Source organism: Homalodisca vitripennis, chromosome 2 (assembly GCF_021130785.1).
Source record: "Homalodisca vitripennis isolate AUS2020 chromosome 2, UT_GWSS_2.1, whole genome shotgun sequence".
Classification (NCBI taxonomy): domain Eukaryota; kingdom Metazoa; phylum Arthropoda; class Insecta; order Hemiptera; family Cicadellidae; genus Homalodisca; species Homalodisca vitripennis.
In genome coordinates, this window is record NC_060208.1 from 9,452,989 (window position 1) to 9,741,346 (window position 288,358).

Consider the following 288,358-nt stretch of genomic DNA (forward strand, 5'->3'; position numbering starts at 1 on the left):
CGGTAACTATACAGGTAGTCGAGTACAGTTTAATGATAACAAAAAATCGTCGTCCTACCTCAATAACTGAAGTCCGAAGTAGTTGAAGTTCTAATCATTAGAGTTTTTCTGGTGTATTTTATTTCCGACCGAAAGCGATTTTTTTCCGATAATTATATTCTCGTCTACAGTGGAATTATACAAAAAATCGTCATTATAACTCATTCATAAATACCTCTATCAATGAAATCCAAAGTAGCCGAACTTCTAATCAGTAGAGTTTTTCCGGTGTATTTTCCGACCGTTAGTTTGATCTGTACCCGAGCAACGCTCGAAAATTGCCCTACTTTTCTAAAGGGTTTCCGGCTGTCAGTGGCCCAATGTCCTCGAAAGGGTATTTCATTTTCTCCACAGAATATAGTTGTGTCAATTATACGCTTGAGTGAAGCTCTGTTTTGTTCTTTTTCTTTCTTATCCAGTGAATTCAACATCACTTTGGTGCCTTCTACTCGGTCAGAATCGAACTTCGAAAAGTTTCTGAAGATATACAAGAAAATTTGTGGTACTAGAGTTGCTGTGAGAGTTGAATTTACCTATTACATCTTTACACTTTCTGTAAGGCGTAGTAAAGCTCCATATTTTTGGTATTTACCTTTTACCAGTGAACTCATTGGCAAATAACACACAAAACGTCCCGTAGATCCCCTGGTTTCGGACCCCTCCGAACGTAAATTTCTGGCTACGCTACTGGGCCTTAAGTAATCTAACATGACAAATTCCATAACCAAGGAAAGTATGCGGAAGCAGGGAATATCGCAGACGACGATGCTATATTCGTACATTTACATCAATAATAATATGAGTAAACTGATCGAGCAGTTAGAAAACAAATAATTGTAAAACACTACTAGATTTAGAGAAGCATTTTGTTATTTTACTTATGATATACAGGGTGTTCTGAAAAAAGGTGCCCATAAGTCAGGGCGTGATTCCTCACATCAAAATAAGAAAAAAAGGTCTAATTAACATAGGTCCGAAAATGCTTAGTTACCAAGTTATATTAGGGTGAAAGATTTCGTCTGAATTTCAGTTCCCCTGCTGCAAAACGAAGCCCTACGGGTATTTGTTGGCTGTTAATTAAGATGTACAATTTAGCGTACTTTATGTAAAATGAACTGAAAAATTGAATAATAAAACCATTTCCAGACCTGTAGCTACAGTAATTTTTAAGATATGTGACGAAATACGCGAAACTTGGTCCCGAAAAACAAGTTACATTTAGGTTTGAAGCAGATTTACTATGTTTAAATGTACAATAAACACAAAATATTTTTTTTCACGGTACTTGTTGAAAATTTAATTTCGAAGAGAAAGATGTAAAATAAGTCTATAATAGAGACAAACGCAAACTTTAAAAAATAATCCTTAATTACATACAAAAACGCATGAAAAAATAGACAAAATCTGTTAAAGCTCTCTACAAATGTAATATTGAAATTAAAACAGCTGTTTTATTAAAATATTTGATTTGAGAAACAAAATAATTTCTATTTAAAACATATGTTTAACAATGTAACATTGTTTATAATAATTTAAATAAACATTACAAGCAGCTATTTTTCCATTGCTCATTAAGTGCGTGTGTTGATCTGTACTTTAATACAAGTTTAGTGCGAGTGCCGTTGAAGTTAATTTTTTGATAGCTAATAATATCTTATTCATCATGGCAGGTAATATGAATATTATGTACACTAATGGTGAAATGGCAGGACATGCATTTAATGTACGGGTCTTGCACATTGCAACAGTCGTCAGGCTAGACGACTCTATCAGGAACATTTTCCTCATAGACAGTTACCGACTCATAAAATGTTTTCTTCCATTCATAGAAGGCTAAGCGAGACGGAACCTTTAAATCTGGAAAAGTTGGTAGATCAGGACGGCCACGTACAACGTGTACAGCTGAATTGGAGGAGGGCGTGTTGGACGAAATAGAGAATCATCCTGGAAGAAGTACTAGAGAAACTAGCCTTGGATTTCGGTGTTAGTAATTCAATTGTCTGGAAGATTTTACACGAGCAGCAGTTGCATTCTTATCACTATCAAAGGGTCCAGGCTCTTTTGCCTCGAGATTACTTTCCTCGTGTTCAGCTATGCCAATGGCTTATCCAAAGGTGCAGAAATCCAACATTTTTTAAATTACATTATCTTTACTGATGAAGCAAAATTTTCAAGAATGGCTATTCTTAACACCCACAATACTCACATGTGGCAATTGAAAATCCACGTGCTATTTCAGAGAACCGTCACCAATATCAGTTTTCTATAAACGTATGGGCTGCTATTCTGGGTGATAAAATTTTTATTAGTTTTTTACCTGATACGCTCAATGGTGAAAATTATTTACATTTCTTGACGACTAATCTGAATGAGTTACTCGAAGATGTGCCACTATACACACGCAACAACATGTGGTTCATGCAGGATGGAGCTCCAGCTCATTACACATTACAAGTAAGAGAATTTTTTAAATGAAGCATATCCAAACAGATGGATTGGTCGAGGAGCCCCAGTAGCATGGCCTGCAAGGTCACCTGACCTCAATCCTCTAGACTTTTTCTTATGGGGGACATTTAAAGACGCTTGACTACGACTCGCCTGTGGATACCATAGAAGAGTTGCGAAATAAGGATTGTTAACGGGATTCAAAGGATTACGTGAGACACCTGGGATCTTCGAAAGAGTTCGGCAGTCTATGAGAAGACGGCTGGATGCTTGTATTTTGAATGAGGGAAACATTTTGAACATCTACTGTGACGTGGTTAGTTTTTTTAGGACAAGTGTAACTTTTTTGTTGAATGATAATTCAGATAACTTTTTTATGTATGATAATGTATGATTGTTAAAAATATTTACTTGATAAAAAAATAATAGTAACTCATTAATTTGTTTTAATAAAACAGCTGTTTTTAATTTCAATATTACATTTGTAGAGAGCTTAACAGATTTTTGTCTATTTTTTCATGCGTTTTGTATGTAATTAGGGATTATTTTTCAAAGTTTGCGTTTGTCTATTATAGACTTATTTTACATCTTTCTCTTCGAAATTAAATTTTCTACAAGTACCGTGAAAAAATATTTTGTGTTTATTGTACATTTAACATAGTAAATCTGCTTCAAACCTAAATGTAACTTGTTTTTCGGGACCAAGTTTCGCGTATTTCGTCACATATCTTAAAAATTACTGTAGCTACAGGTCTGGAAACGGTTTTATTCAATTTTTCAGTTCATTTTACATAAAGTACGCTAAATTGTACATCTTAATTAACAGCCAACAAATACACGTAGGGCTTCGTTGCAGCAGGGGAACTGAAATTCAGACGAAATCTTTCACCCTGTATAATTTGGTAACTAAGCATTTTCGGACCTATGTTAATTAGACCTTTTTTTCTTATTTTGATGTGAGGAATCATGCCCTGACTTATGGGCACCTTTTTTCAGAACACCCTGTATAATGTTGTATGTTATTACGCTTTATATTTCCCTTTTAATCTCTCCTAAAAGAGTTTTCACTAACGTCAACTTTTATTAGTTCAAATCAGATGTTTATATAACAATTTGTTTACATGTCGGTAAAGTAATCATTCTATTTTAAATCATGTGGAAAACATAAACATGCATGATGAATAATATAAAAGTTTACCCCACTTGCGAAGAATACATCATAGGCGACCAAAAGAAGTAGTCAATTCAACAAGGAGCGATAGTAATCTCTCACTAGCACGCCATAGAGCGAACAAGCGTGACGTTCCGTTTTCGTTTCCACCATGGAAAACATACATCCATAGCCCGCCAAAAGAGGTAATCACTTCAAAAATTAATTGTAGTCACTTCAAATATTGATTGAACTCTAGCAAAAATGTATACAATACAATAGGCAATTAATAAAATTATCTCATTCTTATCAGTTTTCATTCTCCATTCACTCAGCTTACATGCAGTTACCCCAGTGTGACCACAAGAACCACCAACCGTCACTTCAGCTGATCTACAGCAATAAGGGCATAACCTCAGCCCCAAAGCGATCGCTTGTTAATGATTCTGATATTATATGGGAGGTCGTTCCACAATTGACAAGTGGATACAGTGAAAGATTCGTTATATAAGGCTGTCCGATGAATTGGAGTTGATAATAAAGATGGATCCCTACGAGTTCTACGAGCACCGATATCAGACATAAAAACAAAATTTTGGGCCAAATAACCTGGATAACCATTATGGATTATTGCGTGCGACAGACTAAGTAAATGAAGATCTCTAAGTTATTTGATTTTAATAGGGATTATTGCTCAAAATAAGGAGATACATGATCATCATGTCTTAAGTTGAAAATGAATCGAATACAATAATAATTCTGTGCACGCTAAATTTTACTAGAATCACTGAACAATGGCAAATGTCCGGAAAATCCTGTTTCCTTCACAAATTTAATAATTTATGGTAGACTATTTATAGAAAATATATTCCAGGTTTTGAATGTAAAATTGCGAGATTAAAACTATATGTAGGTTTTATGTACAGCAAAAATATGTAGGTAACCATTTTGCTAAAAATCGAAACCTACCCTTAGCTACAGTTGAGGCTGTTCAACTATCCTATCAGTAAGAACAACACATTCCCTGCCTAAATAAATTAACAGACTTTAAATATGACGACTTTTCAAGTAAGAAATTAATTTAGTATATTTTTGTTTTTTAATCTGTGGTACTGGAAATATTATAATATTGCGTACACTTTTTTCAAAATAATAACAAACACTCATAAGTTTTATGAAGTAAACTGTACATCTTGGTTGATTAAAACACTTTAACGGTGGCTACATTAACTTACAGTACAAGTACTGAGAAAGGCGTCTTGATATAACAACAAAATTATGATCTTCTTAGCTGACACACATAACGGCAGATGACTGTAATGAATATAATTATATGTTATCTGTAGGGCACATTCAAATTTTGTGTGCAATATCTGTATGTTGACTTCTTCTAGTCACAACTTGGTACCTTTGGCCATCTGCCACTCATCTTTTAACTTGTAATGCGGGGTTTTTTCTGCTAAATGTACACACTTGGCATTATTCAACATGTTCGTTCATACAATATCCAGTTTTAAACAGTATTATAGTCTCATTCAATACATATTAACAATATTATTCTTATCATAAATGGAAATTACAAAATAAAATGTTCAAAAAAAGATCTATCATGATAAACACTTAATTCAATAGTTACTAAATTGAAAACTATTAATTACCATCTTAATTATAAACTAATAAAAGATGCAACATCAAGTGTAAGATGTAATATTTATACAAATTTGTATTGTTTTAGAAATGTTAACTATTTTCAGTGTCAAAACAACTCCAAAATGTTATCTGGCCTATAGTGACTAAATATATTTGTTCATTCATCGTCAAACATTTGCAATTGAAATTATTGTATATAAGTAAATAAAAAAGAACTATGACTGCACATTTTAAAATTTTATTTTCATATTAACCCTCCGCCACCCCCTAAAGTACATGTCATACTTTAAGACAACCAAACTGCAGTGTAATTTAAAATTGGTTTTCAATTAATAAAAACAAAGTTCAAGAAATTTATAGAGAGAGGAAATTTGGGGTAGTTCCAGGTTCAAAAGTAGCAATTTTAACTCACTCACAATTACAAGACCTTCTGGTTTCCTTTCAGGCTGATCACAACAAGCTCATGTAGAGCAGTTACAAGTAGTAACATCTCCATTTCAAACTTTGAGCCTTTTGTAGTTGCCAACCAGATTGATGCCAAGGATTTGGAGTCATCACAAGCAGAGCAATCCGTCTTCACTGAAGATTTAAAGCTTGGAATCACCAACCAAGCTCATGACTAGGATTTGGAGTCATCACAAGCAGAGCAATCCGTCTTCACTGACGATTTAAAGCCTGGAATCACCAACCAAGCTCATGACTAGGATTTGGAGTCGTCACAAGCAGAGAAATCCGTCTTCACTAAAGATTTAAAGCTTGGAATCACCAACCAAGCTCATGACTAGGATTTGGAGTCGTCACAAGCAGAGAAATCCGTCTTCACTAAAGATTTAAAGCTTGGAATCACCAACCAAGCTCATGACTAGGATTTGGAGTCGTCACAAGCAGAGCAATCCGTCTTCACTGACGATTTAAAGCCTGGAATCACCAACCAGGTTCATGACTAGGATTTGGAGTCATCATAAGCAGAGCAATCCGTCTTCACTGACGATTTAAAGCCTGGAATCACCAACCAGGTTCATGACTAGGATTTGGAGTCATCACAAGCAGAGCAATCCGTCTTCACTGACGATTTAAAGCCTGGAATCACCGACCAGGCTCGTGACTAGGATTTGGAGTCATCATAAGCAGAGCAATCCGTTTACACTTAGGATTTAAAGTCTGGAATCACCGACCAGGCTCATGACTAGGATTTGGAGTCATCACAAGCAGAGCAATCCGTCTTCACTGAAGATTTCAAGCCTGGAATCACCGACCAGGCTCATGACTAGGATTTGGAGTCATCACAAGCAGAGCAATCCGTCTTCACTGAAGATTTCAAGCCTGGAATCACCGACCAGGCTCATGACTAGGATTTGGAGTCATCATAAGCAGAGCAATCCGTTTACACTTAGGATTTAAAGTCTGGAATCACCGACCAGGCTCATGACTAGGATTTGGAGTCATCATAAGCAGAGCAATCCGTCTTCACTGACGATTTAAAGCCTGGTATCACCGACCAGGCTCATGACTAGGATTTGGAGTCATCACAAGCAGAGCAATCCGTCTTCACTGACGATTTAAAGCCTGGAATCACCAACCAGATCCATGACTAGGATTGGGAGTCATCATAAGCAGAGCAATCCGTTTACACTTAGGATTTAAAGTCTGGAATCACCAACCAGGCTCATGACTAGGATTTGGGTGTCATCACAAGCAGAGCAATCCGTCTTCACTGAAGATTTCAAGCCTGGAATCACCGACTAGGCTCATGACTAGGATTTGGAGTCATCACAAGCAGAGCAATCCGTCTTCACTGACGATTTAAAGCCTGGAATCACCGACCAGGCTCATGACTAGGATTTGGAGTCTTCACAAGCAGAGCAATCCGTCTTCACTGAGGATTTAAAGCCTGGAATCACCGACCAGGCTCATGACTAGGATTTGGAGTCATCATAAGCAGAGCAATCCGTCTTCACTGACGATTTAAAGCCTGGAATCACCGACCAGGCTCATGACTAGGATTTGGAGTCATCACAAGCAGAGCAATCCGTCTTCACTGACGATTTAAAGCCTGGAATCACCGACCAGGCTCGTGACTAGGATTTGGAGTCATCATAAGCAGAGCAATCCGTTTACACTTAGGATTTAAAGTCTGGAATCACCGACCAGGCTCATGACTAGGATTTGGAGTCATCACAAGCAGAGCAATCCGTCTTCACTGAAGATTTCAAGCCTGGAATCACCGACCAGGCTCATGACTAGGATTTGGAGTCATCATAAGCAGAGCAATCCGTCTTCACTGACGATTTAAAGCCTGGAATCACCAACCAGGTTCATGACTAGGATTTGGAGTCATCACAAGCAGAGCAATCCGTCTTCACTGACGATTTAAAGCCTGGAATCACCGACCAGGCTCATGACTAGGATTTGGAGTCATCACAAGCAGAGCAATCCGTCTTCACTGAAGATTTCAAGCCTGGAATCACCGACCAGGCTCATGACTAGGATTTGGAGTCATCATAAGCAGAGCAATCCGTTTACACTTAGGATTTAAAGTCTGGAATCACCGACCAGGCTCATGACTAGGATTTGGAGTCATCACAAGCAGAGCAATCCGTCTTCACTGACGATTTAAAGCCTGGAATCACCGACCAGGCTCATGACTAGGATTTGGAGTCTTCACAAGCAGAGCAATCCGTCTTCACTGAGGATTTAAAGCCTGGAATCACCGACCAGGCTCATGACTAGGATTTGGAGTCATCATAAGCAGAGCAATCCGTCTTCACTGACGATTTAAAGCCTGGTATCACCGACCAGGCTCATGACTAGGATTTGGAGTCATCACAAGCAGAGCAATCCGTCTTCACTGACGATTTAAAGCCTGGAATCACCGACCAGGCTCATGACTAGGATTTGGAGTCATCACAAGCAGAGCAATCCGTCTTCACTGAAGATTTCAAGCCTGGAATCACCGACCAGGCTCATGACTAGGATTTGGATTTGGAGTCATCATAAGCAGAGCAATCCGTTTACACTTAGGATTTAAAGTCTGGAATCACCGACCAGGCTCATGACTAGGATTTGGAGTCATCACAAGCAGAGCAATCCGTCTTCACTGACGATTTAAAGCCTGGAATCACCGACCAGGCTCATGACTAGGATTTGGAGTCTTCACAAGCAGAGCAATCCGTCTTCACTGAGGATTTAAAGCCTGGAATCACCGACCAGGCTCATGACTAGGATTTGGAGTCATCATAAGCAGAGCAATCCGTCTTCACTGACGATTTAAAGCCTGGAATCACCGACCAGGCTCATGACTAGGATTTGGAGTCATCACAAGCAGAGCAATCCGTCTTTACTGACGATTTAAAGCCTGGAATCACCGACCAGGCTCATGACTAGGATTTGGAGTCTTCACAAGCAGAGCAATCCGTCTTCACTGAGGATTTAAAGCCTGGAATCACCGACCAGGCTCATGACTAGGATTTGGAGTCATCACAAGCAGAGCAATCCGTCTACACTGAGGATTTGAAGCCCATTACCACGTGAGTTGAGTTACCTTCATCCAGGTTCTTGACGAATATTTCCCAGTACTAATTTACATAAAAGCATTGGGATATCCAAATCATAAATTAGAATGTGTTAATCATATTATCTTCAATTTATAATTTTTACTGATAACAAATAAACCCTCTCTCTTCTAATTTAGAATTTTGAATAAGATTATGTTAAAATTTGTATTACTATAGTTACTGTCATCAACAATTAACAATATACAGATTTTTAAAAGCCTGTTATAAAACTTTAATTACTAATAATTTAAAATTGAACTGGAGTCCAAGGATGAAAATAAAATATGTAAAAAAAACAATAATTACCGGTACTGTTATATACAATAATTGTGCAGCGCATTATTGGAATCCTTTATTCTCATGAAATATATCAAACGAAACAAGAATAAAATAAAGTAAGGAAAAAACTTAATAAGCATACACAATATATAAATGAGATGGCCAAAACAACAAATGGCCTGTTATACAGTGATAATACACAAAAAGGAAAAAAAAATCTCTGCGGATGCTGACACAGTTTCACAGCGTTATAGCCTACTTGATGAAAGATTAGGTGTCCTAAAGTTTATTCTATAATCGGGTCTCTAATTTGCTGTAGGCTTTAATTTTGTCTGTACTGAAGGATGTTTAAAATTGGCTTTAAATATGTAAGCAAATTAAGACACTTACATATTTACATCTTAATAATAAAGTTGGATTTGTTATTTTAGTTTAACTCTTCAAAATTTAATCAGAAAGTCGGCATATCCTGTCTTAGTGTAGAGTATCAATTGCCTGACGAGTTTAGAGGTGTTCTTAGGGTTCTCTTGTTCTGTAACATCTCCCTTGTACCGATGGTCATGTTATACAGATACAGAACTTATTTTTGAAGTCATTGCAATTTTAAATCCTTTCATGAATTATCTGACCCTCTTTAGGTAATAGTGGTGACAGACTTGCAGTTGATATAATTAATCGTCATTATATAGGAATTGTATTGGATAATTGGAAAATATTTAGTTTCTTTAACTTGTTTGTTTTTAAAAATAGCTAAAGTTTATATGAAGCTGAGTGTTATATCTTATTTTTGTTAACATGTAAAGTATCAGATGTCATCATCAGTTAGTGCAGACCAAAGATATGCACCTCTTGCAGCTTGAATTTTCTTGATAATAGACTGTTAATAGATCTTGGGTTAAATATGTGTGACCGGTGGGCTTAGAGGCAGGGAGGGGGCGCAACAGCACAAAAGTACTTAACTTTAAAGACAAATGATTAAATTATAAATAGGTTTTATGAAAAGAAGTGCTACTTTAACAGTCATAATTATAGTAGTTGGGAAGCGGGCAGCAAGTTCGGTGCCAATTTGAGGGTCCTGCAGTAAAAGTTTGTACTGGGCCCAGCTCAAGATAGGGCCGGCCCTGATTGGGCCATCTGCTATGTAAGTTTTTCTTAATGTTATTTTGCATAGTGGTCTTCTCAATTTACCCACGCTAAGTGAATATTAGACATATTATGGATAGTAGGAAGTAATTTAATTTGTAAATTCATATTTTTATTTTGTCTTCTCCACTTCTTATGTAAACAGAAAACCTTGGAACATTTGGAATAATGTGAATCAACATTTTTAATAAATTGAAAATTTTAACATTTTGCTTCCTATAACAATTCATTTATTAACTTACCTGATTTGATTACTGTGTTGCAGTTTTAAAGAACAGCTGTTTGATAACGCTCATTGTTGAAAACAACTGTTTGATTATACGCTTAGCTTCAATAATGATGAGGAATTAAAACAATCAATAAAATTGAAGGGGAACTTTTCCGGATACAGCAGATTAAGCGCTGTTATCAGTATATGATAAATATATGAAACCTTATGTATAAATATATGAAATATATATGAGTACAAAGGCTACCGTATCATATCATATTGTGCTACTATGCTGTGGATATGTTTACAAAACTACAACACCTATAAAAGTCATACTTAAAAAACCCGTTGTGTGTTTGTTGTTTTAGGTCCATCTAAACAATCATATCATAACAATAAACAACTAGTAGGATGTTGCATTACAAACATTACGAAAACAACGGTATCTTTTTTTTAGAAATGAATTACTATAGGCTAATGTTAATAATTACAATACTCTGGAAGGCACCAACAGTCATTCTACATTTTATTCATCTCATAAAATTATAATTAAACAATATCTTCTCATATAAATTTGAAAAAGACACTGCCATAGAGACAAAATGAACCGTACAGCACAGAGCATATGCAAGCACAGAGCACAGTGTAACTAAGTTACGTTCTGGATGGAGTGACACATAGCTGTCGTCATTGCTATTTATATTGCCGTTTGTTTTCCGCTATAGCAGATTTTTCCACAAATCTGCTATTGATTGTTTCAAATAGGTGCATACTTGGCAAACAAGTCATTTAAACATATTCTGGCATATAAACAATGTTAAACTAATTAGTGTTTTTGAATTCGTTACCGCGTAACTTAAATAACTAAATGGTTGTTAAGTATAAACAATAATGCGTTTTAGCGGACACTCATGGAACTGCCCTCTCACTAATACTGCAGAAAACTTGTAAAAAATACGTTGTGTTTCAAATTTTATACACACTGAAGGGATCTTGTAAAATATAAGAGATACAATAAAGATTAAAAAGACAAACTTGTATGTAATAACAAGACCAACAAATCATTGGGGTCAAGTTGATCCAGGTTGCGTCGTTCACTTGCTGAACTCAAAAAACTGTTTTTTTGTCAAAATTTTCAAACTGTCACAGCACTCCTATTAGTAACTATATAGAAACGTTTTTATATGAAATCTGAGTGAAATTTCTTTTAGTATTTAAATATTATAAGGAAAAGTTTTTCAAGACAAGCATACGGGAGGTGTAGGGTTTGACCATTAGTTAGGTTTACAAACTATCTGAATAGTTGAAAAACAATTACCTTCACACTACTATATAAAACCGGAGTTTTTTTTAAATATGTGTTAAAAACCACAAGGAAAGTATAACATTATTAAATCAATTATTTTTAAAGTTATTTTTTAAATCATTAAAACCTTTAATTTCATTTCATTAGGTAAACGATGGATCTTTGCATTTAAACATATTTACTCAAACCCCCTGCTCTTTCTGTTTGCTTATTAAAAAAAGTCATTAAAATATTCAAAACTAGAAGAAATTTCATGTAAAAAATCGCTTCAATATAAGTGTTGTGACGGTTTGAAAATTTTGACCAAAAACAGTTTTTAGAGCGCAGCGAATAAATTGACGCAACCATAAAGTGAAAAAAAAACTATTAGTGAAACACGCGTGGCTAGCAGATCTGCTGTACCCTGTAACACCAAGCGACGCGACGTCAACGTGGCAACGCCGCGCCGCTCCCTCTCCTATGCCGAGCGCCAGTCCTATTTTGTAATCAATTTAACTATAGTAGGGATGGCGCCCATTTTTTTCCTATGTTTTGTTTGTTTGGTTGCATATGATACAGCTGGACAAACGTTTGGGGATTATTTATATATAGAAGATATCTTTAGAATCAATTTGGATTACTAAATAACTTTCAAATGTCATATAGCGAAATTAACTATACTGATTCTAATGGAGGATGAAAATTCTGTATAAAATAACGGTGTCGATCAGAGAAATGCGTACGTTTTTATTATTGTACTTGACTTTACTTACGTTTTGAGTCTCGCCATGACTAAATAAAACAAAATAGCCAGTGAATTATTTTTGTTTAATTCTCGCATGTTACAACGCACACCACGTGTCGTAACCTGCTTCGCTAAGGTTGCATGCAAAATTTCAAGTCTGTAGTTCATTTCGTTCTCGTGATGTACTACGGACAGACAGACAGACAGACAATCGTACAAAATAAAACAGAAGGTGACACAAAAATTACGCATCATAGAATACATTCTTGTAGAAATGAAGTTTTATGCGAAATATAAAGTTTACATATGAAATCTTTCTCGATATATCTCACCATAAGACACATTCCGATTTTTTTAAATTCAATCAGGTTACATATCAGTGTTTAAATAGTATTTGCCTACACACCTAATCACTATATTAAACTGTTGTGGTGTGTGTTGGGATAGTTAGGCTACATGTGTTACAATGTCATATGTTCAATCTCTTATAATGAGTGTATTGAGTTTGTTAACAAATTAAATAACCATTTATTACGTTATTCTTTCTTTGTCATCATGGTTAAATGTCATTATAAACATATTTGTTAAATTCCAAGGAGCGACATGAAAGTGACATGCATCACCATCGAACTCAGTGATCCTCATATAGAAATGAGGCTCATGGGTAAGTCTATAGGACAGTTCGTTTTTTTGAAATATCGTGCGGACAGACAGACAGACAGAAATGAAACCTTTCAGTCCCTCGTGTGATAAGCTTCGCTAAAGTTCAGCCAATAAATATCTCGTAGGTACAAATTTGATTGACAGACAAATGGGAACTTTGTAAGTCTAATATTAACAGAAACCTCAGAAACATTATCAAAGTGACAACAAAGTGTTCTTTAAAACATGTTGTTACTCCTGCCGCTTGCTTCGTGACAGGAAACGAATGGTGAGGAAATTTTGTTTAACCGAACACGCTACACTGTGTTCACTTACTTTACATATGTCCACTCTCCACGTATGTTCAAATGTACGTAAGCTGTTACCACTCAATATTTACAGGGAGTGGTAACAGCGGTTATTCTTAATTCTTTCTTATTACTTACAATCCTCTCCATCCTTCTGATGACTGGAGTTTCATTGTTTTTTTCTTATATTCGACTAGTGGCGCCCTCTCGATCCTTTACAACACCAGTTATTACTCAATTTCCCTTTTAATGACTAGAGTTTCCATGTTCTCATTTCTAATGTTCAAGTGTACCTCAGCTGCTACCTCTAGATCTTTTGCAACGCCATTTATTACTCGATTTCCCTTCTGGTGGTGGTGAGTTTCCCTGTTCTCATTTCTAATGTTCAAGTGTACCTCAGCTGCTACCTCTAGATCTTTTTACAACGCCATTTCTTACTCGATTTCCCTTCTGTTGGTGGTGAGTTTCCCTGTACTCATTTCCAATGTTCAAGTGTACCTCAGCTGCTACCTCTCGATCTATTACGACGCCATTTATTACTCGATTTCCCTTCTGGTGGTGGTGAGTTTCCCTGTTCTCATTTCTTATGTTCAAGTGTACCTCAGCTGCTACCTCTCGATCTATTACGACGCCATTTATTACTCGATTTCCCTTCTGGTGGTGGTGAGTTTCCCTGTTCTCATTTCTTATGTTCAAGTGTACCTCAGCTGCTACCTCTCGATCTTTTACGACGCCATTTATTACTCGATTTCCCTTCTGGTGGTGGTGAGTTTCCCTGTTCTCATTTCTTATGTTCAAGTGTACCTCAGCTGCTACCTCTCGATCTTTTACGACGCCATTTATTACTCGATTTCCCTTCTGGTGGTGGTGAGTTTCCCTGTTCTCATTTCTTATGTTCAAGTGTACCCCAGCTGCTACCTCTCGATCTATTACGACGCCATTTATTACTCGATTTCCCTTCTGGTGGTGGTGAGTTTCCCTGTTCTCATTTCTTATGTTCAAGTGTACCTCAGCTGCTACCTCTCGATCTTTTACAACGCCATTTATTACTCGATTTCCATTCTGGTGGTGGTGAGTTTCCCTGTTCTCATTTCTTATGTTCAAGTGTACCTCAGCTGCTACCTCTCGATCTTTTACAACGCCATTTATTACTCGATTTCCCTTCTGGTGGTGGTGAGTTTCCCTGTTCTCATTTCTTATGTTCAAATTGTACCTCAGCTGCTACCTCTCGATCTTTTACGACGCCATTTATTACTCGATTTCCCTTCTGGTGGTGGTGAGTTTCCCTGTTCTCATTTCTTATGTTCAAGTGTACCTCAGCTGCTACCTCTCGATCTATTACGACGCCATTTATTACTCGATTTCCCTTCTGGTGGTGGTGAGTTTCCCTGTTCTCATTTCTTATGTTCAAGTGTACCTCAGCTGCTACCTCTAGATCATTTACAACACCGGTTACTGTTATATTTCTCCTTTAGTGACTTCAGTTTTCTTGTTCTCTTTTCTTATGTTGCTAACTCTCGATCCTATACAACAGTGGTTATTACTCTACTACTATTTGGTGCTTTTCACAAAACCAGAAAGATTACAAGGTTTTGTTGTAAAACCAGAGTGACCACAAGGATCTAATGGGAAACCAGATAGATCGAGAGAAAGGGCTCTGTTTTTTTTTTTTAAGTGGAGCACTAAAGAGTTGAATCTGAACATATCTGTCTATCCTGTATGAAATGGTAGAAAAACATATTTTAAGTGACAGCAAATAATGAATTTTGTTTGCATTTTGCTTGGTAAAAAAAAAAAATTATAAGAATTAATCATGTGAACAGAATAAGGAAATTGGAGATCCTAGAGAGTCTTTGTGACTTTTGAAAATGATACACTGGGAAGAATATGGAAATGTTTCTTCTATGTAGGCTTATACTGCAGATAAACACTACGACTTATACCTAGTAATATATTTACTGGATATGTTACTAATGTTTAAGGTCATTAAAAATCGACGTAAACTTCATTGTTATTTATTGTATAGAACTGAAATAAAGCACATAAATTACCCGAATTAGTCCTTGGAAACATTATTCGATTTAAGAAAATAAACTTTTTGTTTGACCTTCACTTCTTTAGTAACAACTATTACAGCTGATTGTTTCGTATTACTTCATTTCTCAGTGAAAAAAGCCGATAACGGTTTTTGCAATCAGTTGTGGGGAGGAGTGGGTAGCAGCACTAAGTCTACAGCCGGTCACCTCGTGCTGAGCCGTTATCAGTGACCTTGACCTGGTATCAGCAGCGGCACCCAGTGCTGCAGCTATCACCAGCTGACAGCGACCACGGACTGCCGCGCTGATTCTTGCCAGTTATTGCTCTTCACGCTTTTTTTACGACTCTTTTTTTGGGGGAAACATGGCTCAGATTTTCATCATAAAATAGTGGGATCTGGAGTTCAGCTGCAGTTCACCTTCATCTTAGTGCAGCGTCTGGAATCTGACGCTGTCACAAACGTGACTCCTGGAATCTGGAGTCGTAATCGTCTAAAGAGGATCAATAAATTGTATGATTAAGAAGCTCAAAACGAAATTTTTACATCCCTTCGGCGTCACAGACACTCAGACTACAAAATATAAAATAAAATAATATGTATATGTTGAAATCGCACATCAATTAATTTTAAAACCAAGGCAACCAGATGGGCTGAACCTAAGATGATTCTCTTTTCCTTCATATAAAAAAAATTTTGTTCTATGTAAACATTTACAAACATTCTACATACAGCTGATTCGAATCTTGTTGTTTATGGTATTTATTTGTCAAAATTTTATTTTGGTTATATTTTTAATTTTTGGTTCTGGTTCTGTTTGTATGTTTTTTTTTAATTCGGTGTGTTTCTGATGAAGGGCTCTAAGAACTCGAAGATTAAAACATGAGCACTGGATATTCTGTTCTTGTTCGGGAAGAAAATAAAGTATACGTAATATAGGTGAAGATGTATTGTCATTTTCTCACCAATTGTATCATTGTCAATTAATTGTACACCTAAAATACAATTTTTTTAATAAAAATAATAATTTGTTTGAAACTAAGACTCTCCTAATCTGTTGAAACAAAAATATAACTCTTTTTTTGGGTTTCAATTAATTGTTTTCCAAATTTACGTATCATTTTAGAAAGCAGATTTTCTTAACTTTAACTTACAGCTAATTGTAAGAGAATCTGTTAACAATATAATTACAAGTTTAACACAAATGAACAAGAATTTAAACATTCAGATAACGCGATATAAACTAGTAATAATCGTAATATGATGGTGGCTTAAGTGTTAAAAGTTATTTCATATTCATTTCATCTCACGGTATATTGAGTTTGTGAGCTGAGAATTAGATATATACGCATCCCAACTTTACAATTAAAATAAAACAGAACTAATGTAAGAAAAAAAATAGATGTGTGATTAATTTATAAATATACAGATATGTACAGTTTTAAATTATAAAGTTAAGAAATTGAATCTGCAATGTATAGAAATAATATAATACATAAATAAATATACGAGAAAGTTAACAGTTAAACAAATGTATAACGAACATCATATATAAAAACATGTATGTAATAATACAAACAAATAAATAATATACGTAAATATATAGTGTATCTAATAGCAGTGTAATATAAAGTATTGTATCAATAACAACTTAGTAAAAAAGTAATAAATAGGAATTTCACAGATTAACTCATTCATAAATGTATTGTGAATTGGTAAAACAACTTAAGTAATAAAAACCATACTTTTGGGAAACAATAAAAGATATTTTCTTGTATACAATATAAACGAACATTTTTTACCATATTTAAAAAATTTCCTCGTACTAGCTGAAAAGAAATATTATGGCACTGTACTTGTGTTATTTTTCCTAAAAATTAATATTTTTTATGAACTTTATTATATGAAAGCGTTCCTTCCTTTAAATAATGGAAAACGAAAATTACAATCAATATTTATTATATGTTTCACGTATTTAGTATTCAAGATGTTTACAGTAAATTGAATAATAACAAAATACTCTTTTTATCTTCAGTATAGGTCTCCTGTCCTGCTATTGTTAAATAGCGTCATCTTTTTCTCCTGTAGACCAGTTCCAAATATCGTTGTAGAAGTCTAGTTTGTCTTCTGGAATTTAAGGAATTTTTTTTCCTTATGTCATTAATATTTTTAATGTCTATAGGTATTTTTTTTCTTTTTTAGCAGTAAGAAGTAGGCAGGTCAAGAACATCCTCTTGGCTGCTTTTCTTTGGAAGTCTTAGTGGAACTTGCTCAAAAAAGAATTAAACTGCCCATAAACTCCTTGTGCTCAGTATCTTTGGAATGGATGAAGAGGTTATGTTTTGATATTTTGAAACGTAACTTATTTTCTTTTGTAACGTCACGGCCATACAAATAAATCAGACATGCATAACTTTTTGTAATATTTAGTCCAATAATCTTTAAAACAAAGAGCGTTTCTCTGGTCATAAGATAAATTGAAAAGTTCATGGAATAATTTGCAACAATTTCAACTAGATCTCTTACTATACATATTCGATCTACCATTTTTTATTCTCTTTATTAATCTAAATGCGCTGCCACACAGCACAAATGAATAACCTCTCAACGGATAAAACAGTTTAAGCCTACCAATGTCCACTAATGCATAACAATCTGTGGATGTGTGCTTTATATTTTGACCTCCACAATATTATTACAAAATAGGACAAGTTTTTGTTAATTTAAAAGATCCTAAATTCATTTTCAACATACACAACTATGAAGAATGTAACTCCATCTGGACTTTCTTTGCATATGCTCTGGCGGTAAATGAACAGCTTTGACATTAGTTTTCTTGCCAGTAATGCAAAAAAGACTGCTGTTGTCAGTAGTGAAAAATGTGTTCAACAAGTATGGCACACACATCTTCTGGCAATTCTGGCACGACTTCAAAGATACTTCGACTCTATGCAGTATTTACTGCATCTCAGTTTGGTGTCAGAAAGGGATTTCAACTTCTTGTTGTCAATACCTTCATGGAGGCCGCTTTGGGGGCTTTGGACTGTGTCAACCGTTCTGTTCTGTTGGACAAACTGGAAAGATATGGCTTTAACGGTGCAGCTCTCTCACTTCTTTCCTCGTACCTCTCTGAAAATAATCAGAAAGTCTCATCAAGAAATAAAGGACAATAAATGATTTCTGAATCTGAATCTGAGTCATCATGAAATCAACGTATACACCTGCAGTTATCTCTGATTTGTGTCCTAGTCTATGCTGGAGAAGCAAAATATTTAATATTTACTAGTTTTTTATGACACATTAGCTCTACAAAACATCGGGATACGGAAATATCACCTTTATCAGAACACAGTTAGAATAACCAAACATGCAATAGATTTGGACAAAACTAAAGTACTTGCAAAAGTTTTATTTTATGATCTAACTATAACATGGGAAATAATAAAAATTACTTCAACAGTAAGACAGCTTCAGATCATTAAAAAACTGGCAACCTGTTGCAAAGAAGCCACATTTATCACTTATTGTTTGAATTTTATCCAATCGCGATTCAGCTCCGCTCTCTCCACTTACATTTATAAGCGGAAATGTATTACTGACTGTAAATTTGTGTAAACATCTTTTGACAGAATATGGTTGTCTACTGTACAACAAAGGGTTTTAACTGGGTTATCAATGTTTCGACACCACAGTGTGAACAGGAAAACTTAGACGATAATCATGGCGTAACCTTTCTAGAAAGGTTGCGTAAGTCTAAGAATTAAATTGAAAAAAAAACAAGATTCATTACTATAGGCTACATTTTTATATCTCTTAAGGGTTTCAAAATAGCAGTTTTAAAAAGTCTTACGAGTCGATGATAATATCTTAGATAGTAAGTAACGTAGAGCAAACCGAAAAGAGCTTATAAATTGTAAATTGAATTTGTTAAACAATTTTTGTTCGTATACGTTTTCTTCTATAAGAGCATTATGAGTGAATAATGACCGCGATTTATAACTAGTATAATTCTTACCAAATGTAGACATGGAAATAAATAATTTTGCAACGTCTCTATTTCAGTCATTCCACAGTATAGACCAAGACGTGTTTTATACTAAGTCATGTTTTAAAACAACTATTATTCCTACACATTTTTATGTGTCTTAAGGTTTCAAGATGGCGGCTGTCCGAGGTTTCAGTATGCTTTCCGTCCACACTAGGATTGTGTGGTCGGTTAATGCTGTGCGTTACAGCTAGAGTTATGGTTCAGAAGCCGAGCACCAATTTGCATTTAATAAGTTCACAATCTGGGGTTTCTTGGGGTCACTTCAAATTATTCGAATCAACTTCAATTTCAATTGTTAAGAAAAACATTAATTTCTTCCTTCTACAGATTGGCCTTGAGGGAACCGAGGCCCTAATCTTATCAGAATATAGGCGGGTTTGACCTTGGTCCTTTCTCTCACCCCTTCCCCCCTCCGATACCACCTGTCATTCATTTACATTTCAAAGTGATAACTACTTCAAGTAAATTAAATATAATTTTTTTTGTCGGATTGTTTAATTTAAATTATTATTGTTATTGTTGTTCTTCCGTTTGCCTCTGAACCATACCCGGCAAAACAAACTAACATTAATTTCTATAAAGGATAGCGTCTCTAGCCTACGCACAGGCTGCTTGCCCATGTAGGCTAATTTCCAACAAATATATATTTAGAAATTACAATGTTTAAAATTTCAATGTTAACTAATATTTATTTGCAAACCCATTTGTAATCTCTGTACCTATATGAAGATTGTGGAAATAAACTTATATTTCATTTCATTTCATCTATAAAGAAAGTTTCCCTAAAAACAAATCGATCTCAGCCGTACTAGGTTTGGTGGTGTCAAAAGGGTTAAAAATATGAAACTATATTTTTGCATATTATATTACGCGTATTATTAGCCTGATACGCTTAAAACCAACGAATACGAATAAATTCAAATCTTTAATTCCAAGACATTACAAAAAATGTATAGCAATAGTCTTTTCTTTCTACTATTTTGAACAAGAACTGCACATAAAGAGAAACTACACTGCCAATGGCGCAGTGTAGTGGGTACGGCGGTTATCGCAAGATAACCAGATCAAGCAACGCCGAGCGTGGCTGCTGCTTGCACAGGTGACCGCTGAGCGATCCTGTCCTTGCAAGCGGCCCGCCTGCCCGGCCATTGGTGGTGGTTCGGAAGTCACCTTTAAGCCGTTGGTCCCCAGGTTAAGTGTTAGAGAGGGCTTCTTAGCCCTAACTTCGCCTGGTAAAATAAGACATTCTTTACTTTTTTTTTTTACTTTTAAAGACTATAGTCAAACAAACAGTCGCACCACATTCATTCATACCAATTTCCCCATTTTCCAACGCCTGTTGTCAGTCTTCCAACTGTGCGGCCACCCAGACGATGCCAGAAACTAGTCAGCACTACAAGATGTTTGAGACGCTAGAAAGCGCTTTAAACAAGCTTTTAACACCTCTAGCGTTGGGGCATTTCTTACGGAATTTGGCAATTTGATGATGGAAGGAACTCTTACCTGCGTTCAAGCGTTCGTAAACCCCGGTCCTGTGATTTCCAGTTCGGCAGATATATCTGCCTCTTGTCTAGTACGAATGTATGTCTCGGCCACGTGTCATGGCACATTTAAACATACAAAATAGGATTGTCTCCAAAATGTAGAGTCACGGCAGAGTCAACAGTTTCAGTTTTTTTTTTTCAAATTTTCCTTTAAATAAATATTAAATCAGCGTCAGCTAACCATAGTGTACCATACGTGAAGGTGACGATTTCCAATCTATTTTTATTGGTCTGATAGTGGATATTAACTATTATTTATGTATCTGACTCACTAGCTAGGGAAACTGTAACCTGACAGAAAGATTTATCGTTTCATATTTTTAACCCTTTCGATAGCCTACACTCCCAATTCTACCTCCACTAAAACTAACGTAGCTGACGACTGATTTTTTTTCTTAGGGAATTATTCTCACTCAATTTCAAGAAAGGCCAGTTTATGTGCTTTTACAGTACAAATCGGACCTTGCCTTGTACACCATTGTGTGCGGCTGTTTGTATATATATAGCCATTACCATCTTTTTTACCGACACATCTTCTAGTAATGTCATTTTGATGAATTGTATTCAAAATGTTGGGTACTTCTTACTTTTGACAGAGTTTAATACAATATTTTTAACATTTTCTACATGTTTATAATGATTGTTTATTTCATTTGTCGCTAGAAAGCGCGCAACCACAACGTTTCAAGTTTCAACAGATTTTAGCATTGGATCAAATATCTCCTCATAGACTGTTACATAATCAACGTCTGGGTGCGTTTCGCTTCCCGATGTATACAGCACTGTGCCCTGATTCGTCCTTCAAATATATGATTATCTTATATCCTCCTTTCTTAACGGCATTGGTGTGTATTAAGGGGGGGGGCTAGAGCCCCCCCCCCCAGAAAGTTCGGAAGACATACATTAAAATTATTAAGAAAGGATTATTACAAAAATTAAACTACTCATTGAGTTTGTTTTATGCTATAAAACATTGATGGGGTCTTAAAGCTAAATAATATCCAATGGAAAGATTCTTGAGTCCCTATTTTAGAGGTTATTTTAAACTTCCCAAACCACCAAGTGTGTCAGCCAACCCCCTGGCTCACCCGAACTAATTTATATATAGCCTACTCCACTGATATCAGATAAAGATCTCCCAAAGACGTTGATGCAACGGTAAGATCAATAAAGTCAAATACAAGTTAACATTAAATTTCAGTACACTGTTTAAAAAAACGACACATGGAATAATAACATATTTAAGACGCTGAAGTATTTTGTCTTTTTCAACATTTCGAATTACCTAAAAACATTATAAAACCGCTTCCCCTTTGAATTAATAATAATAGTAATTCACCTATCAACAACGTAATTAAAGCAATTCAATTCAGCAAATTGAATGTATAACTGTCTCCTCAACACATTCAACAACCGACTATCTATCTCCTGAGTTGAAGGACGACAGTGGAACTGGCTTCACAGGCTGGGCAGCCAAGGCCACACGGCGCGCGGGCGCAGATCAGCTGATTGATGGCCAGGCGAACAGCTGATCGGAGTGGCTCTGGCACAATACCAGCTGATAAATTATGTTATATAACAGTACAGGGCAAGGTACGTGGACATCTGACATTTCAGTCGTGATTGCGTCTGGAGGTTTGACCTTCAATTGGTAGAATGAACAAGACAGATCAGATGTTATGAAATACTTAGGTTAGTTTTCCACTAGTATTTCAGACTATACAATTATGTGCTTAAAAGCTGACCACAAATGCAGTGTAATTCCACCAGACCAAACAAAGAAAATATATAGATCACGAAAAAACATACTTATATAGGCTGTATTTAGGAGAATTTTGATATATTTACCATTGCAATTCGTCTATTAAGGACCTAATGATACAAATTATACAAATTTAAAATAACTCATTTTAAAGTATCGATACAACATTAATCGTAAACATGCCTTAAGTATTCTTTTCTCTGTGAGGTTAGTAGTAAAAAATAAATATAATACAAACTATGCCACCAGAATGCATGTAGTCACGTAATAATCTTTGATATAGAGGTTATTATTGAGCTGTACCTACGTAATACTCGTAATTTACTGTTTGCCAAAACCTAAAAACTAATACCTTTTACTAGTTTGTCGAAATACCATGGAAACAATTACAGCTCAGCTGAATTTTGGCTGTATAGATAAGAGAAATTACTACTCAGTACATTCTCTCAAACTGTGGTGCCTTGCATATTAGTAACGTAGACTCCTGACAGTGCAACCTTTGGAAAATAACATAAGCTAACCTTCTAAACTTTTACATAAGTCTACGAATCGTCCAAAGAAACAAAATAGTTCTTCTAACTGTTTTACTATAATCCCCCTTTGACTTGTCCAATCTTTAAGCCTCCTATTGCATACAATCTTCAGTTAGACAGACAATTTCATAATGACATAATAATTAGGCCAATACTCTGACTTAGCAACGAAGGCGGCCAAAGGGTTTGCTTAGAACTTTAGCTGCTTGACTAATTGTCTCCAACCTTTGCCATTTTGTTTATTGGTGATCCTCGGTCCCTGGTGAGCATACACGTTTAAAAATAACAATAAGGCTTTTAGAAGGCTTGTGTTGAAAAGTTATTGTTGAAAAATAGAAGTTAAAATAGAAAAACAGCTTTAATTCGCATTATATTTACCAACCCCGTTAGGTTTAAAGCCCCCCATGAGCCCCCGGTTGAGCCGCCCATGGCTGTATGTAACTGCGCATATATTAAATTATGGAACGTCATCCAATCGACAAACGAAAAATGCCGAACATAGCAACAATCGCTGTTCGCAGATTGTGTAACGTCCAATCGACAGTCAGCAGCACTGCTCTCGTTTGACCTTGACCGCTCAAGGACGCCAAATGCGTCAACGTTATCAGCGAATCTCTGTTCAAATGTTTGTTTACATAACATTCGAGTTGAAGTCCACTCACAGAGGCGCCGAGTTCCGTACAGAAGTCTGCACAATTTTTAGAGTTACTCGAAACATCAGCAATCGCAGTACACTCTGAGAACTTTAAAATAGATTAAGTAATAAAATAAAACAGCCCTACTACTTTAAATGTATGTTTTTTTAAGATTAATTCGTTGAAATTACAAAAAAAAACTTATTATAACATTCAAAAGGACTATTTTAAATTACTCCAAGTTACTAAAGATGTTTAGTTAGAACAGATTTATACTCAAAGCAACTTTATTAATAACTTTTAGAATACAACATTGATTATAATATGTTACTAATTTACAACATATTGATGGTGCTGGTCTTTTAAAACAGTTAACGTCGTAAATGCAAGCTTATCAGAGGTCATGACGGACAGGTTCTTACATTACAACATACAAGTACAACAAGATTCATTGTGCTTATAACAAGAAACCTTATTTTATAACCTTATAACATCAGAAAGTTGGAAAGCTGTGCATTTCGAATATTTCGCTGGCACATTTTGAAGCATCTATTTAAAAACATCAGTCAGATATCGGGTCCAGGCGGAACACACTGAAGACACCGTAAACAATGTCAAGCTAAAAATCCCATATAAATTAATAACAGTCCGTCCACCTAGAATTATGGAGAGAGAGATTTCCAGGATTATAAATTTAGCTGTTTTATGTGGTATTTATTTTAATCAGAAAATTAGAATGAAATCTGCCTGGAACATATTGACAGCTGTGGATTGGAATAGCACTAAGAAGTCCTTCCGCATTCACTCATACGAGTTTTTATATAAATATCAGTGACTCCCCGACCAAATCAATACCGTACTCAAATGGAAATCCAAGTTCTTGTACAATTGTATCCAAATTCTTATCATTCAATTCGCTCATAATAAAAACAATTATTACATTCAAATTGGGACAATTACAAAATTAATTCTTACAATACTCCACCACTGGAATTATCGGTCAATTGATTGTTTTAGAAGACTCTAATTATATGTGACAAAATTTAATTTATTATAATTTATCCACTTTGGATTTAGACCATAAATGGCTTTAGTGACCAAGCGTTCATCGATTGTCATATTTTGAATAGAACCAATATGCTATAAGAATTTTTTTTAGCAGAGTGTACAAAGAATAAGACATTACATTTTGAATAAGCTGGAAACTACGAAACTAAATAGCTCGTTTGAAACATACATGATACATATGGCTCATCGTGTTAAGGTTATTTACTCAAAAGAGGAACCCTCTCTGGTTTGGCTTCTTCACAAAAAACAAGGAGTACCTCAATGATTGATATTAGGTCCCATGTTATTTCTTGTTTTTTTATACGGTAATATATACAATTACATACTTCTTCTTTATGCTGCTGATTATTATAAATTATTAAATTATTATTAATTATAAAACTCAGGACAGGTTTTTTTTATTTTCTTTAAAAACAAAACGTGTTTCAAATGCATAAATTGTTTTGCTATGTTCACAAAAATTCGACATGCCTCAGATGACTCAATTGGATCTGCGGGCCACCCCTTCCTGTTCAAATAAGGTTCATATGTTTATATGAATTAAAGTCTGAGATGCGAGAGCAAGTTATTAGGGGAAAACCAGAGTCGTGAGTTTGCTTCAATGCTGTTAATTCATCAGTTATGCACTTTACTGTTTAACAGTAAGTACTCTGCTAATTACTCTGTCAGCAAAGCCCCAACAGTGATTATACCAATGAAAAGATAAACGATTTGCAGTCTATCAGATCTTAGCCAGGACGTTTTAGTACTAGAGTTTAGTCTCCCACACAAGTTAGGATGGTACTCGAAGAGAGTGTACGGTACTCAGCTGAAGATTGAGAGCTTCAGTACCATTCTGAGCAGTGTAGGAGACTAAACTCAACTACTGATTTGCCTAGAGGATATACTCGAGGTATCATTCTTTGGTATTTTGAATTTCAAAAATAGTTTGATGTTATGACCTAGAGAGAACGCCTTCAAAACCACTTTCAGCAAGACGGTGTTCTCTTCCTGCATCTTTTCTTTATATACTTATTTATGTGTTCCAGCACATTAATTTACTCTCTACGTTACACAATAATTAATCTATTGTATTGTACAATAAACGTTTTTATAAATCAATAGAATTACATTTAAGCCTTAAAATTTCCATTTTCAATGTTTCAAAATCTCCAGCTTACTTCCTGAACTCACACAGATTCCGCCATATATAATACTGTTGTTTAAATGTCGAGTGCAACGCTATATAAAAGGCTCAGTTGAAATACTGTTGAGATATATTATCCCTTCAAAACGCCAACTGCAAAATGCACAGCTCTTCGGGAGCGCGTGTAGCAAATAACTATTGCTGGCGTTATTCTTATCTGTTTCATTTTGAAACCTAAGATTAGCACGTCTAAAACCTGACACAATTCTAGTTACATCTGAGTGAGTTTTAACACTCTCACAAATCTTTGTTTAAAGTTTGTTGTTGACGATGGAAGGTTTGACAGGATTTCGTACATTTGCCATCGTTATAGTTACAAAAGATACGAGTATAACACAACGTTTCGAGGATTGGAATCTATCCTCTTCGTCAGGTAGGGGAGGTATTAGTACATACAAAAATAAAGAAGAAAGATGATATTCTCTGAAGTGACAACGCCTGGACTATACTCCAAGCTTTTGGGTATGTTTGAACCCTTTTCTTCTTTCTATTCTTTATTTTTGTATGTACTAATAACTCCCCACCCGATGAAGAGGACATATTCCAATCCTCGAAACGTTGGAGGTGTTATACCTTTTGTAACCATAACGATGGCAAATGTACGAAATCCTGTTATCCTGTCGACTCTAACAATCATCGTATGAACAGCACGGTATTAGTAAATCTATATCTATTGACTAGTTGCCCTCTGCTCAATCCAGCGACCTTGCCAATAAGTTTGGCCTGCCTTTTAGCACAATGATTTGTGAACGTGCGTTTCTATCGTAAAATTGTCGAATGTTCCGGATTCTTTGGACGTGGCAAGGTGTACAGAAGGTGTCAAATCCAAGGATAACAATCTAACGAGCGCTTCTAGGCTTTGTCTTAAGTTTATTGTTAGCCCACACCGATCACTCAAACGTGTCTGTAGGTTTATAAACATTTGATTGCCCTCTCAGGCATTTATGATCAGACCCTCTATGATGTTATTCTATGAAGTGATTAGCATTATCTCGGGGACGCATTACAACAGAGAAGGTTCTGCCATATTCCGCAACAACGGCCGGGGCATTAGTAGATAAGATAATATAGATAAGTTACCCGACCCTCGTTCTTGTAAACAAGCTAAATTGTCTTCCGCATAATATAAATCCCCACGAACAACGAATACGGTGTGACGGTCTCGTGTGTAAGATTTTGTAAGTTTTGGTGTGGGCTTTTTCCAAGTTTTAACTTTTGATTTATTTACCTTATCCTCGACCTCAAAAAGGAAACTGTCTGGGAAACAACTACCTTTTCCAATACCTTTGACATATCAGAAATGACTTATATACAGAAGATCTTGACCTTAGGAAGAGAAATTAGAACAGCTTTCTTCCATGAATCTAAAAACATTCAATTGGTCATCGAACTATACAGAAAAGTAATCACGAAATCAACAATCAATAAGCTACTCATATTTCTTCTTTCTGGTACCTGCCTCATACGCACCAAAATACGGTATTTTCTCCAATTTGTTTTTCTTCCTATACCACTTATCGGTTTTCAGTACACAATCAATATTTTTGAATCAGTGACTTGTGTAATTTGTTTAATCCTTACTTGCCTTCCACTATAAAACTATTAGATATATGGCTTGTGTTTATCACTAAAGCCATATGATGGTATGTACATTATATCATATGGTTGTAAAATCTTTAAGAAAAAACGATTACTGTTCTTTTAGTATTATAATTAACCTATATTGAGTTAGAAGCTATATTTAGATAAGCTTGTGTATAGTAATCAGTCATTTATCACGAATAAAAAAAGGTCAAAAGGTCAAAGAACAAAATTGTAGCCATAAAATAGTTTTATTACTTTTTTCCTTCGTCCGCAGAATGGACGAGGCCAAGAGTGAAGAGGCCTGGAGGCCTAAGCCTGGTGTTATCAACATGAACATGATTACAGAGGCCATCAATCGGATGGTGGAGGACGAAGTCCCCGGAAATGTTATCGACGAGGAAGAAGGATACAGGTTACATGAAATCACCCACATATACCTGGAGCACTTAGGTTAGTTGTTTCCTTTACATTTTTCATGCAATAAGGTATTTTGTTATGATTCGGAGGCCACTAGGGTCTTTTTCGTTTAAGGGCCAGCACAAAAGACCCTAGCTTGCCTATTCAAAACTCAGATCACGCGATGCTTCCCCGCTGCGCAGCGCTTTGCGCTGCTTGCTCTTTTAGAAAAAAAATTAACTCGAGCTTGCAAAGTCCAAGCCCAGATCAACTCACCACGCTAAAACTCAGACAGAACTAACGCAGGTTACATTACAGGCAAAAGATAAGCGGCGCGCGTTTATCACTGATGAGATAAGACGAGTTTATACTAGAAGTAGTACCTGGACTACTGCCCTACGAACTAATAACACCAAAAAAAAACATTAAATGCACTGTCAGTCAGGTATAGTATGTTTGTAAGGTGCTGGCCCTTAAACGAAAAAGACCCGGCCACTATTTTTGAAACAGATTTTGGGTAGAGTACGATAAGCAGACCCGGGTTTTTTTATATAGATTAGTACAGTTACCGATACTTAATATTCATTTATTGAATACGCGTTTATAAATCATATCAACATGTCTATAGCCATAATCACAATCATATTTTAAATAAAAAATAACTAATACAACGCATATAGTGATAATCTTATAAATAATAAGTGAACTCTAACGATCAAACAAACTATTAGAACTGGAAATATGAAAAACTCATAAATAATAATGAAATGATAAGAACATAAAGACCATTTATAACAGGAAATACGAAATTTGCGTAATAATTTATATGTTTTCTCCTGTATAGCAATGATAAACAGTTTTCGACAAGTTGTTGAAGCATCTTCTCTAGGAAACCGTTCTTCTCTTCTGCACACAAATACTCACAGAGATGAGCTTCAACTGTCTGTTATTATCTATAAGAGAAAATACGTTATTATATGAAAAAGTGTTTGTAGTTAATACAAGTTAGTTGTTTAAAATCAGTATCGGTTAGTTATATCGAAAGTTAGAATTGAGTAATATCGTTTGTCAATATCGATATAAAAAGCCGGGTCCGCTTATCGTATCCTACCCAATATTTTCTTACTGGGAACCTAAAACCATCATTATTAGAAAAACTTACTTTATTTTACTTTCTGTGAAAATTACATGTCATTATGAGGATCGGTTCTTGTTTTCTGCCTCCCAAACGGAAGCGATGTCTGTGAGGAGGCCACTCTGTCCATATGCACTATTTGTTATTAGGCTTTATAAGTAGGTAAATACATACGTACGTATTATAATAATATAACAAATTAACGAGCGATCACGTGATCTGAGCTTCAATTTATGTACTGTCTCAAGGGAGGTTATCTTTTATGGGGTTTGGCGCTGAAGATCTGACGTCGGAAAAGTTGAACGATTTGGGAAGTTACCTGAGGTCGGGAAAGTTGGACGATTTTGGAAGTGATTTGACGTCGGAAAAGTTGGACGATTTGGGAAGTGATCCGAGGTCGGAAATGTTTGACGATTTGGGAAGTGATTTGACGTCGGAAAAGTTGGACGGTTTGGCAAGTGATCTGAGGTTGGCAAAGTTGGACGATTTGGGAAGTGATCCGAGGTCGGGAATGTTGGAGGATTTGGGAAGTGATTTGACGTGGGAAAAGTTGGACGATTTGGGAAGTAATCAGAGGTTGGCAAAGTTGGACGATTTGGGAAGTGATCTCAGGTCGGGAAAGTTGGACGATTTGGGAAGTGATCTGAGGTTGGCAAAGTTGGACGATTTGGGAAGTGATCTGAGGTCGGAAAAGTTGGACGATTTTGGAAGTGATTTGACGTCGGAAAAGTTGGACGGTTTGGCAAGTGATCTGAGGCCGGGAAAGTTGGACGATTTGGGAATTGATCTGAGGTCGGGAAAGTACCGATCGGAAATGGCTCTGGCCATCAGTGCGGGCTCCAGTGGTGTGTTAGGCTCCACCCCTCACTTCTGACGAAAAAAGAAAAACATCCCTCGAGATAGTACCCAAAATCAACAAACAAAACAGAAAAAAATGACCTCTGGACTCTTTAAGCTGCATGAAGTTTCATTTCTATACAGGCAACATTGAGTTCGATTATAGTTCGTCACTCCATAGAATTTGGCTTAGCGTAAACTAACATTTTTACTTTGGTCTTATGGGTAACCATGATGTCACCGATTAAATACCAGAATAAATCAATTTATAGACAAACTGCACTCTTGTAGTGTGTAGTGCTGTACACACATTTGTAAAAGTACAATCATAAGTGATTTTAATATGTGACTTACGAATTTTAACATATTTAGCCTAATTATTAGTAACATATCCCGAAAATATTATATTTTCAGATTTTAAATTTTTATTGAAACCTTATTTCTACATGGCTGGGGGAAGTAAACATTTCTTTTCTGTCTGTCTGCAGGATATCTCTAGAAATAAATTATCTATTAACTTGAAATTTTGCATGCAACAGTGAAGTCTGTTACGTGACACATGTTGGGGCCTTGTTTATTTTTTACACATGTTTTTACAACGCTATTTTGTTAGTTGAAGTCTTGAAAAGGGATTTTTACAAATCTTGGAAAAGTACAATTGGTCTGTAATTATTCGTAATATTTTTACAGACATCTATCGTATAGATCACTTGTGGGTACTTCCAGCTCTCACCATACTCAAACTCACTGGCAATAACATCCAGAAAATTGAAAATCTTGATGCTTTAGTGAACTTGGTGGACTTAAATTTGTCTTTCAACAGGATTGAGAATATTGAAAATTTAAACGTAAGTGATACAACTAGAATTTTCTTACCATTCTTATTTGATAAAATACATGAATTCAGACTACATGTTCATCGTCTGGTAGCAGCATTCTTCAATTATTCAATGGGATTGATATGATTTTTATCTTTAAAAAAAGGATAGATCTTAATCCTCTTTAAATAGTCACAATTTTGAGAAACCTTAAAATGTTATTCTTTTATTTAGCATGTCTAGCACAACACAGTGATTTTGTTTTAGAAAAGGATCCAAATCAAATCAAAAATAGTTTCATAGATTATAACATAATGGAACATTGATAGAAGCTATTTTATTTATATTTGACTAATACATTCTGCTCTTTGGTATTTACTGAAATGTACAAAAAACAAAATATGGATTAAATTGTTATTTTTCAATAGGGCCTTCCTTTAGTGCATGTAGCCTAAAAGACCAAAATGAATATTGTCCAGTGCAGACTGTAACTTACCTTTGCAAAAATAAAAGACCTACTAAAAATTAATTAACATAGAGAGTTATGTATTTAACATGATATGAAATTGAATTTAATAAGTATTATGCACTAGGTACCACATGACCAAACCTAGCCATGATAGTTATTGTGGAATGTTACTAATACTATGGGTCTACAAACTGTTTGTTCTTTTCCAGCACCTCGCCCAACTCAGGCACCTTTCTTTGTTCAGTAACCTGATCACAGAGTTAGCTAACCTAGAGAACCTGAAGAATTTGAAAATCTTCACTATTGGAGGCAACAAAATTGAAGACAAGCAATGTGTAAGTGTCACCCATGGGCTGCAGTTATATTTCGTCATAAGACAAAACCAATTTGCGGTCGTTAAAACATTTGGTTGTGCCCTAAGTTATTGACCTTGTTCAATAGTTCTTTTTAACTTTAGATCAATATTACCTACTACTTACAAATATGTTATCTAGTTCTTACTTTCAGCATTAAATTTTGTTGGAGCGACAGTTAATTCTGTACTAATCACTAAGTCTTTGTCACAGATTAAATATTGTCCTTTTGTATAACACAAATGCAACACTTTTTGTTTTTATTCGTACATTCATGTTCAATTATAAACCTTCCATCTGTTTAATATGAACGTAAACTCTGTCAAATATTACGTCCCACAAAGTAGACATCTCACTTGTTTCATGTTAATACAATCTGGATTGTTAACACCATATGATAGAAACGTATCTTATGTGAACAATCCTTGTTTAAGTAGCTTAAATTATCTTACCCACACAAATACAGTGAAAGGAATCAATTAAAATTACAAAGCAACTAGAAAATATAGAACGGCAAGGCAGCATGGTGTAAAGCCTTCAATTATGCAAATATACAAAAACAACTAAATATCCTTAATTTTTCATTTTAATTTAACCTCGAGAATGGTTTTGGTTTCGAATTAGATCAAGCAGGCTTGCAGAGAGACAAATATTTATTTTCTAAGCAGAGTCGTCATTGATGTTAAAATAACATTTAAACAAAGGACACACATACTGTACTCAAAATGAAGACTTAATGGCTCATAGTCATGTATATATTGCCTACACGAAATACAATACTGTATAGCAAACATCAGTACTCTACAATATAGACACCCATACCTTGACGAACACTCATTCAAAACATTCATCCTGCAACTTTCATCGCCAATGTTTCCACTTCAACTCGGTAGTCACTCTTATGATTGTGCGGTTTCCTAGCCGCACGATAGAAACTCAGTCACATCCTAAAATGCATTTGACTCTTAACAGCGTTTCAAAAAGAGTTTTAAACACCGTAAGTGTAGGTGCATTTTAAAATTTATTTGTCAAACTTTTGATGAACTGAACACCTCCTTGTGAAGGAACGCTTTTATGATATACCGTTCTGTTGTTCAGTGTTTATTTACTCTAGACCCACCATATTTTTCTTATGAAGTAAGAGTCCATATTGCTTCCCAGAAAAACTGACTAAAAGTCATGTCATTCTCTGTGTACATATCCTATCAAATAATATATTTTAGTACTATCTAAAATATTCAATTGTCAGTCAATTAAAATTATTTTTTAAATTATTATAACATTTTGTTATTCATTTGGGTTATATTTTCCAAAATAAGAGTCACTTATTATACACGAAAGAACAGAAACAGTGTAACATTTTTTCTCAGACAGGTTTTACATCTGAGGAAGCTCAATCTGTTTTCGTTAAACATGGCCGACAATCCTTGCGCCACAGAGGAAGACTTCAGGACCTTTGTGGCCGCTTACTTGCCGAACCTGGAGTTCTACGAGTACAAGAAGGTCACAGAGGAGGAGAGAGAAAGTGGCCGCAAGACAAACTTGTAAGTACAGAACATACATTACAAGGATTGCAGAGGAAAATATTACAAGGTGGGGTTAGCGAGCTTCGCTGAGGTTGCTTGCAAAATCTCAGATCTAGACCTGACTTTATTCTCATGATGCTTTACAGACAGATAGACAGTCATGCAAAAAGAACATTTTTACATCCTCCGGCAGACAAAAGAGAAATTTGGTAAATGACGCTCAGCCAATTCCATAGTTGGACACACAATCATATCACTCATTTGTGTGGAAATGGAGTTTCATGCAAACATTAACATCTACACACAAAATCTTTCTTGGGATATCTCGCCACATGATACCTTCACATGTTTGTTATTAAATTAAATCAATTAATTAAGAATTAAATGTTAATTATTAAACAGAACTTACAGAATACATGTTACATTACGTCTGCACTGGACGACCAACCACTGACAACTTGCCAGAGGCCAATAGTAAATGGCGATCGTAACGGGAGAAACAAGATTGCGGCAAGAAAGGAAAATGGTGTGGGCATAAAAGTTATTATTGGTTCTAGATGTACTTCTAGAAAACATTATCTCTAATTTGCTGTTTGATAATAATTAGGTTCCCTTTGTTAGTTCATTTTCAGAACTGGTAACCAAAGCGGCCTAATTTCGACTGATGGTTGACTGATCAATTGATCCAACAATTTAATGTATGAAGCCTCGGTTAATTTCCTGTTAAAGAGTAATGTTCCGATGTATCATGTTAGCTTAGTTCCAATCCATGCGATAATCTTCGGACCAACAATAATGTGCAATTTTTGTACTTTTCTGTTAGCCCCTTTCTTGTGTTATCTTTATGTTCTTTTATACTAACATGTAATAGACTTTTATCTCGCCTCTCTATTCTGTATTACAACCACATTGTACATTGTAAATACAAGTTTTGGAATCCAGTGTGCCGTTTTTTTGCTTTTGTTTTTACGATACTGGTGTTTTGAACGTGATTCTAATGTTGTTCTTTCTATTAACTCTTCTAATTTTCTCGGATGATTCCGGCACACAAGGGATTGACATAAAAGTACATTTACCTCTATTATGATTTATCGACTCAAGAATGATTCTTCTGTTTCGTTTTCACTTGTTTATTATTGACTGAGGGTATCCATTACGTCTAACATCCGATTCAACTTACTTAAATTTCTCTTTTAATCCATCTATTTATATCTGAGCATAAGCTCTTTTTAACGTAATCACTACATTTAGAACACACAAACCAATACTTTTGTGAGGCCTTTTGATAACAAGGCTATCTTCGTCAGACACATCACAAAAGCTCTCTAGTGTATCTCTTTGAAACGAAGAAGAAGATTTTTGTCTAGACTTAGCAATATTATATAGTAGCAGGATATTTGGCTGAAGTATTCAAACATTATTTCTAGGTACACACAATGTGTTCACTCAAAAGCTGTTTGAAATAAGACATAACAATTATGTTAAAATATAATCTAGTATACTTTTTTCCGCAGAAAAGAATTTTAGATTTGTAAGTTTTAAAATCACTTGAGATTAAGTTTTCTGAGGCAATGAACTCCATAATAACTTCTATTTTTCTCCAGGAAAGAGTTGGAGGCCTTAGAGAGAGAAGAAGCCAAGGCGGTGAAGGAAAGACAATTGGCTAAGATTGAGGCAGACAAGGAGGAGTTATACTCTCGGGCATTTGTTGAGGGTCTGGACAAGGATCAACTCTATGAGGCAATGATCAACAGCGATCCAAGTGGACAAGCCATGCTTCTCATCGGAGATGAAGTTCAGGAGATATTTAGAATGTTAGTACACACATTTATATTTGTAACTCAAGTTGGCTATATTTAAGCAGGGGTTTGTTAAAGGACAACTTTCTTTTCTTGAGGTTGGTAGCCTGATAGTAAAAGTGCCAATACATCTGATCCTTTCCTGGAAAGATGTAAGTATATTACATAAGGTATATAGAGGTAATGTAATCATTATAATTAATTAATAGGCATCCACGTGTTGAGATTTAACTTGCAGTTTTATGATTTTTTTCTTGTTTTTCATCTTTATTATTCACTTTAGTACAAGGAATTGGGAACAGAATCATTAGAGTTGGACTATGTTACGTAAATCATACTACTAGGTCTACCCATCTGATTGCTCTGTGAACAGTTGTCCTAATCTTAATTGGCAGAATTTGCTTACTTTCCCCTGGCAGCAAAGTCTTTGTATGAGGGCTCTCACATTGCGATTTGATAAAAAAAGATGAGCAAGAGAGATTATCCTCTAAGTACAAAAGAGCGGATGAGGATGTGGCCAACATATTATGGCTTGTTCAAGTGATGTCAATTCAATTCTAGCCTTTTAGTCTTCGGCGTTTGTTTCTCCCATAGGTTTAAATTAATCATCAGACTTGGACCAGATTTTCTAAGTATGCAGATAACCAAAAAAGAAGAAAGTGATGCGTCATCGAAGGTGCTCAGTCTGATTGAATATATTGCATGAGTCTTCTAAAGACTTCATATGAAGCTCTTGAAGTACTGTAGACAGCGGTTCTCAGAGGAATCAATGTCTGGCTGAGTGAAGTTTTTGCTGATTTACCAGTGGTGTACTGTGGGACTGGTGGTGTGTTTATATATTCCCCAAAAGATGTTTATGGTGTAAAAGCGGTTATAGCTATTTACTGGGTACACAATCAATCAGCTGATATGATATACTTTCCATTAATTCTCATCATTTCGTTCATCTATCCTATATGGCTAATGTGGTACTTTATGTTCCAGATTTCAAGAAGAAATTGGAAACGCGACAACTGAAATATTCAATATTGGACTGGAACAGCTGAATCTACGAGATACTGAGGTGCAAATGTTCCAGGAAGGCACTCAAGATGCAATAATGAAAGGACGAGCTAAACAAAGACTGTGAGTTGATAACAGTTTCAAAACTATATTATAATTATTTCAGACACATACAGAAATAGGCTTAAATATATGATTAATTTTCATATATCGTGTGATGACATTAAGCTGTTCCTTACTTCACATCCTGTTTGGCGCGATGTCTAACACTGAAGGCGTTCCTGGCTCGCAAAGCAGTCATTTTTGTGGATCAATTTGTCCCTTGCTTCACATTCTGTTTGGCATGATGACTAAAACTTACCAGTTTTGCAGTATACTAGAGACGTTCCGGCCAGCAAGGCAGTCATGTTTGTGGATCAATTTGTCCCTTGTTTCACATTCTGTTTGGCATGATGACTAAAACTTACCAGTGTTGCAGTATACTAGAGACGTTCCTGGCCAGCAAGGCAGTCATGTTTGTGGATCAAGTTGCCCCTTGCTTCACATCCTGCTTGGCATGATGTCTAACACTGACCAGTGTTACAGTATACTAGAGACGTTCCTGTCCGGCAAGGCAGTCATGTTTGTGGATCAAGTTGCCCCTTGCTTCACATCCTGTTTGGCATGATGTCTAACACTGACCAGTGTTACAGTATACTAGAGACGTTCCTGTCCAGCAAGGCAGTCATGTTTGTGGATCAAGTTGCCCCTTGCTTCACATCCTGTTTGGCATGATGTCTAACACTGACCAGTGTTACAGTATACTAGAGACGTTCCTGGCCAGCAAGGCAGTCATGTTTGTGGATCAAGTTGCCCCTTGCTTCACATCCTGTTTGGCATGATGTCTAACACTGACCAGTGTTACAGTATACTAGAGACGTTCCTGGCCAGCAAGGCAGTCATGTTTGTGGATCAAGTTGCCCCTTGCTTCACATCCTGTTTGGCATGATGTCTAACACTGACCAGTGTTACAGTATACTAGAGACGTTCCTGGCCAGCAAGGCAATCATGTTTGTGGATCAAGTTGTCCCTTGCTTCACATCCTGTTTGGCATGATGCCTAACACTGACCAGTGTTGCAGTATACTAGAGGTGTTCCTGGTCTGGCAAGGCAATCATGTTTGTGGATCAAGTTGCCCCTTGCTTCACATCCTGCTTGGCATGATGTCTAACACTGACCAGTGTTGCAGTATACTAGAGGTGTTTCTGGCTCGCAAGCAGTCATTTTTGTGGATCAATTTGTCCCTCGCTTCACATCCTGCTTGGCATGATGTCTAACACTTACCAGTGTTGCAGTATACTAGAGACGTTCCTGGCCAGCAAGGCAGTCATGTTTGTGGATCAAGTTGCCCCTTGCTTCACATCCTGTTTGGCATGATGTCTAACACTGACCAGTGTTACAGTATACTAGAGACGTTCCTGGCCAGCAAGGCAGTCATGTTTGTGGATCAAGTTGCCCCTTGCTTCACATCCTGTTTGGCATGATGTCTAACACTGACCAGTGTTACAGTATACTAGAGACGTTCCTGGCCAGCAAGGCAGTCATGTTTGTGGATCAAGTTGCCCCTTGCTTCACATCCTGTTTGGCATGATGTCTAACACTGACCAGTGTTACAGTATACTAGAGACGTTCCTGGCCAGCAAGGCAGTCATGTTTGTGGATCAAGTTGCCCCTTGCTTCACATCCTGTTTGGCATGATGTCTAACACTGACCAGTGTTACAGTATACTAGAGACGTTCCTGTCCGGCAAGGCAGTCATGTTTGTGGATCAAGTTGCCCCTCGCTTCACATCCTGTTTGGCATGATGTCTAACACTGACAAGTGTTACAGTATACAAGAGACGTTCCTGGCCAGCAAGGCAGTCATGTTTGTGGATCAAGTTGCCCCTCGCTTCACATCCTGTTTGGCATGATGTCTAACACTGACAAGTGTTACAGTATACAAGAGACGTTCCTGGCCAGCAAGGCAGTCATGTTTGTGGATCAAGGTGCCCCTTGCTTCTCATCCTGTTTGGCATGATGTCTAACACTGACCAGTGTCACAGTATACAAGAGACGTTCCTGGCCAGCAAGGCAGTCATGTTTGTGGATCAAGTTGCCCCTTGCTTCACATCCTGTTTGGCATGATGTCTAACACTGACCAGTGTCACAGTATACAAGAGACGTTCCTGGCCAGCAAGGCAGTCATGTTTGTGGATCAAGTTGCCCCTCGCTTCACATCCTGTTTGGCATGATGTCTAACACTGACCAGTGTTACAGTATACAAGACGTTCCTGGCCAGCAAGGCAGTCATGTTTGTGGATCAAGTTGCCCCTCGCTTCACATGATGTCTAACACTGACCAGTGTCACAGTATACAAGAGACGTTCCTGGCCAGCAAGGCAGTCATGTTTGTGGATCAAGTTGCCCCTCGCTTCACAACCTGTTTGGCATGTTTAACACTGACCAGTGTTACAGTATACTAGAGACAGTCATTGGATCAAGTTGCCCCTCGCTTCACATCCTGTTTGCATGATGTTTAACACTGACCAGTGTTACAGTATACTAGAGACGTTCCTGGCCAGCAAGGCTGTTATGTTTGTGGAGATGGATGACCTCTGGGAGGTAATGGCGAAGCAGACGAGTGACGAGAGCATGAGGCGGCATTCTATCGACGAGAAGGTGGAGAGGGCGAACGCGATGTGTACAACTGTGAAGCAAGAGTTGCTAGGTCTAGAGCTTACGCTGTCTGAACAGCTGAAAGTAAGTAGGTTCACCAATAGCATTTGTATTTTGTGTTAGATTAGAGGTTTGAAATTAAGCATTAATATTTTATTTCAAAGTAACAGGACACCCATGTTTAAAGAATGATAAAGGATCTCCTCTTATGCTAAATTTTGGATGATTATGGATAGAAAAGCAAAAGAAATCTGGATGTGAGAGAAGACTTCTATAACTAATCTTGGTGTATTAAAAACAATGGATATACCACTATCTCCAAATGTAAATGTCAATCCCCCTTTCTGATACTGAAATGTATAGAAGAACTTTGGGTACACCACAAAAATACCTGTTTTATTTGCAACATATTTAAAGTCAACATTTCAATGTGCCATAAATTAAAACGTTGATGGGTACTAATTGAATATTTGGATGATAAATGTAGTGTGAACTTTAACGTAATGCTAGGCTTAACATTGTCAAAAGGCAATCTCCCTTTTGTATGTTACATCATTGAAAAGAGAATTTTTTTTGTAAATTAAAATTAATTTTTTATATTTTAAATGTCTATATTATTTTCATTTAGAATATTTAAAAAAAAAATTGTTTCAAAAGTACTATTTTCTTAGGATTAAAATTCAATTCATTACTATCACCTAAGTTTTCAAGTTCACATCACATTGAAAAATTCAGATGTCAATTTGAATTTTTATTCTGAATGTTTAACATCTTTCGACTGACAACGGTTCTTCAAAGTGTTGCCAACAATATTACTTGGAAGAAATATTACCCAATATTACTTGGGTTACTTGGAAGAATTTTCAAAAACCATCATGTATGCAGATGATACGGTTCTACTTTTAGGTAATAAACATCCTGAATTGCTGGAAGTCTCTTCATACACATCAACGAACATGGCTGTTCAGTATTGCCATAGTAACAACTTGGTAGTCAATGAAGCCAAGACGCAACAACTGGTCTTTGGAAGAGGAAAGAAGGATTTTGGACCATTGCCAAACATTGACACTGTGGAAGAAGCCAAGTATCTGGGGATCGTAATGGACAATGGAATGAAATGGACACCTCATGTGGACAACCTCTGTAGCAAACTAAGCTCTGGACTTTATGTTGTTCGTCGAATAAAATCGATAAGTGATGTCACAGTTGCAATTACTGCATACTATGCACTCTTTGAAGCACACCTCCGATATGGTCTCACTGTTTGGGGAAAATCAAGTGTAGCCAACTTACAAAGACCCTTGACTCTACAGAAAAAATGTATCAGGATACTGGCAGGCCTGCAGCCTAGAGACAGTTGTAGAACATCTTTTGTTGAGCTGTCAATCCTCATTGTACATCTTAGAAACAGTAATGTATGCTCATGAAAATGGCTTGACCAGAGGCATTGATTTACATTCTTACAACACTCGTCAAGCAGCAGATTTTACACTACCAGAACACCATTCAGCATTATTTGAAGAGAAGCCTTCATATATGGGTGCAAAGCTGTTCAACTCCCTACCTACCGACATTAAGACAGAACAAAACCCCAAGAAAATGCTGAAAAGATGGCTCCTCCAACATCCTTTCTACTCAATTGACGAGTTTTTAAACTGGAGAGCTTTGAACATCAACCAGTGACTGGACTATCATTTACAAAGCTTTGATTTGTATAATTGTTTTATAAAATTTTGATTTGTATAATTACCTTTTTTATGACTCTCTTACTGTTCTCAAAGAATATGTAAAATAAAGTATATTGTCTATTGTCTATTGTCTATTGTCTATATAGAAACAATATAGCTGAAATATTTTCCACATTTCACGCAATTTAAGATAAAACTGCAGAACAATACCCTCCGTTATTAAATTTCACACAATAAAAGAAGTACCAAAACATGATCTTTATATCTTTAATGAGGGATATGGATTCTTAAGAGTATTTGTTCTACGCTTTCATAGTAGAAATTCTCACAATACTGTTCATATTTATAGCGTTTAGTTTACATTTTCCAAATTTGTGAATAGAACTTATGTTTTCATTTCTTGAGTTGTTCCAAGTTCTTGAGAGGATCTTCCAAGTTACAAAATTATAATTTCACAAAATCCTATATTTTTGTTGCACCTAGGATTTATAATACATTACCAGACCGTATTAAAACATCTAAAAATTTAAATATATTCATAAAAAGACTTGAATATTGGTTATTTAGTATGAAAGAGATTGAAACACTGCTAGAGATTTCTGGATGAAGTAAATTAAAGTTGTAGTAGCTTACATTGCAGCAAGGTATTGTTAATTAATTGTTTGGTTTCTTATATTTTTTATATTCGTAATGACTGTATTAATATTATTTTAATATTATATGTATATATGTGTTTGTTAGTGTGTCTGTGTGTATGTATGTAGATATGTGTGTGAATGTATATTTTACATTATAGGGCACAATTTAAGCATATTAAATAGGTATGTGTTTTGTTTTGATTGTTTTTGAGCAAGAGGTTGAATTTTATTTTTTTGTAATTCTGAAGCTGGATTCTTTTTACCATTTGTCCAAATACATTGATGGAACCTCCAAACAGGCTTAGCCTTGGAGGCCCTATTATTTTCTCAAACAAATTAATACCATATTTTTATTTTGTTTTAAAACTATTAAATTAAACTGGCATTTAATTTAACTTAAGTTTATTCTTAAGTAGGGCTTATTGCAGCCTAAAACAAACCTGGTAACAAGACATTTGAGTTTTAGTTTTAATTTTTTCTATGTAAAATGAATCACGTGTAAATATTTATTGTATTTTGAGGAAAGAAATATATTCTACTTCTAGTTACATACAACAGACTCAAATGTGATGTTTCAGGAGGTGTTTGCACAGTTTGAGCGCAACTTAGGGGACATGGTTAACACTTTCATTGAGACGGCGCAAGGATTTTTTACGATAATGCGTGAGCACGAGACAGTATTTAGTGAACAGCTGGGGGACCTGGCTAGTCGTTACTTGACCCAACTCACTATCCGCAACGAGGACCTCTCCAACCTTCCTGCTGCCCTACGTCCTGTGAGTACAGTGATCAAAATAAAACGTTTCAATAATAGATTTGTAATGTGATCTGTACAAATATCTCTTGTGACATTCAAATCTTAAGCAACACTAATATACAAGGTAGAGTCATACAGTTTCTGGAATCGATGAACAAAGAACCCCAGTGTGGTCACCGGTTAGAATTTTGTTGTGTTTCAGTTGGTACAACTCCTGCAATCTGCACGTTTACATTAATTAACAATTTGTATAAATAAAGTTTAGTGAACAGCAAGCAAACTTTCAATTTTTTTTCAGCCAGGCTGCACTGAAGGCACTTGATACCTGTTCGTTTGATTCGAAAGCAGTCTGGGAATGTAAGAATGCTCTGGCAGATCTGTCTAAGAAAAACAGAGTAACACTCGGTTGGGTGCCAGGTCATGAGGGCATTCATGGAAATGATAAAGCAGATATCCTCGCCAAAAAGGGAGCGGAGTCCATTATGGTGGGGCCTGAGCCAGGTTGCGGGATAGCTTTCTCCAACAGCAAAGCTCTTGTTAAAGATTGGGAAAAGAGGATAAGAAACTTTAATTGGAGTAGAGCCTCAGAATTAAGACAGTAAAAAATGTTTACTCTATCCTTATGCTAAAGGGTGGGCATCTCTCCTAAATCAGAGTAAGGAGGATATAAGAGTGATGTTAGTGATATTGACAGGACATAGCCCACTTAGAAAACATCTTATGAGGGTGGGTCTTAGCCAGACTGATGAATGCAGACTCTGCGGAGAAGCGAAGGAATCAATGGAGCATATTTGGCTAAACTGTCCTGCCATATAAAAAATTCGGAAAAGATTCCTGGAAGCATATCTCCTCTGCCCCAAGGACATCAGTGAACAGGAGCCCTCAAATCTGTTCGGCTTCTGTAAAAGTCTCAGATTCTGAGAACATAAATATAAGTAAGGGAGGCGCAAAGGTCTTTTTAGGACTAAGTGCGGAGACAATTTGTCTCTTTCCCTCAGGATAAAAAATATTCAATTTTGAGTTTGATGAATTAATATGGCAGACGCATTCACCCTACTCGTCCAACCTCATGCCAGCCATCTTCTCCTGTTTATGCAGCTGAAAACATTGTTGAAGAAAGAAAGATTTCAAATGCTGAGCTTGTCGATCAAAATGTGACAAAAGCATTGATAAGACATAATATATAATTTTTTTAGCCCTTTGACTACTGAGTGGCACAGTGTCTAATATTGGTACCTACTCAAATCACAAAATACTACTTTAAACATGGGCGTATATAAGGGAGGGCTCTAACTCCCCCCCTTCCCCAAAATGTTGAAAAACAAACATTAAAATTGCACTCAGTTGTTAGTTCTAAGCTAAAACACATTTATGAGGTCTTAAAGCTGAATAATTTTCCAGGGGGGAAACTCCCAAGCCCTTGTTTATGGAGGGTACTTTTTACTTTCTAAGCCACCCAGTGCGTCAGCCTCCTCCAAAATAATTTTCTAAATACGCCACTGCCTTTAACCATCTGTAGCAAACATGTTACAGAGCTGTATGATCATTGGGACAAGTGTGTTGTTGCAGGAGGAAAGTATTTTAAAGGAAAATAGGTTTATAAGTTTTTACCTTGTTCAATAAATGTGTTTAAATCGATTCCGGGAACATTTTGACTCCACCTGTAGACCTCTAACTCCACCTAAAACCCTAGAGTAAAATTTCTCCTCAAATAGCTTTTTATCTCTTATCTGTGCCATCTACTGGAGAACCCTAAATTAAACATTCGTTGATGTCAACTGCCTGACAGGTGATGGTGGACAAGGAGGCGGTGAACCAGGCTGTGGCCAGTTCTCATGACATCCACCTCCAGACCATCGACAACCGAGAGGACCAGCTCATGTCTCGTATACGCACATGGTACCAGAAGCTCTGCAATGACTATGAACAGTCAGTATGATTTTTATTTCCTTCCTATATTCTATATCTTATAAAGTGTAAGTACTAGGAACATTGCCATCATGCAAAAAACTTTACATATGTTAAAAATTTGTGTTAGTATCCCTGTTATTGTTTTTGGGTTTATTTGTAGGCTCAATCCGGATTTTCCTAAAATTTGGCATTTGGTCTGCAAATATATTCCCAAACCTCTTTCGCAAATTTTTAATTTTCATAATTTTTTAGCCTACTAATTAGGTTTTTGTCCAAAACAAACTACAAAGTTTTTCTCAGAAATAGGTTGAACTATTTTTTATTACATGTTTCAACATTGCACCACATAACAGTGTGAAGGAAATAGGATTTTCCTGGAAATTTGCCATATTTTTACTTTAATTGGTTTTAGACAGTGGTGTAGATAATCTATGACATACCAGTTTTTATGTACATACAATTTAAAAGGCATGGTAAATGTGTTCTCTACAGTATTAATATTATCAATGCAACATTCTCACACTTGCATTACTATGGAACAGGTTTATTCAAATTCTATAAAAACCATTTTAATTTAGATATCTATATTTAATTATTCACCTACGACATCCACATTTTTATTATAAACATACATAATAGATTTCTGTATAAAAAATGTTTTAGTGCTTTTAACTGTGGCATTATCTATTGCATTTTTAGTTAAAGTTAAAAGTTTCAAATTTGTTTTACACACAGACCCAATTCAGAAGCATTTTCAGCTAAGAATGCGACCCATCTAAGACTGAAAAAAAGAAATATTTAACTTAATTTTCGTTGTTTATCACAACATAGTAGATTAACATACACCTTGGAGCACATTTCTCGATAAATTATTGTGTCATTCAATTACACAAAAACAACTTTATCTGGTCAAATCCATTTTTCTTAAGTTTTTGCCTTCATTTTCTAAACATAATGTGTCTTCAATATATAATATTTTTAATAGTGTTCAAACCCTCCCTTCCAAAAAACACAAAGAAATACAAGATGTGTTCATCCCCTTGCAACTTTTGCTTATTGATAAGGCTCAAAACAGTTTTAGTGAGTTAAATGTTCACTGTTGATAATTTTTATTTCTATCAACTTTAGTTTTATTAGTATATTTTGATGTGTTATTGAAAAAGCAGTCAGTTCTATATTTTAATTTATTATTATTTCTATTTAATATTTTACTTTAGGCTAATATTATTATGCCATTTAGTGACAGATTGTGTATTAGTTGAATAAAAAATATGACATGTGATTTATAAAAGTATGTTATAACTTGTGCTATTAATTTACAGGGAGGAAACTGCACGATTCAGGGGCAGAGTCAACGAAATAGTCATGTTCTTAGAAATGCAAATCAAGGAATTTGAGCAATTTCAAGTCAACATTGAGGATGAGATGGGGCTGTTAATGATGACGGAAAACTCGTAAAACGATCTCACCGGCCGAACACGCAAGTCCAACTATAATTGTATTATTTATACAGTATTGATCAGGATTATTTTTTCCTCGATTTTCACTGTCTATGGTCCAGCATTAAATTTTGTATTTAACTGTAATACAATACAGAGTTAACAATTAATAAAAATATTTTGTTTCTAATAGCAACTTTCTGATGGTTTACTTTCTCTAATATACATACATAGAATATACGCAAGGGTCATTTTAATAGTAAGAACTGATTGTGCGTCGAGTTGGAGCAGGCTGTGACGTGACTTCCATTTGAGTTCAACCACTCTCGGCCAGACGTGCTCTACGCCACTATTGTTTCACACTGATGTGCTTATATTGTTTTGTTTGTCTGCGACATTATAAAGTGTTGGTAGAGTTGTAAATATCGCCCAGTCCTTGTCTCTTATCTTAATTTGGATATTAAATATATTCTAAACCTGTATTGCTCAGGTTAGATCCTGTCCGTAACCAGTAGACCATGCAAGGAATCCCCAGAGGTCTCGGGATCAGGCCTTTTGTGCTCCAGCCAGCCTTGATTGCTTATATTAGATTTAGAAGTAAAAAGAATTCAAATAAAAAGTATTCAAAGTAAAAGTAGTAGGTAAACTTTACTGTTGTGTACAGGACACGAGGGATCGGTAATTGAACTGAAAGACTGTTTTCGGTCACATCATTGACTGTGTATGGTTCACGGTTAGGGGGTAAGAAGGTAAGTGTCCGAGGCCAGGGCTGGATAGTGGACGTAGTGGTGGAATGAGGACAGTGGTGTGATGGAAGCAGCCAATGCGGTTTATTGAACTCAAACCACCCCATATCACGTCACAGCATCATACGATCCCATACATAGATGTATCCAGCGACCTTTAGTAAATCATTACAGAGCCAGTAAACATAATCATGTGTTACTATATAAAATAATAAAAATTATAATATTTAATACATTACACAATTAAATATGCCAATTTATAAAATATGGTATACACATCCCATCACTGATCAGAAACAAGTACTCTATACAGCCACCTGCCCATCCCCCAAGTTCCCCTAAATAAAAATAATTTAATTCATCTTAATTCTTGCCAGTCACGAAAAAATATAATCTTATAAATATATTGATCTAAGATACTTAAGTTTAGAAGACCACCGGGTTGGTCTGTTGGCACTGGAATTCCCTCGACTCGTTCACGCCTGAACTCTCCAGGAACGGCGCGGGGAGAGGAAAGCTTATCAGCTGTTTGGGTAACCGGACCGCTGGCCTACCATACTCCATTCACAAGTACAAGTTTGACATGGCAGGCATTTTTAAATTCCAGGCTGACCGCCACATGTGGGTCAGTAAACCAGCCGATTGTGAAGTGCACTCTATTATTCAGTAAAAAAATTCCTATCCTGCTTAAATTCACCGGCAGCTTATTGAAGTTAATGAAGATTTCTAGTGGAAAGGAACTTCAGTGCGCTTACCTTGAAAACTTCCTTCTATGGTCCATTGATTTTAAACACATCAAAGAACACATATTCAGAAATATCAAATTACACTGCAATCTTTCTAAAGTAGAACATGCTAGATGTCTGTCTTGAATATGTTTCTTTTACTGTAAATCAGACGACCCTAAAAGGATGTTTTCAAGGTTCATATCCATTAGAATGACTAGATTCCAGGAGTCAAGTCTGTGACAGAGTCAGATTTCAGACGCTGCACCAAGAGGAACTAAAGCCTCTTCTTAAATAAATATTTACAGCAAAAACAAATAATAATTTAAATTAAGTTAGGAGCAAGATGAAGGAGAACCAGAAATGCAGACTATTGTTGTGCTAAGGGTAATGGCTTGGGTATGTTCTCAAGGTCAGAACCTTTATTTTACTTTCCATGTTCCTTTTGTACAATGCTCAGAATCTTTTTCTCTTTGAGCCACCAAGGTTAACCACAACACAGCTGATCCTCACCTTGATGACCAAAATTTGACTGGATACACAAAACTGATTCTTGACATGTTTTATAAAACTGATCATCATAAAACAGACCAAAGTCTAAACCTCTACTCACAGGGAATAAAGAGACAGAAAATATAATCAAATTCAATATATTTAACAACGTATAAGTATAAAAACCATTTTATAATTATCAACAACAGTCTTATGTGAACATCAATGTTTCTATTATATTTCACACTAAACTATCATCGCATTTAGTGGTATTATAAAATATAGCATGCAAGCAAATAGAATAATATACCCTAAAAAAATTTAAAACACATAAGTATAATAAACAATAAAAACAATACAATAAGAAAAGTACACTCATATTACTAATGAATCATAACATAATATTTAATTATGAAAAGAACCTTCTAAAATCTTAACCTAAACATTTTAATATAACAATAACATAATCTACACTTCTACGAGTAACACATTTAATATGATAACTAACCTTACATTTGAAACCACACCAGTATATCAAATTGATTTCTTGAACACTGTACCCAAGCCGATATTACAAAAAAAAAAAAAAACCAAAACAAAACAAAATTTTAAGATATAAAAAATTCATTGTTCGCATAAAAATACATAATGTACTAATCGCTTTCAGATTAAAATTCTTATTACTAATTAATTAGGTTGGATTATTTTTAGCCCTTATTGTTTTAAATAAGGGCACATTTTGAGGATACACATACGCATATAAACTGGATTTGATTAAAAGTACTAAATATAATATAAAAAAAAGTCTTCACTTTCTACGTTTTGTGCGTGTTTCTGGCTGAACGAGTAATACAGATCAACAACACTACTGAATTTAACAACACAGTTGTGAATTCTACTACACAAAAATATGAAAAATATGTTATATGAAGTAATAGTTGATTACATTGATTTGTCTGTATTTAGATTGATCAGTTTATTCCTGAAAAACCAAATATTATTTTACAAAATAGTTATTTAATTTATTGTTAATGTATTGTATTTCTACTGCAACTTGCGTTGGTTCAGATTTTTACAAATTGTTGCATGATATTAATTACATAATTTACCACAGTCCGAGTGCCCGAGTCAGAACTGGAGTCTCGTGGTGGAATTAAAAAAAAAATGTATTTTGAACAATGGCAAAACAGACGTTGTACAGTTATTAAAGACTTGTAATACGGTTTGTGTTCATTTCGTTGTGATATTCTTGGGTGGTTTATTTTATTCAAACATCTAACACTTAAAAGCTGTGGTGTAATTTATAGATACGTGGCGTAATATAAATATAAATAAAAAACAGTAGTATCAAGTAATTAGTCTAGAATTAGTCTAAGAGTAGGCTGTGTACGAAGAGCAGAATTTAATTTTGGACCAACTAAAGAGAACAGTGCATATTACCTTCATTTAGTCAAACTAATTGTTAAAAGTTGATCAATCATTTCATCCAAGCCTAGCCCAAAGATTGATAAACGATTATACACTGGATTTTAAGAACTTTCACATTAAAAATAGTCCCATATGTATACATGAATTTTTTTATCTTCTATCAAAATCCTTGGTAACATACATAAAAAGTAACTGAAATCCGAGGTTACAATTTTCACATATTTTGATCATTCTGATCAATCCAAACAAGAGTTATACGTATCACATAGTGTTAATGTCATTTCAGTTGATCGGTGGCAGTAAAATTTGAAATGATTCTAATGCCATGGAACTTGCAGTTCGTAAAAACTGGAATCTCTGGTGATAAAAATAACTATGAAACGTTAAAAAATTATTTAAATTTGTTGCACACTGCATACAGCACTATCGTTACCTCTTGTGGGTACGTTATCTGAATCAGAGAACAATTGTGCAGTTTACTTCTTCTTAAGACTCTGCAGATACAGCTCCAAACCCTGCTGAACCTTGGGTTGGTTGGTGTAGTCTACAAACCTTTTCAAGTCCAACTCTTGGTTGTTCCTTAGCCAGTCCAGTGTATCCTTCCTGAAATCCAGCTTGGTCAAGTTTCTTGCTGCAGCTAAAAAAAAATAAATAACATAAAAATAATCATTGATTTCATCACCAGTAAATAATTGTGGCATCTGCAGTAAAAAGTGTTACATTTACAAAATACACTAAAATGAGTTTTAAACTTTAAAAAAACACCTCAGAAACATTAGTGATTCAATAAGTTGCCCTTTTGGCCATTATGAATAAGTCACAGAAGATATTTTGCAAATTTTATGGATTATCCGCAAAATTTTCTTTTCTACAATAACACTGTCAATTCCTTGGATAAACAAGATTTTGCTGTTTACTATTTAATGTGGCTAATACAACTGTTAAAAATATTACCTTTCAAAAGGTAATAAAGTCTGGTGGAACAGACTAAAAGAAAAAATGTTAAAAGGTGTCTAGACGATGTCGTGTGGGAATATAAAACAGTGTTGTGAAGAAGGTGTAAGTTAAATCTATTCTACATGATAGTCAACAATGCAAATTAATTTGTCCATGAATTTTAGTCCATGAAATTTGTATCAATGAACCCGTACTAAACGATGATGATTGGATACAAACCTGGTATTTTGGCAAATGTGGAGATAAAAGCTTCGGCTTTTGCCAGTGCGTCAGCCTTGTCCGAGGCTAACTCGTCAACTAGCCCAACCCTGAGCGCTTGGTCAGCTGTGAACATCTTCCCTGCAGTGAGAGCCAGCTCAGTCTGTCGCTCCCCCATCACGTTCCGCATTGAGTCCATGAACCTGTTGCAACAAAGAATATAAAACAATTACAATTGTTTTTTATAATTTTATTTAATTGATTTGTTATTTAAACTTTAGATTTTAAACCATTTTTGTGTGACTGACAACTGTGTACAAGGATTGCTTACAACATGATTTACAACGATGATTTAAGGTTGGTTGCCCAGGAACTTTATCCAGGAATGTATAGCCTAAGTCTTTCTTTTAACAATGTGTGTAATAAGTTCATTTTTGAAGCAATACTGTGGTTCTTTCCTGACTTGTTCCAGTCAGTGATTGAAATGGAGGGATCTTTTGTTAAATAGCTTCTTTTTGTAAGTCAACAGTAGAGATAAGACCTTGAGTTAAACCCCATGATTAAATTTCAAACACTTTTGCTGCCTTTTTTTGTCACAAAATTATGGCTAATGTCCCATTTTAAAGATATTAATACGCATTTAAATGCTTTTGCCTATTTCTTGTCAAGTATATACTTATTGAATATTCATAAGATGAATAAAAAACACTAAATAAGCAATAACAATATAAAAAATAAACATTTTTATGCAGTCATTTTAATTATGTTTGGTTTCTTGTGTGATTTTAGTTGGTAGTAGAGTCAGTCAAGTCAACATCAATTGTGTGTTCGTTTAGGTTGTTTATATTTATATTGCCTATGACAATTGTTTTCTTCTTTGTCCAGAGAGCATCTTCCAGTTAACCTGTTTGTTCTATATGATATTTCTATGAGAATAAATTTACACATTTTATCTCTTGATTACCTGCCCTTAGAAGATTTAAATTATGAAAAGCATGCTTTAAATGCTTGAAAAAGCTTTTTTTAGAATATTTTGCTACTCCTTTTATTAGTTTCCCATACAATTAAATGAAATTTACTATCCAAATAGTCCTTGTACTTCCTCAGGGAAACAGCCAACTCAAAATAAAAAAAAACAAAATTTAAGGAAATGTAGGTCATCACCTTAAGCACCTGAATAAGGGGAGATACATTATATAAGAAAAATAATAACAGTACGCTTTTAAATATTACAACTTCCCCTGTTCTTTTACTGGAAATATTCGCTGTTTGTGAGCTCGCAGGCTTGCCAACTAATCCACACTCCACCATGTCCAAGATTTCCATCCATTCCACTGCCATGTACTATGCCACACCTTTCACTGAATATTACTACCCAATCATTGGGTAGTAATATTCAGACATTACTACCCATTTATTATGAATGGGTTTTATTATGAATTATTATGAATGTACTTGAAGCATGCATGCAATGTAATAATTGTTGACGCAATAAAGATTATTATTATTATCATGATATTTACAAGGATTTATCAACAAAGTTTTTTTTTCCGTTAAAAACTAATTGCACAAAAATTACATCTTTTTTTTAAAATGTCATGTATTGTATATGCAAACACATTTAAATAAAACTCAAAATGAGCATTGTATACAATATTTTTATACAGTTAACTAAAGATGATGTAATATTTGATTTTTGCAGTCCTTAAACAATAAAAATAAATAAAATAATTAAATTATATAATAAAATTTATGAACTTTTAATGATCTTTTAAATTATTTCAATTAAAGCTTGCATTTTCAGAGTTAAAGAATGCTAAAATATTAGATTTGGGAAAATAAAAATTTTATATGATGAATACAAAGTTGCTAAAAGCTTAGTTGACCACGTACCAGCGAGGAGCGATGATGCCCAGTTGGGTCTCATTGAGGCCGATGGTACTCTTGGGTGCCACCAGGACCCGATATTCACAGCTGAGAGCCAGGAGACACCCACCAGCGGGGCTGTGGCCCTGTGGCACCATTACTTAATTGTAGTTTACATTACTTATAAACGTAAAACAATAATTGTTGTAACCTAATTTCACCAGAAGAAAGTTTAACCAGCATCCACGATAAGTTAAAAGATACAATCAATGCAAAGAGGGAAGTTGCTCTTTAAGAGGGAAGAAATAAAAACACAAGGGTTGTTTTCACAATTAAGAGTTAACATTAATACAACCGGATGAATAGGAAAATATCATATTCAGTTGTTCAAGAACAACTCCAAGCATGCTAGAGTTCAGATACTTGCCCCAAAAATCATAAACACCAAGTGCCTCATGGTCTGCTATTAGGCCAACCGACAATGTCAGGTCTGGGAGCGAACTTGTTAAACTCATAAACACCAAGTGCCTCATGGTCTGCTATTAGGCCAACCGACAATGTCAGGTCTGGGAGCGAACTTGTTAAACTCATAAACACCAAGTGCCTCATGGTCTGCTATTAGGCCAACCGACAATGTCAGGTCTGGGAGCGAACTTGTGTTAAAACTCATAAACACCAAGTGCCTCATGGTCTGCTATTAGGCCCAACCGACAATGTCAGGTCTGGGAGCGAACTTGTTAAACTCATAAACACCAAGTGCCTCATGGTCTGCTATTAGGCTCCAACCGACAATGTCAGGTCTGGGAGCGAACTTGTTAAACTCATAAACACCAAGTGCCTCATGGTCTGCTATTAGGCCAACCGACAATGTCAGGTCTGGGAGCGAACTTGTTAAACTCATAAACACCAAGTGCCTCATGGTCTGCTATTAGGCCAACCGACAATGTCAGGTCTGGGAGCGAACTTGTTACCATCTAAAATGGAATAAACTTTGCTTCGTTTCCTACAGTTATGATCATAAATTTGTTAACAGGCCTTATAGAGAATACATATTATTTTAATACACACTAAATATTTATGAAAAATCCTATAAAAAAGGCTGGTTTTAAAATGAATTAGTGAATTTTAGCTCTGAAAACCAACAGCTGAACAAATGAACAACAGATTAAAGTTGCTACAGATCCTCCAGAACCACATAATTCCACGAGGCGGGGTGAAGTTGAACAACATTCCTAGGTTACATCATGATGACATGGTAGATCGGATCTACCTCTAACAAAAGTTTAAGAAGAAGCGCTCATCCTGTTTGGACACGTCGACCCCATATCTGAAGGAGTGTTACATACTAGCAAATAGTTCAGTTGGAATTGTATTAGTTATAACTATTACCGTTGTTATACTTTTTAGAGAATAAATCTTGTCTCCTGTATGTTTTAATATTTAATACATCTCTTCCAATGATGACCAGGCTTGCAACATACTTTACTTACGATCCAATTCTGAACGCTGACATGAATAAGAGGTTTAAAGTCTCTTTTGGTAACTTCCTACAGATATGGAACAGAAAATCTGGTCCACTATGCAGCAGATCCGTATTTGTGTGGATACGTTATCAGTGTGGATACTGTGTTAACGTTTGTCACAAAATAATGTTCACTATTAATTGTATGAGACTCACCTGTTTTCCAACTGTTGCAATTCTCTCTATAACAGTAGATTCACTCCACGTATTAATTGATTTTCACCTAATATTTTTTATCACTGGGAAATTAAATAATTTGAATATATTCAAATCGGTAATTAATCATTAATTTATTACATTGAGTTAGTTCACTATTACCGATGTTTTATAACATTCTTTATATATGTATAGACTTAGCACGTGCTCGCCAAATTTCAATTCTCAATTAAAATTAAATATAATTGTAGAATTCAAATTGTTACTTTGTCATACTAGATATATTCTAACACAGTCAATCACCATTATATAAGATTCCATAAATCAGAACTCAATATCACATGTAGAGCAACAGAAAGAATCTTAACACGTGCTTCCCTTATTCCACGGACATGCTGTCCGAATTAAGAAAAAGGAATCAGACCGAGATCTTTCTAACAATGTGGTGGCTTACACGACGGGGTCTACAAACTGGAAATGGAGGGAAACCGGCAGCTCTTTAGCCTCCAACCAAAACCAATACGTTCGAATTGAAAGACAAACATCCTTCTTGTATTTGTTTTCATTTCTGCTTACCGTTCTCGGCGCGAACCATTTGAATTTAAATTTAACCAATATTGATCTGTTACAACTACCTTAACTTGAAGGATGTTATAAAGGCCTTACACAGAAAGAGGAACACGCCTTCCAAATCTGTATGATAAATTTTGTTGTATTTCAGGTGTAACTTTTGTATTCCAAAACATCTGTCCCTTTATGAACTAATTAAAGAAGAGGTGACTTACGTTCATGGCAGCCACGGTGGGGAAGGACGAGCCGTACAGTTTCAGCCATGTCTGTTGCAGAGTGACCCAGAACTGTTTTAGCCTGTCCTGGTTGGGTTTGTACATTTCCATGATATCCAGTCCTGCACTGAACACGGTCGGCATCTCCTGTACAACAGTGTCAACAGGTTCTTAACTCAGTTCTGTTGGAACAGAAACCTTCACTTATTTACCACAGTTACAATACCCACTCCTCTTCCCAGGGTATATCAATAAAATTGTTAGATGTAAATTTTAGTAAAATTCCAATACATAACCTATGAAAATTATTTTTGAAGAAAATTACTACGTATAAGTTAGGCTAGTTGCACACACACAGATTTTGGACGACCGATTTTTTACCGGCCGTCCAAATTCCAATAGTGAACTGAATGAGGGAACGGAACCTGGCACACACACGCCGACAGCTGATCGGGCGCCGGTTCACATTGGAATTTGGACGGCCGGTAAAAATCGGTCGTCCAAAATCGGTGTGTGTGCAACTAGCCTTAGATCACTTTTTTTAACCCTTCCCATGCCGTAGACGGTTATATTAGAATAGTAGACTTTGACCAAAACGCCAAACACAGTTAACTCTTAGAGAGTTTTTTATTCACAAAAAATGCCCGGTGCACGCTCCGTGTTTATCGTGGTTGCCAAAGAAGTATTTATAAACGACCTTCATTCTGCTGTAGGGGGAGGCGAGCGCCCTTGTCTAACTCCGACCACCTGCTCGTCAGTTCTGCGTCTCCTACAGAGCCATAACCAAACATATCCGTGGCGTGTTTATGCTTTCTCGGTTTTCACGAGAGCGCGTTTACTACATATCTCATTATTATTCTTGTGGTAGTGTTGTGATTAGTTTGTAACATTTATCTTGTTTTATAGCAAAATGTAATTAAACTCTTCAGTTTAATTTCATTTTTCAATGAAGTTAAAATTTATTTGGAACAAACAGTTTTGTAAATACTTCTTTTTTATTTTTAACAATTAATACGCTAAATTAAAGTAAAATGCCTTGTATTATACTTTTTTTTGCTTTCACCTTTTATAATTTAATTATTATAAAAATTAGCTTAGAAACAAAATGTTTTACTTGTCTTGGCGTTATAGGAAAGTTAATGGATTTATTAGTGGTGTGCGAACGGTTAAAATAAAAATTATTTCACACACATATCACAATAAAATTCAGAGCTGGTAGGAAAAAAAATTATTCCAGCTCAGTTTGAAGAAGTAGGTAGGTTTTGTGACAACCAAAATATTAATATAGTTTATTTTATAAATATAGGACTCCAACTTCATTTGTATGAAAACAATTATTCTCTAGCGACGTCAATTAATAATGGAGTTGTGACTTTTTCCAAGTTTGAAAGACTGCCATATTGAAACGAAGATATTTATGATACATTTTTCTACCTAAATTGAACTTGTTTCAATTTTATTTTCCTTTTCTTAGAAAACCTTTTTTATTTGAGAATTACATATAATCAATATCTCAAAAATTGTTTGAGATTCTACAAAATTGTTTATTACATACAGTTAAGTAATGTTATTTATATTTAATTCCAAAACACTGTTTACTTTTTTCTAGGTCCATAAATAACAAAGTTGGGGATATTTTAACAATTTGAACAGCTGTCATATTGAAACAGTGTACAAAAATGGCCAACAAACATATCTAGAATGCATAAAAATAATTTTTGTACTAAGTTTCAACTTCGACAATCAAAGAGCAAGTGTTCAGCAGTTTCATCCTGCTCATCACACATTCTACAGAGCGGATCCTAACGAAGGATGACGACTCTGTGAAGATGCTTCCTCAGGTGACCATGTCCCGTAATCAGACCTATAACCTGAGAAGACATCGATCTACTTAGTGAGAGAAGGTCAGACGCCACCCTGGAGGAAGGCGACTATAGTACTATTCTGCTCATTCTCAGACCCGGATGCAGCCTCCACCTTCTCTCATGTTCAGCATGAACCCATTTTGAGACAATCCCAAAGGATTCACACCTTGAAATATCATAGAGCGGTTGAGGACCCTTCATAATCGACTCTGAGCCCCTGTTGGCCAGGGCATCAGCTCTTTCATTCCCAGGGATCTCATGAACAGGAACCCATTGTTGATTCTGGCAAGGGAAGAAACGATTTGATAGTAGTCCCAGACAAGTTTGGATTTGAACACACAAGAGTCCATCGCCATCAATACACTCTAGCTGCACTTACAGAAGTGAGGATCATGCCTCTGCTTTTGTTTTTCTCCAGGTCGTCCAATGTCTGAGAGAGTGTCTGTAGCAGCTCTAGATTCAGCCCGTTGACGGGCGGACGGTTGAGGCTGACTACCGCAACACCTGGGACATGTACAAATGTTAATTCACTCTAGTCTAACTGGATTTACAGAAGTGAGAATTATAATTATGTACTAGTTTTTTTTTAAAGAGTTATAAAGTATAAGGTAGTGTCTGCAGCATCTCTAACTTCAGGGTATTGAAGACAAGATGGTTCACACTGATTACCATAACACCTCTACTGTAAACATGAATTATTTCTTGCGTGTTTACAACTAAAGTAGGGATATGAATACTACATGAATAGGTTAAGGGGTTAAAAAGTGCTGTATACACAGTTTCAGTTTACCTGTTTTTGAATTGACTTCAACTTTCGCTAACGTATCGGCAGCTGCTGAAAAATGTCGCATTTCTATTTTTGGACGAGTGAGAAGCTTTATACAGCTGCGTAGAGTTGCCATTTTGATACAACTTGTCCAGATAGGTTATCTGAAATATCACAATGAAATATCAGAATACATTTCGGCTGATGTCAATTAAACTAGTAATCTAGGTCCGGGTGGTGATATAAACTGGAGGATTTAAAATATATCTAAATATTATTTAAAAGTTAATATCAATAATTTAGTCATAGTGAAGACAAAACTATAATAAAGTTTAAAAACTCTAAATTGACAAATAGAGGCTGGTTTAAATGGTAATGAATCTTAGAATCTGACAGCTAATTTATTTGTTTATGTGCTGAATGTGCAAGAGCCGATGGGTGTGCAATCTAAGATGATGAACTTTGGATCTGATTTAGAGATTTAGTGCAGGTTCAAATCCTGTCTGTGACCGTTGCTCAGTACTATCGACCTTGTACTGTATCGACTCTCTCCTTATTCTGTTTGATAAGATTCTTGTACAGGCAAGTGGCTCATTAGGACGGCAGAATAAAGGTTAAAAAAAGGATTGACCTCTAATTAAACAAAAAAAAAGATTGTGTGACTGTTTGTAGCCCTATATTAATTATTTAACCCTTTCATTACTGTTGTCTTTTGACAAATTCACACTAAACTAAGGACATTATATAAACAGATTAGTTTCATTCATTAACAGATAAAGTCTGGTCCAAAATTTTAATGGCATATCCCAGGTCCTAAATTTTGTTTGTGAGTTGTATTTATTAACCTTATAATTACTGAATAAATTTTAAGGATAAAATTTATTTTTCTACAAATAATTCTCTGACGCCATTGTGCGGATTTAGTAGCATCATCGGTACTAAGAGTAGTGTCAGGATATATATATGGTATGTATTATCGTTAAGTAGTGTTGTAATTACTAAATATAATCCTGCTTTAAAATAAGTTCATTTTAGATAGTCTTATGACAACACCATACCTGCATTAATGACAATCAAGCCATTCTAATATTCAGTGAGTTAACTTTACTGTGGGCTTCTCTATTATCACAATAAATAAATGTACCAATATCATAATTTCCCACTTAAAAATAATAAAGAAAACAATCTGAGAAACTGGCAAAAACTCAAGTTAGAGCAATAAAATAACTGGAAGACTTTTAGGACTAAATTGTAGAAACCAGAGCCAGTTTAGTATTTTACAGATGTAAATAAACATAATTTTTAGCAATGAGTATACAATTAACACAACATATATATATATATATATATATATATATATATATATATATATATATATATATATATATATATATATATATATATATAGGAATACACGACAACACGTCATGTAACAGGATTCGCTGAGGTTGCATACAAAATTTCAAGTCTGTAGCACTTTCCATTCCTGAAACATCCTACGGACATTCAGGCAGACAAACAATCATACAGAAAACAAATTTGTACACCCCTCCAGGAGTCAAATGAAAAAATTGTACTAGCCTACAGAGTAATAGGCCTCAACAACACTCATCCAAATACTATCGATGGACATGGCCATCATACAACTCATTCTTGTCTATGTAGAAATAAAATTTCATGCAACAATTAAAGTATACTGATAATATCTTTAATGAAATACCTTGCAAATTGTTAGGCTACATGTGTTACTAGAATAAATCTATACGTAATTCTTATCTATATTACTAATCATTTAAGCAAAATAACCATGCAAAATAAAATTGTTAACTTAATAATAATTCTGTTGGATGTTATGTCATTATGTAGAAGAAGAGAAAAATATCTGCTAAAAATTAAGATTGTGTGCTAATTTCAAAGTTGTATAATACATTTTATATTGCAGTTTTAATATGATGTAATATTTTTACCAAATATCTATATATTTACGGTGTACTATCCAACTATTATTACAAACATTTCTGACGTATAACTTACACATCTGGATCCGTAAAAGCACATTTTGGTTTGATATAAAATTTTATATTCATGCTCTGATGGACAAATAACTTGTAATAATGTTTTACCAACACTTTTGAGTTAATAATTCAATCATTCATTTTGAGATATTCAAAAAATACTTATTACAGGAAAGGATTAACACAAACTGAATCCTGCAGTCTCCAAATAACAGGTTGGAGTCTGTGCTGTTTAGTCCTGCAGACAAATTTAACAGCTTTCCAAGCCTGTTAAAACTGGATGACCATTGAACTCAATCACTGGCCAGAGCATCATCTGATTGTACACAACAGCTGTTTAATTAAAGAGTTATCTCACATTAACATAATTACATGTCTGGATATCTGGGAATAAAGGAATTGGAGGGATAAATATTGGAATCTGAATACTTAACCCCCGAAATGGCAGTAATGTTTTCCTCAGACAGCAGAGTATTTTTTAGTGTTTTGTACCCATACTTTAAACATTTGGTAAAAACACATTTTTACTATAAACCTACATATTTAATACATTACTTCTTTAGGAAAATGTGGAGATAATTGTGATATAAAAACATTACGCATAACTTCACTATTAAGTAAAGACTACACTATTTTTTATTATTTGCTGGGACTGCCCCTGGTAAAGTGTGATAGTATTATAAATATTAGAATCTAAGATAGGCAATTTATTCTTCATTTTATCTAGTTTAAAAAAAATATAACAGCATCCAGTTTCTCTTCAGGTTAGGCCTGTCTAATTTACGTAAATTTAGATTTATTCCTTAATGAGTAGGGTACGATAAGTGGACCGGTTTTTTATATCGAAGAATGTAATCATCGATACCTAATATTCGCATCTCAAATCCTAGACTATCAATCGATATAAAAGTATCTATAGTCCTATATTTTAATAACAAAAATGTTTTAAATTAAAATATGAATTTAATATTTACAGTGATCAAACATATTAATATAATCAAAATTAGGAAAATAACTGAAAACAACCATATTTGCTCCTCTCACAGTTACAGTTGTTTCTTTCCCACAAATTTCACATAATAGGTTTTTCGGAGTCCAACATGTTGAAGTCACAAAAAACATGTCTTATCATCTTTCAAAGCAATGTCGTGTAGTTTTCTAAAATTGACTGCCATTTTTAACCCATGAGAACTCGCGCTACAAGAAGTTAAGCAAGAACTCGCGTTGTTAGATCGAATCTAACATCCTCCAACCAACTAAGAACGGCTTTTTCATGATCTTCATTCATTGCAATAATTGTAAAGTCATAAAAGAGCAATCTACGAATTATAACTCAAAAGCAAACTGAAAAACAAGAAAAATCAGGTACTTTGGGATTATACCGACCACACCCAGACATGAATCGTTATTTCACATTTCGTTTCTACTGATTACTAGATTAGCGTAGAACAATATTTCGTCAATATAAAACAGGAATTGTCTTATCGCAAACACCTCCCCATCCTCAGACAGAGGTCAAAGTCGAGCGTCTAGTAGATAACGTGATTGCAGAGTCTCGCCGCCCGTTCAGCTGGTGCATCGCTTTGTTGTACTTCCGTGTTTTACCTCTACATTTCTCCAAACACAAAAATTCAACAAAAACAAACATTTACCAAACTAAACTTTTTATTAAAAAAACACTCAAAACTTGTTTTTATTCTTGATCACATTCCGCCACCCAAAATGCGAGTGCCTCCGGCCATCAGCGCGGGCTTCGGCAGCACCTTCGGTGCTGCCCCGCGCTGATGTCGACGAAAGAAAAACATCCCTCGAGATAGTACCTATCAGTAAAATATCAAATTCTAGAGGGGCTAATCAGAAATATAAATTGAATTGTAATGGAAAGGCAATGATGTACCGTGCAAATCACGTGATGCCGCGCGGCCTGCCGTAATCAGGATTCTCGAGAAAGATAAGATAACAGCGACAACAATACCGATCACAATACCTGGAAATGCTTGTAAGTTTGTAATTTTGTAATTGAAGAGTTGTTTTTTCGTTCTATCATGTTTGTTTCTATAAATTTCTATTTTTGTGTTCTTCATACTGGTGTGGTCGGTATAATCCCAAAGTACCAAAAATCACTAAACTGATGTATTTAAACTGGCAGTTACGCGATCAGTCGCACCGTTAGATCGCTCCTAACACTGGGCTGACGTGATCACTCGCGCTGTTAGGTTGAAACTAATAACCCGGGAGGAGCGTCCGCCCCACCCCAGCGACTTCTACTGTCTAAACATGATGCAATACGCAGTAGACATACTCATAGAAGCATAAATTAAGGGTTCAGTGTTGTAAGATAACAAATAAAAAAAGTTATATAACACAAAAAATATGTTAGATTCAATCTAATAGCGCGAGTGCTCCCGGGTTAATAATCAAATGTTACTTATATAAAATTGAAATATTACATTACGAGTATTATTTGAAAGTGTTTACAGCTGTTGATATAGATTATTTAAGTTAATTGTTCAAAATAATTAATCAGTATCGATAGTTATGACTAAGTAATATCGTTTACCAATTTCGATATAAAAAACCGGATCCGCTTATCATACCCTACCCTCCATAACCCCAATGTAATGTGTGCTCTTAAATCAGAAGCAAGTTTTGTGAGACATAGGAACAGACATGCTTGGTATGAAGAGAAAAATGGGTCACCAAATATTCTGCAAAAATTGAGTTGGTTTAGTTAGGTTAACTCATGGAATATTAGTGGCAAAATCAAATACTCATGAAATAAATAAAATTATAAATACAACTATGGTTATATTGTTTTAAAGATGTTAGTATGTGATAAGCCTATGGAAAAATAAGTATTTGGTAGTCTAAGTATGATACCTAGATATTTAGATTAATGTTTACAAGCTTATATCAAACTTGCATTAACAAAACCGAGCTAACCCCAAAACAACTATTTGATAACTTATAAATTTGCAAAAAGATAACACTCATGATAAACTTATTATTATGGAATAATAACTGTATATTACCGTTTAAATAAATATTATTAATTTGTAAGTATAGCAATATTAATGAATGGTAAGGCAAAGACTACTAAATTGACTATTTACAAATACAGATAACGGTACAATACAAACTCCACTATTCATGCTGCACAGTGGGACATTTAGCCCATGCAATCTAGCCGGTCAAAAGTCAATTTTATGAAAAACATCCAATTTTCCAATGAGCTTGCTTATCAAACACAATCCCAGAATGACACGTTAGTTAATGATTCGTGGGGCCTCTAATTTGCGCGTGATTATCGCTAGTTTATTCATGCTAACTTTTTACTATATTTTACAGTCTTCGTTGCTACTATTGCAAAATGTTATCATGAAACTAATTATACCATGTATGTAGTTTTTAATTCATACTAATTACAATGTAATTGGTTAGGTAGTTTTGGCTTGCAAATATACTTGTATTTTATGACCTATCTTTGTTGCTTAAGATCTATATATCTATAACAGCAGAGTCTAATGTCGTATCATTACATGTAATTTATTACCATATTACCTTACTAAAGGTAATTTTAATTGCCTGACTTAGTCAATTTCTACATAAAAACTTAAGACTGATACAATTTCTATTCATTTACGGGTAATCTTGACTTGTCTTTAGACGCGGAAATGTTGCCTTCACCAAAATAGAACAACTGTCAGGAGATTTTAAAAATATGTAATATTTCTTACAAAAAAATATTTTCTAGCATCCATGGTAAGCTACTCATTACGATGTAATCAAAAATGTTTTTTTCCCGGTAGATTAGTCAAATGCCGCACTGTGCATCGTCTTAAACGTAAATATTACAAGTGCCAGAGTTTGACAGGAGCTTATTGCTCCGTTGATGCTTATGCAAGCTAGCCTTTGAAAACTCTGTAGTCTCTTGGCAGCTGCTCTTTAGTTTAATTTTGGCCACCATATTAATACTGTATACGTGGCCATTGGTTTTATGATAGATAGATCCAGTAAATCATTTTGGGTTGTAATCCCAATTTCAACCCAGAGTCTTTTACAGGCCACAAGGGCCTTTGTCGCTTTAGAAATTGTGTTCTCAACATGTGGGTTCCAAATCAGCGTCCCATCCAAGACTACGCCCAAATACTTGACTGCGTCAGTGTTTAATCTTGATACCTACCAGAACAGGTTTTACTAGCTGGAACTTTCCTTTCCTGGTAAAGGAGCATACTTGTTTTGGTGGGTTAATCCGTAGACCTTCCCCATGACACCCCTCCCTAAGGGGCAGCCTTTACGGGTCGTGATAGTGAACGATAAATTTCCGATCTTAGATGTAACTTGTCTACGTGTTATGTCGCTATTAATTATTTTGCCATGGCTTTTACATGAAGGAGGTTATGCTTATAGGTCTATACGAGTTGGGTTGAGACTGATCTTTGTCTTTTTTGCACAAACATCACAATTGCCGTCCTCCAGTTCTTTCGAATAAATCCTGGGGCATAGCTGCTTCTAAACAAAACAATCCGTGTTTAGTAGAATATCCAACCATTCTTGGAGAAGGGCCGGGAAAACTCCATCCGCCCCAGAAGATTTAAATGGCATAAAGGATATTATTGCCCATTTAATTCTTTAAGAAGTAAAAGTTCTTTTTTACTATTGTCTGGATTTGACAACTTCCCAACCAGTTCTCTTCCGCGCTAGAAAATAAAAATCCTCATTTCGAGTCAAGACCTTATCTGAAAAATGCGTGTCCAACAACAGTTCTAGAATATCCTTTTTGTTCACTGTAAAGCCTCCATTTACCTTTACTAAAGGCCATAGTGGGTTAGAGTGATCAATTTGGAGAGTTGTATGAAGCCTGCCAGCCTCTAGTAAGCTGCGTATGTTTTTGGAAAAATTTCTCCAGGTTCTTTTTTATTTTGTTTAATTTCTTTCTTGTATTTATTTAGGGAATATTGGTAAAGAATCTAGTCATCTGACCTTGCCCATTTTAGTAGTTTAGGGGTTTGGAACCTGTCTATCACGGCACATCTTTCTTTAACCTGTTTGTCTAAGGGGGCAGTTTTTCTCATAGCCCGTTATGATGACTTGGATCTACTAATTGAGCCGACCTTTCTAGTTCAAATTCATTTTCCTGATAGGGTTCTATTTCCTCCAGCTCTTCGGCTAGGGACATTCGGTATCCTCTCCAGCTGGTGGATTTTGGAACCCTGTGGGTTAATTCACCTCAACTCCCGCCTCTATGTTGACTTTAATTCGGGACAGAGGTCCGAAATTGAGGCCTCCTGGGAAACGTGCCACCTTACTATATTACTGTTTTGAGTCCTTTAGATAAGTTTATATCCAGTATTTCTTTTCTTACTCTAGTTGTAAAAGTGGGAATAGACCCCCCTATTTTCTAGGACTAAACAAAAACTGCAGAAGCTCCTCGCCTCTTGGATTAATATTTGTGCTACCCCAGTAGGTATAGTGCACGTTGCAGTCACAGTCGAGGATGAGGACTACACCTCGTTCTTTGTATTTCCACTGGTGGGCAGTGTGTTAAGAGTTTAGGAAGTATGTTGGGGCAATAATTATCTCTTTGCCCCCTTGTTGTGATGATACATTTACTGCCACAGCCACAAGGTCTTTGATGATTAGATGTTACAGGAAAAGCAGTGATATGTTTTGAAAAGTAACACACATGCTTTTGGTTTTTCAATTGATTGATCATATATGAGATCGTACCCGAGTTATTTTTCTGATGTAACCTCTGTTGATCCAAGGTTCTTGGATTAGGGCGATATCCAAGCCTGTTGTGATTTTCCTCCTACTCAAGATGTCGGTTGCGCTCTTGGCATGTTTTAGGTTTATCTGAATGAGGCACATTGTTAAGCCTTTTTACCACCCCTGTCCATATTCTTGGAGTATTTGGGACGGTGCCCCCTTTCAGAGTGGATCCCTTCTTCAGGAAGAGGGTAAGGTACTTGCAGATTTCTCTGATTCCTTTGCGGTCTCTTCTACTTCCATCTCTTCAGCGGTGTTCTTTTCTTTGGTGACAGTCTCAATTTTACCTTGAGGTCTCCCTACACTTTTGGGGTCCTCAAGGTTCCCCTGGTGTTTTTCTTCAGTCTTAGCTGGATTTTACCAAACTTGTAGCTGATATATGGACCCTCCTTTCAAGTTTGATTGCTGTGGCACAATCAACTACCAGGATAAGCAGAACTGACTTACCCTCATCAGATCGGAACAACCTATGACTAAATCCGAACTGAGCAAAGAAAAAGTTTTGGCCACATTTGAGACCTTCTGATCGGAAAGGGTTAAACACCCCATTACCAAGTGCAAAGGGTTAAGGAACAAATCAATGAATATTAAATGCATATTTGCTTTTATTTTATTTTTACATAAATTTTAAATATAGGATATCACATATTAAATAAAATAATTATCGATTGCTCCGACTGGTCGTTCGCAGCTGTTTTTCTATCTCAAACTGACGAAGGTCCGTGCGTTGCAAAAAGTCTTGTTTCTCCAAAAATCTACAACATAAAAAAGCGCATATCAAAATGGTTATCAAAAAGATTTATTTATAGCCATAAATAATTTTGTTAAGGAGAGAAATACTTCCTTTTATTCCTTGGTCCATTGATTTTGCTTAGTTTGTAGCTCTCTGCTAGCTAAGATACTCAACTATTTGTATGTATCTTATTTATCAATTTAATTTTAAGGCTGACAGTAAACTATTACACAATTCAATGGAGTTAACCCTAAGCACTCGAAGGTAGTATTTATAATTTGTCCTTGAAGCTCTACATTTTTTCGAAAGCACGGATTAATTTTTGCCGTAATTTTATGGCCATCTCCCATCACATGGATGTCAGATTTATTACTTGTTTACTAGAAAAAATCAAATCAAAATTCAAAAAGGTGTTGAAAAATTATTTAATAGCAAACACATTTTATTCCGTGGGCGAGTTCCTGGAACAAAGCAACCAATGTTGTCAGGGCTGAAAGACGTGGGGAGCTGAAGCATGTGCGACTCAGTTGATATGAAAGATTTTAAAACATGTGTATATGTATAGTTGTGAAATGTATTGAATACATTTGAATTATTATTATTATGTTTTTAATTTTGAAAGTTTTATACATGACAAAGCTTATTGGCTGAAAAATGGGATTAGTGACGCATGTCACACAATTTTGTATAATTGTTAAATAATGACAATAAAGAATTTAATTGAATTGAAAACTAGTGTGGGGGCTGACCCACTGGGTGATTTAATAGGTATAAAATATCCTCCAAAAGTAGGGGCTTGGGAATCTTCCCCAGCAAATTGTTGAGCTTTAAGACCTCATAAATAAGGGTTTGTTCTAGCTTAAACCAAACTATTGGGTGCAAAAATTTTAATTAAAAATTTAAATTTTTTGTCTCAAAATTTCAGGGAGGTGGCTTGAACATCCTGAACTACTCTTATATACGCCAAGACTAGGATTACATTACTGAGATTAGTTTATTCAACGACTGACTAGCAATAGTTGTATCTGAACTTGTCAGTATCTAACTAAGACATTATTTTGATCACTAAAATCAGCATATCTAAACGGTGAAAGTAGAATATAACCTTATTATAAACTATATTGACCTAATACAAACCAAATTCACTGAGTTGATTGGTGCAATACAAAAATAATTGCATTCGACGGTCGAGATGCCACTATAATCTCAGATATAAATTCGGCTTATTGCTGTTTTTGACCACAACATTTTTTGTTTCATAGACATTTTTAAATGAGAAATTCAAATGGATTAACCCTCCATCAGGCGCTCACGGAGGTTTCCTCCAGGTCAGCGAATAATGGATATCATAGTCGTTTAAACTGTTTTTATTTGTTTAAATATTCATACTGATTTAATTACAATGTAATATATTCATTTTTAGAAATGAAATAAAAATTACTCTCTTATATAATGAATTTTCCAAATAAGAAATTCACAATCTTAAAAAATGTTATTGTATAATAACAACATAATTTATTTTAAGGAATAATGCAATTAATTGTAAAAATGTTTAACCTACTGTAATAATATAGGAAATAAGGTTAGTTTTTAGCTTCTCACAAAAACAACTTACTTCAATTCTTGAGATATTATACAATTGTAATGTCAATTATTACTCTGAAATAAAAATGTATTCTTTACTAAAATTTTTTTAAACACTACACAAAGTTTCAAAACATTTTCCTTCTGGTTCTTATAACGACAATGTTTACTCCATAAACAGTACTGAAATGTTCCCGAGCACCCCTAGCACACGGGTACTGTGCTGACAAGTCTCTCGTCTTCATTCTCCATTTAAAAAATTCAAATAAAATATATTGTAAAACTGAAAAAGATACCATCACAGGTCACACATTTATGCGCACATGGATTATTACTCCATAAAAACTAAACACAATAAGGCGCTCACGGATATTTCGTCCAAGCACTACAAACACAACATCGGGCGCTCACGGAGGAATCGTCTAGTCTCGCACGGAAGTAGACCTCATACTGACAGATTTTGACAAAGATAAGCGGGAGGCTATTGTTTCGCTTCCCCGAAAGATGCTCGTGAAGTACACTGCGGGAAACGACTGCCAACATCAGAAAAGTAGTACTATTTTTAATAATAAAAAATACACGGAGGAAAACTCTGTTTAGCGCCCGATGTAGGGTTAATAGTGTATTATTAAGGACTTTTCAAGGTTAGGTTTAGAGCTGTCAAAGATCTACTTGATTACTAAAAAATCATACAATATACCAGCAATCGCTAGTATATTATGATGACATCATACAGAGTGAACTATTGTCGCAGTTAAAAAAATCATTTAGTTATTTTATGCACTATACTACAATTAGTAACCTAATAAATTTTTTATACCTAAAGAGTATTACTTGTATATTTATAGGTAAAAATAAAATAAAATAATAATATAGTAAATACATTTTTTAATAATTCTTAACAAATAAATGTTAAATATTTAGTCCAATCCATCTGTATCTTTATTCTCTTATTAATAATGTGCAAAGGTAATATTTATTTTCAAAAATAGCTATACAAGATCTCTTTTTATTTAAGTGTAGAATGTACAATAAGTAAAAGCAACTCAGAAAAACAAAATGTATTGAAATGAATCTACTAGCTGACATTATAGAATTGACAATTTCAAGTACGGTAATAAAAACCATAAATATCTTTTTGGAGGATTGATGTATGATTTACAATGCTTTTATTGTACTAAAACAATTTTCAGGATAAAGATTGGAAACGAACCCTTCTTTCCCCTTGTTGTGCGTCTGCAGGTCTTCCTCAATACCTTCCTCCTTCTTGAACCGGTCCCAGTCCAGTTTCGACTTCTCCAGTGTGCTGAGTTTGTTCTTCCTGCCGAGTTGTCCGATGAGAGAAGCGAGACCACCTCCTCCCCTCCCCCTCCCTCGGGCGGTCACTACCCCACCCCTACCCCGTCCAGACGGCTGTGGTGGTAGCTTCTTCTCTACTCTGGAAGTAAAAAGTGCATTTACACTTAAAAACTAGCAGTTATTTCAAAATGAATAATTTACATAAGTACAATATGACGGGCAATATATATAAAAGTTATCTAATATATAATAATACTAGCAGTTGCCCGCGGCTTCGCACGCAATTTCCCGTTGAAAAATAGTACAATGTTAATGTAAGTAAAAGAGTGGTGGTTTATCAATTAAAGAACAGGTTCTTCTAGTAAAAATAATTTAGAGCTAAAATTTTGGTTTTTAAAGAAAATAGTGAAGAAATTGAATTTTTAGAACAGAAATTGACTATGAATAACGTGATTGAGAAATAGGATTTCACACCTATCGTCCAATAATTTTTTAATAAATGTTATCGATTTGAAAGTTTTGTCTACTTTCACAGAAAAGTGCTTATTAGTTTTTCAGATGATAAACAGAATGTGTTATGTTTTTAAAATCTCTGTTTTTTTATGCTGAGTTGTACCCAAAAAATTTAAAATAAAATAATAAAATCCGTTCAATTTGAAGACCACTTAACGCACTTTAAAATGTTTTTTTCGAATTCTAGTTAGGACAAATAACCAAGGAAAATTTCAGGACTGTGAGTAAAATTTTTACAAATTTTTAAATGGATTACACAACAATACTAAATAAAACAAATTATCCAAAAGGGAGAGTTAAAAAATGCATAGCCAATAGAGAAATGAGACTTTTATAATCCTTGATTCTACAACCCTTTGTATACCAGGCATCATGACACATCTATAGTATTTATGAGTGTATACGGAAGTACAGTGGTGTGTGTAAATGAGCTTAGCAGTACTTACTTTATTTTTTCACCTGCAAACTCGAATATTTCCGTGACTACAGCCTTATTCTCTTTCTCAGTTAGAGGAGTTTTAGTTGTTATAGTTCTAGTTTCTTTAGTTTCCGTGCTTGAGTCTGCATTGGTGGTGGTTTTCCGGACTGGTGGAGAACAGTCTTTCATGAAATCTAAGTCAATAGATAAAATGTTAGAACATTTCTATATATAAACACCGGAAAGATGATAAAAATTGAAATTATGCAACTTTGATAAATATATTAAATATGCTACTATTTCTTGGAATATAAAAGGTACAAATACACAAAAAAATCTAGTAACTGTACAAAAACGAATTATTTCTCATATTACCATTACGATAAATTCTGAGTTTATAGTTACCATTCCAAAGTGAATCCGCTTTCTTTTTTTCTTCTTCTGCTGTTAATTCTTTTACATCTTCACCTTCTTCTGCATTGCCATCATCACTACTTTCGTCTTTGCATGCACCTTTTTTCTTGATTTTTTTCCTAAAAGTGAAAATTTTCATGAAGTACATAACTGTTAATACTGCATTCATTTAATTTAGATTTGTATTCTTTATGTTTTCTCATCCTTCAGTTAAGAGTTATTGGTTTTATTTTACTTTAAACTTTCAAATTTAGATCAATACCAGTACAAAGTTATCAGGATCTGTTTCACTTACATTCTTTAATCTGGTAATCAGGTATAATACCTGTACAGAAATTCAAGAAACAAAAATTGTTAATATTGTTAAGGATAGTCATAGTAAAACAATGTAATCTGTGTCTAGCTATGCAGAGGAATTGTGGCTGGAGATGATTTTAGATAGATAAGGCAGTAGTTGGAAGAACCTGCTGATAGACACAACTTACTTGACTCTGTCTGTGAAAAATAGAAACATATGTTTTCAAAGGGGTAAACCTGGGTAAAGTCAGACGGGAGGATAAACAATGTAAAGGAGAAGTACATTAACTCTGATTCAACGTTTTCACACAGTATTTTCTTTCTGTAACTGTGCCCAATGGATGTATATATCGTTTCTAAAGAAGTTTTCATGTTAATCTGTGTAAATACATACAAGTAGGGAATTATTACATATAAAATTTGAAACCATGTGTTATATTATTAATTTGTACCATTCTTAACAGAAGTGTTTATTAAAAAAATGTTATTTAAAATTAAATTTACCAGAAAGTAATGTTATTAGAAAAGAGTTTGGAAAAGTATTTAACAACATATTTTACAATTATATAATTATATTTGAAACAAACTGAATAAACCATTGAATAAACTATGTTTATAAAAGTTTGGATTACATATTTACATAGATAAGATATTGTTTTGGTTAAAATATAATTATTTTGCAATAAATTAGAAAGTAAAAAAGAAAGGACACTTAATAACACACAAATAAAGGACACTTAATTTAATTTTAAAAACTTATTTTTATAATTTAATTTTAAGAGGCATACTTTATTTCATTTTGAAAACTTATTTTTTAGAGTTAACAGTGAATTTTTATTAATTTTAAATAAACTTTATTTAATTTTTATTTGTAATTTTACCTTTTGAAGATGGAACATGCTTTTATTTGAAACAAAAAAGAGTTAAACATAATTATTTAGTTTAACGAAACACAGTCATGTAGACATTGTTGCCTGTAATACAAATATATAATTTGATAATAATGTTTAATAATGAAAATAAAATAAAATTCTAATATTTATTAGTCTTATTTGCAATTACAAATATTTGAATTACTCATCCCTATATCTGGCTGTTTTGCTGCACTTAAATACAGACAGACATTTTATTTTAAGTAATAATGTTCTAACAAGAATTAATCAATACAGAGTAAAAATAACAGATGAAATCTGTTGCATTTCCTTTTGTATTTTACATCCACCGTTATTCAGAAATTTCTTTCTAATTTTAGAATTCTTAAAGCTATTGTGAAACTGACACGAATGTAGTATAGAAAACACGATTTTTTAGAGAAAAGAGGACAAAAGAGAGGTATTATAGGAGAATTTTGATAAGAGCATGAGTAAGAAGAGCAGGAACCTACCAAACTGTAAATCTTCTTCTTCTTGACATTGAGATATCAAGTTGAATATATGTGATTTACAATGGATGTGCAGAATGAAACTGTCTCTTGCTTTTGGTGATACTGTGACCTGTTATTTTTGATGGCAAAGTACATACAAAATTGCTTCCTTATATTCTTGACATTTCTCCACTGCCTAGGTGTGTATATTGCCACCAGAGATATTAATGAGCCTACAGTTTAACACAAATTTAGAAGCACTTAATTAAAATGTTAGTTACTAATCTTAAGCAGCCAGTACCATGACTATTATCAAACGTTTCTTGTGCAAATCATATGAAAAATTGCTAACAAAACTAAAATCTTGAAATATTTCAGCCTTGCTGCGATGAACCATTGGTAGAACATCAACTGATGCTATACTGAACCTGCCAGTAATATACATCCGCTTATACAGATATGTTGAAGGAGGGGGGGGGGCAGAGTTGTATCATGATTGGCTGAAGCTTAGAAAATTAATACATACATGACCAAACAACAATAAATATATTAACTTCATTATTAACAGCTGCTAGGTCTTTAATAATTTGATGCTATCTTCTCTGTTGATTATTTTAGGTTTCTTTAATAATTCTTGGAGTCCAGTATAGAATTTTAGGATTTTTGTAACTACTTTTGTTTTGTATCTGTGTTCTGTTACTTCCCAGTCCTAATTTTTCATAAGCCTAAAGTTTTCACTAACTTCTGTAGATATTAAATGTTTTATTTCCCACTATAGACTGAACCACAACTTCACGGAATTTCCTAAACTCCCACGAGTAATCATATTACAATTATTATTATGATTTGATCATATTAAATAATTCAATTTAGACATAGACCCCATTGCATTTTTACATTGTTGTCAGTTTTAAAGTTCTTATCATCGACATTGAAATTCCAGCTGAGGAATTATTGCTTGTCAGATGGTGACACAAGGGACCACCTTTCTGACAGATAATCTAACTACACTACACTCAACTGGTAAATTAGCCTATCACCTACAGCACAAGTATTTTAATAAAAATTCCTGGACTTAAGTGTTATTTCTTTATAATTTTAAATTGCACCTCTCAAGTGTCACATAATTTTATTTCACAGTAAATCTGATAGTGAATTTAGCTGAAAATCTTGGACTCAACATTCACACAACAGTATGGTACCTACTTTCTGTAGTTTTGAGACAATTGTCTGTTATTTAAAATGATCATATGAAACAGAAACAAAGCACATATACATTTTCATTACGTCAGTAGAGAGGCAATGAACCAACAAAACTACAATGCCATTTGTGAAGTGAAACTACTGATCAATCTAGCAATGAATAATTTTACTTTCTTTACCTACGCTTTATTTGTTTCTTTTTTCTTTTCCCTGTTGATGTGTTTTGTTCTTCCCCATTATCAAGAACTGGTTCCTCAACACTACCATCTGAATCTTCTTCTGAGGGCAAACTTTCTTCATCTGGAACACAAAAATTCACTTGAAGACTATTATGGTACACACTTGTCCATAGTTTCTATTTTACGATTAAAAATAGGTTTGTAAACAGTCTTGAACAGCTGATCTAGGAGTTTCCCAACTGAATCCACCATAGAGTGAGCCTATATATGGATGGAGTTTTGTGATCTTACCCTTGTAGAAAGGAAGAAGGCAAAGGACTTTCCTACTGCAGATGCTCAGTAGCAGAAGTGAACAGCAGGCCAATACAATTATTCATTTAAAGTTGCTAGCAAAATGAAGAAAACCAAGGATATAAACCGGAAATAAAGTAGATGCGTGCTTACAAACTGATACCTGTTCAATCCATTTGACTCCCATATGTGAGAGAGACCTACAAATTACCTTACTCCCACCACATCTAAATCCTTAGTGGCAATTTTTTTTACCCTTACTCCAGGAGGACCTCAGAGAACTCTGGATGTGATTTCCCTATGCAGCAATGATGTTAGTTAGAACTGTGCACTCATGAGATGATCAAATCCCATGCTAAACACAGTACAGAAGATGAAGTTATTGACCACGAAAATTGTACTTCTGGTAATTTTCTACAATAACTGTATCAACTTAAATATTTAAATATATTACAAAGTGAACAGTTTTAACATTTTTATTTGTTATTACGTGATATTGATAGGTAGGTGTAATGTCGCCGCCAAACTGTAATGTTTCTATGCACTGCACCATTAATGTCATTAATTTGTAAAGGAGTGAAATAATACTCGAATAGACTTTGCAATTTACACCGGCGGAGCGGACACAGAAATACGTGGTGTTACATGGTTGCTGGAAGAACATGGAGTGAAAGAGAAAGGCTCTAGTTTGTTGGAGAGGGATGATGCTTTGATGTGATTGGTTCGTAGGATCACGTGACTTGCTCCGCCAATGTAACGTTTATTAAATAAACGTATGATTTGTAATACCAACATAATTGATGAACAAGAATATAAATGTTAATAAGAAAAATAGTAATACATATACAATACATTACAGTAGGTACGTACGTTTTAGATACTGTAGAAACAAAATTAAATTTAATCTTTATGAGCACTTACCTAATTTGAGCTTGAATTTTAGTACTACCTCTTAGGGTGTTTTTTTTTCTCTGTCAGAAGCATGGGGTGGTACCAAGGGTGCACTGAAGCCCACACTGTGGCCAAGAGCATTTCTTACTTATCAGTACTTCCACGAACTCAGATCACGGACGATCTGTCACAGGAAAGTAGCGGTCAGAAATGCCCCTGACCATTACTCGCAGTTCAGATGGAAGAAGAGAAACATCCCTTACGGTAGTTCCTAAATTCAAGCTCAGATCACTTAAGGGATCATAAAGATTAAATGTATTATTTTTTAGCTATAATTCATATGTACCAATCTACATCACGTAATAACAAATAGTAGATAAGGACAGAGGATCACTATATTATCTTGATTGGATAATTTTATTTATTATATTTGTAATTTAGTTTTTCTGCCACCTGTAATTGTCTCAAATGTTATTAAAAACATTTGCTTTGTAACATATTTCAATATTAATTTTTTTTTAATTGTCACATCCCGTAACAAAAATAGTAAAATGAACATTGCGTGGTTCATTTTTACGTTATTTCATCTTTCTAACACCTATTCTCGTCTCAAAGTAATTAAAAACATTCATTTTGTAACATATTTCAATATTAAAGAAATTTAAGTTTATACAGTAATTGTAGAGAATTTGCAATTACATACTTAACCCCTAAATGGTTTTGTTTTCGTGGCTAAAATTATGTTGTTTTACTGAATTTTCTTGTTTGCAGGTTTGTAGAGTTTATTAGACATATATTATATCTTTCTATGCAATAAAAGATATTTTTTTTTATAATCTTTTGTCCACTAAGTCATTTTCACTATCCGTGTTTATATCATCATCATACAAACGAAGCCAATTATCGATTTGTCCACAAGATATTTCCATGGTGCAATAATAAACACTAGAAATATAACCATAAAATACTCCAGGACGGGTGACATACGACAACACTCAGTAGCTGTCTGCACTGTGCGACTATAGCGAACTCACTAAGGTGCAAACACTCATAATACAGTACCAAGGAAGTGCTGACATCTAGTAGAAAATGCATGAACTACTTGCGCAACAAGCGGTTGTCATAGAAGCGGCTCTTGTGCACCACTGTCAAGGTAATATTATATAAAAACCGTTACGGGGTTACAAATGCGGACTTCTAAATAGGGTATGGTAGGGTATGTTGGGTATAGTTTTACAAAGAACGTTTTCTCAGATCTGGTATAATAAATATACTATTGTATGCTAAATATACAGATAACCCACAGCCACTGTATATACATATATATATATATATATATATATATATATATATATACCATGACATATAATGCATCCCGTGCGTACTCTCACAAACACTTTGAGTACTTTTACTAAAACGCTGTCTTATCTGGAATTTTGGGTACCATGAGTGCTATAGCCACGGAAAGCTACTGCTTCTGTGAAAAGAGAAATCCGCCCTGGATTTACTACAATGTCCTTCTGCTCTATGACAAATATTGGCAAGATAACCACAATGTTGACCAATGGAGGGGGCACTAATGTTTAGTCCATCTTATCGGCTTGAAATTTACTAAATGTAACACTACATAAGTTTCACTATTGGCAGGATTAGTGTTTTCAAGAACACTATCCAATCTGATTGTACCATATATTTGATAAACAGCTTAGCTTACTAAACAGCAGACAATCTGATTGTATCTTACTATGATATTATCTTAGATAAGTAGACTAAGCTGACTAAACATTAACTTACCTGATAATTTAAAATCAACATCACTATCATCAGAATCTGAGGGGAGGTCTTGCTGATCAGTCATCATTTTCAATTAGAAGTTTTGAGTGTGAATAAACAAACTGTTACCTGAAAAATATAAGTTTGCAATTATTATACGAGTATATATAAAATGGAACAGTTTGAAAGATGTGTTACCAATAATAAATAAGTTCACTTCCCATCCAACTTTTCCAATGTTAGATCAAATTGAGCGATCTGGCACGTGATCTGCCATTGGAAAAAGAAAAACATCTCTTGAGATAGTACCTAAATTCAAGCTCAAATCACATGAGTGTTTATAAATGTCGACTTTTAATTTTTTATGTTTGTAATACATATGTATAGACTATCTCTCGAACTGTCCTGCTGGATCAAGGGAATAATCAACTGTGCCTTTTTTGAGAGTGAAGAGAAACTGCTCAGTGATAGAGCAGGTGATTGTAAGGAGTGTGAGCACCCACACCTCAGTCTGTCTCTAGAAGCAGCTTGGTATTATTTCACTGTAATATTCAAGGCATAATCAAAAATCTAAAAGTTGACCAATTCAATTTATTCTGTGAATCATCTAATCTAAATCCGGATATCATATGTCTGTCTGAGAACTGGCTATCACAAGAAACTTTTACAATCTTACGTAAAATCAACGGTTTCAAAACAGTTTCTATTTAAAAACACAAAAGCAAAACTAGGGGTAGGGTGTGCATACTTGTAACATGTGCAAGAGTGAGTTTGATTGGTTTTTGGTGGAGAGTGTTTTTTAATTTTGTATTAGTCTAATTAAGAGTGCTCAACCTATTGTAGTTAATGTCTACCGACCTCCAAATAATAGCAAAGTTAATATTGAAACTTTCCTTAACAATTTGGACAGTATCCTGCATAGGATTTGCTTAAAGTTTAAAATTCACTTCTTATTACAAGTTACTTTAAAATTGAAATGTTCAAAAGCAATAACATTAAGCTATATTTATAACATTTGGAATAGAAAAATAAATTATAACATAAAAATAATTAGAATAAAAAATGGAAACTTGTCGAACTATCTATATGTTTTCTCCCGGGTAGCAATTTTTCATTGCTTTTAGGAAATGGTTGAACTCTTCAGAAAATCGTATCTCTCTTCCTATATAAATATTCACAGGGATACTCTGCAAGGTCGGCTGGTATACCACTTTTCAAACTGCATTTTACGGCTCTCCACGAGCTTTCAAATGTCTGACTGTTGGCACCAGTTGCTACGTCTAAAGTTTTTACTAAGATTGATGGTAAAATGGACAAAACCACAATCGCAAAGTCCAATACTAAAGTTGTAGTATGTTTGTTATTTTCTTAGATTTTCCGCTCAAATAGCATCGGCTACAGGGAATAAAACAAAAACAAAATTGTAAACAAACAATTATTCGTGAATAAAAAAAGTCTGGATTTGAGACAAAAAACATTAGTAGATAGGGACAGAGTAGCCTCTTTCCCAACATCGCTTCCTTTTGCGAATCAGAAGAACGTAATCCTTTTGTTCATAATGACGTAATTTTCACAGTGTCAAATAAAGTCTGTTTTCTAATAATGTAGTGATTTTGGTTACTGGTAAGAAAACTCTTCCAAAAAAAGTTGCCTCTGGATAATACCAAAGTACCCCGAAAAGTTTATTTAACCATGATAATTAAAAATTATATAAATCATAGGTTAGGTTTATCCTAACCTCATCCATTAAGTTGAAGGAGTGGCTCCAATTTAATGATGATTAAAAATTCATAATTACAACATACACATTTTCCTTAAAACATGGCGTTTTATTAATAATGCAAACTAATTTACAAATAACTTTATTTAAAAATCGTTCAAACTAAGAACAAGCCGTCAAAATTTACTTTCAAGGACTAGGCCTGTGTCACTAAATTAAATGTATTTAGCTGGCAATAATAAAGTCACGTTTAGATTCCTGATATCATTAAATATAGAATGTAACATTTTTATTTTCCATGCGTAAACAACTTACCTTAAAAACTAATCTCTTAAATTTATTAAACTTTATTTTATAACCGAACAGTCAAACCCGTGTGTAACCAACTCCTCAAGAATGGTGCAACTATACAACTGGAAGCTAAAACAGGGGAAACAGTATTTCCGAGTCTGCTCGGCAGTCGTGATTGTTTTTTTAAAACGTTGTTTTATTGATTACCACAAAAAAGTAAAGAGTCGCCAACACAACAAGACAAGATTTTGTAATAAATTGTGTTTAATTTATATTTTAATTAATTTGTTTTACACCATATTATATAAAGTATTAACTTGCTCTACAATATTATTGTTTAGGCTAATACATATTTCAGATTTAGCTAAATATATATTTACAATTAAACATTCTCAAGGTAAAGTGTTAGATACGGTTTCTTAGCTCTAACTTTGTCTGGAGAAAAAATAAATTTTTTTAACTTACAAAAATATAAAACTGCCATTCTATACTTCGATCAGTAAACACTATCTTTGCTTCGTATCACTTATTGCATTTTTAAGTAGAACTGTAACATCTATAAATTCATTTAAATTGCTCCTGCGTTTTAGTTATAACTTTGTTTCTTACAATTTGAACTATTTTTATTAGCAACGAAGGTTGTTAAGTAGGTTTGCTTTAATTTTTTTGCTTCCATCAAAATATTTATGGCAAAAAACCGACAGTTAACTTCTGCATAATCGTCTTCAGTGTGATGGTTAAGGCTCCGATATATTCTTCGACTTTCGAGAACAAATGCATGTTTTGCATTACCTATCTACTCTACTGTTTACAAGGTTGAATCTGCTTTGTGTCAAGTAAACACAGAGAGAAATAATATATGCTACTTAACAAAAAACTAACACCAAAGTAAAAATGTCCATGAAGTAAAGTTAGACCTTGAAAACATATTTAAATCAAATTGTGCCGGTAGATTTTTTTTGGTCTTTATAGAATTCCTATTTACAATTTTTATCAATTCCTTTACATTAAATATTGCTATTTGGATTTGTTTTCAGCGTAGGCACATGAAGTGCTGAGGTCTTGTATTTGGAGATTTCAATATGAAACATATGAAGCAATTATTTTATCGTGTTGTAAATTATTCACGCGTTGGCTTTTGCCTAGTGACTCATTATCTTCTAATAAAATAAAAGTGAAATCCTCTCAAACATTATCATAATACCATCACTAGGCAATTACGCTAATCTCCCACTAAAGAGTATAATAGTAGTAATTAACGTATCTGTCTGATCGTTACAGATAAAAAAAACATCTATTAACCGTTACAATTCAGTTACTAATTTTGAATCTAAGCATTGAATGATAAAATTCACGCCTGTGAAGAAATTTCCTTTGAAGTCATAGAAATTAAAAACAACTCACTCTTGGAAAGAAAGGTATGATCTGTATACTGCACTCCATTCATGGAAAGAATAAAATGTTCTTACGATATATATTTGATATTACTTAAGAGGGCGATAAAAAGAGTTTCTTTTATCTAAACAAAAATGTTTCTTCTTTTCGTACACTGATTTTGGCACGACCTTTGCCATTTTGGTTGAGTTTTTAATAAACAACTAACGTGTAGGCTTAACTGTATGTATTCGATATTTTGACAGCAGAAGGAGAGGATAGAACCAGTTCTCGAATCGTAGCGGATCAGTTTTTCTTAACACATGAAGGTAGTGAACGTCCAAAACCCTTTCAAGGATTTGAATGATGTCACGGTTCTCTCGCCAACTAAATAATCCAATGTCATTAAGAGCCATATATTGTGCGCACATCCGTCCTCTTTTGGAATATTCTTCCACCGTATGGTCCCCTCATCAGGTTTACTTTAGGCAAGAACTTCAACGAGTTCAGAGAAAAATTGTAAACATTGTTGGCTACAGGTACAACTATAATGAAGTATAATTCGCCGACTTCGAATAATACCTACATTTGTACTCCCTAGAGGCCAGAAGAGATGTTCGAAGATGCCATATTCATTTACAAACTTATTAATGATTTGATTCTCCATTTCTTCTGGAACGTGTGAACGTTACATTTCATAGGCATACAATATACCTGGAGTTGTTTGAGAGAAGACACCCCTCATCTTTTTTGAAGTCCAACAGTACTTTGGAGCGGATACAACGGCTGGGTACCCGCGTATAGTCATCTAAACTTTGTCTCCTATTCCCCTAACCAGGCTTTGTTAGTTACCCTTTGTTGTACTTAAAGTGACATTTTTGTGCACAGGCTATCTTGTTTTTGTTATCCTTAAAAGGAAATTATTTTATTGTTGTTGATTGTTAATAATTATTTTGTATGTTATCTCCTTTTTGATACCCATGGTATATCTGTTACTAATTTATTTACTTCTAGCACATTAATTACTGTATCTATGTTTTTTGCTGACAATTTTAGTTATGCGTCTTGTTAAATTTGTTGAATTTTTTAGTTATTATTTATTTTAATTTATTATACATAATTTTTTGCTAACAATTTTAGTTGTGCGTTTCGTAAAATTGGTTGAATTTTTAGTTATTATTTAAATTTAATTTATTGAATTTTTATTACTGATAATCAACTATCAATATTGTAAAATGTGGATGTATGTCCATTGGAAATAAAGAAATCAAATTAATTAAGTGAGTCCATAATATATACAATACAAACATTTTGTATGTTATGGGGTTCATTTTGTATATTCATTAAGGCCTTTAACTGGTGGGTACGTTATAATTGATCGCGGTATCCCTTTAGATTAGTTAAATAGTCTAGCCTTACCCTCAGATGTAAAATTCACATCCAGGATCTAAGCTTTTCCAGAGGAGTGTTGTATGTTTCTGCCTCTGGTTTATTTGTATTGGCCGAGAGGTATACTGCACTAACTGGCAAATTGGCATTTTTGGCACATTCATGCCATCTGATTGAGTGGTTTGATGGCCACCAACAAAACAAGTAGCAAGAAAGTAAGAACCGAAACCGTATATTCTGTAGTAATCAAATCACTGATTGTTGCAACATTGCAAGTTACAATTTGTTGCGTTACAAGCATAGAAGTAGACGTAGACTCTAGAATTGAGAGAGAAAGGTTGGTAGTTTAGTGCGTGATATATTATTTGATAGCAGTGGTTCGATATTATTTGATAGCAGTGGTTCGTTAATGAGTATATGTATTAAATAATTTTGTGTTTGTACAGAGTACTCGTCAAAGAATAATTTAGAAAAATTGGTTACTAAATTAGCCCTTAGGAGATTTTTTGAACACAGTTTTTTACACAATCATAACCTATTTTAGAAGTTATTCAATTAAATTGTATTGTTATTTGAGAATAAAGTTTATTCTAATTTGATTTATTACTAGATAAAGCTTGGAATGGATTCTGAAGGACCTCAAGGTAGCACACTTGTGTACAGTCCCTCATCAAGTCATATAAACTTGAGAACTTCCTTATGCTTCACTGCAACGTCTGTTGAGTCTTCTAACCTCCTAGATGGAACTGGGAGCAAAGTCAAATCTAAGAAGAAAAGACCAAAACACAAGTCCAAGTAAGCAAAATAGAAATACCTTCTTTTTATTATAAGTCCTAGAAGTGTACCATATTGTAAGATCATTGTGTAATGTTTTTGGATTGTTTGTTAACTTAAAGGTAAGTTACAGAAGCATAAAACAAACAGTTTATATTCAACATTTCTTGTTTGCCACAATAGAGTAATGCATGGGATATGTTATTTATCTAGGGTAGGGTACGATAAGCGGACCCGGTTTTTATATCGAAATTGGCAAACGATATTACTTAATCATAAGCATCGATATAACCAATTGTTAGGCTACTGATTGATTATTTTGTTATTATTATTACTGTTGATATAGATATATTAATCTGTATCAACAGCTGTAAACAGTTTCAAATCATACACGTAATTATATATTATTACATGTGTATAATTATAAACAATTCAATAATTGTGACAAACTATTGTGACTCATAATTATTTATGAGTTTTCCTGTTTGATTGTACTCGTTCTGGTTCATTTATTATTTAATTATTTATGAGTTTACCTATATTCCTATTATAATAATAAATATTTGTACTTAATAGTTTTATATCGATTGATAGTCTAGGATTTGAGATGTGAATATTAGGTATCGATGACTATATTCTTCGATATAAAAAAAACCGGTCCATTTATCGTACCCTACCCCTTATCTAGACAATAGACAATAGACAATAGACAATAGACAATTTCTTTATTTACATATTCATAGAGAATAGTACATGCGTCATAAAACAAAAGTTGTGGTTAGTAAAATTTATACAATGGAAATAGTTTTTGTGTCATAGTTATATAATGCAAAGTTGATACAAAGTTTGATGTCCAGAGGGAGCTCTTGTCTTCCGCTGCACTGATTCAGGTGCTCAAGAATTCGGAGTCTGAATAGTAGGGCCTTTCTTGCAGCCATTTTGTTAGTTGGTTCGCGAAACACTGAGGTGGCTGGTTTCTTAGATGATCGGGCAGGTGGTTGAAAAACAGCGCTCCTTGGTATGAGGGTTTCTTCTCAGAGAGGCTTAAGCGGTGTAAGGGCAGGGTGAAGTTTGTGGCATTTCTTGTGTTATATGGATGTAGTTCCTGATGTCTTAACTGCTGTGAAGTGACTGCATGCAGAATGGTTTCCCGGATGTAGAGTGAGATTGTTGTCAGAATTTTTAGTTGTTTAAAAGATTCCCGGCAACTTTCCTGGTGATGTAGTCCTGCTAGGCATCTAATTGCTCTTTTTTGTAGAGTAAGAATCTTTCCCATGTTGGACGCTGTTGTTCCTCCCCAAGATACTATTCCGTATCTTAGGTGCGTTTCGAAAAGAGCAAAGTAGGCAACTTTGGCTACCTCCATGCTACATACTTGTTTTTAATTTCAGCGAATTACCGTAGATTACTTGGAGGGAGAGTTTTCTTACTTAGATGGTCTATGGTGGGGCTTCCATGACAAATTTCGAGTCAATTGTTATGCCTAGATATTGGGTCAACATTGCTTACTTCTTCCAGGTCCCAGGAGAGGATGTCTAGGTTTGTAATTTAGGTTTCTTGTGCTGAAAACTATTTGTAAACGGTTTTTTATTTTCCCATTTAATTACTAGGTCATTATTTGTGCCATTATTGTTTTAGTTTGGTTGAAGCTGCAGTCGTGTTTATTGCGATCATTTCATTGACATTTATTAAGAGATGGATAAGCACAGTGTCATGCTGCACTACATTATAGTAGAACAGGCATCATCAACAGGCAGATAGCATATCATTCGTATGAGGAGGAGGAAGAGCAACCCCGGCCCAGAACCCTGATCCTTGTAGGCAACCCCTCCTTCTCAACTTCAGTTTGTCTGCTGATTGAATTTTATAGTTAGTATAATTTTGGGTGTAATTTATTTCTACCCAGTTGTATTTCTTCCCTTGAGGTAAGCATTTAAACCAATCAGCTTCTTTTACCTCCTACGCCTAAGGCTCCTTAGTTTTTAGTCTAGCTGATCGTGAATTGAAGGCAGTCGAAAGCTTTACTAAAGTCAAGGAACAGACTAGTTACTGAACATCCTTCCTCCTAGTTGGTCTAGAATGAGGTGTTCTGTCAGCTGTACCAGGGCTGTTGTTGTTGGACCTAGCCCCTAAGGAATCCATGCTGTTTTGTTTGTTAAGTAGATTAATGCAGATCCGAGATGGTTTAAGGAGTCCTGGTAAGGAACAAAATTTTTCCTCAATTATTTTGGAGAAATGTCCGGGAATGAGTGATAATTGGCCTGTATCTGTCCGAGGTTTCACGTCCGTGGTCACTTTTTTATATTTTGGATATATTTTGGGGCGGTCCTTCAGAACAGTTAGGTAAAGATACCTTTGCTTTAGGGATTTTATTTATTATATTAGTTAGTGGTATTATCATTTCGTCTTTACCATCTTTTAACTAGTTTTGTTTGTCGGCATATTTCATCAATACCAGACGATGTTTTAGGCTTTAAGTAGTCTATAGGCTTTTTTTAACTTCTTCGCTAGTTGTTAAAGTAGAACTGTAATCTTCTCATTTTGTGACTGGGAGCTGGGTCAGGGTTTGGCAGGAGTTCATGTTGCTACTGTTTGTTTTGAGTGTGGTTATATTCTGCTATTGTTGCAAAATATACATTAAGGGAGTTTTTTGCTATTTCGTGATGGGTCCTTTTTTATTTTTTCCATTTAGGGAGCTGAAGACATAGCCTGATCATAATTTTGTGTTAGTAGTTGCTTTTCTTTGATATTTATTGCCTGCCACAGTGCTTTTGATTTATTTTCTGTCTTGGTTAATGTGTGCTGTAGTTTGTTCTCAGCCGTATGGTGTTTCAGTCTCAAGTCATATACCTCTTTTCCTCTCCACTGTTTGTGCTTTATGGTTTTGTGGCTAGGCCTGTACGCTGTTCTATTTGCTAAAGCACTGATTGTACGCATTTTTCAGCTTGGGATTGCATTCCGTCCCCCGTCCCCCCTCATCCCAGACCTGTCTTTTTTTTATTTTTTGTCTTTCCTTTGACTAATTACAGAGGCAGGTTTTTCATTTAATATAAGTTGTAGTGCACAGTGAAAGGAGTTATAGGCAAGGTTGACATCTTCCTTCTCAATTAAGAATCTGGTCCCAGGTTTGTGTTTGTAAGTTTTTTTCTTTTTTTTCCTGAAAGCCGGTTAGTTCTTCTATTGGTAAATAGTCCTTTTTCTTCCTTAGCGGTTTTTTTGATTATTTTTGATGTTTTAAGGGAAATTGTTTGTCTGTATGGTCAGATAAGCTGTCAGAATGATGGATGTTTTTTTATCTCCAGGGTCTATGTTAGTGCAGATCCAGGTCTATTGATTTTTTAGTTTCACTGTGATTCGGACGTAGGAGGGAGATTCATTCTCACAATTCATATGTAGCAAGAAGTTCTTGAAGTTTTGTGTTGGTTTCATATATTTCCGTGAGATTGTCCACATAATAATCTCCATGAGTATCGTTTGTTTGCTTGAGCTCATAGATTCTATTTAAAGTTGTCGGTTAGGACTATTCAATTGAACTGTCTATTTTTGGCCCTTTGGAGGTCTGTAACGCCTAGTACTTGTATATTTATTCTTTTTGTTTCTTTATTGTCAAAGAGGGGCAGTTTCCACATACAAGTTCTGATTCAGGTCCGCTTGTTTCACTGAGTGTTTTTATTTCCTTATCCTTCTCCTGTCCTTGTTTTCACGTATCAGCTACTCCTTCCCTTGATGTATCTTTCTTTTTTCCTATTTTTTTTTATTTTTTTTTTATTTTTTTTTTTCTTCAGCTGTGTGTTAGTTCTCTATTGGTAAATAGTCTTTTCTTTCCTTAGGCTGGTTTTTTTTGATTATTTTTGATGTTTTAAGGGAAAATGTTTGTGCTGTATGGTTCCTTGCAAGATGAAACCTCCAGCAATGATGGATGTTTTTTTTATGCTCCCTCAAGGGTCTAAGGTTGTAGTCTATTATTTTTTAGTTTTCACTTGTGATAGTCCTTAGAGGGGAGATTCATCCACAATGTACTATGTAACAAGAATTCCTGGTTTTGTGTCGGCTGTCCATTAAGAAGATGGAGTTGTCGAGTCTATCTACTTTATTTACTTATTCCAGTTTATAAATTGCTTGATGTACTTATTCTATTATGATGTTATGGTTGCTATTTGGTTAGGATTTTCCTGAGGGCCTGTCTAGTTTTGCCAGAGGGTCCGGGTTTTGTGGTATATTATCTTTTTTTTTCTTTATTTCAAAAGAGGGCAGTTGTGTCTGATTCAGGTCCGCTTGTTTCCAATGAGTGTTATTTCCTAGACTTTGCAACGTAACCCAAATGAGATGTGATCTTTCCAGGTATCAAGTGCGGCTCAAGGCAGGTTTGTAGCAAGGTTTTGTTGTTGATAGTCCCGTGTTCAGTTTTACTATGTCCGTGGTTTTCGCTGTTTAACTGATGGCGAGTCTATGTTACTGTCTGCTTGGATGTATTATCAGTGCATGTTATGGTCTTTGTGGTTTGATTTTCCTGAGGGCCGAGTTCCAGAGGGTCCGGTTTCTTTTACTCAGGATGTTGGCATGCTTGGGATCCAAGGGACTTTGAACTTAATTGTGTTCCAGTTATTTGACATGCAGTGATGTAAAGAAAAGATTGTTTTTGTCGTTTGTCCGTGTTGCAACTGAGGTTGTTTGTTTGATGCAACAATGCAGTTTCTTTGTGCTTGTGAGGAGCGTCTGTAGAGTGTTGGCATGCTTGATCTTGTTGCTTATTGTGTCATTTTGACATCATTGAGGTAAAGAAAAGATTTTGGTGTGTCCTTGAAATAGCAACAATGCAGTGTGCTTGTGAGTAGAAGAGTCTTTCCTGTATTGTTTGAGGTACGAATCACGATTACCGTTTACTGCTTGACTTCATGAAATATCATAGAATCGTAGGAAAGTGTTTTTTGTAGCCTAGACTGATGAGGTCAAATGGAAACATTATCTTAAATAATGAAGAAAACATAAAAACAAAACAAACATTGAAACAAAGAAAAACTCAGGCTAATCCTTCAATGCTATTTTGGGGGTGACTAAGCACCCGGGTCAATCCATGGTCAATCCTTCTTTTTAAATAAAAAAAGATAATGGTAATTCTAAGCAATATATGGGTCAACCTCGATTTTTCTCATATTACAATATAATGTTCCAATAGTCAATTAGAAAAGGAAGTGACTAGAATTTCTTGCTGGAAAGCAGTTATAGGGAGCAGGCAACCGCCAGACGGTCATATATTGCTTAGAATTACCTATTAGTGATCAGGGGCACTGACGTGATCTGGGCTTCAAATTTGGAACTACTCGAGTTAATTTTTTTTTTAAAAGAGCAAGCAGCGCGAAGCGCTGCGCAGCGGGCAGGCATCGTGCGTGATTCTTTTTTTTTTATTAAAAATTACTGATAAATTGTTATTACATATTACAATATAATGTAGGTAATGTATGTAAAACAATTTTAAACAAATTGACCGTCTGGCGGTTGCCTGCTCCCTATAACTGCTTTCCAGCAAGAAATTCTAGTCATTTCCTTTTCTAATTAACTATTGGAACATTATATTGTAATATGAGAAAAATCGAGGTTGACCCATATATTGCTTAGAATTACCAAGATAATTTTAGAAAACTACAAAATAACACTAAAAGATGATTTACTGTGGAATGGTATCCTGGGTGAGCACTGGAGAAATAAATTGGTATTCCGATGTTCGTCGTGAGGGAAAATATTTTTGGTGAGTGCTAGAGGGTTAGGTCGGTATCCCGATGGTTGTTGGCGGGAAAAGTATCCCAGGCAAGCAACGGTGGAATGAACTCCACACCCCTTAGCCAGATATCCAAAAAGGAACTATCTGTGTAACAAACTTGATCAGCTTTATCTAATTTATTCTCTCCTTCATTTTCCAGTCCTCCCAGGATCGGATGGTTATAACAAAGAGTTTGCTAAATACAGACTCTTTTGCCATAGTATCTGATGTCATATGTAATATTGGATTGCATACCCTTTGGTAATAGTGCAAATCGTACTAATCGAGCTTACCGCAGCTTTCATTCAATATGCGGATTTACATGCTTTGCCATGACTACTGGAAGAAGTACTAGAACTTCTAGTGTAGCTGTTAGGCTGTTTCTAAAAGCTCGGACTGTTAACAAGCAAGCCAGTCTCTGTAATCTGGTAAGCTTGTCTTGCTCTGCCTTTGTCTACCAGCTAGTGAGTAGTAGATTATTTTGGGTCTTACGATTGCACATTTAGCTTTGTGTGCTTTTATGCCCCAATTTGTGCCAATAAAGCATCTGGAAGTCATGAAGGCCATCTTGCCTTTGAAATACATTATTTAGGTCTTTATTCCATGTCAGATTGCAATCTGGGGTCAGCCCTAAGTATTTGACAGATTCTGAGACAGCAAGCCGAGTAACACCCAGCTTCAATTAGTCAAGGTTCATTTTCTTGGCGAAAGGACATACAACTGTATTTGTAGAATTGACTCTTAATTCTCTCCATAAGACGTGTGTACATAACGAAGACCAGCATTCATGACGTCGGCAACAATCTTGCAATATTTTCCTTATATTACTAGAACTGTCATCAGCATAGTCTGGGTGTAGATATCCCCAGTTGAGTTAGAAGTTGGTGTTCTCGTCAAGTCTTCTAAAAAAACCATTGACCACAAGGTTTCAGAGTAAAGGTGACAAGACATCCTCTTGTAAATAGCCCTTAACTGGAGCAATAACCACAAATTTGCTATGCAACATACCTACAACACGTCTGGAATGAAGGATAGTGTTGATCCCTTTTGAAACGTTTAAGATCAGGATTGCGCTCCTTGTCCCCCTTGAACCATGGTTCCATATAACGTATTGGCAAATGCCCCTTTGTTATCAAGGAAGGTGCATAGTGTAATTTCCTTAGTAGCCTGTATAGTATTTATTTGTTATTTATTTTTATTAGCCTTAAGAATTGAAAAAAACTTGTAAAATTAAACTTTGTTGATTAAAATTTTGTTGTGTTAATTTCCAGAAATGCTGTCAAGGAGCTGCATGATCCTACATCAGATACTGTACAGAGTGAGTGTAATGATTTAGTACAACTCACTACAGAAAGTGCTGACGTTTTTACTTCTGCTGGTCTTTTCTTTCAAATTAATGAAGCTCAACAGATGATGGAGAATTTGCAAACAGAGGTGGCAGGAAAAGAAAAACCCAAAAGGGTTAGGAAAAGGAAAAAGAACAAAGCAGAAGACCAAGTTGATGAGGGAGCTATGTGCACGACCATAGTTCAGGAAGTGGAAAGCTTAGTGGAAATCGGAAATGTTTTAAAAGATAAGGGTAAAAATATGCACCAACACCAGGAGAAACTTCTATCAGAATCTCCAAGAAAAGAACCGTACTTTCCTGACAATAAAAGAACACCAGCGTGAGTATGAATTTTAGTATAGGCTAATTTAATTAGTTAAGTTTACTTGTGCCATAAACTTCGATTTAATTCCTCAGGAACTATTATTGTTGTGTCACTTACAGATTCACAACATAAGGATTTAAAATTTTCAATTAAAAAAAAACCAGCAGACACAACATAAGTTCATACATAGCATGCAGAATATTTAAGCTAATATGTAGACTCAATTAGTTATTCGGGGCTCATAACTTAACTAAAATTATATAAAATCCTGAAAGGTATATACAATAGTACATATTTCATTAGAGTAATTTCATGAATTCACTACAGTGTACTTCATAATTTAAACATTTCCATAAGCATATTGTTTTTAATAATTAATGAGAAAGCATTCCAAACTAAATCATAGATAGGCTACCTGTTATAATAGGCTACAGCCTATTACCAGTACAACCTCTGGTAATAGACTAGAGGTTATAACTGTAACCTCTATTACAGTTATAACCTCTGATTAAAATGTTTTATTTCATTCGGACGGAATCACTTACTTCATTGAATTATTGTAAACAAAATCCATTGTAATATTGTTTTTATCTAAAAAATTCACTACAATTTCATAATAAATGGTAGATAATAAAAAGGACTAAGCAACTGAAGTACAACATTGAATTCCTCTCAAACCCAGATGTAAGATTGCAGGATTAATCAGAAGTTGCCAAAGTAAATTACAGTGCCAGGGGATAATCAGTTAACATTTGACTCACATGGTTTAGATAGTTTTCTTCTAAAAATAGTTTTAAGATATTACCAATATTCTACCCTCACTCATTCTACATCCATAGTCCATAATTGCTTATTTTTAGAAGTTTTTATTATTTACATGTGCATAAAATTATTTATTGAATGGTTTTATTTATTTTTTAAGATAATATTATAAGATAAGATATATATATATATATATATATATATATATATATATATATATAAATGTGTGTTTGAATACATAAACTGTAAAACTTTTTAAAGTCAGTAAACTTGGAATATGACAAGTTATTTACTACAATTTGGTGAACATTTTCTGAAATTTTTTGTGTCCTACAATGCTACTTAAAATTCATTATCCTCAATTAGATTTATAAAACCTGTGCCAATTCAGTTCTGATGTACAGTAGTACCGTGTAAATCTGGTCTAACAAAGCAGATAGCAGGCCAGCTAATCTGAAAGATATCCACACTCCATCTTCAGTTTGCATGTTAGTTATTTAAATGGAAAGGCATTGTTGCTCCCTCCTACAAAATGCAAGACAGCAATGCCAAACTACTATTTAGTGGATTGTACATTAGTAACTAAAACAACAAGCCAGGAGGGTTTACTTCCGGCTGGTTATACCTTTTAGTTGAACCTACACTGGGTACATCAAAAATTGACGTGTTACTTAAATCTGGGCAACCTTAGAATATCCAGAAGTACTAAGCGTAAAGGTGGAGATATTGGGGTGCAAGGGTAGATCGATAGGTCTGGTCTACTGTAGGGGATGACTGTTGGAGTTGGTGGAACCCCCTAAGTGTTAGGGACTGTTGCTAGCCTAGAGATAAGGGCATACTACCCCCTGCCTGCTTTGACTGGAGTGACTGGTACAGAGCTGGCCTCCCCCTCCTTCCAAGGAGACGACAGATTAATGCCCAAAATTCTCCCTCATGGATCTCGACTAGAGGCGGCCCCTACCTCCAACCTTACCCATCCAGAATATACTGTCACTCCAGAAGCAGCGCAAAGGTTCTTTTAGGACCAAGTGTAATTTCTCAGCTTCTTGTCCTAGGAGACAAAAACTAAAACAAAACATGTATTCGAGCATTAGGACATCACAATAAAGATACTGTCATAAAATTGTTACAATTTGATAAAAAACACAATTACATTTTTGTTTTATTTAGAATGTTTTCTCTAGGGTCACCCTGCCATCCAGTTATGGTTGGAGAGATCAATAATTTATGATGCTACTTTTAGTGGACATCTTGGTTCCAATTCCGTTTGGAAATAGTATCCTCTAATACATTTTTATTTCGTACGTAGTTAAACTGGCTCATGCCTCTAATTTAGATTCATGAGATTGTCTGTCACAAATAATTAATCAAGCAGACAGTAAGGATAAAGGAAATTTAAATTTAATAAACCATGACAAGCTTAAAGCATTAAAATCTTCAGATGTCAAGGACACTCCTGTGTTCTTTGTTTAAAGGTTATTTTTGACGATGGAAGGATTGTGAAGGAAACAGGATTTTTCCGGACATTTGCCATCGTTCAGTGAAACAAGAAAACAGTAACACTACGTTTCGAGATCTGCAATCTGATCTCTTCTTCAGGTAAAGAACTAACCTAATACATAATTACAAAACTAGGTTAAAATTAAACAAATCTTACTAAAGCGTTGTGGCACGCCTAAGTCAGGAATCACAACCTACATGTTGTTTGTCAACTTCACTAACACTAAAGACATGCACTTTAATACAAAACTATACAAAACACTAATCATTAAAACTAAACTACGGAATACAGGTCACAATACGTCTTCACTCGTCTACTAACCACCTACGACTGACCAGAGGGACTAGCCAATGACAATCGTGACGGCTGGCTAAAACAAGATGGCGGAAAATACAAGGGAAGGGGAACAGGAATGGTCCCTTTCGTTATTATTGGTTCATGCGAGATGAACTTCTTTAAAACCATATTGTGACTCCGCATTGGTTTATTACTAATATCCGATCCGTTTGATACTTTTGATTTTCTCTTTAGTTCATTTTTTAGAATTGGCAACCAAAGCGGCCTAATCTCGACTGATGGTTGACTGATTGGTTGGTCTGCCAATTTAATGTATGTTGCCTCAATTAATTTCCTTTTGAAGAAATGTGGTTCCCGATGTATTATGTGGGCTTCATCCCAAATTCATATGATGGTCTTCGGACCAACAATGGTGTGCAATTTTTGACTTTTCTGTGAAACCCTTTCTCGTGTTTTCTTTGTGTTCTTTTATCCTTACGTTTTAGTGGTCTTTTTGTCTCGCCTATGTATTCCCTATTGCAGCTACATTTTATACTGTAAACACAGTTTTTTGGAATCCTGTGTGCCATTTTTTGGTTTTGTTTTTACGAGACTTTGTCTCAGAGTGTTGTGTGTTTTAAACGCGGTTCTAATGTTGTACTTTCTACCTACTCTTCTAATTTTCTCCGATAATCCCGGCACATAAGGGATTGACATAAACGCAAATTTATCACAATTCTGTTTTTCTGACTCAGGAATGATTCTTCTGGTTCGTTTGCACTTATTAATTACTAATTGAGGGTATCCATTGCTTCTGAGATTCCGATTCAATTTTCTTAAATTCTTCTTTTAGTCCATCTTTATCTGAGCACAAGCTCTTTGCTCTATCAAACAACGAGTAGGCTACTCCTTCTTTGACAGATTTTTGATGGTTGGATTGATAATTTAAATATTTTCCTATGTGTGTTATCTTTCGAAAAACAGTTGTCTTAAGGACATCCCTATCTCTTAATACACACACATCCAAAAAGGGAAGCTTGTTTTTGGACTTCCACTTCCATTGTGAGGCGGATGGAAGGAGAAATACTATTAATGTGATTCAAAAAATTATTTTAATTCAATGTCTCCATGAGAAAAAAATAACAAAGGTATCATCCACATACCTCCACCAAATCTTCGGTTTGAACTGAGCTGAAGCCAAAGCTTTTCGCTCGAATTCCTCCATAAAGATATTGGCGAAAATAGGAGACAGTGGAGAACCCATTGCCATCCCCTCATCTTGACGGTAAATTTACCCTCTAACTCAAAATAATTGCATTGAGTGCATAGTTCTAACAGTTCCATAATTACTGACTCTAAAAACTCCTTTTCATAGTAGGAAAGCCAGTAAAATTTTGTCTTCTGCCTTCTAAATCTTTACTTAAAAGAAAGAATTGCATATCATCATCGTGAAAGATACCTCCTCCAAAATAGTATTGAGTGTAAAAAAAAACTGAATTAAAAACACTGATCGTACAGAATTCAACAACATTCTCGAAAGCATCCAAAATAGATGTATAAAAGTTTCTGAAACAGATAAGAAAAAGAAAATCTCCAAACTGGAAAAAAATTAGGCCTAAAAAATGTGATTTGCCTAAGGATGGCAACGTGAATACGGATGCAAATAATAAAAATGTAATCAACCTCTCTTCAAAAATCCTGAATGAAGCGGAAATATCAGTCTTATCCAAGGGTTTTAAAACTTTTCTGTGGCAAAAAAAAAATCGCGTAAAGGCACTTGATTTTGTAACTGGAATCGAGTCGGCTATTTCACAGTTACCTGAGGAACAGGGTGACCGGTTTCGTTGTGAGGCCAGTCTTTTACTCAGAAAAAATTCCTCCCACAAAAACCCAATTTGACAATAGAGGAGAAAAAGGCCAGGTCGATCCTTGGGAAAGACGACACGGTCAAAATCTTACCTGCCGACAAAGGCAACGCTACTGTGGTACTTGACTCAGTAGCATATAAAGAAAAGATTGCGGAAACTTTAAATACTGGCAAATATACAGTTTTAAATAAAGACCCGACTGATTCAATTGAACGCAAAGTAGCAAACGCCTTAAGAGAACATAAAGAATTTTTTTCAGAAAAATTTAGATCTAAATTAACTCCTCACCACTCAAAAATCCCCCATATGTATGGCCTTCCCAAAAATCCACAAACCTACCATCCCTCTTCAGCCCATCATTAGTTCTCGTGATTCACCTTGCAGGGAATTGGTCTAAAGTCCTCTTGGACATCTTAACGCCATTGGTAGGAAAAACTGACTCCTTTCATCAAAAATTCCAGGGATTTCGTAGAGAAGTCAAAATTCCTAAAGTTGACTGAAACTGACAAACTGGTAAGTTTTGATGTCGAAAGTCTATTTACAAATGTGCCAGTTCCAGAAACTCTCGGAATTATTAAATCACGTCTCAAAGAAGACCAAACATTAAAGGATAGAACTAAACTTCCCGTGCCAGTAATTATGGAACTGTTAGAACTATGCACTCAATGCAATTATTTTGAGTTAGAGGGTAAAATTTTACCGTCAAGATGAGGGGATGGCAATGGGTTCTCCACTGTCTCCTATTTTCGCCAATATCTTTATGGAGGAATTCGAGCGAAAAGCTTTGGCTTCAGCTCAGTTCAAAACCGAAGATTTGGTGGAGGTATGTGGATGATACCTTTGGTTATTTTTTTCTCATGGAGACATTGAATTAAATAATTTTTTGAATCACATTAATAGTATTTCTCCTTCCATCCGCCTCACAAATGGAAGTGGAAGTCCAAAACAAGCTTCCCTTTTTGGATGTGTGTGTATTAAGAGATAGGGATGTCCTTAAGACAACTGTTTTTCGAAAGATAACACACATAGGAAAATATTTAAATTATCAATCCAACCATCAAAAAATCTGTCAAAGAAGGAGTAGCCTACTCGTTGTTTGATAGAGCAAAGAGCTTGTGCTCAGATAAAGATGGACTAAAAGAAGAATTTAAGAAAATTGAATCGGATCTCAGAAGCAATGGATACCCTCAATTAGTAATTAATAAGTGCAAACGAACCAGAAGAATCATTCCTGAGTCAGAAAAACAGAATTGTGATAAATTTGCGTTTATGTCAATCCCTTATGTGCCGGGATTATCGGAGAAAATTAGAAGAGTAGGTAGAAAGTACAACATTAGAACCGCGTTTAAAACACACACAACACTCTGAGACAAAGTCTCGTAAAAACAAAAACCAAAAAATGGCACACAGGATTTCCAAAAACTGTGTTTACAGTATAAAATGTAGCTGCAATAGGGAATACATAGGCGAGACAAAAAGACCACTAAACGTAAGGATAAAAGAACACAAAGAAAACACGAGAAAGGGTTTCACAGAAAAGTAAAAAATTGCACACCATTGTTGGTCCGAAGACCATCATATGAATTGGGATGAAGCCCACATAATACATCGGGAACCACATTTCTTCAAAAGGAAATTAATTGAGGCAACATACATTAAATTGGCAGACCAACCAATCAGTCAAACCATCAGTCGAGATTAGGCCGCTTTGGTTGCCAATTCTAAAAAATGAACTAAAGAGAAAAACCAAAAGTATCAAACGGATCGGATATTAGTAATAAACCAATGCGGAGTCACAATATGGTTTTAAGAAGTTCATCTTCGCATGAACCAATAATAACGAAAGGGCCCATTCCTGTTCCCCTTCCCTTGTATTTCCGCCATCTTGTTTTAGCCAGCCGTCACGATTGTCATTGGCTAGTCCCTCTGGTCAGTCGTAGGTGGTTAGTAGACGAGTGAAGACGTATTGTGACCTGTAATTCCGTAGTTTAGTTTTTAATGATTAGTGTTTTGTATAGTTTTGTATTAAGTGCCATGTCTTTAGTGTTAGTTGAAGTTTGACAACAACATGTAGGTTGTGATTCCTGACTTAGGCGTGCACACAACGCTTTAGTAAGATTTGTTTTATTTTAACCTAGTTTTGTAATTATGTATTAGGTTAGTTCTTTACCTGAAGAAGAGATCAGATTGCAGATCTCGAAACGTTGTGTTACTGTTTTCTTGTTTCACTGAACGATGGCAAATGTCCGGAAAAATCCTGTTTCCTTCACTTCTGTGTTGTTGTTTAGACCCAATGTTAAGTCCTCTGGTCCATAACCATTTTGTCAGAGTTTTGTACTTTTATGAGTGTAGTTCCAAAATAACTATAACTAATGTATAAATCTTTTTACATACGAATTACAAACGTTATTGCACACTGTATTAATATCTGTTATTTTCCAGTAAAAAGAAGTCAAATGCGAAGAAGAAAGTTGAGAATCAAGTTTTTGAACCGTACTTGACTGAGGAAGAGGTGGAACAGGGATTAGCAGACAAAACTATGGTTGCTGTAAGTGCCTCAGAGAATTATTAAGTAAGCACTTATGTATTGTATTAACATGGACTTCTCAATTCTGACAGGATCTGTCGTTCAAATAGACATTTGGAGGATTCATCAAAGATTACGTCAGCCAGTGCAGTTAGCACATACAGTTCAAGATTGTATATTTTAAAATACAAAACCTACGTACAGCATACTTTGCTACAGTGGAACTAGAATAAATCAAACCTCTAGGGACCACTAAAATGTTCAAATGGTCCAGTAGTTCTAATTACACATTATCAAGCTGGGAATATATCATTTTACTCTGTGATATATTTTATAAACAAAAATATTAACTTTAGGGGCATAATAAATACTTTAACACTGCATATTTAATTAAAGCACTGTAACTGTATGCTGAAACAAGATATAAGGTATTACATAATAAGAAAATTATTACTTAGAAGTTAAGAAGGTTGAACTATCCATATTCCTCTGTATGTAAGTAAATTTAAAATTTTTCTGGTAGCTTTTTTTTAGTTGTAACTGCAAAACAGAAAGCACAATAACTTGTAAATGAGTAGAAGTTATCTCTTGAGTATCAGTGACAACAAAATGGAGATAACTTATCTACTGCAAGTAATGAACAACTGTCTGTCTGTGTGTTTTTAACTGTTATTTTTTAGATTGAATGTTCAATTGAGCATTTTATGTATGCATTATGGTATTCAAGCAGTAATAATAATAAATCGGTATTTAAATTATTTTGCATTCAGAACTTTTTCATGTTATTAGCTAAGAGAAAACTGAGTCACAATTTTACATAAATAAATAATCTATAATAATATTTCTGAGACATCTGATTTATACTGGAAGAAAGGATTACGCAGTGGAGTGATAGAGACATTGCAAGGTAAGGTACGGAGACATTGGTCCCTTTCATAAATTTATGAATATCAAACAGATGCAGTGAGTGGTATAGAGCTGTGTTTTGATTTGACACAATTAGTATTTTTGCAAACAGTATATTTGTTTCATCAGAAGTTGAAACAAGCTGTTTTAGAGTAGTGTGTATCCAATTACAACTTTTGCTTTATGACCAATAACAAAACAAAAATATGATATTTATTTTCAGCATTGCATTTCCAAAAAATGTAAATGTTTTAAACTTTTAAAATTTAACTGTTGAACTTGGAGATCTTCTGGTTTTGTACTATATAAAAAATACATTTTTAATTTTAACATAACATTATATTTTTATCCATGAATAAAAGCCACAGACATCTCATTATTTAATTAATTTGTTGAGATATAATAATATACACAACGATAGTTATTTAATTTATTATTATTATATAGTTCTGGATTCTATAGCCTATGCATATGAAATAAAAGAGCCATATTTACAATTTGATAGGTGATGTTTCATATTTGGAAAGTAAAACATAGCTTTGAATGATTGCATACAATTTTGCTCGTATTTTAAATAAAAAAATACTGATTAAGTTGGCTTACTTAAAGTTAAACAATTTTCCTCCAATAAATTATATGTTTGAACTAAACTTGTAATTTCAAATACATAATTTTACACAAAATAGTGTTTTTACCCAATATTAAATGTTATGATGCATTGAGATTTGTTTACTGTTGCAGGGGCCAATAAGAATTAACCCTAGATGTTACAAAGAAGCATACATACCTTCAGAGGTCAGTAATTTAGTTATTTTATTTAGTTATTAGTACAATTAGTTATTTTTATTCACCGTTATGCATTTTATTATCGGAACAAATCCAAACAAAGGCATATCTGAATCAGTAATTTATTTATTCATCATTGAAACGTAGGTGCAATCCATACATTTGAGTGATAGAAATATCTATTTTGACAAAGTGTTGTAATATTGAAAGTTTCTATTATTATTTTTTGTAATTTCACTCATTAATATTTGTTATTACTTATTTGTGATATTGTATATTTTTCATTTGGCTGATTGTATATTTTTCTCCTACCACTTTTTAAAGTTACGGACCTATGACATTAGCCATATCAATTTTCAAGTTGAAACACCTATGCTATGTTGTGTTTATTAGAAAAAATATAGTTTTTAATATTTAATTGTTCATGTACGTAGTTACTTTTCACATGCTGCAAAGATTAGAAAGTAGAAAACCCTTAGTGCTCGGAAGGTCACGCTCGAGGCCCAGTCTTGTCTTTAGTACACTCGGATATTCAATATGATGTGCTGTCCTCCCGGATTGTGCACCTACGATACAGGTCCACTACGTGTTCTCCCACCATGTAGGAATTCTTGCTTATCGCTTAACGCTGACAAATCAGATTTTTTTTCCGGTAGCCCCAAATCGGCTCAATTTCAAATGAACATAATATTGTTGTATGTTAATATTGAAAGCCATATGCTCATGTAAACAACAGACCTAAATGTAAATTTTTTTTATGTGAGTTTTGTAAAAACAGTTTTTACTGCAGAATATTTTAGTTTTTATACATAATTGTAAGTATGATTACGGGTGATAGATTAGTAGTTAATCGTTTTGTAATGCAATTCAGCTTTAATTACAAATTATAAATAATGTAAAGTGCAAAGTTTGATTTAATTATCAATATAACACTAATTAATTGTAATGAAATATTCATGTCGTACTGTATTTAGTTTTAAGAATTAAAAACTAAAAAGTCTAACTTTGAGTGAATAAACTTTTTTTATAATAAAAGAATAAAACAATTACTGCAATAAAATTTACAAATGTAATAAACTAATTTAGTTCAATAGAGTAAATAATTTTGCTCCCCGTCACTTCTATCTAAATTATCAAAATTACATCATAAAAACATTTCCCCCTGTTTAGAAGGTGTTTAATGTTGTGTGTGTTCATGTAAATGAAAAAGATAGAGATATTGAATGACCGCAGTAGCTCTGTACGTTTTGTCCTGAACAGTTTTTCTCTAATTAGAAAGTGTGTGATGTTGTTTATGTTCAGGGAGATGAGAAAGACATCATGATCGAGGGATTAAAAGACCGCAACAGAGCCTTGGAAGGAGACGAGGTTGTCGTCTTGATCAATCCTCCTGACGCCTGGAAGGTATTATTCCTGTATCCTTACTGTATAGAACAATACTTGGACTAGAATAGAAATTTCTAATAAGAAATTTATATTTGTGCTTGAATTTTTAAAAGTATATCTTAAACTGTGGGTGTCAAATTGTTGCAAATGATTTGTTAATGTCAAAAATGAACTTATGTATTCTTATAAAATTCAGTTTTATTTTTAACCTATATTTGGGGATTTATATACCCATTGGTACCTATATTTGCCTGGGCAGTCAGGTATCAAAAGTTAGAGCTCTAATCGTTCAAACTTGTCCCAGGTAAAGTACTTGTATATCTTTCTGTTCCCTCAATTCGGACTCATGGAAAGTCTTGTGGCTGCCCTGGCAGTAATAGCGTAATTAATTATTTTGTCAGTTTTGTGCTGACATCTTTTTGTAATGTGAATATTACGGGCTTTGTATATTATAAATATTGTCTTCTATAGCTGTTATACATTTTATTTAGTGTAAAATTAAGAAGAGAAGGAAGAAGCTGTGAATAAATTGTACGTAATGTGACTGCCCGGACATTGGCTTCTGAACAGTGCTCAATACAAGGTCTTATGAATTGTTTTGTTTTTTCCTCTATTTGAAACTCAGATGATGGTGTACAAGTTATTTCTACAAAAGAAATAAATTTTATAATCTTGTCTAAACTTGGACGCAAGTGGCTGCCTGGTCAGTCAGAAAATTGTGCATCTGTAAATATCTTACTTCAACTAAAACTAGGTTTGAATTTAAGGGATGAAAGCCAGGGATTGTTACTAGTTGATAGAAAAATCAGCAGACTTACCTTGAAAACTATCTTTTCTGCAGGGTGTGTACTTGTGTACAAACAGCTGGCATGTAATGATGTGTTAAGAAATACTTATCACAGATTCAATATAATACTTTCTAATTAGTATTCTGTGAATTAATGTATACAAATAATATTCATTTATATAATGTAAAGTTTTTAATATTCAATTTAAATATCTTGTGTTCTAATAGATGTGTGCTATATTTTCTAGGTAAATTCAGGTCAGCGCACGGGAAAGGTAAGATTTCATCTACATATCATTAGCTTATGTTGTAAATATTATACTTATTTGGAGCCAATTATAATACTTCAGTAGTACAGTCACAGGTTCTGGAAATGTTTACTGTAGACAATGCATTTATAGATTACCCAACTCTTTCTTAGTGGCTATGCAAACTACATTTTTTTACTCTCCAAAAAGATATAAGCAATTTAACAAAATTTTTCACCAGACCAAAATGATTTCATAATTGTGTTGTGTAATTACCTTATTCGTCAGACCGGTTAGAGTCCAGTAGTTGCAAACCAGTTTGTGTTTTATAAGCAGACAACCTGGTTTTTCTGCAAATCATAGAGGAATTTCCTGTAAGAAATAAATTGTCAGTGTGCTATTTTTGGTCAAGGTCGAAATGGAAGTATATCAAAGGAGTTAAAAATATGAGGCAAAAACTTTTTTCATATCATATTTTTCCTAGCTTGACACTTTTAAAACCGACTGCAAGGCACATAAATAAATATTAAATCAGTGTCACCTAACCATGTAAAGATCTGAAACTGGTAGTCTATTTATCTCCTAATCTTTAACTATTATTTATGTATCAAACGGTTTGTTTTAACACTTTGAGTGCTGGCCCTAAATGACATGTAACTCTGTAGAATGCTGGGCGTTTTTGGTGGTTTTCAAAAATTTATTAAAAAAAAAAAGTATTTAAGGTATGAGAAAAATACTTACATGCCTTAATTCAGCTTAATTTCGTCTTTCTTTTAACGTGAGATTGTTAGTGGTTTTTTTAAAAAACTACACATAAAAAATGTTTTTTAAAAACATTTATTTTTGGAAAAGAAAATTATTTTTTGAGACAGTTTTTTTATCTAACTTACTAAACTAAGCATATATACAATTATTTACAATGACCCATTTAAAAATATAAACTGTCCTTTGAATAATACAAATCATGTTTTTATGTTTTGTAGTTTTTTGACAAAAAACTATGCCGTCATATTGATGCGTCGGCACACTTTCGCTGTCAGCACTGTTTTCAGCATCTGTAACATAATAATATACTATGTAAAATATGAATATATTTTCATTTTGTTTCATAAGAATAGAATATTAGTTGAATAAAGTTAATTTATTATAATACAAATTATAGTTTGATTCACGAAAACAACAATATAACCAAACTTTTAGACTGATGTTTATATGATAAATAGACTTACCTATTCTTACCTGAAGTATGTGTCTAATCTTCTTCCATTAAATCAGGATCAATGTCAGAATCGTCAAAAATACTATCTACACCAATAAAACTATCTTCATCTAATACATCACTGATCGCAACGTCGTTCAAGCTGCGAGAAGCCATGATTGCGACATCGACTGCCGGCTGCAACGAACGTCACGTCAGCGGCACGTAAACAACGCGACCGAAGTTGCTTTGTTATTAAGCTCATACTATACATCTAACGCTTTCTAGCGGTGAATTGTGTTACTAAAAACCCAAATAACATTGTAGAGTAGGCAAAACCCGTTTAAATACGGACAATGTAATATAATACCAATTGAAATGACAACCACGTAAAACTACGGGATTAGCATTCTTCGGAAGTTTCGCCGTTCCGTAAAATTACGGGATTAGCACTCTAAGTGTTAAGTGTATCGAGCTAGGAAAAACAAGATCTGAGAAAAAATTATAGTTTTATATTTTTCACCCTTTTGATGACCTTTTTTTTTCGATCTCCACCTATACTGGAGGACGATCAATCAGCTGAGGACCAATTCCTCTCTTAGAACAAACTCTTCATCGATCTCAAAAAGAAATGTGTGTTTGTAATATAATATAATACTAATTGGCTCTTAGCTCCTAGACTATTACATGTAAGTTTTACTTACAGAGTTACAATGTTATATTGAATTTTCAAAAAAGAATCGAGAATCAAGAAATCTTTGTTGTCTTTAGGCATTTATGACAATGCAATGGATAATGTCACCTTTTTCTCATAATTAACCCCTATCACATCTTTAATATCCCGTAAAACAAGTGTAATGATAACAAATTTACAAACTTACGTAAAAGTAAATTTTATACATATATGGTAATGATAATAATGCCACAATTTGCTCATAAAAAAACTTGAATATAGTTTTATCAGCATGTTAAATATATATAACATACCTAAAAATTGTATAAAGTATAAATTAAATGGTAAATAAATAACAATACAACAATAAATAGAAAACAATACAACAAAAACAGTAAAATAAATCTAACAACAATAAATTGTATCTACTAATAGACACATACCATGCTTTTTCAGCAAGTTTATTAAAAAAAATGCATCCTTATACAATTATTATTTACCTCATGATTGTATTGAGACATTTAAAACCTGGTCCAGCAATAATTAATTCATTATACTTTCAGGAATAATGGCTAAATTCAATCACATCTGCAACATAAAGGGGTTTTGAAATCACTTTTCATAATAAATCCTACAATTATATTCTATTTCAGAGCTTTATTACCTGACCTTTTTTTTAAGGAGAAGGTGATCCCCTTTTAAGCCTTATTCTGCCCGTCCTCATGGGCCACTGGCCTGTGCAAGGATCTTATCAAACAGAATAAGGAGGAGAGTCTATACAGTACAAGATTGATGGTACTGATAAAAATGCTACAGTCACAGACAGGATTTGAACCTGCATTGTCTCTAACTCATACCCAAAGTCATAGACCGCTCGGCCATCGGCACTCCCAAACTTATTTTCTTGGTTGAAAAAGTAAAAATACCTACAATACGGTTTTCAACTATGTGCTTTTAACTAATCTTTCTTATTATTTTGTGTTTGTTATTGCATTTGCTGTATTCTGTAATTTGGTTTTGTAGTTTGTATTGTATGATGACTGTGTTATTGAACTTGTGACTGTACACATAAGTTATTCTTTTTACAAACTTCAAAAATTTTACCACACAATTAAAATAGAATTTTTGTACACTAAGTTATAGGAATTGATTTCTGTATTATAGCAGCAGTTTGTTACATGAAAATTCTGCTACAGTTGGCAGCACTGCTAATGAAAACATAAATTTATTTGCAGATTTTGTCCTGGTTCTAGTCAAGAGATGAATGTTGTTTTTGACAAAGGAACTGTGTTTATTCATTGGCTTTTGAAGTTTTGTCTCTGTAGCCGGTGGGAGGCTTGTTGCGTGCACTCTATAGTAATAGGAGTATGACATGATTTTGAGGGTGGTAAAGAAAGCACTTTGGTGAGACATACTACATTTTCCTTCAAGTATGTCCACTCCTTTATCTGCAGGAGACAATATGTTTGTAAATTAATCATACATGTCCAAATTGTAATGGATAAAACTGTGAATATTCCCATGTTTAATTCTGAGTTTGGGAAATTTAGGATTCAAAGACAGTTAGGCCTTTAGCAGTGCACGAGTGGTGTAAGCATTTTTGTGAAGGTTGCACAAACTTCGAAAATGACAGTGAAAATTAAATTCCATGAGAATCCACAAGAATGTTAAACAACTTTTAGAAATCATTCGTACATATTGCTCAGCTGTTTTTACCATTGTATTCTGTCCTTATGTTCTCTTCAGTAACTTATGGATCTCAGATGGTAGTTTCTAGAGCAAATTACAAATTTGATTTTGCCATACTTCTCTAAAGACACTGATTCAAATTTTTTATAAATAATCTTTGAACATGGAAGAAAGAGCCATTATTTTCAACAGCAGAGCTGCCAACTGCCAGAAGAGAAATTTCCATATGAGTGAACTGTCACTTGAATAAAGTTTTTGTCTCATTAAAACTGAATTATGCGTAACTTAAACCTATTTCAATTTTCTTCTACTCACTTTTTTCATTTTTTTTTTCTAATGGACAGACAATAAAAGCATAATGGTTTTCCAAAATAAACAGTAAAGGTCTACAAGGTACCAGTAAAAGTTTCATAAAAACACCATAGTGCTTGAAGCTTAAAAAATTAAGATAAGAGATAAAAAATTGTATCACACAAACTTTTGACAGGTTTACAAACAATGTAAAACAAATCTGTGCATAGTCAAAATATTGAATACTAAAAATAACATCAGATAAAACTAGAATAACTAGCTTAATTATAGTATAAAAATTATGATATAAATATTCTCTAACACTACAATAACATTTTGACATTTACAGGTAGTGTACATTAAAGAGATGTTCCATTCTCGCACGTGTATCGGGAAACTGCCTGCATCAGTCGACCCTTGCAGCTCGTACATCGTGTTCTCACCACGCGATTCACGCGTACCGCGCATCAAGATCTCTCCAAACGACAAGTCTCTACCTCCCCGATACCTGGAAGAGCCGGCATTGTATGCCGAGACGCTATTCAACACTCGGATAACTGCTTGGAATGACGTGAGCTTCGCCCAAGGGTGAGTTATCCTTCTAAATTTTTTTGCTCATTTCTAATTTATTTTAATTTCAAAATTAGCAGGTATGGACAAATATTATATTGTTCGTAATAAGAGTGCTGATGTACATGTCCGTGGATTTGCTGTTCGAGATAACATTATAATTAATCCCATCTTGTACCACGTTATACCAAATAGATCTCCAGAATTGTTGCAATGCTCAAAGTCTAACTTATAACTGAGTAAATATTGGAACAATAATATGTTTTGATCATTATTTCTACTAATCCCTGGTATATTGATCCAAACAATAAATAAAAAAAAACAAAGCACGATATAGGAACTTGAAAACCATATTACACAACATTGTGTGTTAATTGCACAATGTGAACACACTCACCGTATGTTTTGGTGACAATTTCATAGTTTGTTAGCCGTGTAAATGCAATAAGAAAGATACTATTGTCATCGGGTTTTTAAGCCATTTCAAATGCAGTAGCGAATAGTACTACTGTTGAAGACTCTTGGAGCAATTGAACAATTTTAAACTATTAGTAAATGTTATTAAAACAACACTTTTCCAATATAATTAATTTTTTGGACAAGACCTTACGAAACCAAAGTTTTCATTGTTAGGCAACTCCACAAATGGACAGTGAAACCTTTGGTTTCTAAAGGTCTTGTCCAAAAAATAAACTATACCAGAAAAGTGTTGTTGTAACAACATTTTAGTTATTTGAAATGCAGTCGCAAACAGTACTACTGTTCTTTTAGCCATTTAAGTGCACATAAAAGTAGACAAATAAGTATTTAAAAAGTCAATATTTTCCTGAAATTAATTCATTACTTCCTCTAATGACTCTTTTCCATACTTATTAAACTCTACAAATCAATGCTATTTATTTTCTCTTGACAAAATTATTATTCCCATGTGTGTTTTCAGTGTCATCATAGAAGAGGTTGGACAGAGTGGCGATCTGGAAGTTGAAACTCTTGCCATTTTGTTGGAGAACAACCTTGATCCCTATCCCATGAATTCTCTGCTGAACGTATTCTTTCCTCGTCTGCCATACGTCATACCCAAGGAGGAGATTGGCAGGCGGGCGGATCTCAGGTGAGAGAAGTAACTTAAGTGACATGGATATTCGATGATGTTTAGCTTCAGTTATGATAATAGATTCTAGGAATAGTACGCTCTTGTCTCACTGCATTGTAACATGCTTACCAAGGCCAGAAATTACCCAGCAGGGATCACTTCTGGCTGGTTTGTACCTTCCAGTTGAACCTACCACTGGGCACAGCAAAAACCGATGTCACTTAAATCTGGGCAACTCTATGGATATCCAGGAGCGGCACATCACTAACCGCAAATGTCGAGATTCTGGGGTACAAGGGTAATTCGATAGGTCTAGTCTACTGCGGAAAATGGCTGTTGGAGTTGATAGAGTTCGTTCCCTAACTATCAGAGGTTCTTGCTAGCCTCAACAAGGGTATTCCACCCCCCTGCCTGCTTTTACTGGTTCAGAGCTGGCCTTCCCTTCTTCCAGTAGGACATGACTTGGAGATTAGTGCCCTAATTCTTCCTCATGGATCTCCACAGGAGGCGGCCCCTATGCCCTAACCTTACCCATCCAAAATATCCTGTCACTCTGGAAGCAGTGCTAAGGTTCTTACAGGACTAAGTGCAATTTATAAGCTTCTTGCCCTAAGAAAAAGAAACAAAACAAAAAAACCTATAAATATTGCAATGGTTGCTTTTATAATCTGATACTTTTCAGTTTAGCTGTATTTCTCTTTGGGGCTGTATTGAAGTCGGTTCACACTGAACATGAGAGAAGGTGGAGACTGCATCCGGGTTTGAGTATGAGCAGGATGATCCTAAAGTTGCCCTCCACAAGAGTAGCGTCTGATCTCTCCTTAAGTAGATAGGTGTCTTCTCAGGTTGTGGGTCTAATCACAAGACATGGTTATCTGAGGAAGCATCTTCATAGAGTCAGCATTTTCCCGGGAGGAACCGCTCTGTAGATTGTGTGTTGGGCAGAAGGAAACTGCTCTTCCACTGTCTTGTAATAACAAGAATAGCAAGGGAGCGCTACGCCATCTTTAGTAGTCCGGATAAAGGTGGTGAATTTCTTCAAGAGATCCTGCACTTTGTTTTTTTGGGGGGTTTGTAGAACTGCTGAAATTGTAGCCTGTTGGCCTAATGATATGCTTCCGGTGTTGGCAAAAGGCCTTTGAGGTTTAAGTGCATGCATGATAATAGACGGCCTCTGAAAAAGAAGAAGTTCCATTTCATCTTCCGCGTAGTGTGGCATCTGAGATCTGGCACTGTCACAGACATGACTCCTGGAATATAGAGGACATGTCCGCCTGAGAGATCCAGTAAGGCCGAAACAATAGAGAAGAGTACCTTGATAATACTACTTAGTACTTGTCAAGATTTTAGTACTCTCCGCAACATGATGAATTCGTAGTTGTTACGTTATGAGATTTCTACCTGCTGCAGTGTTTTACTTTCGTTATTTGAAAAATTAACTATGTCTGCAGGAGAGACTGTATATTCACAATAGACCCTGCAACAGCAAGGGACCTGGACGATGCGGTTTCAGTGCGACGCCTGGACAGTGGCAATCTGGAGGTGGGAGTGCACATCTCCGACGTGTCTCACTTCCTGCATGCCAACACACTACTGGACGAAACTGTGTGCAAGCGAGCCACCACTGTCTATCTAGTGCAGAGGGTGAGTAGGGGAAAAACAACGTAAAAACGACCTCTCAACTGACATTGGTATTGTTTTAGTGCTAAAAATAGATTTCTTGTTTAATTCTGTTGAAACATGTTCTTAGAATAATTAAAACCTGAAGTTATTTATGAAATGTCTTCCTTTCAGTCAAGTGTCACGGAATGTACTGGGTACGTCAAAACACAAATAAAGCAAAACGTAGCAGACGTCCTGGTACGTCAAAACACAAACAAAGCAAAACGTAGCAGACGTCCTGGTACGTCAAAACACAAACAAAGCAAAACGTAGCAGACATACTGGGTACGTCAAAACCTTTCAAGGGGTTAATGATCATTTGAAACATAATATCTTGAGCTTTTTATTTTTTTAAGGATGGAGGATATGCACCATTAAACAGTTTTGTTCAATATCTTAATTTTAAAGTAGAATTATCATGAATCTTTAATTTCCAACATTTTAGATTGAGAAGATATTGGAATTAGGATCAAAGGGATGGGCAGAGTTTGTCAGCGACGTTTTTAGATGAGCATGCCCAAGGCATCAATTCAAGAGTGATACAAGAGAACATCCAGTGAAGCTTGTCACGAACATACACTTCCTACACTAGTCACTGGCTGAGCATTAGCGAAACCTATCATTTACGGTGCTGGAAAAATTTCTTTTCTGTTTCTTTGTCTGTATGATATCTCGAAAACGATCTGACCTATGTCTATTAGTCACAATTCTTTGTGACTTAATTAGTATGGTGCTAGTACATCTATCTAATGTATGTCTTTAATTCTTTGGGATTTATCATATATAAATAACGGTAAAGCACCAAAGTCTAACAATATCCTAGGAAATAAAATATGCAAGCTTTATTTGAACACTTGTAACAGCTCTTTGAGGTTTAAAACGAGACTTTTTCTTTCATATTATATTTTCCCCAAAACAATCTTTTGGCATAAGAGCTATCCAAAGCCTAAAAGGATTTTTAATTAATCATAGCAACTCAATTCAATCAAATGTAAGTAGGGATTTCCATATGGCCAGTTACATGGGGAATTTCTGACTGGGGAAGTTAAAATAACAAAAACTTCTTAGATAATTGTGTTATAAATAAATATGAACTCTGTATTTAAAAAATCTTAATATCTACATTTTGATACTAAAATTTTCCAAATGGATAGCTGCAAGTGTGAAGAGCATGAAGGATTCCTTAAAAAAACAAATTTGCTTAAAGTCCTAAAGTTTATATCTGATTAATTTGGATAAATTATATATTAAACAAAATATATTTAAACTGTGATATAATTTTGCTTTGAATTGGAGGGAAACTTGTGTAAGACAAAATAAAACTGATTATTCATATTACAAATCAAAGAAAGTACCACTATCCTATTAGACTAGTGTATTAACTCTCTGAAAAGATCTAAAAAATCCTGAGTAAACTGATAGCAGCCTACTACTATTAACATTGTTGCCAACTGTCAACTGTGTTCTCTGCCAGGTGTACCACATGTTGCCTGTGGAATTGTGTCAGCTGTGCTCTCTCACCCCGGGAGAAGACAAGTTGGCATTCTCCGTCTTCGTGGAAATGACGCCAAATGCAGAAGTAGTTTCACATCGCTTCACCCGTTCCGTCATCCACTCTTGTGCCAAACTCGCTTACGAACACGCTCAGGTATTGGTTGCTTCGTTTTGTTTCTTTTTCAAAGTTCCGCTAATTGTTACTTAAATTATACAAATTATAAATTAAAGCTGTTTTGATTGATAGAATTTTAAAAATTATCATGAACATTTCGAATTCAACGAATTCATTATCAGGTACTTGTAGATTAATGTAAATTATGTAAAAATTGCCATACACTTAAGCCCCAAGGGCCTTTTGCGCACCCCAGAATTGAAAATGAACATCAAATGTACATCAATACAAAATTATAATAACTCTAAATTGACTGACCACTTTAGCAAGTACAGTAGAGTCCCGTTAATCCGACCTAATTGGGACCGAGCCCTATTCGGATTATGTGATTGTTCGGATTAGCCAGAATTACAGAAAAATACGGTTTTAAACTTGAGAATGGGTCTATTTTGTTATAGAATTATCAACATTGTTTATTAAAACATGTTTTCTGACTGTTGCATTGTATTTCTTGACAAATAAACGTGTTTGCGAATACTAAGCACATTTACCGTATTTAGTGTGAGAGTTCTATTGTTAAGCAATGTGAGCTTACTGGATATTGTACGGGTCCACGCGTTCAATAGTTGTACGAAACTATGAGTCATCCAATAGACTCTCTTTAATGCGACAGAAGACAATAACTGAATTTATGTTTTTTAACAATTAATATTGTACTCAATAATAATATCAGTACTGTACGTCCAATTTTTGTTTGATTTCACTTCTTAATACAGTAATTTAACTCATACTTAACCTATAAGTTTCAATTTGGTACTGTATTTAACTTCATTATTTATGTACTGTACCGTACACAATTTGTCTTAATAAAATACTGTATGTCTATTTAATTAAAGTTTTCTTTGTTTATGTACGAAATGATGCACCCATTTTCATTTTTTATGTAATTAGTTCCTATAACTGTTCCTGTTCGGATTAACCAATGTTCGGATTACACGTGTTCGGATTAGCGGGACTCCACTGTAGTGTGGTCAGTGCACAACAAAATAAAACAGGTTTCTTATCAGAGTCCAGTCTATAGATTCTTGATGATATCAGCCGGGCTGCCCTGGCGCCTGCACTACAGATTAATAATAGATAACACTGCATGAGTCACCAACAGAACTAAAATACTTTCCTTGTTACAACCTTTATATTACAAACTAAAACACATACCTCAATAACTCTTCCTTCTCAATAATTAGAAATTAGGCTAAATTAATAAAATTAAAATACATGATTCTTTGCTATTTACATATTTTTTCATGTTAATTTAATCCTAAATTATTTATACACATGATTTATATAATAACTAAAGTTAATACTATAGGGGGAAATTGTTAATTGTAAAATGAGTTACAATTCTCTTGTAATAACAACAGCGTTCTTAATTAACTACAAAATTCTCTAACATTCATAGATATTTCTAACGTTACTGCAATTTATTAAAAATATTTGGGCCATTGTAGAGATAAGAATGCTTTAGTATTGACTTGTTGACTTTAGGTGTTCTGAAAATTCGCCGGTCTATGCTTCTGGTAGGATAATTTAGGCCCGTTGTTCCTAAATTACCACTTCTAGTGTAAAACAGCCTAAGGGTTTTAAAAATATTTTATTTAAAAAGAATTTTTAATTGAATGAAAGTAGGAAAGGAGCTCTGTTTTATTCTTTTGTACGTAATTATTCTCCCGAAATGATTTTGTATGACTCTTACCCTCTCTATTAAATATTTATACGTCCCTCCCCAGCAAACAACTCCATATTGAAGCCTTGACTCTACCGGAGCAAAATACCAGAATTCATAACAATCTTTTATCACAGAAATTTTGCAAAAAATAAAATTTTCTTGTAGTGGATTTAAATTCATTTTGGAAGACTGTTATATGTTTTTCCCATGTTAATTTTGAATCAAAATTATTCCAAGATGTTTAAAATTGTCTTCCCTTGTGATATATTTACAGTTACATGAGTCTCCTATGCTATCCGTACAGTTAAATTCAAGAAATTTGAAATCAGAATAAAAAATCTTTAAGATAAAAATTTATATACTTTGTTTTCCCAACGTTTACTAACATTTTATTTAATTTACACCAGTGTCTCAAAATTGAAAGATCTTCATTAATTATTAGGTTCCGTAACAATTGTGTATTTGTTTGACAGTAGAAAAAAGCTATGTCATCATTGAATGCGCTGATCTTCCCATTAAAATTTTTCTACTAAATCAAAGGCCTTCTTAAAATCTATGAAAAGACCAATACATTTTTTACCTTTGTTTAAGGTAGAATAAATCATTTTCTGGAAATTGACCAGTAGAGAAACTTAAATTAATTAGCTGAGCAAGAACAGGCGATATTATGTGAGCAATATGTTTGATTAGTGCTACACTTATATTATCAAAACCTGAAGATTTTTTGTTTTTCAAATTTTTAATTACTTGTAACACTTCATTTTCATTTGTAGGAAAAATACAAAAGGACATCAGCCTTGGTGTTAAGTTTAGCTCATTGACAAAATTTGGATATTGACTTGACTGTACTTCGATCAAATAATTGTTAATTGTGTCAGCTACTAAAGACGGATCAGATAAGATTACTCCGTTATCTAGCTCTACTCTGTCAACGGATTTCTTATAATTAGACCCACTTAAGGTATTTACAATTCTCCATTGAAGAGATGAGTCTCCCATTGCTTCATTAATTTGTTTGGAATAAAAATTAGTTTTTGTTTCATTAATTTCGATTCTTAAACTACTACAGAATCTACTGCAAAAAAGAGAAAACTTTCTATCGTAAGGCCTTTTTATAAATTTTGTAAAATTTTGAATAAAACATTGATCTCATAACTCACAGATCCCAAATTTTGAATGTTTATATAGCAAACCATAAATGATGAAAATTATTGTTGATTAAAATAATGCATATATTACAGGTAAAAAATGTACACCAAATCTATAACCTAAAAGCCAAAAAGGATAGAAATAAAAATAAATACATTTTTTAATACTTGGAATCAAATTTGGATTTGTAAATCATCCAAAATATAAAGCTAAAATCTCAACTTATTAAAAACTGAAATGAGTACAAGTCTATGCATTGTGCACCTAAAGTGTGTACAATTGTATGTAGGATGTATGAATGTATAGTACAGAGTTTTAGTAAAAAAGATAATATAGGTTACTAAATATTTTTGAATCAAGTCTGAACATTAGTAATACTTTTAATACTTAATATTTACAGTTATCAGGTGAGATTTAAAAATTAATAAACGTTAAATTAACCAAAATACTACATATTTTTCTTTCTAGATGGTCATTGATAACCCAGAGAAGACATTTACTTCAGAAGATTTTCCAGAAATACATAACGGGTTCACAGCAGAAGACTGTGCTGCCACAGTACGTGAACTCTACAAACTGTCCGCGATCATGCGCAGGAGAAGGTTTGACTCAGGAGCTCTGCGTATTGACCAACCCAAACTTTGCTTCCACCTCGATTCGGACACACTGACACCGTTGACCAGTTTCATCTACGAGAACAAAGAGTCCCACAGGTGAGTGAGTACCATCGAAACACAGAATCTGTTTATAAAACTTGAGTATCGCGCTTTAAAATGATCCGTCGGAAAATTATAAGTCCCAAATAAAACAGAAGACATTCTATAGGACTATGTTAACATAAAGAATTACAGTGAATCACTTTTTAATGTCTGTAGCTATGTTAGTAACAAGATTAACCACCAGAATTGGACAACATTAGTAGTTATTTTTGTTATTAAAAACCATTGAGTTGATCAGTTCATCTTACGTAAACATTAAAAAAATAAGTTTTATATATGTGAAATTATTTTGTAAATATTTATTGACAGATTGTTATGAACAATTTGAAAATAGTGTATTATTTTAGTCATATTTAGATTACTTTTTGTTTTTTAAAACAAGTTTTATTAAAAATTCTTATTGTAAAAGCATACACAAAATTTATATTATGCTGTGAGAAGTTTAAATAATATTCATAAAACTATAAAATATAAACCAATAGAACGAAGTATGAAGGGAACATAGAGAATATAATGAAATTCTTTACCGAATTAACCGTAACTAACTAAGGGCAACTTTGGTGCCCTTTGACCTGTTCACCCCAAGTTCAATATAGTTCTTCCTTGGATCAAGAAGAAGCCATGTACCATCTTTCAAGTCTAGGATCTTTCTCTCAAGAGCTATTGCATAGATGGATAGACAGACAACACCATTTCAAGAAGAACTTTAATTAAGAAAGAGATTGTAGCTGTCTACAAGCGCGTCTGGAAATTAAGTACAGTTTAAAATTTAACTTTTAATTTTCAATGTAGATTCCACCATTGTTCAGGAACTTTGTCTAGTGGGTGACCAGCTTATCTATCCCTTCCATTAATAAATAATCTATTCCTTTCAGTAATAAATAATCTATCCCTTCCACTAATAAAGAACCCATTAGTGAAGAGAGCAAAGTGGGAACAATAGACCGTCGGATGCAATCGTGTACAAAACAGTTCTCAAAACTTATGGAAACGTACGTCTGAAAGTATTGTTATTGTTAGACTTCTGTTCTTAAATTTCTCATCTACTCTCTAAACACGTTGGAACTGAACATTATGGGTGAAATGCAGCATTTTTTTTCTCATTTTTCACTCCTATAGTCTCTCATTTTTTCTCTTTCTTTAACATAGTACACGATGTAACCAGATACTTCAATACTTTGGAATGATATTTCTCTCAGTAACCCCCTTGCGAGTCAAAATATTCAAATATACAAATACGCAGAAATAATATGAGATGAAGGCAATGTACTATGTATTTTTGTCAGGCTCATAGAAGAGTTCATGTTGCTGGCGAACATGACAGTTGCTGAGCACATCTACGCAGCGTTCCCCAGACTGGCATTCCTGCGCCACCACCTTCCACCTCGGCCCAACATGATGGCGGAGCTGCAGAAGAGGTGAGTACAATGTTGACATTCGTTTTACTGTATTAAGTTGTGAAATTTTGAATATGTTACTCCGTTACATTTAGTTTTGTACAGATTCTTAAAATTGGATCTAAATAGTTAAAACTCTATTCTGGTATGTTACATTACTTTTTTGTAATAGTTTAAGATTGATTTTAGCATTATGGTGTTATTTTAGCAACTAAATATCCTTGACACCTGAAAATTTAGTAGACATGTTTGTTTTTGTGTTTAAAAAATTAAATAGCAGGTTAAAAATTAGGTAGATTTCGTTACAGCTGAAATATTATTAATTTGTTTTCATGGGATCTACATGTAATCAATATCTCAAAGACCGTTAAAGAAACAAAACAATTGTTAATTTCTAAATATTTTTGAAATGCTATTAATATTCCAGAAAACCTTTTGGTTTTCTCTAGATTCATAAATAAGAGTTATGAATTTTAAAGTTTAAATAGACGCCATATTGAAATGAAATTGTGTTGAAATATAAGATCTATTTTTGTACCAAGTAAGTTAAATACTATGAAAGAGTGAAGTTCTGTTGTGTTACTTACAAAATATTTAGTAAATTGTTTTATGATATTTACTATACATCTAAAGAAAGTCGAGCATTTTAAAATTATATGTTGCAAACATTACAAGTTTTTACATGATATTTATTGTTTTTATTACATTGTAAATTGAATTTGACAATTTGAGTTATTCTGGACCCCTTCCAACAATGAGGCGATCCTATTTGAACATAGAGTCATAAAATAAAAAGCACAGTTTTTTGGCTAGTATATTTATTTAGATTTATACTTTTCTATTTCTATCTTGTACAATTATATGAGTAAAGAATACCGGTAATTTAATCTTAAACTCTGAACCAACGGGTGTTGTTAGTGACTGAATAATAAGTATGACTGCAGGATGGAAATGTACGGCGTGAACCTGGACATCACGGATGCAGGCACGATGCACAGTTCTATGTGCAAGTACAGCAGTCAGATGCCAGAGGAGGACCCTGCCTGGAGTTGGGCGCGCTACGTGGTACTCAACCATCTGTGCGCCAAACCGATGCTGGTAACACCAACTGTTCTATACAGGGTGGCACATATGTCAGTTTCTCCATAAATTGGGATATTTTGTTTCGATAGGTTGGTAACAATGTTAAGTTGGCAGCAATACAGAGTAAGTTTACATCCTTCAGTTGTGGGGGAAGCACAATAAAAATACTGCTATATTTACAAAGAAGAAAACCTACAGACAGTTGTTCAAGCTTTAGTAGCCAGTCCCGGTAAATCGACTCGTAAGGCATCTGCTGAACTAGAAATATCAAGAAGAAGCGTGCAAAGAATGTTAAAGCAATTAAAATTTAAGCCATACCATCCATCTTTACTCCAAGTGCTTCACGAAGATGATTCCGCTAGGCGATTGGAATTCTGTGAGGCAATAATTATCCGCTCAGAGGCTGATCCAAATTTCTTGCAATCAATTTTGTGGTGTGATGAGGCACGTTTCAAACTAAATGGACACGTAAATCAGCATAACTGCGTGTACTGGTCGGATGTTAGTGCTTTATTCAATTAACCTATAACGCCTTTAAATTTCTCTTCTGGGAAAACTGATATTTGCGCCACCCTATATTTATAAGTTGTTAATTAACATATTTATTGACAATAAGTTTCAAAGTTGGTCCAACCCACAATTTTTTACTATGAGAGAGAAAACTATTTTGATGAACTTTAAATTGTGTACAACAAATATCTTAAAGCCCTGGAATGATTTCATGATTTTGATTAATGGCGCATTATAAATAAGTGTAGTTTTAAAGACTCACCACCAGTAACTTTTCAAAGTGGAAATGTTAAATGTAAGCATAGCTCTGTAGCTATATCATAAGGTGAGAATCACAATATGAAGAAAATGAGCTGGGATAACAAAAATGAAGGCTATTAAAAGGATTTGAGGGTTGGATTTAATTAATTTTAAAACGTGTTACATCAAAATGAATTTAGGATGGACTGGTAGTAAAAGCTAAAATCTCATAGTTTCTCAAAAAATTATTTTTATAAAAAGTTTCTCAGCGTAAATAAATTATATCTGCACAAAACAAACCATTAAAAATTTACCATTTGTGAATAATAATTTGTTATGTTTTATCGCGGGTCAATAGGAGTTAATACAGGGTGTCAATTAAGTCTGGAACCTCTTTTTTAATTTTTGAACCACAATAGAAAGAAATACCAAAGTTCACACGTGCTTACTGGTGATAGTAACGCACACATCTGCCCAATTACCAACCGGATAATCCCTTTGGGGGACGGTCCACTAGGAGTCAGACAAAATTCTTAAATAGCAGCATAGGTCAAGTTTGGTATCGAATTAAAGGTCTTACTTAGCAGAGTACAACGCCGCAAACCGGACTTAAAAAGGTGGATTCATTCAGTAGTTATAGCTATTTGAATTTTAAAACAATTGAACAATGTAAATTATTAAGTATTACAAGTTAACACACCAATTTTTAAGTACTTGTGATCAAAGTAAGTGTTCAAAATGTTCCCCTCCCATTATCTGACAATGTAGTAATCGAAGCCAGGAATCAATAATTATTACCAATAACACAACTACTGTTAGAATGTGAAAGTGGCAGATAGAGTGATACACAGCATCCACAGAAACTTAACGTTTGGGCAGGTATTACAGGAAATCAAATTATGGGCCCATTATTTATCAATGGTAATTTAAATGGTGTCTCGTATCTAGCAATGATCCAAAATGAGATAATTCCTGCACTACAAGCTGCTCTTGGTCGACAATTTCAAAGATTTTATTTCCAACAAGATGGCGCGCCACCACACTTTGCTCTCCTTGTTAGAGAATACTTGGATACAATATTCCTCCACAGATGGATTGGAAGACATGGTGCAGTAGAGTGGCCTGCTCGTTCCCCTGATTTATCTCCGCTGGATTTTTTTCTTTGGGGATACCTCAAAGATAAAGTTTATCGTACTAAGCCTCGAGATTTGGCACACCTAAGAAATCTCATAGTCCAAGAAGCTCAAAATATTCCTCGTGACTACCTTCAAAAGGCAGTGGATGGCTTTTACAACCGCCTAGGACATTGCCAGACGATGGGAGGGGAACATTTTGTACACTTACTTTGATCACAGGTACTTAAAAATTGGTGTTAACTTGTAATACTTAATAATTTACATTGTTCAATTGTTTTAAAATTCAAATAGCTATAACTACTGAATGAATCCACCTTTTTAAGTCCGGTTTGCGGCGTTGTACTCTGCTAAGTAAGACCTTTAATTTGATACCAAACTTGACCTATGCTGCTATTTAAGAATTTTGTCTGACTCCTTGTGGACCGTCCCCCAAAGGGATTATCCGGTCGGTAATTGGGCAGATGTATGCGTTACTATCACCAGTAAGCATGTGTGAACTTTGGTATTTTTTTATATTGTGGTTTAAAAATTAAAAAAGAGGTTCCAGACTTAATTGACACCCTGTATAATGGATTATGTGTGTTCCTAATATACTTCTAATTCATTGTATACTATTTCCTAATTTACTTTATATAACTTCTAGGAAAGATGGTTAAAGGTACCTAAAGATCTACTGTGCTCCCCTATTGTGCATTCTGGATAAAAATCCCAGATAAAGCAATCAAATTTGTAAAGATATCTTGCCAGCTGTAACAAATTGTTCTTTGCTTGGAGTTCTGAGCCCATTCCTCTCAAACATTATAAACCATCCCCCACTGCATTGCTAGACTATGTCATGATAGCCTTCAAGACATCGGCTCAGAAATGGTTCCGAACCCCAAAATAATCAACAGACTAATGATCAAACTTCCAATAAGGATGCCATTAAAATTTAGGAAAACAGGGTAGTCAGATTAGAATATTGATCCTCAGTTGACTATTAGATCATTTGAGTGTTCACCATAACAATCAGCTGGATTATGTTTTAAACAAGGAACTGTTGTAGACTTGGATTTCAGCACTTTTTATTTTTTAGCACAAATTATTCCTTAGTCGTTACGTTCTCCATAAGCAAAGTTTTTTGCCCTTGCTGCTGAATATGTCGAATAAATTGCAACATCCATGAAACAGAGTTATTGTTACCATTTTCATGACACGTGGTTTGCCAAATCAAAGACAGCCTTGATCTGCTGCTTGCCAAGTAACATGTTGTAAGAACAGTATGTCTGTGGCTTTGGAGCTAACTCGTAATAGCACATACGAGCCATGAACAGTCCAGAGCCATTCCCGCTTGATGTCGTGAAGTCATGTAATATGAAAGACCCGTGGATTGTGCTAGCCTGGCTCGGTTCGTGCAACTGTTCACACGGTTTGCCAGTTATTAAGCAAAGTACATTCGTTGGTCGTTGTTAGAATTGTTGTTGAGTGTGGTGTCCTACAGGTAGTGTTTTCTTTTAGCTTAGTATTGTACTGATTTGAAAATGGAGTAGATCAATGAAGTCGTAATGGAGGTCTTGGATTTATATGAAAAGGAACCAGTAATTTGCAACCCAAGAGATTAAAGACAGAAACTAAACCACTCACCAATGCTTTTTTAGTCTAACAAATTTCTTCTTTAATTACTGCAGAATGTCTTCACAAGTAATGAAAATTCAAATTCAGATGCTTTATTGTTCAAAACATAAACGTGCATAACAATCAACCTAATACATAGCATTTAAGAATGAGCTAATGTCTACCTTATAAAAATAACTACAAATTCTTAACAATTAAAAAGCAGCGAGTACAGTAGTATTCTTTAAAAAAATCTAAACACTGCAATTAATTTGTCATCACACATAATTTCAATACTATCAATACTAAAAAAGTCTTCAAAAGACAATCTATAATATCGGATATAACTGTATTTGGCGTTTCGGTCAGTCTTCATTATATATCCATCTACGGTGTGGGAAGGGCTAAATAATCAAAATGATTCTATTGAAAACTGAAAATTACTTTCATGAAAACATTTGTGTCAAATGTATTTTGAGCAGTGAGTGAATAAAATTGTAAAACTGTGCCTATTATGATATAGAGAGCCAATTATTTCTGCCCTTCGGACGAGTGCCCAGAGATGCACCACTACGCACTCAACGCTCCATGCTACACGCACTTCACTTCCCCGATACGCCGGTACGCAGACGTCATGGTGCACCGACTCCTGGCAGCATCGCTGGACATCGGCCCGAAACCAAAGTACAAACCTTTGGATGTGAAACGGTCAGTTACCAGTTATTTTGTGAAATAAATTTAATTTTACATTATTTGCAGTAAATACGTGTATTAGGCCACATGCTCAATGTGGTCAGTTTAAATTTGGGCTGTATCCAAACTTTATTCCATTTTAAAATATAATTTTGTGATTCAATAAATATTTTTATATCAGAACAAAATTTTTGTTGAACTATCTAAATTAACTTTACGGTATTGATTAAAATGGGTTTGATACATAAAACAACCCTATAGGTTTAAAACAGACCTACAATATACAAACTGTGATGAATATCAAATACATAATAAAACAATTCAGTTGGATGATTTTTAGGTATTTCTCTGTCAATTACTTTCAATATGCAATTTTCAGTTATTTCATGTTGCATAAGAATTTAATAAAATAAAAGTCAGATTATTTCTGTATACTTTTTCTTATGTCGATACCCAAAGGAACCAAAAATCAATAATCCTTTAAAAAATTGTTGAAATAATTTGTGTTTGTCCATGTTTCAGTTAGTGCTTTGAGAGTTAATAATAACTAATCCATTATACAATGGTTTTTATGGTTTGTAGTTGACTAAGATGAAAGTAGCAAGTTGGGATCCATTAGCTCACTGCAAACCACTTTTCATTGCTAATAAAATTCAAACTATATTTAACTTATTTATATTTGATATTGTACTCTACATTCTGAACCTCTGAAGACATATAGTGACAGACATATGTATAACACCAGAAATAGAGAAAATGTATCCATAGATTTTTATAGACTAAATAAAATCTATTAATAGTCACAGTAATCACTTTGAAAGTCTACAACTTTTTAAGGCCACTTATCTCTAAATATAGTTGTAATGAATTTAAACCAAAAATTTTATTTCTGGCTTTTAGTCAATCCATTTGATTCTTCAAAAGAATTTTTTACTTTGGAACTGTTAGTTTCCAGATATAACCTATTTAGTTTAATGATTAGATTTTAAATGTTAATGTCATATGTTTTTTCATCTATACATCTATGATGTACAGACTATATCACAAAATTAATGAATGTTATATAAGTTATTAAATTACATTAAAAACATAAAACCAATATGTAATACATTTTATTGTTTTGTGAGGCCTTTCGATATCCAAGATATCTTCTTCAGACACATTACAAAAATTTTTATTTATTTATTTTTTTTTGTGATGTGTCTGAAGAAGATATCTTGGATGTCGAAAGGCCTCACAAAACAATAAAATGTATTAAATATTGGTTTTTTAATGTAATTTAACAGTGACCAATATAAGCTCCATCTACAGCATATAAGTTATTGTAATTTTTGAGGCTGTGCTTACTTGTTATTTATTTATTTGTTATGTACCTGTTTTAATTTTTTATTTATTTATTTAAATTGTGGGTTGACTGTTTTGGCAACTTCATGTTTTGGGTACCAAATTTTCCTTACCTGGACTTATGCTAGTTTTTATATTTTATACATGACTTGTGTCGATGCTTGTGTAAGCTTTATGGCAATAAACGTATTGTTATTCTCAGTACACCATTTTCCCATGTACGTTCTCTGATCTCCCAATTTTTCATTGGTGGTTTGTTGTGTTTCACAGTATCGCTATGATCTGCAACAGACAGAAGCTGGCGGCCAAGATAGCCGGAGAACAGAGCAGTCTACTGTTCCTGGCTCTGTACTTGCGTGAGCCTGTCGAGAGTCTAGCGGCTGTCATAGACGTGAAGGATCGGTCACTGGACGTCATCGTCAAGGACTTTGGTGTCATGCTCAGAGTTTATACTGACGTGAGTACTCGTAAACATTCGTTTCATTAATATCATTTTATTTCCCCCCTTTTATTAGTGTTACACCCTTATAAAATATCTTGTCTGTCCAATCTATGTAATAAATGTTCATTTTGTTTACCAATCTCATCGTTATTTGGGAGAGATGAGTGAGTTCGAGGTTACGACATGTCAGCACCTTAACTGACATGTCATACTAACTGAACTTTTCATCACCAAAACTTATGTTATTTAGCAATATTTTTACTACACATGAGTGTGTGTATTATATAAAGTTTTATTGCAAATATTTGGTTAGTGTGACCCGTATCCATACTGTTAGTACCGTTTGCTGTCAGAGTACTTTTTATACATAAACCTTTTTTATACATGTATTTGTATTCCGTAATTATAATATAAAATTAATACAATACACTAAAAACCTAAGTTTCCGATCTCAGGTGTAATATACCCCGGAATAGGGCTGGGCTTGAATGTGTTGAAAGTTTTAGGAGCAATATTTTTATTTGTATCAATGTCTCCGGCTTGTGTCAGTTTCAAGTTTGTCTATCACTCACAATAAATTGTGATTCTCTGGTCGGATTGCAGCCTTTGCCAGTGAAAGTGCAGTACATCAATGAGGACAACATGCCGCAGATGTACCTCCAATGGTGTGCCAGTGGCACGGTGCAGTTGGTACAACTGTTCAGTGTGGTGCGAGTGGAAGTGTCGCGCTCCAAGGATGGGCTCAAGCCGACGGCCAAACTGCTGCCTCCTTAATCCACACGAGAAGTGTTCACGAGGCCATGCAGCTAGCGGTAAAATGTCAATTACCGTTGCCCGCAGAAAGTATAAAATGTTCATATCCTCTGTAAAACATGTACAATGTAAATTTACATGTTTAAAATTTTCTCATAGATTATCACTTAAGGCTGTTAGTATTGTTTTGGAATGATTATGTATGTAACCATATCAGTAGTTTATTGTTATTTATATGGATGAAGTGTTCAACTTATAATCCAGGTTGAATTGTAACTAAAACTCAATAATATTACGACTCAAGAGTATTTCAAAGGTGTGCAAAGTTACCAATTTTTAACACCGTCTGAATCTGCACATAGCTATTTTTGTTCCAGCTGTGCTTTTACAACAAAACATGTTTGCAAGGAGACCGTGTGGCTTGTAAACATAAATTATGTCAATTGTTGATGCAGAGACATGTGTTTGTGTCTTTAAATGCACAAGTGTTTTTTGGCAACAGAGGCCAACATTTTATGTATGGGGTATAAAAATATCCTTGACATGCAAAAAAGATTGGATCGAAAATTCGTTACTGCCTTTATGTTAACTATTTTGTATTACTCTTGAGTTGTATTTTGAATGCTTTCATCCAAAATTAATTTGATTAGTTTTTTTCTAATTTAATTATATTTATAGGTGATGGAAATATGTTCATACTTTACATAGAACTAGAATAATTATTTGCATACGTTTTAAATGGTTAGGAGTCCCATATTACTCAATATAATGAAGGTAATATTATTGCTAAATTTTACTTTTAATGTGGTTGTGATGTGTACAATGTTTCCAACACCCATTTTAGGAAACTTAGACCTTTAGTAAGTAACTTTAAGACCTTCTTACGTCCTCGAGATTTGTTTCGTCGTAGCTGTAAATAACAAAGTGTTTTATAATTGTTTTACTATTAAATACATGTATTTAACTGTAAGTAACGTTTTATTTTTAGGTTTGTTACAATATTTATAGAAATGGTTTGAGTTTTTATTGTTTAATAGTGGCTTAGTACTTTAATAGAGTGATCTAATCGATATAGTAGAGTATTATTGTATGGGAATGAAATTGCAAGTTTACAATTAATTTAAACTGGTTTTGTCATTGAATTAAAACAATCTGATGACACATAAACTGAAATTGTGATGTGACAACTAAGGTGTTGTCAGAAATTGTAAATCACAGAGTTATTGACTTCCTTTCGAGATTGTATTTTGTTTTGTTTCGTATTTTGGAAATGACATACGAAGTCTGTTCGAAAAGTATCCGAGCGGTATGAGCATAACTAATAGTCCCTCATGATCTATGCCATAGTTTCTGGCTGAATTATGTCATGTTCAGTCTTACTTTTTTTTCTGTTCGTCGCATTTGTGTACTGAAAATGACAGAAAGAACTGATCGACGAATTTGCATCAAGTTTTGATCATAACCGTAAAACCATGACTCATCACCAGCAATAATCTTTTTAAGGATAGTTTCATCATCACAGACTATTTTCAAGTTGTTCACAGCGAAGGTTTTTCTATTCGGTCGTGAGGAATTTCGAAATGAATTTCGCATACAAGCGAGTCGTTCTCAAAATGTCCCAATCAGTATTTTTTAGTATTTTGTGATAATTTTCTAGTTTATGAAGAGACTATCGACTATCACCTTCAGTCGCAAGTCGCACAAAATCAATGTTTTCCGGTGTTGTCAGTGAAAATCGGGCAGAATGAGGGTCACTGTCAACAGATGTGCGATCATTTTTGAACTGCCTGTTTCATTCTTTCATCTGTGTTGTGTCCATACTTTCATCTCCAAAGGCCTTCTGTATCATTTCAATTGTCTCTGTGCAGCTCTTGAAGCAAATCTTGGTGCAAATTCGTTGGATCATTATTTTCTGTCATTTTCAACAGCGCGCAAGTGCGACGAACAGAAAAAACACGTGAGACATAGGCACTGAATGAATGTGTTTACCATGTTTCATTAACATTGCTCTAAGCAGTATAATAAAAATTATTGAGGTGGTATCTCGTCGAACTGAGAGATTTATTTTATGGGAATAGAGTTTGCTCATTGCACAAGCTAACACATAAAATGGATAGTGTCACAGATAGGTGGGAGTTAAAAATATATATTTTTTGTAATTTTTTTATAGAAAGGTACTGGCACAAAGGTTTGACTAGGAAATTACGTGTTATATTGCATAGTCCGATACTTATGAGAGGCACATTTAAAGTAAGTACCATTTTGATATAAAAAAAATCAAGTAAACATTTTCTAACAAATTAATTTTTATATGAAAGCCCATATTTTTATCTACTTTCCCACATAATTGCCATCAATATTAAGGCAATTATTACGTCTAAATACAATGTATTGTATGTTGTCATTGTAGAATATTGCTGCATAATTTAGCAGGGAATGCAACATGATCATTTTGACACTATTTTCGTTGTTGCGGCGCTGATCTTCAAGATGTTTCTTCTGATGAAGAAGCAAATGTTGTCACTGGGCATTACATTTGGGGGGTTACCAGATTGTTCCTAGCAAAATACTGTGATGAGATCTTGAGTTTGTTTTGCCGCATGTTGATGGACGTTGTCATACAGAAAAACGTGTTCTTTATAAAAAAAAAAAAAACACTTCTTGAAACTTATGAAAACTCTTCTGATATCAAAGCAATTGTTAACCCTTTCAGTGCCAGACATTCTCCCTAGTGCGCGTGCAAGAAATGCTAGGCATAGTGCCATATGCTCATGCAAGAACAGCCAGGCTATAATTGCCAATTTTTCAGCAGTTTGCAAAAACTGTCACAGTTTTGTTATTTATTGATGAAAATTGTTACTTTTTGTTGTGTTTTGCTCTAAACAATGTGCTTTAAATTAATACTGAAAAATAAATTTACTACAACGTGCATTAAAAATATAAAACCAGAAAAACTTTTACTTACATAAAATTTTATGATGAATTTTTCAGTTTGGTGTAAATATAAGGCCAGTAAAAAAATCCTTGTTCCATAAATTGAGTATGTATTTGAACCTCCACATACTTTTGAACACATACACAAAAAATTTTACATCTATCTTAAAAAATAACGCGTATTTGGATTTTTCACACATCTTGCTAAACACTGTTTTTCACTTTATAAAATTATGTATTAGGCAAATATTGAGAAAAAATAGCCTATTCAAGTTTAAAATTACACAATTAATAAACACTTATAGCCTACTTAAAAGTTTTTTACAAAAAGTTACAACAATAAACGAAACAACAAGTTAGCTCGGCGCAATCGGCGAAACTGCGTAGTTGGTTAGTAAACAACAGACGACAGCTGACTCAGACTAGCGACGTCCACAGCCACTTGTATTTTGTTTTATTTATAACACTAATGTAATGGAAATACATTCAACTGAATGTTTTTTATTAGTTTATATCTTTATAAATACAATTATAACAAAATTAGGATTGTTTAGATTTTTTTTTTATTTTTTACGAATATTTTAAAACACGTCCGTGTAGTCGGACGTTGGCACTGAAAGGGTTAAATATCTGTTCACTTTACCTTTTCACATTCTACACCAAATCGTTGGTGATTGAGGGTTTTCCACTCTGTTTCTCATCATGAACATTCTTTTAAAGCTCTTGCCCTTTTTGATTGCCATTCCATCATTCATAGTGTTTTGTCAATACACTTCACAATTGTGACAATGAATTTCAACTGATTTTACGTCTTTATCGCCCAAGAAACAAATAACATGTACTTTACGGTCTGTGGGATTCTAAATTGACAGGGGCATTTAAAATCTGCTTTGACAGGTGTAAAAACGATAGATTTCTGCCGTAATTTCGTCTGTGGGCTTCCTAACAGATGAAGGTAGATAGTGTGCAAATGCTGGACACAAGACTCCAGCGCTGCAGTGGTGGAATTTCAAAATGGTACTTACTTAGAAAAAACACGCCTCTTACTGAAATACATGTATATTATATTATTTTTTTTGTGATTATGGTGGTTTTGGGTTCTGATAAAAAAATCTCCATGAAATTTCCTTGTGAAGGTGATAGCAGTAGGCAGATTTCTACGAATTATATAAAATAAGCCTAAAAATGTGACCATAATATGAACGGTTTAAGCCAAGAATATAAACTATTAACCTTGTTAGCCTCTAAAATTATCAAATTAAAAATAAATACTTCCTTGGCAACTGCGATAAGCATGGAGGGTGCACCAGGCATTTTAAAAGCCTTTTGTGTACTAAACAACCTCTCCAGTAGACATAATCTATAATATCGGATGTAACTGTTTTTGGCGTTTTGGTCAAAGTCTACATTCTAATATATCCACGGAGTGGGAAGGGTGAATAAGATGAATTTTTGCACCAAGCTTCAAATTGTCAGGGCTTTTATTTGGAACGTTATCGTTTACCACAAGGCTGCTTCTGTGTACAAAATCAATCTAATGGTAACTTGATAGCACAAATCAGACCTGTCTGATTTGTTGTAGAGGACGGAACAGTTGTTTACGCGCATGCGCTAGCCATTGTTTTTGGTTCCTTCTGTATACAGCAATGTACAAAATTGTCCTAAATTTCCATCCTCATTGAATATAAAATTACTGAAACATCCTAATCAAAATCAAGGGAAAATATATTTTCCAAAACAATCTTCGTAAAAAAACTGTTATTTGTTTGTGTATATTTATTTGCTTAATATTTTTTACGTTTTATACTATTTTAAAATTAGAAGCAGGTTTTAGTAATAGGTATGTTTTATGTAAACTGATTTTCTTATGCAAAACTGCCCAACTGTTGTGCATGTGGCACCAGACAGCAAGGCGCTAAGACAGCCAGGGTGGGTGGTAGTTAAGAGGCAAAACGTTAAATATTGTAGTTTTAATAAATTTATTAGTTGTAAGTATTGAAGGATTTGACTTGTTCTAGTTTGCATTTTGATTGATTTGGAACTGGAATGACGCGGATCTTGTACCAACTAAAGTCATAAAGGACAGCCAGGATGGGTGGTAGTTAGGAGGCAATCATTAAATATTGTAGTTTTAATAAATTTATTAGTTGTAAGTATTGAAGGATTTGACTTGTTCTAGTTTGCGTTTTGATTGATTTGGAACTGGAATGACGCGGATCTTGTACCAACTAAAGTCAGAAAGGACAGCCAGGATGGGTGGTAGTTAGGAGGCAATCATTAAATATTGTAGTTTTAATAAATTTATTAGTTGTAAGTATTGAAGGATTTGACTTGTTCTAGTTTGCATTTTGATTGATTTGGAACTGGAATGACGCGGATCTTGTACCAACTAAAGTCATAAAGGACAGCCAGGATGGGTGGTAGTTAGGAGGCAATCATTAAATATTGTAGTTTTAATAAATTTATTAGTTGTAAGTATTGAAGGATTTGACTTGTTCTAGTTTGCATTTTGATTGATTTGGAACTGGAATGACGCGGATCTTGTACCAACTAAAGTCATAAAGGACAGCCAGGATGGGTGGTAGTTAGGAGGCAATCATTAAATATTGTAGTTTTAATAAATTTATTAGTTGTAAGTAGTGAAGGATTTGACTTGTTCTAGTTTGCATTTTGATTGATTGACTTGGATTTAAATAGTATTTTTTTAGTATCTGTGTTATTAGAAAAATTATGTGTCAAAAGCTAAGTTCATTACAAAATTCAAAATTTGAAGAAAAAAAGTCCTTTCCTGTAAGGAGTCTCTTACATAGAAAGAAAATGATGTATTGGATGTGTGATTGTGGGAATTCTCTCTTTCTAGAACTAGGCATGAAGTGTACCGGTGAGAACTGATTCATTATGGAATCGTGTGTGATGTGTTATTCTCAGGTCTTTCTTAGTTTTAAGGAGCAAATACTCTCTTTTCCCACTGCCAGTATTTTGTTTAGTGGTATAGGTTCTTATCAATTGTTGTTTCTTGTCTTTAAACATCAAATGCTCAAGTGTAATGGTTTTACTTTTTTGTTAGTTACCTATAATGAAGTATGTTTCGATACACGCTGCTCATTGATATTATTTAATAAATGTAACTTTCCATTAAATGAATTGGGCAATTTTTAAAATAAATTTTCCATATTTTATTGAAACCTGTATGAATTTCTTTTACTGAAATTCACTATTGAACTTACCATTGTGATGGTGTGTAACGCAATAAAACTGTACAGTTTTATAGAGTTAGAATTTGTATGTCTAATTAGAAAACAGGATTAATTTAATACTTAATCTAATATTAGTTGACAGTTGAGTTCAGCTATTGGGAAGCAATTGGAAAAGTTTTTCTCTATTGGAGGCATAAAAAATGTATGACTGCGCAAATTTTTGAGCGTACCATACCAAGAAACAAGTGTGGGAGGGTTCTTCTACAGACGGGATCCTGGAATTTTCTCCCACTCCTTTTCTTGCACTAGTCTGGAAATGAATGCTTCCAGGATAAACTCTTATTTATTTCTCGCTTCCTTTCATCTAAATCACTTGTTCACAATCGAAGATTCGCCCTTGGTAGTTTCTTCACATGCTGGGCCACCAATTCCAGCATTCCTACCCTCGAAATGAACACTGGGCAATGCTCAAACAAGAAGCTGTGGCTGAAACTTTTTCCTGTAACTGTACGGTCAGCTCTTTCCTTTTCTGACCATCGTTACGCCTGAAGACGTACTTCTCGTCAACCCTTGGCGAATCTTCAAAAGCTAATTTGAAGTTGGACAAACCCTTATTTCCCCATTCTGTGCAGGCTGGGGAAAAAAATTGTGGTTCAACAGGATTGACACAGGAAGGTGTGGGTATGGGTTCACTATGCTGTTCTCCATAAATAATGTAGGATTTAAAATTGATTTGTTGTTCCAACTTTTGTGAGACTGCATCCATGTGAACCTTCCATCTCCAACCCTCAAAAGTTCTCGTTCACTTTGCTTCCTTAATTACAATCGCTTCCTTGTGATGGAATATATGTTAGGTCTCCATGTGCTATTGGCTGGGAAACACAAGGACTAAAGAATCTTTGTTTTGGCGTAACAACCTCCATTGTAAATCATTTGCTTACTGATATGTCAATCCTGGGATACCAGCCAAAGCTTGCCAAACAATATGGGTAGGAGGTATAGTTTCTCCACACCATTGGTAAAACTATAGTGGATGCTTTTCCACTGTTATTAAAACATTATGGTCTACACAATGGTCGTAGAATCATCCAATATGTATGCTCTACCTTATAGGTAGTTAAAATACATGGTGGAAAATTGTAATATTTTTGTTGTGCACTGGTTGTACAAATTATGTGTGATTAATTATTAAAAATTTTATTGAAATAAAATGTTATGTTTACAATTTTGTCTTTATTACTTATCCTGTTATATAGACTTGGAAATGGGGTTCATAAAATGCTAGAATTTGAAATCAGGGAAAATAGATTAATCCATTGCAGGTGGTGAAAAACCTCAGTGATTGACACCTGGGTGGCCACAATTTAGCAGATGGTGCGATAGCAGCAGACAAATTTTTTTAATTGCACTAATTGCTATTCTAAAAATATTTTTTTCACTCTTAGTTAAATAAATCTGAATTAATAAATAGAAAACCAATATATTTTACTCAAAACTACTATTTGAAAGTGAACAAAAGTCAGAATCAACTGTCAATTACAAATAAAATTAATGTAACAGAACATCTGATCTAATTCTACTAGATGTTTATTGAATTACTGTAAAAGCAATAAAACACCAAACCTAGCTGAGAACATCCAAATGCATTATAGTGGAATGTCATTAAATACAATAGTTATTGCTAAATGCAGACCAGACAGCGTGTGTGCCTTTTGGCCTCCAGAGCGGTAGGACAAACAAACACACTGTTCCTTTTGGCCTGTACCGGTAGTACAGATACACTGTGCATTTCAACCTTCAGTCTACTGAGCAATAGGACAAACACTGCCTTTTGGCCTCCAGTCTACTAAACTGTAGAACAAATACACTGTGCTTCGACTTCCAATCTACTGAGAGGTAGGACAAACCCACTGTACCTTTTGGCCTACAATCTACTAAATGGTAGGACAAACCCACTGTACCTTTCGGCCTCCAGTCTACTAAATGGTAGGACAAACCCACTGTTACCTTTCGGCCTCCAGTCTACTAAATGGTAGGACAAACCACGCCTCCAGTCTACTTAGGACAAACCCATCGCTTTGACCTCCAGTCTACTGAGCGATAGGACAAACACTGCCTTTTGGCCTCCAGTCTACTAAACGGTTGGATAAAACCACTGTGCCTTTTGCTTTTGGCCTCCAGTCTACTAAACTGTAGGACAAATATACTGTGCTTCTACTTCCAATCTACTGAGAGGTAGGACAAACACAGCGTACCTTTCACCCACAGTGGGTTAAAGAAAAAGTAACTCTCCTGAATGAAGCATTAGAATCACCAACATTATTAAAGAATTTTCATTTTAAATTGTGATTTACCCTGCAATCACTTTTAAAAAAATTATTGGTTAACTAAACAGGATTCTGGATTGATTGAAATAGACATTGGCAATTTTTTCATGATATTTTTTGTAACAGTACTGACTAGGGATGGCTGAAAACAATGACATCTAATGTTTCGCATTAGTTGTCACTCTGCAACTGATGTGGGGAACCACTCATGCCTAACTTCCACCGGCAACCGAACCACCAAACCCATGTTTGGCGTCTGGGTGATGTAGTGTGGTGGGGAAAACTTGACATTAGTCACCACAGACTTCTTGATACTTGAATTGAATGAATACTAGAGTTTCATGTTGTGAGTACAATATTAACCCGATTAGTGACACGGGAGTGAAGGTGTACAATTTATGATTGTAATTTTATTATTCTACATTTGTTTGTTTACTTTTTAGTTCCCGATGTGGTAAGTTAATATATTTACTATAATGAACAGAAGGGAAAGGCTGTCCTATTTTGAATTGTTTTACTATAATTGACTTTAATAATAAATTACCAATGTGGGCTAGACATGTCATACCGCATGTTTTTTGTTATACCATGTTTTAAAAAAAACATCCCACAATTGATTTTAATTCAATTTCCAATGTACCAGTCTGCAGATAATGGAAAACAGAATGTTGATGATTTGCAGTCAACATCTAAATCTCTGCCTGAAAGACTTATTTGACATTGACAGCTAATTTAATTAATGTTAATTATGAACTCGAGTCAGTTCTTTTGGATTGTTTACCTTTGTTACATAAAACAGCTGGAAACTAAAGTGTCGATTTTTATTTTAAAAACCTGTAAGTTATACATCAGTCAAAATCCTACAAGTTTTTTGTAATGTATAGAGGTCTTTGATTTTCTTTTATCCTGTTTCTAGACAACAATCTGCGCTGTTTTCCGGGATGTGATTTTGACGTTAACCTCAGTGTGCAGCGGAGATAATTGTTTGTAAACAAATAATTTTGTTCTTTGTTCAGAAGATTTTTATTCAAAATGAGCAAAGCTTTGTCATACTCTGTTGATTATAATACTTAAAAATGGGTGATCCTTGTAGATCAAGCGATATTCGTGGCATTTTAATAGAGTCCAACATGACTGACTTTGTTGAGTTCAAAGTAGAAGTGTTGTATTTTGTATTCTTTTATCTTTTTGTTAATTTTGAAGTAATATAATATATAACTTCTACATCAGCTAATTTCATAAAAAGTAAAATATACACATTAATTTGCATGAGCCTAAATTTTAATATGGTTATGTTATTTTGTTGCTTAGCAACTGAAAATAGGTAAAAATGTACCACTTTGCTCTTTTCTCTGTAAACAAATATTATTTCCATTTTTATTTCTGAACCCCATAACACTATACATTTTGTGTTCATAACTAAATTTTCCACAATTACGCTATTGTGGACTTTTGAAACAACTGAATTATAATGTGGATACTTTTATATATTTTTTACATGTCAAATAATAAATACAACACATGTTGTAGAAAAAATATATTGTTTATTTTTACTTCAAAATTATGTAGTTTTATTCAGTTTATTCTTTTCAGTAGTTTCAGTTCAGATTCTTACCAAGGAAAATGTATGAGATATATAACATTTTATACAGATACTAAATGTAAAGCTTTTTATGAAATTTAAAAAGGGATCCTGTAAAATCTACAAAAGTCAGTGCACACTTGAATTTCTGATAAACACTTCCAGGGTTAAAAATGGAATTTTATTGAAATATGTAATTCACCTCAAGTAAACTTAATATAATGTGAGTTAAAAGTATAGATACACTCTGTTTAGTTTTTGATGGATAAAGATGGAGTGATGAAACAGGAGCCACCTTTCTAGGAAATAGAAGTTAACCTTTTAGTCACCGTTACAACTTAAGCATTTTGTACTGGGTTAAGATAGAAAGCTCTAGTTTCCACTGTTCTTCTTTTATCAAGACCTTTCAAAAGAGGTGTCACTTAATGGATACATTTATACATGTATAATAGCCGCCCCCTCCCCAAAATCCCATTTTGGGGAAATGGGCAAAGTTGTAACAATGCATCCATACTTTTACTCCCACATATCTAATAGTAATCTATATATCTCGAGAAGAAAACTTATACAAAATAGTTTTCAGTAGATGGGTGGAGATAACAAAAAAATGCTTGCAACATCTAAAAAATGTCGTGACTGATTTGAACTTTCTATATTTCTTAGATCTATAATTAAATGAGAAAGTTTCCCAATCAAGCACGACAAAATTTAAAAATACAGATTGTCAGGGTAAAATAAAATGCACCACAACTTTGAAAACATCTTAGTTTAATACATCTCCACTTCATGGGTACTGAACGATACAAAATTAGTGCAGCCACAGCTTGAACATCGGGAAACAGAACTCAAAATGACAACATCTGACATCTCAACACTTACCATGAGTGCACACATCAATAAAAAACTAAATTATCATATTACACATATTTACAGTTTGGGCGAATCACAAAAAAGGGAACATTAACTTTGTCTTCATGTATAATACAAAAAACTCTTCACTGATAAAAAAATATTGGCAAGTAGCATAAAATTGAAGCAAAATAATAGATATATAAGTAAAATACTAATTTTCATAAATAAGATCAATTTTATTTTCAATGTGTTTCAAACAATTTCTGGTATAAAATTGAATTGTCTATTTTATTCCACTGTCAGCAAATATATCCATAGACAAATACATGTGCTGTTCTCAAGAAAAAGCGTTGAAGTGCAATATTTTTTTACATGTCTACTAAAAAGTTTATCTTTGGTAATGTTTTATTGGTTGCCCATTAAAAAGTAGAACTTGAGTAGAGTGAGGGGTTTCTATTTTTTGCCATATTAAAAATTTCAGAGGTTAGAACAAAAAATACCAAGATTTTGTTATATATTTACAATACAATGCTTTCACGTATTTTTTGAAATATTAAAAAATAAAGATTAAGATGACATTACAAGACTTCTTAGTTTTGTTTTAGGTTTTGACAGTGTTTATTTGGCCTTCATAGGCCAATGTCAGTTTTTGCATTGAAAGGATACAGCAGGCTTTTGTTGGAGGATTACATACTGAGGACTTTCATTTATTCTAAAATTGCTTCAATTTTTGAGAGTTATACACTTTAGTTTAGGAATGGGTCAAAGTTCACTTTTAGAGACCTAGAATATTTCGGAACTGAATTCTAAAAAAAATACTTCCAGTTTGTGGTATTTTTTTTGTGCTCTTTACAAATTTAGAAAGCTATATTTGGTAATGGCTATTGACTGAAAATTTAAACACGCAAAAAAACAAAAGTTTTACCCTAGCGAGGTTGGACTTCTTCATGACTTGTATAATAATTAAATAGTTAAAGCTGACAGAAATGTTTATCAATCATGCTCGAGGTTACTATGCGAAATGTTTTACTTTTCCTTCTAAATATTTATTTCACGTTATAATTGCTTAAATAAGGAGTTGAACTGAACTTCTAAATTTATCTCAAAAAAACATTACAATAATGTATTAAAAATGCTGATTTATCTAATCCATTTCATAGATTTGTGTTGGGATTTTGCTGTTGGAAACATTATAAAACTTCATCAATAAAATCTGAAACATCTTAAATTAAAGGAAGAAAACATGTCAAAACAGATTTTACTACAAAATAAGGTGAACTGCATACTTTACTTAACTTACAACTATGTCTGGCATTGTGTAACAATGCTTTCTCCTTGAATTTTATATTTATACATTTGTATGTTTCAGTAAAACAGAAAATTGTTTTAATACAAATAATATTGTTGATCTAACTTGTCATTGATTATAGGCAAGTAGTTGACAGAAAACATATAGTAGTTGACATTAAATAAGTTTATAATCCCCTCCCCCAATCAAACTCATATGAAGAATACAGTAAAATATTTTTAACCATCTTAAAATACAGAATGTACTATAAACTAAGGGTTAAAAGTGTAAATCATGGAAAAAATCACAAAAGTATCACTGGAAACTATTCACAGTAAGATCTGACGGCCAGACCTAGGACTACCACTAGCGGTACATAGCACCTCACAAGCAAATTCTGTTGGCTGATACAAGACTTAACCCTCAAACTGGCCATGTAACTTCTATATACCAAATTTTATAAAATGTATACGCTTTATGCAAAGGTATACTTATTATGTATATACATATTTTTTGTAAAGTGGGTAGAATTTGAATATAAAACTGGAAAAAAAGTTAGAAATCATACAAAACAGTTACCTTGCAAAAACTAGTGGTTGTTGAGCAGTTTTAACGCAGAACTACAAATATTAATAAAACCAAAATAGCCAAAAGATGCAGAGTTGATCATCTAATAAGAAATTATGAAACATTCTGGAAAATTATACAATGTTATGTATTATATACAAAAAAAGTAGCCAACTGACAAAAACTGCACTGGTTTTTCATAGGTCAATATAAAATATTGCTTTGCGTACAAACACAAATGTTATACCATAGTAATCCTTAGTTTATGTTCTATAACTATAGTAAACTCCCTGTAGCTGGACTAACCGGTGTATATTTTTAATAACCTATAGATTCAAATCAGAACCAAATAAGAACTCTTAAGATGGTTTTAATAATCAAGTTACAGCACACTCACCCTAGCAGTAGTGTTGTACTGTCATGGCGTTCCAGTCACATACAGTATTGATAAATCAGATGACAGGAATAAATATGTGATAAATAAAACTCATCATGAATCCAGAACTTAAGAAATTAATTTTTGAAATATATCAACACACATTATTGGCTCTTAAAAATGGTATAAATGAATAATTAAGATGACCAGTACTTAATAGGATAAGTAAACCAAACAATACGAAAAGAAATATATTTTCTTCTTCATTTTCACTGTTTTTTTTTTTTTTAAGGCATAATCACACAACTTTTTCATAAACATTATGTCTACAGCTGATGCAACGGCGTGTTGCTTGATATAGGTCGTTGTGATCTTTAACTCTTGGGACGAATTCGGTCACAAACCACTCTTTGAACAAATATGCGTCTGTCCAGGCAGACTTTTGAGCTCTGTAGTACAGTGGAAGAGAAGACATATTTACCTCCTTAAATGCTGCGGGTTTGGCCGTCTTTCCTAAGACAAAAAGAGGCAACCTGTGTGAACCGGTTGCGTTCGAGCATAACGTGACACTCTTTATTTACCTTAAATTCTGACGCTGAAGTTTCTTGAGCCATAGTAAAGGTTTTCTGAGGCAAAAGTTTGTAGTTTAAATGCATCTTGTCAATACTGTAAACTTGCTTCAGTTTCTCTGAAAATTCACTTGCAGATTGTTGATCTGCTGAGAGCTTCTCTCCACACTCCTAGGAAATGCACTGCATGGCGTTTTTCCATTGTCTCAGCCAATCATCACTAGCCGAAAATGTTCCTTTTTCACCAAGTTTTGCATGAAGAATAATTGCCTTTTCCTTTAAAATGGTTCCATTTGGTGGAGTGCCTCTTTTACGCTCCTGCATAAACCACAACCACAATGCATCATCAACCAATTCATGTTTTGGTTTTGTAAGGTAGATCTAGTAGTCGGGACTTCTGTTTCAATTTACATACAAAATCTTCAATGGATTGTCATTGCCAGTACTTTTACCCACATTGAACTCAACTCTTTGCACTGATTCACCTTTATCTAGGCGCTTTAAAATATTGTCTATCCTGCATTTTCACCATTGCATGTTTATGCTTATTACTCATTTCATAAACATGTTTTCCTGCAAACACCTAACACCGTTTAAACATGTAATAAACAAAATTGTTCCTCAACTGAACTGAGATAATGAGAAACTGTCACGTGGGCAGTTTATTATTTTAAAAGCCAAAGGGAGTCTACTGTAAGTGCAAATTTAAGAGTCTCAGCAAAAAAAGGAAAAATAAAAGAATGTTGGACTTCAAAAATATCCCCTTGGTATGATACTTAATGCGACTACTTTATAAGTTGCTTAAGTCAATTGATAAGGTTTATCAAAAATGTCAATACGTATTTGGGATAGTTCATTGACCAGTAGAAGGGTTAACCTTATGAGACATCAGGGTTTGGATTGTCTTTAATATTGGATTTAAAACTTAAAATAGCTATACATGTTCACAATTCTAATGTTTATTCAAAATCTCACATCCTGTTAAAAAAAATTGGTCGTAAAACCCCAGCCATTAACACCAAAAAGTGTGAAAACTTACTGACACTATCACTTTTTAGAACATTGAAAACAAAAATGTATAGTCTACAATTACCTAAAATGATATCACATTTTTCAATAATAAAAGGTGTTTCAAAACTCGCAGCAAATTTTCAGGAATAAATTCCTCATATTGGGAGAAAGAGACCAATTATAATAACATGGTTTTGGAAGTATAGAATTAAAAGAGTTATCCAGCTTTTAAATTAAGTAATAAAACATCTCCTGTTCTTTTGGTTTGCCTAGAAAAAAAGTCGTTTCTAATACAAATAATAAAGTATATTCAGCATCACTGATTTCAGCCACCCTCGATTTGAATTCTATGCAGTCCATCCTGTCCCATTAGTCCAACACATATTCCACAAGGTCTGCCTCTAACAGGAGTCATCTGGAGAACATTAATACAAACAGCAAAGTATATTCCTGCATCACTGATTTCGGCCACTCTTGAGATGAATTCCCATCTGTGCAGTCCATCCTGTCTCAATACTCCAACACATATTCCACAAGGTCTGCCTCTAACAGGAGTCATCTGGAGACATTAATACAAACAGCAAAGTATATTCCTGCATCACTGATTTCGGCCACTCTTGAGATGAATTCCCATCTGTGCAGTCCATCCTGTCTCAATACTCCAACACATATTCCACAAGGTCTGCCTCTAACAGGAGTCATCTGGAGAACATTAATACAAAAAGCAAAGTATATTCCTGCATCACTGATTTCGGCCACTCTTGAGATGAATTCCCATCTGTGCAGTCCATCCTGTCTCAATACTCCAACACATATTCCACAAGGTCTGCCTCTAACAGGAGTCATCTGGAGAACATTAATACAAACAGCAAAGTATATTCCTGCATCACTGATTTCGGCCACTCTTGAGATTTGAATTCTCCCATCTGTGCAGTCCATCCTGTCCCATTAGTCCAACACATATTCCACAAGGTCTGCCTCTAACAGGAGTCATCTGGAGAACATTAATACAAACAGCAAAGTATATTCCTGCATCACTGATTTCGGCCACTCTTGAGATGAATTCCCATCTGTGCAGTCCATCCTGTCTCAATACTCCAACACATATTCCACAAGGTCTGCCTCTAACAGGAGTCATCTGGAGAACATTAATACAAACAGCAAAGTATATTCCTGCATCACTGATTTCGGCCACTCTTGAGATGAATTCCCATCTGTGCAGTCCATCCTGTCTCAATACTCCAACACATATTCCACAAGGTCTGTCTCTAACAGGAGTCATCTGGAGACATTAATACAAAAAGCAAAGTATATTCCTGCATCACTGATTTCGGCCACTCTTGAGATGAATTCCCATCTACGCAGTCCATCCTGTCTCAATACTCCAACACATATTCCACAAGGTCTGTCCTCTAACAGGAGTCATCTGGAGACATTAATACAAAAAGCAAAGTATATTCCTGCATCACTGATTTCGGCCACTCTTGAGATGAATTCCCATCTACGCAGTCCATCCTGTCTCAATACTCCAACACATATTCCACAAGGTCTGCCTCTAACAGGAGTCATCTGGAGACATTAATACAAAAAGCAAAGTATATTCCTGCATCACTGATTTCGGCCACTCTTGAGATGAATTCCCATCTAACGCAGTCCATCCTGTCTCAATACTCCAACACATATTCCACAAGGTCTGCCTCTAACAGGAGTCATCTGGAGAACATTAATACAAACAGCAAAGTATATTCCTGCATCACTGATTTCGGCCACTCTTGAGATGAATTCCCATCTGTGCAGTCCATCCTGTCTCAATACTCCAACACATATTCCACAAGGTCTGTCTCTGACAGGAGTCATCTGGAGAACATTAATACAAACAGCAAAGTATATTCCTGCATCACTGATTTCGGCCACCCTCGATATGAATTCTATGCAGTCCATCCTGTCTCAATACTCCAACACATATTCCACAAGGTCTGCCTCTAACAGGAGTCATCTGGAGACATTAATACAAAAAGCAAAGTATATTCCTGCATCACTGATTTCGGCCACTCTTGAGATGAATTCCCATCTACGTGCAGTCCATCCTGTCTCAATACTCCAACACATATTCCACAAGGTCTGTCTCTAACAGGAGTCATCTGGAGAACATTAATACAAACAGCAAAGTATATTCCTGCATCACTGATTTCGGCCACTCTTGAGATGAATTCCCATCTACGCAGTCCATCCTGTCTCAATACTCCAACACATATTCCACAAGGTCTGTCTCTAACAGGAGTCATCTGGAGAACATTAATACAAACAGCAAAGTATATTCCTGCATCACTGATTTCGGCCACTCTTGAGATGAATTCCCATCTGTGCAGTCCATCCTGTCTCAATACTCCAACACATATTCCACAAGGTCTGCCTCTAACAGGAGTCATCTGGAGAACATTAATACAAACAGCAAAGTATATTCCTGCATCACTGATTTCGGCCACTCTTGAGATGAATTCCCATCTGTGCAGTCCATCCTGTCTCAATACTCCAACACATATTCCACAAGGCCTGTCTCTGACAGGAGTCATCTGGAGAACATTAATACAAACAGCAAAGTATATTCCTGCATCACTGATTTCGGCCACTCTTGAGATGAATTCCCATCTGTGCAGTCCATCCTGTCTCAATACTCCAACACATATTCCACAAGGCCTGTCTCTAACAGGAGAAATCATCTGGAAAACACTCATATGAGTACAAACTTGGTTCCTAGTATCACTGCTATAAAGTTATTATGCTACTAGTTTATTTATTTAATTTTTATAGTATAATATAACTTTCAGTTATTTTATATATATAAACACACCTCAAAACAATTATGGTGTCACTTCTTTAATAGTTTGTACTCAGTTTATTGTGTCTACCATTTATTTTTTAAGTTCAAAACTTCATACTAATAGTCAAGCATAGAACATCCTTTTTGTTTTGTAATTCTAATTTAGGCTAGGGCAGTTACTTTACGTCAAAAACACAAACATTAAAGTAAAAATAATTCTTTTATTTCGTTTCAAATGTAAGAAACTACAAACTGTTCTTTGAAAGTCCACACTTAAAATGTGTTACCTCCTCTGGGTGAGAGAACTGCATGAATATGCTGTGGCAAGGTTCTATTGAGTCGTCTGAGGCTGTCTTGAGATAACTGCATCAATTTATCTCGTAACGCCATTTCCAGCTCATCCAAGGTCCTGGGTTGTTTTGGCTGGCCCCAAATGCTTCTCTAGTTGATCCCAGGCGTGTTCAACTGGATGAAGGTCTGGACTGCAAGTAGGGCTGTCTCAAATGGGTTCGCGCTGAACATGACAGAAGTTGGAGATGGCATCCAGGTATGAGAATGAGCAGAATGTAGTACAGTCGCCTTCCTCCAGAGTGGTGTCTGACCTTCTCTCACTAAGTAGATTGATGACTTCTCGGGTTATAGGTCTGATCACGTGACATGGTCACCTGAGGAAGCATCTTCACAGAGTCGGCATTCTTCGGGAGGATCCGCTCTGTAGAATGTGTGATGAGCAGGATGAAACTGGCTGAACACCTGCTCTTTGACTGTCCTACAATAGCAAGCGAGCAGTATGCCATCTTTGGTAGTTTGGACAAGGGTGGTAAATTTCCCCAGGAGGACCTGATAGGTTGTTTTTGGCGGTTTGTGGAACTGCTGAAACCGTAGACTAGTAGGCCTCATGGTGTGCTTCCGGGGTGCTCAAGAGGCCCTTGAGGCTTAAGTGCATGGCAGTAGGACGCCCCATAGAAGAAGAAGAAGGCAGTTCCAATACTGGTAAGTCCAAGTACTACTGTACTACTCTCAAAGCATGTTATGTGGCTCTGTCTTGCATATATACAAAATCTTGACTGCTAGTTCTGCTCTCATTTCTTCCATGTAACGTTGGGCTGTTAAAATACCATTTCAGATCACTAAAAGGTCTGTTTGATCATCAATTGTTATTCCGCCCCATCAAACAAGACACTGATTACAAAGTGCATTAACTCTAAAAATCTGTCTTCTATGTGCATGGTAGACCTAGAGCGACCTTGTCCTAGTCTTCTGCGAAGAGTCTTGCTCCTGATATGGTTCCAAAATCTAGAAACCACTGATTGACTCACACCTTAACGCCTACCCATATTCCGTTAGGAAACACTTTCTTCTACCAAAGTGACCGCTCTCCTGACTTTTACATTGGACAAACACCATCTACATCCCAACATTACAATTAAAACCAAACAGAACAAACATAAAACATCAACTGATCAACATCTAAACTGATAAAAGTTCAGATAATTACAAACTACACCTGACATTTTTCTTATCTCATTCTTGTTTGGACCTGATAAGCAAATCAGCAGTATTTATCATTAACAGTACTATTCAGAAATAAAACAAAATTACTTGTTCCTTATCATGCTTCCTTTATCTGTAGGCAAAGTAACTCTCATATTATTTACATTTATCCTACACCAAGCAATATTAAGTGATCCCTTAATTGTTTTGAAGTGTGTATATTTACTATTATGCTTGATGGTAACTAATTCAGTCAGATTGCAATCTGTATTATGTAATATTCGAGGTTTACATTTTACTAGAATAAAGAAAAACATTCCTATTCTATTTAAGATTACACTCCTGGAGTGTTTTGTATTTTTTTTTATATAAATCAAAATATTCTATTTTTGCTTGAAATTGCAGGTCTGTTGGTTTCAGTCTGTTTTACAGTACAATATAAAATCAATAACATTTCTGTCAGTACATGAATTTTGGGATTATACAATTTTACTCAAAAATATTCTGATTAATACCTCTAAGATATTTTTGGACCTCAAATAATTTTCTAAACAATTGTTATACCATTAAAATAACTACGTGAAAATAAACATTTTGTGCTCATGTATACAATGGAATTATTATTTAAACAATTATTTGCTTAAAAACTGATTTTATAAAGGACATATTTGAAGGTAACAGTTTTTTTTTTTTCAGATATCTACCATCTGTTCAATGATACAAAAAATCAGTAACACAGGATTTCGAGATCTGCAATCTAATCTCTCCTTCACGTAGATAACTAGCCTTACACATAAATACAATCTAGGTTAAAATAAATCAATTATATTCTAAAAAATCAAACAAAATAGGGATTTATTTACTAGTCAATGCAGCAAAATCACAATATAGTTTCTAGAAGTTCGTCTGGAATGAACCAATAATAAAGGGTCCACTCCTATTTTCTGATTTGTAGCCATCTTGTTTCCGCAGCGACAATCACCATTTACTATTGGAAGAAACCAAAATGTTTTACTGATTTTCATATCACTGATCAATGGCAAATGTCCAAAAAAACTGAAACCTTTGCTTAAACAGCGTTTTTTATTAAAAACAAACCACGTTCATCTTTCATACATTAATTAATCTGTGATAGTAAAGGAGGCAGCCAAAGTTTGAAGTTTTAATAAAAGAAATATTTGTTAATCATTTGTGATAGAGCCACCAATCTGCATAGTATAGTGAGCAAAATGCTAATAAAACAACAATAAGAACGATAAAATAAACTGCATAAGAAAAGGCCTTATTATTGAATACAATTTTCTACAACAGTACGTCAAAAGCTATGCAGATAAATAAAATATTATATAAAACATTATCTATTTAAAATATTAATGTCTTAAGATAGTTTTCTTAGAAAATCTTTATTATGGAAAATTATAATGACAATGCTGCTGTCAAATCAGTATAATGAAGATATACATAATCAAGTAATAACCTTATTTCTAAAAGTATTTTGTGGTTTTTAACTTAATTCTTACAAATAAATATAAATATTCTCTCAGATTAATAACATAAATTATTTTAAAAACATGCTTCTTAAGGCAAAACATAATATAACACATTTTAATAATCGGTAATTACATAAAACTTAGTTTTTTTCAATTTCAAATATCACATTGAATGCCTTAACAACAAACATTTAGTGCACATAAAAATACAACTTTTCTTGAACAAATACTCTGATTATAGTAAAATAGTCAAATAAAAATCGCTGATGTAAATAATTTTCAATAATATCGAATTAAACAAACATATAGATCAGGGAAAAACAAAATTAAAATTAATTTTATTCAACAATAAGGAACACAATTTAACACAACTCGGAGTTTCACAAATTAAACATTACTTTCTAATTAAGTAAGTTAATGTACAGTGATCAGTCTGTAATATGATACAAAAGTCAGTTTAATTTTGTAGCGATGATTTGTGATGGTAGTTAACAAGCCTTCTGCCGACAAGGTATTTGTCATTCTTAATGTGCTCATAAAGTTTGGCGAACTGGCGGATCTGGAACGTTATAATGCCCACAACGATGGATATGAGCAGGACCAGGGGGTAGACTCTGCGCGCGATGACGTTGCGCAGTTGTGGACTGGCGATGAACAGCGGCACCAGGCTGTGTGCGACCGCGTAGGGCACGGCCAGCGCCAGACTGAGACACGCGATGACGGGAGCGGCCAGTTCCCGCAGTATCAGGCCGAGATCCATCGCGCGGATACCATCTCTGTACGCCCTCTCGATCGCCCTCCTCAGGGCCCACTCGGGACCCATCATCGTGATCACGCAAGCGATCTTCGTGTAGAGCACGCCCAGCGCCCAGTCCTGCCAGATCCACAGCACCGGCGTCTGGTCGAGTGGCACACGCAGTGGTACCACCACGACGAGCTCCAGTAGGAGACCGAAGAGAAGTGGAATGACCCCGATCAGTACGGAGGAAGCGACAGCCGACTTGAGTCCGACCACACACCACTTGCAGAGCTTCTCCATGATGGCCTGACGACCCTGAGGGAGCCAGCCGAGCAGCAAGGCCACTCCGCGCGCCGTGAGCCAGCACAGGTAGGTACCACACGAGGCGGTGTACAGCTCGTGTATCGGCGCCACCGGGGGGGCGGGACCTTGCACGGGGCTGCCGACCGGCCACAACGCCATCACCTTGCGGCCGAGCCAGACGGGGATCGTCAGAGCGACCAGGCTGGCCAACACCAACGAGATGCAGACGAATACGAGCAGACCCACGATCCTGGCGGGAAAGAATGTCGGACGGACGTACGGCTGGAAGCCTGTGGGGCCTCCCCGCTGCAGCAAGGCTTGATGAGCCGCGCCCAGGTCTCCCCCACCGTTGTTGTTGTCCACCTGGGCAGGTCTCTCTGCCTCGTCCCCCAGTAGGTAAGACTGCAGGTCCAGCACCCAGCTGACCAGCCTGCACCACTGCCTGATGACTGCCTTCAGCCAGGTGCGAGTGTGGGACTGCTCCAACAGTGCTGGTAGTATCACTTGCAGCAGCAGTAGCTCCAGAGAGAGCTCATTAACCTGCAAGTCAATACGAATTTACGAATTACTCGTAGTAAAAGTTTAGTTCATATTATTCATATAAAAAACATAATATACAGTACTAATTGACAGTCAATTGTACTATCTTTCATGTCATAATATCAAAATGTTTAAAGTTTTTAACCTACACAAAAATTCACATAACCTCTCACACTGTGTAAGCAAGAATGATATTTTACACACCTCAAAAACATACCATTGCTCTGATTGCTCACACTCCCACGTGTCATCCAGGAAATCTCCAAGAATGAAAGATTTCAATTGGACTTTGATCATTTTTGGTTGTTAGTGTTTTAGGTAGACTGTTCCCATATTGACAAGCATGTGTTAAAAAGTGGCCATTTTATGCTAATAAACTCATTTAAGAAGACACACGAGTAGCTGCTAGCCATGCATCAGTCTCCACTGTTTACATGGTTTTAAACTGTCTTATAAATAGGAACTTGTCTTAAACTCTAAAATATTTTACTTCAAAGTTTAAATCTTAGTGTCTTAAAGATAATGAATGATTAAATATACCATGATATGTAAATACAAATTATTTATAATTTATATTTAATATGAGTTTTCTTATGGAAAAATCTATACTAAATATAAATTTTGATGAATTGCAATGTTTATGTAAACAATGACAATGCATGTTATTGTAAAATGTTGGACTATTGCTCCTGAAAGTAAGTCGATTTCATGATGCAGCATACCAAACAAGTTTGCATTTGTTATTACAACAATAAAGAATTAAAAATTAAAACTGACAAAACAATTGTGGGCTCTTACTAAATGATGAAAAATTACAGAAAAGTACTTAAAGTGGTATCATGAAGGCAAATCTTTGAGACGGAATGAATAGTCTAAAAATATACTACGGATTAGATAAAAAAGGGGGAAACCAAGGAAAATAGGTTGATTTTAGCAAAATAATGAAATTGTAAAAAAATTCCTATCCAAAATTACATTCATTTATTTTTTTAATAGAATCAGTTGCAAAACTGAAGTTGAAAACTTTAACCATATACTTATAGCTCAAAGGGATTCACGTCCGGCTGTTTCATGATTGTCCAGGACCTACAGGAGGTGGAGCAACAATTAAATTGTCACATTCGAAGAAGGCAATAAATGCCTGCCCATCACTAACTGCAACCTGTGAGACACCATTAGTACGAGCAGAACAGTGCTAGTGTTCTTTTCTTCCGAGGTGGCAATGGCCAGGGTCAAGATTTCCCACAACTTCTCCATGTTCCTTCTGTTGAAGGGACGAGGCAGCGACCTATCCTATTTGGTTTTGTAGCTTATCACCCTACCTGTGCCTCGGACTGAAGTGCTACAGTGTAGGGGAGGAATGTGGGCCAGATCACTCGCAGTAGACGGACAGGCAGCCACAGCATCAGTAAAACCGCAGTGCCAAAAATAACAGCTGATGCCAGCAATCTCCGAACGTGGCGAATAATCGGGAGGTGAATCATTTCCTAGAAAAAACATGTGGGTGGGTAAGTAGGTAATTTCATGATAATTATATCTATAACATTGTAATTTTTTACTATCAAAATAAACTACACAAATCAATCTATGAATATTATTTTTTTCTTTTTTTGGCTCTTTGGTGAAGTGGTAACATGCTCGCTCCGCAAGTGAGAGACCCAGGTTGGAGTCCTGGTGGAGCAAGTACATTTGCGATTCAATGTTTATTGAAAATTATATATATATATATATAGTGTCTTGGGCCAAAATATCAAACTCCAATTTTGCATTCGAATATAAATAATTTCAGCTAAAAGTAAAACCTAAAATAAGAATTACTTGTGGTTTTGCTTAATTATGAATCATGTGGTTCTGGTCCTCTTAATCATGAACACTTAAAAATGAGTGCCTGATGATTAATTCTATTGCTATATGACTAATTCTATTTTTAAAATATCATATAACCCTATGGTATTACATCACAAGTGCTTTCACTAAGAAAGACTTCACTGTGAACTTCCAACTTTCGCGTTCCTCTAAATTGGCCTAAAATAATTCCAGTGACACTGAAATCGTTAGATATTCAATCAAATACATGGTACGTAGGATATAAATTGCAGGCGAAACTGTGGATCTGTCCTACTATGCTTTATAAACACTACAGATTTCATTAATGTAAGGATTGTAGTTCTTGACAAAAAGGAACAAGGAGTTTCTGAAATTTAACATGGAGGGTTTTTGTAGTTTTACATCTCCTCTTAAACTAGACATGCTTACTGCAATATTTAGTGCACAATTTTAAGCGAACAAAAAAATTTACTAGCACGTCTGCACAAACCTGGATTGGGCTAAAGTCAGGGTCATTGAGATTGCGCAAGAACCAGAGCACGCCCGGGCGCAGCACCTCACGCAGTAGCAGAATGAATGAGGCGAAGTAGTAGACATAGACCATCCCAACAAGCCAGTGGATAAACATGGAAGTGCCAGGAGCAGCACGGAAGCTGGCCTCACGATCGCGTAGAGTGGCATCGAACATGGCCAACGAGCAGATGTCCAGCCACCAACCGCAGATCAGAGGCAACACTCCTATCTCCACCACTGACAGTAGGGATACCTGCAAGTTCATGTACATAGTAACTGTCAATAAATAGGTTTCAAAGTGGCATTGAACAATGGCTATGATTGAATGCCATCATATAATGGAACTGAAAAGTTATAAACAAAAGAGTAACTGTTATCTAGTGAGAACAACGGAAACTACTTGAAAGTTTTTTTGTCCATTCCGCTAGATCATATACGTATTCAGGTGATAGATTATTAATCACGAAACACAATTACTTCCTGCAAATGGAAAAACTCTTGGCATCTTTACAAGATGTATATCAGATAGTGTATAGTAGATAGATGAAGGCGTTACCTTGACAACGACGTAGCACAATCCCAGCACTCTGCGGGAACGGGTGAGGTTCATGATGGTGGCAAGAGAGTGCAGCACCACCAGGCACAGACCGATGACACAGTAGCCACACAGCGTCGTCACCAGACCTGTGAACACGATCACTACACGTCACACAGCATTCCCTCAATCTCCCTTGAAACCTTTCTTTGAGATAATTATACATGGCAGAATTCAGCAACACGAATCTCATGTACTAATGAAAATTTGTTACCCGAGAGCTTGTTTTTAATAGAAAAGACATTTTTTATACTTCCACATTAAATTTATTCAAAAAGCGCTTTCGCCGGTTAAGGCATCATCAGTTTGATATTGTTTACAGAAAAAAACACATGTGTGAAATAGAATAAACACATGATAAAATAGAATAAAATTTAAAACTAACTGTAAAGACGAAAAACTAATAAATTATAAAAGAATTATGTAGAAAAATATGGTTTGCAATTCATAATTTAGGAATGGATTTCTTTTTTCACTAATGGTATAAAGGGGTCTAGGAGACGGGCTGACCTTAGTTCGGGTGAATCCCAAATGAACTGGGAAAGTACCTCTCCAGGGGCGGCACCGCCAAGGTGCGCTCAAGACCGAAGGGGGATCCGAATCCAACCATCTAACCAATGGTTGGGCTCGGATAAACGCTACTTAGCGACCTGCATGAGGTGGCCCTGCTGTCAACAAAAACCCTAGGATCTAGGGTAGTGTCTCGAGTGTGCACTCTGCGCGGTGACGGCCCTCGGCGCCGCGCAGTAGTGGTGCCAGTCCGGGTCCGCCTGGAATCGCACCACACACAAAAACTTGTTTTTTGACTGAGGGCACCCCAATCCCACGGTGTGAAGCGACCCGTGCCTAAGGGATGAATGGCGCAGGGGTTGTGCGTCGTAAACGGAGCCCCTTGGGGTTGGGCGCCCCCCCAAGCGTAAAATAGCCTTACCTGGTCATGCGGGCTCTGGCTGGGTGGACCGTTATTTCCTCGGTACTCGTGGGACCTTTTATGGAGTCTTTTAACAAAAAACAAAAAACACCAACAGATTTTAGATCTGGAAGAACTGCAACGGGCAGTTGCATCCGGCACCCAGGCCTTGGATGTATCTGCCTGTTCTTCTAGCGCTACCACCATCGACGACGATGTAGTACTCGATGATGCTAGCGGAAGGGTTGAGTCCATGGACACAGACACTGGAGCATGTGTAATGGACTACAACCTTAAGCTCCCCTTTAAACTGCGCAAGCGTTGGGTGATGGAGCAGAAAAAGGCCGACGGCACCTGGGCTTCCGGACAGTCAATGGAGGAGGCAAACGGGCAAGATGTCGGCCAATGAAAGAAGAAAGATGAAAAAACAGAGGGAGGCAGCACCGGAGGCAACTGCAGGTGCGGTCTCTACTCCTATTGGGAAGAGAGGGCGCTCGGGCGGTTCTTCGGCGGAAAAACCCCTGCCGAAGAGGCGCCCGACCGCAACCTCCTGAGCAAGCAAGCAGCGCATGCGACGAGTACCAATCCCTCAACGGAGGAGGGGGTTGGGAGAAACATTCAGGGAAGTTCTGACGGGACATAAGCTAGTCTTGGTCCCTGCGAACTTTCCTGAGAGGCGCCTCTCAGAGGAGGAGGCTATGGAACTTCGGGGGGGCATTCTCGACGAGGTACTCTCAGCAGAGGGTGTGTGCCTGCAGTTCAAAAGGTGTTTTCCCGGAAAGGGGGGCTCTCGTCATGCTCTGTGGCAATGACGAGAACCAGGGATTGGCTGCGGGGTCTGGCTCCGGGGCTGGGGATCGGTGGCCCTGGGAATAGGGGTGATCTGTGGGGACTACAAAGACCTCATAAGATCTACCAAGGTCTTCCTAAGGGTTGAATGGTCCCATGGCCGAGGAAGGACTCTGCGACCCATTCTCAAGGCCATTAACAAACAGAATGCTGGGATCTCTGTGTCGGACTGGAGGGTTGTTGGAGATGTCCACACGGGAGATTCCAGAACTCTTGTAATTTTAATGGATGAACAATCTTCAACCACTCTTAAGGGGAGGGGCTGGAGGGTGTTCATTGGTGTGGAGCAGGTCCAGCTGAGGGGCGCGGGGTGGGGCGGTTGATCATGGGGATCAAGGTTCTTCAGATCAACCTGCAGCACAATAAGGCTGCCTCGGCTGTATTCTGCAGACGCTTCCTGTCGGAAGATTTCCACGTGGCTCTGATACAGGAACCCTTGGATCAGCAAGGGAAAAATATCAGGGCTTTCAATGACAGGGGGTGAAAATAGTTAGTGCCCAGGTTGAAAATGCCAGGACATGTATTGTTGTAAGCAACAAGGTGGACAGCATTCCTGTTCTGGAATTTTGTTGCAGGGATTTTCGCCACAGTCAGGCTGATGGTGGCTGGTACTGGACGAGCCCTGCTAGTTGCATCATCATATCTAACCGTATGATGATGCGGAGTCCACGCCCTCCAGGGAACTGGCTGCCTTGGTGGACCATGTTGGGAGGAGTGGAGCGGAACTGGTGGTGGGATGCGACGCCAACTCGCACAACGAGGGGTGGGGCAGCACCAACACCAATAACAGAGGTAAGTTACTTCTAGAATACATAATGTCCCGTAGTCTAATGATTGCAAATGTGGGAAATGTGCCCACGTTTCGCACGAGGACAAGAAGGAAGGTGCTAGATGTGACCATGATGTCGGAGGGTATGGCTGGTCGGATGCATGGCTGGCATGTGTCTGACGAGCCTTCCCTCTCTGATCATGCTCACATCTGTTTAAGATCGGTGAACAGATGCTGGAAAAAGTTCAGTATAGGAATCCGAGGAACACAAAAACTGGGTATCATACAAGGAAAACCTCAGGGCACGGCTGGATTCTGATTCTACTAATGGGAAACGGATTCACAGCGCGGCGCAGCTTGACGAATCTGCTGACGGTCTAACTTCTGCGATTGTCGGCTCCTTCGATCTCAGCTGCCCGATTATAAACAAAAACAGATCTAAGGTAGCCTGGTGGAGCTCTGAATTGGCCTCTTTGAGGAAGAGGGTCAGGGCTCTATTCAGGAGAGCCAAAACTTGGGGTACTTGCGACACCTACCACGAGGCTCTTGCACTGTACAACCGCAAGGTTCGTACGGCTAAGAGGTTAGCCCTGGGAAGAAGCTCTGCAACCGATATTGACAGTGTGCAGGGCAGTGCAAGGCTGCAAAAGCTATTGGCAAAGAATCCCATCTCGCCGCTTGGTAGTCTCAAGGACGATCAAGGTGTTTACATTACTGAGCCGGAAAGGAGTTCTGAAAGTCATGATGGGAACACACTTCCCGGACTGTATTGTTCATGAGGAGTGAACAACCACCCGAAAGTGAGGGGAGACAAGCGGGTTGCGCCACTCATTCGCAGTGGAGTCTGGCGCACCGTATTGTTACCTTCAGTAGGATTGAGTGGGCTATTAACTCATTCAGTCCTTACAAAGGCTCCTGGGGGTGACGGGGTGAGACCGGTTTGCTTGCAGCGGGGATTGGACATTCTCCTTCCACAGCTGTGCAGACTGTTCAGAGCCTCCGTGGCTCTCAGGTACATCCCACTACCCTGGAGAGTGTGTCCAGAGTGGTGTTCATACCGAAGCAGGGGAGGGCGGGCATGGATCGGCCGAAGTTTTTCAGGCCGATATGCCTGTCCTCCTTCCTTCTCCAAAACCATGGAGAAAGTGGTTGCCAGGTTTGTTTGGGAGGGAGCTCTTCTGGAGCGACCTTTGCATCCTAACCAGCATGCCTACACTCCAGGAAAGTCCATGCGACTCGGCCCTGCATCAATTGGTATGCAGGATTGAGAAGACGCTGGCAGCAAAAGAGGGTAGCTATAGAGTCTTTTAGACATTGAAAGGTGCCTTTGATAATACAGCCACTCAGGCGATTATCAATGCGGGTCTCGGACGACGTGCGTTGATGGTCAGGTGTGTGTGACTGGATAGGGCCTTGCTCACGGACAGGGTTGTTGTTTCAACCCTCATGGAGCAAGTGTTAGTGCGAAGGCTACGAGGGGCTGTCCCGCAGGGCGGCGTCCTCTCTCCTCTTCTGTGGAACCTGGTTGTGGATGACCTGCTGAATTCTTTGAATAGCAGCGGTGTCTTTGCACAAGGGTACGCAGATGAATATTGTGATTCTTGTGAGTGGCAAGATTCAACACAACAATCACAGAACTGACCAATGCTGCTCTGAACATGGTGGGAAACTGGTGTGATAAGGTTGGCCTCACCGTCAACCCCACCAAGGCTGCCGTGGTTGCCTTTACCAGGAGGCGACAGATGGAGGGCATCATTGGTCCTTTTCTATTTAAAGGCTCACCCCGTTGAGCTGAAGCCTGAGGTCAAGTACCTGGGGCGTGATCCTAGATAGGGTTCTAAACTGGGGACCTCATCTAGAAAGGGTCATTGCAGGGGTAAGTGGTCTCTAATGCAATGCAGACGTGTGATAGGTGGGCCCTGGGGACTGAAGCCGAGGCTCTTGTACTGGCTTTATGTTTCCCATGGTCAGACCTGCCACTAATGTACGGGAGCTGTCGTATGGTGGCCAAAAACGGAAGCCAAGACGGTGGTAGCACGTCTGGCAGGTATCCAAAGGATGGCCTGCCTCGCTATCACAGGGGCCTTTCCTAGTGCGCCAGGAGCGGCTCTGGACTGTTGTCTTAATCTCGCCCCCTCTGGACATTGTCATTCGAGAGCTATGGCCAGGAAGAAGTGCCTACCTGTCTTCAGCAGACGGGATTCTGGTCGGGCTGCAGCGGTGGGCACTGGCAGAATTGGCACTCTGATTACAGGAGGATGTTTTGCACATGATCTCTGATCAGATGCCACAAAAGTTTTCCTTTGACAAACCCTTTAGATTATTTTGCCCTCAAGGGATGATTGGTCAGAGGGGAAGCAACCTCTTCCACCCAGCGGAGCTCGAATGGTACACAGACGGCTCTAAACAAAAAGCGGCCACAGGCGCTGGAATTCGGGGAGTGAGACCATCTAGGGAGCTGGTGGCTTCCTATGGGTCCGTATCCGACAGTCTTTCAAGCGGAAGGTCGCAGCCATTATGGAATGTGCTCGTGAGAATCTTCGTCTGCGATATAGGGGCAAGACGATTAAACATTTTCACGGACAGTCAGGCAGCGCTGATGGCGCTGGATTCTTGCGCAATCAAATCCAAACTGGTTTGGGATTGCTATCAGACCGTTTCCTCCCTTGCCAGAATCAACAATGTAACCGTTTGTTGGGTTCCTGGGAACGAAAGAGCTGATGCCCTGGCCAACCAGGGCTCAGCAAACAATTATGACGGGCCCTCAACCATTCTGCGGTGTGTTCCAAGGTGTGAATCCTCTAGGATTGTCTCGAAATGGATTCGCGCCGGAGCATGGGAGAAGGTGGAGGTTGCATCCGGGTTTGAGAGTGAGTTAGAATGGTATTACAGTCACCTTCCTCCAAGGTGGCCTCGGACCTTCTCTCATTAAAACAAATCAATGTCTTCCAAGGTCATTGGTCTCATTACGGGGCATGGTCACATGAAGAAGCATCTACACAGAGTTGGTATCCTCTTCAGGAGGATCCGCTCTGTGGAAGGTGTAATGAGCAGGAGGAGACTGCTGAGCACCTGCTCTTTGATTGCCCAGCAATAGCAAGAGAGCGGTAATGCCATCTTTGGTAGCTTGAACAGGGGGTGGCGAGTTTTTCCCCAGGAGGACTTGATAGGTTGTTTTCGGCGGTTTGTTGAACTGCCTGAAGTTGTAGACTGGTAGTCCTCATGGTGTTTCCGGGGTGCGCAAAAGGCCCTTGAGGCTTAAGTGCATGGCAGTAGGCCGCCCCAGAAAAAAAAAAAAAAAAAAAAAAAAAAAAAAAAAAGTATAAAAATATCACTGAAATTTACAGAAGGTCGGGAAATACAATTATCTTTTAAAACTGTCATACACGCACTTTCAATTTTATTTCTTTTAGTCCAAGAAGATTCTTTAAACACTACACTAGACGATTCAAAATGTATATGATGATTTTCCTTTACTGCATGTTCAACTAATTTAGATTTTTCAATGTTTTCTTTTTTATAATTATAAATATGTTCTTTTACCCTAATTTCCACAGGTCTTGATGTTTGGCCGATATACGTCTTGTTGCAACCACAGTCAATTTTATATATCACATTCTTGGTTTCCTGTTGTTTGTTTTTCGGTTTTAATTTTGTTAAGTAGCTTCTTATATTATTTTGGGACTTAAAAACAGTGCGGATGTTAAATTTATAATTTATCCTACGAATTTTTTCTGATGTTTCTTTTACATAAGGAATAGTAAAGTTACGGTAGTAAGATAATTAGGATTGTCTTTTTTGGTAATTTGCTTGCAACTTTTGTTTTTAGCCTTAGCTCGTTCAATAATTGACGGAGGGTAGTTGTTTTTAATCAAAAGTTCTGTAGTATAATTTTCCTTTAAAATTTTATCTTTGTTATCAGTTACCAAATTATTAATCTTCTGGAACAAACTTTGTACTACTCAAATTTTTAGATGTATTAAGTTTCTGTAAACAATATCAAACTGATGATGCCTTAACCGGCGAAAGCGCTTTTTGAATAAATTTAATGTGGAAATATAAAAAATGTCTTTTCCATTAAAACCTATTCACTTCCACCAAGAATACAAAGCAGAAAACCGAGAGCTTGTGTTCACGAGATCAACACTCTGAGTACAGATCATACTCTACAAAGTCATTAATATAACTATAATACAACGAACAAGGTTTGCTAACTGAATGACACTTACAGAGATGGTAGTAACACATTTAATACTATAATGTACACATAGTGAAGACTTTGACTTCCATCGTTGTTTGTTTTCGTCAGCTAAGCTAAGGTAAACATAAAAACAAATAAACTCTTTGGCATTAACATTTATGTATGTCAGAAGTATGTATATTTGCTTAATTTGGCTTATCGATGTACATATTGAGGGTAATTCACCCTACAAAGGTGGATTTTGTCACAAAGAAAGGAAACTGCGAAAGGAGTGGACAAGTACCTTCAAAGTGGGAAGCTGCAACGTGCTCCTTCAGTCCCAGGGTTGCCACAGCGAAGTGTCCCATGTGGTACGGGCAGAACGCAAACACGAGGATGAACAGTGTGTTTAGTGACACTATCCAGAACACATGCTCCAGAAATACCTGTGTAGCATACATTTATTAACCAATCATTGTTATTAATTTAAATATCATTTTTATACCTTCTACCAGCTTCTTCTTATTGGAATCAAATGCTTAATTTAACAAAAATAAAATTTCTTGATTATTACAGTGTTTGTTTCTAAATTAAATACCATTTTTATCGTACATGCAAGGTAGTTCTTTAAGTTATTTACTGAGTGATAGTTTTTTTTTCAAAAAGTTATTTCCTAATAATTTAAATAATTTTTTATGGTCTCTGGAATTGAGTGATGCCACTATGTCAGGAGTTCCTCATAGCTCCAACTTAGAACTTTAATTTTTACAGTATTTTCTTAACAACGTAATATTTATCCGGAACTGTGATCTACTCTGTTTTAATTATGGTGATAATATTAAATCATCTCAACCAATTTAGTAGTAATTGGTATACAGAATTTATCTTCTCAATCTGCCATTGATTTTGGTGGGAGGTGGGCTGAAGTTAAACACATTCACTTAAAAAACGTTAACGAAAAGAATGGTCTGCAAAACCATGAGAAAGTTTAACGGTCTAGATCATAATATCGTTCTAGATTTAAAGCTGTATTCTCTGGACATGTAAACAGTGCTGTTTCAAAAGAGGGGAAGAACTTGGGTTTCCCATTTTTTTAAATGATGAAGATTCTTCTTTGATGTTAGGTTCAAAGCTATTTTGAATGTCACCATCATGTTGATCAAAGACTAGTGTTACACAATGCATTTGAAGCTGAGGACAGTGGAACTTCCCTTACATGAATAATAGAGAAGTTTGGAATAGATATGTGAAAGAACTTCATCCTTCTCAGTTCGCTGTATTGCTTCCGATGTAATGTTTTTCTACAGGTATTACACAAATACAAATTACAGATAATTCCCAACTACACAGTTACCAGTCATACATTAATTTGGAAATTTGATTACAGGCTATTTTAATAAATTAAGGACCCCTTTATAAGTAGCTATATGACTTTCTCTGAGTATAATTCCAAGGTCATATGAATGTAAATTATACTTTAAAACGTTACAATTTTAGCCTAAATATTAGGAATAATATTACATTTACAGAAAATAAATCAACTGTTTAAATGATATGATTAGACTAGCTCAAGTATGCTTCAAATTTATACATTCAAAAAGCTCGGGGGTGCACGAATAGAACTTATATGGAGAAAATCAGTGCATATTTCTGATTCTGTAATCTTCAGACTCCTGGAGATATTGAGATCTGAATATATCAACAGTACCAAATAATACAAGACTACGCAGTTAATTGTCTACATAATAATAATAATAATATCCCTTTAATAAAATACTAAAAATCTATATATTTAAAAACAATTATGCTACAATAGTTAGAACCTAATATTATGGACAGAATGAAAAAGTTAAGTAACAAACAAGGTTTTCAAAATCCACTAGCTACCAGTGCACCAAATGAAACTACTGTTATTTGTTTGCATACCTTTGTTAAAGCAATGGTACAAAATAATCACCAGCCGATTGTGAATGTAATGAAACGTCGAAATTCACCTCATTATCACCACCTCTTAACACAAGACTTGTTTTACAGTTTTGTTATTTCATTTATTACAGAAAACCTTCTAATAATTGTTTCCTCAACACAATCTTTCAGTGACACCCTCCACAAAGTCCATTAATCCGAATGTTCATAACAGACATGAACAGCATTCTGCTTTAATGCTCACTCATAGCCAATCCTTTTCAAAATTTCAATTATTAAATCTGATTCTCCATGATCCACAGAACATCAGTTTGCATCAACCAATCCTTTTCACACATTCTGTTAGTCTATCCAACTGTTTCTAATGCCTAGGACACACCACATTGCCCTTAAACTCAAGTCCTTGGTCAGCCATCACTTCTAGAAGCATGAAAAGGGTAGTTTTTTATCCTTGTTCGTGGACTTTCTTACCAATCCTCTTTGAATTACTCAGACTGGACTCTTACAACCTAAAACATCTTGGTGTTTAATCTTAGGTTTATGCGATCATAAAAGTAAACACTACCATACAAATTATCAGTTTACTAGCAATGGATCAATTAAAAAAACATACTGAATGTAATGTCAGTTCTTTAGTACAGTTCTACTTTGTTGATGGGCACTTGATAAAATTAAAACCTTTATTTTTCTATAACTCTGTAGAAAATATTAATGAGAGACAGATTATTGTTATGCAAAGAAGTATTTAAAACGTAACAATAATCAGTTCACAAACACTCTGAGTGAGAGAAATAAATAAATTTAAAAACTTAAGTATTTTACTTGAGTATTGTACTAACATAGATTAGTACAAAGGATCTTTATCGAACAAACAATCTATTTCAAATACATAGACCAAATGCAATACAAAATATGATGAGCGAATTAAAGAAGAAATACATTTTTGAAATTGAAAGGTGATTGATCACATTATGCAATTCTGTTTGATAAAACATCCAATAAAGTAGGAGGAGCATAAAATAAAAATCTACAGATCCAGACCTAGACGGTCAGAACTTGTGAAGAGACCGGACAGTCTACCATAACTACTGTTACATTCAGTGATCTACTGACCAGAGAACCGTCCAGACCAAGCAGCCGCTCCCAGGTAAGTTCCTCTGCTGCGCGATCCCACTCGATAGGGTTCCAGTTCGCCTCATCGCCGGCAGCGGCTGCATCACCTTCCGCAATACGCAGAGGCGGTATCTCGTCCCACTGTGGCGCGGCCGCGACAGCTGGCTCCCCCACCACCTGCAATGTGAGGAGTAGATATCACACCAACTAGGACAGCTCGGGGAAGAGTTCGTCTTTCCTTGCAGAAATGGGAGATATTATAAGGACAATTAGGGGGATAGTTTACCCTTCTTTACAGAAATGGAAATATTATGAGGACAACTCGGGGAGGGTTAGTCCTTCCTCGCATAAATGGGAGATATTACGAAGACAACTTGGGGGTGAGTTCGTCCTTCCTTGCAGAAATGGAAATATTATGAGGACAACTCGGGAGAGAGTTTGTCCTTCCCTGCAGAAATGGGAGATATCATGAGGACAAAACTGACAGGAGTTTGTAGTTCTTTGCAGAAATGGGAGATATTATGAGGACAACACAGACGAGAGTTTGTCGTTCTTTGCAGAAATGGAAATATTATGAGGACAACTCGAAGGAGAGTTCTTCATTCCTTGCAGAAATGGGAATATTATGAGGGCTACTCGGAGGAGAGTTCGTCCTACCTTGCATAAATGGGAGATATTATGAGGACAACTCGGAGGAGATTTTGCCTTTCCTTGCAGAAATGGGAGATATTATGAGGACAATTCAGGAGAGAGTTCGTCATTCCTTGCAGAAATTATGAACAAGAACGAATTTGTAGAATGACTTACATTTACATTTGCAAAGTAACACGTCCTCATGTCATTGAGTTACAACTGATACATCAAATTAACTGAGCTCCAGTCTTATTGAACGTCTATTGTAGTCAGATTTTTTTCAAGCCAACCAGCTGGGCAGACACCACCATGTGAGCTTTGGTTGGAAACCCAGGAAAGGAATATGAGTTAAGAGGATGGAAGTGCATATATACAATAAAGCCATGCGAGAAAGCGAACCTGAAAAGGTTGAGTTAGGACTGACACTAGTCAATCAACCAAATTATCTTGAAACATCAATTTAAATCTTTTTTATACAAGTCTTCTTTGTAAAGAACAACGATCTGATACATGAAAGCACATGCTTGGTTTTATAAATAAATCAAATTGTAGAAATCTATTGACAACTAACCCTAATAATCAATACTTTGATTTAATTTAACATCCAAAACCACAATACTGATTAAAAAACACCCAAGGTATTTAAGGAGCCTGTTCGACAATTTAAAATGTTGTCCATCAAATTGTGAACCTAACTTATATTCTTAAATTTACAACTTATTTACATATTTATATGGTTTATGCAAACATTTTCTTGGTTTGTGAGGGGAACTTGTGTGTCTCCACTCCATTGACTGCAATTTGGTCTTGCAGTTAACATGTTTCATCGCCAGTTACGATGCGATCGAGTAGTGATTCACCCTCTTTGTCGTAAGCATCCAAAATTGTTAACACTGCAGCCATGCGCTGGTTTTTGTGGACGTCGGTCAGGATTTTCAGTACCCATCTTGCACAAAACTTGTGGAAGCCAAGCTTATCAGTGACAATTTCGTAACTAAGCGAGAGTTCCGTTATGGTTAACCGTAGATTTTCTCTGACCTTTGCGTCAACTTTCTCAACAAGTTCGTCAGCCACTATGCTGGGTCTTCCACTTCGCTCTTCGTCATGAACATTTGTTCGGCCATTTTTAAACTTATTGACCCATTGTCGCACTCCACCTTCAGTGATAATGTTGTTCCCATAAACTTCACACAACTGCCACTAGATTTCTATAGGCTTACAGTTTTTGGCAGTCAAAAACCTAATTACTGCGTGCACCTCACAGTTGGCGGGATTTTCAATTGCGGCAGACATTTCAAACAGGCACTGTGACTAGATGCGTTACAACACGAACTTCCCACTAGCACGGCTGGATAGCCACTGAGCGGTGGGACACCAAGATGGCCGTGCTAGTTTTGTCCCTAGCGGCCACAGCGCAAAACGTAATCAACTTTCCGAATAGCCCTCGTATAAAACAAAGCCAAAGAAGACCTCTATTATATATTTGTCAATAATGCATATTTGTAATTTTAGAACATTCAGTCACTGAAACTACAAACAAGACCACAACCAAATCTTATCTGTGACCACAACCTATTGTATTGATGTTACCAAAGTATATAGCTGATGATAAAGTAATAATACACAGTGAAGAGAAAATTAGAAAATCAACTGCTAAGTCAACCTTCAGCTGAAGTTCGGCCACTTTGGTAACCAGAAGAATTGACTAAAACGCTTAAACAAATTGCAAAGAAACTTAAGCCAATAAAATTTGAACACACCATGTATGATTTAAAGTTAAAAACTAAAAACGTCGGCCGTAGAGCGACTGTCTTATATCCCTCCATTTTCAGCTATCACCATCCTATCCCCCATTTTGTTTCAGACAGGCTGCCACGCTGTGACTGAAAGTGCGCAAATTTGATTTTTCTCTAATCTGTCACTGTTGCAGGTAGTTACTAACATTATAATTTATGGTGGTGTTATTCAGTACAGGCTCTCAGGTATATGCTTAAGTTTTCTTGTGTATATATTCATCAGTTCTTATCAATGTGATTTAATCGCTACAAATTTACTCGATTTTCTTAATGTTTGTGCATGTTAAACAACTGTAGGTTATTTGACACCTGATAAAGATGATAAATTCCAATTATTCAAACATAGGTTCTATTTTTGCACCATTAACAATGGCAAATGTCCGAAAACCTGTTGTATCAAAATATAACAAGTTTACTACTGTACCCTGAAGTTGTGTTAAAAATAAGACACCTGTGTAATAAATGTTTTATAACTGTGTAAATGATGTACTACCCGGATAGCAAACACTAAAGGATAATTCTATAACAAAATTATAGTTCATACAGCAGAATCTAACGATGTGCAAATACTTGACAATATAAAGGGTTGCTATATAACAAAGTTAATTACAAATTATTAATTATACAAAACAATGATAAAATACAAACCATCTTAGTCACCAACACAAGCATTTAAACACATGCGGGTCCCAACACGTGACAAGGAGATTGTCAGAAATTTGTGTGATAAAGGCCTGCACCTATGACTACAAGCTTGTTGCTAAAATGTGCAAGAAATGCTGTTGCACAACTAGGAAGCCGGCTCAGATTTTCATAGCTTTTTCATCTGTTACAGAAAAAGCCATGATATAGTGCAATTTAAACTTATTACTTTGAGAATAAATTATAAGCAATACATGATTCAGGTGGCCTTGTGCATTGCTAATGCTTTGAAAAATTAGAATAAGAATGTATTTTAAGAAAATTGTTTTGACACCCAAATGTATTAAAAAATTATTATGTTTTATGAGTGAGGCTTTTTTACACAGGATAAGGTAATGGATCCAATTAAAACACTTACAAAAATATCTTGGTACAGTTTTTGTTACAAAAGTATTTCAAAGCTCTAACTTTTAATATTTATAAAGTATTCATATAAGTAATTTTATTAAACACAAAACAAAAGAGGTGTATTTTTATAAATAAATCATTTATACAATAGTTTTATAAATAATGTCCTAAAGGCTAATTTTGGTCTCGCTCTTCTAGCAGTACCGTTTGGTCTAACACCTGGCTCGTGCACCTGACAAAATGCCTGCAACTCACAAGATGACACCTTCCCTGCGGCTCTATACTGAGTAATTTTGGCTACTCCCACCACTCTGATTCTGTGCTACAAGGTGTCTGCCATAATAAACATGTTAATTCACTATTTGCACCATTGTATAAAGTAACGTTTAGGCACTCATTGGGTTAAATTAAACATGTATTTCATTTGGTTTAACTTAAAATTATCCGATTTTTATAAAAATATTGCTTTTATAATGTTAACCTTTCTAAAAATAACAGGATTTGCTATACTTTTGCCGCCGAATCTGAGTGCGTATTTGAGCAATAACAGACCACTAGTGAATATAACACAAACAATTATTACACGCAAAATAGATCTACACATTGCCACTAGACAATCCAACATTGAGATTTGTACAACTATCGGAATAAATTAATGAGTTAAGAGCTTTGTTAGGTGTCACAATAGGTCAATTAATAACATTACTTCTTCGTATAACCCTACAACGATTGCCATGTTCCGTAACCATGCTTCACTCATTATTTGGCTTTCCTTCGGCGCAGTCATCAAAGGGTTAATATGAGTCAGTCTAAAACTAAAATACCATAAATGTATGGTTAAATAAAAACGACCTGTGGTATTTATTAATTAAAATATTTTTTTATTTTCCTTATGTTATTTATGGCTGTTTATGTTGTCATTGATAGCTATTTCGGCAAAGGGTTTAAAAGTATGGAGGACTTTCTTTACTAGCTTTCACATATGGTGGCTTTTGGGAAATGTACTTTTTTCTAATGAAGGATCATCCACAAATTTTGCTAAGAAAGATCCTCAGTAAAAAAATGTTAAAATTATTTTTTCCTAATTTTTAAATCTTATTTTACAACAAACATAAACATATTTTAGTTTTATGTAAGTACCAAAATATTATATCAACCGGAAATATAAATAATATGTATGAGTTTTCTCCTGAAAAATCGTCAATTAAGAAGATGATTAGGTAGCGTATTCTCCTGTTGTAATCAGCAATAATTCAGTTTCAATTAACAAGGACAACATTTCATTATTTTTATTAAGATGAAAAGAACTGAAGCAGAAAGTTACCCACCTCATTTTGGTTGTTGAACATGCCAAAACCATTGTCTGGTGGATCCTGCGCAGGCTCAGCGGGTAGAGGTGGTGGTGGAGGGGGTGGGGGAGGGGCGGGCTGGAAGGGATCGTCCCTCTCAAGCCAGTCAGGTCCCCCACCGTGCAGTATCTGCTCCCTCAGCCACACGAGCCCAATGAACGAGAACAGTGTACAGGTAACCACGAAACAGCCGTGGAATATGTCTGAGGCTATGTTCTCTGTCGATAGCATATCCAGCGGCAATGTCAACACCTGAACAATGTATCTTATACAGAGATGCCCAACGTAGGTTATTACAATTTATAGTCTCATAACAACCCTTTCATAACAACTGAGGGCATATGAAACTATTAATTAATTTCGTCACAAATTCTTCTCTTTTCCTGCAGAAAGCTTGTTCGAAAACAACAGAAAATCTGTAATGTAAGCAATGTAAGCAAAAATCACATTCATTTAGAAAAATAGAATTTTTAAAACAAATATTTATTTTCTCCACTTTTATTTACATTCCAGTACATTTTCAGTACCTCTGGGTCATAAACTGGAAATGTTCACAAGGCAAAAACAATGCGAGTAATTTTTCTCAAGCAATATAGACGTCTATTAACTTTAGTAAAGGTGCAAGTATAACAATATATTAACATCGAACTTAGACATATAGTGATCATTTACAGAAGAGTGACTTAGATTTCAACTTCAATAATTTAGATGAAACCTTTTCATGTGATTTGTTGGGATATAAACTATTATGAAATGTACAATTTATGTTAAGGTAAATAATTTGATTTATATGGCTGTCACCTTTTTTGTGATCACTATAGCTCAGAAATGCTTCTGTTCACCATGATGACTAATTACGAGTAACCTACTACTCACCGAATCGACGGAACCGGTGAAGAGGCAGCGGTAGATCCGGCAGGCGGTGAGCGGCACGACGCCGAGCCACGCCAATGCCACCACAGTGTAATGCACCCAGTACTTGACTGCTGTAGCCACGCTGGCGAGCAGACCGCCCGCCACGTCACGTATGGGGAGCCGGCGGGGCATGTCGGGCGAGTAGATTGGTGTGAAAGAGAACCGGTGACCACACAATTCACAGTACTCTTTGCGGCTGTAACGCATCCACTGCACCAGGCATTCCTGTCAATTCAATCAAACTAAAATATTGTGACAAGTCAATGAAATAATACTTATTTACACTGTGCTACAAGATTCTGAGGACTAATACTGCATAGAATTCAATAAAAGAAAAACCCAGTTTAAATAATATGTTGTACAACGTACTGGTGTAGGACTTCCTGGAAAGTAATAACTGTCACACCTTTTTTAGGCAGCATAGCAATTGCCTATTTCTTGACATGGGCTTACCTCCAAAAACCACACATCTCTACAATGTTCGGCCTATGCAGAGTTAAATTCTCGACTGTAATTTTAATCACTGATTAAAAAGTGATTTCAAAATAAAGCCTGAGCTCAGAATAAAATTAATTAAAAAACTGTACTATAATGTAAAAACTAATTATTATGACAATTTCAGATTGTATAAATTTAAGAAAAAAATATATATTTTTTAAGTGTGTAAGTGTAATAAAACTATTTATAATTTTAAAATAACCCTTTTTCATGGTTCTACAAAACCAAAATAAAGTGATTTCTAGATGATAATAAAGTAGTGTTAAATTGTGTTAATGAGTCATTTATAAATCTTGTAAAATATTCCAGGTGCTAAGCACATTCAGGTTTTAAGCTTAAGTTTTTGTGGTTTAGGTATAACACAAATCTATGAATAAGCTGCTAATCATTTATAAATTACTTGTTATCACCAAGACAGTATTTAAGGACTATTTAACAAACACTGTAATCAATGTTATCACTACTTGGGTAACAATTGTATTGTTTGCTGTTCAATATGGTGAATGAACTGAGCTAAACTAAGAATGCCTCTCTTTCTATGCAATATTCAATTAAATTATTCTGGACTACATGAAACAGCACAAGTTTTTTTTTGATTGCTTATAATGAACTTACTAACAACAACAAAAAAACTTATGGGAAGGAGCATATTTATATTTCATAATATTTGTGATTGTGTACAACATTATTTAAATATATATACATATACAGGGTGTCCCAAAATTACAGGACCAAACTTCACCAAATTGTTCAGGACGTCAAACTGAACGAAAAATGTTATATAATGTATAGTCCTATCTTGCTTCGTTTACCTTAGATCGGCCATTTTGTTTTTTACATGCAATTAATTTTATTTTCAATACGGGTTTACCGATTTTGTTGAAACTTGGCATAAATATTGTGAACATGAACATAAGTTGTAAAAAAAATATTTAAAAAAAATCTTATATGTATTTTCAAAATGGCGGCCATTTAAAATATTAAAACTTAAATAACTTGAAAACCAACCGTTTTTTTTTTATGGCCGCCATTTTGAAAATACATATAAGATTTTTTTTTTAATATTTTGTTACAACTTATGTTCATGTTTACAATATTTATGCCAAGTTTCAACAAAATCGGTAAAACCCGTATTGAAAATAAAATTAATTATATGTAAAAAACAAAATGGCCGATCTAATGTAAACGAAGCAAGATAGGACTATACATTATATAACATTTTTCGTTCAGTTTGACCTGCTGAACAGTTTGGTGAAGTTTGGTCCTGTAATTTTGGGGCACCCAGTATAAACATTTATAGTAAATTAAAATTTTACACAATTAAGAAGTTGGTCTTTAGAGGAACTTGAGAATCAGATTTACCTACAGTGGTGAATTGAATTGAAATCAGTCCATCCACTAGCCATCTGTCACAGTTGAAAGTACATTTTGATCCAAAAAGATGAATTTATTATTATACAAGTTCTGAACGAGATGGTTTAAGGACCAAAATGATAGTGGGGAAGTGTATTTGTAGCATTTTACTCTACAGGGTGTTTAAAAATTTAGGACTAGCTACACATTTTCAGATTCTACACTGGGTTTTGACAAAAAATTCAATTAAGTTATAAATTTGAAATTTCAACTCAGTTTAACCATTAACTTGCTTTTAGAATATAAATATAATATATATAATAAAAAGTGTAACTTTTATGTACGCATATTGGCGTACCTGGTGAATCCATTTGATGCTTCCCGTGCAGATGCAGGGATGGAAGAGAGGACGGTCCGATGAGCCCTCACAGCGACATACTCGACATATGTCCTGGCCCTGCAAATCCTCCATGTTGGCCTGTCAACACACAACCACACCTTGTTACAAAAAGATTTCATTAATTCCATGCCATAACTAAATAATACATAATTACTTGAATCACATTCAATCCCTTGTACTGTCCAAGCAATAGAGACCAGGGGGAGTATTTAGTTCATTAGTCAATCTAGACAGCCACTTAGGGCAGCAGCCTGAGGGTGGGGGAGCGGAAAAAAGAAGAAAATTGACAAGATTGTATAAATTACTGTACTTCTAAGAGCAAACAAGTTAGCTAAAGCAATCTTTAAACCCAATTTTAATCAGATCAAGCATTACTTGGAAGTATTATGCCAACGTAAAACCTATGTTAAGTTATGTGTCACTATAAAACTATAAGAAACCTGATTAGTTGCCCTCTATGTGACAGTGCAGTGTCAGTGTTGTGTGCTGTGCGGGTGGTGGGGACACGTGTTGCAACGACATGGCTAGAAGTAGCTTTGAAGAGAAGATCATGACTTGACATGAATCATATTGCCGTGTCGTTGATACATCCCCATTCGTAATCTTGATTCTAAGTAAAGTTTGGAAATAAACTTATTGTAACTGAATTGCAAAATAGTAGTTTTTTGTTTTTATTTATTAATTTTATATCTGGTTTTGAATACACTAACATGCTACTGTTATATCGGTCATTAAAGTGTCATTGTGTAACCATACCATAGAAGAAGTTCTGTTTTTGTTGTAGCGTTTCTGGGTAGAAGGGGAGGGGGAGTGATCGAGTTGGTGGTTTGGGACAGTAAAAGTGTGTTTTTCCTAGGGTGCCAGAATGGTCTGCACCAGCCCTGATAGAAACAGCTAAAAAAATTAGGCAATCCCATGGGTTTGTCTATCCAACTTCGTTGCTTAGACAGAGAAAAATAAAAATACATAGTTAAATATTAGTGACAAAATTTTAGGCATTACATTTTTACTGTTATACTGAAGTCATTATTTTTCAATAGCAATGTAGGGTGCTACAATACCATCTAATAACACAATTCTAATCCCTAATGACAGAAGTACAACATGATATAATTAATAGGCCCTGGTAGCACTAGTACACAAATTTACTGATCTGGTAGTTATTCAACTACGTTCCTATTTAGCTAAGTGGTAAATGTTTAAATAGGTTGAGTTAATCTTTTCTAGTTTTGTAGTTACTTTATGTGCTTTACATTTTATATGAGTAAAAACAACATAATACTGAATAATTTAGATCTAATTATGTTTAGAATATGTAATAATTTAGAAAGAATCTAATAGTCCTTCTGATTCAGTTGGAAGAATTAGGTAGATTTTGTGAAAACTGAAATATTATTCTCAAGAGATTTACATATACCTATTATCTCGCAAACCGTTTGAGATACAACACAATTGTTAATAACAACAAGTTTAGGAAATGTTATGTGCATTCCAAAAGGTTCATAAATAAAGGAATTATTAATTATTTTAGTTTAATAATAATTAAGTGGAACAAAATGACGTAACAATTGGTCAATGAATGAATGTCAAGATATTTATACCATAAATTTTACTCCGAAGTTTGAACTTGTTTCAGCATTACTATTGCCAGTTTTTGGTGATAGAAAGTTCTGATGGTATTTACATGTAATGGATCTAACAAAAACCGTTTGAAATACAACAAAATTGTTAGTTACAAATGTTTAACAGTGTTTGATTTAAAAAAAAATAAGTTAATTTGTAATAAGGCTTGTTTAAGTTTGTAAATATTATATTTAGATTTATTTATAAGATAAACATTTAGTGGATATAATATTTGCCAAATGTTTCATTTAAGCAAATCCGCAACACTATCGAACAAAAAAAAACTGAAATGTCAAACTAAATTACGTCAACTTATTTATATTCAAGATTATCGTATGGTGAAACTATATTTTTATATTTAAGTTAAAAGAAACATAGGTATTTAAGATCATAGAAAATAATAATACGTTAGTTATGTTTTTATATCTACAGTATACGTGCATTTATGGACGGAACAAATGAGCATAGTCTACTTACTTCTTGGGCTACTACTTTAAAAGGTAAACATGTCTGACATCTTCTAAAAATACTCAAATAGATTACCAATTATCATCACTTCTTGTCGATACATGTATTCCACCAGTTTATCGCATTGTAGTCACTCTTGAGTCCTGTTTTTAATGATTTATGTATAGCTCTACAAACCAGATTCAATTGTTTAAGTGTTTACAGAAGATAGTGGAGCAATGAAGTTTGTATTGTGAAATAGTCATATCCTTTTGTATTTTGACCAAAATAGTCTTCAAACAAATTATGATTATCATTGTTCCTAATTTAACACGCATACCAATCAGTGAGATAAGTGAATCAGCATTTTGTTGATTATCTCAAGGCAAACATCCATACGGAAACTATCACCTCTTCTTTCTATTTGGGAAGTATCTATATTTGTGTTTAAGTCCATATTGCCTACCACCCATGTACCCTTTACTAATCTTCCCACAGTTATACTTTCTCTTTTGGAAATATCTATATTTGTGTTTATGTCCATAATGCCTACCAGGCGTGTACCCTCTACTAGGCTACCTCTACTAGTCTTCCTCTGTCTTACTATCTCTTTCCAATTTTTATTTCATCAACTTCTACTACTTAACTCCTTTGCCACCCAATAATTCCTCATTTTCAAATTTGTCATCTAACCATACAAAAATATCTGCAATGAAATTTCTGCATATACTGACGCCCATCACAACTGCGTTATTCATTACATAGTCATAGTTAGCTTAATTCCAACTAAAATAGTAGGTACATTATTTTTTATTTATTCATCAAACTAAACTTTGAATGTTAAAAAAAGTCACCTAGCTACGGTTTTTGTATCGTTCGTTTTGAATTGTATTGCAAAGAAACATATTTGGTTTCTACCTTTAACTCTTGTTTTTGTGTCATCACTACAAACTAGACACAGGATTTCAGGGAGTAAGATCATTATCTCGTGCCCATTAAAAATATTGTTCAGTGTTTAAAAGTATACTAACACAAAAAGGGCATGTTCATCGCCACTGTACTTGCAGTTATTACTCACTACACTACACAAATGATTTTACTTGGTTTGAATTAATTTTAACGCATTTTTTGCTAACAAAATATAAAATAAAAGCATCACCACAGCCCAGCATTAAATTTAGTTAACGCGCCAAACTATTTTTATAAACCAATGTCAATTATAGGTGTCGCTTGGACTGAATGCACTGAACCAACATCAACTATTGTTGACATGAACACGTTTTTTTTTTATTGTATTTAACAACCAATTGGTCTACGTTGTCGACTTATATTTTGTTTATCGGTGTACAGGACCGTTTGAATATTACACTGACCATATCATGGTCTCTGAGTGGGATAATTTTTACTAGTATTTTGGCATCCTTAACTTGGAAACTCCTACCTAGAAGTTTCCAGCATACGGATTCAACAAGGCGTTCAAATAGTGTGTTGTTGTCTGTTCTGTGTTGTAATGGATCGAAATCGTGACAGAATTTTATAATATATTGTGATTTATTAAATTGATAAAAAAAAAAAACAACAAGTAGAGTACGATAAGTGGACTACTGATTAATTAATTTGCTTCATCTTTCTGATAAAAAACATTAACTTATATTGTATGTATCAACTGTGATCACTTTTTCAGATAATAAAAATAATATTTTACTTCAAAATAAATGACTTTGTCAAATTCAAAATGACAATCAACTTATTGAAATTGGTTTTAAAAGATGATAAAATGTATATTTCTTGGCTTCAGATGTTAATGTGGTGCTGAAAAACCCGTTATGGGGACATCCACAGTAAGACATGTGGAAGGCATATTTTGAGTTGAGTGAATGTGGTTTTGTGTATTTTACCATCAACTGTAGTGACTTTTTAGACCCACCAACTGGTGCTAATACTCGTACTCAGACAGTCAAAAGCTCGTGTAGGGCCGTGAAACGAAGTTTAAAAAGTGATATTCCAACTGACCTGCTTACAGATCATCTCTTTGAGTCTTGTACAGAAGAGACGTATAGTTTTCATAAGTATAGAGAGTACTGAGGCATAATGGGGATGCTTTCAACCACTTCTTGGTAACGGTTAATCATTCCTACTCAGAAGAAAACATATAAATAGTTCCGAAACTTTCCTATTTCCTGTTCTAGTTGTTTGTTTGAACGTTATGGTTTCTTTTTTCTTTTTGGTATTGTCACTGTGTATATTAAACTAAGTATTTTAATTTCAAACTCAATTATTATTATGACTATAGATACATTTATATAAATTTTGATAGTCTTGTATCAATATTTAAGAAGGGTAACAACAATGAATGTGACAGTTATAGACCGATCTCCCTGGTCCCTGTCTTCTCCAAAATTTTTGAAGTAGTTATAAAAAGTCAGGTGAGTACTTTCTTTGAACAAAACAATATTTTTAGCACTAGTCAGTTTGGTTTCAGGCTGGGGAGGTCCACGATCGATGCAGTCGATGAGCTTATATCCTTCATCCATTCTAACCTTGAAGTGGGATTATCCACTGGTGCCGTCTTGTGTGACCTATCAAAGGCGTTTGACTGTGTCGATCGGGACATACTCCTGAAAAAACTAGAATTGTATGGTGTGATTGACCGTCAACAAGCTCTTTTCAGGTCATACCTCAGTGAAAGGTACCAAACAGTTTGTTCAAATGGAAAGTTTTCTGAATATTCTGAGGTTAAGTACGGGGTACCACAGGGGTCGGTGCTGGGTCCTTTTCTATTCATAGTTATGGTAAACGACTTGGTTTCTTTTGTAAGCTCGAAATCTGTAATGTTTGCTGATGATGCAACTTTTGCCACATCACGCTTATCAATCGCTTCCTTGCAGACAGAGACGGATAGTTTACTTATACAGGCGAATAACTGGTACAGAGCCAACATGTTTCTGATGAATGTAGAGAAAACAAAAAAAATTTATTTTTCTTTTAGTAACCATGGAAATAATGACAGTAGCCAAACGGTGAAGCTTTTGGGAATTATACTTGATCCAAAGCTATCCTGGAATCCTCATGTTGACTATGTGTGTAAAAAGTTGCATAGAGTGATTTACCTTCTAAGACACCTTAAACTATGCATACCAAATGATAGCTTAAGAATGGTTTATTTTGCATCTTTTCATAGCACGATAGCTTATGGTTTGCTTTTTTGGGGCAACTCCAGTGGCATAAACAGTGTTTTGATCACGCAGAAGAGGGCCATGAGAATTTTAGATGGGAGTGATCCCAGAGCTCACTGCAGACATATATTTGTAAAATTAAAAATATTAACAGTGGTAAATCTTTACATACTTTTTGCTTTGTTGCATGTTAAGAAAAATTTTACCAGCTTCACGCTTATCTTGCATGTACATAAAACACCACTATAGAAATAGAGATTTAATTAATAGACCATACACAAGATTGAGTAAGATCTTGTCTATGAGTTTGTTGGTATATCGCTTTTTAATAAATTACATTTAAGTGCTCAGAATGTCAGTGTAAAACGATTTAAGAAAGTCATGCATGACTGGCTTATTGAAAAACCTTTTTACAAACTTGATGAATTTTACAGTTCTGACATTAGCATGTTAATGTTTGAGTAGATATAAGTTACATGTGTATTTTAATTTTTACCTAAACTGTAGCTTATTTTGATTATCCTTTTGCCTATGTTACAATTTTAAAAGTATCATTTTTTCATGTTACGTTCACATGTTAAGTTAAATTAATTTCTTGCACTGGGTTGCACGTTTTGTTTGTTTTTTACATTGCTATTAGTCTACTTAACTTTTTAACTTAATATTATTAAAAACCACTTTTTTAACTTATTAACTATTGCTTTTAGCTATCGCTTTGATTCAACGGTATTATGCCCGTGATTTAACTATGAATTTACTGCACGATTGATTACCATTGTTTATATATGTAATGTATATTTATTTGAATGTAATTCTTGATCTGTTTTAACTTGCAAGTTGTAATTGCATCATATTGTGATGAGATCCATTGCGTGTAAATGTTTAAAGATCAATAAAGATATCTATCTATCTATCTATCTATTCAAAATACAAATATTGCACTGATGATACTAACTGAAATAAAAAAATCGGATCCGCTTATCTTGCTCTGCTCAAAAATACCACTATAGAAAATATATTCACTAAGATAACTATAGTTGACATCAGTCTATGAGAAAAGTAACTTGTTTTTATTATCACATTCAAAGTACGTTATAGACCAACAAACCTTCGACGTAAATCAAGGATAATTTATGAGTGAAAATTATGTTTTTCTTTACTGATTTATGTATACTTAATTGATGTAAACCCTAATTGATGAAAAAGAAAATTATGTTTATTTTAAAGTTATTCTGTGCGGAAGCCTATCTCATCATGCTTGGTTTCTGGTAGAAGACAAGTCTGATAGGACCAGTCTGTGAGAGACAGTATAAGTTAATGCAGCGATAAAAAACCGATCACAATACAATGCTTGTCAATAAAATTAAAACAGCTGGGTATTATTAGACATGTTTGTTTCAAGTCGAATGTTTTTGTATTAGTTACGATTTTCTAATCGAAAAATGCAAAGTGTCCAGTTTGTAGTGAAGGGATGAAAACTAGAATTAAAGGTGGAAATCAAATAGCGTTTTACTACAAAAGAAGTTAAAACAAACACAACGTTGTAAAAAACGCCCTTGAAAAACTTTTTTGAACATGCTAAATTTGGTATTATGAACATATTGAAAATCATGTACTATTTCAGATGCAATCAAACAAACTATGATATTAAAATTAATTAATGTAGTTTTGAGGGGATCAGTATGTGTAGAAATACCATTTCAGATTGACTAAAGTAATGGTAAATACTACGCTGCTCAAACATAGTTTAGCCTAAATAAAGTTTTGTTACTTTATATAATCTGATATAAATACATTTCTTTTACACATAAACATATAGCATCACTATTACACAATTTTAAGAGCGTAAAATGTAATTCAGTTCAACATTATTGCTCCAAATTAATTCAAAGTAAAAAAATGTGTTTGGTATTTGATTAAAAGCAGTAAGTTCAATGACGATGAACGTGGTGTCACAAGGAGTCACAAAAGTTTATCCTAGTAAACATTAAAAAGTAAATAAATTTTACATTGTTTTGTTTGTAACATTGGGTAGACTATGATAAGCGGACCCAGTTATTTCGAAATTATCAGGCAATATTTAATTATCATACCCATTGATATAATTAAACCAATAGCAGCTAATTTGAACAATAACTAAATCATCTGCACCAACTGTACGTATACATTTTCGTATTTTAAACACAGTTGTTCTATAATTAACTTTTTATAGCCTAAATAAGAAAAAAATAGTTTACTTTAGATAACTATATAAAATAACACTAAAAGATTATTTACTGCCTTTCTCGGTTTTAAGATGTTTGTTTTGTTATTATGTTTTCTTTATTACTTAAATGATATTTTTCTTGTCACCTGACGTAAGTTTATTGTTTGATTAATTGTTATGGTTCCATATTATTCATGACATTAACTTACGTATTTATTGAACTATTTCTATTAATTTGAAAAATGTTACTTAATTTAGTACTTTAGATTAGTTGATATGATAGGTTTTTATATCAATATTGACAAACGATATTACTTAATCATAACTATTGATATAAGCAACTGATACTGATCTTGACCAATAATTAAATTGTATAAATACTTCTTCATGTATTAAACACATTATCTTTTATAGACAATAACAGACACTCGAAAGCTCGTGGAGGGCCGTGAAACGAAGTTTAAAAAGTGTCATGTCAGCCGACCTGCTTGCAGATCATCTCTGTATTTGTACAGAAAAGAGAAGTATGGTTTTCTAGAGAGGATGCTATCAATAACTTCTTAGAAGTGGTTAATCATGCCTATCCAGGAAACATACAAATATAGTTAACATATTTCGTATTTACTGTTATACATGTTTGTTTTATTGTTATCATTGCATTATTATTTATGACTTTTTCCTATTTCCAGTTCTAATTGCTTGTTTCATCATTATAGCTCCTTTATTATTTATGAGATTGTCACTATGTGTATTATATTAATTTCAAATACTATTATGAATATGGAAATGTTTATATGATAGATAGACTCGTATTATTCGATATACGAATTTAAGTATCGATGATTATACTAATCGATATAAAAACTGGGTCCGTTAATTGTAATCTACCCCAAAAAACTATTAACTAGCAAGTTGTAATTTAAAAACAACAATTTCCATTACTATCATAAATTTTTACCCCAATAACATATTATAAATAACTATACTGTTATATGTATACTGGGTTGAGTATTTTCTGCAAATGCAAATTGGCTACAAACAGGCGAGACTAAACCACAAATTATGCAATTACGAAATCATAGTTACACCATTTTAATTGTATAAAACAGTACCAAGGTAAATAAAACGCAAAATTGATTGATGATTTTGATAACAAAATTAAATGCGTTAATGTTATAAGCATGGAATGGGACCTACTTACCATCTTGATAGAATTAATGGTAGCACCAGCACATTGCCGAATAGATAGAAACAGCTATTGCTAGCAGTGTGGAAAATAACAATAATGATCCAACATCATACCCACTTTGAACGCAGCACAATAAAAATTAAAATCAATCTTCGTATACTATTAAAATCCAGAATCACGATTCACGTATGTAAATGTACACTAACCTGTCAATGAAGGAAAAACTTGCAGCTGCTGTTTATCACTGCTTATTCGATAACGTTGAAATCAACAGAAAAAGATACTGTAACAAACAAGATTGCTGTAATATTATGAAATTGTAGAATAATTACATTCCTCTTCGTCTGAGATCAGAGGAATGCATAAGGTTTAATTTTAATTTATGGTCAGTTACAAACTCATTACCCTTGATTATGAAACCTACATTGATTTTTTTATTAAGGCAAGTATACAATTCCTGGGGCGCATCTCCAAATATTTTTCTTCGACAGAATATTCCTGTGTATAGTTGACAACTTAGAAGATTTGGAATATGTCTGTTGGTTATCTTTTTATGTTTTAATGTGACTGCAGCATAATATTACGGTCATATAGTATCTTTTTATCATGCAGTCTCTGTTTGTATGAACCGCATTACAACACGACATTTTAGCGGTGTCTGGTTCGAAGGTCGTGAGGAGATGTATTTGTGTTTCATGATGCGAGAGTGGTCACTTCATTAATTAGCCAGCATTCAACTGCGTTGGTGATTGTAGGTCATCAGGGAGAAGGTGGCCCGTTAATATCTTTTTATTGTACAGCATGCTTTATGTGCTATTATATAAAGAAAAATAGTCTACAGTTGGTTACATTTAAAATTTCATTCTTCAATTTAGAAGAGATCAACAAAAATTCCAGTTTAATTCTTATTTAAGATAATAAAAAGTAGTTATAAAACGTAGTAACAATGATACTTAAGTTATTTCAACAAAAGTAACTATACTGATGCTATCTAAACGTTATACAATTTGACGAAATTAAAACAAATATCAAATAATGTATATATTAATAAATGTCATACTGTGGCTTTATGTATTTATTTGTACTGTTCTGTTGTGTATGTCGGGTTTCTCAGACAGAGTTTAAACAATCTAAGGAACTATTTAGTCGTTGAAGGCATCTATTTTTAATGTAGAAGTGATAGATACAGGCACACCAAAATACAACTAAACAATGCTATTCTTGAAGTAAGCAATAAGTTACTTGAACAATGTGTTGTATAATTTTTGCAAAGACGAAACATTCAGATTTCAGTCAACAAGTATTGGAGTTGCAGTATTCAAACTTTAAACTTGTTTTCCAGACAAGGATAACACACAAGTTATAGATTTGTATCAGTGTAATTATGCATTGTAAATAAATTCTGCGTCTTTGCAAAGGAAATTGTTTATTATTCATTTAGTATGACAAATCAATTTTAATTGTTATTGTTTTTCTGTATATACAGTATTTACTTATTGTTCTTCTCAAATTTAACAGATAGTAAAGATATTAAATCTTGTTAATAAAATGTGACGAAGTAAGTCATAAAATAGTACAAACAGGGAAACTCACACTTGCAGTCGAGCTGAAAAAGACATTAGCGCAAAATATATTTGAAAGAACGAAAGAGAATTACATTAATCAATTCAAATTATTAATTAATTATTTAGGATAAGTACAAATTTTTAAAATTAATTTCGGAAGAGTGTTTCTAAAAATCAAAGCTGGGCTGCCTGGTACAGAGGTTATACATGCTGAAAAACCTGAGCGCCTGCGCGAACGTCTTGACGTTTTCATTTTTAGTCAAAGTTCTTGTTGGCTGCTAATATTAAAAGTGGAAAAATTGTTTAGGGATAATGATTGAATACTGTGCAGTTAGTTGTGAAAGTGTAGATAAATCTCAACAGGTTGTGGTTTGAAGTGTTTCGATTCTTGTCACTATCGACAATAATGTTTAAGGGACTGTTTAGGTGGGTATGAAGGTTAGAAAATTAACAACAAAGTTTGTTAGTGTGGGGTGGATTCATCATTTTAGTTTTTACTAAGCATATCATGATTTATTGAATCAATGATGACATTAGGGCTAATGGATCATAATACTGTTTGACAAATGTCTATTTAATGAAGGTCAATCAGAAAGTATGATAGTATCTTAATTTAGGATGCTCTCTTGAAATTGCCTGGTTTGAAGTAGGCCTAATGATAATAATTTTTAAATCATTTTAAAATAAGATTTATAGTAAAATAAGGTTTGAAATAATCTGACTACAAATATAAACCATTCAAGTTCATCAATGCCGTAAGTAGGCTAATTACTTGCCATACCTAGGCTACTGGTTATTTGAATTTAAGTAAAACTGGCCGATATTGACATACAGATCAATGGTTTGAGCAGAGTACAACATTGAACATGGTTTGAATATCACTTGTTAGGCCTATTTAATATATTGAATCCGGCTGCAGTTCCAGAAGAGGCTCTCAAAACTTAATTGTGTTGTAAAAATTGATAAAAAAAACTATCGATTGTATATAATTGATATTATAATAGTCAAATATAAACGAAAAAGATTTTATACAAAATTATAGGCTATTTACAATTGGGTAGACTTTAATTGTGGCCTACGTATACAGTCTTTATTCAGTTGTTTTTATCTCATGCGTTGGTAAATTGTTACAATTTATTTAGCTTTTAAAATATACAATTTCTACTTATTAAGACTTAAGGAAGTCTCACTTTATTTTAACTGTTCATGGATTTGTACAGTTAAATTTCAAAATCTAAATTGGTCCATTGACCGATGGAAGTACTCAATCGATTGAAAGTTCTTAACCCTAGAACTGGCGGTCATTTCATCCTGTAGTGTCAGGCTGTTTTTGGAGCTTCGCGCAAGGTTTTTTTAAAAAAATTATTATATAAAAATATAAAATAAAAGCAATATAAATAAGAGTATATATTTTTGTGTTCAGAATTAAAAGTAGAATTGCACTATATTGTAAAATTAACCATCAAAAATTTTCTAATAAACACTTTTTTTAATCAAATATAAAATTTACGAAAAACATTTCTTAAATTTGGGGGGGACCATACCTAGCAAATGAAGTTATAGTGAGAAATATTTATAAGAGAGATAGCCATTCTGTGTCAAATTTTATCTAGTTTCAGAAAAACATAAACATTATACACATTTATGAAAGCATCATAAAGCTATAGAACAAAAAGCAGCGATGCGTATAAATTCTGAAAATCGGGTGTACACGTAAGACTTTGGTAAAACAAGTTTGCTAATACATTTATCTATGAATACATGTTATTTTGCATATTTTATTACTTAGAATAAAATAGAATATACAGTAGTAATGAAATAATTACCATAAATTATTTTTCGAAAAGTAAAAAAAGTTAAATTTTGCCATTATTCAAAAATTTTGCGAAAAATTTTCATTCAGCAAAATATAAAATAGTTTCTAAAGCTTGTACTATATCAAAATTTATAAATTTATGGTTTATAAGTAATAGGAAATATTATGTAGTTAGAAAACTATAAATATAACTAAAGATATTGAAAAAATATAGAATAACCCAAACAGTTATTATATATAACCAAAGAAATTACAGGAAATATATATTTTATTGTGAAGACTATCTATTTACCAAAAATAAATAGTTACTTCAGAGCTAAAAGAGTGCTATAAATAACGTTTAGTAAGTGAAAACAATAACAAACTATGTGAAATGAATTTTAGCCAAGTCATTTTGCCATAGCCTACACAAAGCCGGTAATTTCTCAAACATATTTCAGTAAATAGAAATTGATTTATTCTAAAATATGTATGTTTACACTACTACGACATCAAACAACACACTACACATTAAATACAACACTAAAACACGCGTAAAACTATTAAAACTTACAAATATCCACAGCTCGGCACGAAAGTGATACAGAACGGCAGCGGCAATATGGCGGTCACAACAAACGGCGTCGCGTTTTCTTTTACGTTCAAAATAACAAGCTTGCTACGTCATAACCATAATACAAAGAGGAATAAAACTCATCTGTTCCTTAGCATTTTTCTTCCCGAATCCAATGGTGCATGAATTATATCGATACGTTACCGGAGTATATTATAAAAAGTAATTATACGAGGGAATGTTTGATCGACAAAATTTTGACGGTTAACACCACAAAAGCGGCATTAACCGACATAATTATGTCGATTAACAGTTCTAGGGTTAACAAGCGGTCAAGAGAAGTTTGAGGAGTGGAATACTGGCTAACTGTCTAACAGATTTTGCCATCTTTGTGATTTTTGTACATCAGCAAAATTTGTCTGTCTAGGGAGAATCCTGTCCTCCATTTCAAAAAAGCGGTTGCTCACTCTTATATGGCAAGATTTTAGTATTGTAAAGCGTCTCTGATATGTAGGTCTAGGCTACAGTTGGTTTTGTTATTTTTTTAACGATATTGTTTAATTTATTTGATAAAAAATTGAAGAAATAATGTTTTATTCTTGCTGTTGATGTTTTATAAGTCTTGTGTATGGTTTTTATATACTACATAAATTGGCAGAAAACGTTGAATAATCAAACAAAATTCATTCAGGATTGAATTAACATTTAAACTTTTAAATATTTATAAATTAAAATATGGAAGGGGTTTAATTTAAATTATTTTCACCATATTCCTTCTATTTTGTAAGATAAAAATAGTAAAGAAATGTAAAAAAATGTGTAAAAGTAAGCTTACCTTGTTATGATTTTTTACTCAGCATTCGTTTCCTGAACAAATTAGAAACATTTCTCGAGCAAAAACCATGTTTAAAGACAGCAATCTCATTGGATTAGTAATTGAAAGACTTTTGTGAATTTGAAGAGTGATGTTTACTTCCCATCCCTAGTACCCATAAATCTGTTACAGCTGGCCAGTATTTTATCATTATTTCATGATCAAGCAACTCATTATGTTTAGCACATTCTGAAGCCATTAGAGTCATGCATGATAATGATTAATATTATATGATCTTATTTTATATGCATTTTAAAAATAAACATGCCACATTCAGGTGGACTGCTGAGAGTTGGACTGAGTATATCACATGATCTGTCCGGAGGTGAGAGGCTTTACTCGAGACAGAACAGAGGCAGAATGTCCAGCAATGGCCGCCCTCAGTACAGGATCGACTTTGATCTGGACACCATCATCAGTGTCATCACAATGGAACATAGTGATCCGTTGGTCTCCTTCGTGGGTAAGTTTATTTACCGCAACTACCAAGCAGACTTGGACAGGCACACTGGCCAGTCACTCCCTGGAGGTTACAGTTCTTTTATCTCTAGTTCTGGAAATTGTACACATAAATACTGAACTGTGCAGTGTAGTATCACCTGTATAATGTAAAATGATATTTTTATTAAGATGTTTATACTTTTAATTACACACGCACACACACACACACACACACACACACACACGCGTTCTTTTTGTTATGGCTTATCTTGACTTTGTTAATATTTATGATTGTTTATTATTGTTGTTATTTTGTTTATAATGTTATAGTTACGTTGTTATATCTATATATATGTATCTGTTATTTATCTTTAGGCTTAATTATCTATTTAATGGGAACTATTTTGGTGGAACACTGGACTGGACTGGATTATATTTGATTGTGTGGATATTAAAATTGCATGTCATCTTGATTTAAACATCCACAATGTAATTGGGTGTGTAACCTGTATTGTTGCATGTAAATAAAATAAATAAATTAAATTAAAATGTAAAATAGTAATTCTCTTATTGATTAATTGTTTTCTTACTTCATGGAATGGATTATCAATTTTAGGTTCATAACTTAAAAGGACAGTCTGTCTGTCTGGACACTACTTATTTTGTTACGTTCTGTTGCCTGTTTTGATACTCCATTGTTTTGGTTTATATAATAAAGAGATTTTAGATTTTTAAATAAATAATTTTATTAAAAAACATGTGTATTATTAAAATTAATTATGCCACCTGTTTTTATAGCAGCATCAAAACCTGTACGCAGTAATAAAACATTTTTTATGTAATGTTTACGTTGACAATCAAAAATTATTGTAAGACGATGATGTAAAATAGTTTAATTGAGAGATCATTCAGGTCTCATGTCATATTCAAATATTTAATGAATAAATTCCATGTGTGTTTTTCAGAAATGTGGTACAACGTGTTTCTATGGTCGCTGTTCTCATCCATGCTGGTGCATACCATCGCCTCCGTGATCGCATTCACCACCCTCCGGAAACACCATTACGGCAAGTGAGTAATTTACTTTTCCCTCAGACTTTCCAATGGAATTACTTATAATATTTATGGATTCAGTACCCTGAGAGGGTTCACTTCTGGCTGGTTTATACCTTCCTGTTCAATCGACTGGATACAACAAAAACTGAGTGTCACTTAAATCTGGACAACTTTATGGATGTCCAGGAGTGGTACATTACTAACTGCAAATGTCAAAGTAAAATGGATATATTGATAGGCTTAGTCTATTGCGGGTGATGGCTATTGGAGTTAGTGGGATCCCTAAGTGTTAAGGGCTGTTGCTAGCCTAGACATATGGTGTGTCACTCCCTCCCCCCCACAGCGTCTGCTTTGACTGGAGAGGCTAGCACAGAGCTGGCTTCCCTTTCCTCGAAGGAGACATGAGAGATTAATGCTCAAAATTCTTCCTCATAAATCTTGACAGGAGGCAGCTGTGTACCCCAACCTGATCCTGAATATCCTGTTACTCTGGAAACAGTGCAAAAGTCGTTTTAGGACCAAGTGCAATATCTCAGCTTCTTGTCATAAGAGAAAAAAACAATATGGGTTTATATAGGACCAACTTACTGCAAAACTTGTAAAACACCACAAACAGTGGTAATAATTTTCTTGTTTATTAATTTTTACATATTTTTCTGTTTACATGCAACTAAATGAAGTAAACTCGTGATTTGTCAAGTAATCTCCTCTTCGCAGATGACCTCAAGATATTCAAAGAAATTTACTCTCGTGATGACTGTCTCAATCTTCAACGTGATCTGAACCTAATTGCTGAGTGGTGCGATGATAATAAGATGGTCATTAACTCAACCAAATGTCTTACAATCACCTTCTGTCGTCTGAAGAATCCTGTTGCTTTCAATTACACTGTATCCGGCGACATCAAGCGAGTGACCTCGATAAACGACCTTGGAGTAAGTTTGACTACAAATTTGTCACCCGATGCACACATTGATGCGGTATCCTTGAAGGCAAACAAAATGCTAGGATTCATTTTTCGAATGTCTAGAGGGACGTTCGGTGACGAGACACTACTGCTCTTGTATAAGGCTTTAGTTCGGCCTAATCTGGAATATTGTACTCTTGTTTGGTCCCCTCATTACGCATCTCATATTCACAAACTACAGAGTATTCAAAACAAATTTTGCAGACTTCAAGGAGTCCGGAGAGGTGCAGCCTATCGGGAAGTCTCTGTCCCCGCACTTGAGCAGGAATTTCTTCTGCCTACGCTGGAGTGCAGAAGGAGAATGTTTGATATTATTTTCCTGCACAAGCTTATCAACGGGGCGATCGATTCACCAGAGCTTCTGAGTAGGATATCCCTCTTGGTGCCTGCTGGAACCAGATCCAGGAATATGTTTTCAACCTGCCACCACTCAAACAATTACAGCTATCACGGTCCTTTTGCTCGACTTCATAGGCGTGGAAACAGCATTCCTTCCGATGGTGATATGTTTTATGACAGCATCGCACACCTTAAAAAGAGACTGCAACAGTAATGAGTGATAGAGTTTTTTTCCCCTTAATATCAGTTGGAGATGATGTTTGTGATTTTTCACTATTGTAACATTATTTCACAAATCTTAATACTTATTTATTATTCCACTGCATAATCACTACTTTCTGTAATTTAATTAGTTGTTATTTATTTTGTTGATGTTATATTTAAGTTGCATGAAAATGTTGTGAAATTATTGTATATTGGCGGATGCCGTTGAAATAATAATAAATAAATAAATTATAAAACTGTCTAATTTTTGTGTGTACAACACCCATAAACTTTTATTTAAAATAATGTATGTACTAAGCAGTACTATCTAGCTAATTAGCCTTTATTTGGGAAATAGAGCCATGAAGTTGATTCTTTGTTTATGAGGTATTGAGAGACGGTTTAAAATATCTCACAATAACATTTTCACTCTGTAGATTGATTGGAAGGGCTTTGAAAAGTTTTATACTGAAGTAGTCCTTGTACAGGGTGATACTGTGTGAGTTGGTTAGGGTAATCAATGTGGTGTAACAAATAGCTATTTAAAATGTTCGGAAATATGTTTAAAATTATCGTTAGAGAAACAAAACCTTCATATAAGTTGTACTTATAAACATTTTGTACGAGAATTTCAAGATTCGTGGTAAATGCAATCCATATTGTGGCTGTAGTAGACTGTTGTGACAGAATTATAGATGGTTGACTCAGAAATTACTACTCTGTTTTCCATCTTATTGGTTTCTATGCTGCTGGAAATTAAAAAAAAAATCATAATTACTTTGTACAATTCCAAGAGAATAATTAAAAATATGTACTTCCAGTACATTTCTCTAGGTTAAGCTTTTATATGTGCTATTTGCGTTAAAATGTTTTATAACAGAAATGATAAGTTATGATTAATTGATTGTTGTTGCACTTGTTTAAATTTTAGATCTTCAGATACTGTAGTTAAGCGTGTGGGTTGCAGATTTTTTCCAGTGATGATAATCTTCATGGGTACGTTCACGCCTCTGACATCGGGTGCGGCGAGCAGTGCAGCAATCGCGTTTGTGTACCGCGCGTCCAGCCTCAAGATGATGCCTTCATACGCAGTCATCTGGGGTGTGGGACAGACACTTTTGGCCGCAGCCGTCGGCTTCACGCGGATACTGGCCACGTTATAACACCGGCCGCACCTCTTCCTACATTCCACTTCCGGCTCTTCTCTGCTCTCATCTCTCATTTATTTGCTCAAACGGCAACTTTCACTGTCAGTTGTAAATACCACGTGGCGTATCGTCCCTTCGTCTGCTAGCTGCTGCTCTCCTCCCGCCGCTCACCGACCAGGTCCATTTTTGTGATTTCAAGAACCAAAACTAGCTACATTTTAGGAAGTAGGACTTACAAAGCACTGACTGTAGGGTTGTTAATTATTGGTGTTACATGTTCATAAGACATCCGAAATGTGCTAGGATTTTGTAGTAACATGGAACCAAAGTCTGTTAAGTTGAAGGGAATTTCAAACAACCAACCAACCAGTATTGTTGGTTATATCTTTGTTTCAAATATTTATAGTCCTTCCATTTTACATATATAATATACATATAGCAAATTATTGTGAATATTTTACAGTAAAAAGCATTTGCGCCAAATTTATATCCAATATATATAGTTAATTATAATCACACGTATTCGAAATATAATTTAACGATTGGTTACAGATTTTATATTGAAGTTCTGGTGAATTCATCTAGAAAGATTTTATTTTTAATTATTGGTGTAAAATCTATGAGACTGACTACAAGAGGAGAGTATTTATTAAATTATTTTACAAAAGAGATGTATATCAAATTATAATTTTATTGTGTAGTTAAAAAATGTATATTGTGTCGAAAAAATTAATATATAGCACCCCTTTGAACTTTTCCTAACGTGTCTTTAATCCTGATGTTGTTTGTCACAAATTTCATGAATCCAAGCATCTTAATTTGTACAAAATTAGACAGGGTACTGTATTTAATTGTATACCTTTATACTTGAGTACAAAAAACTTTCCCTATTGTATTTTTTGTTTTAAAATAATTATAGGCAGAATCCCTATAGTGGAGCTTTATTTTTCATTTCACTACCAGGTTTGGTTACAACAGCTTACGGTTTATCTTGGACTACCTTACAATCATGAAACTAGTTATTTGCACAACAAAAATTCTCACTAAGTTAAGAGCAGTCAAAATATTTTCCTTGTAAACTTTGTAATTTACTTTTTACAGTTTTTTCTAAGATACTGTGTGTATAGTTCCCATTAATTCTTCTAAAAATACTAAATTAAAAAAACTTTATGTATACAAATGTTATGTATAAAAAAATTACACATAGTTTTTTTCTAATTATCTTTTTCTTCTCTCATAGTGGTTTGTAATATTTATTAACTGTTGATATATTCCTTTGTAATAAGCCACTCTTCAATTGGCCTTGAACTATTTAATCTCAAACAAGTAAATGTTATGCAATGAATTGCTTCAAACATCATAGAGTTAGTTGCAAAAAGAAAGAACCAATACAATTTTTTTTTTATTGTTACTCCTCTGGGTTTGTAAAATTACTCTGCTAGAAGAGATATATAGCTACATTTGTATATTTGCACACATAGATAAAGAATAACTATTTATTGAAGTGGATTCCTTTCTTCTTCATACACTAAAAAGTTAAATATACTAGATAATTTTAACATACAGTAACATACAAATTTGTTGTTTTATTATAATGAATTATTAGACACTGATATGTACAAACCCGCCTAAAATTCTATGATTTCTAGGAGAATTAAATTTAAAGCTCTGCGATTAATACAATAATAAAATAACAAAGTTAAATTATTTGAACATTTTATTGCAAAGCATTTATGACCTAATGTATTGAAACTCCATGAAATAATATAACTTAAATAATGCACTATTGGAATTGTTTTTTGACATTTAAATGGATCTACATTTATTTTATATTGAATAGAACTAGGTAACACTTTATAACCTCTGTGACTTTAATACACTTTACAGAACACTTTACCATAACTACTTCAGATAAAGTATAAAAATGCCTAATGTAATTAGCATAATCACTTTAGTTATCTTTAACTAACATTATAACTGTCAGTTTAAAACAAGAACCTTTAAGAGGTATTAAAATAAAGAAATCTCCATAAAATGGAGTGAAAATAAAATTTGTTTATTATAAAATAGAGTGTATATGGTTTGTTGCAATTTAAAGTGAATTTATTTACTTATCTTCTAGTTTTGCTTTTTATGATATAACAGATTTTATAATCTGATGTCTAACTTGACATTATGTAAGCCATTGCTCTGCGTTCTCTGTAGTCTGATTTATGTTGAAAGTATAATAATTACAATAGACACTGTCCATGTGCCTCGGTACTGCATCGGAAAATTGAAGAAAACCAAACACAAACTCTCATTTGTAAATATCTTCCACCCAACTGGGCACCAAAAACTACTCAATTATTATAGTTAACTACAATTAACTATAATTGTTACAGTAGCAACTGTCAAGGTGCCTCAGTTCTGCATCAGAAAATTGAACAAACCAAACACAGACTGTCATTAATATTCTCCCACCCAACTCGGCATCAAAAACTACTCAATTATTGTAGTTAACTACAATTGTTACAGTAGAAAACTGTCAAGCTGCTTGCTTCTGTGTTGCATCAGAAAATTGAACAAACCAAACAGACTGCCATTAATATTCTCCAACCTAATTAGGCATCAAAAACTACTTAATTATTATAGTTAACTACAATTAACTATAATTGTTACAGTAGCAACTGTCAAGGTGCCTCAGTTCTGCATCAGAAAATTGAACAAACCAAACACAGACTGTCATTAATATTCTCCCACCCAACTCGGCATCAAAAACTACTTAATTATTATAGTTAACTACAATTAACTATAATTGTTACAGTAGAAACTGTCAATGTGCTTGCTTTGGTACTGCATCAGAAAATTGGACAAACCAAACACAAACTTATTAATATTCTCTCACCCAACACAGTATGAAAAACTAAAGTACCAACCCATTAATTAGTTGAAAATGCAAAAAATATTGATGACAAAGATCCTTCAAAAGACATTTATAAAGTCACCATTCATTTTTAGTATTCTTTAAGTGACAATTCCAAACTTAATTAGTAATGTTGTATTCTTTTTATAATCTTAAGCGTTCATGGACAATACATGCCAAGTTTGGGAACATATTGTAGCATCAGCTCGTATGAGGATAATATAAACTTACAGATTATCCGATCTTGTGTTATTGTTTATTACTATTCTATAGTGGAATTTTAAAATTTTAACAAAGGTTATAATTCTAGGAATGTTGGGTGTTTTTGAACCATCGAACAATGGCAAATGTCTGGAAAATACTGTTTTCTTAAAATTGTAGATTGTAAATCTGGATAAGGGAGTAGACAAAACTTGCTCATCATTATCATTTAACACACTTGAACTGGCAGTTGAAATTTCTCTATTTTATAAATTTATAATTATTTATAAATTTTTGTTGTTTTGTGAATTCATAAACTATATTTGTTCTAGCCTAATTGTATCTTAGATGTAGATTTTATGTATGAATAAAATCACAAGACATTTATGCATACTCTTCCTCTTACAATTTAAGGTTTGTTTGTTTACAAAATATTTGTTATTACTATATTTACACAAAAGCTCAAGGCTCTTTTAACTATTATAAACCACTGTCTTTTTTCAAATTTAATTCTGAATCCAAAAATATATAGTTTTTAAGCTTTATTGTAGAAAACAACTCTTTTTAGCTAAATAAACTGCAGGGTGGTCAAAACTATAGACAATTAATTTAAGTCATACTGAAAAAGACAAACAATTAAATAACTAATAAAATCATAAATAAATCTTTGTTGTCCACATAAAAGTATGACAAGATATAAGCTAGAAACAAATAAGCTTATAATGTTACCTGGCAAAAAACAGATGAAATAAGATTCCAAAATAAGAGAAACTGTTCTTTTGTCATCCATTTTTGAAATCATGTTTATTTCAGTACCTAAAAATACTTTATGAAAAAAAAAAATTATGATCACTTTGTAACATATTGTTTAATAACAATTCCCAATGCCTTTCATAAAAAAAAACAAATAAAATAGCTGACCAAACTAGTATGAGTCTGTATCCTCCACCAGACATTTTCTTTTCTTTCCTTTCCTGCATGGATTGTTCTATGATACATCAGGTTTCAGCCTGTCAAAACAAAGTTCTTAGTTTTTTAGTAAAAAAGATTAGGTAAATTATAAAAATTTTAGGTGTTGTAAAATGCATTAAAAAAGTCTGAAATTAACAGTCGCCACCCATTTGTCTAAAAAAAAAACAACACATGCCCAATTTGTTAGGTCTATTGTAAAGTTTATTTAATTCACTTTATAATATATTTAAATTATATTATTTATTATTAATTTTAATTGTTCCACAGGGTTCTGTCAGTCCTTAACGTCTTGTAAAATGTGCATATATACTCATGAGCGTGTTAAAATTGTGATAATGTAGTCAGACCTTTTTTAGGTTTTTTTACATCCTCAGCTTTAATATAATACACTAGATTGCTTTTGAAAATAATAAGTATGGATTATATGTATCTATACATTGATGTACTTTTAAGAACCTGTCTTACATTCCTTGCAAAGAATATTTAGTTGAGTTCACTTCAGTTAAGTCAGAGTTTTCCAGTCGGTTGTAAAAATAATTTTTCTTGCAAATATTAGTACAAGTCTGTAGTAATACATTTATTAAAGAGTTAATTGGTAAACAATTGTTTTACAACTCCATGGCTATGGTTTACTGTGAATGTATAAGTGGGAAAGTAAGACAGGCCAAACAAATCACTATATCGCTCTCTTCTATTTAAACGTGTTGGATGCACAAAATTAGTACCAAGTGTACTTATATATCTCGTAGAAGACTTGCCAGTGACTATAAATATGTGTATATAGCTGATTGTAAATAAGCTTAGATGTCTAGTTAGTACAATATATTTTGTGTACATTGGCCATGCTGACTAAAAGTGATTTCTATTGTAAAGTTTTGTACATAACGTGTTTTGTTTTCGATAGTTTGGTCTTTGCAATGTTCCTTTTTATAACTGTTACGGACTCTGTAGTCGACGACCTGTCGGTTGTTGTGTTTTTATTATCCACCAGTAAGTTGTACATTGACCATTGTATTATATTGATTTGTTATTACAGCAATTACGATTAAGCAGAATGGTTATTTCCTTTTCTTCCGCAATTTCCTTTTGCAATTTTAACTAGTGTCAGCTTCGAAGACCAGTTTAGGAGTGTGATTATGTGTGAAATAAATGCCAGGCCTTTTCGTGCCTTTGAAGGTATATTTAGAATAACTCATAAAAATATAGTTTTTATAATCACCCCTTAAACCTTATATTCTGTTTTGTTCCAAAGAAAATGCATTTTCAAATTAATTTCAATTACCAAGACTATGCAATACCACTATAATAATTATTGTGACCATTTTAGCACACATTTATGTGTATAACAGTTTAGAGCCCTTTGAAAAAATAGTAATATATTTTGTATGTAAAATACATTGAATTCAAGAGCCAGGAAAAAAGTGTAAGCATAGAGTATAAAAAGGCATAAAATGTAGTAAATGTTTACTAAATTGCCAAAAAATGGGAATATTTGTACAAAATTCATGATTATTTAAAGATTGCAATTTGAAGAAAGTTGTTCTACTGTTTCATCAGTAACATAGTAACTGTATAAGTGATGTTCATGGAATAGTTACTCAAGATAGTCATGCATTTGCAGAGTAGAGAATCCGAACACGAGCTGCGAGGACAGCTATGTGTGAGTTCTGTTAGACATCACACTTGGTGGTCTGCCAAGGCATAATGGTTTAAAAAATAAAAAGGGTCCGTAGTTAAGTTTTTTATCAGATTTATAGTTTAAGAAACGCCACATGGCAGAAGAATTTATAATCATGTGAACCTTTGAACAACAGCTGATTAGGAGTCTGGTGTTCATGATTGGTGAAGGTACATGAGAACACATGAGAGATGAACCCTCTTTCGAGATCGCACAAAGGCTAAGGTAAATAAGGTTTGCTTACACTTACTTTTTATCATCTATAATTTACATTCAATGGGAGATCGTCTTAAAAATATTCTGTAATTAATTTAAATAGTTCTCAGAATATACTAATTTAAATAATATGTGTTTAAAACTACGTCTATTAAAAATGCATTTCTCAACCAACATAAAATTTACACTACTTAGAAGATCGCATGTAAACTGCAACATGTACTTTTTTCGGTATGCAATTAACAAAATTGTATATTGGTAATAAAAGAATGAAATGTAAAATAAAACTTAATTTATATATTTTTTATAATTGTATTAATAATTTTCATTTTTATCACCATGACAAAAAAAATATTGTTGAACTAAATGCAGAAGACTAAAAATATATTAACCCGGGAGCACTCGCGCTATTAGATTGAATCTAACATATTTTTGTGTTATATAAAATTTTTTTATTTGTTATCTTACAACACTGAACCCTTAATTTATGCTTCTATGGGTATGTCTGCTGCGTATTGCATCATGTTTAGACAGTACAAGTCGCTGGGGTGGGGCGTCATGGTTGGGGGGGAGGACGCTCCTCGCGGGTTATTAGTTTCAACCTAACAGCGCGAGTGATCACGTCAGCCCAGTGTTAGGAGCGATCTAACGGCGCGAGTGATCGCGTAACTGCCAGTTACCATCAGTTTAGTGGTTTTTCTTGTTTTTCAGTTTGCTTTTGAGTTATATTTCGTAGATTGCTCTTTTATGACTTTACAATTATTGCAATGAATGAAGACCATGAAAAAGCCGTTCTTAGTTGGTTGGAGGATGTTAGATTCGATCTAACAACACGAGTTCTTGCGTAACTTCTTGTAGCGCGAGTTCTCGCGGGTTAATTATTTTAACTCTTTTCTTAGAGCTGAGTTTTCAACGGTGTTGTTTTGGGTTTATTTGCCGAGCACAGTTCAGCAGTCAGCGCAAATGTAGTGTTTTTCTCGCTCACCAAGATCAACTTCACTGATATCTTCATTTACCAAACTGCTGTCAGAATTTGATTTGTCACATCTGTTGTGGTTGATAAATTTAGTCTGTATCATGATTGCCAATCATTCTCAGAAGGCGGTGGTTTGTTCCTTGCTTCTTCCCGTCTGGTTTGCGTCACAACCGCTACCGTCTCTTGTGTATATTCTAGAACTAGAATAAGGGTTAGATATTTTGGTTTTCTTGCTGTAATTTGTGCTGCAATTAAGGCAACTAGAAGCATTCAAGAATTCCTGTTGTTTATAATATTTTGTTGTACTCTATTTCATGTGGCATTTGTTTTCTTCACTGGAGAATCAAATGGGAATTTTTTCTTGTTTCGGACAATAATCTTTTACAACTTCAAAATTTGGCATTTTTCATGCTATTGTGGCATTAGTAACCTGAAATTTACATTATGTGTCGTATATTTGGTTTTTGTTGTTTAAACTTACAAAACTGTTTACATTATTTTGACTGAAAGGTAAATCAGAATGGGAAAGGAACATTAAAACAACATTTTCAATGATGCAGTTTATTCAATAAAAAACAAGTGCTGTTGGGACTTGTAATGAATGTATTCAATAGTAAACACATGAATAAGGGATAGTGAAAAGGCGACAAAACAGTAGAAAAGTTAACACTATTAACTGAAAAAAATGATAAAAAATACACAATGAATGACTCAGTACAGTCAGCTATATCTGCCTAAAGCTAAATCAAAGCTGGCAATATCTTAGATGAATAATGTACTAAGACAATACTTGAATACAAATGTAATGTTATCATTACAGTTTAACCTTACAAGCTGAGTAACAAAATTGTATAACGATTTATTGCTAATAGAGGTAGTGAATATTTTACCTGATAACTATTGTAAGCACACTTTAGCTTTCATAATTTAATACATCAACAAATAAGATGATACAGAACATAAAGAAACATCCACACGAGTTAATTTGAAGTGTTTAAGAGATGAACAAGTTATAATTACTGAATCCAATCCATTGAATTCACTAGTATTTGACCAACTTAAAGAGTGGAATGTAAGTTGAATCCCGAACACTTAACATAGTTGTTTTTATTTTACAAAATGCAATACATCGAATTGGATGTGGCACGATAATAAAGTGATTGTTAAGTAACTCATCACAATTCTCTACATCTCTGAAGTTTAATTTTCACCATTAATTTCCAAAATACTATTTAGTAAAATCCACATTAACAGAAAATTGTAATTTTAGAGAAGTGTGAATGATTACAAATTAAAATTGTGGGGCCAAATGGATGAAATTTTGGAATTGGGACTGCAAAACTGATTTGTTGTTGAGAGATTATGCAGCCACTAGAACAGTAAATGAGTTTACTTTTCCTCATAAACCTCAATTTTCTAAAGAAACGACCCCTAAGGTTTCGCTGAGTAGTTCACGAGTCTTTAATCCAAAGGATTCTTAATAGAGCAGCCCATACCAAAATAGTCAGATGAAATTTGAGGCATTACCAATATGTTGCTGACCAACGGATGATCTTGCCGTGACTATACATATAGTCTAAAAAACAGATGAACGAAACCAATGGTTCGTATATTTGTTTACAATAATAGTTGATGATGTTGAGATGGATCAGTACTGTCCATGCACCTACAAATAACAGTGTTGGACGTGGAGTGAAGAAGGGGATTCAGAGGCATCAGACACGATCAAACTATTTTCGTACGGGCTGCTCTAGCAGACAATACAATTTAATTAATTAGTTAAATACAATTAATTCGCCTATCCAAAAGTAGGAAGTATGGGGACAGCTATAGTGAGCTTAGAACTAGACAATATATGCAGTGTTATGATGAAATGGAAGAAATATAGTCTGGCTAGACTTGTTATGGCAGAAACACGACAAGGACATTGGAAGGTCACCTGGAAGACAGGCTCTGTAAGTACAGGAATAACAGAAAGATCAAGTACAAGAGGAACTGAAGAAGCAAAGCAAAACAGAATGGAAGCCTTATGTAAATGAACCTGGTAGGGTTCCAAATGGAATAAAAGTTATAACACTCGTTAGAAAAAAAAATCATTAATAATATGTTAAATTAATGTGGGGTTTAAAATTGTGTATCTTGCAGGTGATACACAAAGACAAAACACAATACCCTTTACATATGTTATTTATTACATATGTCTATTTTATGGTCTTTTCATAAATACGAGTGTGTTTTTTTCAACTTCCGATCTCACACCATGACTGTCAGACACGTGGCAGGTCATCAGTGTGTGCAGTACTCTATGCACATCTTCCCCATTAAAACATTTGTCACTGCCGAGTTCAAGTAGTCAGTTAGCGCTGAGCTGCAGTCGCATAAACATGACCACTTCTATTGATTCTCCCGCCAAATGTGAGTTTTATTCATTTCCTGCAAGTAGAAAGGAATAGTGCAGCAGAAATTCATTGAAGAATGTGTTGTGTTTACGGAGAAAACATTACGAGTGTCTAATGCGCACACTGCTGACCTTGCCACTTGTTTTACCTCTTGTATTCACCACATAAATACGAGAGGTAAAAAAGGCTCTCGTATTTATGTTATGGACTCTGATTCTAAAAACACTGAGAATGACTTAGGTAAACAGTTTGGTACAGGAATAACACTAGTACTGTAGTAGTAAAGAACTCCCTCAAAATATAATTTTATAAAGTTTTTACAAAGTCACATTCAATAATGTTTTAAAATGTAAATCTTAACAACTACATTTTTTTTTAATGAACACAATAAATAGGCTTGAACCGAAAATAAATGTACATAATTTCTTACAGCTACACATTTTCAATGTACTACGGATACAACGTAAAATAATTTAAATTCTCAAACAGTCTTAATTATGCGTGTAACTTAAACTAAGACCTAACTTACGGCTAAGTGTTGATCTAGAAATGGAGATCCCAAGTGGAGAAGTACATGTGAAACTTATTCACCATCACCTAAAAAATTACACTACCATTAATTTTATTATGCAATTAAATTGTAAATTTTCCATTTAAATCCCAAGTAATGAAACCAAACAATTTGTATTTACATATTATATACTACACAATAATGTCAGAACACAGGATCGATAAATTATGAACTGTCTACAGTTTTGTGTAAGTTCATAATAATGGCATTAACACATGCAACAGTTATGCTAAAAATGATTTCACTGAAATTGCTAACATTTTAGATAAATGATGATCGGTAAGTGATACATTAATGGTAACATTATAGATAATGAGGATTGTAAATGAATGCATTAAGGGTAACATTATAGATAATGAGGATCATAAATGAATGCATTAAGGGTAACATTATAGATAATGAGGATCGTAAATGAATGCATTAATGGTAACATTATAGATAATGAGGATCATAAATGAATGCATTAAGGGTAACATTATAGATAATGAGGATTGTAAATGAATGCATTAAGGGTAACATTATAGATAATGAGGATCGTAAATGAATGCATTAAGGGTAACATTATAGGTAATGAGGATCTTAAATGAATGCATTAAGGGTAACATTATAGATAATGAGGATCGTAAATGAATGCATTAAGGGTAACATTATAGGTAATGAGGATCTTAAATGAATGCATTAAGGGTAACATTATAGATAATGAGGATCGTAAATGAATGCATTAAGGGTAACATTATAGATAATGAGGATTGTAAATGAATGCATTAAAGGTAACATTATAGATAATGAGGATCGTAAATGAATGCATTAAGGGTAAGCATTAAGGGTAACATTATAGATAATGAGGATCATAAATGAATGCATTAATGGTAACATTATAGATAATGAGGATCGTAAATGAATGCATTAAGGGTAACATTATAGATAATGAGGATCGTAAATGAATGCATTAATGGTAACATTATAGGTAATGAGGATCGTAAATGAATGCATTAAGGGTAACATTATAGATAATGAGGATCGTAAATGAATGCATTAAGGGTAACATGATATGATGGAGGATGCGTAAATGAAACATGAAAGATATTAGGGTACATAATGAGAGTGAGGATCATAAAATGAATACATTAAGGGTAACATTATAGATAATGAGGGTTGTAAATAGATACAGTAATGATAACATTTTAGATAACGAGGATCGCAAATAGATACATTAAAAGTTTGCTGAAAATGACACAGATAAAAAATGTAAAGAGATAAATTTAAAATTGAAATCAACAATTTTAGGATAAGAGCCTATTTTCACCCTTCACTAACGCTCAGTCTGTAACTCAAGGGGATGGAAAAAATTTCATTGCTGTCTGTCTGCACGAAATCTGCAAAATGAACTGGTCTATATGACCTGTGCAAGAAATTCCAGGTACAGATCCATATATGACTAAGTGTATGATTGACAATTTTTAGCTGTTTAAAAAACTATCATAGCTTCATTATTTGTTGATGGAAATGGTTACATTTAGTTTTGCTCATAAAAACATGCTGTAAATGATACATGTAAAATAAACTAAATATCCGTAACAAAAACATAAACAGAGCAAACAATTACTTACATATTTTTTTATGGTGAATTTTTCAGTTTTTTGCAAAAATATTACCATGGAAAGATTCCTCACTGTTTAAAGTATTCATATAAACGCCCACATACTTTAGAATATATTTACAAAAAATTAAAACAGTTATCTTCAAAAATAAAACTGTTAGAATTATTTTTTTTAAACGTCCTTATTGTCCGATGCTAGCACTTATTACATATTTCAACACCATGTTTTAGTCAGATGTTGCCATTGAAAGGGTTACACTTCCTTACTCACTATCTTTCTTTTATAAATATGATAAAAAATTTGTCTTCCTTTAAAAATTACTATATAAGTATGTTTTATAAAGTAATAAAACTGAAAAATATTTTTTACTTAGTCACTGAGAATCAACCCCTAACAGTCAAAATTATTCAGAATTTTAAATATGAGCTTAGTCTAATTATTAGGATCTGATGGTTATTTTTCAAAATTTTCTTATACAATTTTCAAGGTCCTCTACCACATGCTACATATATTTTAGTTTGTACATTTTATAATTTCAATGAAACATAACCTATAGTTGTGCAAGACAATATTCCTACTCGCACCTAGCCATATGGACTGTAGTGGAAAATTCAATAATTTACTATAAAAAAGGGGCAGGAAATATATAAACAAATACAATTATATTAAATCAGTTAATAGTGCATATGCAACAAATAGACTGCAGGAAACTACTACAGCAGAGACATCATGAAAATATGAGAAATTAAGGAATCTGTTTCATACCTTGTAGAAATGATGCATTTCCTCTGACCCATGCATCGGTAACTGAGTGCTGGTTTCTCAAAACATTCCGTCGTGGATACCAATGGGTATCAGCACCATCAGGAACAGTCCTATGTTCCTCAGCACAAGCCTCCAGTCGTTGGGCACCGCAAACGGTAGCAGTGCTCGTGTCAGGTCATGAAGCTGTAACAGATATAGAATTTATTGCATATCTAAGTGACTAAAACCCATATAATGACACTTATCTGTATATTGTCTAAACAAAAGCAACTTATTTATGGTTATTTTTATCTTCGTGGTTTTCTATATAGCCATGAAATGGAATTGTAGATTTTAGACCATTACATAGATGGTGTTTAAAATATTCAGAGGAACAAACTATGTAAATAATATTGGAGTACTTAGCTTAATACATATCTGTGTTAAAACACATATTAAAAATTCATGTATTTAAATTCTTTTTGGAAAAAGAAATGATTATTTTTATACAATCTACTGTATTTTTGAAATTTGTAAACAACCAAAATACAATTACAACAAATTATATTATTGATCATATGTTTTTTAATCCATATCTCATTGGTCAACCATTTAAGAAAATATTATTTTTAACTCAACTTAAAAAGCTTTTGAAGTTTGTTTTGACTGGTTTGATTTTGTTTTAAAGTAAATATGGTAGTGGATACTGACCATTTACTATCAAACTTTCTTAGTACTTCCAAACTTATATCATATTATAAAATAATGCCTTTTTAAGTAATGTACAAGCTTATAATAAAACATTTTGCCAATATATTTAAACAACATTTTTTTTTTAAATTTCATAATGAATGTAAGATCTAACCACTGTATTAATTAAAAACTATTGCAGTACATAAAAATAATTTTCTATACAGATTTTTTGGTCTCAAATGATTTTTTAATGTAAATTTAGTTTTTATAGTAATTACTATATGTATTTACAGTACTAGTTATAAACATAATGCACTATTAATTTTGGCTAACCAATAGCCAATCTTAAAGAATAATAAACCGAAAAATAAATCACTTAATGTACATAAAAACTAAAGGCCTCGAGCACAGGCATCCAAAGGGTTAACGAACCATATTCAGTGACAATTTAAGATTTTCAAAATATATAACAGTACGAAATTTGGTTAAAACATGCGTATATTATAAAGGTATAACAATGAATAATGAAAATGGAATGACATTCAGTGAACATTTCACTCACTTTTAGTGATAACGATTGGCGTCAATGTCCTTCAGAATGTATTCTCTAGGTGTCCTAGCCTAGCTGTCTGCAGAACAATTGCTGACTACAGCCAGAGAAAGAGTGTTCGTGGTGCTTACCTCATGTGTGACACAGACCATGATGAAGCAGGAGATGAGAACATTCAGCACTGGGTAGCCAGGTAGCAGCACTAGCACGCCGTGGTTATCCGCAGCTAGCCACACGTGGTACTGTGTTACAAACAGCTCCAGAGGATAGCGGCCAAACCACGCAAAGAAGCTGGAGTAGCGCGTCCGCAGGATACCCGACACGTTGCGCAGAAAAAAACACATAGCTTACAATCTGAGAACAAGACGATACTGTCAAACTTTTACTGTATATCTTAAATGTGTTCTTCAGAGATATATGGAATTAATTTCTCATGAGTAAAGAATGTGGCTAACACTTAAAAAGACTTCTTTAAGTAGTCAAAATGGCTAATTTTGGTCTTCCTCTTCTCGCAGGTGCATCAGGCAAAATGTCTAGGAGTCAAAGGGTGATAAGCAATACTGTAACTACGAACACAAATCCCACAGGATGGGAAGTGTTCCTACGTATTTTTATAGAATAAAAAGGCAGGATAAGTACAATTAGCTACCTATTATATATTTAACTAACTAATACAACTAAATATAACTTTTACTATAAATTTCCCTTTTCTGAAGAGATGGTATTCAGAGAGACTTACATGTTTACGATTTCTATCAGAGCTCTAATACAAAAGTACTGCTAGATTTGATATCCTGCAGTTCATTTCTACTTTCAAACCTATTGAGATCTACAGTTTGACTAGATATTTTGATCACTAGCCTGGATTCATACGAATAAAATTTGGTTTCTGAGATTGCCGCACTGACCGTTTGCTTATTTGCTTAATACGGTTTTACAGGCCTTGAATGTGTTTGTGAGCCATTCAGTAATTTATTCAGGACTTTATATTACATCAAATATGACATTATTTTAAAAACTTGAGTTTTTTTAGCTAAAAGAGATGAACTGGATTAAATTGTACACCTAATTACAACAAAATTATTAAAATTGGAGAAAGAAAATATGAATCTGAATGGGACTAATAGTGTGGGATGTCTCAGGGCTCCATTTTAGGCCCTTTTTTGTGCATTTAGGGCTAAAAAACTGACAGATCTCTGATTGCACATAGTACTATAAAGAAGGGATCTTTGCGCTTACTTTTTGAGTGACAAGATATTTAGGATGGGTAAGGATGTGGGCACGCTAACTCAGTCATGTCACCTTAGAAGAAGGGAAGACCAGCTCTTTTCTAGGCTCCCATGATAGGGGACAGCACTCCATCATGTCCTGGCAAGCAAGAGCCCTTAACACTAAGAAAGCTCCACCTACTCCAACAGACATCCTCTGCAGAAGACTAGACGTATCGATCCATCCTTCTACCTCTTTATCTCAACATTTGTGGTTAGTACCGCTCCTGGACATTTGTAGGTTTTGCCCAGATAATTATAAGACACATCAGTTTTTGATGTGCCCAGTGTAGGTGCATCAGAAGGTATAAACCAGCCAGAAGTGAACTTTTTTCTGCATCTTTACAAATTGGTCTAATGAGGTGTAATGTGCTCACCGGAATGAAGACAGTGTAGGAGTGTACTTCGTTACACTCGGCCTTGGTCTGGCAGAGTAGGGCGAAGGTGGAAGAGCAGCCGAGACCGACGAACGCAATGAACACAGAACACAAAGCGATGCGGGACGTGAACAGATTGCTGTGGTTGTTGTCGTCCACAAGACTGCTGTTCTGTGCGAACAGCAACATCATGGCAAACACAGCTCCATATGAGGTACTGAAAAGTGTTAGTGAGTGAATTAATTAATTAGTTTATTTCCATGAAGATTTTACAATATAAACACAGGAACAGAAAAGATACACATAATAATTATTATTAATCTAAGGAAACAAATAAAAGGAATAAAATAGGTTTCTTATACTACATTCTTATCTTATCTGAGGAAGGGTTGCTCTAAGGAAACGGGTCTACATAGGCAACGTGGCCTGTGCGTAGACCGAGTTGCTCAAGTAAAAACAATAATTGCAACAATTATTCCAAAGAACTATTATTGTTTGGTTTGATCGATTAAAGCCACAACTCCAACTATATGCAGTCAATGCCAATGTATGTCTTGAGTCAATGTGACGAGTGTGTCTGTTGGGTGGGGAGGGGATGGCAGAGAGGTAGCGGTCAAAACCGTCCATAGCTGGTCACTATCATAACGGCCTCTACTATAAAATTTGGGAGATGTAGTAGCAATTACTAGTTGAGATCGATTTACTCCTCTGAGAGATCGAATTCCAGTACTATTGGAATAGCGGGTATTACGTGAATGTGAAACTGGGACAAAAGAAGTTACTTGAATTTTCGTAAATAAAAAGTAGATTCTTGATATAAAGTTGTCTTATGGTAAAAATTTGAGTTTCTCTGTATAGAGTGTTACTTGGGAATCACCGGGGCTTTTTAAATCCTATAGTGTTTTGAACAACATTGAGTGATTAAAAGATAATGAGTTTCTATAATTTGCCAAAACGTACAAGGACTGCTCTGATAGTAAGTATTGATTCTAATTAAATTGACCAGTTAATATAACTCACCATGTTATGTGAATGTTGAGTTTAGTTCCAAATTCGACACTGTCACAGATTCGGAGCCCCATGTTCGTCTGAAGAGATCCAAAAAAATGTCGGTGATGAAGATGTTCAAGACAAACTTTCCATTGTTTTGACATCAGAGACACATAGACACAAGAGTGTACCACCACACAGAGAGTCTGGTGTACCCAACAGCAATCCAGTGTAATCTTGTCTTTGATGTTGAAATGATGCAAACATTTGTTTTTGAACATCTTCGCCACCGACTTTTTTATCTCTTCAGTTGGACAAGGACTCCAGATTCTAGGAGTCAAGCCTACAACAGTGTTGGATTTTCAGATGCTGCACTGGGCAGAAGGTGTGAAATGGAGCTAAATTTATTATTTGCATTGAATCAACCCTTTCCACCATAGTTACATTATATGTACCAATACATGGCACAATACGCAAATAAACCAGCTTTTACAAAATTTAACAAAACATTTGAAAGTTCAAAAATGGACAACGATTTTACTGACTGTAAAATATACATGATATCAAAAAGCAAAATCCTGTATGGCAAATAGAAAACCTTGGCTGAGTTTGTCCCACATAAATATGAACTGGTACTGTAATACATATGTACAGAACAGTATATAACATAGACAAATATTTTATTATAATTTACAATCAGCTAGACACTTATTACTGTCAACTAGCATTATTGTCAAATAAATAATTGAATAAAAGAGAAGTTAAAAATGGAGTAAGTTAGTATTAAACGCCATACTAATGTTTATGATAGAAAAAGAATTTGATGGTATTCAGTACATTTTAATTAACTCAAGGTAAAAACGAATAAAACATTCAAAACCTGTTAGTTTTTCAACATCACATTTTTACAGAATAAATATCCTGTACGGTTAGAAATACCGTACAATTATAATTATTTAGAGGTTAACTTAATAGAGAGAATACAAAGTAATCTAAATTAACCACAGAATATAACTATGCTGAATGGACAGAGAGTCACCTGTAGCGGTCGAGCTTCCACCGGAACCACCACTCGTGTATGTCATCGTCGGTTGTGGACAAACAAAGCCTTCCACGGCCGTGTCACAAACACCTTGTCGAAGAACACCTGCACAAATCAACAGACACCTAATTTATAATAACTGTAATACAGACGTATTAGTCAGGTAAATAGCCTTGAAAGATGATAATATATATTTCCAATTGATACTCTTATGCAGATTTAAAAGTAGTACCCCAATAAGAGTGTTGTAATTGCAAAGTGACACAAAAATAACTGTAAAGCCACATTCACACTTTGAAAGACTGTACATGCAGACAGTTAGCTAATTCTCTGCCGATTATCTAACACATGTATGCTACTTGTTTTGCATCCACATAAGCCAGTCGTGTTATAGAGGACGTGGCTTTAGCTTGTGTGTGTTTTTTTTTACTTTTTCTTTTTTTATTATAGAGGGAAAGAGGACAATAGCCTCTCCACATAGTCCTAAAAGGACCTTTGCACCTCCCTTACTTTATGTTTAGGCCCTCAGAATCTGAGCCTTTTTACAAAAGCCAACCAAATTTGTGGGCTTCTGTTCTCTGATATCTTTGAGGCTGAGAAAATACGCCCCTAGGAAATTTTTCCTAATTTTAGATATGGCACGACAGTTTAGCCATATATGTTCCACTTCTGCTTCTCTGCAGTATGCATTTATCAGTCTGGCTTTGACCCACCTCCATCAGAAGTTTCCTAAGGGGGCCATGTCCTGTCAACATCCCTAATATCAATCGTATATCCTCCTTAGTTTATTCCAGGAGTGCTGACCACCCTTTAGTATAAGGAGAGATAAAATTTTAATTGTCTTAGTTCAGAGTCCCTTTTCCAGTTTAAGGATCTAATCCTCTTTTCCAATCTTTTACTGGAGCTTTGCTGTAGGAGAAAGCTACTCCACAGCCTGGCTCAGGCCCTACACTCCATACAGGTTTCTTTACCTATTTTGGCAAGGGTATCTGCTTTTTCGTGTCCCTGAATATCCTAGTGGCCTGGAACCCAACCGAGTGTAACTTTGTTCTTCTTTGCCAGTTTCCGCTAGAACATTCTTACACTCCCATACTGCTTTAGATTCAAAGGAACAGACGTCAAGTGCCTTTAGTGCAGCCTGACTATCTAAAAGGATTCTTGTGCTTGCTTTACAAGTTTGAACCATGGAGCTAACTTATTGAGGAAGAGGTAATGGTAAACCCACAAATTGCTTGAAAAAAAAAGTTCCTACTATGGTCAAAACTTATAATTAGACACAGATTAGAAGACAGTGTAGATTTCAAAAAAATTACTAGAATGGCCCCTAAATATATTGGGATTCTATTAAGCTCTGTTGGGTTAAAGATAACAAAGAAATGTACATGCTACAGAGGTCCTATTTCAGCCACAATTCGACTTGCTGTAAATTTGAGGTATTTGGCAAGTGATGTTTTTTATACCAATTTGCAATACGCTTTAAAGTATCCAAACAGATAATTTCACATATTATTCCGTAACTCTGTGAAGCCATGATCGGCCGAAAGTCATCAGACTAGCTGGAAAAATTTCCAGATACAAGAGGAGAAAACATCTTGGAAACATTCGGCAGACAATGCTTCCAGAGACAAGTCTGCAAGTATGGAGAAGGCTTATCCCCAGCAGGGTTCACTTCTGGCTGGTTTATACCTTCCAGTTGAACCCACACTGGGCACAGCAAAAACTGATGTGTGACTTTAATCTGGGTAACCTTATAGATGTTCAGGAGCGCCACATCACTAACCGCAAATGTCGAGATTCTGGGGTGCAAAGGTACTTCAATAGGTCTAGTCTACTGCGGGGGGTGACTGGAGGAGGCTTAAGTAGGCCACGTTATGTAACAAATATAATTATTATATACTTTTAAAAAAGTTAAACAATACTTTTTTAAGGCTGGTACTTGTTCTCTTTGTCATGTGATAAAATATCCGATGATTTATAACAGATAACAGTAATGTTTCATGTAAAAAAATAAAACATTTACCTGAGCCCTAACACCAAAGTCTAAAGAATAAAAAAAACACCACCATGCATCACAGACAATCTGCTACAATATATGATGCACATACCCAAACACATGAATCGAGACATGTTCATTACCACAAGTTTTTGTAAATTGTCACACATACCTAACTTTATGTCCTCAGTGTAGACACCTCTAGAGAACAGATGGTACTTCAGAAACGTCGACCTTTTGCTTTTTTCAAATAATCCAACATTACTAAAGAACTTAAATCATGAAATCACCACGTCCTGGATATGTAACAACAGAAAACTTGATCTGTAAAATCATTTAACCGTAAGCATCAGGGACAGTTCAGATGTTTCAGCAGTAATACAATACAGAACCAAACTCACCTCGGACATATAGAGCATGATTATAAAACTGAATAGGCCGACGAGCTTGAGCACCAGGTAGAGGTAGTGGAGGGGGTTGTGCTCACAGGAGGCTGCTGTCACCCTCGGAGGTGCCACCAACACCAGGTACAGCAGTGAGAACCAGAACGACACCACCGGAACGTAGTAGTAAAACTGGTACGGCCGGTTCATACAGAGGCAGAGGATCACTGTGGTCATGTTGAGCCGGAACAAAACCTAAAACAGAATGACACACTTGGAAGGGAGAGGACACCGAAAACCTTACTGAATCTGATGAGTTCATGAATAAGAAGTTCTAAAAAAGAGACATATTTTGTAAATGATTGAGGACAATTTTACAAGTGCACAAGCCTTCAATTTAGAGAAAAAGAGAAAAATAAAGCATTTGTTTGTACATTTAAAATCAATGTATTGATACAGTTAACATTTACTAACGGGACAAAATATTAGGGCTATATAACTTTTTATTAAAAAACTCCATATTTGGGTAAGATTTTTTGCATACTATCATATAAAATCTAATAGTGTGTTTTACTCAATCATGTAAAAAAATACTGGACCGATTTTACTGAAATTTTACGTGGAAATAAGTTGCACTACAGCAAACAAATATTACTAATTTAAAGAGCCTGTTAAATGTAATCAACTGTTATGTGTATTGTTTTATGACAGCACAACTAAATGTTTAATTTTATTAATTTAACCACCATTTCCAATTTGTTTACATTTATAGTCTTGAAAGCATAGAGTAAGAAAATATCCAGATAAGAAAATTAAGTTTTATTAAAAACTAGCCTAAACCCGCGGCTCCGCTCGCGTGGCAGTAGAGAGGGCTACATCAATCAAGCATCGAAAAGAAATACTAATTTTATTATACGTTTTTCCAATTAATTTATTGCTCTACTAATACATCGTAGCATATCATAAAATCTATTATAAAAGTTTTTTGTTTATTTTAATGCGTTTTGGTAAACAACGTTATTAGTTGTATTATTTGGAGCATAAATATAAAGGTTCTTCGGGTTTCCGACTCTTGAGCAAGCGACGTATAATTGACCGTGCGAGAAACATGAGGGTTCCAGATGGATTCCTGCGACGTTAAGTGATTGTCCTTGTGCCTTATTAATCGTCATTGCGAACGCAAGTCGAACGGGGAACTGAAGTCTCTTAAATTCAAATGGCAAGTCGGATGGAATTAAGGGGATGCGAGGGATGAAGACATCTTCCCCGGCAGATGTTCCCGACAAAATCGTTGCTTCAATGATATTTGGATGTAAATTTTTGACGGTTAGTCGAGTGCCGTTGCACAATTTTGGTGGTCGTAAGTTTCTCAACATCATTATCGGTGATCCTACTTTCAAGAGTAATTGATGTGACGGCATTCCTGATGGTTCAAGTGAGTTTAAAAACTCCACAGGGTAGTGTACAGCTTGTTCTGGATCAATGACGGTGTCGATGGACTTGTACGTCGTCACAGCTCCCGGTAGCTTGTCTTGAATAGATATGTTTAGATTAGTTACTTGATCGTTTCGTGGTGCTAGAATCGCTCTTTCTCTAAGCCATCCGTGATTTTTTATTACGAATTCGTTTTGTTGCTATCGCACGTGCGCTGTGACGGCTTAAAGCACTTTTTTTTCTTGGCGGCATTATGTTATTTTCCAATAAAATTCGTCAAAAAACTGCTCAAAGGAATTCTGTAAAAAAAAATGTTGAGAAAAACATTCTTCAAAGAATATTTACATGAGAAAACAAAAATACTTGCCTATTTTTTTAAACCTTTTACTGATGGAAAATAACACTGTTCTTGGAAATTGTAAAAAAGATATCAAATCACGTTTATCAAAAATTTGACATTTGTGACACGTTGTAAATGTCAAAAAATGTTTGTTTACATAGAAACGTCAAAAATATTTATGTTTACTTAGTTACTGTCAAAAATAACAACAATTTTTTGTCGCATTATATATGTTTACAAAGAACAGCTGATTAAAAATTTGAAAAGACTCTTTCACTTAATAACATATGTTTGCTGCAATGCATTTCTTACGGGTATTTCTGTAACCAGTGGGGCGGAATCCTGAATCGGGAAAGGGATAAAAAGTATCCTATAACCTTCTACAGATCAAGACGAACAAATTAAAAAAAAAATTAGGCGAATCCGTCCGTCCAGCCGTTTGTGAGTGATGCTGTTACACACGAACAGTTTCATTTTTATATATATATATATATAGATATACTTTGAACTTTAAATTTATAAAATATTAAGTATGCAGGGCTTGGTCAGTATTGTGATGCAGATATCAAAGATATAGTTACTATCTAACTTTTACTATACATTTAATACTGTTATTAAATCCTCGTATTATAGTACATTTTAGTTGAGTTCTTAGTCATGCCGGTTTCAATGTGCTGATGAACTGGCAAGAAATGGCTACAAAAAGCAGGTTCTGGGCCTGAACCAGTCTGTTTCTTACAGAAGTCAACTGCTTAGTACCAAGCTATTGGAAAATGGTTCAGCAACACAAACTATCATCGTTGAGAGTGTTTTTATGAACAGTTAGTAAGAATGTAATAGAAATTTTTTATTGCACATATCCTTAAAATACATGGAAACACTAGGCTGTTATGGGTTAAACGTGATATACTAGGTAGATAAACTCGTTACAGTCTGTATTTTAAGTAAATATATATATATATATATATATACACACACACACATAAAATTATATATACTAACTAAATATATGTCAGTGTTTATCAAAAGTTTTTTTACTGACAAAATTCTTCTCTGGCAACCGTACCATGTACTTATTTTAAGAAGTTGTGTTTCAACAAAAATACTACAAAATATATCTTGTATCTCAGATTTTCTCGCAATACCAAAAACTACTATCACTGACAAAATGTCACAAATTAAAATTTGTAGGTCCTAAAAGGTTTAAACTCAAGAATGTGAGGAATTTTTAAAATGTTGAAAATTTGTCTTAATTCTTTGCCATTAGATGAATTCTGTTACATTCACAAACTCTGGTTTGCTATATCTATTTTTTTAAGTTTATTAATATTATATAATACTAATATAGATGTATTAGACATAATTTTTATCGTTCGTGTATGACAATATAAGTCAATTTTTAAATTTCATAATTATAAGTCAGTAATATGACATTTTCCTTGTCCTCAGTGTAAAAATTTGAAAAAAAGAGTTCCTGACTTTTACTATATCTAAAAAATTTCCATTCATTCACAACACCAGATATTAATTGATTAGCTTAAGCACAAACAAACTAATCAAACCGTCGACTAAAATTTTGTACATTACACTTTATGAAGTTATTAATGAATCAACACTCAAAACTTCTAAAAAGGTCATGAATGAACCACAACCCTTTACACTGTAGATGCATAAATCCAACAGAATAAGAATATTAAAAACCACCCAAAATGTGATTCACTTTGCAATTAATATGAAAAATGATGTCCCTTTCCTTCAAAACACACATCATAGAAATAATAAAAACTAAACTAGAATTTCTGAACAAATAAAGATTAAAGTTACCTGAAAGAAGCGCACTATGCCTGCGTCGCTGCGATGCCAGAGATAGTAGAAGTGTCCATAGCCGTTCAGGAAGAGGTATGCTGATATCAGCATACGGACATGGTTGTATATCTGGAGGTTACTGGTGGCACCTGTCATGTTGTAGATCAGAATCACCAACTGCATCCAGCCTGCGGACAGCACACTACACTTACAGACATGGTTGTATATCTGGAGGTTACTGGTGGCACCTGTCATGTTGTAGATCAGAATCACCAACTGCATCCAGCCTGCGGACAGCACACTACACTTACAGACATGGTTGTATATCTGGAGGTTACTGGTGGCACCTGTCATGTTGTAGATCAGAATCACCAACTGCATCCAGCCTGCGGACAGCACACTACACTTACAGACATGGTTGTATATCTGGAGGTTACTGGTAGCACCTGTCATGTTGTAGATCAGAATCACCAACTGCATCCAGCCTGCGGACAGCACACTACACTTACAGACATGGTTGTATATCTGGAGGTTACTGGTGGCACCTGTCATGTTGTAGATCAGAATCACCAACTGCATCCAGCCTGCGGACAGCACACTACACTTACAGACATGGTTGTATATCTGGAGGTTACTGGTGGCACCTGTCATGTTGTAGATCAGAATCACCAACTGCATCCAGCCTGCGGACAGCACACTACACTTACAGACATGGTTGTATATCTGGAGGTTACTGGTGGCACCTGTCATGTTGTAGATCAGAATCACCAACTGCATCCAGCCTGCGGACAGCACACTACACTTACAGACATGGTTGTATATCTGGAGGTTACTGGTAGCACCTGTCATGTTGTAGATCAGAATCACCAACTGCATCCAGCCTGCGGACAGCACACTACACTTACAGACATGGTTGTATATCTGGAGGTTACTGGTGGCACCTGTCATGTTGTAGATCAGAATCACCAACTGCATCCAGCCTGCGGACAGCACACTACACTTACAGACATGGTTGTATATCTGGAGGTTACTGGTGGCACCTGTCATGTTGTAGATCAGAATCACCAACTGCATCCAGCCTGCGGACAGCACACTACACTTACAGACATGGTTGTATATCTGGAGGTTACTGGTGGCACCTGTCATGTTGTAGATCAGAATCACCAACTGCATCCAGCCTGCGGACAGCACACTACACTTACAGACATGGTTGTATATCTGGAGGTTACTGGTGGCACCTGTCATGTTGTAGATCAGAATCACCAACTGCATCCAGCCTGCGGACAGCACACTACACTTACAGACATGGTTGTATATCTGGAGGTTACTGGTGGCACCTGTCATGTTGTAGATCAGAATCACCAACTGCATCCAGCCTGCGGACAGCACACTACACTTACAGACATGGTTGTATATCTGGAGGTTACTGGTGGCACCTGTCATGTTGTAGATCAGAATCACCAACTGCATCCAGCCTGCGGACAGCACACTACACTTACAGACATGGTTGTATATCTGGAGGTTACTGGTGGCACCTGTCATGTTGTAGATCAGAATCACCAACTGCATCCAGCCTGCGGACAGCACACTACACTTACAGACATGGTTGTATATCTGGAGGTTACTGGTGGCACCTGTCATGTTGTAGATCAGAATCACCAACTGCATCCAGCCTGCGGACAGCACACTACACTTACAGACATGGTTGTATATCTGGAGGTTACTGGTGGCACCTGTCATGTTGTAGATCAGAATCACCAACTGCATCCAGCCTGCGGACAGCACACTACACTTACAGACATGGTTGTATATCTGGAGGTTACCGGTGGCACCTGTCATGTTGTAGATCAGAATCACCAACTGCATCCAGCCTGCGGACAGCACACTACACTTACAGACATGGTTGTATATCTGGAGGTTACCGGTGGCACCTGTCATGTTGTAGATCAGAATCACCAACTGCATCCAGCCTGCGGACAGCACACTACACTTACAGACATGGTTGTATATCTGGAGGTTACCGGTGGCACCTGTCATGTTGTAGATCAGAATCACCAACTGCATCCAGCCTGCGGACAGCACACTACACTTACAGACATGGTTGTATATCTGGAGGTTACTGGTGGCACCTGTCATGTTGTAGATCAGAATCACCAACTGCATCCAGCCTGCGGACAGCACACTACACTTACAGACATGGTTGTATATCTGGAGGTTACTGGTGGCACCTGTCATGTTGTAGATCAGAATCACCAACTGCATCCAGCCTGCGGACAGCACACTACACTTACAGACATGGTTGTATATCTGGAGGTTACTGGTGGCACCTGTCATGTTGTAGATCAGAATCACCAACTGCATCCAGCCTGCGGACAGCACACTACACTTACAGACATGGTTGTATATCTGGAGGTTACTGGTGGCACCTGTCATGTTGTAGATCAGAATCACCAACTGCATTGTGACATGGTTGTATATCAGTCATCAGATCAGAATCACCAACTGCATCCAGCCTGCGGACAGCACACTACACTTACAGACATGGTTGTATATCTGGAGGTTACTGGTGGCACCTGTCATGTTGTAGATCAGAATCACCAACTGCATCCAGCCTGCGGACAGCACACTACACTTACAGACATGGTTGTATATCTGGAGGTTACTGGTGGCACCTGTCATGTTGTAGATCAGAATCACCAACTGCATCCAGCCTGCGGACAGCACACTACACTTACAGACATGGTTGTATATCTGGAGGTTACTGGTGGCACCTGTCATGTTGTAGATCAGAATCACCAACTGCATCCAGCCTGCGGACAGCACACTACACTTACAGACATGGTTGTATATCTGGAGGTTACCGGTGGCACCTGTCATGTTGTAGATCAGAATCACCAACTGCATCCAGCCTGCGGACAGCACACTACACTTACAGACATGGTTGTATATCTGGAGGTTACTGGTGGCACCTGTCATGTTGTAGATCAGAATCACCAACTGCATCCAGCCTGCGGACAGCACACTACACTTACAGACATGGTTGTATATCTGGAGGTTACTGGTGGCACCTGTCATGTTGTAGATCAGAATCACCAACTGCATCCAGCCTGCGGACAGCACACTACACTTACAGACATGGTTGTATATCTGGAGGTTACCGGTGGCACCTGTCATGTTGTAGATCAGAATCACCAACTGCATCCAGCCTGCGGACAGCACACTACACTTACCTCCCTACAATTGATAAATATTTTTCACAGTGTCCACTGGAAAGAATGGAAATACAGTAAAACCTATCACATCTGGCCTGTGTGACAATAAGGTAGACTGGATATCGTTAAAGCCAATATAGAATTGTAATATGAAGAACATTAAGAAATTTAGTAATACTAAATGTGTTTGACCAGTAATTATTTATTGTTCCTAAAACTTTAAACTAAACTAATGCACTAGACCTTTTACACTTTTTGTAGTTTTATATGTACAATAAAACACAATTCAAAAGGTTATAAAATCGAATTTGTCTTAGGAAAAAAAAGAGTAACGAATATTATGTTTATAAACCTGATCTTAACATATTGAAAATGTACAAATTAACTGTATTGTGTGAGCTACTGCAATATATCCCTATGCACATATGAAAGCTGATAGAAAACATCTGATAGCTGATATCTATCACAATTTCACCAAGATCATTTGTTTCTAAAAATAACACAGGTGAGGTGGTTGTAAGGAGAAACAAAGCTCCCATTCCTCTCTCATACTTCTACCACACAGCTGGCCGATGAGTTGGAGAAAGTGATCAAGCTTGTGTGGCATTCCTTGCTCACAAAGCTTAAAATTACACAAAATGTTAACGTTTGCCACCAGGCCAGATATCGGGGGTGCCGCATATTGGAGGGCTGGATATGACAGGTTTCACTGTAACAACAGAGTAAATGATTTAAAGGCTTCCAAATTACTTATATTAAATTTGTGCGTCCCTACATACCTTTCCACTCCTCTGTCTGGTCCCGGTGCAGCACCTTGGTGTAGCGACTGTCCTCTGTGAAGAAGAGTCCGAGAGCAAACACGTAGCCTATCGGCAGCCAAAAACTCACTGGCGAGTAGTACTTGTTCTCTTTCATGAAGAAGTTAGTCCTGGAGCAAATAACACAAAGATGAAAAGAAGAACCTAAGACAATCAAAATTATAGTGACTGACTACTTACATACATAAACTGCTTGATGGATTGTTTGAGGAACCTAAATTAGATAATATTTGGTATGGGGTAAAAAAGTGGTTAGCTGGAAATCCTTTTTTCTCATTGATGGAATTTTATGACTCAGATAAAATAGAATTTTAAGTCCCACCACAATATTGTGTACATATTGTAACTGTTAAAAATAGTCTGGTGCTGGTAATTCGTGTTTTTGCTACAAAACAACACTACAAAAAATCCCAGCGGATGAGAAGAAGGAATTGGAATCTGTGGAACCACATGAAACAGCATTAATGGAAACAATGACCAAAACGAGCATCGAAGAGGTTAAAGATACAATTAAAAACCTCAAATTCAAAAATTCAGTCGGTATTGATGAAATTTCTTCCAAAGTATTAAAATTTTGTGCTGACGAACTAGCCCCCCCATTGGTTGCCATATTCAACAAATCTTTTAAAGAGGGTCAATTCCCCTCAAAATTAAAAATTTCGAAAGTATTCCCTAAATTTAAAAGTGGGTGCAAACATGATGCAAACAACTACAGACCAATTTCACTGATTTCAACATTTTCAAAATTATGTGAAAGAATTGTTCTTCAAAGACTCCTGGACCATTGCGCTGAGCACAATCTCTTAAATGAAAACTAACATGGATTTACAAAAGGGAAGTCAACTACAACGGCATTGATCAAACTAATTGAATCAGTGACAGACAGCATTGAAGAGGGAAAATTGACCACAGCTTTGATTCTTGATTTAAGTAAGGCGTTTGATTGCCTCAGCCACAACATCATTCTGAAGAAATTGGAATTGCTTGGAATCAAAGGGACAGCAAATAATTGGTTTGAGAGCTACTTAAAGGGTCGTACCCAACTAGTAGAGCTCTACCACTCATCAAATGGTATCACAAAGGCAGTCAGATCAAAAGTCCTTCCAGTGCTGAGAGGTGTGCCACAAGGTTCCGTATTAGGACCAGTGATTTTCATTCTCTTTACCAATGATCTACCCCAACACCTAGGAAACTACTGCACACCTCTAATGTATGCGGACGACACTACCTTATTTCTGACCCAACGTTCAGCAGATGGCCTTGCGGTCTCATCTTATACAGCTCTCAACATGGCCATCCAATATTGCTATGGAAATGACCTTACAGTAAATCCATCAAAGACTAACCAGATCGCTTTTGGAAGGAGAGCATCAGAAGTCCCAACCATTCCAGATGTCAGTATTGAAGATCATTTAAAATTCCTTGGAGTAACAGTGGATACCGAACTAAATTGGATTAATTACGTCGATAATCTTAGTAAAAAACTCAACACTGGTCACTTTGTCATCAAGCAAATTCTTTCTCTCAGTAGCCTTGAAACAGCAAAAATAACTTACTTTTCTCTTTTTGAGTCTCACCTGCGCTATGGTCTTGCTGCCTGGGGTGGAACTACTGCTTCAAATCTCCAACGGATACTTATCATACAAAAGAAATGTATTAGAACACTGGCGGGACTACAACCTCTGGAGAGCTGTAGAGAGGCATTCAAGTCTCTGAGGATTCTCACTGTCATTTCGCTTTACATTCAAGAAGTAATAATGTACGCTGATGGGGAGAATTTTCCAAGGACCAATGATGTACACCACTACAACACCAGAAATGTACACCTCTACAGCCTTCCTGTACATCGTCTGAGGCTTTATGAGCGAAAACCATCATATATGGGAATGAAGCTCCACAATCTCCTACCACCTCACCTGCTGTCCAAAAGAGGAAAGGAACTCAAGATAGCACTACATCAATGGCTTCTAGACCAGCCATTCTACACGCTGGAAGAGTATCTTCAAAACACTTTTTCCTGATGTTAATGTATTTAATGACACTGTTTATAATCTCAAAGATTGTAAATAAAGATATTCTCATTCTCTCATTCTCATATAATCTCAAAGATTGTAAATAAAGATATTCTCATTCTCTCATTCTCATTCTCATGCTAAAAGCTCAAGAAATTGGTAATAGGTAAGATATCTTTCTTAGTGCCAAACCTTTACTACAGTTCATCAAGTAGCAGATAAATCTGCAGTCACACAGTTCTACATACAGCATCATGATACTTAAAGTAACCCTATGAACAGTCTTTAGCATATGGAAAATGGTTCATCAATGGACAACAAATTTTGCCTTTCACTTGTTTGCACATTCTTCTAAGGAAGCTGTTGATTCAAGTAGGAAGGCTGACCTACCCCAACCCAGGATTCAAAGGGAAACAAGTCCACCCATGAAGTTGGGACAGTGGACATTTGAGTTTTCCTTAAGTTTAAAATCATCTGAACTCAAGACTACCACTTCTATTGTTTTTTTTAAACTGCTGTTCGGGTATTCTCAGCCCATGCTATTTGCTTCTCGAGCCATTGATGAAATGATAACTTGGAAAGCTTTAAAATCTGCCAAGTATCAAAACAGGGATGATAAAAACCAGTGAGGGGACATCAGTCCACCATCATTCATGGTTGCGTACAACACTTTTGTAGTCACATCCTTTGATTACCCAAATCATAACTGAAACAAAGGACATACTGAAGCAAAAGGACATCAACCTTCCAAAGTTACTTTATCATGGACAAAACCGAGATAAATACATGAAAGAGTGAAGAGATACCGAGGTTCCACAGGAGCCTTTGTTATTCAAGCAAGATACAAGTACATGTACCACCATCCTCCTTCCGTTCTCTCAGGACACCTGGGGAATAAACAATCTTCCTCCTGAAGGGGATTTGGGAGCTGTAACTCCTGATTTTCCAACTTTTCCTGACGAAAATGATAAGCAAAACCCTGTACTTGACTAAAGTCCAAATTAAACGTAAGTATGTATCCTGTTATCTCCTGTTTCATCCGGTCAAGAAATATCTCAAAATCCCTCTTTGATTCCATAAACAAAAGGAAATTGAAAAAAACCAAGAAATTGACCCACTGGGTCTTAATTTTAAAGACGTATCTCAGGGCACGGCACTCAAAACACCACAACAAGCAAACAGCCTATAACAATGAATCCTCTACCCATGTAGCAAGGCCTAAGTAAATGATTAGCCCAAAACTTCTTGCCTACTACTTCAAAAACTGTTGCAATCTGCACTTCAAAGTTCATGGCAGGCATGGTAAATCATTTCATTTCATTTCATTTCAAAGTTCATCACACACTCTAGCAACCCCTTAGTCCAATGAAGCATCATGAACCTGAAGCAATGTCAATGTTACTTCCGACAAGATATTAAGATGATGACGTTTTCAACACAGCCACAAAAAATCTCGTAAATATCATCAGAGTAGTAGTGTTTCTACACAGTTTTAAGTGTATCAGTAATACTGGCTAATTTAAAAGAATTAAGCATTGTCATAGAGATTTACTTTTGAAATTTGGCATTTTCAAAGATAACTTAACGTTACGTGATAACTGCACAGGTATGTGTTAATAATATGATTTAATATTGTTCTTGTAGAGTGTTAGCAAATATGGTGGAGACAACAAACCTGTCACAGAGATAAAAGTAGGCCATGATAAGCCCCAGTTTGGCTAGGCTTGTAGTCAGGATGTACCCGGCAGTGGGAGGGTCTGCCCGCAATCCTTGCAGCTTGCGCTTCACTGCCATACCACAGCCCAGGATAAAACTGTAACATTAAAATCCTATAGTGAACGTGTGTTACTCTAAAACTATACAAAGTACGAAGGAATGATCTTGACAAAGCCACTTTCCTTAGGAAATGACTTGAGACTAGCCATTTTTTTAATGTTTCACCAATAACAAGCACGGAGTTTGTATATGTTTTACTATCGTTTGTATAACATAAATGGCAGTTAAATACTTCATATTGGATTGAAGATTAATTGTGATGGTTCACAGTTTAATTATATATATATACTATATATATGAATGTTTGTATGTCCTTTATAGAATTGTAAACTATTTAACCGATCATTATGAAAATTTGTATGCATATTATTTTTTCTTTAGGAAAGGTTTATATGCTATGCCCATTGACGTAACTTGGCACCAGGCAGCGCTGCAAAAGATAAAAGTTTTCAAAGAACCTGCAGATTATAAACTGCAATTACAAGACATTTATGTACATTAAAAAGCCAAGCATTATTGAAGGCACTAAGCTATGATGTATATTTGTCTTTAAAATAAATTTCTGGTTGAACTTAAAGCTTGATTGTTAGATCACTTTATAATAAAGTACACATACGTATACAATGGCTATAAACAAACACTTTTGACAGATTTTCTTGATTTTGGCAACAAGGCACATTCTACATCGGTGTTGGAAATATAATTCACTTGAACCAGAAGTCCTCATACATGGGCAAAGCTTACGAAAAGCGTGTGAAGCTGCGGGAAAGAACTAGTATATATATAACTTATATAAATATTAATTCTGCATCACGTTATGCCATTTAATAACATAGTTTCCTGTTATGTTTTTTGGCCGTCAATTGTTATCGTACTACAGCAACATCAAATTTTACTTGATTTTTGCTACCTGCAACTAATAACATGTAAGAAAATCAAATGCAAAGCTCTACTATGCGTTACCAACCTCCAATATGCCCATTATAATACGACGCACCAATCTACACACTAACTGTAGTACAATCAATGGATTTCTAGCAATCCAGATTAGATACGAGTTGCCATTTTTTTTTTATTAAAAAGCAGGTCTTTACCATTTGTCATCACTAGCTTTCAGTGTACAACACTGAGAGATGCCAGATTGCAAATTAATAACAATATGTTAAAATAGCATAAAATGTAAGAATCACAATTTATACAAAATTATCAATGTTGCGATACCACTAAGAAAAGTGCTCGGGGTACACAACAGACTATTCATGTTTAAATGCTTGTGCAATAGGCCAGCCCTTGAAAGAAGAAAAGTGCAGTTCTGAAATGAAATTGTTATTTGTTAAACCATAAACATAAACCAAAGTCTTGATAGCATGATTCGATTATGTACCAGACAGCCAGAACGGAGAAGGTGACGACCTGAAGTGACGTGTAAGGCTCTGCGCTGCTGCAGCACGTTCCGTCGTTGTAGTTCATGTGATCGTTACAGTAGGAGTTGAGTAGGATCTGTGTGTCATGCAAATATATTGCCTGACCTGGCTGCTTGGTCTGGGCTACCAGTCTACAACTAGACCATACCTCCACCTTGCTGTGCTCTAAAACCTACAACACATCAGTTGTAAACTAGTGGGGTTTACAGTTTAACCATTACAGTTTTTACCTAAACTATTAATCATTTTTACTAACTATGATATCTTGATATAACTATCTAACCAAAATACTGTTAAAAACAAAAAATTCCTCGTTTTTTCCACAGCTATTAATTTTTACAGTTTATTTAAAGATTTCTGTAAATCTCATCTTAGCTAATTTATTATTTATTAATAATAGGGTAAAAAGTACAAGTGAATAGAAAATGTGTGTTACTAGTGTGATGTTACCTCCATAGCCGCTCTGTTGTATAAATCTATTCTGGTGTTGGTTTCCACCGCCTTCTCATCACTGACAGGTTCCTGCAGCGCCCACAGCACCTGGCCCTTGTTGTCTACAATCTTGTCCATGCTCTACAACATGACACAAAAGCCATCACTGACATGTTCCTGCAGAGCCCACAGCACCTGGCCCTTGTTGTCTACAATCTTGTCCATGCTCTACAACATGACACAAAGCCATCACTGACATGTTCCTGCAGAGCCCACAGCACCTGGCCCTTGTTGTCTACAATCTTGTCCATGCTCTACAACATGACACAAATCCATCACTGACATGTTCCTGCAGCGCCCACAGCACCTGGCCCTTGTTGTCTACAATCTTGTCCATGCTCTACAACATGACACAAAGCCATCACTAACATGTTCCTGCAGCGCCCACAGCACCTGGCCCTTGTTGTCTACAATCTTGTCCATGCTCTACAACATGACACAAAGCCATCACTGACATGTTCCTGCAGCGCCCACAGCACCTGGCCCTTGTTGTCTACAATCTTGTCCATGCTCTACAACATGATACAACAGGTTTCAGCACACAATCTGTCCATGTACAACATGATCCTGCAGCGCCACAGCACCTGGCCCTTGTTGTCTACAATCTTGTCCATGCTCTACAACATGACACAAAGCCATCACTGACATGTTCCTGCAGCACCCACAGCACCTGGCCCTTGTTGTCTACAATCTTGTCCATGCTCTACAACATGACACAAAGCCATCACTGACATGTTCCTGCAGCACCCACAGCACCTGGCCCTTGTTGTCTACAATCTTGTCCATGCTCTACAACATGACACAAAGCCATCACTGACATGTTCCTGCAGCGCCCACAGCACCTGGCCCTTGTTGTCTACAATCTTGTCCATGCTCTACAACATGACACAAAGCCATCACTGACATGTTCCTGCAGCACCCACAGCACCTGGCCCTTGTTGTCTACAATCTTGTCCATGCTCTACAACATGATACAAAGCCATCACTGACATGTTCCTGCAGCACCCACAGCACCTGGCCCTTGTTGTCTACAATCTTGTCCATGCTCTACAACATGACACAAAGCCATCACTGACATGTTCTGCAGCACCCACAGCACCTGGCCCTTGTTGTCTACAATCTTGTCCATGCTCTACAACATGACACAAATCCATCACTAGACAGGTTTCCTGCAGCGCCCACAGCACCTGGCCCTTGTTGTCTACAATCTTGTCCATGCTCTACAACATGACACAAATCCATCACTAGACAGGTTCCTGCAGCGCCCACAGCACCTGGCCCTTGTTGTCTACAATCTTGTCCATGCTCTACAACATGACACAAATCCATCACTGACATGTTCCTGCAGCGCCCACAGCACCTGGCCCTTGTTGTCTACAATCTTGTCCATGCTCTACAACATGACACAAATCCATCACTGACATGTTCCTGCAGCGCCCACAGCACCTGGCCCTTGTTGTCTACAATCTTGTCCATGCTCTACAACATGACACAAAGCCATCACTAACATGTTCCTGCAGCACCCACAGCACCTGGCCCTTGCTGTCTACAATCTTGTCCATGCTCTACAACGTGACACAAATCCATCATGACAGGTTTCCTACAGCGCCCACAGCACCTGGCCCTTGTTGTCTACAATCTTGTCCATGCTCTACAACATGACACAAAGCCATCACTAACATGTTCCTGCAGCACCCACAGCACCTGGCCCTTGTTGTCTACAATCTTGTCCATGCTCTACAACATGATACAAAGCCATCACTGACATGTTCCTGCAGAGCCCACAGCACCTGGCCCTTGTTGTCTACAATCTTGTCCATGCTCTACAACATGACACAAAGCCATCACTGACATGTTCCTGCAGCACCCACAGCACCTGGCCCTTGTTGTCTACAATCTTGTCCATGCTCTACAACATGACACAAAGCCATCACTGACATGTTCCTGCAGCACCCACAGCACCTGGCCCTTGTTGTCTACAATCTTGTCCATGCTCTACAACATGACACAAAGCCATCACTGACATGTTCCTGCAGCGCCCATAGCACCTGGCCCTTGTTGTCTACAATCTTGTCCATGCTCTACAAATGGACCACAAAGCCATCACTGACATGTTTCCTGCAGCACCTCAAGGCACCTGGCCCTTGTTGTCTACAATCTTGTCCATGCTCTACAACATGTACAAAGCCATCACTGACCATGTTTTGCAGCACCCACAGCACTGGGCCTTGTTGTCTACAATTCTTGTCCATGCTCTTAAAACATGACCACAAATCCGATCATAGACAGGTTTCTACAGCGCCAACAGGACCTGGCCCTTGTTGTCTACAATCTTGTTCATGCTCTACACATGACACAAATCCATCATAGACAGGTTCCTGCAGCGCCCCCACAGCACCTGGCCCTTGTTTGTCTACAATCTTGTGTCCATGCTTATCAAACATGACACAAATCCATCATAGACAGGTACCTACAGCATCCCACAGCACCTGGTCCCTTGTTGTCTACAATCTTGTCCTTGCTTCAACATGACACAAATCCATCACTAACATGTTCCTGCAGCACCCACAAGCACCTGGCCCTTGTTGTCTACAATCTTGTCCATGCTCTAACAACATGATCACAAAGCCATCACTGAATGTTCCTTAGCAGCACCCACTGCACCTGGCATTGTTGGTCTACAATTCTTGGTCCATGCTCTACAACATGGACACAAAGCCATCACTGACATGTATTTTGCGAGCACCACAGCACCTGGGCCCTTGTTGTCTACAATCTTGTCCATGCTCTACAACATGACACTCAAATCCATCATAGACAGGATTCTACAGCGCCCACAGGACTGGCCTTGTTGTCTACAATTCTTGTCCATGCTCTACAACATGACCTCAAATCCATCATGACAGGGTCTCCTGTCGCGCCCACAGCACCTGGCCCTTGTTGTCTACAATCTTGTCCATGCTCTACAACATGACACAAATCATCATAGACAGGTTCCTACAGCATCCACAGCATCCTGGCCCTTGTTGTCTACAATCTTGTCCATGCTCTACAACATGGGACACAAAATCCATCATAGACTGGTTCTACATGCGCCCACAGCACCTGGCCCTTGTTGGTCTACAATTCTGTGTTCCATGATCTTACAAATGGACACAAAGCCCATCACTACATGTTCCTGCAGCAACCACTGCACCTGCCTTGCTGTCTACAATCTTGTCATGCTCTACTACGTGGACAAAATTCCATCATGACAGGTTTCTACAGCGACCACGACACCTGGCCCTTGCTTGTCTACAATCTGTGTCCATGCTCTACAACATGACACAAAGCATCACTAAACATGTTCCTGCAAGACCCACCAGCACCTGGCCCTTTGTTGTTACAATCTGTCCTCATGCTCTACAACATGTTACAAAGCCATCACTGGACATGTTCCTGCAGAGCCCACAGCACCTGGCCCCCTTGTTGTCGACATCTCTTGTCCATGGCTCTACAACATGACAAAAGCCATCACTGAATTGTTACTGCAGCCACCACAGGCACCTGGCCTTGTTGTCTAAATCTGTGTACATGCTATACAACATGACAACAAAGCCATCATTGGACATGTTCCTGCAGCACCAACAGCACCTGGCACTTGTTGTCTACAATCTTGACCATGCTCTACAACATGATACAAAGCCATCCACTGACATGTTCTGCAGCGCCATGCACCTGGCACCTTGTTGTCTACAATCTTGTCATGCTCTACAACATGACACAAAGCATCACTGACATGTCCTGCTGCACCACAGCACTGGCCCTTGTTGTCTACAATTTGTCCCATGCTCTACAACATGATACAAAGCCATCACTGGACATGTTTTGCAGCACACACGCACTGGCCCCTTGTTGTATACAATCTTGTCCATGCTCTACATACATGACACAAATCCATCATTAGACAGGTTTACTACAGCGCCCAAGGACTGGCCCTTGTTGTCTACAATTCTTGTCCATGCTCTACAACATGACACAAATCCATCATAGACAGGTTCCAGCAGCAGCCCACAGCACATGGCCCTTGTTGTCTACCAATTTGTCCATGCTCTTACAACATGACACAAATCATCATAGACAGGTTCCTACTGCATCCACAGCACTGGCCCTTGTTGTCTACAATTCTTGTCCAGTCTAAAACTTGACACAAATCCTTAATAGACAGGTTCCTACAGAGCCCACAGCACCTGGCCCTTGTTGTCTACATCCTTGTCCATGCTCTACAACATGACCACAAGCTCATCACTAACATGTTCTGCAGCACCCACAGCACCTGGAATGGCCCTTGCTGTCTATCAATCTTGTCCCTATGCTCTACAACGCTGACACAAAATTCATCATAGACAGGTTTCTACAGGGCCCACAGCACCTGGCCCTTGTTGTCTGCAATCTTGTCCGATGCTCTTACAACATGACACAAATGCCATCACTAACATGTTCTGCAGCACACAGCACCTGGCCCTTGTTCGTCTCAATCTTGTCCATGATCTACTAACATGATACAAAGCCATCACTGGACATGTTCCTGCAGTGCCCACAGCACCTGGCCCTTGTTGTCTACAATCTTGTCCATGCTCTACAACATGACACAAAAGCCATCACTGACAGTTCCTGCAGCCCACCCACAGCACCTGAGCCCGTGTTGTCTGCAAATCTTGTCCATGCTCTACAACATGACACAAAGCCATCACTGACATGTTCCTGCAGCACCCACAGCACCTGGCTTGTTGTCTACAATCTTGCCATGCTCTACAAACATGATACAAAGCCATCACTGACATGTGCCTGCAGCGCCCATAGCACCTGGCCCTTGTTGTCTACAATCTTGTTCATTAGCTCTACAAAACATGGGGACACAAGCATCACTGAAAACCCATGTTCCTGGGCAGCACCCACAGCACTGGCCCTTGTTGTCTACAATCATGTCTGGCTCTACAACATGATACAAAGCCATCACTGACATTGTTTCCTGCGCACCCACCTAGCACCTGGCCCTTGTTTGTTCTACAATCTTAGTCCATGCTCTACAAACATGACACAAGCCATCACTGACATGTTGTTTGCAGACCCACAGCACCTGGCCCTTGTGTTCTACATATCTTGTCCATGCTCTACAATCATGACACAAAGCCATCACTGAATGTTCCTGCAGCACCACAGCACCCTGGCCCTTGTGTTCTACATCTTGTCCATGCTCTACAACATGATACAATAGCCATCACTGACAATGTTTTGCAGCACCCACAGCCACCCTGGCACTTGTCTACAATTTTGTCCCATGCTCTACAACATGACACAACACAAATACATCATAGACAGATTCTGCAGCGCCCACAGCACCTGCCCCTTGTTGTCTACAATCTTATTTGTTATAATAAATATCTTGTTGTATAATGTTACAATAATATGATCTAAACCTGTGTTTTATGTACAGTTTACATTTTCCCATAACAATTGTTTATTATAATAAAACCAATGGTGTAGAAAAAGCCTAAAACATATAATTTAAAAAAATAAGCTTTTTCAACTGAATTTACACTTGATTGTTTTATGGTTTTATTAATCCCTAAAATAAATTGACTTTCAAAACAAAATATTTTAGCGTATTTTGTAAAATATAGAAATAAAATATAATGTAAAATAAAAAAAATAAAAATTGTGTTATAATAAAAGTGTTGTAAACCAATTATTTTATCAATTTGATCAATATGCAATCACAATATTTAACATTTTTTATTTTGCCCTTAAAATATATGGTGCTATTAAAGTTAAAAATCTTTCAATCCTACAGTGGTTATCTAATAACATAATCTTTACTTTTCTCATAATTTACAATTCTACAAATTCCTGTGTTCTTCTAACACATTTATTTTCTCATACTATTTAAATCTTAATCCTAAACTTTGAATAAACCTATATCTGGTATGCCTTTATGTATATGTAAACAACCATCAATAATAATACAACTTTAAGAATGAATGACACAAAGTATTTTTCACAATAACACAATGTGTACAAATTAAGAGGTTTTGAGCACCAATCTATGTTTAAACATACATGATAAAAATAAAAGAAAATAAATGAATTTTTTGTTGAATTTGCACTATAGTAGAGTATCAAAAGTCTCTAGATTGTATTGCTTGGTTTGCAAAGCCAATCAGGTCTCTGTTAGATATCATCACCAATAATAGACCAACCTACTTCTTGACTATTAACTACATACAACTGATCACAAGCGCTTTTTAATACCGACATTAATGTTTATGTTTTATCCTTCAGCCTGGGTCTTGATCATCTTCAACACGATTTGCTGATTTCGCAGTAAAACTCACGCTTTGTACGCCAAAGTTCAAATGTACATTTAACGATTTATTTAAAACAACGTGACAATATTGTGCACAAAACTTTGATTTCAGGAATAATTTTAATCTTGCTAACCACAATCGGAGTAGATCATACGAAATTAGCTTCATAATTATTTTGTGTTTCCCAGGCCTCATAAAAACTTCCAAGTCAAAAACAAAACAAAAAAACACTGTTTAAATGTTAACAAATCTTACGGACTCACATCAACCAGCCTGGTGAGATTGTAAGTGTATTCCTCCACTGCCTTTGTAGAATCATTGCCATATCTGATGGACCACGCTGCAGCACCGGCCACGATCACACTTGGAGGTGGTTTTGCTTTCTGAAATAGATTTGTACCAGTTATTTCCTTATAGATAGAAGTTTTATGATATATTACTGATAAGATTGGAAATAATCAATCATAAAGGACGTCCACCCATATCCTACTTTAGTTTTCCTGTTAAGTATCAGCTGTTCAAACTACCCTTACGAAAATTCCCTGCATTGACTTACATTAGAAAACTCTATTTACAACATATATAATATATTTTTTTAAACTCAACACATTGTTTCAAGTGATACATGATATGATTCTAGTGTTTATATCGGTGCAGTGTTAAAAGAGGTTTTAAACTTTGAAATGTTCATTACTATCTCAGCCTTATTCTAATAGTTTTCTTCTCACATTTTAATATCCTATCAAGATGTTCTTTTTTTGTGCACAATACAAATAAAGTATTCCGTTATCACTTAAGAGCATCTATGGTGAGTGGTTATTAAAAAATAGTATGCATTTAAATAATTGAAAAGGAGTTGTTTATGACAACACAAAAAATCTTTGAATTTGAAGATAGTTTTGTACTTTTATCTGATGTTATTTTGTAACAACAGTAATAAGGTGTATACCTTTACTCACCTTGATAATTCAGATACCATCAGTATAGCAAAAAATTTAATTTGGGCATTCTTACTGGTAAAAGTACCATTATAAAGGTTCAGGATCACCTCCGAGGAAGGTACATACCTGCCAGACGTGGAACATCTGAACCATAGTGTCGGAGACAAAGGGGCTGTGCACGTAGGTGACGGTGAGTTTGAGCTGTGTGTCGTTGAAGTTGTGATTGGACGGAACGGGCTGAGGACGACTGGTGTGGCCGGTCAGATGGTCTAGGAACGCCAGGTACATCTGGTACACCCGTGAGTCTCCGATGAAGACAAACTGGTTGTATCGCCCCCAGAACGCCAAGTAGCGCATACATCGGCGGGTGTCCCTAACACAACAAAGTCTCCCTTAATTGAGAACACTACAGAATTTCTGTCCCCTACAGGGATAAGGTAAGGCTGCGTTCTAAACAGAGTCCACCTATTACATTACTTCAGATGAAGCCCAGGTGATAATTAAACATCTTAAGATGATAAATTGAGACAAGTTTAATAAACCTTCACAAAACTGCAAACACTAGTCTGGCAGTAATAAAATAGATGGCACCTTTGAGTACATATATAATTAAAACATGGATGGCACTTAAAGGGTTAAAATAGTAGACTGTTGTAGTTACAATAATTAGCTGGCGGATCATTCCATTTCAAATCATCCAGCCAAAGGACTCTTTGACACCCAAGGTTATCAGAATTTGATAAAATTTGGTGAGTTGGTTCAAACCTAAGAAACCACACTAATTAATGTTCCAATATCTTAAATAATTTCTGAGATATAGTATGTGAAATTTTTGGCCAAAACTTGTTAATATTGTGGCATTTGTCAGGTCACGATACCACATTGTTTTACGTTTTTGGTAATAAATCTGCTATTTATTAAACTATAGTAGTCAAAGTTATATAATTTTATTCAGGATGAAATTATGAAGTAAAATATGTAGTTAGTTTAATTCTAAATACATATTTAAGCTCCTTAACTGAGCCCTAAAGTAAAAATTTAAAACTCTTTCTAAAATTAGATATGTATTCAAAACCTAGTCAATAACTACGGTCTGACTCCTAAACCTAAATTTGGTGTTATATAACCAAAAACTAGGTTAAATTTGCTATAGATTGGTGAAATAAAATTGATGGGCTTTCGAGTTTAACAAAGTTTAAATCTAATATAGAGTCAAAACCTTACTCAATTTCTAGAACGTATCTTAAATCCCTAAATAATGTACAGAACATGTTAAATGCAATAAACAGAAAGACCCACTGAATAAATTTACCGATTTCTAAAAAAAAACCCAACAAATATCTAGCGTAAAATCTTAATCAAATTGTAAGCCAATGTAGCGATATTGTAACCATAACTTAAGAAAAATATCACTAAGTTAACTAAGTTTTAATTAAGTCATAAAACGTTTTATGTTTATACAACAGAAACATTCAAGAATTCCTGAATACCTACCTCAATATTTCTTTCTTTTATTTAGAAATCAAGAATGTTATATTAGTTTTTATGATGTAAAATAGCCATATATAGTACAATACATATACTAAGAAATTAAGCTATGATTTTGTTTACCATGTTATACATTTTGTTTGTAACTAAATAAAGTATAAAAAGTGTAGTTTCGACTCACGTTTGACTATACTTGTGCATCATGCAGCCGTAGGGCTGCCACTCCATATCTCCCTTGTAACGGCCGTCTGATAACAGCCACTTGCACGAGTTGTTACCTGCAAGAAATTTGCAACTAGCTTAAAACTTAACTACAGGGCCTAATCATGTTAAAAAAAATAAAAGTGCTTCATAAATGTAAATAAATAAATCAATAAATTAACCATCAGTGTGCATAATTTTTAATTTTAAAAGAAAAAGTATATTCAATAACAAAACGGTATATCTACATTGTCATTAAAAACTATCACAAAATAGAAAATGTTTAAGCATTGAAAAGGTACAACAAATGAACTTTATTACACTGAAATGCTTTAATAAATAACTTGTGAATCTGAACTACTATTTGGTTAATTCAATTTTGCCCAATTAATTAAAGTTCTTTAAAATGACAATTCTGCCTGCTCTGTAGACTACCTTCATTGAAATTTTAATATAGTGGAGTATAATATGCGGATACGGTTTTTAAATCAAAATTAAAAATTAAAATGCTTTAATTAGAAATATCATACTATCAACCAATGTTGATTAAGAAGTTTTAATAACAAGTAAAAATTATCTATATGAACTGTAAAAACAATTTTAAATTCTAGGTATGAAGATTATATTTGTTCCAAGTGATTTCTGTTGTAATAAACTTTACTGTTACAACACTAGCAAACTAAACAAATAACTTTAAAATATGATAAACTGGTTTTTCTGGCTTCATGTCACTGGACAACAACCTTGTGGATAAGGAAGGTAAGTACAATTGTATGGAGAGGACTTTTTTATCTACTTTTAGTGATTGGGCATTGCTAAGTAGGAGAGAGCACTTCAAAGGCTTCTTAAAAATATTCTAGGCCTAGTTCTTGTTTCAATTGTTCATTTAGTTGTTATTGTTCTACTATATTTATTACAAGTCTATGTTATTTTATACTAAATTAATTTAGTTTCTTTTAAACTTTTGATTTTTTGTTTTAGATGTAATGTTATAAACTGATAAATTTATCAATAGGTCTGTGATATTTGATATATTAAAAATCAATGATTATACTATGCAATGTGAAAACCGGCGTCCACATACCATTGTAATATGTAAATTCTAAGAATTCTTGGCTAATTTTGGAAATTTAATGCTTCTGTATTTAAAAAAATCAGAGTAATAAGTTACATTGATACAATTTTGTTATCAATTTTTCTTAGTCTATGTGAAAGCAACATCCTTGCCAAATTTCATTAGAAGACGATGAAAAGTGTAACAGACAAGTTTTAAGTTAACATTCCTCATAATCTTTCTAGATAAATACAAAAAAATCTACAAGCAACTGAATAGACATTTTTCAACATAAGTCAAAATCACACTTCCAAAATTCAAATAAGAGGATATCAGAAAAGAAAGCAATCAAATACATGTTTGACACTTAAACGATTATCAACGTGATAACAATATATAAGATTCAGCTATCCATAGTACATATATGATCTTGCTACCTCTGCCTCTCTTATAGATAATATACTTATAGATAAAATAGGTAACTGTGTTATCTCAGTGATAAAATAGCAGTCTTTGAACTCATTGTGAAGTGGACTCTGCTCTTATAGTACTGCACAATTTAGGTAGAAATACGTTAGGTGAGTCATGCATCAATAATAATTTACTTTTGGTATTCTTTGGATGAATCAGACCTCTTCATAAGACATTGTGTCTGAATATTTCACTCTACTATAAATGAACTTATAGCATAGTGAAATATTAAACTTAATCTGAAAACATTGTTTTCAGTATTGTGTGTCTGAAGAGGTTTTATTGGAAACGAAAGGCCTCACACAAATAACATGTAATTATTATTGCAATGTTTGTTTTAGAATTAATTACTAATTAACTTGCAGAGTTTGCTGACCTTTATTATAAAGGTCTCAGATTTCATCTAGATTCATCACTTTGTAGGCTAGGACTATTAATAGGCAGAATACAATAAGCAGACCCAGTTTTTATATCGCTTATTACAATCTTTGATACTTCATATATCGAGTAACAGAACTATTTGATATCAACGTATCTACGATACTAAATTAAAGTCACATGTATCAAATTAATAGAAATAGTCTAAACAATTACGCAGTGTCAAAATAATAAAGGAACCATAACCATTAATCAAATAATAAAATTAAGACAGGTGATAGGAAAAATGTCATTTAAATTTAAAGATGTAACAACAAACAAGTCTTGAAAACAAGAAATACGCAGTAAATTATCTTATAATATGTTGTAGTTTTCTAAAGAACTATCTTTTTTATTTAAAAGAAGTAACTTATAGAACAAATTGTGTTATAAAAATGTGCAGAACTGTTATAATTAGTTGGTGCAGATGATTTAGTTACTGTTCAAATCAATTACTATTGATTGATTTTATCAATGGATATAATAATTAAATATGCTTCTATAATTTCAATATAAAAATCAGGTCTGCTTATCATATTCTATCCCTATTATCTGTAGGCTTATTTACTGTATGAATATATACATTCCAGCTTACTCATAATAAAATAAATTAATGCTTTAATGTTAACACAGTTTTTAAAACCTTTAAATAAATTATTCAATTGTTTTGTTATACTGAAAGAAACTTCAATCATGAAATAATAATGTTAATTTTAGAGATCTAGTTTGTATTAGATTGCATTTAAAGAAAACAGTTTAAGAGGTGGTTATTTCAAAATGACGAACACTTTCTTATTTTTGGTTGCAAAGCTAATGCTTTAACACATACAGATTCTAATCATATAGTCCTCTAAACCTGCTGGATAATTAGAGTTATTTAAACCTTCCGAAGCCTATGCTTATGCTTAGTTAAGTCGGCTATTGGGTAGGGTACGATAAGCGGACCCGGTTTTTTATATCGAAGAATGTAATCATCGATACCTAATATTCGCATCTCAAATCGTAGACTATCAATCGATATAGAAGTGTCTGTAGTCCGCAACAACAACCATGTTTTAAATTAAAATGTGAATTTAATATTACAGTGATCACACAAATTATTATAACCAAAATTAGGAAAACTGAAGGCGACCATATTCACTCCTCTCACAGTTACATTTGTTTATTTCCCACAAATTTCACATAATGGGTTTTTCGGTACGAATCCTACGGATGTTGAAGCCACAAAAAACATGTCTTATCATCTTTCAAAGCAATGTTGTGTAGTTTTCTAAAATTGACTGCCATTCTTAATAATCAAATGTTACTTATGTAAAATTGACATATTACCTTACGTGTATTACTTGAAAGTGTTTACAGCTGTAGATATAGATTATTTAAGTTAATTGTTCAAAGTAATTAATTAGTATCGATTGATTATATCAATGGTTATGATTGAGTAATATTGTTTGCCAATTTCGATATAGAAAACCGGGTCCGCTTATCGTACCCTACCCCGGCTATTAAATTATTTTAAGCCTAACATTTAACGCTATATATTTAAATCGCATTTATGCCACGGTTTACAAGATACAAATCATTAAATAGTGGCACTACTTAGTATTATAAAGACAGGTTGAGATGAATAAGCTAGTTTATCTTACTGATAAGCATAATCAATCTCATCAGGTTTTTAGGTTATAGCCTATAGTATCTCAGGCAAAATAAACACTTACCATATCGCAAGTGTATTAATCCGTGATAAAGAATAAATCCAAGAATAAGACCAAAAGCAATAAATTTGGCGTTCTTTGCATTTATTTTCTTGATTAATTCAGCATGTTTTTCAGGTTTCCTTCCACTGTTGTAGTCATTCCAAAGCAATGGTTCTGTCAATTCCATGTCACCAACTAAGTCCGCTGCCATTTTCGTCAGTTTAGCACAAATTTAAAAAATGATAAACATATTTTTTTGCTAATATATAAATTATTTAATTATTAACACAACTCTATCATAACAAATACAGCCTCCCTAACCTCAACTCAACATCGTCTGTCAATCAATCATTAAATTACTCATTAGCAGACTAGGAGTAACGCCAAAAAAACCACAAAAACCAAGGTCTTGCAGCGTCTAAGCCTATGGGTGAGGTCTTCATGGATGGGGGATAGTTGACTAAATACTATAAGATAACACTGGGCTACAATGAGTACTTAGGAGAAATTATTTTAACTAGATACATTTATGTATTTAATTTTATTTGTAGATGTCATTTACAATGAGTAAATTAGATTAATATTTGAAACAATATAAATCAATCAATAAAATAATGGTAACCCACTGTCCTCCTTAGACGGATGTAATTTTTTCTTAGAATGGAGTTTTTTTGCTGAATAAACCTTGCATGTTAGGAGAGTCGTTAAATAAATCCTTAAAAAAGGTAAAAAAAGATTTTGGGGTAGGTTAAAATATTTCAATACAATCTCAAGCCCTGTATAAACTATTATACTCGTTTCTACCATTTTAAAGCCATTCAAAAAGTAGGATTTCGGAAGGTCCTCAAAATATGGAGATAGCCTCTTTATTTGAGGTGACTAGTTCACCGAGCTTTTTTTGCAAGTCTGGAAATAAAAATAACCACTTGGGGCCAAATCGAGTAAGTACGATGGGTAGAGTGATAAATCACCTCTATTCTTGTTCAAACGAGGACTTTTTCTCGATTGATTCCTTTAACCAGTGCAATAACGATGTATAATACTATTATTGTTTTTCTTTTTTCGAAGTAATCAATGTAAATATTCCGCGTACATCCGAAATAACGTTGTCATCACTTTGCCACTAGATTTCACAGTTTCGTCTTTTTCTGAGCCCGTTTACCTTAAATCTCACTGTGTTTATTGTTTCTTTGTCTCTGGAGTAGTGTAGTTACCATCCTGTGTTATCATCCACAGTTATATGTAGATGCAGAAAATCGTCAGAATCTAAATGAAAAATTGTCAAATAAGAGTCGAGGACACGATTGCAGTTATTCTCTTCTGAAAGCAAACGCTGCATTTATTTTTCCGAGATTTTAACAGCAAATTTTTCGAGCAAAATTGAACACATTATACCTCGCGAAAAACCTGCGTCTTAAACTATTTCTTGCACTTTGATTTGTCGATCACTCAATATCATATCGTGGATTTTGACAATCGTTTCGCGGGTAGTAACTTTCACAGTACATTTGGAACATTGTTCATCTTCTGTGCCTTAAGAGAACGTCTAAACCTTCTGTTTAACAGGGGACTGAAATGATTTTAGAATGTTTTGAACAATAATTTTGTGATGCAGGTATGTTAAACATAATTAATGTTGAAATCACAGTGCATATCTTCATTAATTACACCGAAGAGCTTTATTAATTACATTAAAGGGGCTTCTGACAATGCGAAGATTTTTTGAAAAAAAAAGAAGGTAAGGCTGTTCTTATATTACTAAATGTTTTGTTAAAAAACTCGAAATGGGATTCATAAGTCATATTACGATATAGAGGGTGCCGAATGAAGGAATTTTGTTACAACTGCTGTATGCGTTGGCTAAAACCTAATAGGTGCTTGTAATAAATAACTATGTCACTTCTGAAGATCCTTGTGAATGGCCCTTGTTGCAGTAAAACCCCAGACTTGCTAAGAAAGTAGAGCACATAAGACTAACAGAACTTTAATATAAGACTAAAAGTTTCTTAGTTAGAAAATTCTTGTTCGAAAATAAAGTTTTGCACCTGTTTAAAGATATTACTTGTCCTCCTCCGTAGACTAATGGATATAGTCTCAGCTCTCTAACTGAGAGATCACGGGTTCAAATCCCGGGGAGGGCTTATCAGGAATAAACATGATAGCCAGTTTTCGATGAAGCCGTCATAGCTTAAAAAAGAGGAAAAAAAGATGTTACTTTTAGACATTCTTCAAACAGAGATTTAAAAAATTTGTATTTTTTGCCACAAGTATTATTTATGAGGTGGAGTAAATAAACCTGGAGAGTTGATCTCATTCCTATTTAGATATGGATACAAGAAGAGTAGTAGATTATGGATCAAGTAGGAATTCCAGCAAGAAGGACTCCTTCGTCCTTGTCACCAAAGCTGTGATCAGGCAGGTGGGATGGTACGATACAATATAATGCTTGATCAGCGGAGATTTGAATTCCACGGATTTGGTTCTAATGTATGAAGAAATAATAATTTTTTAGCCTGCTTGTCTTGATACATGTGATTTCATTATACGGAATTTAAATAATTTAAAGCTGCAAAATATACAATTAAATAAGCAACAACTATTATTTTCGAAAGAACCACACGACCAGGTCCAGAAAACTGGGCGAGTCCGCTGGTTGAGCTCTTGGGAAGTGAGTGGGTTGAACAGCATCTAAGATGGGAAAATATACAATTAAATAAGCAACAACTATTATTTTCCAAAGAACCACACGACCAGAGTCCAGAACATTGGGCGAGTCCGCTGGGTGAGTTCTTGGGAAGTGAGTGGGTTGAACAGCATCTAAGATGGGACGAGTATTTAAGGCGGGGCGATGTCTTAATGGACAACGTCCTCATGTGTAAATCATCTGTTATGGGCTTAGGTTTCGTAGTGTATGGTATGTAGATTCAGCTCTAATGGTGGACATCCTAATAACAGCTCCATTAGAACATTGTTGAATTCCAACTCTGTATTATGAACTCATGTTTATGGAATAGTAAAACACATATGTTTTATTTAAAGATAATAACGAACATTCAAGTACGTCTTTTAGATTTCTTGATATTCTTATTGCAGAAAACTAAAACTTGTTTGTATTTCAAAGATTTAAAATATTCCAACGGTATAAATTTACAAAAACCGCTAAAAACAGTTTAAATGCATATTAATTAGAAGCTTACTTTTTTACACGGCACTTACCTCATTTATACAACTAAAAATAAGGGCTTAAAAGCGTTTGGGATTTCTAACTATTTTTGTGAAGAAAATATATATACACTACAGCCAACTAGTAAAACACAAAGGGAGCTTTGCGGCTTTCTACAGTAGATGCGGCGAGACTGGAGTTGGCAGCCACAGCCAGGTGGTTACCTATCTACAGCTCTGTCTCTCCCTCTCCATCCCTCTCTCTCCCCCTCTCCCTTTCTCTCCCTTTCTCTCCCTCTATCCCTCCCGCCTTCTCTCTTCCGACTTCACTCTCTCCTTCTCCCTCTTCCTTCTCTGTCTATCTCTCTCCCTCTATCTCCCCTTCTCACCATTCCTCTCCCACTCTCCTTCTCTCTCGCTCTCTCTCCTTCCCCCCCTTCTCTCTCCCTCTTCTTTATCTCTATCCCCTTTTCTCTCATCCCCTTCTCTTTCTCCCTCTCCATCCCTCTATTCCCTCCCTCTCTCCCTCTCTCTCCTCTTTCTTTCTAACAGTCAGCACTATTCAATGTTATATCGACATTTTAATATATAATGAAAGTGGAAAATGAATAAATATATTACATACTTGTCACGTTTTACAATCTCAATACATACTCATAATAGATTTTCAAATTATATAAATAAATATGTGCAGAAAACAAAGTATATAGAAAAAAAATTCTACATAATTATGTTATCCTATTAATATGACGTTATGGCCAATTCCCAAGAGAGTGAGCACGCAGTGACACCAAAATATAAGTCAAGACTTCTAGTTGGATGTACTTAAGAGACAGCTGTTCAAATACAAAACACATCCAGAATACAATACACAATACATAGGGTAATATTGAGTGGCCACATGTGCCCGGAGTGAGCTTTGCCTATAACGATGATTTACGACCAGAGATCTGCTTATGTACAGGATATACTTCGTATTTACTGAACTGTATTATCTCGTTGTTCAGTTATGTTACTATGTACACCAAAACTTAAATTATGCATGGTCTGGTATTAATGTGATATCACACAATATACTGTGTGTGTGTGTGTGTGTGTGTGTGTGTGTGTGTGTGTGTGTGTGTGTGTGTGTATATATATATATATATATATATATATATATATATATATATATATATATTTAAATACAATATTAGTCAACATTTTTTGACTGGATTATTGTGCTGGTGGTTGATAACAATGGGGGTAGTATTATTTTAAAATTTAAATTGCGTTCTCAGAACAAAATATAAGGGTTTAAGTTAAATATTAATGTTTAATGCCACTATTGAATTATAAGACATGTTCCAATATTAATTTTATTTTTGCGAGGCCTTTCAGAATCGAGGATTCTATTGTCAGGCAACTGCAGAAATGAATAAATATTTACATTTCTCTAAACTATAAGTACGAAAATAACACATGGTAAACGATTTGGAAAAATGCTTAGCCAGTATAAAATATTTAATGTTGAGTTTGCTTTCTTGGCACGACCAAGAAAATATGTTTAAAAAAGTGTATGCCTGTTGTAATTTACTCTGGCCTTACTATGTTTTTCGATAGTCGTTTTGTCTTATTTGTGATGAATATACATACACAATTTAAAAAAATCCTACTTCTGTCAAAAGACAACACAACATACCACCTTTTATCAGACATACCCCTTAAAGTTTTACCATTATGCACCTGGTGCTGCATAAATATCTACCAACGTTTTATAGAACCAGTGAAGAAATGATTTATTTACATATACACTACTACTAAGTACCTACTAATTACATAGTTATACACTTAGTATGTGAGTATATTATAATAAGTATATATATACTTAGTAATTAATCCATGTACTTAAAAATGTTTTGCTGTCTGCAATGTGTTCATTCATTCTGTTGAGGGGAGAAAGAGACTACAGGACTACTACCAGTACTAGTACCAGGAAACAACTTTACTAGATGATTACAATACATGATACTATAATTACTAAGTTTTTAAAAACGAGCATCCCTCCTACCAATAGCTTGTAGCACAAGAACCCATTAAGTTCAGTGATTGTGCAGCACACGGAACATAAAGTGCTTTAGGGTTAATTTCTTTTTAATACGAGATTGTAGACCGGAGCGAAACCCAGACATATTACTTGCGTTGCCAGGATTGTCCTTGGCAATAATTGATGTTGATTGAATATAATTCTAAAAATTTCCTCGCCACTGCAAACATTACATTGAATAAGCCTCGATTGTGGAAAAAGTGACTTCCGCCCTTTTAAGTAAAACAGATTCAACTACTTAGCCTATATTCTGTTCCTAAAATTTGCTGGCAAAATCTCTCCGGCTAGCTGCCGCCCTTCAAGGGCTGCGCCTCTAGGCCCCTAAGCCCATGCCACTGGCACGGTGGTGGTGTTAGTCCGCCACTGAGTACACATGGATACAGTCTGATCACGTTGGAAGATCTGACAAGCGATCCAGGGTCGGAAAAGTACTGATCGAAAATGCCCTGGCCAGAAGTGCGGACTTCGGTGGCGCCCGCACTTCTAGCGAAAGACGACAATCATCCCTCAAGATACTACCCGAATTAGATCACACCACGTAAACGTTCGTAAAGGTTAAGTTTAACTTTTGCTATTTATAATAGGGACCTTCTTATATCGCGTAATAAAAAGTAGTACCGTACTTAGGGACAGAGTATAATAGTGAACTCCGTATAGTACCAAAGTTATATTTTTAATCCTACTCAGTAATAAGTAACCGAGAGAGTTTTGTATGGAGTTAAAACACTTTGGTACTTACTCAAGAACTGAGCGGTTACCAGTTTAAACTGCTTCGCTGCAACTTTGGTATAAAAAGCGTACAAGAAGCTTATTGAGGCGGCAGGTGCACTTTCAGAAGACAGATTAACTTAAGTACTGGAGAAAGTCTACTTATGTTTTGTTATTCTAAAACTTATTTCATTTTCCAACGCGTACATTATGTGGATTTTCCTACAGCAGTCTTTGCAAGGTAAATTGTCTTGTCAGTTTTTCTTGAAGTCTTAAAGTAACTAATGTAATGTGATTAAATTACTATCACACATTTCTCCATATACTTGTACATTTACAAAAATATTATAGTGTTATATTTTGTGATTATAAAAGTCAAACAGAATATACTGTCATAATATACTGTCATTGTATATTAGTTTGGTATGATTTCCTTACTCAACTAATTGTTCTAAAAATACGAGATATGTACAGTTCGTGTAAATCTTTAACAATAAGTCAGATGCATCGAATTAACTAACAAAATATCAATACAACTTCATTTGCTTGTCCAAGTAATAACTTTGATTATATTTATTGATAATGGCATTAATAAATGTACAAACTATACTTTAATCTCTTAGTTTTAAATACAGCAATGTATAAGAAACGTTAAGCAACAGAAAATTTCAAATGGCTTAAAATTATTTAAATCATTAATAAGCGAAGAGTTCAACTATAAAATATGGTTTCGCCACTAAAAGTAGAATAAACTATGGCTCTGAATTTCCCAGATTTATTTTAATACTGATAATCACGATCTGTGATTAAGCAACGTAAATGGCTGCGACAGTGACACAGATAAGAACTTAGTATTTCCATTGACTCACCCGAATTCTAGTGGTTTGACATCTAAATTTAGTAAACAATGATAATATAGTTACGTAATGAACAATAATATTGTATTTTTGGTTGGATAGAGTTATTTAAATTTATTTTTCTGATATGTGATTTTTCTCCGAGCAGATGCGCAGTCTTTATGGACATTATTGTAATTTTAAATTATGACGTAATTACTTGAACACGAATGTATTTATATGTACTTTGGGATTTGTAAATTAATGTACAATGTTTGAACCAAGGAAGATGAATGTTAAGGGACAAAATAGCACTAAACTAAGATTATATAAAACTTTTGTAAAAGCTGAAATACAACAAGAAAATTAGTTTAATGAAAATGACGAGATATACAAAGCAGTAAAGAGTGATCTCGACAACGTATTCAATGTTAATATTAATACTAAAGCCAATTTCTTCTCTAGGCCATTGTTTTATACGGAAATGCACCTGGAAACGATGAGTCGGCGAGCAAAGTCCATCTCCAGTTGCTTTCTCCAGTAGTTTCAAACCGTCTGTCCAGAACATGTGTCCACCGCGTAGTATCGATTTACGATTTGTACACATGTATGAATTAATGTGTGTGTTAAACTTATAACAAAAAGATACTGTGTGGTTATACCTGATGATGTCACGGTGTTTATGGAACTCGTCGTGACGTCACACTATTGAGGAACGTAAGAAGGTAAATTTATAATTAATTAACAATCAAAGGATACTGAAAGATATAGCAAACATTGCTGTCAGGCTACGATACGTTATAGTGGGGAACTATCATGTTGGACTAGAAGGAACACTTTTGTTTGTGTCACAAACTGATACTTGACTCCGTCTTTTTGAACCAATTGCAGAGAGGATTCAAAGAAGCATCCGAAATTACTTTTAAGATTTCGTTAATTCTTCCTATCTTGATAACAGGATTTCGGGACATTTGCCATCGTTATATGTTAAAAAAGCTATCGTTATATGGTAGACTCAAAGTTTCGAGGATTGCAATCTATCCTCTTCGTCAGGTATTAGGGTATTAATACATACAAAAATAAAGAACACAAAGAAGGGAACGAGAAGGGTACAAACATACCCGAAAAGTGCTTGGAGTCCAATCCAGGCGTTGTCGCCATCAGGATCGTTCTCGGCACTAGCATCCTGTACAGTAACAATGCCTGGACTGGACTCCAAGCAGTTTTCGGGTATGTTTGAACCCTTTTCTTTCACTTATATCTGTTCTTTATTTTTGTATGTATTAATAACCCCCAACCTGTCGAAGAGGATAGATTCCAATCCTCGAAACGTTGTGGTATAAGTACTTCGTTTGTGATAGACCAGCCTAAAGGGAAAGCTTAATATAATTTTCTTAGATACGAAACGGTCATTCACTGGTGTACTCACCATATGATTAATTAGTCTCTTTTAGGTTTGTTTCAACAGATTCTGGTGCCACCAATAAAACAAATCAATAATCACGTTCCATCCAAACTCTGCTAACCAGTGGTCAAAGTCGCTCCTTTCAATGTTATCAAGACGACAGAATAAGTTTAAGTTCAGCAAATCAAATCTATTGCGAGCATGTAATGATGGTATTTACGTCCAACGCAAGCTATCATGGAGTCAACGCTTCGTATTTACCAGATATACGAGCGTAATCTTAATTTTTTAGCAGATTAAAGACTTTGGTTCCTGAGCCTTTCCTAGTTTTGGACTACTAGAGTTGTTCCCCAGACCTGTAATATGGATTTCGTCTCTCCACGCTCCTCGGACGAAAAATTTAATTTTTTGTAAATAGTTTTTGTCACTGTCTAGCTACTTGTAGGCACATCTTCTCTGTTATCTAGATTTTGAATATGTACCATCTTTGGGCAATATGTGAAATATATCCGAAAAACTTTTATTAAGGATTTTAAATCAAGAAATAAATATCTATAGCAATGTTTACATGGTAACATTCGAGTACTTTACTGATATCTCTAGTAATAGTTGTTGCTCAGCTAGTCACTGCAGGAATGAAACTCAACCGATTAATTTATACAGAAAACCAAAAACTGAACTCTACTAGAAGCAGCTGATCAAAGGTCACAGTGTATCCTCCACAGTGTTATCTTGGTAACAGAATATCTGAATATGGTAACATGATGTAGAAGAATAAATTAGCTTAGTAAGTCTAACCCACTCCAAACAAGTAACCAATGGTAGCGTAATCAACAAACCAAATCAATAATCGCAATCCTCCCACTCTCGGATATTTAGTGATCGCGATCACAGTATATTCCACCATCCTAGTGACATTGTGAGGAAAAGCTGATAAGGGTGAGATCGTTTTAAGTGCAATTATTTGATCAATTTATTGATTATATAATCAGCATTATTTGGTGGCTGCGGATTAGTATAATGGCCAGTGAATTCTGTGAACCTTTAAACATTATAAAGGATATACTGCAACTAGTTTTACTTGTTAAACTTAACAAACAAAACATGTAAAAACTTTAACAGCAATGAATTAAATTCATTTGCAACAAATGTAATCCATAACAACAATAAAAATGTAAAATGACAAACATTTAGGGATGGAGGCGCTATAATTTATTCGAAACTAATTAATGGAAAAACAGGTTAACACTAGTGTAATAAATTAATTAAAAAACATCAAAGGTATTCTAAGAACAAAAAAAATAACAAAAATAGGAAAAATTAAATATTAATCGGGCAACAACAATAATAGACCGTGATAAATACGCCACTGTAACAAAAGATAGAACAATCTAGCCACTAAACAACGAGGGAAAGAGAAAAGAAGTTAAAGGCTTCAGGTGGCGTTTGAGACACTCCTTTGTTGGCCCCCATCGTCAGCACTGCTCCCCAGCTCGTTGGCGTCGTTGTGAAGACGATGAATATATCCGTGTTGACCATAAGTGAGCTGGAAATTTTTAGCAGAGATACTCCTGGATCGAGTTCCTCTTACCACTTTAAAGTCAATCGAGTGTAGAATGTTTGGGCAATCGATAAGTCCGTTTAGGAATTTGTAGAGGAATGTTGAACGGAAAATGCCAATAATTCATATCGACTCTTACAGGTGAGTAGGAGGGGGCAGTGTATCGTGATTGGCTCAAGTTCAACCTATCAACGCCCGCTATGACCAACAGTGATCAATATATAGCTTCTTTAATAAAGGCTGTTAGCTTTTTGAGAATTCAACACTGTCTGCTTTGTTGTAGTTATTTTTCTTCTTGATTGTCATTTATTCTGTGGCCAAATATATTTTTACGAAATATTAGTTTCCAGCAAAATACTTTTCTTACCTAAACTATCTCTTTAATGCAGACTATTAAAGATAGTGAGATACTTGGCCTAACTGTAAATTATTCAACAAATCGGTAAGTGCTGTTTCCATTTATACTTTTAATTACGAAATAATTTGATTCCCTTGCAGGAATCTTTTAATAGACCTCTACCAATATATTTAATTCTGTTTGAATGAGCGAAATTAAACACGTGTACATAAATAAACAATATCGCAGCAGTTTTGATGGACGAAACAAATGATGCATTTTATCCCGTTCAGCTTTGTATTCAGTGTGCGCGCTCCGACAATAATTGTCTCGGTCCTAGGGGGAACATTAGACAGGATAGGGATGGGAAGGGTGGAGTGTAATTGAATTACCGCAGCCGAGAACACCACCCGCACAGTGGCCGTTACAATATACGCTGCGATATAATGTAAGGAATGTCGAAATACGAGTACATTTACTAATAACGTTGTCCACAGGCCACAGTGGTGATTCAGCTTAATATTACTGTTCCACGCAACTGTATTGTTCTTATAACAGTTCCTTCTTTTAGTCCTCCAGATGTGGTATTGTATTATCGTATACGCCGTATGAGTTGTGTTATTGTGGCAGGTACGGTAAAAATAAAAATAGTTACTGGCACTTACTGGATTCCGGTTGAAATCGTCGAAATATTCGAACATTCCATACTTTGCAACTACAGCACATAAATGTTCTGGTGTGATTCTTACTGGTAAAGTATAGGAATAGCAGTTACCCGCGGCGCCGCATTCAATTCTGAAAAAGAGGGTCACTAAGGGTGATATGATTTTTAAATGACATTCTAAACGCTACTGAGATAAATGATAGTAAAGTAAACCATGTCTTATTTTACCAGGCGAAGTTAGGGCTAAGAAGTTCTCTCTATCACTTAACCTGTGGACTAACGTCTTAAAGGTGACTTCTGAACCACCACCAATGGCCGGGCAGGCCGGCTTCTTGCAAGGACAGGATCGCTCAGTGGTCACCCATCCAAGCAGCAGCCACGCTCGACGTTGCTTGATCTGGTTATCTTGCGATAACCGTTGTACCCGCTACACTGCGCCATTGGATAGTGACTAAAAAGTAGTCCAATGTCATGAACATTTCAGATTTAAGTTTAAAGAGCAGTGATTTGGGGCCCTGAGGGTGATAAAATCTGTTTAGGTACCTGTGAAATAACTCAAAATTATCATGGTATATTTCATGTTATTTAATAGAATAGTTCTTACGTTTTCGGTAAGGGTTTAAATAAATATCAGATTAAAAATCACAACATTATAAAAAAGTTATTATGTACCGTACATTAACAAACATACTATAAATTCAAAATATGTAAAAATTGTAATGTAATTAAGATTATTTTATTTCACTATTCATATTTCAATGAATTGATTCGTCAGAGAAGAATATTGATGTGACACAGAAAACATATGTTATATTATTAAATCCAGTCAAATAGTGGTCTGTTATTTTCAACATTAAAAGCAGAGATTATGTGAGATGGGGTTAACAATTTTCGTGGTATTTTGATTGGACCAATTATAACACATCACGTTTGGTAAACCTCCACAGCCATGGTGGCTTCCCCATATGTTCTTGGCTTAATAATTACATCCCTATAATTGAGGGTTGGGTAAAAAAAACAAAAAAAAAAAAACAACATAGTTTCTTCAGTTTTTATACTCCTAATCTTGAAACATTCTTGACTGCACTTGACAGAATACATAAGTTGTTAATCAGAGGCATCTAATTCTACTTAGTCTACTTACTCTACGAGTACGGTACTTGATCTTTATCTACTTACTTATAGAATTAAACCCAGAAGACAAAACATGTTACCACCAGACACTTAGTATCCCTTTTTGGATGATTTGTGGATGGGAAGTGAGTTGTTCAGGGTTGCAATATTTGTTGCTGTAAAAAGATTGTAGCACGTTGTACTATTTGTTTCTGTACGTAGTTTGTAAAATATTGAAATGTTTGTTACTGAAAATAGGTCGTACCATTATTTTCTGCCAGTATGTTAAAATATCGTAATATTAGTTTAGCTGAAAACAGGTTTTAGAAGGTTATACTATTTGTTCCTGCACGTAGTTTGTAAACGATAGCAATATTTGTTACTAAAAACAGGTTGTAGAAGGTTGTATTATTTGTTTCTGCACGTAGTTTGTAAAAGACTCCCATAATTGTTGCTGAAAATAGGTTGCAAAAGATTGTAGGATTAGTTGCTGAAAATAGATTGAAGAAGGTTGTCTCTTTGTTGCAACAAATAGGTTGTATAAGGTTTTACAGCTTGTGTTACTATTCTAATGCACTATTTGTTACATAATTACAAAATTAAATTTGTTATTAGTTACATAAGATAATTATATTATTTGTTGTGGGAAGTGGATTTTACTACTTAATTCCAAATACAGTATGTCTTAATATTGGCTTCGTGATCAGCTAAATTAGTAAAGTGATAGGCTATGTCACATACAATATCAGTGAGAAAATTAGTGTAGTGTTCTGATAGGAGAATAATCTAGAAACCTCCGTGTACTTGAACATAAGTGGGTTTCCTGAAGCTCTTGATCTTGTAATGAGAGAATGTCAAGGTAGGGTGGGAGGGATTAATAGGCCACTTTAGCCATAAATTGCCATTTTAGTAGACCAAGAGGTTAGCTTTACTGGCCTGTACCAGTAACTAGCGGATAAACACGTCTCCTTCTCTCAGTTCTATGATGTACCTCATCCTCAACTTTTGATAAATACCTCTTCCGTTGCAGTGTTTCGTAATTTGGATTCATACAGTAAAGTAAAGTAATGATGTCTTAAAGAACACTTAACCTTAACGCTTAACACTTAACTAACGACTTAAAGGTGACTTCCGAACCACCACCAATGGCTGGGCAGGCGGACTGCTTGCAGGATAGGATCGCTCAGTGGTCACTCATACAAGCAGCAGCCACGCTCGACGTTGCTTGATCCGGTTATCTTGCGATAACCGTCGTACCCTCTACACTGCGCCATTAGCTATACCCCTTCTGTTGGATCGTTTGGCTGGAAATATACTGCCATGATTGCTGAACTCAATGAATGTAAGAAATGTGGAATACCTTCAATACCTTGAAATGAACAAAGGCAAAAGAAGTATTTCTAGACGAAATTTAGGACGTGAAAATTTTACCAAATCGTCACAATGGTATATATATATATATATATATATATATATATATATATATATATATATAAATATATATATATATATACTAGCTGTTTCCCGCGGCTTCGCACGCTTTTCGTAAGTTTTGCCCGCGTATGAGCATTTCTGGTTGAAGTAAATTATATTTCCAACCCCGATGTAGATTTTACCTTGATGTCACGATCAAGAAAATATGTCAAAAATGTATTGTACATGCATAATGTATTTTATTACAAAGTGGTCTACCACTCAACCTTTAAGTTCAACCAAAAATTTAGTTTAGACAATTATACACCATAACTTAGCGCCTTCAAATAGTGTTTCACTGTTTAATATACGTATCTATCTCGTAATTGCAGGTTATAATGTAGGCGCTTTGAAAACTTTTCTTCATTTTATTCGTTTATATTCACGACATAAGCGATAATTCAGATAATAACGCCTATCTTCTAAGTTAGACTAAATTACGGATACATGTGAAATTTGATTGAAATTGGTTCAGTCGTTTTGGAGTTTATTGGCAACATACATCGTGACTCAAGATTTTTATATATATATATATATATATATATATATATATATATATATATATATATATATATATATATATAAGTGAATAAAAAGCTACCGAAATTAATAGACATTCAGCTTTTAGGAACGCCTACATTTTACGCTGGAGAGAACTTGATTTAACCCAAATTGGTCAGAGGAAAGAAGGCAGCCATCCTAAAAATGGGGTTTGATAGAGAAAAATTACATACCATTATCAGAGTTGGTAGACAACAATAAGTCGTGTGTAACCGGAAACTGCATATTCGAGAGCTTATGACGGTCAGAAGTTCAGTAGTCGGACGAGATAAAAGATAAGGTAATCAGGTTGTTGAAGTTGAAGTGGTACTTCACGAAAACGAGATTTTTAGTGTAGTGTGTGCAGAGATAAAGGGTTTTGTGATTTAAGTAATTTATTTTTAGCAATTAAGTAGGTCTTTGCACTTCAAAGGGGTAAATAACAACCATACTTATTGTATTCTAATTTTCGCTCAAAATTGTGAACGTGTTATTTAATAATGAGGTTTGGACATACACTCCAAAAAAGTGTTCGTTAGTGTCCCTATCCTAAAAGTCGGAGCGTATGAGGCTGTCAGTTGTAATGATAGTCACATAAGAAAATTTAAGTAGTTCCAAAGATTGGATTGAAACCCGGGATGAACAATATCCTTGAACAATATCAACATCACAAAGATGTTAGATAAAATATATATTTATTTATTTCATAGGGGGAAACAAGGCAAAATCAGCAATGGCACAAAAATACTAAGACGGGAATAAATTACAAAATATGCAGTTGCAGATACAATACGGCTGCGCTACGTAACTTTCTTACAGTTCAAATATTTATCTGAACCTTTCACTCTACAGAGGCCAGTTCGAGCGCTGTCTTTCCTATGCCTCAATTTGTAGCATTATAGGTAAGTTATCTGTATGTAACTAATACAGTCAAAGGTAGGATCTTGAACGGTGTGCCGTTATTCTTACCATAATTGATAAAACACTAGGATATCTGACAGACCCAACCCTTTCAGAGATTTTCTAGTGTGTTATAACAATCAAAGAAAAATATCTCTAAAATAACTTTAAGGGGTGACGATGTTAAGTATTAACCCTTTTTCTCAAGTTCTTACGAAGTTATCGATTTTTTAAAATATCGTATTCTTTTACATAAATGAAATGTTAAAAAAAAACATCTGTTTCACTTTTAAAGAATTTCTTAAAGCTATTTTACTTTTGTTCCAACAAAAATGTTCAAACTATTTCCAATTTATACTTTTTCAAAGTATGCAGAGCAGTAGATGCATTAAAGACACAACAAATAAGGTTAATAGTCCAAAAAGAACATATACTTATACATGTTTCAAAAGCCTTCTTCTGTCAAAAAAACAACTAAGAAGGGTTTTATAACAGTCTTAATAGATTTATAGTAAAAGTTTATATAGCGACTTTGTCTTTGATATCTGCATTACAGTACTTACCAAGCACAATATACTTATTATTTTCCAAAATGTACAGTTATATTTTTACTAAAAGCTTTAATTTTCTTATCTGGATATTTTCATATTCTCTGCTCAACAGTGAATGCAGAAAAGGTTGAAATAAGAAGTGTTGTTACTATCAAGCTTAGTCTATGCTTTCAAGACTAAAAATGTGAACAAATTGAAAATAATGATTAAATTAATTAAACATATGGTCGCGATGTCATAAGACAATGTTTATTTATAAACAGTTAATTACATTGAACAGTTCCTTTCATTCTATACTATTTTATAAAAATCTTTTTCTATTTACTTGATTTTTCCCTTGGACTGTTACTATATTTATAGTTCTTCTGGTTTCCAGGGCGAAGAAGAATCAAATAAATTAGAGATTATTATAGTCGTTAATAACTCATGATCCATTCATGAGTTGTAATTTATGTAACTAACCTAACTTTGTTTTTAAGTATATAGATATGGCAAATTTCGACAACAATAACGTTTTGTACTATAATACTTTACAGTACTCAGTGGTCTCAGTGCTACCAACCTAAGTTTGCCTCTAAGAAACACCGGAGCCTCGCGGGCAGTAAACAACTGAACTGTAGAGAGAAGCAAAGGGGGAAATCCAATTATTAGATCTCTCAAAGACAGCCCCAAAACCCTGAGGGGGTGAGGGATACACCTTCGTTACTGTTCAACTGCTGTATTGTGAGTCGCTGAGGGTGGAATTCGTTTCTGTTGCGCTGTTACTAACGATCGATCCCAGCGCTCATCAAATATTTGGATGCCAACGTAAATATACCAGATAAATAGTTTAGTTATCTCTGTTACGATATAATACAATTTTACTCTTCACATAGAATAAAATAATATCAGAAGCATGGCAGAAATATGTTTATGATACTTTACCACATGTAACATCTTTGGAACATCTTAAACCTTTAAACATCACACACTGGAGCATACGAGTATATTCAATGTGTGTTTACAAAAGTACTGAATAAAGTATGCTTCGTTATTACTTTAGTAACATTAAAGTGTCTGTTATGTTTCCCAGACGTACTTTTCATAATATAACGCAGATGGAGCGTTTTATATAGACAGGATGTCCAGTAACTCTCTGGACAAAGGTTAGTAACGCTCTGCTCAGATCAAGACAAACACATTTTATCATATGAACATGGGTCTCCGATGCTTAGTTTCCCATCTGTCTGTCTGTATGAATTTTTTAATAAAAAAAAAAATAATATCTTAAAAACTAATACATTAAATGATACCAAATTTGACTCAAATGTTTATAATAAAAAGGCCAGTTACTGAAAAAAATATGATTAAATTATCTAGTATTCTCAAAAATGCGCCTATGAAACCTTTTAAACTTTCAATAACTGAAAAAAGAATAATTCTATAAGATTAACAGTTTTAGATTTGATAACGGATCTAATGGCGCCAACATTTTTTAACCCTCCTAGTGATGAATATGTTTATTATGAATGATAGGTGCATTTGGAGTGTTTCACTGGGGTTTTCTTAAAAATTAATAACAATTATTAATTTTATTGAAAATACAACATATTATATACCAAAATATTCATAAGAACATAAAGAACGATTTTAAAATAAATAAAACTACTTACCTTTGTACATATCCCTTAAATCAAATAATCAAATTTACTGTGACACATGGCCCACATTCAGGTTCTCAGCGAATAAACAACAATACAAAAACTTAATAAACGGCAGCTTTAAAATGTGTAAAGGGATTTGATATAGATAATACAGTTGATTTTGAGGTCACCACGAAAGTAATTCTACCCTTCTCAGCAAGTATGGCGAGAACAACAATCGCACTATCAAGGAATTCAGAGTTACATTATAGAGCAGCTGTATGTAGGGTTTGATATCGACAATTACATTGACCTGGTAGTTGGGCAATGCCATACCGCCGTGTTAATTGTTTTAAGGCACATTCTCTCCAGAACTATACAACAAAGTTCAATAATTCCTTTGGTGTTATTCTATACAATAACCTTTATGATATGAGCAGAACACTGTTTTACTTCATACTAATACAAATTATAGAGCAGCTGTATGTAGGGTTTGATATTGGCAATTACATTGACCTGGTAGTCGGGCAATCCCATACCGCCGTGTTAATTGTTTTAAGGTACATTCTCTCCAGAACTATACAACAAAGTTCAATAATTCCTTTGGTGTAATTCTATACAATAACCTTTATGATATAAGCAGAACACTGTTTTACTTCTAACTAATACAAATTATAGAGCAGCTGTATGTAGGGTTTGATATTGGCAATTACATCGACCTGGTAGTCGGGCAATGCCATACCGCCGTGTTAATTGTTTTAAGGTACACGGTAGGGTATGATATTGGCCAGGTCGATTGTATTACCCATTTGAAATCCTACATACAGCTGCTCAATAATTTGAATTAGTAAGAAGTAAAACAGTGTTCTGCTTACACCAACAAGATTATTGTATAGAATAACAACGAAGGAATTATTGAACTATGTTGTACGGTTTTGGAGAGAATGTAACTTAAAACAATTAACAGCTCTATAATTTGAATTAATTAGAAATAAAACAGTGTTTTGCTAATATCATAAAAGTAATTGTGTAGAATAACACCTAAGGAATTATTGAAATATGTTGTATGGTTTTGGATAGAATGTACCTTAAAACAATTAACACGGCGGTATGGCATCGCCCGACTACCAGGTCGATGTAATTGCCAATATCAAACCCTAAATACAGCTGCTCTATAATTTGTATTAGTATGAAGTAAAACAGTGTTCTGCTTATATCATAAAGGTTATTGTATAGAATAACACCAAAGGAATTATTGAACTATGTTGTATGGTTTTGGAGAGAATGTACCTTAAAACAATTAACACGGCGGTATGGGATCGCCCGACTACCAGGTCGATTGTAATTGCCAATATCAAACTCTACATACAGCTGCTCTATAATTTAGTTCAGTTAGAAGTAAAACAGTGTTCTGCTTATATCATAAAGGTTATTGTATAGAATAACACCAAAGGAATTATTGAACTATGTTGTATGGTTTTGGAGAGAATGTACCTTTAAAACAATTAACACGGCGGTATGGGATCGCCCGACTACCAGGTCGAGATAATTGCCAATATCAAACCCTACACATTTTAATTTGGATTACCAATCGAAGCGGAAAATTTTAAAACATTGCTTGAAAGTTAAAAAAAGTTAACATGTTGCTCCATTTCACCTTCCCCTTTTGAGCTTCTTCCACCAAAGTTTAAAATTGGAGCTGTCTCATTGGTTGACCTCTGAAATACTCCTGGTTTACACCTACATGAAGAAACCCTTCTTCAAAAAACTTTGTTGGAAGAAGCACACAAGCCGAAGATGAAATCGGGCAACATTTAAGTTTTAAATGTAATAACAATTAACACAACAAGTAACATAGGGTTTGAAAATAGGTTTTATCTAATCTACATGTGGAAGATTAAGTGTTTGTTATATCTATTTTTAAACAATAAGAGCATTCAATAATATAATTTATTTAATAATTAAGATGGTTTATAATTTACTCCAGGTATTGGTCGAAACCTCTTGGGCTTTTCATATGCACCACCTGGGGCTAAAATATGAATATTCTCAATCGTACTGCCTGCTTTATATCTTTAAGGCTTACAAAATTCCCTTTTGGTTTTCAGAGTTGATCTAGACTCTTATATTAAAAAAGTAATCAATTCACTGTCCCTCTTAATGTTAATGCAGACTGAACTCTTTTTTTATTAGCACTGATCACGTTTAAAAAGTCGACTATGCTCTCAGTCCAAAAAGCACAAATTAGGTTCACTAAAGTAACATTTCTAGTTATAATATAACATCTGATCTCATTACAGTTGTATTGAATCTGACGTATTAATTGCATAATATTTATTGACGAAATTGTCACCATATTTTCTTCATAACTGGAATTTGTTTGAATAAACAGATAAATTTAATTACGTGTAAGATAACGCACGTGAAGTGTGTACGTAAGATCTAAAAGTGTATTATGATTACTTTTTTTAAACATAATGTAAATGTTTGTGTTCAAATAGGACTCAAACATCTCTGATCCCTCTAGAGATATTTCTAGAGACCAAGTGAGGGTTTTCTAAATATTAGTTCAAAACGGAAATGGAGTGCAAAGAAATCACTGGATTGTCAGTAAATGTTGTCTTTGTTATCCTGCTTCACAATATTTCCTGATGTAATCCTAGTGCCATGTTACATTTTTAATAATATGTATGTATAATATATTCTCCAATGTCTACATTTACGGAATGAATAAATATACAGTAAAGCAAGACAAAATATAATTTTTATTTAAGAATTTGTTCTCGACATTGTGAAATTAGTTACCAAGAGGAGTCTGCTTACTCAGGTAGTGTTCAGTAATGCTTAATTCAGGAGCTAATCCCACAATAACAAGTTTATATCTTAAAACTAGAATGTTCCATATCAAATTGACAATGGTCCTTGTTATTTACTTCTTATGTATACACAGTGCATGCTGTGTAATCACGTCTGACTTCTAACGAATATTGTCAGACCATTTTTAATTTAAAACGATAACGACAGGTCTTTAAGTCATACTGAATGAAAGGTGAAGGCGAATAACATTTGGCATCAAAAGCATTTTAACATAACGTATCCATAACGTAGAAAGGTTGTGTTTAGCGTTAGTTCACCTTCCTCTAAGTGCAGCGTCTGGAATTTGGCTGTCACAGACTGGAATTTGAAGTCATGATCATTTGAAGAGTTTTTCATAAAGAGGTGCCCCTGATGAGACAATGGGCTCCAGATTACAGGAGTCAACCCTGTGACAGTGTCCGATTACAGAAGCTGCACTAACAGGAAGATGAACTGGAGCTAAACTGAACATTCATAGCATTTTAGAATAACTTCTAACGCCAAAGGCTTTTCTTTTCATTTAAGTGATTTGAAATTTTGTTTTCTACCTTTGAAAGAAGACCACCGTAAGTTCGCTGTTAGCCTGCAATCTTAGCTATTTCTTTCTCTGATTTCGTTTGGCGGATGTCAAATCTTCGGATTAATTGCATTGATGGACCCAAGACACTCACTGCCGTTACAGTTAAGAGTTGGAGTTTAGAGTTAGTGAAGTTGACCCACAATATGGTGGATGTGATTCCTGACTTACGCGTGTCACAACGCTCTGGTATGGTTTGTTTATTTTAACCTAGTTTGTAATTATGTGTTAGGCTAGTTATTTACCAGAAGAAGAGATCAGATTTCAGATCTCGAAACGTAGTGTTACTGATTTTTTGTATCACTGAACGATGGAAAATGTCCGGAAAATCCTGTTTCCTCCACAAGACACTTATTCTTGTTACGTATACACGAAAACGTTTTCTTGAGCAATATTTACTGAAACCGACTTAAACTTAGTAAAAAGAGAAGCTGATCAATTATTTCATCATCCAAGCAGAAAACTCCACAGAAGTGAGGAAAGTTCAGTATTCATCAAATCAAAATAATTTATCAATTACAGAAAACACTCTAGGTTGTAATATACAAAAGGTAGTAAGATGGAACACATTTGCAATTCAGGTGTAAGCGCCGCTTAGTGACACGTGCTGTGCGGTAGAGTGGTATTTATTAGACTTTATACGACATAATATGTGCGCTGCTGAGGCAATTTTGTATGTGCAGAGAACCTGCAATTACTCGTATATGCAAAATTACGAAAGCGTATCTTTCTATGCAACCTGAACCTTTATATAAGTGTTACTTTTGTAAGTGACACACTTTCAGATTTAAGCTAGATGCATATGCTGTTGTGCACTGAGGGAAGTGACACTAAGATAAATGTGTTTAATTAGACAAAAATCACGTTGATTCTGCGAGAGCATCTATTCCTTATTAAGGACCCTACTACGAAAGGGCTTTCATAGATTCATAGATGTAGTGGACTGTCAGTCTGTCTGTCAGTCGCTATGATAACTCTTGATAGAAAGGCCCCAAAGACTTGACCATGCATAGATTCCTCTACGTTGTCTATTGGATTTGGGCTCAAGATAGAAAATAAGGTAGAAATAAAATTCTAACATTTTTACATTGACCTTATGGTTAACCGTGATGGCAACCAGAAGATTACTGAAAAACAAATTTGCAAACGAACTGATTACATTCGTATAACTCGATAAAATCTGAAATAAAGATAATTTATCGAACTTGTTGGTGAGAATTTCTTTACACGTTGTCATTCAATACTTCTGTTCCAAATCGGTTAGTAGTATTAGTTCAACGATTATAGACGGACCGTATGCCTCACAGGGAAACATTAGCAACAACATTTATACGCAATTTAACAACTTTTTAGTTTGGGATTGTACTACAATAGGATTTACACGCTACTTAGAATGTGTACCGAGAATCTACAATTATATAAGCAGTGACGAGTGCGTTTAACTCTTTTCTTGGCAGAGTAAATACAGAAAGTGAAGAGACATGACGTGTAGTAAAAGTCAGGGATGGGGTGTATATATGGATACATGGGATATAAGGTTAATACTATTAGTGGCTCATGCAACAATTACAGAAAGTATTTAGATCGTAACAAACAAATGACAAGATGGACCATGTTTACAACTCAGGTGTAAGTATCACTAATATACACATGTTGTAAAGTAGGATGGGGACCATTATACATTCTATTACACTACGTATATATACGCTCATTAGAGAGTGTGTCATGTAGAGAATCTACAATTATGTCAACAGTGACGAGTGTGCTCAATATTACTACTGATTCAACAAGTACAGAAAGTATTTAGAACGTAACAAACAAATGACAAGATGGACCATGTTTACAACTCAGGTGTAATTATCACTAATACACACATGTTGTATGGTAGGATGGGGACCATTATACATTCTATTACACTACGTATATATACGCTCATTAGAGAGTGTGTCATGTAGAGAGTCTACAATTATGTCAACAGTGACGAGTGTGTTCAATATTACTACTGATTTAACAAGTACAGAAAGTATTTAGAACGTAACAAACAAATGCAAGATGGACCATGTTTACAACTCAGGTGTAATTATCACTAATACACACATGTTCTATGGTAGGATGGGGACCATTATACATTCTATTACACTACGTATATATACGCTCATTAGAGAGTGTGTCATGTAGAGAATCTACAATTATGTCAACAGTGACGAGTGTGTTCAATATTACTACTGATTCAACAAGTACAGAAAGAATTTAGAACGTAACAAACAAATGACAAGATGGACCATGTTTACAACTCAGGTGTAATTATCACTAATACACACATGTTGTATGGTAGGATGGGGACCATTATACATTCTATTACACTACGTATATATACGCTCATTAGAGAGTGTGTCATGTAGAGAATCTACAATTATGTCAACAGTGACGAGTGTGCTCAATATTACTACTGATTCAACAAGTACAGAAAGAATTTAGAACGTAACAAACAAATGACAAGATGGACCATGTTTACAACTCAGGTGTAATTATCACTAATACACACATGTTGTATGGTAGGATGGGGACCATTATACATTCTATTACACTACGTATATATACGCTCTTTAGACAGTGTGTCATGTAGAGAGTCTACAATTAAGTATTTAGGTCGTAACACAGAAACGAGAAGATGGGCGACATTTACAATTCAGATGGAAACATCACTTAGACACACATGTTCTATGGCAGGATTTGAAATCACAACACTATTAGTGATTCACCAATTACAGAGAGTATTTAGGTCGTAACACAGAAACGAGGAGATGGGCGACATTTACAACTGAGATGGAAGCATCACTAAGACACACATGTTCTATGGCAGGATCTGAAATCACAATACTATTAGTGATTCAACAATTACAGAGAGTACTTAGGTCGTAACACAGAAACGAGAAGATGGGCGACATTTACAACTCAGATGTAAGCATGTTCTATGGCAGGATCTGAAATCACAATACTATTAGTGATTCAACAATTACAGAGAGTACTTAGGTCGTAACACAGAAACGAGAAGATGGGCGACATTTACAACTCAGATGGAAGCATCACTAAGACACACATGTTCTATGGCAGGATCTGAAATCACAATACTATTAGTGATTCAACAATTACAGAGAGTACTTAGGTCGTAACACAGAAACGAGAAGATGGGCCACATTTATAACCCAGATGTAATCATTGTTTAAACACATATGATCTATGGCAAGATTGGAAATCACAATACTATTAGTGATTCAACAATTACAGAGAGTACTTAAGTCGTAACACAGAAAAGACAAAATGGGCCACATTTATAACCCAGATGTAATCATTGTTTAAACACATATGATCTATGGCAAGATTGGAAATCACAATACTATTAGTGATTCAACAATTACAGAGAGTACTTAGGTCGTAACACAGAAACGAGAAGATGGGCGACATTTACAACTCAGATGTAAGCATGTTCTATGGCAGGATCTGAAATCACAATACTATTAGTGATTCAACAATTACAGAGAGTACTTAGGTCGTAACACAGAAACGAGAAGATGGGCGACATTTACAACTGAAATGGAAGCATCACTAAGACACACATGTTCTATGGCAGGATCTGAAATCACAATACTATTATTGATTGCAACAATTACAGAGAGTACTTAGGTCGTAACACAGAAACGAGAAGATGGGCGACATTTACAACTGAGATGGAAGCATCACTAAGGCACACATGTTCTATGGCAGGATCTGAAATCACAATACTATTACTGATTCAACAATTACAGAGAGTACTTAGGTCGTAACACAGAAACGAGAAGATGGGCGACATTTACAACTCAGATGTAAGCATGTTCTATGGCAGGATCTGAAATCACAATACTATTAGTGATTCAACAATTACAGAGAGTACTTAGGTCGTAACACAGAAACGAGAAGATGGGCGACATTTACAACTGAGATGGAAGCATCACTAAGACACACATGTTCTATGGCAGGATCTGAAATCACAATACTATTAGTGATTCAACAATTACAGAGAGTACTTAAGTCGTAACACGGAAACGACAAAATGGGCCACATTTATAACCCAGATGTAATCATTGTTTAAACACATATGATCTATGGCAAGATTGGAAATCACAATACTATTAGTGATTCAACAATTACAGAGAGTACTTAGGTCGTAACACAGAAACGAGAAGATGGGCGACATTTACAACTCAGATGTAAGCATGTTCTATGGCAGGATCTGAAATCACAATACTATTAGTGATTCAACAATTACAGAGAGTACTTAGGTCGTAACACAGAAACGAGAAGATGGGCGACATTTACAACTGAAATGGAAGCATCACTAAGACACACATGTTCTATGGCAGGATCTGAAATCACAATACTATTATTGATGCAACAATTACAGAGAGTACTTTAGGTCGTAACACAGAAACGAGAAGATGGGCGACATTTACAACTGAGATGGAAGCATCACTAAGACACACATGTTCTATGGCAGGATCTGAAATCACAATACTATTATTGATTCAACAATTACAGAGAGTACTTAGGTCGTAACACAGAAATGACAAAATGGGCCACATTTATAACCCAGATGTAATCATTGTTTAAACACATATGATCTATGGCAAGATTGGAAATCACAACACTATTAGTGATTCAACAATTACAGAGAGTACTTAGGTCGTAACACAGAAACGAGAAGATGGGCCACATTTACAACTGAGATGGAAGCATCACTTAGACACACATGTTCTATGGCAGGATCTGAAATCACAATACTATTAGTGATTCTAACAATTACAGAGAGTACTTAGGTCGTAACACAGAAACGAGAAGATGGGCCACATTTACAACTCAGATGTAAGCATGTTCTATGGCAGGATCTGAAATCACAATACTATTAGTGATTCAACAATTACAGAGAGTACTTAGGTCGTAACACAGAAACGAGAAGATGGGCGACATTTACAACTGAGATGGAAGCATCACTAAGACACACATGTTCTATGGCAGGATCTTAAATCACAATACTATTAGTGATTCAACAATTACAGAGAGTACTTAGGTCGTAACACAGAAACGAGAAGATGGGCGACATTTACAACTCAGATGTAAGCATGTTCTATGGCAGGATCTGAAATCACAATACTTTTAGTGATTCAACAATTACAGAGAGTACTTAAGTCGTAACACAGAAACGACAAAATAGGCAACAATTATAACCCAGATGTAATCATTGTTTAAACCCATATGATCTATGGCAAGATTGGAAATCACAACACTATTAGTGATTCAACAATTACAGAGAGTACTTAGGTCGTAACACAGAAACGAGAAGATGGGCGACATTTACAACTCAGATGTAAGCATGTTCTATGGCAGGGTCTGAAATCACAATACTATTAGTGATTCAACAATTACAGAGAGTACTTAGGTCGTAACACAGAAACGAGAAGATAGGCGACATTTACAACTGAGATGGAAGCATCACTTAGACACACATGTTCTATGCAGGATCTGAAATCACAATACTATTAGTGATTCAAAAATTACAGAGAGTACTTAGGTCGTAACACAGAAACGAGAAGATGGGCGACATTTACAACTCAGATGTAAGCATGTTCTATGGCAGGATCTGAAATTACAATAATATTAGTGATTCAACAATTACAGTGAATACTTAGGTCGTAACACAGAAACGAGAAGATGGGCCACATTTACAACTGAGATGGAAGCATCACTAAGACACACATGTTCTATGGCAGGATCTGAAATCACAATACTATTAGTGATTAAAAAATGACAGAGAGTACTTAGGTCGTAACACAGAAACGAGAAGATGGGCCACATTTATAACCCAGATGTAATCATTGTTTAAACACATATGATATATGGCAAGATTGGAAATCACAATACTATTAGTGATTCAACAATTACAGAGAGTACTTAGGTCGTAACACAGAAACGACAAAATGGGCCACATTTATAACCCAGATGTAATCATTGTTTAAACACATATGATCTATGGCAAGATTGGTAATCACAACACCATTAGTGATTCAACAATTACAGAGAGTACTTAGGTCGTAACACAGAAACGAGAGGATGGGCCACATTTACAACTCAGATAAAGGACGTTCTATGGCAGGATCTGAAATCACAATACTATTAGTGATTCGACAATTACAGAGAGTACTTAGGTCGTAACACAGAAACGAGAAGATGGGCGACATTTACAACTCAGATGGAAGCATGTTCTATGGCAGGATCTGAAATCACAATACTATTAGTGATTCAACAATTAATTACAGAGAGTACTTAGGTCGTAACACAGAAACGAGAGAAGATGGGCCACATTTACAACTCCGATGGTTGCATCACTTAGACACACATGTTCTATGGCAGGATCTGAAATCACAATACTATTAGTGATTCAACAATTACAGAGAGTACTTAGGTCGTAACACAGAAACGACAAGATGGGCGACATTTACAATTCAGATGGAAACGTCACTTAGACACACGTGTTGTATGGTGTAGTGTAAGTTATTATACGTTTCACGACATAATATGCACACCACTGAGTTAATATGTACACTATAATAGAGGACTTGCCTATTATATATCAACAATTGTATACAATGCATATGTTAATACAAAAAGCCAAACACTAAAAATTCTTAAATAGCACATAAACTTGCGCGCGCGGATACGCACGCACGCACGCACGCACATATATAAATCCGCCCATGTACATCTAACTAATGCTCACGTGTAAATTGAAAATGAGGCCCATATTACTGTGTCTAACTAAGTACGTAATATAATTGTTGGGTAATTGTGCAACATGTAATTTTGTATTCTCTCTATATATAGATAGACCTATTATCTCAAAAGCCCGCATGGTTTGTCATGTAATACTAAATGCTCCCACACTACCATACATGTACATTTAACTAACAGTCACATACGAATTGCAAATGTAGCCAATTTTGTCTTTTATAACTAGTAGTTAGGTTAACACAATAGTAATGGACACTGTCATAGTTGTAATGGTTGGGTTGTGTCATGTAGAGTCAAACAATTCTCGCGCTGTCATACATTTAAAAAACTGTATTCATCAAAACATCATCTATAGCCTAATTCGAAGTATATATTATTATGTTTGTAAATGCATTTACAGTTTTATGAATATTTACAAGAGTGAGTTGTGAAGAATGCAAAGTTTGTATTGATGTTGCACATTTCATTGTTTGTGACGCAGTTCCAAATGGTGCACTTTGTTTGAAGTCGCTCGTAATTTGAAACGGAAATGAGACAAGGCTTTTTTAAATCTCATTTAAGCCTCAGCGTCAGCTATGCCGGCTTCGAAGTGCACTGGTTTTTATTAAGGTACAAAGTACATGATTGGACCTCCCCGGGATTAGAACCGGTGATCTCTCCGTTAGAGAGGGGTGTGCACAGATAAGGCTTTTTCCTAATAGTCCAGTTAGAGAAGGATAAAATTATATTGAGAGTTTCAAAGAGAGTTGAATTTTTCAATGTGAATGTTGAATTTAGCTTCGATTCATCTTCCTCTTAGTGCAGCGTCTAAAATCTGACGTTGTTACAGATTTTAATCCTGGAATATGGAGTAATTTTCGTCTGAATAATCCCAAAAAAGTCGCCGATGAGACATTCTAAACGAGATCTATGCATCGTTTGGCATTACAGTTACCTATATTACAAAATCAAGTGTAATCTAGGAAAAGATGTGTTCTCATTGTCTCATCAGGTGCACGGCGGTACGGCGGTTTATCGCAGGATAACCGAATCAAGTAACGTCGAGCGTGGCTGCTGCTTGGATGAGTGACCGCTGAGCGATCCTATCCTTGCAAGCAGCCCGCCTGCCCGGCCGTTGCTGGTGGTTCGGAAGTCACCTTAAGCCGTTGGTCGCCAGTTTAAATATTAGAGAGGCTTCTTAGCCCTAACTTCGCCTGGTAAAATAAGACATTCTTTTACTTTTTGGACTTTGACAGTAGAGTGCGTCAGATTCCACACGCTGCACTAAGAGGTAGGTGAAATGGACTAAAATCAACATTCACGTTTAACCAACCCTTCCTACCATAGTTACGTTATGTGTGTATTTCAATATTTTAAAGTATATTACGAAATGCATTATTTCTCAAAAGAACTCTAAAGTTGCAACATCAGTGTGCAGGCGTTTGGTAAATCAATAGTGATTCCGAAAGTACTAGAGCAAACTTCTTCAGTAAACTATTCCCCTTACCTTAAGTTTCTAGGTAATCCTAGTAGTTTTATAGTGGTATTCCAGAACTAAGAAATGTATGTAATCTCATTGGTAGTAACAAATGATGCAAATAAATATATGGCAGACCTTTAGGAAAATTGAACTGCAACTTCGAAAAGTAGTGTAGTGAAACTTCAAAATATTTTATATCGTTAACTATGACTGCATACAAGGTAACAATCACAAATAATTACAATGCCGAAACAAATAATTTAATTTAGCAGGAAGGTTTTGAGGAAAACTATTTGAAAATATTTCTGGTGGTCAATGCAGAAAATATTTAAAAAAATCAAAGTATATGTAATGTAAAGTAATACATAAATATTTTAAAAACCATATATAGTTAATAGTGAACTGCCACATATGTCAAAGGAAGGTAGAATACATTTCAGTTGAAATATCGAGCTTCTAAAATCTAAGACTTACGAAACCCAATGTTTGAATGATTAACAATTTCTCAAATCCGCGATAACTGTTTCTTTCGACACAGGTTTTCGGATAGAAGAATTCAGCTTTTGTTTTAACCTTTGGGGTTATCTTCAGTATCTACTTAGACGGTTTTCCCAATTGAAGAATGATAGGGTTGTGTCGCAATATAAAACAGAAATATTAATAAATTAGTTGAGCATTTACTTGAATACAAGCATTCACAGATAAGTACTCAAGTTGAGTATTTTGAGAGGATTTATAACGAGTTTAGACGAATTTTACTGGTACAACAATTATAGTAAAATATTTCATTCTGAAAGAGTTTGTACAGAAAGTAATAATGAGTTTTATTGTTCCCATTGTTTCACTTGAGGTTCCTTGGCATTGTACTGTGAGCTGTGTGAGAATGAAACGCGCCCGTCTGAAATCGTAATCACTCTGTCCGCCAAGCTAAGGACTTCTTTGGGTGTAAAAGTGCCCATGTCAAGGAGCCGAGGGCAGCCTGATCGTTATCCTCTACATAAAAATAATTAATCAGGGCGCGACTTGTGCCGACACTCGACGGGGGTAGTTGGGGGGTGAGGGGGGTTGAGGGGGTGGCGGACATGCGCGGAGTCTGCAGAAATCGTGCCAGTGTGTGGGAGAATTTCCCTTTGGAAGGGAAATTTACAAGACTGAGGTTTTACTGTACTGACAGAATCTGACTGAGTAACTGACAATTGGGATGTTTACACATAACGCTGCTATGGTGGGAAGGGTTGATTCAATGCGAATGTTGAGTTTAGCTCTACCTTCCTCTTACGTGCAGCATCTGGAATCTGATGCTGTTGCAGACTTCACTACTGAAATCTGAAGTCATGTGCGTCTGAAGGGATCCAAAAACAGTCGGAAACGAAGAACGAAGAAGCTCAAAACGAAACCCTCCGCATCGTTTCGACATCAATAGACTACGAAAAGTAGTGCAATCTAGGTGAAGAGATATTCTCATTGTCTCATCAGTTGCACAATTGAGTGCACTACGATGACGATCCCAAAGCACGGTGGAGCAACCGAGTCTTCTACACATAACGCAGCTGTGATGGGAAGGGTTGATTCAATGCGAGCTTCGTTTTTGGATCCCTTCAGACGAACATGACTCCAGATTTCAGGAGTCAAGTCTGCAACAGCATCAGATTTCAGGTGTTGCACGCAAGAGGAAGGTCAACTGGATTTTTATCCTTATGTATTATGGTTTCTTTCGAATATGGTATTATTCGTTTAGTTACAAGGAAATCAATAGATTTACCAAAACTCATTATATGTCGAATATTTAAATTTATATTGTCGAGTACCTATGTGATTTGTATCAATTTATATTTATACAATTGTGACGTATATGTTTATTTACGAGATGAATCAACTACTGCTGACGATTTATCAATAATATATTCAATATTGTAAAGAAAATTGTAAAAAACCATAAAATTAAACATGATACACAAAGGTTTGATAGGAAGACACGGTGTTTGTCTATAAACCTCCGAGATGACTCTGAACGTTAAGACATGATCCTGATTAACACCTCTTCAAAGAGTGCTGTGTAAATAAAGGAGGAAACTCTTTTATAACAAAAGTTTTACCTTACTTTCCCAAGTCAATCATACACACAAAACTGAATTTTGGCAAACATACACCTTTATAGCACCCAAACTTTTAAACAGGATACGAATATAACATTACTGTTATACGATACGAAATTATAATAAAATGTATACGTAACAGCCAGTGACTAAATAACAACTGGTATTAACATTAAGCATCATATAATAATATGATGATATCGATTTCAACATAATCCTCTTACTAAACATTAGGAAAAAATAAAATTCCACAAATTATCTGAAAATTGAAAAGAACTGTTCAGTAGGTAGCCAGTTAATCAATCAGCCAGTCGTCAAATTTTCTCCTTTATTGAGAAAAATTACGCAAATAAGCAAAGCGATTGTAAATTTATTTGGTGAATCAAACATAATTCGTTATTTTTAAAATATACCACAATATAATTTGAATAAAATCAAATTAGTCAGAAATTACTTATAGTTTCATAATATACATTCAAAAAAAGTATGGCATCTTCATTATCTACTAGGACTGGCGTGTAAAGGTTCTTAAGGAGGTTCAGTTTTTCACTTGGTTAGTTTTTTTTATCAATACAATTATTAGTAACAGTTATCTCAGCTATATTTCTTGAACACGTTAAAATGAAATAAAATAAACAATTAAAAATATTTTTTTTATCAATTGTGTTTATTTGGATACTATAATTTCCTTGCTTCCACACTTCAATTACTGCAACTCAGTGATGAATGACATGACGGTAGCACTTAGTGAGAAGCTGCAAAGGACTGAAAACTACTGTTTACGTTACGTTTATGATGTGAGACGAGACCAACACATTACACCGTACTATATTCAGGGAAATATTTTGAAATTAAAAGAACAACGATCAATAAAAATACTAAATTTAGTTCATTCAATTTTACAATCTGGATTTCCAAAATATTTTTCAAACTATTTCCAATTTATATCTCATGATAGTGTAAGAAGCACTCGCTCTGGTTCTCGTACCTTAAGAATGCCCCAACACAGGACTGTAGTATTTGATAGATCTTTTCAAGTGATGGGTTGTCGTCTGTGGAACTCCCTCCCTCCAGAAATCACTTCCATTGAGGGAGATCGGCGGTTTGTGGCGGCACTGAGACGTTTGTACCATGAACGGTTGGTCGGGGCGGGTCCGTCCTAGGGGTCTATGGGTGTGGTGCTGGCATTGTGTGTGAGGAGTGTGAGTGAGTCAAAACTGCATATATATTTTTTATTTCAAAAATGGAAGTTGTAATATTATTTTGTGTTATGATTGTATAATTATATTTTTATTTAGAAGTATCATATTTATAATTTTTTAGTGTTTAGATTAATGTTTAATTTAATGTATTTAGTAAGGTAGATTAGTGTTAATATTTGTGAATAATTATTGATCAGACAGGTTAAGTGTAAGAAAGGGCCATGAGGCCCTAACTTTGCCTGTTTAAATAAAGGAATTTTCATTTCATTTCATTTTCATTACATCATAACATTCATTCCCTGAAATCATAGTAGTCGATTGTAAGACTACATCACTTTTGTTAAACGTGTAATTTAGTTCTCTGAATTTTTAGGAATCCGGAATTGTTATACTGATTATAAACTTAAAGTTTGTAATATGGTAATGTATTATATTTTATGCCACCTACTTAATCATAGGTTTACGCTTAAAATAGATGATTTGGTATTTAACAATCGTAGGTTTTGTATTCAAATTACTAAGACAAGAATAATAATCACAAAAGTTTTTATGTCCCAGGAGTAGGATGATAAATCTTACTGCTGTCTAATTACTGGAACTTCACACAGTTGCTACCGGGGTAATTTATTTATCACGGAGGGAATTTTTGGTTTGTGGGGGAAAACCTGCTCGACCCCCGCCGCTCCGCGTACTGATGCACCAGTCACCAGTGTGGCCCTGTTATATACCGTAGAGGGACGAGTGGGCCATTCGCTCCTATAAGGCTACAGGGGTTGTATCGCGAGTAGTGCAGTGACGATAATGAAAGCATCGATAAAGAGTTAGACTTCGCGGCCAGCATGAGGAAGACCAAGTGGAGAGGGAGGGACAAAGTGAAAGACGCCTCCAGGAGGCTGCAGGCGATCTTGAGGAACTCCAGGAAACTCCAGGTCGCTCCAGAGGATTTGTCAGTCCTGGCGGCGGTCTCCCGACTCAGGACCTCCTGTGAGAAAGGACAGGAACCAGTAACATGGTTGGTCCTGGGTGTCCTGGTGGCGGGACTATTGTTGGCCCTCCTCCTGCTCCTGACTGCCGGAGAAGGACTCTTACAAGGACTCGCCTGCACTAACAGTTCCACTAAGGTCGGTAGATACCAAATAAACACTGTTACTTTTAATATAAGGTCAGAAAAGGTTGTGATTTTTCTATTATATAATGTTAATTAATTATTGTCAATCAAATACAAAAAAAGCATATCTTAGAATCTATAACTAAATACAAAATAAACACTATAAAAGATTTTCAGGAGTTCAAACATAACCTGGTGTATATTTTGGACGTACTATGATCACTAATTATGTATGGTAGTGTAAATTATAAATTAGTTTATCTGAGATAAAATCAATGCATTGATGATAATTTAGGACGTCTACATAATACGATGTCAGGAAAAGAGTAGCTTATTACAACAGCTAAAAAAGTGCAATAGGAAAAAGTAGCCTATCCTCAATAAAAAAAAACTGAAACCCTAATGGAACGAAGTTACGGCTTTAATTGCAAAATTATATATTTATTACGCTCTTGTTACTCGACCCTCATGTTCATAACCTAGAACGATCCAAACGAGGAATCCTCCACCTCACTAAACATCTCTTCCTCGCACTCAGCAGTTATCCGTTGCCGAGGAAAAGGAATTTCCGGAAATTTCATTGATCAAACTTGAGGACTTGAATGATTACGTCACGGACTTGTCTCCACGTGAACTGAAATAATTGTAGGCATATATCAATAAGAAGCCCACCGATATAAAGTAAAAGTTATTTTAGATTTTTGTTGTTGTAAAAGATGATGATGATGATACATATTTCGAAACCTACAATTCTCAAATCCCGGACTTCCGGTTTTAATGTTTACGATATTTGAAAATACAACAGATATTTTAGATTTACCAAAATATGATAGGCCTGAATTGACTTTTTTTAACTTTGCAAGGTTTAAAAACAAATTTGGGAGACAATAAATAGTACATAAGGTTGAAGTGGCAATTTATATTTCTATTGAGACATGGAGACACTTGTACGTTTGTCTGTGCCATATTGTCACAGTAAACGCCGAATTATAATATAACATTATTAATCATTGTGATACAATGACGTTCATTGTGTTCTACATGCAATAAAACAATGGTTGTATTTTACCCAACACTGGCGTGTAACAATAACTATATGGGGAAAGTAACTATATTTCTTGATCAAAGTTAATTTATTACGTCTTCAACAACACATTTTTATTTAAAGGTGTTCCATCCAATAAACAATAATAATTTAATCAAAGCAATAAAACTCCTCACTCTAAAAAATGTTAATGTGTTATAATAATTGTACGATAAACTCGTTGTTGTGGTATTTCCTTAACATTATTTATCAAAACATTGTAAGTATGTAGTAAAAAAAACAATTAATTTTAATTTTATTAAAAAAATATATATAGAGAAGGCTACATATTGGAATATACAAAATATGGCTTCGTATTTGTATATACAAATCAGGGCTTCAAATTTGTATATCTAAAATATGGCTTCGTATTCGTATATATACATTAGGGCTTCAAATTTTTATATCTAAAATATTGCTTCGTATTTGTATATATACAACAGGGCTTCATATTTTTATATCTAAAATATGGCTTCGTATTTGTATATACAAATCAGGGCTTCAAATTTGTATATCTAAAATATGGACTTCGTATTCCTATATATACATCAGAGCTTGCAAATTTTTATATCTAAAATATTGCTTCGTATTTGTATATATACAACAGGGCTTCATATTTTTATATCTAAAATATGGCTTCGTATTCGTATATATATACATTAGGGCTTCAAATTTTTATATCTAAAATATGGCTTCGTATTTGTATATATACAACAGGGCTTCAAATTTTTATATCTAAAATATGGCTTCGTATTTGTATATATACAAAATAGGGCTTCATATTTGTATATCTAAAATATGGCTTCGTATTTGTATATATACAAAATAGGGCTTCAAATATTTGTATATCTAAAATATGGCTTCGTATTTGTATATATACAAAATAGGGCTTCATATTTTTATATCTAAAATATGGCTTCGTATTTGTATATATACATTAGGGCTTCAAATTTGTATATCTAAAATATGGCTTCGTATTTGTATATATATACAACAGGGCTTCATATTTTTATATCTAAAATATGGCTTCGTATTCGTATATATACATTAGGGCTTCAAATTTTTATATCTAAAATATGGCTTCGTATTTGTATATATACAACAGGGCTTCATATTTTTATATCTAAAATATGGCTTCGTATTTGTATATATACAAAATAGGGCTTCATATTTTTATATCTAAATATGGCTTCGTATTTGTGTATATACAAAATAGGGCTTCATATTTGTATATCTAAAATATGGCTTCGTATTTGTATATATACATTAGGGCTTCAAATTTTTATATCTAAAATATGGCTTCGTATTTGTATATATACAACAGGGCTTCATATTTTTATATCTAAAATATGGATTCGTATTCGTATATATACATTGTCAAATTTTTATATCTAAAATATGGCTTCGTATTTGTATATATACAACAGGGTATATACAAAATACAACAGGGCTTTATTCTAAAATATGGCTTCGTATTTGTATATATACAACAGGGCTTCATATTTTTATATCTAAAATATGGCTTCGTATTCGTATATATACATTAGGGCTTCAAATTTTTATATCTAAAATATGGCTTCGTATTTGTATATATACAACAGGGCTTAAAATATTTTATATCTAAAATATGGCTTCGTATTTGTATATATAGGGCTTCATATTTTTATATCTAAAATATGGATTCGTATTCGTATATATACATTAGGGCTTCAAATTTTTATATCTAAAATATGGCTTCGTATTTGTATATATACTTTATAGTCCTAACTTCGCCTCTAATAAAGTCATTTTTCATTTCATTTCATTTCATTAGGGCTTCAAATTTTTATATCTAAAATATGGCTTCGTATTTGTATATATACAACAGGGCTTCAAATTTGTATATCTAAAATATGGCTTCGTATTTGTATATACAACAGGGCTTCATATTTTTATATCTAAAATATGGCTTCGTATTCGTATATATACATTACGGCTTCATATTTGTATATCTAAAATATGGCTTCGTATTTGTATACAAACAATAGGGCTTAATATTTCTATATCCAAAATGTGGCTTCGCATTTGCATGTACTAAACAGGGTTTCAAATTTGTATATCCAAAATATGGCTTTATATTTTGGTTATCCTGTTCAGTGTTTAATCTCAAGATTGCGTATTTTATGATAAACAGTAGCGGATACGGTTTTGCTACTCTATCACATTCAGCAGTAAGTTATACTTTATTAATGCCGAACTATAGGCCAGGGGCGTGCATAAGGGAGTACTTAGGGGGCTCAAGCTCCCCCCTGAAATTTTGTAAAACGAACATACAAAATTACACAAGTATTTTGCTTTAACACATATATGAAGTCTTAAATCTCAAAATATTCCCGAGAGAAGATGCTTGAGCCCATATTTTTGGAGTCATTGTATACTCCTAAACAACCCATTATATCAGCCCCCCCGAAATGAATTTATATATACACCACTGCTATAGGCTCATCAAATAACTCCACAAATGTAATAATACTTTATAATTTCACACTCTATTGCTGTAAATGTAAGGTCTTATCAAGTTTCTAATGAAGAAGTTAAAGAGTTAACTTTTGAAGCACCGATTTGTGAGTAGCCATGCTCTTGCATAGCAACCAATAAATATGAAACTACCATTCTTAGTGTACAACTTGTGTTCTAGAACTAAAAAGTAAGTGTTTAGGAGATCTACCTATCAACTGGTCCAACAGCTATTGGATAACAGAGGCCTTTCGAGTTAACCTTATACTACTCAAGTTCAATTTTCTAACAGAAGACCACTGGGGGTCTAAAGATGAGTTACGGTGAAGAACTGTCACTATACAAAAAGATAGAAATGGTGGAGAAAGACTAATAAAAAACTGCCTGATTCATTATGTTATAAAGAATATTCTTATTGTAAAATAACGAAACTTTTTGTAGGAACATTGAGAGTTTCTCTGTGTCTGAGTGAATTAAAAGAGAGCAGCACATTTTACAGGGAGCTAGGAGAGATTTATGGCGCTATTAAGGAAGTGAATTATAACAAATGAGGTCGGCAGGATACATTAAGGTAGTTACAATATCTATGTCAACAGCATGCGGTATTCCTGTCCATCATTTTAAATAATTATAGTGCGATTGCAATCATAAATTCATTTTTCAGGACGAGTATGTCAAATGTTCCTTTTTGTTAGCACAACTGAAGATTGTGATTTGTACTACAGTATGTTTTTAAAACATAACAAACATGTTTTTTTTAACATTTTTAGATCTTGTTCGGTTCCAGAGTTTAAAAAGTGTTATCATATACTGTAACATAGTACTCTAGTAGTATCTACTCTAGTAGAGAGTAATGCACAAGAGGGTCCAAAATCAAGAGCAAAGCGAAAAAGCATACTCAATTTCGTAAAGAATTTATAGATAATCTAATATATTTTCCCATTAATTAGATAGAATATTACGAAAGCTTCGATTCACTGCGGAAGATTCGCGTTCATCCCACATCGAACAACATGTACTTGACGGCTTCCAATGGGCCGATGTTTGCCATTTTCATTTTTGATATAAAGGAGGAGTGTCAACCAAATTTCAACCCTCAAAGTTAACTAATTCAAAAGGTATCTATGTACAGACGTACACACACGAATATAGGAATATGCCTTCAAATTGTATAAGAAAATGCTAAACGCTCAGCCATTTAAACTTTGTAGTGGCTAATTTTAAATACAGTGTGTTCACAAAGTCATATCACATTTTTAGATAAGTTTATTTACAAAAGTATATACAGCACAAGAATGAGATCAACATAGGATTAGAGAGTATTTTAAACAGTTTTAAATTAGTTCATCTGTGATCCACATCAACACCATGAATCGCTTTGTAGACGTCCAAGCGAACTTTGGTATCATCCGATATTTTGATCAGGACTTCTGGAATAACTGATTCAATCACAGCTCTGATTCTTTGCTTTAAGTGTTCAATACACGACGCTGCACATTTCCAGACAAGTGAAAGTAGCCTCACCACTAAAGAAAGATTTGGCTTAACCAGTCCAGTTTCATAGAGAGTAACAAAAGCAAAGTCACATCTCTTTAATGTGTCATCAAGCTTCAAAGCATGCAATAGTTGAGGTTTTTAACCATTAAAGTTAAACCTTTTCTTCAAAACTTAATTGGGGACATTCAACTTAAGCTTACGTGACCCCTCAAACTTTTTTCAACTTCTCCCAAAACGGTTTCGCATGTTTTGGACGGTTTGATCTTCTGTTTATAGCCTAGCTCACCGTCCAATAAACCATCTGTTCCATTAAACGTTTTATCCCATCAATAAATGCTACGTCAGTCAGAGGGAAACATTTTCATGAAATATTCGACGATACTCAAACTGCAATGAAATCACAGTATGAAATATTGTCAGCCACAAAATATACTGAAACTTTCTTTATAGAGTTGCCATTATGGCTGTTTACGTATACACGTTAGCCAGATGAGAACATTAGGCAACACAGATAATTAAAACAAAACTTTATAAACAACCGTTTTAATTTATAAATGTTTCATAGACCTGCGATCAATAATAGAGAAGCGATAATCAATTAACAGTGTGACACGACTTTGTGGACATTCTGTATAAGAAGCAATTGCAAGGGCACAGTCGTAGATATAACAATTAATAAACGTTTAGCTACATTTCCTTGTAGATCAATAATCAAAGAGTTAATTTGCGTCTTTAAAACGATACAAATTAATAACATTTTTCTATTATTCAGTGACTAACATCTAAAGAGTTTCAAGTGGCAGAAGATATTCACTCTGTTTTAAGGACACTATCCTAGGAATACAAACACTCGAATAAGTATATAGGAGTGTTTATTATGTAGACCAGTAAATTCCATATTACAACACATGTTGAAAACTCCACTATTCTAGTTATTTGAATACTAAAATCAACTTAAGAACTACCAAAAGTTCCGTACTTTGTCCATCTCAGCTTTCTTTAGTAGTCAATATATAAAACAGTAATAAAACGCTTTTAATGTGTAGCTTGTTATGCAAATGATATTGCTAAAATGTTCGAGTTTGGTATAAGACCACCCAACCCAACAAAATGACGTCATCACACGTGATAAGGCCGTATGAATGAACCTTTTCTGCACACTCTCTCTGTGTACTAATTAGTTTATTATGTGTATTTCTCATTGGCAACATCGTTATCCATTCTTTATTTGAAGTTTGTTTTTCACGATGGAAGGATTGAGAAGGAAACAGGATTTTTTCCCGGACATTTGCCATCTTTCAGTGATACAAAAAATCAGTAACACTTCGATTCGAGATCTGCAATCTGATCTCTTCTTCAGGTAAATAACTAACCTAACACACAATTTATTACAAACAAGGTTAAAATAAACAAATCATACCAGAGCGTTGTGACACGCTTAGCTAAGTTAGGAATCACAACCACCATGTTGTGTTAACTTGACTAACTCTAAAACAAGCACTTAATATATAAAAAAAAAAAAAAAAAAAAAAAAAAACTAAACACAACACTAACTATTAAAACTGAACTACAGCATACAGGTTCCAATAGGTCGGCATTCGCCGACCCACCATCTATGACCAACCACCTGGTTGGTCACAGATAATGCCAATTGACTGTAAAAGCGTCACTTTTTGGAAAACAAAACTTAGACTCAAAATGTTCCGATGTTTACAATTTTCAATAGCGATGTAGTGGTAGAGTTGACCACCATACTTATTACAATCCTCTAGTTCAACAGATACGACAGTTATCGTGCGTACAGGGAGACAGAATCTGATTTCGATCGTTGGTGGGAGAGGGTTCGTTGAACGGTCACCTGATAAAGTAATAATAAATCATTAAAGCCAATAACAATAATTCATTACACAGCATTGTTGTTTAGAACTGTTCGTTTCATTTGAATAAGATAGTAGAGGATAATGCCAACCAATCGACTGATATGTGTAATCGACTGATAACAAATCGACAATGACTACGCGCACCATGGCTCATCGTAATATAATACAGGTGTTATACTCAGATGAAGGACTGTTATGAAATGAAAACGATTAAATTTTATTCTGAGGAAACACTCGGATCTAATGCCGTTCCTGTGAAATATCTTCAAAATAAAATTTAATTTATATGTTACGTTTTCCTTACTCTAGATACATGCATTTATATTTATAAAAATACATATTAAGATGAGATAATTTTACAAATCTGTAAAATATTGAAACAACGAGAAATTAGGTTTTTGTAAGTATTTTTGGATAAATAAAAATCAGCCATATTGGAAAAAAGCAATTGCGGCTGGTAAAAGTACAAAATTGCGCAGAGGAAAAATTTATAGGATTTTTTTAAAACACACATTCTGAAATAAAATGGAAAACCATTAATAATAATTTATAGTATGGTTATCGGGGGGAAATTCTGATGAATAAACCACAGTGTAGACCAGAGTAGATTACGTCAAAGTCGAAAGATCCGATATTTTATATGGTTTGGTCCATTGTGACGCGGTGGTAGTTTTGTGTCTCCTCCCGGGTGGTGAAGTAAGACCAGAAAGGTTGTTGCAGCTCCCATAATCCCGTATGCGTTTATTTCCCAGGTGTGTGCTGCTGGGGAACGACACTGCCCCAGTGTGAACTTCAAGGTAGAGTCGGGGTGAAGAGTGTGGAGGGAACCATCAGTTTTATCTTGACAGCACTTCAAAGTCGTACTCGTTTGAGTATTATACAGTAAAACTAAGATAATTTGAGCATTACAAATTTAAAATCTTTGATTATTAGAATTTGTTACTACGCCCAATTAATATGAATTGTCCAAGTTTCACTGCAAGTTATCTGTAAGAGATGATATGAGACCTCACTATTAACTTTATTCTATTTATATTGCAAACATTAAATATGTACATACAATCAAAAATATTACAACTGCACGTACAAATGGCTCTAAACCAAGATGATATAGAATCCCATTATCAACTTTAAATCGTCAACATTAAGTATGTATATTCCACATTGACTACAATATTTAGTCTATGATAATTCATCACAAATATACAAGACTAACACTAACTGTACGAGATTGGCTGTAATCAAAATAACGTAAGATCCCATTAACTGAACAACATAACGACAGTAAGGTATATTAATCTATTATACATATGTTGATTATCTGTACGAGATTGGCTTTAATCAAGATAACATGAGATCCCCTTATCTAACAAACATAATGAACATGAAGTGTATATTCTATTATACATCTACTGGTTAACTGCACGAGATTGGGTGTAACCAAGATAACGTGAGATCCCCTTATCTCACAAACATAATGAACATGAAGTGTATATTCTATTATACATCTACTGGTTAACTGCACGAGATTGGGTGTAACCAAGATAACGTGAGATCCCCTTATCTGACAAACATAATGAACATGAAGTGTATATTCTATTATACATCTACTGGTTAACTGCACGAGATTGGGTGTAACCAAGATAACGTGAGATCCCCTTATCTGACAAACATAATGAACATGAAGTGTATATTCTATTATACATCTACTGGTTAACTGCACGAGATTGGGTGTAACCAAGATAACGTGAGATCCCCTTATCTAACAAACATAATGAACATGACGTGTATATTCTATTATACATCTACTGGTTAACTGCACGAGATTGGGTGTAACCAAGATAACGTGAGATCCCCTTATCTAACAAACATAATGAACATGAAGTGTATATTCTATTATACATCTACTGGTTAACTGTACGAGATTGGGTGTAACCAAGATAACGTGAGATCCCCTTATCTAACAAACATAATGAACATGAAGTGTATATTCTATTATACATCTACTGGTTAACTGTACGAGATTGGGTGTAACCAAGATAACGTGAGATCCCCTTATCTAACAAACATAATGAACATGAAGTGTATATTCTATTATACATCTACTGGTTAACTGCACGAGATTGGGTGTAACCAAGATAACGTGAGATCCCCTTACCTGACAAACATAATGAACATGAAGTGTATATTCTATTATACATCTACTGGTTAACTGCACGAGATTGGGTGTAACCAAGATAACGTGAGATCCCCTTATCTGACAAACATAATGAACATGAAGTGTATATTCTATTATACATCTACTGGTTAACTGCACGAGATTGGGTGTAACCAAGATAACGTGAGATCCCCTTATCTGACAAACATAATGAACATGAAGTGTATATTCTATTATACATCTACTGGTTAAATGTACGAGATTGGGTGTAACCAAGATAACGTGAGATCCCCTTATCTGACAAACATAATGAACATGAAGTGTATATTCTATTATACATCTACTGGTTAAATGTACGAGATTGGGTGTAACCAAGATAACGTGAGATCCCCTTATCTAACAAACATAATGAACATGAAGTGTATATTCTATTATACATCTACTGGTTAACTGTACGAGATTGGGTGTAACCAAGATAACGTGAGATCCCTTTATCTAACAAACATAATGAACATGAAGTGTATATTCTATTATACATCTACTGGTTAACTGTACGAGATTGGGTGTAACCAAGATAACGTGAGATCCCCTTATCTGACAAACATAATGAACATGAAGTGTATATTCTATTATACATCCACTGGTTAACTGCACGAGATTGGGTGTAACCAAGATAACGTGAGATCCCCTTATCTGACAAACATAATGAACATGAAGTGTATATTCTATTATACATCTACTGGTTAACTGTACGAGATTGGGTGTAACCAAGATAACGTGAGATCCCCTTATCTAACAAACATAATGAACATGAAGTGTATATTCTATTATACATCTACTGGTTAACTGCACGAGATTGGGTGTAACCAAGATAACGTGAGATCCCCTTATCTAACAAACATAATGAACATGAAGTGTATATTCTATTATAACATCTACTGGTTAACTGTACGAGATTGGGTGTAACCAAGATAATGTGAGATCCCCTTATCTAACAAACATAATGAACATGAAGTGTATATTCTATTATACATCTACTGGTTAACTGTACGAGATTGGGTGTAACCAAGATAACGCGAGATCCCCTTATCTAACAAACATAATGAACATGAAGTGTATATTCTATTATACATCTACTGGTTAACTGTACGAGATTGGGTGTAACCAAGATAACGTGAGATCCCCTTATCTAACAAACATAATGAACATGAAGTGTATATTCTATTATATATCTACTGGTTAACTGTACTAGATTGGGTGTAACCAAGATAACGTGAGATCCCCTTATCTAACAAACATAATGAACATGAAGTGTATATTCTATTATACATCTACTGGTTAACTGTACGAGATTGGGTGTAACCAAGATAACGTGAGATCCCCTTATCTAACAAACATAATGAACATGAAGTGTATATTCTATTATACATCTACTGGTTAACTGTACGAGATTGGGTGTAACCAAGATAACGTGAGATCCCCTTATCTAACAAACATAATGAACATGAAGTGTTATATTCTAATAACTGTGTACGAGATTGGGTGTAACCAAGATAACGTGAGATCCCCTTATCTAACAAACATAATGAACATGAAGTGTATATTCTATTATACATCTACTGGTTAACTGTACGAGATTGGGTGTAACCAAGATAACGCGAGATCCCCTTATCTGACAAACATAACGGTAAGCAATGTATTCTATGTACAATGTATTCTATGTACAATGTATTCTATTGTACATCTGTTGGTTATCTGTACGAGATTGGCTAAAGTCAATATAACGTGAGATCCCATTATCTGACCAACATAACGACCATAACGTGTACATTCTATTATACATTTGTTGGTTATCAGTACGAGATTCGATCTAATCGAGACAGTATGAATTCTACTTCATCCGTATTTCATTACTAATTTCATCTACTCTATGAACAATACTAAGTATTTATATTCCACCCTTAAACTGCTTCCCAACTATCCGAGATTGTATATTTTAGTATCATGCATCAGTGCAGTCCTATAAGTAAATAACACAAGTATTTTTTTCGAATTTCTGTATAATCCACGAATTCCTATACGATAAAAATAATTAACAGATTAAATATATTTTTGACTTTCGTTCCAGTTTGTATTTCCTGATTTTTAATGTGTAGCTGTAGATGTTAACGTTATCAAACATAGTTTGGCAGAATTTTACCGAAAGACTTTTTGAAAATAAAACGTTTTGTTTTTATTAGATTGTACATTATGCGCCTGAAGGGTTGGAGAACTCTGCAAGAACAGTAGTTGTGAATGATTATCGGGGTCGAGGCTGCACCAGTATCGATTCACTCTCCCTCAACACTGGTAACTGTTGTGGACGTTGGTGGGTACTGGGTGGGTGGGGGAGGGGGGTGTCAGTCGCCCTCACATCAGATCAGCTGACTGCAGCTGTACACATCACTATTACCAACCGAACGTGATTAATTATTTATTACTAACGATCAGTTTGTGTTTACGTTATGCGTAATGACTGTCAGTCTTGATCTAGCCAATACAAATAATATAGCCATAACAATGTTTCTCCTTGAAAAGAGAGTTTTATTCTCGTATTTTTATATCTAATGAGACACCTGCGTATTGTTTCTAAATCAGGTAATATATATATATATATATATATATATATATATATATATATATATATATAAATATATATACTTGATGAAATGTAAAGTTTTCGATTTGTAACATTACTATACTAACGAATATTCAAGTATTATCAAATCTATGAAAATTATTATGGGATCTACGCTTGATCTTTACATGTAACACATTTTAATAACCACCAATACAAAATCAAATAATCTTACAGGGATACAGTTGTTCAACAGAGATCGCTTCAGATACTTTCCATTCTTTCGATAACAAAATTGTAAAGGGCCACATATCTCATTGTTTTCTTATAACGTCCACCACAAGTAAACGGTTTTATATAAGTTATGAATATTCATGTCATTGTTAAGAAATATAATATCAGTTAATCAGTATTTATTGATGCGGTTGATTAATTGTATTTAGTAAATTAAGTCTTGTAAACGTTCAGCTAGAAAAAAATGAAAGTAACGCTTTGATTCGAGTAACATAACAAATTGTAGTATGTGCCCCCTACTCATACTATAATTACTCTCTGCCCAATACTCCCTGCTCATCACTTGGAAGATAATCACACCTTACCAATAAAAATCTCGAAATCAACTGACCAAAGGTTATGGAGTTCAAGCATGGAACACAACAATAAACGAATCTCTCGAACCAAAGTTCACCCACAACTACAGACCTGTACTGTACTTACAGGTATAATCATAATCATTATATATATATATATATATATATATATATATATATATACACACACGCATACATATGTTAATGGGTAATGAATATTAAGTGTGCATACTCCACCATAAATATGTCAGCTGTACAATTGGCTCTAAACCGAGATGATACTCGTATGAGACCCCAATATCAACTCTATTTCATTAATATTGCACGCATGAAATGTGTATATTCCGCCACAAATATGTCAGCTCAACGAGATGGCTTTATTTGAGATATGATATAAGACCCTACAGTCAACTTTATTTAATCAATATTTGAACATGAAATGTGAATATTCCGCCACAAATATGTCAGCTCAACGAGATGGCTTTATTTGATATGATATAAGACCCTACAGTCAACTTTATTTAATCAATATTTGAACATGAAATGTGAATATTCCGCCACAAATATGTCAGCTCTATGAGACGGCTTTATTTGATGTGATATAAGACCCTACAGTCAACTTTATTTAATCAATATTTGAACATGAAATGTGAATATTTCCGCCACAAATATGTCAGCTCAACGAGATGGCTCTATTTGAGATGATATAAGACCCTACAGTCAACTTTATTTAATCAATATTTGAACATGAAATGTGAATATTCCGCCACAAATATGTCAGCTCTATGAGATGGCTTTATTTGATATGATATAAGACCCTACAGGCAACTTTATTTAATCAATATTTGAACATGAAATGTGAATATTCCGCCACAAATATGTCAGCTCTATGAAACGGCTTTATTTGATATGATATAAGACCCTACAGTCAACTTTATTTAATCAATCAATATTTGAAGATTAAGTGTGAATATTCCACTTTAAAAATGTGTGAGCTCTACGAGATGTGCATACAAAATTTGATTTAAATGAATATCTTTATAATTATGACAATTCCTTTTGGATCAAATTTAAAATTGGATATTGTTGAACTTTTAAATAACATACTGTATTTTCAACTTTTACTCAACTTGAATTTGATTTAAGATGAATTTTCCACTTAATATAATAGCTAGAGCCTTTTCAAGGCATGTGTTGAATGTTCAGAAATCTAGATGTAATGAGTTATAATCACATCTTGTTGCTATACATATAAACCGGTCTTATGTATTCCAGGAAATCCAGGTGCAGACACTGCAGATAGACCGGCATCCTCTAGAGGATTACGCCGAAGAGTCCACTCTCTTCAACGACAGCGAGGACACGGACTCGTGGCAGACTGCGCGTTTGCGACTGCGCAAGGAGTGAACAGCAGTGGACCCAGAACTGAACATTGTGGAGTCCCGTTTTATGTTTTAGTGGAACCTGAAAATCTGAGAACCTTACATAGTGGACCTTACCATGAACACGACTGTATGCAGCAATTAAGTAAAACATTATAATCGTGAAAAATATCTCACAAATGTTTTTATAATAACTTTCATAGAACCTATTTAATTTTAATTAAGTAACTTGTACGATTCGTAGGTAGTTTTGATTTCATATGTTCAGTTAATGATGGATACCATACTTTTTTATAAATACTATCTTAAAATGGAATTTTATTGTTGAATTTTGTTGGATGAATTGATGAAATTGCTAAAGAATAAAATTGCATGTTGTATTGATGATTGCTTTTGGAAATGTTTCATTGATTAATCAAATTAAATTTGGTATTTATTTTAAATTTAACGCTCAAACCACAATGGAAATTTCAAATTCATATGAAAATGACTTCTGGATACATTTTTATATTTGCACTGTAAATTATAACAACAGAAGAAAAAATAGAAAGCATTAAAAGTGTAGCAACAAAGAAAATTATTTATACAGAAATCTTTAATTTGCCTTAAAGCCATATTTGCGAGAACCTAACAAACTGAAAATACTTACAAATGAGCTTAAGAATTATGTACACAAAAATGTAAGTATCACCAGCCGCATGCTTTATACTTAACACAGTTACCTTTTCTTATCAAGGAATTAATTTGGCTGCGTTATAACGGTTCAGGAATTCACAGATGTTCCAACAACAAGTACCCACTCCATAACTTACACAGGTTGTTAACGAACTCTGTGGGAAAACTTGGTGGAATGTACTTTGGGTTAATATAACAAAAACAACTTTCTGTAAACATATCCTATTCAACTCTGTTTATAGAGGTAGTATTTGTTCATCCTTTTATTTTCCAAAACTTGCATTGCTGATCAGCGTAAAAATTAGTATTTTTTTAACGTTTGTTAAGGACGATGGAAAGTTTGAAAGGATAGTAGGATTTCGAACATTACAACATTGAATGTTACATGTAACAAAATGTATAACATATCGTTTCGAGGATTGAAATCTATCCTCTTCGTCAGGTGAGAAAAAGGTAGTACATAATAATTACAAGTAATAATACATAATAATTAATAAGCATTACATAATTTACGCACACAGTACATAATTGTTTCTCACCTGACGAAGAGAATAGATTTCAAACCTCGAAACGTTATGTTTACATCTTGTAATTTGGTACGGAAGTTTAATTCGGTCATAAGTTGGAACTGACCATTAAAACGAACACAAAATTTCAAAAATTTTGGGTTCACTCAAAAGGAAAATATTTCAGGAATCAAGATTTATCACTCTAAAAATGGTATAAGCTTCGTAATCGCATACATTACAATAACTGATCGTACATAAATTAATGTTAATAAGTAAGCATGAATGTTAACCTGCTTAAACTTATGTTATATATTTATTGTGCAGTATAAATAAACATTAATTCCAACTAACACACAAGATCCAACACTTTATGCGTTCAAGGAACGTTTCGTGTTTCTTGAAAAGTCCAAGAAGCAATTAAAACCAGTTAACAGTTTTGATATGAGTAGATCTTATTTAGCCGAACATATACAAGTAAAATAAGGTAGCTGTTCATTTTATTATTGACTCGAAGAACAGTCCCGTCAAAGCTCGAAACTTTCTTGTATAAAAGTTTTTAGACACTTCACTAATAATACAAAATAAGAGCTTATATAAGCAGGAACATAACAAATGAAGATTAGGGCCAAGAATCTTACAGTCCCTAAATACACCACTTGGGGGCCTGTAGTTATTCATGTAGTTACCTAAACAAAACTCATACGTCACTTTGATCTTATTACAGTTAAATTAATTTATTATTGTAAGTGAATCAAGACTTCCTCCACATTGAAGAATTTTGTGCGATATTTGTCCAACACTTTTATAGAATTATTATGATTTTTTTGTTACAATGTATAAACTTAAGTGGATTTAATGTTACTTAATTAAACGCATTGTTTTTATGAAACAAATAAAGTATATTTCATACAAAGCTTTTTTCAATTTTCTTTGGAACCTTAGGACACATCCTAGTGGGCATTTTAATGAAAAAGATAAAACTAATATACAGCTCAACCAGGAAAACAGAACGACACTTCTTTACATTTATAGGTCAAAGGAAAACAGAACGACACTTCTTTACATTTATAGGTCAAAGGAAAACAGAAAGACACTTCTTTACATTTATAGGTCAAAGGAAAACAGAACGACACTTCTTTACATTTATAGGTAAAAGGAAAACAGAACGACACTTCTTTACATTTATAGGTCAAAGGAAAACAGAACGACACTTCTTTACATTTATAGGTCAACCCGCGGCATTTCGCGCAAATTCCTGGTGGATAATAACTGGGTCAGTTATTCATGAACATATCCTTTTTTTAAATCCCTTAACAAACTCTTCTGAGATAAGTGATGGCCACTAGAAGACATTCTAATCTCCTGATCCATTTTAGAATAATAGAATTCAAGATTAAAGAGATGTGTTTTTAGAGTCCTGAAGCTGAAGAGTGAAACTATTTTTACATACAGACACAGGCAAGAACTTTACGGACCGTTCCAATTTACTAATAATATTTGCGAATTCTCTAAAAGGAAATGTGTGCCTACTTCGCGGGCTTCCTCTGATACACGGATTATTGGGGGTTTCCCCTAGGGATCCACCTCTACTCCTGACTATAAGCTGGAGCTTCCTTAGACAGTTCCTCGAGCATTCCTCGACGTTGTCTTTCATCCACACCGCAGTTAGCGTAAGTTCTTCACCGTCTCTCACCGTTCCTTGTCTTCAGGGTTGCCACATTCTGCAACGCGACGCCCTCCTTCCTCTTATCCCAATCCTTGTATCCTTTGTCCTGTAGTTCATTGGATAATTTGGTATGCCAAAATATTCTCCTCTCGAGTGACCTCATACCGACGAGGATGACTCTTGTTCTGCGCCCAGAGGCACAGGTGACGGAGGCCAAAGCCCATCTCTTTGTGGTATTTAAACTCCGGATTCGTTGCCCATACCGTGAGGGTGCCGGAAGACCAGTTCTATAGGTATTCCACCAGAGGTATCAGATACATCCGGGTGGCCAGCTCCCTGATCTGCTACGTAAAATTCAGGCCTAGGTGAGCAAGTGTACTCTGACCATCGGATCCGTTACACAAAAAATCTGGGATTAGGTGCCTAAAGATCTCATCGGCATATCCCCAGAGGTACAGGATACTCCCATGCGTGTGACTATCTGCCGAGGCGGTACGGAACAGGGTTCTAGCAACAGCCCATAGGAGTAACCCATCGGGAAGCCCAGCTCACGGGAAGTGCCTCTCGAGGACCAGGGTCACTCCGCCCTTTGTGCTTAAGGGATGCAGCCACCAGTATTTCTTGATCACCTTCCTGAATACAGTTGGATACAAACATGCTTTCCCATATATTTTCCTTATATCATCCTATTTTTCTTTGCTTAACCGAGGAAAGTGCACATCGGACCCGCAGCTCAATAGGTAGTTTTCTGCCATAAACTGTTGTACTTCGTGTCTGGTGCACTGTTTGTGATTTCATTTGCAACGATCATAGGCTACGTGTGCTCACTTGTATCCTAGAATTTGCAGTCACGGAGCAAATAATTTGAGGAGTCATATTATTCCCTGTTTCCTCCGTTTTCCGTTTTTCAACGTTTGGAAATATACCGTCCCACATTTTCAAAGGAAGCACATTTCTAGTATACTACATGCACTCAAAATGAGTCTTGTTCATTACATTTATGTATAGAATTCGTCACTTTGGCCGCTGAGATCTATACAGTAACGTTAGATAATACTAAATTGTCATTGTTATTTGTATCACAATACAACAGCTGGTATTTATTTATGTATGTAAAATGTCTTATGAAACTGCCTCAACACTTTACTTATCTTTAATTTTAATAATATTAATGGATGGTATTTTAGTAAAAAATATGTCCATCTTTTATTTATATATCTTAGCAATATACATCCAAATCTGTTTTCTACGTTTTCTGTGACTGAGCACCAGGTATCCAACCATGTTCACAAACTTACGTACTTATAATATTAATGGGATAAACCAGTAAATTATATCTGGATATAAAGAACTACTAATCAATCTATATGAAAAAAGTAAGCATGAATGATTTTAAATTCGTTGTGACTGTTGTAATAAAGCAACGTCAAGTAACACCGAGTGGCTGCTGCTTGGATGGGTGACCGCTGAGCGATCCTGTCCTTGCAATCAGCCCGCCTGCCCGGTCGTTGGTGGTGGTTCGGAAGTCACCTTTAGCCGTTAGTCCCCAGGTTGTTTTAGAGGGGGCTTCGTAGCCCTAACTTGCCTGGTAAAATAAGACACTTTTACTTTACTTTACTTTAAATCTGAAACATATGAACTCATGCATTGCCCATATAACCTAAATCTCGTATCATGGTTATGTCCAGCCCATGTTCTTGAAGTCAATAACAAGTACAAGCTGTATAACTGCATACTTTATCAACTCTCTCCTCGTTTTCCACAAATAAAAAATACTAGTATTTAAACTATGAACAGTTGTTAAAGAAGTTTAATAGCGTGGTCGTTAAGGACCGAGTATCTATTGCAAAAAAAAAAAAAAAAATTACTGTACGAAAAAGTAGCAAATATGGAAGTATTATAAAATTGAAAAATTATAGGAGACGTGAAGAAGTTTAGGGGGGGGGGCGCTGCAATAGAGTCTTGTACGGGTTGTTCCCATCTTGAGCCACCCGAGCCACCCCTGGCGAAGGATATTTACTCGAGGAACTGGGAAATTTAACTTCTGCCTGTCTGTCCACACGTTATCTCGAGAACAAACTGACATGTATACTTGAAATTTTGCACGAAGCTTCATTTCTGTATAGACAAAATCGAGTTCGATGATAAATCATTCCATATACATGGGATTTGGCTGAGGGTTATTGAACATTTCTATTTTAGTCAGGTTTTTCGTGTTTAAAGAACACCCACATTGAGTTATGTGGGTCTGATCATGTGTTCCTTGAACACTAAAGGCCTCACAAAAAATATATTATAAAAGTGTTTGTTTTCAAATGTATATTGAAAATCATTGACAAAAAATCTAATGCAACATACAATGTTATTGAACTATTGATACTTTAGACGTTTCCTAGTATTTGCACTTCTACATAAATACTTGAAAGGGCTTTCTAAAGTACCTTGTTTTTAAAATTTACTATGTAGATTTTAATTTGTTCTCTATTAATAATGTATGATAATTCCTTAAACAAGCTTTTCTCACTTTGCAAAGGAAACAACTACTATAAACATAAATTTCATTAATAACTCAGCTTAAATACTACTGATATGACGTTTCTATTCACTGATCGGTTTGTTGGAATAAAACGAGCACGTGCCGGAGCAGGGTGGCGAACGAGAGGGGGAGGGTGTTACACTTGGCGGCCCGCAATGTTGCAGTTTCCGCCATTTAAGTCGCGTTCACTCGGAAACTTTCTATCAAATTTTATTACCCACGGAGCGAGCTTTCAACTCGACAACACTTTAGTGCAAGGTATCTTAAGTGTTATTACGGTGGTTTTACTGCAACGAATGTATTCAATACAATGTTGAGATTGGTTCAAAATGTCTTTGATGTTTTTTATTTATTTTTTTTTATACAATAATAGATTTTAATAAGAACAGTGTGCCCACAACAACACGTCACACTTTTAATTGCTTATAACATATTTATTACTGATAGCAAGTCTATGAAACATACGTAAATTTAAACAGTTGTTTTTATAGCTCAGTTTTTATTATTTGAGTTTGTTCTCCTCCGTAGACTAGTGTATTATAGTCGCGGCTCTCTAACTGAGAGATCACGGGATCAAATCCTGGGGAGATCCTATCATACAGGTGTAGCAGTCACAGTGTATTAAAACAAGCCAGCATATTCGAGAGCTGGGGCTTTAAAGAGACAAGAAAAAATACTTGAGTTACCATTTGATTTCATCTATTAATGCGTGGCTAAAGTTTTTATTAAAACAGCAATCATAGCAACATTGCAAAGCAATTTTGTGGCTAACAAAGTTTACTTCTGGATTTTAGTGTAAGGTAAGTTTCGTCGACACGAGTGACCCAACATTTGTCGATAGGTAAGAAAGAAGTTCAAGGAAGCACACAGCCTATGTGACAACATTTGGAAAGTTAGGCTAAACACATGAAATAAAACTGTCGAGAGTATTCAAATCGAATTTGTAAGACGTCAAAAAATTTCTGTTCGGAAACGTAGACATGAGCTAGATGTCCCTAAGTCTACAGTTCACAAAGTTTTGAAGGAAGTACTTCAATTTCTTGCTTACAAACATCACATATTGCATGCTTTGAAACCTGATCACAAATTAAAAGGTTATGACGTTTGGTGTTGTTATTCTGTATAAAAATGGTCTGAATTCAATCTACTAATGAATGGTGTACGTCCACTGGAATATGCTAGTATTGTTAATATCCACCGACGGGCATAGGGCCAGTATAAATGATACTCAATGTTCTTATAAATGTGGTTGATGCTCAATAGCACAGAACGAGTAACCAGTTTTCCTACTATAGCTAATGCTCAGTGGCATGAAGGAAACCTGATTGTGGTCATGCCTCTATCCAGGATCTCACTTGAACTGGAGAATCAGAGATGGCATTCAGTTGTAGGCGCTCCGGGAGGATGATCTCTGGATGAGTCATCGAATGGCGTGTACGATACAAGGAAACCTGATTGTGGTTTGGATACTCGTCATGCCTCTATCCAGGATCTCACTTGAACTGGAGAATCAGAGATGGCATTCAGTTGTAGGCCTCCGGGAGGATGATCTCTAGATGAGTCATTGAATTGCGTGTACGATATAAGGAAACCTGGTTGTGGTTTGGATACTCGTCATGCCTCTATCCAGGATCTCACTTGAACTGGAGAATCAGAGATGGCACTCAGGTGTTTGATGAGTAAGGCATGCATAAGTAAGCGATGCTGTCAGCAACAGGCAAATAAACTCTAATGTGTTTATCACTTGCATTGATTACGTTTGAGCAAAGGTAGTACGTTTGGCAAGGGGGAGGAGTCGTCATTGCATTTTAAACGGTCTAACAAATACTTATGGTTTCAAATTCTTTTACACTACTAAAAATAGTAATCGTGACTATCTAAAATGTTTTCTCTGATTTATACAACGCATAATGTATTAGAGAAATATGAGGTTTTATTGTTATACATTTATATGTTACACGCAACAACATTCGAAATACATACTGTACTTCTACCACCGCGGAATACTTCTAAGAGTACAGTTTTTGGAGTGTTAAAGAATCTGTTAATAGATAAGTTGTACATAGTGTACAAATACTCATTCATAAATTAACCACAACATTTATAATTAAATAAACTCGAATTAAGAAAATAATTATGCGAAAGTTCTCTTCCATTAGGAAACAATGAAGTATAAAGCTTGGTATAAACTGTTGAAAGTTTATTGCTCTTAAGTTAATGTCATAAATTACCTCTATATAAGTGAGGCAATTTTACACTTGAGTTATTTCACTTTTCACTGTGTAGAGGAAGTTCGCAGCTACTTTCAGTTTGCCGTATGCTTACCCAAGTCTCAAGTTTCCCGTAAGTTTCTTTACGCGTTTCTATATTGATATTTCTCATTGTTTAATTAAAGAGATAAATGTAAAAAAAACAATATATTTTTGTGTTTACACTTGTTAAAGTCAACGCTTTCATGTAGAATATTTAACAAAATTACAACATTCAGGTATATACTTACAATGATTTAAACTCCAGCGGATCAATTCCTGCTAGATCGTGTTTATGTTCTTTAAGGATTTTATGTAAATCGTATATTTACATTTAAAACATTAGAATATGTCTGTATTTATATAAGAACATAAGTCAAATTCTTATTAAGCAGTTAGTTATATTCCAAAAACTTAAAATTGCTAAAAACTTCTATCATACGACTTATGCTTGACCTTGAACTAACCTCTCCTGTATTTAAAAGCATTTTGAGGGCCCAATAGGAGTGAGTGTGTGCGGTATTTCTTAAACAGTCCTATAAACTTTAAACTTGGTACATTGATTTCTTTTTTGTTCAAGGAAGAAAATATATTGATTTTAGAGTTAAAAGTCAAAGGGCAGTCCGTATGTCTGTTTGTCTGTCGACTACCCGTCTACGCGATAAGTCTTGGTTGAATGGTCCTAGACTTGTAATCTGGTGCATTGATTCCTTTTTGTTCAAGGAGGTAACTTTTTAAATTTAAGGCCAAAAGGTCAAGGGACAGTCCTCTGTCTGTCTGTCAGTCTGTACACTTAACCCTTTCGTTACGTTTGTCTAGTCCTTCGATACTCTGTTGAATCTGTTACCCTATCCAAGTTCTTATTGCCGAATTGATTCTGTTTCACCTTTCAATCATAACAATGCCATTAGTTTATATTTATATTGTGTACCGAATGACGATAACACATGGGGGTGGTGACTTCTGAGGTCGTAGTAATAAGTACTCGAATTGCAAAGTTTACTTATAAGTTCAATTTAATTATGAAACTTACAAGCACCACTTTTAGTTGGTAAATTAAATGTATGCCTTGCCACGTTGCTGCCAATTAGAGTACAAGAACTAAAAATGTATATCTGATAGGTGGGCCTAAAATATCCAATGTTCTATGGAATTATGCCTACGATGCTTTACTTTATAAAACATTAAGATTTCACTTCCCTTCGCAATATATAGACTCACAACCCGGGCGTCGGCGTCTTGGCACGAGACATTGAAGCTGTAGTCTAAGAAGGGTTATTTCTAGTCGGTAATTACTAGAAGAGGAGTAGAAGTTGTGAAAGTGGTAGCCATCTACTCAAATAATAGGTGAGATACGTGAGCTCGCCTAAAACAAATTCGCGACGGTATTAGCCATTTAATGAGACAAAAAATTTATTACAACAACGTGCTCGTCAGAAGGACGACGCCACAACTTGTATCTATTTCAATCAAGCAAATAAAATATCTTCAAGGGTAAGTTACTTTACTATTTATAACTTTACTTTACGTTACATTCATTTTTATATGTTTGGCATCAAAGGGCTAATTTAATAATACGGAAAGATAAATTTTACTCGTAGACAAGGCGCGCGAGGTCAGATCGGTCACGTAGTTGGGCTGCTACAAAGGGTTAGAATAAAATATTCATACGCGTGTCAATTAGGTAGTTACTCCGCCGATAATTTATTTCCGGAACATTGGATAAAAAATAGTATTAAATTACACTGGCTGACTAGGTTGTGAAATTTATATTATATAAAATCTAACTAACTAACGGTACAATTGTTCTTCATTTTAGAACTGTTGAAATTCTTGACAAGTGTGTATTACTACAACAATTCTGTTCTATATATAACAACAAGGCGCACCTACCATAAACCTGCATTTATACTAGCAGTTACTCGAGACTTTGCACGCGATTTCAATTGGAAGAACTAGGAAATCACGAGCGTTTTTCCTTTTAAACATCCTGAGATGTTTGTAAGTATATGCTCAGATTTCACAAAATCCTGAGATAAGTGATAGTCACTGAGAGATATTCCAATTTCTTGTTCCATTTTATATTTAAGTTTAAATGTGGGCCCGTGAATTCAGAGAATGAAACTGTTTTTATAACTACCTCTGAAATTTCTCAAACTTCTCTCCATTAATGCAAAATATTTTAATGAATGACTCCAACTATTTCAGTAACAACTATTTTAGGCCAGTATGGAGAAATTCTACGTCTAAAGGAATACTAAAGTCGAAGTCCTTATCTTTTCAGTTTATTGTAGTTGATTACAATTTAAATAAAAGCACACCCAGACAAATATCTTCTGCATGTAACATGGCATGTGTAAAGTCTAACTGACTTTGACAAATCAATAACAGTCGGTGTATAATTTATTGTACTTATTATTATTGACTTTGAAAAGTCAGTAAAACACAAGTACTATGTCCCGATTAATCCAAAAAGGGTGTTTTCAACACCAGATGGAGTAGCCAGAAAGGGATTTTTGAAGATGGAATAGGCCTATATGTTAACCAAGGACACCAAGATTCTCCATTTATTTCATTTTTATTTCCATTTTCCATTCCAATTCCAGTAAAATCGGTCCAGTTGTTTTGTTTATTTTACCCCTTTTAAGCCTTATGCTGCCCGTCCCCACTGGCCTGTGTGAGGTTCTTATCAAACAGAATAAGGGGGAGAGTCGATACAGTACAAGGTCGATGGTACTGATAAAAAGTGTAACGGGCACAGACAGGACTCGAACCTGCGCTATCTCTAACTTAGACTCACAGTTCAACGTCTTAGACCGCTCGGCCATCGGCACTCCCCATGTGTTTACGACAGACAGATTTATATATAACTGAATTTTTGTGGTAGCAGTAAAAATTCAAATTTACGACGTTCATGAATGGTTAAGATTTATTTTGTGATTGTAATTATAAAATGTAGTATTATAATTTAAAATGTAGAAATCTGTGTAAATAATGCAAAAATCAACAGGCATACATGAGAATTGTGATAATCAGTTATACACTTTAATCATAAAATTTGCAGTAGCCTACACTGCAAATTTCTCTTCCAGTAAAAATAATAAGGTGGAAAATTTGAATAAAAACTTGTACAAACCTTGTATATCTTCAAATTAATCTGAAATTGAGAATTTTGTTAAATAAATACTATTTCAAGTGATAATTAATAAAGGGGTTGTAGAATTAGTTGCAGAAGTTCACGATCTGGCTGACGAGCGTCAAACCTTTTGCTTTACCTGATTCTACTAACTCTCATTTCAAGCTGTACAACAAGCTTGACCTTGATCAAATATAATATAATATACCGGGTGAGCTTTTTAAAATGATCCAATAACTAACTTTTTAATTACACAACTTAGCACCACACTTTAAATTTGGAACTTGCTCAATTTTAAGTTTCACTCAGGAATACACTTTCAAATTTTTTGAAGAAGGCCGCCATTTCCAATATGGCGGCCAACTTTAAAATATTTTATGGAACACCCTGTATTTTATGTTGTTTTTAGATTCTAATCTACAAAATAAGACATTTTTGCTTTTGAGAGTTTTTCAATATCTCTAATGGTTCAGGAGCTACGTGGACTGGAACTTTTCGGATTTTTTCGGACTAATGATGAAAACTTCCAGTCAAAAAAAAAAAAAAAAAAAAATGGGAATCCAGTAGAGTAAATGGGAATTTGCTAAAAAGGCAGTTTGTATGTATGTACGAGTACATTTATGCGTGTCAAAATAATAGTACCTTTACATTAAAACTCTATATAACGATTCATTTTGTAAACATCTCAATAACTCTGGCGTCTAGTTAATTCACCAATTTAAACAACCAACTCGAAGAGATTTACATTCCACGATTAAAGCCAGACTGTAAGCGAATATTAACTCTGATAACTTTAATCAGTTGGATGGAATAAGTTAATGGTAAGCGGATTTGAGTGAAATTGTCCTTATTAATGGGCAAACTTGGCATGGTTCAGATGAGCACAAGTTTAGCCCGAGTTTAGGATTACGGAGTTTGCTTAGTTTATTGTATCCGAGGATTCTCACATGCGGGTTTGTCATAAATATTGAATGTGGCTTTGTATGGCATTACAGATAATTGTTGACGTATTTCTATAATCCGGTTACTAGAGATTAGGATATTAGAGGAAAGTAAGTTCACAGCCTATGTTCCGGTTAGACCTAGTATTACCACCAACTGAATTATTTCTTAAAGCAGAAAAGAAGATAATGGCAGAATAAGGTAGTGTTTCAAAATGTTAACTAGTAGCCTAAGCCTCCGTAACGAAGCATAATACTAAAGATATTATCTGAAGTTTATATGTGCAAGGCTATTTCTGGTAATCAAAAATTTGAATAAGGGGGTCCGCCATTGAGTATTTGCTTCCTTATGGTAGTGATATGTAGAAATCAAAGCAATGACGTCACGCACACAACACTGTGTGGTCTACGTTCATTATTTATAACCTTAGAATGTAATAATTGCTAACGGAAAGCAATCAAACAGCATACACAACATTCTAATGTAGTTCTTATAATATTCTTCGGATAAACCAGAACTTCGGATAATCGTATTCCGGATAGTCGAGTTCGATATAAAATTCTCTTTTTATTTTTCCATGTGTGCTTATTATTTTCTAGTGATGCAATCAATACAAATGAAAAATTATTTAAATGTAATTTTAAATAAATATATATTTTTCATTTTTAGTATATACATAAAAAGTTGTCGGGAGTGCTTTTAGTTTAGAAAAAAAAAAAACAGACTGAACCTAAATAATGAACTTTTTTAAGATATGCTTTGTTATGCGTATTAAAGTTACGTGTTATGTTCATACCTTTACACTAGTATAGACAGTAGGCTAACAATAAAAAATATCATTTTAATTATATATTATTTTAAATGTTTATTAATATATATATATATATATATATATATATATATATATATATATATATTATAATAATAGATAATACTATTATTGTAAATGGTTACTTTAATACACTGCATTCGCTCGACAAAAATATGTTTAATGATAGATTAATATAAGCTGTGTTTTCTACAATAATTTCAAACGTGAGTCAAATCTCCAAAATCTATATTACTGAGGGTGTTTGCTAAGAAGAAGATCGTTTATACATCCAAAGATTTGAACCTTGAAAGAAAACTTCAGTACCGATTCAGTAATATAATTTTAAAGTATCATATTTTAGAATATGTTCACGAAATATTTTTCACGAAAACCAAGGGAACACAACAATTTATAAGATGGTTCTAGACGCAAACGTTGCTGTCTAGAATTTCGCCATCACATGTATATCCGTGAGATCCGTGTAAGACGAGAGCACTCCGACTCCCTGAGACAGAGGAGATGTAGAACTGTTTGAGACTTTCCCGTTAAGTGGATAACTGATGGTGCCAATTTCTAGAAGATGAAAGAGTGTTTTAGGTGCCAACATGTTTCAGATCTGGTCCGAGTCCAAGCCCCTGGCGACAAGCCAGGCCAAGTGTAAGGGTAAGGCCTTTCTTTATGTAAAGATTTACTGAACATTCATTACAACTTGGAACTTTATTGTTAGAGGATTGTATTGCATGAGGCGAATAATGTCTCCACATAACAAATCTGCCAGAGTTAATCCTTGGGAGATACACTTAAAGAAATAGGGATAGAAACTGACTGTACTCACAAAAATGTAGGACAGGATTATACGTTAATCAAGGTTTATAATCTGAAAAGCATAATTTTTGGCTGTATATAGAATATTTACAACGGAACGTTTGCAGGTTTTGTACCAAGAAATGTACTGTAATTTAAATTTTTCATAAGGGAAAGGTTTTATTGCCGCCACTCTAATTTACATTACGCTATTACTCCTTATTTAACAACAGAATTTATAGCAAAAAAATCAATTCAACAAAAATTCTAAGCATATTTGAAATGGTGACAGCGTAATCCAAAAAAGACCTCAAGGCCTTACACTGATTTGGCAGAACATTAAGGCATATGAATCGCAGAATTAGTAAAAAATTAGTGTAAAAAGCGTTTAAAAAATTGCTTAGTATTGAATTCCTAAGCAAATTGTGAAGATTTATTTCCCTCCGTTAACTGATTTCTAAGTTCACTAAATATTAAATGAACGTTACTCGAACTTACTTTCGACCTTTTGAATGCCATTACTACCATCTACTGTATTTTAGCAAAGTAACCAAACACCATAATTAATACATGTAACCTTGCACTACACATTCACAAATCAGTATAGAACTCTGTTTGTATGACTGAAACCAAATGATGGCGGAAATAGTTTTTCCTTGATTACAAAGTAATATCAACTTGTTCGAGGAAATGGCGTCAGAAGTTTTTATAAAGTGGTCTAATAAAAACAGTACAATGTAATGTACAATACAGGGCGGTAGATATCAAAACATCATTAATAATAAAAAACCAAAATGTGTATTGTAGAGTAACATCAGTGGTATAAATACGAAACCCTGTGTACACCGTGCAGTGTAGTCTACTGCTGCTAACCATGAATACCAGTACATTGCTGATCCTGGCACTCGGCTGTGTAGTGGCGGCGGACCAGGTGAGTGACACACACACACACACACACACACACACACACAGTTAATGTAACGGGTGAGGCAGAAAGGATGAACGGTTTTCAAAAAAGCAATATGTCGTTACCTGTGCATAAAAAAAATTATTTACAGAATAATATTCACATGATCTTACCATTTTAGAAAATTAATGTTTGAAAACAAAATCTGACAGGTGACGGCAGTTTTCAGCGATGCAATTTACAAGCCGCTCTCGGAAGTTGGCTTCTAATTTTTCTAACATTGCCCTGCCAATTTGTTCGACTTCCACACGAATTGCTTCCTTTAGTTCTTGAAGTGTACGTGGTTTATGCTG

General features: G+C 35.0%; 9 protein-coding genes across 16 annotated transcripts in view; 5 read left to right on the top strand and 4 right to left on the bottom strand.

Annotated features, from left to right (window-relative positions):
* Positions 1–27,961: 27,961 nt before the first annotated feature.
* On the top strand, positions 27,962–45,503 carry LOC124353518 (dynein regulatory complex subunit 3-like). The gene is made up of 10 exons (XM_046803390.1): positions 27,962–28,296; positions 30,905–31,062; positions 31,711–31,836; positions 33,229–33,398; positions 34,985–35,194; positions 36,164–36,304; positions 38,759–38,960; positions 41,781–41,978; positions 43,749–43,888; positions 45,193–45,503. Exons 1-10 carry the CDS (start codon positions 28,122–28,124, stop codon positions 45,326–45,328), a joined length of 1,656 nt encoding a protein of 551 aa, XP_046659346.1. The 5' UTR covers positions 27,962–28,121; the 3' UTR covers positions 45,329–45,503.
* Positions 45,504–47,414: 1,911 nt separating this feature from the next.
* On the bottom strand, positions 47,415–62,012 carry LOC124353519 (enoyl-CoA delta isomerase 1, mitochondrial-like). 4 transcript variants are annotated; one of them, XM_046803392.1, is made up of 7 exons: positions 61,863–62,012; positions 56,840–56,979; positions 56,429–56,553; positions 54,185–54,331; positions 51,749–51,867; positions 49,877–50,058; positions 47,415–49,337 (listed from the first exon to the last, which is right to left on the bottom strand). In XM_046803392.1, exons 2-7 carry the CDS (start codon positions 56,949–56,951, stop codon positions 49,177–49,179), a joined length of 846 nt encoding a protein of 281 aa, XP_046659348.1. In that variant the 5' UTR covers positions 56,952–56,979; positions 61,863–62,012; the 3' UTR covers positions 47,415–49,176. The 4 variants fall into 4 exon arrangements, with proteins under 4 accessions (XP_046659348.1, XP_046659350.1, XP_046659347.1 ...); XM_046803394.1 differs by lacking the exon at positions 61,863–62,012 and adding an exon at positions 61,711–61,767; XM_046803391.1 differs by lacking the exon at positions 61,863–62,012 and adding an exon at positions 58,850–59,050.
* A 3,179-nt stretch (positions 62,013–65,191) lies between these two features.
* Positions 65,192–78,224, bottom strand: LOC124353520 (craniofacial development protein 1). Of its 3 annotated transcripts, none has more exons than XM_046803396.1 (7): positions 78,034–78,224; positions 75,579–75,686; positions 72,603–72,723; positions 69,552–69,679; positions 69,175–69,340; positions 68,130–68,354; positions 65,192–65,354 (listed from the first exon to the last, which is right to left on the bottom strand). In XM_046803396.1, the coding sequence occupies exons 2-7, from the start codon at positions 75,643–75,645 to the stop codon at positions 65,261–65,263; spliced, it is 801 nt and encodes a 266-aa protein (XP_046659352.1). In that variant the 5' UTR covers positions 75,646–75,686; positions 78,034–78,224; the 3' UTR covers positions 65,192–65,260. The 3 variants fall into 3 exon arrangements, with proteins under 3 accessions (XP_046659352.1, XP_046659351.1, XP_046659353.1); XM_046803395.1 differs by lacking the exon at positions 78,034–78,224 and adding an exon at positions 77,593–77,744; XM_046803397.1 differs by lacking the exon at positions 78,034–78,224 and adding an exon at positions 76,630–76,882.
* A 2,307-nt stretch (positions 78,225–80,531) lies between these two features.
* Positions 80,532–128,488, top strand: LOC124353522 (DIS3-like exonuclease 2). Of its 2 annotated transcripts, XM_046803399.1 has the most exons (17): positions 80,532–80,668; positions 80,942–81,126; positions 88,135–88,530; positions 95,365–95,470; positions 97,097–97,150; positions 98,444–98,545; positions 99,563–99,589; positions 103,763–104,001; positions 104,924–105,094; positions 106,528–106,720; positions 108,213–108,386; positions 111,691–111,935; positions 113,228–113,359; positions 114,283–114,436; positions 118,424–118,608; positions 120,208–120,394; positions 120,983–128,488. In XM_046803399.1, exons 2-17 carry the CDS (start codon positions 80,954–80,956, stop codon positions 121,151–121,153), a joined length of 2,709 nt encoding a protein of 902 aa, XP_046659355.1. In that variant the 5' UTR covers positions 80,532–80,668; positions 80,942–80,953; the 3' UTR covers positions 121,154–128,488. The 2 variants fall into 2 exon arrangements, with proteins under 2 accessions (XP_046659355.1, XP_046659354.1); XM_046803398.1 differs by lacking the exon at positions 80,532–80,668 and having other exon boundaries at positions 80,677–81,126.
* A 13,093-nt stretch (positions 128,489–141,581) lies between these two features.
* On the bottom strand, positions 141,582–172,767 carry LOC124353523 (E3 ubiquitin-protein ligase MARCHF6). 2 transcript variants are annotated; one of them, XM_046803402.1, is made up of 10 exons: positions 172,746–172,767; positions 163,857–163,976; positions 161,609–161,872; positions 160,712–160,984; positions 155,905–156,081; positions 153,170–153,311; positions 146,119–146,246; positions 145,540–145,815; positions 144,545–144,709; positions 141,582–143,222 (listed from the first exon to the last, which is right to left on the bottom strand). In XM_046803402.1, the coding sequence occupies exons 2-10, from the start codon at positions 163,968–163,970 to the stop codon at positions 142,098–142,100; spliced, it is 2,664 nt and encodes an 887-aa protein (XP_046659358.1). In that variant the 5' UTR covers positions 163,971–163,976; positions 172,746–172,767; the 3' UTR covers positions 141,582–142,097. The 2 variants fall into 2 exon arrangements, with proteins under 2 accessions (XP_046659358.1, XP_046659356.1); XM_046803400.1 differs by lacking the exon at positions 172,746–172,767 and adding an exon at positions 172,552–172,739.
* Positions 172,768–174,317: 1,550 nt separating this feature from the next.
* On the top strand, positions 174,318–186,629 carry LOC124353524 (transmembrane protein 170A). The gene is made up of 4 exons (XM_046803403.1): positions 174,318–174,530; positions 177,625–177,810; positions 178,754–178,859; positions 181,322–186,629. The coding sequence occupies exons 2-4, from the start codon at positions 177,708–177,710 to the stop codon at positions 181,515–181,517; spliced, it is 405 nt and encodes a 134-aa protein (XP_046659359.1). The 5' UTR covers positions 174,318–174,530; positions 177,625–177,707; the 3' UTR covers positions 181,518–186,629.
* A 4,493-nt stretch (positions 186,630–191,122) lies between these two features.
* On the bottom strand, positions 191,123–227,354 carry LOC124353525 (N-acetylneuraminate 9-O-acetyltransferase). The gene is given in 16 exon segments (XM_046803404.1): positions 191,123–191,446; positions 193,787–193,969; positions 195,140–195,354; positions 196,650–196,870; positions 198,683–198,738; positions 198,740–198,790; positions 201,080–201,316; positions 204,660–204,829; positions 208,633–208,781; positions 212,359–212,496; positions 213,844–214,055; positions 214,334–214,456; positions 220,986–221,105; positions 221,790–222,036; positions 223,333–223,429; positions 227,010–227,354. Coding segments are annotated over 15 exon segments (2,352 nt in total). The 5' UTR covers positions 227,200–227,354; the 3' UTR covers positions 191,123–191,446; positions 193,787–193,843.
* A 32,320-nt stretch (positions 227,355–259,674) lies between these two features.
* On the top strand, positions 259,675–275,867 carry LOC124353526. The gene is made up of 2 exons (XM_046803405.1): positions 259,675–260,079; positions 273,664–275,867. The coding sequence occupies exons 1-2, from the start codon at positions 259,798–259,800 to the stop codon at positions 273,793–273,795; spliced, it is 414 nt and encodes a 137-aa protein (XP_046659361.1). The 5' UTR covers positions 259,675–259,797; the 3' UTR covers positions 273,796–275,867.
* A 12,100-nt stretch (positions 275,868–287,967) lies between these two features.
* LOC124356194 overlaps positions 287,968–288,358 on the top strand; it is a 7,124-nt gene continuing 6,733 nt past the window's right edge. Inside the window, exon 1 of the mRNA XM_046807379.1 lies at positions 287,968–288,029. Within this exon, the coding sequence (XP_046663335.1) occupies positions 287,973–288,029 (57 nt within the window). The 5' untranslated portion in view covers positions 287,968–287,972. The remainder of the gene's footprint in view (positions 288,030–288,358) is intronic.

Coding starts and splice junctions, on each gene's coding strand:
- LOC124353518 (XM_046803390.1), top strand. CDS start 28,122: ATGGACGAGGCCAAGAGTGAAGAGGCCTGGAGGCCTAAGCCTGGTGTT. Junction 36,305..38,758: donor GGACGAGCTAAACAAAGACT/GTGAGTTGATAA, acceptor CCAGTGTTACAG/TATACTAGAGACGTTCCTGG. Junction 43,889..45,192: donor CTCTGCAATGACTATGAACA/GTCAGTATGATT, acceptor ATTAATTTACAG/GGAGGAAACTGCACGATTCA.
- LOC124353519 (XM_046803392.1), bottom strand. CDS start 56,951: ATGGCAACTCTACGCAGCTGTATAAAGCTTCTCACTCGTCCAAAAATA. Junction 51,868..54,184: donor CCACCGTGGCTGCCATGAAC/GTAAGTCACCTC, acceptor ATGGTGCCACAG/GGCCACAGCCCCGCTGGTGG. Junction 50,059..51,748: donor GGCATCATCGCTCCTCGCTG/GTACGTGGTCAA, acceptor TTGTTGCAACAG/GTTCATGGACTCAATGCGGA.
- LOC124353520 (XM_046803396.1), bottom strand. CDS start 75,645: ATGATGACTGATCAGCAAGACCTCCCCTCAGATTCTGATGATAGTGAT. Junction 69,680..72,602: donor AAGAAACAAATAAAGCGTAG/GTAAAGAAAGTA, acceptor TTTCACTTTTAG/GAAAAAAATCAAGAAAAAAG. Junction 68,355..69,174: donor TTTGCAGGTGAAAAAATAAA/GTAAGTACTGCT, acceptor TTTTACTTCCAG/AGTAGAGAAGAAGCTACCAC.
- LOC124353522 (XM_046803399.1), top strand. CDS start 80,954: ATGGATTCTGAAGGACCTCAAGGTAGCACACTTGTGTACAGTCCCTCA. Junction 98,546..99,562: donor ATCCTCCTGACGCCTGGAAG/GTATTATTCCTG, acceptor TATATTTTCTAG/GTAAATTCAGGTCAGCGCAC. Junction 118,609..120,207: donor AAACCTTTGGATGTGAAACG/GTCAGTTACCAG, acceptor TGTGTTTCACAG/TATCGCTATGATCTGCAACA.
- LOC124353523 (XM_046803400.1), bottom strand. Junction 160,985..161,608: donor TCACCGGTTCCGTCGATTCG/GTGAGTAGTAGG, acceptor TACATTGTTCAG/GTGTTGACATTGCCGCTGGA. Junction 153,312..155,904: donor TTGGTCTGGACGGTTCTCTG/GTCAGTAGATCA, acceptor TATGCTACACAG/GTATTTCTGGAGCATGTGTT.
- LOC124353524 (XM_046803403.1), top strand. CDS start 177,708: ATGTCCAGCAATGGCCGCCCTCAGTACAGGATCGACTTTGATCTGGAC. Junction 177,811..178,753: donor TCCGTTGGTCTCCTTCGTGG/GTAAGTTTATTT, acceptor TGTGTTTTTCAG/AAATGTGGTACAACGTGTTT. Junction 178,860..181,321: donor CGGAAACACCATTACGGCAA/GTGAGTAATTTA, acceptor TGTGGGTTGCAG/ATTTTTTCCAGTGATGATAA.
- LOC124353526 (XM_046803405.1), top strand. CDS start 259,798: ATGAGGAAGACCAAGTGGAGAGGGAGGGACAAAGTGAAAGACGCCTCC. Junction 260,080..273,663: donor GCACTAACAGTTCCACTAAG/GTCGGTAGATAC, acceptor TATGTATTCCAG/GAAATCCAGGTGCAGACACT.